Source organism: Heterodontus francisci, chromosome 7 (assembly GCF_036365525.1).
Source record: "Heterodontus francisci isolate sHetFra1 chromosome 7, sHetFra1.hap1, whole genome shotgun sequence".
Lineage (NCBI taxonomy): Eukaryota > Metazoa > Chordata > Chondrichthyes > Heterodontiformes > Heterodontidae > Heterodontus > Heterodontus francisci.
In genome coordinates this window covers 50,479,094-50,767,451 of record NC_090377.1, presented here as the reverse complement: position 1 = coordinate 50,767,451, position 288,358 = coordinate 50,479,094, and the positions used below count along the sequence as shown (strand labels likewise).

The 288,358-nt window shown below is 43.0% G+C and overlaps 2 protein-coding genes across 2 annotated transcripts; one reads left to right on the top strand and one right to left on the bottom strand.

Annotated features, from left to right (window-relative positions):
- Positions 1 to 38,796: 38,796 nt before the first annotated feature.
- snx4 (sorting nexin 4) lies at positions 38,797 to 112,522 on the bottom strand. Its single transcript, XM_068035166.1, has 14 exons — positions 112,359 to 112,522; positions 106,058 to 106,182; positions 83,950 to 84,088; positions 82,634 to 82,783; positions 79,234 to 79,281; positions 68,323 to 68,378; positions 58,591 to 58,663; positions 58,093 to 58,154; positions 57,683 to 57,748; positions 56,896 to 56,985; positions 54,063 to 54,162; positions 49,565 to 49,710; positions 44,442 to 44,556; positions 38,797 to 40,581 (listed from the first exon to the last, which is right to left on the bottom strand). Exons 1-14 carry the CDS (start codon positions 112,494 to 112,496, stop codon positions 40,534 to 40,536), a joined length of 1,356 nt encoding a protein of 451 aa, XP_067891267.1. The 5' UTR covers positions 112,497 to 112,522; the 3' UTR covers positions 38,797 to 40,533.
- A 13,267-nt stretch (positions 112,523 to 125,789) lies between these two features.
- Positions 125,790 to 247,912, top strand: tgfbr2l (transforming growth factor beta receptor-like). The gene is made up of 7 exons (XM_068034494.1): positions 125,790 to 125,911; positions 205,636 to 205,789; positions 209,664 to 209,866; positions 215,740 to 216,560; positions 232,596 to 232,737; positions 241,912 to 242,039; positions 247,604 to 247,912. The coding sequence occupies exons 1-7, from the start codon at positions 125,860 to 125,862 to the stop codon at positions 247,832 to 247,834; spliced, it is 1,731 nt and encodes a 576-aa protein (XP_067890595.1). The 5' UTR covers positions 125,790 to 125,859; the 3' UTR covers positions 247,835 to 247,912.
- The last annotated feature ends 40,446 nt before the right edge of the window (positions 247,913 to 288,358 follow it).

Here is a 288,358-nt window from a genome sequence, read left to right as displayed (position 1 = left end):
CTAAAGAAGGTTATGTTACCACTTAAAATTTTTGAATCCCCTTAGTTGAGGAAAAAACAAAGTTGTAATCCATTTCTGAAGTGTCATTATTAGTGTGTATTAACATTGTGTTAAAGGGTTGAAGAGCCTAACTTAATTTCTTGTATGATCTTGTTAAGCAACTGCCATAATTTTATTCCTTATAATTAAAATGTCAAAGCATATTTAGAACTCTTGGATTTCCGAGTAGCTTTTATTTTACCAAAGACTAGGTTGGTACTATAATGAAATTGTAGCATATAATTTCAATAGAGCTTAAAACATCTAACAAAAACTGTCTGAACTACCTCACTGAGTTGACAGTTGCAATTTATAGCACATATACTGGCTATAACCTGTCATAGCCGCTAAGCGCATTGCACTGTTGAACTACAAGAAAGCCCCCAGCGATTTAACATCCGCAGCACTTAAAGCAGCCAGAAGTACTGCACAAAGAACAGCTAGGCGTTGCGCAAACGACTACTGGCAACACCTATGCAGTCATATTCAGCTGGCCTCAGACGCCGGAAACATCAGAGGAATGTATGATGGCATGAAGAGAGCTCTTGGGCCAACCATCAAGAAGATCGCCCCCCTCAAATCTAAATCGGGGGACATAATCACTGACCAACGCAAACAGATGGACCGCTGGGTTGAGCACTACCTAGAACTGTACTCCAGGGAGAATGCTGTCACTGAGACTGCCCTCAATGCAGCCCAGCCTCTACCAGTCATGGATGAGCTGGACATACAGCCAACCAAATCGGAACTCAGTGATGCCATTGATTCTCTAGCCAGCGGAAAAGCCCCTGGGAAGGACAGCATTACCCCTGAAATAATCAAGAGTGCCAAGCCTGCTATACTCTCAGCACTACATGAACTGCTATGCCTGTGCTGGGACGAGGGAGCAGTACCCCAGGACATGCGCGATTCCAACATCATCACCCTCTATAAAAACAAAGGTGACCGCGGTGACTGCAACAACTACCGTGGAATCTCCCTGCTCAGCATAGTGGGGAAAGTCTTTGCTCAAGTCGCTCTGAACAGGCTCCAGAAGCTGGCCGAGCGCGTCTACCCTGAGGCACTGGCTCCAGAAGCTGGCCGAGCACGTCTACCCTGAGGCACAGTGTGGCTTTCGTGCAGAGAGATCGACCATTGACATGCTGTTCTCCCTTCGTCAGATACAGGAGAAATGCCGTGCACAACAGATGCCTTTCTACATTGCTTTAATTGATCTCACCAAAGCCTTTGACCTCGTCAGCAGACGTGGTCTCTTCAGACTACTAGAAAAGATCGGATGTCCACCAAAGCTACTAAGTATCATCACCTCATTCCATGACAATATGAAAGGCACAATTCAACATGGTGGCTCCTCATCAGAGCCCTTTCCTATCCTGAGTGGTGTGAAACAGGGCTGTGTTCTCGCACCCACACTTTTTGGGATTTTCTTCTCCCTGCTACTTTCACATGCGTTCAAATCCTCTGAAGAAGGAATTTTCCTCCACACAAGATCAGGGGGCAGGTTGTTCAACCTTGCCCGTCTAAGAGCGAAGTCCAAAGTACGGAAAGTCCTCATCAGGGAACTCCTCTTTGCTGACGATGCTGCTTTAACATCTCACACTGAAGAGTGCCTGCAGAGTCTCATCGACAGGTTTGCGTCTGCCTGCAATGAATTTGGCCTAACCATCAGCCTCAAGAAAACGAACATCATGGGACAGGACGTCAGAAATGCTCCATCCATCAATATTGGCGACCACGCTCTGGAAGTGGTTCAAGAGTTCACCTACCTAGGCTCAACTATCACCAGTAACCTGTCTCTAGATGCAGAAATCAACAAGCGCATGGGTAAGGCTTCCGCTGCTATGTCCAGACTGGCCAAGAGAGTGTGGGAAAATGGCGCACTGACACGGAACACAAAAGTCCGAGTGTATCAGGCCTGTGTCCTCAGTACCTTGCTCTACGGCAGCGAGGCCTGGACAACGTATGCCAGCCAAGAGCGACGTCTCAATTCATTCCATCTTCGCTGCCTTCGGAGAATACTTGGCATCAGGTGGCAGGACTATATCTCCAACACAGAAGTCCTTGAAGCGGCCAACACCCCCAGCTTATACACACTACTGAGTCAGCGGCGCTTGAGATGGCTTGGCCATGTGAGCCGCATGGAAGATGGCAGGATCCCCAAAGACACATTGTACAGCGAGCTCGCCACTGGTATCAGACCCACCGGCCGTCTATGTCTCCGCTATAAAGACGTCTGCAAACACGACATGAAATCGTGTGACATTGATCACAAGTCGTGGGAGTCAGTTGCCAGCATTCGCCAGAGCTGGCGGGCAGCCATAAAGACAGGGCTAAATTGTGGCGAGTCGAAGAAACTTAGTAGTTGGCAGGAAAAAAGACAGAGGCGCAAGGGGAGAGCCAACTGTGCAACAGCCCCGACAAACAAATTTCTCTGCAGCACCTGTGGAAGAGCCTGTCACTCCAGAATTGGCCTTTATAGCCACTCCAGGCACTGCTTCACAAACCACTGACCACCTCCAGGCGCGTATCCATTGTCTCTCGAGATAAGGAGGCCCAAAAGAAAGAAAGAAAGAAGAATAGGATCTAAAAAGATATTGACCTCAACAGAATTTGTGGTGGAAACAGAACACAGTAGCTTCAGTCTTAGTAATGTTTAACTGCAGGAATTGTCAGCTCATCTAGGACTGACTGTCAGACAAACAGTTTGACAACACAAAGGCAGAGGAGGGTTTGAGAGACATGGTAGTGAGGCAGAGCTGGGTGTCACCAGCATACATGTGGAATCTGACATTGTGATTTTGGATGATCCGAGCAGATCACTGGTGAGCTTTCTGCTACTTGTCAACCTAGGACCATCCAACTCATTAGGGCTTTGGCAATATGGAGTCAGGTGGGAAGAATTCCAGATCCCATTGTCAGGTCAATTATCATGTTCCATTAGTAAGTCAGACTTGCTGGTTGATCATAAACAGTACCCTGATGTACTACAGACCTGTCTGTCTCATTTATTGGATTACCAAGTACCGACATTCCATTTTGGAGGCATATCAACCACAAGGAGACACTGGCTGTCTCCCCAAATAGTAGAGAAGTCATTAGAAAACTGACAAGTCTAGGCAGAAACTGAAGAATTTAGATTGGGGGCGGCTGTTTGAGGGTAAATCAACATCTGACATGTGGGAGTCTTTCAAACGTCAGCTGATTAGAATTCAGGACCAGCATGTTCCTGTGAGGAAGAAAGACAAGTTTGGCAAGTTTCGGGAAGCTTGGATAACACGGGATATTGTGAGCCTAGTCAAAAAGAAAAAGGAAGCATTCGTAAGGGCTGGAAGGCTGGGAACAGATGAAGCACTTGAGGAATATAAAGACAGTAGGAAGGAACTTAAGCAAGGAGTTAGGAGGGCTAAAAGGGGTCATGAAAAGTCATTGGCAAACAGGATTAAGGAAAATCCCAAGGCTTTTTATACATATATAAAGAGCAAGAGGGTAACCAGGGAAAGGGTTGGCCCACTCAAGGACAGAGTTGGGAATCTATGCGTGGAGCCAGAGGAAATGGGTGAGGTGCTAAATGAGTACTTTGCATCAGTATTCACCAAGGAGAAGGACTTGGTGGATGATGAGCATAGGGAAGGGAGTGCAGATAGTCTCAGTCATCTCATTATCAAAAAGGAGGAGGTGTTGGGTGTCTTGCAAAGTATTAAGGTAGATAAGTCCCCAGGGCCAGATGGGATCTACCCCAGAATACTGAGGGAGGCAAGGGAAGAAATTGCTGGGGCCTTGACAGAAATCTTTGCATCCTCATTGGCTACAGGTGAGGTCCCAGAGGACTGGGGAATAGCCAATGTTGTTCCTTTGTTTAAGAAGGGTGGTAAGGATAATCCAGGAAATTATAGGCCGGTGAGCCTTACGTCAGTGGTAGGGAAACTATTAGAGAGGATTCTTCGGGACAGGATTTACTCCCATTTGGAAACAAACGAACTTATTAGCGAGAGACAGCATGGTTTTGTGAAGGGGAGGTCGTGTCTTACTAATTTGATTGAGTTTTTTGAGGAAGTGACGTAGATGATTGATGAGGGAAGGGCGGTGGATGTTGTCTATATGGACTTTAGTAAAGCCTTTGACAAGGTCCCGCATGGCAGACTGGTGCAAAAGGTGAAGTCACACGGGATCAGAGGTGAGCTGGCAAGATGGATACAGAACTGGCTCAGTCACAGAAGACAGAGGGTAACAGTGGATGGGTGTTTTTCTGAATGGAGGGATGTGACTAGTGGTGTTCCGCAGGGATCAGTGCTGGGACCTTTGCTGTTTGTAGTATATATAAATGATTTGGAGGAAAATGTAGCTGGGCTGATTAGTAAGTTTGCGGACGACACAAAGGTTGGTGGAGTTGCGGATAATGATGAGGATTGTCAGAGGATACAGCAGGATATAGATCGGTTGGAGACTTGGGCGGAGAAATGGCAGATGGAGTTTAATCCAGACAAATGTGAGGTAATGCATTTTGGAAGGTCTAATGCAGGTGGGAGGTATAAGGTAAATGGCAGAACCCTTAGGACTATTGACAGGCAGAGAGATCTGGGCGTACAGGTCCACAGGTCACTGAAAGTGGCAACGCAGGTGGATAAGGTAGTCAAGAAGGAATACAGCATGCTTGCCTTCATCGGTCGGGGCATAGAGTATAAAAATTGGCAAGTCATGTTGCAGCTGTACAGAACCTTAGTTAGGACACACTTAGAATATTGCGTGCAATTCTGGTGGCCACACTACCAGAAGGACGTGGAGGCTTTGGAGAGGGTACAGAGGAGTTTTACCAGGATGTTGCCTGGTCTGGAGGGCATTAGCTATGAGGAGAGGTTGGAAAAACTCGGATTGTTTTCACTGGAACGACAGAGGTGGAGGGGCGACATGATAGAGGTTTACAAAGTTATGAGCAGCATGGACTGAGTGGATAGTCAGAAGCTTTTTCTCAGGGTGGAAGAGTCAGTTACTAGGGGACATAGATTTAAGGTGCGAGGGGCAAAGTTTCGAGGGGATGTGTGAGGCAAGTTTTTTTACACAGAAGGTGGTGAATGCCTGGAACTTGCTGCCAGGGGAGGTGGTGGAAGCAGATACGATAGTGACGTTTAAGAGACATCTTGACAAATATATGAATAGGAAGGGAGTAGAGGTGTATGGGCCCCGGAAGTGCAGAAGGTGTTAGTTTCGGCAGGCATCAAGATCGGCGCAGGCTTGGAGGGCCGAATGGCCTGTTCCTGTGCTGTACTGTTCTTTGTTCTTTGTTCGAGCTCAGGCTCTGTGGGCAGCAAATAGTATGAGCCCCTCACAAGTGGCATGATGAACAGCATAACTCACTATAAAATGTGTGAGTGCATTGCCATTGTTCTCTTGATCACAATATCAACATACAGTAAGCCCATGGAATGGGGGAGATGCATAGCTTGAGGAGCAGATGCTAGCATGATATCATTCATGCCAAGTGTTACTTGTATGAGTGGTTGTTCCCATACCCGACCTGTAGTTAACATCCTAAGCAGCTGGTGTCCCATGTCTCAGAGTCTCCTCATCAGTTCATGAGCGACATCTGTTTTCAATTCAATGGTCTTCAGCCAATCCGATTCACGTCACATGCTATCAAGAAACAACTGTGGCACTGGAGACTGCAAGTTCAATGGGCCCTGACAACATCCGGTGGTAGTACTGAAGACTTGTGCTGCAGAACTAGTCACGCTCCTAGCCAAGCTGTTCCAGTACAGCTACAACACTGGCATCTAATTATAATAATTTATTTTGTTATCTGAAAATTTAACTTAAAAATAAAGGATTGTAAGTGCTTTTAACTTCCTGGTTTGCTTTGTGTGACTACTTCAGTGTAACCGGTTGCTTACCTGCTGACTGACAGCACTGCTGCTGCAAGACAAGGATCCCCTTGACTTGGTGCCAGATCCAAGCTGAGATTGAGTGAAGGGAAAATCACACTACAGAGATTCTGGACCTTTGTGAGCAGCTTGCTTCAAAGTCAATGGCAAGCTCCATTGTTTACTGCTGACCACAAAATCCAGGCCATTATTATCTGCAAGAAAGGAGCGCTGCAATGTTTTCAGAAACATCTGCCACATGTCGTAAATCAGAAACAAAAGTTTAAAGAACTCGTTCACAATTTTAATACAAATAATGAGCAATGGAAATCTTCTTCCTCAAGTCTACTGCAGGAAAAAAAAATGAGCATAGCAAAACTTGCTTTCGTTTACTTAATATTTCCTAATCTTAGAGGATTAGCTAACTAACAGGAAACGGAGAGTTGGGATAAATGGGCCATTTTCAGGTTGGCAAACTATAACTAGTGGAGTGCCACAGGGATCAGTGCTGGGGCCTCAACTATTTACAATCTTTATTAATGACTCGGATGAAGGGACCGAGTGTATTGTGGAGAGAGACTGCAGAATGCTGTGGTACAGAGGGATCTGGTTGTCCATGTACAAGAATCACAAAACGTTAGCATGCAGGTATAGCAAGTAATTAGGAAGGCAAACGGAATGTTGACATTTAGTGCAAGCGATATGGAGTATAAGAGTAGGGCAGTCTTGCTACAACAATCCAGGGCATTGGTGAGACTACATCTAGAGTACTGTGTACAGTTTTGGTGTCCTCACTTAAGGACAGATATACTTGCATTGGAAGCAGTTCAAAGAAGGTTCACTAGGCTGATTCTTGGGATAATGGGGTTGTCTTATGAGGAAAGGTTGAGTAGTTTGGAATTATACTCATTGGGGTTTAGAAGAATGAGAGGTGATCTTATTGAAATGTATAAGATTCTGAGGGGGCTTAACAGGGTGATGCTGAGAGGATGTTTCTCTCATGGAGGAATCTAGAACTAGGGGACACAGCTTCAAAATAAGGAGTCTCCCTTTTAACACGGAGATGAGGAGGAATTTCTACTCAGAGGGTCGTTAATCTTTGGAAACAGTGGAGGCTGGGTCATTGAATGTACTCAAGGCTGAGTTAGACAGATTTTTGATCTACAAGGGAGTCAAGGGTTATGGAGGGGCAAGCAGAAAAGTGGAGTTAAGGCCACAATCAGATCAGCCTTGATCATATTTAATGGTGGAGCAGGCTCGAGGGGCTGAATAGCCTACTTCTGCTCCTATTTCTTATGATCTTATGATCAGTGTATTATATTGTGCAACATCATCAGTGAACAATCCCACTCCTGACCTTATGATGGAGGGATGATCATTGATGAAGCAGCTGAAGATAGTTGGGCCTAGGACTCTGCCCTGAGGAACTCCTGCAGCGATGTCCTGGGGTTGAGATGATTGGTCTCCAACAACCACAACCATCTTCCTTTGTGCGAGGTATGACTTCAGCCACTGTGAGTTTTCTTCCTGATCAGTGATATGCACAGGCAATATTAAAGATCAAAGCTCCTCAGAATAGGGATCACACATGTAACAAAACAAGGGCTGATCCAAAACATTTTGGAAGTGAAAATTCTATAAATGATTGTAAATCTGGATTGGTAGTAAATAATAAAATTATATGATTACATGCTCAAATCAATATCTTGAATAGTTATTTTCATCTTGGATGCACCAAAGTGCACTTTTCAGCGAATATATGAGTAATTAACAAAACTGCAGTAATTAAATACATTCCAGTCCTTTGTTTGTAATGACAATAGCATCTGCTGTCATGCATACAACAGGATGTGAAAAACTTGGTTAAATGTTGCCATAGCACTGTACAGTACTAATCCTGATTGGCTCCAAGTCAAGTGGATCAATGATTAATGATGACAAATTAAATAATTGATTAAGTAGCACAGAACTAAGGCAGAAGATACATCTCAATGGGTTGATTCATTACTCTTTGCTTTATCTGTGTACATCAATGACTGTGAGCAGCTACAGGACTTGATGCATGGCCTAGAATGAATGAAATAAAGCAAGAGAATACTTGATGACTTCTATTTTGATTAGTCAGGCTAGCTGAAATAAGTTACGATATCAAAGTCTTTTTCAGTTCTTGCTGCATGCAGCATAAAAATGTCACTATTTGGGCAATTATGAATGCATTTAAACAATCATTGAACAGCCCCACTCTGGCCTAAGACAAAAGCAAAATACTGCGTATGCTGGAAATCTGAAATACACTTCTGACCTTATGATGGAGGAATGGTCATTGATAAAGCAGCTGAAGATGGTTGGACTTAGGATACAGCCCTGAGGAACTCCCACAGCGATGTCATGGGGCTGCGACGATTGGCTACCAACAACCACAACCATCTTCCTTTGTGCTAGGTATGACTTCAGCCACTGGAGAGTTTCCCCCCAATTCCCATTGACTTCTGTTTTACTAGAGCTCTTTTATGCCACACTTGGTCAAATGCTGTCTTGATGTCAAGGACAATCACTCTCACCTCACCTCTGAAATTCAGCTCTTATGTCCATGTTTGGACTAAGGCTATAATGAGGTCTGAACTGAAATGGTCATGGATTAGCATCTGTGCACAGGTTGTTCGTGAGTAAGTGCCACTTGATAGCACTGTCAATGACTCCTTCCAATAATTTGCTTATGATCAAGAGTAGTCTGATATGACAGTAATTGGCTGGGTTGGATTTTTCCTGTTTTTTGTGGAGAGAACATATTTGGTCTTGCACACTTGTTACAACCAGGTCCGAAAGGTGTCTAGGGGTCTGTTACTATCTTCACCTGGTCTTTGTGTAACAGGGTTTAATTTTAAACACACTGTGTTTTAAGCTCCCCTTTTTGTGAATCCTTGTTCACAGTTTCCAACTATAAGGCAAAGAAATTAGCACAAACAGGCTTTCTTTGGTTTAAAGCAGAAGGATGAAAATTATTAAACCCTTAAACTTAAACTCTAATATGGAGAACACCTATGGATATATGACGTGCCCACGCTAGCATGCACACGCGATACACACATGCAAATAGGGACAGAAAAAAGCAGAAGAAAAGATAAGTAGAACAGTTTGAGGCAATATCTTGTTACTGTTTCTCGAGCTCGCTGTAGTCCTTGATTGAAGATATGGTCTTGCATTTCGTTGGGGCCCAGTATTCTTTGTAAACCTTGTTCACGTAGGAGATTTTTCTCTCTCTGAGTTTATGTATCTTCAATGGTTTCAGTTCCCTGAGAGATGAGCAGGTAGACAGGAGAGGCTGTAATTCTTGCTTGAGTTCCAGAAGAGATCTTTACTCCATGAGCACACAGCTTTGTCTGTTCAAATCCTTTGTTGGAAGTTCAAATTCAAAAACCTCCCACCAGCTAGTCATGTGACTAAAACTGGTTTGACCACTTCTTCTGTGTATTGGGGAAGCAACGACTGGGTCCTTTTTGTTCCAACACTGCTAGTTACTATACAAAAATGTCTTTCCAGTCAGGCGCTTGCAATTTTAAGTTTTAATGTTCATGTGGCAAAAGAATGGGTGCCTCAGTCTTGGTAGGTGGGGTGTTTTCCTGACACACTGCTGGCAAGATCTGGAAGAACTTGGTTACTGGCTCGAAAACAAAGAGCTGACTTCAGCAAAACCTCTACTCCCTACTATCAAACTCACTTTAACCTCTTAATCTTTTAGCAAAGTGAGTGTAATGAAGGAAGGAATGCCACACATATAAAGATACTGCAAGAAAAGGGTCAGGAGAAGCAAATAGCTTACCTTTGCTGCTCTGGTGAGGTTGTTGAAACTTCTTCTTGCAATGCAAAGAAGACCTAGGGTTCAAGGAGGTGACACTCACTGGCACAGCCACTACCCTCCATAAAGTGGGTATCATGTTCTTATCAGGTGTCCAGCTCATAACCTCAAACAAGCACTTCTTTCCTGCTCTATACCTCTTTTAGGACAGGCAAGTCTGGCCCCCTCAGGTTTATTGCTCATTTCTTCAATTTAGCTGCCATTCTCGTCAGCCAGATTGCCTGCTTTCTCCAGTACTGCCATTACCACTTCAAACAGCTGACAATTTTGTATGCTGCTGCTGCACCAGGTCTCTGCCTCTCCTCCAGGTACTTTTTGGCTCTTACTTCCTCAGTCCCCGTTCCCCCCCGACTGCTGCGACTACAACCCTTCCCCTTGGCCGCACCCCCACACACCCTGCCTCCTTATTTGAGAGATAGCCTTGCCATGCCAAGCTGTTGCTGCTTCTGCTAGAGTATTGTATTTTCTTTTGGGCCTCCTTATCTCGAGAGACAATGGATACGCGCCTGGAGGTGGTCAGTGGTTTGTGAAGCAGCGCCTGGAGTGGCTATAAAGGCCAATTCTGGAGTGACAGGCTCTTCCACAGGTGCTGCAGAGAAATTTATTTGTTGGGGCTGTTGCACAGTTGGCTCTCCCCTTGCGCCTCTGTCTTTTTTCCTGCCAACTACTAAGTCTCTTTGACTCGCCACAATTTAGCCCTGTCTTTATGGCTGCCCGCCAGCTCTGGCGAATGCTGGCAACTGACTCCCACGACTTGTGATCAATGTCACACGATTTCATGTCACGTTTGCAGACGTCTTTATAACGGAGACATGGACGGCCGGTGGGTCTGATACCAGTGGCGAGCTCGCTGTACAATGTGTCTTTGGGGATCCTGCCATCTTCCATGCGGCTCACATGGCCAAGCCATCTCAAGCGCCGCTGACTCAGTAGTGTGTATAAGCTGGGGGTGTTGGCCCCCAGTATTGTATTACTGTCAGTGAAAACAATACATTAAGTATGTGGTGATATTTCTGCTCGAAAGACAAATGCAGTTCATGTTTTTATGCTTTAAATATTTTTTAAAGTTCTTATTCTCACTGTTTTTGCATGTACCAGAAATATTGTGTAAATTAAATATAAGACCCACACACCTCCCCCACCCAAGAGAATAGCATTGGTAAACTTATATTATTGTATTTCATGTTTATCAACTTCCAGTCACTGAAGAAAATGGGCCAGGAAGTGGGGTTAAGCATTCTGTCCCTAGTTTTATAAATATTCCTCGAGAACCTTGTCGAACATTTATTAAAGCTATTGATTTTCTTTTTAAAAGCACAAATTATTTTGTTTTCAGCTGAAACTAGTCAAGGCAATCCAGCTTTATCAAAGTTAAAAATATTTCAAAAGCTGTATGGTACGAACAGTGTCAATACGGTGCCTTTTATTTTTTTCATGTTTCTTTAATATGAAGTTCATTAGGTTACTGTTTTAATATCGTTTTGTTACATATTTGAACCTGGATCAAATACTGTTCACGATTTGCAAAATAAGATTGAAATATGTAACTGGTTCTTGGTAAAAATATACTTTGTGTATGAAACACAGAAACATAGAAAATAGGAGCGTGAGTAGGCCATTTGGCCCTTCAGGCCTGCTCCACCATTCAAAAAAGATCATGGCTGATCGTCTAATTCAGTACCGTGTTCCCGTTTTATCCCCATATCCCTTGACCCCTTTGGCATTAAGAAATATATCTATCTCCTTCTTGAATATATTTAATGACTTGGCCTCCACTGCCTTCTGCGGTAGAGAATTCTACTCTCTCAGTGAAGAAATTTCTCCTCATCTCGGTTCTAAATGGCATACCCCATATCCTGAGACTGTGACCCCTGGTTCTGGACTCCCCAGCCATCGGGAACATCCTCCTTGCATCTAGCCTGTCTAGTACTGTTAGAATTTTATAGGTTTCTATGAGATCCCCTCTCATTCTTCTAAACTGTAGTGAATATAGGCCTAGTCGACCCAATCTCCCCTCATACGTCAATCCTGCCATCCCTGGAATCAGCCTAGTAAATCTTCTTTGCACTTCCTCCATGACAAGAACATCCTTCCTCAGATAAGGAGACCAAAACTGCACAAGGCCCTGTAAAACTGCAGTAAGACATCCTTGCTCCTGCACTCAAATCCTCTTGCAAAGAAGGCCAACATATCATTCGCCTTCCTAACTGCTTGCTGCACCTGAACGCTTGCTTTCAGCGACTGGTATACAAGGACATCCAGGTCTCATTGTACCTCCCCCTTTCCCAATCTATCACCATTCAGATAATAATCTGCCTTTCTGTTTTTACAACCAAACTGGATAATCTCAGATTTATCCACATTATACTGCATCTGCCATGCATTTGCCCACTCACACAACTTGTCCAAATCACATTGGAGCCTCTTTGCATCCTCCTCACAGCTCACATTCCCCCCAGCCTTGTGTCGTCTGCAAACTTGGAAATATTACATTTAGTTCCCTTACCCAAGTCATTAATATATATTGTGAATAGCTGGGGCCCAAGCACTGATCCCTGTGATACCCCACTAGTCACTGCCTGCCACCCGGAAAAAGACCCATTTATTCCAACTCTTTGTTTCTTGTCTGTCAATCAATTCTCAATCCATGTCAGTATATTACCCCCAATCCCATGTGCTTTAATTTTGCACACTAACCTCTTATGTGGGACCTTATCAAAAGCCTTCTGAAAATTCAAATGCACCACATTCACTGGTTCTCCCTTATCTATTCTACAAGTTACATCCTCAAAAAAACTCCAGTAGATTTGTTAAGCGTGATTTCCCCCTCATAAACCCATGCTGACTTTGCCCAATCCTGTTTATGCTTTCCAAGTGTTCTGCTATTACATCCTTTATAATACTCTAGCATTTTCCCCACTACAGATGTAAGGCTAACTGGTCTGCAGTTCCCTGTTTTTTCTCTTCCTCCTTTTTTAAATAGCAAGGTTACATTGCCATCCTCCAATCTATAGGAACTGCTCCAGAGTCTATAGAATTTTGGAAGATGACCACCAATGCATCCATTATTTCCAGGGCCACTTCCTTTAGTATTCTGGGAAGTAGATTATCAGACCCTGGGGATTTGTCAGCCTTTAACCCCATTAATTTCCCTAGCACTATTTTTTTGCTACTACAGATTTCCTTCAGTTCCGCCCTTTCATTAGACCCTTGGTTCCCTAACATTTCTGGGAGGTTATTTGTGTCCTCCTTCATGAAAACAGAACCAAAGTATGTGTTTAATTGTTCTGCCATTTCTTTGTTCCTCATTATAATTTCCCCCGTTTCTGACTGTAAGGGGCCTACATTTGTCTTCACTAATCTTTTTCTCTTCACATATTTATAGAAGCTTTTGCAGTCAGTTTTTATGTTCCCCGCAAGTTTACTCTCAAACTCTATTTTCCCCCGCTTAAGCAACCTCTTTGTCTTCCTTTGCTGAATTCTAAACTGCTCCCAATCCTCAGACTTGCTGCTATTTCTGGCAATTTTATATGCCTCCTCTTTGTATCTAATACCATCCATAATTTCTTTTGTAAGCCACGGTTGAGCCACCTTTCCAGTTTTATTTTTGTGCCAGACAGGAATGAATAATTGTTGTAATTCATGCACACTTTCTTTACATATTATCCATTGCCTATCCACCGTCAACCCTTTTAGTAAAGTTCCCCAATCTACCATAGCCAACTCGCACCTCATACCTTTGTAGTTTCCTTTATTTAAATTCAGGACCCTAGTTTCAAATTTCAAAGAGTTCCTTATAGAGATATCTACCTGCATTATTTGTTTGTTTATTGTCTCTGTTTTTTCCCTATAGTTGACCTGCTACTATGCGCCATTCTGTACTTCACAGGATGGTAACTGAATGAAAGCAGGTTTCAAAAATATCATTCCAAAACTGACAACTGAACGAGGATGATTTACTCTCCATTCTTTTTCTCTCTCTTCCTCATCTACTTGCTGTTCCTTGGTGAGCCCACCCATAGACATGGGGTTAACTTCCACATATATGTTGATGACACCTAGCTCTCCATTGCCTCCCTCAACCCCTCCTTTGTCTGTGTTGTCAGTCTGCTTGTCAAACATCAAGTCTTTGCTGAGCCACAATTTCCTCCAGTTACATACTGGGAAGAGTAAATCCAGTATCATCAGGCCCTGCTGCATGCAAACTCCATTTCTTTGTCACCTTTTTGAATAAGACTGTTCAAATCCTCGGCATCCTTTTTGATCCTGAGCCTCGAACCTTATAACTTTCCCATTACAAAGACAGCCCTATTCCATTGGTGACCCTGCCTTCAGCTGTCTTGGCCTTAAGCTGTGGAATTCCCTCCCTAAATCTGTCCCACTGTCCTTCTTTAAGATACTTTTTTTAAACTTACCTCTTTGACCAATTAGCCTAAGGTTCGAATTTTGTGGTAGTAATGACAATGAAACTGTCAGTATTCACCATCATTACTCTACTGAAACTAATGGCAACTTCGGGAGTCCGCACGGAATAATGCAGAAATTCAGAAGTTGCTATCAGTGATTCTACATTCCTCCAGAGGGTGCGCTATTGAGGTCATCCAGACTGCAATCAAAGAGAAATTTATGAATTGATGAGAACTTCCACTCTTACACCTTAAAAATCTTGAAAAAGTTACATCTTGTTGAGTGAGGTGCAACCAGGTTTGTAATGGGTGCTAACTTCATAATTACTTCTAAACTCCCTCATTGGCCCTAAAAAGCTAGTTTTATATTTGCAGAATGTCAAATTTCTCCATAATGATGAAAAAAATCCATATATTTTTAAATTTAAAAAAGGTTTGTTATCTTTATTTGAGCTTATATCTTAATTCAATCATAATCATTTATTTCGCTACCTGAAAACTTAAAGTAAAAGTGAAGGACAAAGTGCTTTTAACTTCTTGGTTTACTGTCTGTAAGAATACTTCAGTGTGATTGGCTGCTTTACCTGCTTGCTGATATCACTGCTGCAGCACACCACACCCTTGACTTGATGCCAGATTTAAACTGCTTTTGGGAAAGGGGAAGTCCCCATTACAGAGATCACTAGATCTTTGTGGGCAGCTTCCTTTGAGATCAGCAGCGAGCACCATTGCTTCACTACTGACTGCAAAATCTAGCCCTTGATCTCCTTTTGTGACTCTGTCAAATTTTGTCTGATGACGTTCTGTGAGGTGCCTTGGGATGTTTTACTACTTTAAAGGTGCTATATAAATGCAAGTTGTTATTTCACCTCTGTAGCATCGCCCGCCTCCACCCCTACTTCAGCCCATCTGCTTCTGAAACTTTTTATTCATGCATTTATCTCTTTCAGATTCGACAATTCCAATGCCCTTGTGGCTGACCTCCCCTTCTCCACCTTGTATAAACTTTAGCTCATCCAAACCTCGCTGCCCATGTCCTATCCCACAGCAGGTTTTGGTCACACATCACCATTGTCCTTACTGACCTTTGGTGCATGGCAAAATGCACACTTAAGGGCAGACTTGTGAGGCAGACTATTCATGACCATTCCAGGGACTGAATCCTCAAAAGCATAATACAATCCCTTTAAAGTCCTTCCATCAGTACTGTATGAACATATGCCAACATCACCACTACACAATATAATAATTACATGATAATGCAAGTAAAAAAGATATAGTAAACCACAAACCCCAAACTAAATTATTGACTTCAAATCCTCCTTTTTATAAAACTATGCCAACTGCTTCTATTTATACATTAATGGTTTAATTTAGTAGTTGATAATAAATATTACAATGTTAGAAAGATACATTTTTGAAAATCAAATACTTCTATAGCTAATGCAGATACTGCAAATACTACTGCCATATAGATGGTGAATATTATACTTATGTTTTTTTTGTATTCAAACATTCATATATATTATTGAGCCATGGAATCATAGAATGGTTAGAGCACTGGAGGCCATCATTTGGTCCATCGCCTCCATGCCGGTTCTTTATAAGCGCCACTCAGCTATTCCTCCTCCCTTGACTTTTTCCCATAGCCCTGCAAATTTTTTCTCTTCAGACAATTATCCAACTGCCTTTTGAAAGCCACAATTGAATCTGCACCCACCACACTGTCAGACTGTGCATTTCAGATCCTAACAACTTGCTGCATAAAAATGTTTTTCATGTCGCCAATTCTTCTTTTGCCAATCACCTTAAATTGGAGTCATCTGGTTCTTGACCTTGCCACCAATGGGAACAGTTTCTCCCTACTCTGTCTGGACCCATCATGATTTTGATCACCTGTATCAAATCTCCTTTCAACCTTCCCTTCTCTAAAGTGAACAGTCCCAGCTTCGCCAATCTATCCACGTAACTGAAGTTCCACATCCTCAGAACCATTCTCAGAAATCTTTTCTGCACCCTCGCCAATGTCTTCACATCCTTCCTAAAGTGCGTTGCCCAGAATTGGACACAATACTCCTGTTGGGGCCGACCCAGTGTTTTATAAAGGTTCGCATAACTTACAGAGTCATAGAGTTATACAGCACAGAAACAGGCCCTTTGGCCCACTGTGTCCATGCCGGCCATCAAGCCTATCTATTCTAATCCCATTTTCCAGCACTTGGCCTGTAGACTTGTATGCTATGACGTTTCAAGTACTCATCTAAATACTTCTTAAATGTTAGAGTCATAGCATGGAACAGCATAGAAACAGGCCCTTTGGCCATCATGTCCGTGCCGGCCATCAAGCATCTATCTATTCTAATCCCATTTTCCAGCACTTGGCCCGTAGCCTTGCATGCTTTGGTGTTTCAAGTGCTCAGCCACATACCTCTTAAATGTTGTGAGGGTTCCTGCCTCTACCACCCCTTCAGGCAGTGTGTTCCAGATTCCAAACACCCTCTGGGTGAAAATTTTTCCTCAAATCCCCTCTAAACTTCCTGCCCCTTACCTTAAATCTATGCCCCCTGGTTATGGATCCCTCCGCTAAGGGAAAAAGTTTCTTCCTATCTATCCTATCTATGCCCCTCATAATTTTATATACCTTTGTCAGGTCTCCCCTCAGCCTTCCCTGCTCTAAGGAAAACAACCCTAGCCTATCCAGTCTCTTTTCATAGCTGAAATGCTCCAGCCCAGGCAACATCCTGGTGAACCTCCTCTGCACCCTCTCCAGTGCAATCATATCCTTCCTGTAGTGTGGCGACCAAAACTATACACAGTTCTCCAACTGTGGCCTAACTAGCGTTTTATACAGCTCCATCATAACCTCCCTGCTCCTATATTCTATGCCTCGGCTAATAAAGGCAAGTATCCCATATGCCTTCCTAACCACCTTATCTACCTGTGCTGCTGCCTTCAGTCATCTATGGACAAGTACACCAAGGTCCCTCTGACACTCTATACTTCCTAGGGTCCTACCATCCATTGTATATTCCCTTGCTTTGTTAGTCCTCCCAAAATGCATCACATCACACTTCTCAAGATTAAATTCCATTTGCCACTGCTCTGCCCATCTTACCAGTCCATCTATATCGTCCTGTAATCTAAGGCTTTCCTCCTCACTATTTACGACACCACCAATTTTCATGCCATCTGCGAACTTACTGATCATACTTGCTATTTTCACGTCTAAATCATTAATGTACACTACAAACTGCAAGGGTCTCAGCACTGATCACTGCGATACACCACTGGTCACAGGCTTCCAATCATAAAAACAACTCTCGACCATCACCCTCTGCCTCCTGCCACTAAGCCAATTTTGGATCCAATTTGCCAAATTGCCCTGGATCCCATGGGCTCTTACCTTCTTAATCAATCTCCCATGCGGGATCTTATCAAAAGCCTTACTGAAGTCCATGTAGGCTACATCAACTGCTTTACCCTCATCTACACATCTAGTCACCTCCTCAAAAAATTCAATCAAGTTTGTTAGACATGATCTCCCCCGGACAAAGCCATGCTGACTATCCCTGATTAATCCCTGCCTCTCCTAGCTTTTGTACTCTGTGCCACTATTTATAAAGTCCGGGATCCTGTATGCCTTCTTATCCGCTTTCTCAACCTGTCCTACCACATTCTACGATTTTTGTGTGTATACCCCATGTCCATCTGCTGCTGCACCCCCTTTAGAATTCTATCCTTTATTTTATGATGCTTTTCCTTGTTCTTCCTACCAAAATGAATCACTTCACACTTCTCTGCTTTAAATTTCATCTGCAATGTGTCCGCCCATTCCATCAGCCTGTCTATGACCTCTTGAAGTCTATCACTATCCTCCTTACAGTTCACAATACTTTCAAGTTTTGTGTCATTTGTAAAATTTTATAAATTGTGCCCTACACACCCAAGTCTAGGTCAGTAATATAGATCAAAAAGAGTAGTGGTCCTAATGCCGACCCATTCGGAACCCCACTATATACTTTCCTCCAGTCCGGAAAATAACCATTCACCACTACTCTCTGTTTTCTGTCACTCAGCCAATCGTACCTATGCTGCCATTGTCCCATTTATTCCATGGGCCTTAACTTTGCTGGCAACCTTGTTCTGTGGTATTTTATCAAACGCCTTTTGGAAGTCCATGTACGACACATCAACTGCATTCCATCATCAACCTTCTCTGTTACCTCATCAAAAAACTCAAGCAAGTTAGTTAAACACGATTTGTCCTTAACAATTTGCGCTCAATTTTCTTGATTGACCCACATTTTTCCAAGTGACTTAATTTTTTCCCAGATTATTATTTCTAAAAGCTTTCCCACCACCAAGGTTAAACTGACTGGTATGTAGTGGCTGGGTTTATCCTTACACCCTCTTTTGAATAAGGGTGTAACATTTGCAATTTTCCAGTCCTCTGGCACCACTCCTCTATCTCAGGAGGATTGAAAAATTATGGCCAGTGCCTCTGCAATTTGCACCCTTACCTCCCTCAGTATTCTCAGATGCAGCTGATCCAGTCCTGGTAATTTATCAACTTTAAGTATCGCCAACCTTTCTAATATCTCCTTTACATCAATTTTTAGCTGATCCAGTGTCTCAACTACCTTCTGTTTCACTACGACTTTGGCAACATAATCTTCCTTGGAAAATACCGATGCAAAGTATTGATTTAGTACGTCAGTTATGCCGTTAGCCTCCATGCATAAATCACCTTTTTGATCCTCAATCAGCCCTACTCCAGCTAGTATCTCCTTTTTACTGTTTATATGCCTGTTGAAGACTTTTGGGTTCAATTTTATGTTGGCTGTCAGTCTCTTCTCATACTCTCTGTTTGCTTCTCATTTTTTCCACTTCCCCTCAGAACATTTTATATTCAGCCTGACTCTCACTTCATAATTATATTATGATAATTGGTTCAGTGTTGCTTGTGCTGAAACGTGAAATGCGAAAGACCTGGTTGCTGATTTTTCATCAATTGACACAAGGGGGCAGTTGTAAGCTGAAAAACATTTTCTGGTTGAAATCCCTCGGTGCGATTGATTAAACCGCACACACACAAACTGAGTACTGATGCTGAATAACTTACGATGTTTGAGCTATTGCTGCAGGTAAACTGCTCCTTTTATTATTCCACTTTTACGATGCAAATTACGGTACATTCCGTGTGCAAGTCTGGTTTAGCTTGTCTAAATTCTATTTAAAAATCAATGAAGATTTCCTCTTGAAAGTTTGTGCACTCTTACACTTCACCCAACTATGATGAACAATAGGACAGCCAAAGAATTGAGCAGACATTGGAGGTGTATCCACAGGACCCTACTTGATCTCCGACTTCACGGGTGGCACGAGAAATTGTGCTGCTTAGACCCACTCAATCGTATACATAAATCCCTAAAAGTGCCTGAAATAAACAAAGATCAACAGCATTTGGACTTTTATTATATGGGCATGGAATGCAAGAATAAGGAAGTAATGATAAATTTGGATCAGAAGAGTTAGACTATATGCAGTTTTTGAGCACCCCATTATAGGAATGACATTCTCTTGGCATTAATATAGAACATAGAACATAGAACATAGAAAATACAGCACAGAACAGGCCCTTCGGCCCACGATGTTGTGCCGATCCTTTGTCCTCTGTCAAGGACAATTTAATCTATACCCCATCATTCTCCTTTATCCATATACCTATCTAAAAGCCGTTTGAAAGTCCCTAAAGTTTCTGACTCAACAACTTCCCCAGGCAAGGCATTCCATGCCCCGACCACTCTCTGGGTAAAGAACCTTCCCCTGACATCCCCCTTATATCTCCCACCCTTCACCTTAAATTTATGACCCCTTGTAACGCTTTGCTCCACCCGGGGAAAAAGTTTCTGACTGTCTACCCTATCTATTCCCCTGATCATCTTATAAACCTCTATCATGTCACCCCTCATCCTTCTCCGTTCTAATGAGAAGAGGCCTAGAATGTTCAGCCTTTCCTCGTAAGACTTATTCTCCATTCCAGGCAACATCCTGGTAAATCTCCTCTGCACCCTCTCCAAGGCTTCCACATCCTTCCTAAAATGAGGCGACCAGAACTGCACACAGTACTCCAAATGAGGCCTTACCAAGGTCCTGTACAGCTGCATCATCACCTCACGGCTCTTAAATTCAATCCCTCTGCTAATGAACGCTAACACCCCATATGCCTTCTTCACAGCCCTATCCACTTGAGTTGCAACTTTCAACGATCTATGCACATAGACCCCAAGGTCTCTCTGCTCCTCCACATGCCCAAGAACCCTACCGTTAACCCAGTATTTTGCATTCGTGTTTGTCCTTCCAAAATGGACGACCTCACACTTTTCAGGGTTAAACTCCATCTGCCACTTTTCAGCCCAGCACTGCAACCTATCCAAGTCCCTTTGCAGACGACAATAGCCCTCCTCGGTATCCACAACTCCACCAACCTTTGTATCATCTGCAAATTTACTGACCCACCCTTCGACTTCCTCATCCAAGTCGTTAATAAAAATCACAAACAGGAGAGGACCCAGAACTGATCCCTGTGGCACGCCACTGGTAACTGGGCTCCAGGCTGAGTATTTACCATCTAAGACCACTCTCTGCCTTCTATCAGTTAGCCAATTCTTAATCCAACTGGCCACATTCCCCACTATCCCATGCCTCCTGACTTTCTCCATAAGTCTACCATGGGGGACCTTATCAAATGCCTTACTAAAATCCATGTACACCACATCCACTGGTTTACCCTCATCCACTTGCTTGGTCACCTGCTCAAAGAATTCAATCAGGCTTGTGAGGCAAGACCTACCCCTCACAAAACCGTGCTGACTGTCCCGAATCAAGCAGTGTCTTTCCAGATGCTCAGAAATCCTATCCCTCAGCACCTTTTCCATCAACTTGCCTACCACCGAAGTAAGACTAACTGGCCTGTAATTCCCAGGGTTGTTCCTATTCCCTTTCTTGAACAGGGGCACAACATTTGCCACCCTCCAATCACCTGGTACCACCCCCGTCAACAGAGAAGATGAAAAGATCATTGCCAGCGGCTCTGCAATTTCATCCCTTGCTTCCCATAACATCCTTGGATATACCCCGTCAGGCCCGGGAGACTTGTCTATCTTCAAGTTATTCAAAAACCCCAACACATCTTCCCTCCTAACGAGCACTTCCTCGAGCTTACCAGTCTGTTTCACACCGTCCTCTTCAGTAATACACCCCTTCTCATTCGTAAATACCGAAGAGAAGTACTCATTCAAAACCTCACTTATCTCTTCCGGCTCAACACACAGTCTCCCGCTATTGTCCTTGACCGGACCTACGGTCCCCCTAGTCATCCTCATATTTCTGACATACGCGTAAAAGGCCTTGGGGTTTTCTTTTATCCTACCCGCCAAGCATTTTTCATGCCCTCTCTTAGCTCTCCTAATCCCTTTCTTCAGATCCTTCCTGGCCATCTTGTATCCCTCCAGAGCTATGCCTGTGCCCTTTTTCCTCAACCTTATATACGCATCCTTCTTCTTCCTAACAAGACTCTCAACCTCTCTTGTCAACCACGGTTCCCTCACATGACCATCCCTTCCCTGTCTGACAGGGACATGCTTATCAATGGCCCCTACTATCTGCTCCTTGAAAAAGTTCCACATTTCGACCGTGCCCTTCCCTGCCAGCATATGCTCCCAACTTATGCTCCTCAGTTCCTGCCTGACAGCATCATATCTACCCTTCCCCCAATTGTAAACCTTGCCCTGTTGCACATACCTATCCCTCTCCATTACCACAGTGAATGCTACAGAATTGTGATCACTATCTCCAAAGTGCTCGCCCACCAACAGCTCTATCACTTGCCCTGGTTCATTACCTAGTACCAAATCCAATATTGCCTCCCCTCTGGTCGGGCAGTCTACATACTGAGTCAGAAAAGCTTCCTGGACATACTGCACAAACACTACCCCATCCAAACTATTCGATCTAAAGAGTTGCCAATCAATATTTGGGAAGTTGAAATCCCCCATAATTACTACCCTGTGACTTCTGCTCCTTTCCAAAATCTGTTTCCCAATCTGCTCTTCCACCTCCCTGCTGCTATTGGGGGGCCGATAGAAAACTCCCATCAAGGTGACTGCTCCTTTCCTGTTCCTGACCTCAACCCACAGTGCCTCAGTCGGCAGATCCTCCTCGAAAATTCTTTCAGCAGTTGTTACACTATTTCTAACTAACAATGCCACCCCCCCACCTCTTTTACCACCATTCCTAATCTTATGAAAACATCTATAACCAGGTACCTCCAAGAACCATTCCTCCCCCTCACCTATCCACGTTTCAGTGATGGCCACAACATCGTAGTCCCAAGTGCCCATCCACGCCTTCAATTCACTCACCTTATTCCTGATGCTTCTTGCGTTGAAGTATACGCACTTTAACCCTTCTCCGTGCCCATCTGTCCTCTGCGACAGTGCTACCTTCCCCAATACCTCACTACACTCTTTGTCTTTCTGAGTGGACCCACTGGTCCCTGGACTACAAGTCCGGTTCCCATCCCCCTCCCAAACTAGTTTAAACCCTCCCGAACAGTACTAGCAAACCTCCCTCCCAGGATATTGGTGCCCCTCTGGTTCAGATGCAGCCCGTCCTGTTTGAACAGGTCCCATCTTCCCCAGAATGCAGTCCAATTATCCAAGAACTGGAAGCCCTCCCTCCTACACCATTCCTGCAGCCACGTGTTCAGCTGTGCTCTCTCCCTATTCCTAGCCTCACTATCACGTGGCGCCGGCAACAAACCAGAGATAACAACTCTGTCCGTCCGAGCTTTCAGCTTCCAGCCTAACTCCCTAAACTCACTTCTAACATCTGTGCCACCCTTCCTTCCTACGTCGTTGGTGCCAATGTGCACCACGACCTCTGGCTGCTCCCCCTCCCCTTTAAGGATCCTGAAGACGCGATCACAAACATCACTGACCCTGGCACCAGGGAGGCAACAAACCATCCGTGCGTCTCGCTTGCTCCCACAGAACCGCCTGTCGGTACTCCTCACCATCGAGTCCCCGATGACTAGTGCTCTCCCGTTCTCCCTCCTTCCCTTCTGAGCCACAGTGCAGGACCCCGTGCCAGAGGCCCGTTCACTGCAGCCTGCCCCCGATAGGCCGCCCCCCCCAACAGTATCTAAAACTGTATACTTGTTGTTGAGGGGAACGACCACAGGAGATCCCTGCACTGACCTCTTCCCACCTCTAACTGTTACCCAGCTTCCTTTGTTTTGTGGAGTAACGACATCCCTGTAGCTTCTATCTATCACCCCCTCAGCTTCCCGAATGATCCTCAGTTCATCCAGCTCCAGCTCCAGTTCCCTAACACGGTCTGATAGGAGCTGGAGACGGATGCACTTCCAGCAGGTAAAGTCGGCAGGGTCCCCGGAGGTTCCCCTCACCTCGAACATACTGCAGGAGGAGCACTGCACTCCCCTGGCTGCCATTTCTTTTACTCAATTACCCCTTAATTAAGTACAAATATAGATATTAACAAAAACAGTGAAATAGCTTACCTGTTCAGTCCTTTTTGGTTAGAGGAGGAGGGTAAAAAGGGTCTTATTATTAGGTTAGAGGAGGAGGATGGGTGGGAGACACTACATGTGTAGTGTCTCGGGTTAACTCTGCTCCGCACCTTTAAAGAAAATACCTACCCAGGAGTCCTTGCTGCCGTCCAGCTTCCGGTTCCTCCCGCGCCAAAAGTAACTTGAACACAAGGAAAACAGTAAGTACAACTTTTAAAACACAGCTCCTGGTGCCTTCACTTACCCACCGAAGAGTCGCTACCTTCTCCTGCTGCTCCGCCGGGAAATGAGGCCGAGTCCACGGAGCTCCGCACCTTTAAAGAAAATGGGCAGTAACACTCTCAAAATGGGATTGGTAGCCTCAGCTGCTTGTTAACACTGCGAATATGGCTGGCTCCATTTCAAAGGGGCTCACCAGTGGATGTCCAACGTACCAGCCTGTTGTAAGTGATAGGCCCATTTTTAATATGGTATTCAAGGTAAATAGGACGCCAATTGGCATGTTAGAGTCAATTACAGCACAATAGGAGGTCATTCAACCCATCGACTCTATGCAGGCTCATCACAGAGCAATCCAGTCAGTCCCATTCCCCTGCTCGATCCTTGTAGCCCTGCAAGTTTATTTCCTTCAAGTAGCCATCCAATTTCCTTTTGAAGTCATTGATTATCTCTGCTTCCATCATCCTCGTGGGGAGCAAGGTGCAGGTCATTACTACTCACTGCGTAAAAAAAGATCTTCCTCATATTCCCCCTGCACCTCTTGCCCAAAACTTTCAATCTGTGTCCCCTAATCCTTGTACTATTAGTTAATGGGAACAGGTTTTCAATGTATAACTTATTTAAGCCTTTCATAATCTTGTACATTTCTATTAAATCTTGCCTCAATCTCCTTTGTTCTTAGGAGAACAACCCCAGCTTTTCCACCCTAATCTTGTAACTAGAATCCCCCTTCCCAGGAACCATTCTGGTAAATTTTCTCTGCACCTTCTCAAGGACACTCACATCCTTCCTAAAGTGTGGTGACCAGAGCTTTATAAACGTTCAGCATAACATCCCTGCTTTTGTACTCAATGCCTCTATTTATGAAGCCCAATATCCCATATGCTTTACTAACTACTCTTACAAATGTCCTGCCACCTTCAAAGATCGAAGCACATGCATCCCCAGGTCCCTCTGTTTATGCACACTCTGTAGAGCTGTGCCATTAAATAAATATTGCCTCTCCCTATTCCTTCTGCCAAAATGCATCATCTCACACTTGTCAGTATTAAATTCCATCTGCCACCAGTCTGCCCATTCTGCTCGCTTGAGATTGGCCAGAACTTCTGTTGTGCTGGCTTCGAGCAGTTCGATACCCAGTGGAATCAAAGAATCCTGGCAATGGTTAAGTGTCAAATTATTTCTTTATACCCCAGAGGAGCACCTCCCAGAGCTACAAAAACAATCTGGACTGTTGCCATCCTGGGAACCCCACCCTCCGCCATCATGCCCCACCACCTACCTTGCTAGCAGTAGCCTCATTCGGGCAAATACCTGTTTGGTGTCCCCCCCACTAGGTTCTCCACTGCTGGAAAGAGCAGCTAACACGAGTGGTGAAGATTGACCCGAGTGCGTTACAGCTGGGTGGTTGTAAGCTATAGCTATAACATTCTTGTAATTCTAGGACTATTTCCACTGAAGCCAAGAAGACCAAGAAGAAATCAAATAGAGGTTTTAGGACTGAACTGAGTTTAATCTGTGATAAATTGAGTAAAAGCTACTTATTGGCAACTTTTTGGGTTGTAGGGACTGCAACAAAGGGACTAGGTGGTATTTAATGCTGCTTGCTAATGTGGGCAGCTTGCAATGATAATGTAAAATTTGGTATCATATGGAAGAAAAGATATAAGGAAATAATTCTATCATAGAATTTAGATGACAAAAAATGCAAGAGTGAAGCTCAAGTTAATAAAGTTCTCTGGATTGATTTATTGCCTTCCAACTCACTCCCCTGCAGTTTTTATCTTGTATAGCATAGTCATTTAAATGGAGTGCAGTTGTTACCAGGGAAAAGGGATTTGCAACTGTCATGCGGGATTTCAGTGCAGCCTCCCGACCATGTGTGTGTTTCAAGGTTACTAATGGAGACAGGTTATAAGAAAAGTATTTATTAGAATTAATGACCTGAATAAATGTCAAGTAATCTGGCAATTTGAACAACGTTTTCAGAGTGTTGGAGTTCAGGATCAGCTCCTTTTAGGGGTTAACTTTAGCAATGCTGGGCAAATGAGTATTAAGGTAGAAATGATAGAAAATACTTAATGGCATTTGACCTGCAGAATAAGTGAAAGGTATTACAGTTCATATAACTTGATTTTTGATAGATGGTTGAATATATGGTTTATCCAATACTCTCAATTGCAACAAAAAGAAACTACAAATGCTGGAAACACACAGAAGGCCAGTTAGAATCTGTAAAGATATGATAAAGTTTTGGGTGTAGACCTTCATCAGAACTAAAACTCCCTTATTTGCATAATGTATTTAGTTATGAGAACAGAATGTTTTCCGATACTTTGAGTCACCAAGGACACTTCAAATTAATAATAATTGGTCACATGGCTAGAATAAGTTTCCATTTATGACTCAGTAGCATTTCAAATATAAACTTTAAAGCAAACATGTTGGAAATAAGCTAAAGCAGAAAGCAAATTCTACTTTCTAACATTTAGTTGTATATCTACACTGGCAACATTGACATGCTTGGTGATTGAGGAATTGAGTCAATCTTCCATAGAAAACTTGGTAATCTGAAAGCTTAGTCACTTGGCTTCAGACAACCCTGCAAGCGTTCAAATGGGTATAGTTAGACAACAAGTCAGAAAATCAAGAATGCTTTGTGCTAATAAGCTGCACTTTTAGCTGGTTTAGCTCCACTAGTCTATGCATTTAAGGGGTAGGGTCTCCAAACTTTGGCTCTTGCCAAACTAAGTTCTTTGAACTAGAGTAAAAAAAAGTCTTGTCTCTTTGCATTGAAAGTGTACACTCCAAATTAGCCTATTTGCCTGTGTGGATTTTTTAATGGCTTAGTTTGGAGGTTCTTAAGCAGTGATATTTACATGCACGTTAGACATCTGGCTGATCCCAAATAGAGTTCCTGTTCTTCAAATACTTAATACCAGTGTCCTAGCGCTACAAATTTTACCTCTGATCTTGTCTTCTTCCTTCTCTCCTAAAAGCGGTGGGGTACCATTGCATAACACGAGGCTTGAATAAGTAATCTTAATGACTCAATGCCGTTTACTACATTATAACAATGACTGTACTTCATTGGCTCTGAAGTGCTTTGGGACACCTTAAGGTCTTGATAGGTGCAACATAAATGCAAGTTCATGCCCCAGCTCTTATTCAAGAGGCCCTCAGCCACCAGGTGATTCAATCATGTTTTTGTCAAGCAGTCTGCCAGATAACAATCCTGATCATCCTAAATATGAACTTATTGATATTAAAATGTCAACTTTTTGCATCAAAAATTATTTACATTTTATAATGGAAATTACTTGTCTAAACTTGTGCTGTAATTCTATCTTCCTGTCACAGGAAGTGTTGCTCCAATTGCAGTGACAGGTTATCTTAGGTATTTGTGGTTTGAGGAATTTATAAAGGAAATATAAAAATAAGGGCCAAATGTAGAACTTTAAAATTGGGTCTGAACTACATCTGTGCACCCTGACTTAATTATGCCCAGCCTCTTGCTGCACATCATCTGAAGAATACACCGTATCTCATCTCTCCCTGTGCAGCAACATGGTAGATCAATTCATGATACTAATAATCTTACTTGCTTGTACTTCCTATTTGAAAATGCTTATTTGCTGTTTTCAAGTCCCCCCCCCCCCCCCCCCCCCATTATAAACGCCTATGTCCACATGTATAATGAAAACTTGCTTATGCAAATTAAATGAGCTATAATTACTCCCTTCTTCAAGTAGCACTTGACCTGTTTTCCTCTCCAAGCTCCTTAAGCTGTGCTACTAGAAAACGTGGGCCGGACCTTGTTTAAAAAATAATGGCACATTAGTGACGTACACCATTATCAATGTGCAAATCAGCCAGCAAGTTCAGGGGACTTAAAAAGAAATATGACACGAGTTGCTTCACTTAAATGACATCTCACCCTTAACCTCCCTGTTATTACGAACCTGCTGGATTTGCCCAAAGCTCATTAAACTCATCCTGAGAAGCTTGATAATGCAGGACTCAGTGCTCCACAGGCTGTTCCCAGGGACACACACTGAGAAACATCAACTGCCGCTGGAAGACCATCAACTCCGTCAAAGAAGCACTTTGGTCTGCCTGAAACTTGTTGATCTTCCAATGCAAAGAGCTGTTGACAAATGAGTGTTGCAGACTAGCACATTCCAAGGTCCAGGACTAGGTGCTGAGGGACAGACTAAAGCTTGGGGCAGCCGCCACAAAGGCTCAATGGGGAAAGGCCACTATGCAAGGTCCTCCCAGTTTAGTATACTGAGGGGCTGGAACCCTGTGTAAAACCTCTCCAGCTGTATCCACTACTGAATGTTTGACATGGAATGTAAATGTACATTTTAAATATGTAAAGGCAAGTGTAGTGAGGGACTTCATGTACCGTATTGAAAGAAACTGATCTGTGTTGCAATTTATGTGATGTCAAATGTCAAGCGGTGGGAAACAGCAAGAGTGGAGGGAGGCATAAAGAGCTCAGGAGAGACAGCAAGACTTCACAGAGAGCAGAGCAGGGATAGCTGCCTCCGCCGCCAGTCTGTAGTTTCAGAGCTGGCGTTCAGAAAGAAAAAGATTGAGGCGTGACATCACAGGGAAGCAAGTAGGTGGCTGGCTGATGAGCATTTCTTATTTATTGTATTTAAACTAGGGAATAAACTGGTGACTCCGATCTTTTTTTAAAGTAAGGTTTATTACTACTAGTAAGGTGTATTAAGTATTAATAGAATTTATCAGTATTAATAAGGTTTATTAGTATTGGTAAAGGTTTATTAACAGTAGCAGGGTTATTAAATAACAGATAGAGGAATGGCGGGGCTGCTCCAACCTTTGTATCGTCCGCAAACTTACTAATCAGACCAGCTACATTTACCTCCAAATCATTTATATATACTACAAACAGCAAAAGTCCCAGCACTGATCCCTGCGGAACACCACTAGTCACACCCCTCCATTCAGAAAAGCACCCTTCCACTGCTACCCTCTGTCTTCTATGACCGAGCCAGTTCTGTATCCATCTTGCCAGCTCACCTCTGATCCCGTGTGACTTCACCTTTTGTACCAGTCTGCCATGAGGGACCTTGTCAAAGGCTTTACTGAAGTCCATATAGACAACATCCACTGCCCTTCCTTCATCAATCATCTTCGTTACTTCCTCAAAAAACTCAATCAAGTTAGTGAGACACGACCTCCCCTTCACAAAACCATGCTGCCTCTCGCTAATAAGTTCATTTGTTTCCAAAAGGGAGTAAATCCTGTCCTGAAGAATCCTCTCTAATAATTTCCCTACCACTGACGTATGGCTCACTGACCTATAATTTCCTGGATAATCCTTACTACCCTTCTTAAACAAAGGAACAACATTGGCTATTTCTCCTCTGGGACCTCACCTGTAGCCAATGAGGATACAAAGATTTCTGTCAAGGCCCCAGCAATTCCTTCCCTTGTCTCCCTCAGTATTCTGGGGTAGATCCCATCAGGCTCTGGGAACTTATCTACCTTAATGCTTTGCAAGACACCCAACACCTCCTCCTTTTTGATAACGACATGACCCAAACAATCTAGACTCCCTTCCCTAGACTCATCATCCACAAAGTCCTTCTCTTTGGTGAATACTGATGCAAAGTACTCATTTAGTACCTCGCCCATTTCCTCTGGCTCCACACATAGATTCCCTTCTCTGTCCTTGAGTGGGCCAACCCGTTCCCTGGTTACCCTCTTGCTCTTTATATACGCATAAAAAGCCTTGGGATTCTCCTTAATCCTGTTTGCCAATGACTTTTCATGACCCCTTTTAGCCCTCCTGACTCCTTGCTTAAGTTCCTTCCTACTTTCTTTATATTCCTCAAGGGCTTCGTCCGTTCCCAGCCTTCCAGCCCTTACGAATGCTTCCTTTTTCTTTTTGACTAGGCTCACAATATCCCTCGTTATCCAAGGTTCCCGAAACTTGCCAAACTTATCCTTCATCCTCACAGGAACATGCTGGTCCTGGATGCTAATCAACTGACGTTTGAAAGACTCCCACGTCTGATGTTGATTTACCCTCAAACAGCCGCCCCCAATCTAAATTCTTCAGCTCCTGCCTAATATTGTTATAATTAGCCTTCCCCCAATTTAGCACCTTCACCCGAGGACTACTCTTATCCTTATCCACAAGTACCTTAAAACTTATGGAATTATGGTCACTGTTCCCGAAATGCTCCCCTACTGAAACTTAGACCACCTGGCCGGGCTCATTCCCCAATACCAGGTCCCGTACGGCCCCATCCCTAGTTGGACTATCTACATATTGTTTCAAGAAGCTCTCCAGGATGCTATTTACAAATTCTGCCCCATCCAAGCCCCTAGCACTAAGTGAGTCCCAGTCAATATAGGGGAAGTTAAAATCACCCACCACTACAACCCTGTTGCTTTTACATCTTTCCAAAATCTGTCCACATATTTGCTCCTCTTCCTCCCACTGGCTGTTGGGAGGCCTGTAGTAAACCCCAACATCGTGACTGCACCCTTCCTATTCCTGAGCTCCACCCATATTGTCTCGCTGCATGACCGCTCCGAGGTGCCCTCCCGCAGTACAGCTTTGATATTCTCCTTAACCAGTAATGCAACTCCCCCACCCCTTTTACACCCCCCTCTATCCCACCTGAAGCTTCTAAATCCCGGAACATTTAGCTGCCAATCCTGTCCTTCCCTCAACCAAGTCTCTGTAATAGCAACAACATCATAGTACTAATCCAAGCTCTAAGTTCATCTGCCTTACCTGTTATATTTCTCGCATTGAAACAAATGCACTTCAGACCACCAGTCCCGCTGTGCTCAGCAACATCTTCCTGCCTGCTCTTCCTCTTAGTCTTACTGGCTTTATTTACTAGTTCCCCCTCAGTTATTTCTCCTGCTATCCTACTGCTCTGGTTCCCTGCCACACTAGTTTAAACCTTCCCGAGTGACACTAACAAACCTCACAGCCAGGATATTTGTGCCCCTCCAGTTTAGATGCAACCCGTCCTTCTTGTACAGGTCCCACCTGTCCCGGAAGAGATCCCAATGATCCAGATATCGGATTGCATGGGAAGGTGCCATGGGCAGGGGACTAGGTGTCAGGGGTGCTGGAGGAATGGACCAGGGTGTTGCGGATGGAATGATCCCTTTGGAATGCTGACAGGGGAGGGGAGAAGAAGATATTTGATGGTGGCATCACACTGGAGGTGGCAGAAATGGCAGAGGATGATCCTTTGGATGTGAAGGCTGGTGGGGTGGACAACAGGAATCCTATCATGGTTCTGAGAGGGAGGGGGAGGGGTGATGGAAGAAGTGCCGGAAATGGGTCGGACACAGTTGAGGGCCCTGTCAACCAGTGTGGGGGAATCCTCAGTTGAGGAAAAAGGAAGACATATCAGAAGCAGTGTGGTTGAACATAGCATCATCAGAACAGATATGTCAGAGATGAAGGAACTGTGAGAATGGAATGGAGTCCTTACAGAGGGCAGGGTGTGAGGAAATGTAGTCAAGGTAGCTGTGAGAGTCGGTGGGCTTATAATGAATATTAGTGAACAGCCTATCCCAGAGATGGGAGACAGAGAAGTTGAGGAAGGGAAGGGAAGTGGTGTACCACAAGGATCAGTGCTGGGACCCTTGTTGTTTGTAGTGTACATTAATAATTTAGACATGAATATAGAATGATTAGTAAGTTCGCAGATTACACGGAAATTGGTGGTGTCATAAATAGTGAGGAGGAAAGCCCTAGATTACAGGACGATATAGGTGGGCTGGTAAGATGGGCAGAGCAGTGGCAAATGAAATTTAATCCTGAGAAGTGTGAGGTGATGCATTTTGGGAGGACTAACAAGGTAAGGGAATATACAATAGATGGTAGGACCCTAGGAAGTACAGAGGGTCGGAGGGACCTTGGTTTACTTGTCTACAGATCACTGAAGGCAGCAGCACAGGTAGATAAGGTGGTTAGGAAGGCATATAGGATACTTGACTTTATTACCTGAGGCATAGAATATAAGAGCAGAGAGGTTATGACGGAGCTGTATAAAACATTAGTTAGGCCAAAACTGGAGTTCTGGGCACCACACTATAGAAAGGGCGTGATTGCACTGGAGAGGGTGCAGAGGAGACTCACCAGCATGTTGCCTGGGCTGGAGCATTTCAGTTATGAAGAGAGACTAGATAGGCTAGGGTTGTTTTCCTTAGAACAGAGAAGGCTGAGGGGGGGGGGGGGGGGGGGGGGTGGTGGGGAGCCTGATTGAGGTATACAAAATTATGAGGGGCATAGATAGAGTAGATAGGAAGAAACATTTTCCCTTAGCAGAGGTGTCAATAACCAGGGGCATAGATTTAAGGTAAGGGGCAGGTGGTTTAAAGGAGATTTGAGGAAAAAGTTTTTCACCCAGAGGATGGTTGGAATCTGGAACACACTGTCTAAAGGGGTGGTAGAGGCAGGTACCCTCACAACATTTAAGAAATATTTAGATGAGCACTTGAAACGCCATAGCAAACAAGGCTACGGGCCAAGTGCTGGAAAATGGGACTAGAATAGTTAGGTGCTTGATGGCCAGCACAGACACGATAGGCCGAAGGGCAGAGATGGGAAAGTCGGAGTGTATTGTGAATACATGACAAGGGGTGGGGTCAGAGGTAAGTGAAGGAGAAGAAAGTTCTGGAGGGGCGTTGGTACCCATGAGCTGCTGGAGCTTGTAATTCTAAATGCCTGAAAGGAAGAGAAAATGTTTTTTGTTAATGCATCAGATTAGACGAAGGATAAAATGAAACTATGGAGCAGGACAGCTGTGAGATAGGGTGAGTCGGTGCTTCTGGAGAGAGAGGTCGAGTGTGTACATGTGGCAGCACATGGCACTGAGTGTGGATCTCAAGATGCAGTGATAACAGCAGTCCGAGGAACGTTGTATGTCTCGGAGATATGCTGTAATCCTGGGTGGATTCAAAACATGAAGGATGGAACTTCAGTTGGAATCCACGTGGAATAAGTCGGAGCAGGAGACAGTCACTGAGGAAGGAGACATGGCTGTGAAAACGAGTTTTAGTAGAGACCTTATCGAACACCAGGAGGGAAATGGAAAGCAAATGAAGGTGAACAAGGTAAAAGAGATAAATGGAAATCATGTGTGAGAGAAGAGCAAAACTTTTTCAAGGTAGGCATTCCTAGAAGAGAAGTGCCAGTGAATTAAACACAAATAAAAATAAAATACTGCAGATGCTGGAAATCTGAGATAAAAACAAAAATGCTGGAAATAATCAGCAGGTCAGGCAGCATCGTGGAGAGAGAACTGGCAAAGGTTAGAAATGTAATAGGCTTTGAGCAAGTGAAAAGGTGGAGGGGGGGATGAATTTCTCAGCTCCACTCACTCTCTCTAACCTGTCTCCCACTGAACTTGCTGCATTCCATTCTCTCAGGTCTAATCCCGACATTGTGATTAAACCTGCTGACAAGGGTGGTGGTGCTGTTGTTGTCTGGCACACCGATCTCTACCTTGCAGAGGTTGAGAACTAAATCTCAGACACTTCTTCCTACCTCCCCCTGGACCATGACCCCACCACAAAACATCAAACCACTGTCTCCAGGACTGTCACTGATCTCATCTCCTCTGGAGATCTTCCTGTCCCAGTAGACCCATTGTTTCAACCTGTTCCTGCCCCACTGAACTTATTTCTTCCTATCTTGACTTTATTTCTTCTCCCTGGTCCAGACTCATCCCACCTACATCAGTGACTCTTCTGATGCCCTATGTCATCGAGAATTTCCAGTTTCCTGGCCCTAATCACCTCCTCTTCACTATGGACATCCAATCTCTCTGCACCTCCATCCCCCATCAGGACGGACTGAGGACTCTCTGCTACGTCCTTGAGCAGAGGCTGAACCAGTTCCCACCCACCACCACACTCCTCCGCCTGGCTGAACTTGTTCTCACTGAACAACTGCTCCTTCAACTCCACTCAATTCCTCCAGATAAAATGTGTTGCCAAGGGTACCCGCATGGGTCCCAGTTATGCCTGTTGAACATTCCTTGTTCTAGTCCTACTTAAGCCCCCTCCCCCAACTTTTTTTTTGGTACATTGATGACTGTATCGGTACCTTTTCCTGCTCCCGCCCTGAACTGGAAAGCCTCCCACAGCTACCTCAACTACACTTCCTCACACCCTGCTTCCTGTAAGGACTCCATTCCATTTTCAGTTTCTCCATCTCCGACATAACAGTTCTGCTATGTCTTCCTTTTTCCTCAACTGACAGGGCCCTCGGCCGTGCCAGACCCATTTCCCACACTTCTGCTCTCACCCCTTCCCCTCCCTCAGAACCACAACAGGGTTCCCCTTACCCTCACTTTCCACTCCACCAGCCTCCGCCATTTGCACCATCTCCAACATGATGCCCCCACCAAACACATCCTCCCCCCAAACCCCCGGCAGCATTCCGAAGGGACCGTTCCCTCCGCGACACCCTGGTCCACTCCTCCATCACCCGTGACACCTCGTCCCCTTCCCATGCAATCACAGGAGGTGTAATACTTGCCCTTTTACCTCCCGTCTCCTCAGAATCCAAGGCCTGAAACACTCATTCCAGGTGAAGGAGCGATTTACTTGTACGTCTTTCAATTTAGCATACTGCATTCGCTGCTCACAACACAGTCACCTCTAGATTGGGGAGACCAAACACAGATTGGGTGACTGCTTTGCAGAACACCTCCACTCAGTCCGCAAGCTTAACCCCAAGCTCTGGTTGCTTGCCATTTCAATTCACCACCCTGCTCTCATGCCCACATTTCTGTCCTTGGCTTGCTGCAGTGTTCCAGTGAACCTCAACGCAAGCTTGAGAAACAGCACCCCATCTTCTGATTAGGCACTCTACAGCCTTCTGGCCTCAACATTGAGTTCAACAAATTCGGAGCATGACTGCTTTTTGTTTTATTTCATTTTTTAACCATGGACTTGTCTTAAACTTGTTTTCACGTTTTTGCGTTTGGACAGAGCCATTCATTATTTTGCCATTAACATGCTCTTTGGACTAATGCTTTGTCTGTTAAGACAAGTATCAGCACTCCCTTTGGCTTTGCTGTATGACACCTTTATCATTTAATATCTGCTGTCCTCTGCCCTATCACATATCTTCCCTTTTGTTCGTTTCCACCCCCCCCCCCCCCTTTCACTTGCTCAAAGTGAATTACATTTATTTATTTATTTAGAGATACAGCACTGAAACAGGCCCTTCGGCCCACTGAGTCTGTGCTGAACAACAACCACCCATTTATACTAATCCTACATTAATCCCATATTCTCTACCACATCCCCACCATTCTCCTACCACCTACCTACACTAGGGGCAATTTACAATGGCCAATTTACCTATCAACCGGCAAACCTTTGGCTGTGGGAGGAAACCGGAGCACCCAGCGAAAACCCACTTGGTCACAGGGAGAACTTGCAAACTCCGCACAGGCAGTACCCAGAACTGAACCCGGGTCACTGGAGCTGTGAGGCTGCGGTGCTAACCACTGCGCTGCCCCTAACCTTTGCACAGATTTAAAGTGATTGGCAAAAAGCAGCAAAAGCCACACAGGAAAAAGCGAGTGGTTAGGATTTGGAATGCAATGGCTGAATGTGTGGTGGAGGCAGGTTCTCTCTCAAGAGTGAGTTAGACTGTGATTTGGAAAAGGAAGAATGGGCAAGATTATGGGGGAAGGCGACAGGGGAATGGTATTAGGTGAATTGCTCATTCGGAGAGCTAGTGCAGACACGATGGGCTGAATGGCCTCCTTCTGCGCTGTAACAATTCTGTGATTGTGAGATTTGAAGCATTATGTAATGTATTTTTAGAAAATAATTCTCCCAGACTATAAATACAACCCTGTAACAGCAAGTGTAGTGAAGCACTTCAAAAAATAATTGCTCATTAACTCGCCGCAGAAAGTTAATTCAGGCAACGAACAGCGCAAGCACCTTTAACATAATTGTCAATACAGTGCCAATCAACCTGGACATCCCTGGATTGAAACAAACTCCTGTCTTTTGCCTCTCAACAGACCTTTCTGAACTAGGCTTTTTTTTTTATTATTTGTCCCTGGGATGTGGGCGTCACTAGCTAGGCCAGCATTTATTGCCCATCCCTCATTGCCTTTGAGAAGGTGAGCTGGCTTCTTGAATCGTTGTAGTCCACGTGGGGAAGGTACACCCACAGTGCCATTAGGAAGGGAGTTCCAGGATTTTGACCTGGCAACAGTGAAGGAATGGCGATATAGTTCCAAGTCAGGATGGTGGGTGGCTTGGAGGGGGGCTTGGAGGGGAACTTGCAGGTGGTGGTGTTCCCATGCATCTGCTGCTCTTGTCCTTCTAGGTGGTAAAGGTCGGACTGTCTAAGGAGCACTCGCACATTGCTGCAGTGCATCTTGTAGATGGTACACACTGCTGCCCCTGAGCATCTGTGGCAGAGGGAGTGAATGTTTGTGGATGGGATGCCAATCAAGTGGGCTGCTTTGTCCTGGAATGGTGTTGAGCTTTTGGAGTGTAATTGGTGCAGCACCCATCCAGGCAAATGCAGAGTATTCCATCACACCAAACTTGTGCCTTGCAGCTGGTGGACAGGCTTTGGGGAGAGAGGTGGTGAGTTATTTGTGGCTGGATTCCTAGCCTCTGGCTTGCTTGTGTAACCACAGTATTTATATGACTACTCCAGTTCAGTTTCTGGTTAATTGTAACCCCCAGGCTGTCGTTAGTGGGGGATTCAGCAATCACAATGCCATTGAATGTCTTGTTGGAGATAGTCATTGCCTGGCACTTGTATGGCACAAATGTTACTTGCCACATGTCAGCCCAAGCCTGAATATTGTCCAGGTCTTGCTGCATTCCTACACAGACTGCTTCAGTATCTGAGTCGTCACGAATGCGCAACGTTCAGCACTAATCAGAAAACATCGGCAGTTCTGAACTTATGATTGAAGGAAGGTCATTGATGAAGCAGCTGAAAATGGTTGGGCCTAGGACACTACCCTGAGGAACTCCTGCAGTGATGTCCTGGAGCTCAGATGATTGACCTCCAACAACCACAACCATCTTCCTTTGCGCTAGGTACGACTCCAACCAGCGGAGAGTTTTCCCCAATTCCCATTGACATCCAGTTTTGCTAGGGCTCCTTGATGCCATACTCGGTCAAATGCTGCCTTGATGTCTAAGGCAGTCACTCTCACCTGACCTCACCTCTCGAGTTCAGTTCTTTTGTCCATGTTTGAATCAAGGCTGTAATGAGGTCAGGACTCTTCATTGAACCAGAGCTGTGCCCCCCACCCCCACCTTGTTGGTAATGGTAGTGTAGAATATGCTCTGCCATGATGGTTGTTGCTTGATTAGTCTGTGGAACAGATGGCCCACACTGATGCATTGCTAGATCTATGGACAGATGCATCTGCAGCAGTAGCGTGGGTGAGGAAGAGTTCAAGTAAGTTTTTCCCCTCACCACCTACCACAGACCCAGTCTAGCATCAATGTCCTTTCATACTCTGCGAGCTTGGTCAGTAGTGTTACCGAGCCACTCTTGGTGATAAACATTGAAATTCACCACCCAGAGTACATTCTGCACCCTTGCCATCCTCAGTGCTTCCTCCAAGTGCTGCTCAACATGGAGTACTGATTCTTCAGCTGAGGGGGGAGAAAAGAGGAGAAGGAGAAGAGGGAGCACAGTAGGTAGTAACCAGCAGGAAGTTTCCTTGCCCATGATTTACATGATGCCATGAGACTTTATGGGGTTCGGAGTCTATGTTGAGGACTCAACACAACTCCCTCCCACCAATATACCACTGTGCCACCACTGCTGCTGGATCTGCACCACCCATAGGACAGGACATATCCTGGGATGGTGATAGACAATGTTCCAAACACTATAAAAGGTATGATTTGTCTAGCATAACTATGTCAGGCTGTTGCTTGATTAGTCTGTGGGACAGTTCTCCTGACTTTGGCACAAGCCCTCAGATGTTAGTAAGGAGGACTTTGCAGGGTCAACAGGGCTGGGTTTGCCGTTGTCATTTCCAGTGCTTAGGTCGATGCCGGGTGGTCCATCCGGTTTCATTCCTTATCGACTTTGTAGCGGTTAGATATAACTGAGTTGTTTGCTAGGCCATTTTACAAGGCATTTAAGAGTTAACCAAATTGCTGTGGGTCTGGAGGCATATGTAGACCAGGCCAGGTAAGGACAGCAGATTTCCTTCCCTAAAAAAAAAAAAAGGACATTGATGAACCAGATGGGTTTTTAACAACCATTGACAATTGCTTCATGGCCATTAGATATAGCTTTTTAATTCCAGATTTTTATTAATTGAATTCAAACTCCACCTTCTGCCATGGTGGGATTTTCCTAGAGCAATACCTGGGTCTCTGGTTAACGAGTCCAGTGACAATACCACTACACCATCTCCCCAATAATCTAATTTGTTACTCCTACAACACTGCATTTAGATGTAAAATTTGTATTCTAACTAATACACACTACAAAAACAGCTGTGACAAAGCAGGCTATTTATCTTCAAAATCAACTACCTCCCTCAGAACTGCTGCCCAAAGCTTATCCCTCTCCACCAGGATCCACATCCAAGGAACTAGGCAGAATTACTTCAGGCAGCCTTCTTCCTGTTATCTTCCCCTTTTGGAGCCAACGCAGAGGAAAAAAAATGAGGAAAAAAAAAGATAGCGGGATAAATCATGCATTTTGTTGAAATGATTTATTGTTCCTATTAGCTAGTCTAGTGCAAATCACTGATCACAAGCAATATGTTCAAACTTTAACTGGAAGAAATAAAAACAAATTTGCATTTTGAAAGCAATTTTATTCAGCATATTTGGCACAGGGGGTTGTGGGGAGGGATTACTTATATTCTTCTACAAACTTCAAGGTATTGACTGGACTTATTTACATGTGAATTCTAAACAATTTTCAGGCACCTTGTTTTTAAGTAAACCATGATGCTAACAAAGTAAACAAACATGCAGTAATTGTTTTACAAATACAAATAAGCACAAGGTTGACAGAAAATTTAAGGCACCTTCATTTAGTGTTTTTTTAATTTTGGCATTTAAAGGCAAAATTTAGAAACTGCAAAAGGCAACAAAAATATTAATAGCATCATTCAAGTTATTTCTTCAAAAAGGTAATAGTTTTTTTAAATTGTAATATTTTTGGTCAAAAAGCAGGTAGTGTTTATAAATTTTCAAATTATCTTTTTTGCCACCCACTTTCAACTAAGTGTTAGTTCACATTTCTTAAAATTACCTGATAGTTAGGCTGTGCTAGAACAAACCATGCAACAAAATTGTGTTAACATTAGAACAAATATAGGAAACTGAGGGGAATTCATTGCATTTCATACCATGCATAAAGCATAATTATAATGTGTGAACTTTTCCTCCCATTGACAATTTTCGAATAGAAAAGTAGTGAGTAGAAAAGGCAGTTTCCCCTTGACATTTTTGCTGAAATGAGGAAGAATTGCACACCATTAGTCCTTGAAGAATGGCAAAATGGCTTCAGATAGTTATAAATGTTAGGGTCAATGAATGTTAGTATTTTTAAATCATATTTATTCAAATGTCCACAGTACTTGTGGGTAAGGGATTGGTAGGGAAGGCAGCCATCTATCAAAAATGTACACTTCTGAAATTTACAAGATTGAGAAAGCTAGAATATAAAAGTTATAAATAAATTGGATACTTTAATTAACCTAATGAGTTCTTGGAATGAAGTAATAAAAAACATTACAAGACCTTCATAGCGACTTGCAGACCATGATTGCTAATTGTACAAATGACATTCCCCAGATGACAAAAATCATATCTAGACCACTAAAATTACTCAAATTTTATGGCAATAAAAAAAAAAAGAAAAAATGAGCTACATTGGTCACACCAAGAAGTTAACAGCCTTTTGCACCATTAATTAAGTCTGGCTGGCTGCAAGACATTTCCTCTGTATTCCAGCCAAATACTAAATATGCTGAAGGATAGATAACTATTTGCTTAATGCAAGGAAGTTTAGCCCAAAGAAATTTTAAAAAACTGGGACTTTGTATTAAGACAAAATGAAACAAGCTTATTTAAGAGATGGATGAAATTAAGAATATTGTATATATCTAGACATTCTGCAGCATATGAGCAGTCGTCCATTTTACTAACAAGGAAACTAGCCTTGTTGAAAGCCCATGCAAAAATTTCAGAAAAAACTGGCACAATGGAACTACATCTGGAAATGATCTGAAGGCCTTCAAATCTACAGGAAGAAACCAGCATTGCACATGGATTAGTTTCTGTAATAGAATGAAATTCTTTGCCTGCTTTCCCCTTAACCCCACATCCCTGGAAACATGATTTTTAAACTTTATTAGCAAGACATTTCTCTCAAAAGTCTTTGTGCCCAGTTCTCAAGCAAAAGGATTGAAAAGACAGATATACAATCACTGTTAGAAGGATTCCATGCACTCAGTCGAATTCTAGCTTTTCTTGTGCTTCTATTATGCAAGGTTAGAGTTTATTGAACGTAAACTTTTACATCTTGCTAAAACATTCCTTAGCGTTGGTCCAAACTTGAATTCCCTAAAGAGAAAAAAATGCATTTTACAATTGCTTTAGTAGATATCAATTTCATGATCGTGTATTAAATGATTTGCTTGAGATGTATGCATTTTCCAAAAGCAAACACGTTAACTAGAAAAACAGGGTCATGGTTCAAAACAGACCAAAAGAACAGTTTGGCTTCCAAGATAGTGACTTTAAACATAAACTGTAATCTCCACTGAAGAAATGACATGCCATTTTTATACACACAGGCTGGATCTAAATAGTCAGCAATGCTAAATTTATGAATGGAATAAGTATAGTTGTATTCTGTAGCGCACCAGCAATTTCTTATCTCCAGTTACATCTTTCCTGCTACTAAGGAGTGAACCTCTATAGTTACTAAATACACAGCAACCTTAATACTAGTCAAATTAATTCTGGGCTTCAATTATTTATTATTTTTCAAAAAGACTACACTCCCCACATTTTTTCCTCAAAAGATAATTTATTCTTGTTGATGGCTGCTCATACCAAATAAAACAAACCAACTTTGTGCCAATTCTGCAATACAAAAATTAGTGCAACACCATCTAAAAAGTAATTTTATTGAACTAGTTTGCCATTTTGCTGAGGCACTAAAATACAACGTTATTGTGGTTTAATATCCTTTATTACATACCCCAATTATGCTCAACCCAAAAACTGTATATTTCTGATGTGCTACAAACTTGTATTAAAATAATGTAAATCAAGAAAAAAGTGACACTATTTTTTCTATATATATTTTTAAAACTAGCTAGGTTGAAGATGGCTACAATTCATTTACTCTTTTTAACCACGACTTGTCAAACTGAATAGCAATAACAAAAATCAGACAATATTTTGTATCCCCAGTTTTTTCTCTCCTTCATTTCCTTCCTATGCAGAAGCCATCTGATAGAGTCAGGATAGTCCAGGCCTCAGATCTCTCCACAACGAATGATGCTCTACTACTGTAACTTTGGTAGAATGCACATTTATACGTGGAAGTGGAACAAGTGAGGCTCAAGAAATTCCTGTCTAGATTATTCCCAAATAATAAAAGCAGAAACTTCCACAGATCCAAAACTCCAGGATATAATTGATCATTTTCATCTATACTTACCCTAACTTTAAATATCTATAAAAAAGGGATTAAACTTAATGATCACTATAGCCACAAATCACTTTACACTGGAGCAATTTCATAAAATTCCTTTTGAAAAGGGGGTGGGAGGGGAAAGGAAGGCAGGGTCTCCAAAATGGTAATCTTAGTACAATGCTCAAACTATCTAGCTGTTCAAATCAGCTGAAGTAAATACCTGCTCCTATTTATACCACACACCACTTTAAATAACCTGATTTTCATTCCTTTCAATCATGAAAATTCAAGCCATTTAGCCTCTCCTCAAAAGTATGAGAATAAGTTCACAACAGCATTGAGGATAACATATCCATGCCCTTTTTAAAAAAAGGTAGGGAGCCCATCATGGTCAATATTTGAAATGCCTCTAACAAGCTAGATAAGAGCAAACTTTGGTTTGATTACTTTGGAGACACTGCTGAGTGATCCACAGCTTAAATTTAAAAAAAAACATTTAGTACTTCATTCAATGCCTTCCAAAAAGCCATGCAAACCTGTTTTGTCGATTTGATTAATTCCCCAAGGAGTTGCAGTGGCAACACAGCTACAAGTTCAACCACACAAACCGCTCGTAGTCTCTACAGTCTATAAACACCAGGGGCTGAATTTTGTTCAGCACCTGATACTGGGCTCTGATTTTTGTGGAGGGGGGTGGGGGGGAGATGGAAGATTGGAGTGGCAACAGCCCGCACCGGGATTACCAGGCCCGATCTTCCCAGTGGTAGCAAGGCTCTGTGGCAGCCTCTCAGCGATGGGACCTGACTTTAAATAAAAGTTATGAATGCATTTAAATTGAATTCCCCACAATCTTATCAGATCTGGATCTTCTGAGAGACTGCTGGCACTCCTGCACTTTCACATCCAGGGAAAGCTGGCACCAAGGTAGGGAAGATTTGTGTGGGCTGAGGGGTGACCTCTGAACTTTATGCAGGTGGGAGAGAAGGGGTCACCTCTTCAATTTGTGCATCAGGTGGGGGGGGGGGGGGGAGGAAGAAAACCTGGGCCAACATTTCTTTTACTGTAGTGGGGGGGGGGGGGGGGGGGGGGGTGGCAAACAGGCTTCAACTCCAGTCTGAGCAGGGCTGGCAGCCCTTTATAAACGGCACCATCGCCTGCACAGAAACAGCCAATGCCGACCACAGCATCGCAAGGCCACCCATGCCATGTGATTGTTTTGGCAGAAGGGGGTGAGGGGGCAGCTGCCCTGCATTTTTAAATGAGCTGCTGGCTGCAGGAAAACAAAATTCAGTCCCTAGTATCCAATAAAATGCTAGAAAATTTCCTCACCATTAGACCAAGCTATTTAATGCCCCCTATAATGAAATTGCAAGAAAATTGGAACAAAGGCATTTTTGTACAAAGAGATAAACTAACAATTTATATGCATTAACAAGAGTTCAGTTCAATCACTACCCAACTACTGTAGCCCATTAGATGTGCATTAACTCTCAGTTAAGAGATTTTCTACACGTCTCACCCAATAGTCAAAACAAGAATGAATTGAGTGCTCAAGTCAAGGGATTTGTAGCTAAGATTCCCTGGTGGAAAGAATTTCCAACTAAACCACACCATATTGAAAAGCAAATGATAGGCACTCAACAGAAGACTTTAAAAAGAATTTAGTCACAATCCAAATATAATCAAAGTTTTTAAAAACAGCAACAATTGTGCTGCTGGTTATTTGCTGGAGTACCATTTCAAGTTCCTGCATTTGAGCAAGCACTGGAAAAAAGTACATTATTCTTTAAAACTGTTTACTTCTCAAAAATCAGGACTCAAATCAGCACTTTCTTACAAGCATGGGCGACTTTATGGTGTTTATTTGATTTCAGCAATCTGATAAGCTTGAACAAATGCAATCCCTTACCATCAGGTCATTTAGACCAATTTGGAAGTATTTCAACACAAACACTAAACTGCAATAGAACAAACACTGCTTTTAATAACTGTGGATTGATGCCAACAGAAGAAATCATAACCTCCAGCTTCCTGGTAAGTTTTTCACAGGCAGTATAATTCAATAGCTGTTTTCTAGCTCACCCAAGAATCAGTCAAACATTTGTTTGCAAGGATGTGTGAGCACATGCACCAAGGGAGTGCAAAGGAGGTATGGAAAATTCAAAGTAAAATCAGACCAGATCAGTATTTATGCACTGAAATGGTGAACAAAGCAGGACTTGGTGACCAGGGAAACAGTGCACCTCCCTGTCCCTTTAAGTATGGAACAATACTGCCCATCATTTTTTATTTTGATTATAGTAAAAAAAAAAAATCACAAATGCATTGTAATGAAATAATGAAGTTACAAAAATTGTACCTCCACAGTAAATTAGCTTGGCTATGCCTATAGGACAAATCAGACTTCTAAAGTCAATCATGCCACCACAGCAGTGTCCTGTGCTACTTTGAATATTGTGAAAACAAATTGCAACTTGATTCAACACAGTCAATGCATTTGTGTCAGTTTGAAATTTATAAATGCAGAGGCAAGTTTCAATTTTGAGTATAGTCTCAAAGCAGAGCATTGCACAAGCAAAATTTTAATTGCAAAAAGTACTTGCAATGCTTAGGTTTTTGGATAATCAATGATAGTTTTACAACGTTAATCTTGTTCATCTGCTAATGAAAATCAATTTTTTATTCCTTGTGTTATACATTGCCCCTGCATATTATAATCAATCATTCTATAGTCAGTAGCTTTTAAAATAGGCAATTGCATTAATAACCAACCCACCTTTTTGCACATGCTTATCTGCATCACTGCATAACTGATGAGGGCCTCTTTCAGGTCATTGTTCTTCTGTTCCTTAAAGCGCTCAATGTCTGCCCAAGCATCCTTCATGAAATCTCTAAAAAAGTGTCAGAACATAACTAAGTTACTGGAAAATGTAGATTTAATTTCCAGTTTAATGTTTAATCAGCAAAGTCAGACAAGTTTCTAAAAAGTCAGGATACTTGATGCAGCTGCAAAGCTCAAATATCTCAAATATGAAAAGCTTCCATCATCTGCAACAGAATGATTAAAAAATATGAAGCAAGGACATTACATACAAACCCAACTAAGAGCCCAGAAGGATCCAACTTAAAATTTCAAAAGTTCAGGAAAAAAAAGAAATACCAGTTATGAAAAACAATAGTAAGACAAAATAGACCTTTCCTACCAGAGGAAAACATGCATCAATAAATGTCAATTATACCTCTGACTTCTGGAAATTGAGGGTAAAAGGGAGAAAACAATTTGGGGAACACCACAAAACAAACTGAAGTAAGGAAACATGCTAAATGGGCAAGAATCGGTATTTTAAAAATTCATGGACTATCCAAATCAGGACAGAAAAAGCTTAAGCGGATTAGTTTTGAACATTGTACAGGTACAGATTTCATCACCCAAAATCAAATTTGGATGTGTGAAAAGACTGAAACACAAAACACTTCAGAAATTACAAATTTGACTGAAAACTTTGACAAGGATTCAAGCCTTAGGAATTCCAATCCTTAGTAATCATAGGAGAGGAGTTACGCTGGGACCAGGAAATTACATTTATGGACGGACGATCATTTTACAGGAACTGGAAGGGACAGAGATAAATTTAAGTGAATCTCACTGAAAGCATCTTGAGCAGCAATCCTGTGGAAGGGTGACTGCCACATCCATAAACCCCCTTGCCATTTGTTCCATGGCTTCTTTGTCATTTAATCTCTCCTGATCTATTACAGAACTTCCCTTTTGTTCTTTACCAGCACCCCACTTTCACTTGCTCAAAACCGCTTTCATCTTTAACTTTTGCCAGTTCTGCCGAAAGGTCATCGACTGAAAACATCAATTGTTTCTCCCTCCACAGATGTTGCCAGACCTGCTGAGTATTTCCAACACTGTTTTTATTCCATAAACCCCCAAGATGGTTTAATTGCAGAAATGTCAAACATTCAACACTGCAAGATCAAGATTCTGGCTCTACACAAATTCAAGTAAGGCTGTCTTGCATTTATTTATAACATTACCAAATCCTTCAAATTTCTGAAAGCACTTCATACATTTACTTAGACCAAAGTCAGTGTTACATGCATAACATGGCAGCCATTTTGCACACACAATGCCACAAAGCAAGGTGATGAATGCCCTGTTCATTCTTTTAAAAATTGTTAGTTGTGGAAGACATATTATCCAGGCAGACATAGAATCACAGAATGGTTACAGTGCAGAAGGCAGCCAGCCAGCCGCTGTCAGTGCCGACCATGTGCAACAGCAATTCAGCTAGTCCCACTCCCTTGCCTTTTCCTGTAACCTGACACTTGTTTTTTTTTTAAATCTTCAGGTGTGTATCCAATTCCCTTCTGAAAGCCATAACTGAATGCACCTCTACCACCCTTTCAGCCATTACATTTCAGACCCTAACCATTCACTGTGTAAAAAAATGTTCTCGCGTTGCCTTGGTTCTTTTGACACGCCTTAAATCTGTGTCCGCTGGTTTTCAAACCCTCTGCCAGAGAGAACAGTTTCTCTATCCACTCTATTTGGACACATGATTTTGAGCACCTCCATCAAATCTCCTCTCAACCTTCTCATCTCAAAGAAGGACCTAGCTTCTCCAATCTATCCACATAACTGAAAACACTTCTGCAAATACTGCCAGATCTTTAATGTTTACCAAAGACAATGAAGCAAGATGGAGCCTCAGTTTAGCATCTCAAGTGGGAAAGCACATCCTGTCCAAATACTGTTCAGTTCCACCTTTGCAATACCAGTTACATCAATCCAGCTGCTGCCAAAACTCTTGCTCCTGCTTTTGTCACCTGTACACTTGATGAAAATAACATCCTTTCTGGCTTCCCATTCTTCTCCAAAATTTCTTCAAAATTGATCCACTCATCTATCCATCACCAATTTATACTTACTCATGATTTCAATCCTCAGAGCCATCACAAATGCAATTTTAAAAATATTCTGATCAATTCCCCCTGCAGCCTCACTTTACCCCATCTCTAGGGCCTCCTCCAGTGGTTGGTTCCAATTCTGGCTTTTTGCACATCTTTCTAACTTTAACCCTATTGACAGAGCATTCAGCCTTTGCAGCCAGTCAAAACCTTTTCCCTACATGCTTGCACCTCATCTTTAAAACATATTTTCTCCATCCAGCTTAGTCACCTTCCTAAATTACTTCCGCCAGGGCTCAGTGCCCCCCATTTAGCCATTCTGTAACTTGTGAAGCAGCTTGGAGAATTGCTCCATTAAAGACACTATATTAGAAGTGCCAGTTGTTGTAGCAGCACTTCTTCCAGTACTACACTGGAGTGTCTTAATTCCCAGAGTGAGGCTTGAATTTGCATCACTTGGCTGAGGTGGTAAAATAAACTACCTGACACTAAGCTACAGACTTAAGTGTACAAAAAAAACCCTCTGGAAATAAAATATACTAGAAACTAATTCTACCAAACTGGTTACCAAACACTCTGGGGTGAGAAGGAGCACTCATTAGACTTCACAGGTAAAGCCTGATAGAAATCTCCTGGTCACTGGCTTGTGTCTTCAGTATTTGAGGGATGGGTACTTGCACTTCCCTCAACAAAAGAATCTGCCCAAAAGTGAATGATTTTTCCTGCTTACCCAGATCTTGCAGCTTTCTCATTCTCTGAGCTCATCTTGTCCATGAAACCCAGCTCCTGCTCCCTCGATCCTATTCCCACTAAACTGACCACACAACTTCCCCTCCTGGCCCACGTTAGCCAACATTGTTAACAGTTTTCAGATGTTGTCCCTCTCTTCCTTTAAAATCGATTACCCTCCTCAAAAAACCCCTTGACTTCACCATCCTTGCAAACTACCATTCCATCGCCATAGTCCTTGAACAGGTTGCCTTCCAAATCCAGTACTATCTTTGCACCCCTCCAGTTTTCCAACCCTGCCACAGTACCAAAACTGGTCTTACCAAAGTCACAAAATACATCCTACATGACTATAACAAGTGTAAGATCTTCCCTCCTCAGCCGTGACATATTTCACCCCGGCACCCTCCTCCAACACCCCTCCAATGTCATCGAGCTGGGTGGGACTGCTCTCACCTGGTTCCATTCTTACCTAATTGAAGCCAGAGAATCACTTGCAATGGCTTCTCTACCTGCACCCACACCAATACCTCTGGTGTCCGCCAAGGATCTATTCTTGGCCACCTCTCATTTCTCATCTGCATGCTGCCCCTTGGTGACATCCTCTGAAAGCACGTTAGTTTTCACATGTATGCTGATGACACCAAGCTCTACTTCACCACCACCCGGCTCCTCCGCTGTTGCTAAATTATCAAACTACTTTTCTGCTCATCCTGTACTGGATGTTGGGCATTCCCTCCCATTAAATATTGGAAGCCATAGTTTTCAGTCCCTGCAACAAACCACATTCCCTAGCTACTGACTCCATCCCTCTCCCTGGAAACAGTCTGAAATTAAACTAGTCTGTTCACAACCTTGGTGTCACATTTGACCCAGGGATGAGCTTCCAACCTCATATGCGTGCCACCACCAACACTATTTCCATCTCCGTAACATTGCCTGACTTCACCCCAACTCAGCTCATCTGCTGCTGAAATCCTCATTCGTGCTTTCTGCTTGTCCCTAGAATTGACTATTCCAATGCACTCCTGGCTGGTCTCCCAAATCCTACCCTCTGCAAACTTATTTATCCAAAACTCTGTCTGTTTACCTCACATCAAGTCCTGTTTACTCATCACCCATGCTTGCTCCTAGTCAAGCAACATCTTGGTCTTAAAATGCTCATCCTGGTTTTCAAATCTCTCTATGGCTGCACCCCTCCCCATTTCTCTGCTCCAGCCCCACAACCCAGAGATATCTTCACTCCTCTAATTCTGGCTTGTTGAGTATCTCTGATTTTAATTACTCCACCACTGGTGGCCACAACTTCAGGTGCCTAGGCCTTAAGCCTTGAAATACCCTCCCTACACCTCTCTACTTCACTTTCCTACTGCAAGACATTCCTCTTTGACCAAACTTTTGGTCATCTGACCTAATATCCCATGTGGCTCGGTAATATTTTGTTTTTAATGATCCTCTGGAGCACCTTGGGACATTTATGTTAAAAGGCACTATATAAATGTAAAGTTAAAACTGAAGTGCAGGAAATACTTCCCAGGTCTGGTAGCATCAGTTCTGATGAAAGGTCACAGACCAGAAACGTTAACTTTCTCTCCACAAATGCAGCCAGACCAAAGCATTTCTAGCACTTTGCAGTATTCAGTTTTTATATCAAATGCAAGCTGTTGTTTGCACAAGGTTTATTGTTTTAACACCCATTGGTGGGGTTTTAAATCTAATTTAACTTATTGGCAAATATAAAATGGTCCATTCCCTTAGAACTCTAAATGGAGTAAAATTAGCCCACCATGACTAAATAAATACCGCTTTGGACACAATTACAAACCTGAATATATCTGTAAATTCATTACAAAAATAAATATCAAGTGCCATGGCCTCTATTCACCATTGTACTGGCTACTGAACAGTTTAAGTCTACTGATATCCAAGTCATAATATTCTCAAATACAAAGAAAGAAATCTGGGAGGGGGAAAAAACACAACAAAAATAACTGTCTCACTCATCCCCTTTAAGATATCCTGGTTGGTAAAGATTTGAAAGCCTGCTAGGCTGTGACTTGAAAATGAAAGATACTGTGCATCAAAACTACTCCTCCAAAAATAAAATTGAGGCTGGTAGCAATTCTAGTTAACTGTTGTATCCCACATAGATCCAAGATTAAATATCAATGCTGCACAAGTCAATGTCAATACTGAGTGTCAACATAAGGTTTGTTTAGCAGTAGAATATACAAGTCATGCTGCTGGTCTTACTCGCACTCAAGATTTTTGGCCTTCACAAGCTCCTCTCCATCGGCAATTTGCTCCTCCAGCATATTTAACTTAGCTTCTCTTTGTTCTGGTGTCTCCTGCCCAAAAAGTTTGCTGGTCATACCTTTTAGCGAGAATGTTCGCACAGTCTACACAAAGATTAGAAAATAAAAATTAGTTTGATGATTCAGATGTAGCAAATTAACATTTTTCATAAATAGTGCCACCCTCACAGGAAGTGCAGCCATGGGAATACAATAAACCGAAAAGTTATTTTAAAAAAGCACAATTGAAAAGACGGATACACTTGTCTTCAACAAGATGGAGGACAAAACCACATGACATACTTTTGCCCGCACTGAAATATATATCCATGCCTGCTAGAACTGAAACTCATTAACCCTGACTGCATTGAAATTAAACAGCTCACATGAATGTGAGCTATCCACAAGTTAGCTAGAACTGAAGCTCTATCTCCAGCTACAAAACGCAGTAAGGTGTGAATATCCCTCATCTTATGTAAGTGGGTGGAGATCAGAAGCTGTTGTCTAGCCCCTCAGGAACCAAAAGCCTAAAGTCACATGGGGAAAACTATGAATTTACCTTTAAAAGGTAACATTTTTGAAGAACAAAGGGAGTCTGTTATCAAGTCATCAGACCATCAAGATAATCAGTCTGAAATCTCCAGCTACACAGAGATCATGAAAAGCCATCTTAATTCCAACACAAGGCTGAGAGAGATCGATCAATTCCAGCTAAGATAGCTGAACCCTGCTGAGATGAGTTGGCAACCAACTGCAGCAGAGAAATAAGTGCCTTTTGAGCAACTCCTCCACCTGCGAAAAATTAAACTAAGCAATACCAGCACCATCTTCAAACTGAAGTGTTGACTGCCAGGAGACTTCAGCAACACAGCAAGAGCAAGACAACCAGCAAGCAGACCCGCCATAAGTTTTTTTTCCCCTGAAAACAGATTTTTACACCTTGAACACTCAACGACTCATACCCTTTACAATAGAAAACACTACCCGTGGCCAGTTGGGAGGTGACCAATGTAAACCAGCCATGCCATTTCCCACCTGTCCAGGAGATAAATGGCCACTGCAGCAAGTATTTAAGAATAGATGTTATTAAAAATGAGTTGTGCAAATGTGTTTAACATTATCTATAGATAGAACAGATAAAAGAATCTTGTGCTGACTGAATCCAGACGTTATGTTTAGTAACATAATCACTTGCCTTATTTAGCATACTAATACAGGACAAAAAATATGCAAGGTTGAGAGAAATTTTTCAAGCAGCTCAACAAAAACACCTGACATTGCCACAGAAAAGATATCCAAGCTGTATACCATTTCAATGGCTAACTGCACAATATTAAATGTACAGGAGTCATAGGAATCATAGCAATAGGTGCAGGAAAAGCCATTTGGTCTGTCAAGCCTGCTCTGCCATTCAAACAGATCATGGCTGATCATCTACCTCTACACCATTTTTCCCCACATCTTGATATCGTTAGTATTCAGAAATCTATCGATTTCGGTCTTGAATATGCTCAAAGATTGAGCTTCCACAGCCCTCTGGGGCTGAGAATTCCACAGATTCACCACCCCGAGTAAAGGGATTCCGCCTCAGTCATAAATGGCCTGCCCCTCATTCAGAGACTGTGTCCCCTTGTTCTAGACTCACCAGCCAGAGGAAACATCCTAGCCACATCCACCCGGTCACACCCTGAAAGAATTTTGTAAGTTAGAATGAGAGGTGATCTCATTCTTGGAAATTCTAGAGAATAGAGGCCCAGTTTCTGCAATCTCTCCTCATAAGACAATTCCACCATCCCAGGGATCAATCTGATGAACATCCATTGTACTCCCTCTATGGCAAGTACATCATTTCTTAGATAAGAGGCCAAAACTGTGCACAATGCGCCAGGTGTGGTCTCACCAATGCTTTATACAATTGAAGCAATAAATCTTTACTCTTGCACTCAAACCCCCTTGCAATGAAGGCCAACATACCATTTGCTTTCTTAATTGCTCGCTCACTAGCAGACTAGCTTTTAGTGACGCATGAACAAAGACACCCAGATCTCTTTGGACATCAACACTTCCCAACCTCACCATTTAATAAAAACTTCGCCATTGTTTTTCTACCGGAGTGGACCATTTCACACATTCACATTATATTCCATCTGTCACGTTCTTGCCCATTCACTTGGCCTGTCCAAATTCCCTTGAAGCCTTCTTGCATCCTCCTCAACTTACACTCCCTCCTAGTTTTGTCTCATCCACAAATTTAGAAATATTACAATAGGTCCCCATATCCAAGTCACTAATACAGACTTTAAACAGCTGTGGTCCAAGCACTGATCCTTGTGGTACCCGACTAGTAACAGCCTGCCGTCCTGAGAATGGCCCATTTATTCCTACTCTTAGCTTTGTCAATTATTCCTTGCAGAGGAGTACACCTGTCAGACTACAAATTTAATCTACGCCACTTGGTAGAAAACATACTCGCTCCAAAGAAAGTTGGGAATTGATCAGTGATTTGTACAGATGCCCCTCCCTCTCAAAAGGGAGGATGAGCTGAGTGTTAAGGGAAAATAGTATACAAAATCTTGAAAGTAGAGTCACTAACTCAAAAATCCTCCTTCAGGAAAGATAATTTTATTTGTCTAATTCATTCTTAAACACTGGAAGGTAAATTAAAAAAAGAGGCAAAAAGTTGAGTCAGTTAAAATTAACACTTTCCGATCAACCCTCCCACCCCAATATAGAATTATTGGTGAAGACCTCTCCCTCTAACATCCCCCAATGAGACGGATCTGAACCACAAAACCCAACTGCTGATGACATTAAAAAGATTCTTCGTGCCAACAAGTAAAAACTACAGGTTGTTGCAGTAATCATAGGAGGATCAGCTACAGCTTTGACAAACTACAGACTAAATGTAGAGGATGGTGGTTAGCAGCTGAACTAGTGTAGCTCAACCTCAGTGCAAGAATTCCTTCTCTATTCCAACTTGGGTTTGGGATCTACTATTTTCGTGCAGATTGGACTTAAAAGTCTCAGTTGCAGGAGCATAAAAAAGGTGCAAATGTATCCTTTCAAACAAAAATTCACCCTTTCAAGAGCTTAAAAAGCTGCACACAAGTACTAATTACAGAGTTGAAGTTAGGATAGACAACTAGGTCTAGATTATAGTAATTCAAAATCATGCTGTTTGTTTCAACTGATGCATTCAAAGTCCAAGAGTCTGACAGCAAATAAAAAAATGGCAGTTAGTGAGACACATCTGAATTAAGGACAGCACAGATGTGCAAAAGGGATCAAGACTATAAACAAACTGGCTTGTAGCTTAGCCAAAATTAAAAAAAAACTGAAATTGAAGAGCTTTTCCTTGTGCAGTGCACCAGTAGAATACAGCTACTCTTACAAAAGATGGGCCAAGATCACCGTTTGCCAGGTTAATAAGAATAGCATCAAAAATCTGGATGTCCCCAATTGGTTAGTGGTTAATTCATTTGAAATGCCACATCATGCCCAATTTATTTACATATAATGGCTTAATTGGTCACTTTGCATGGAATAAAATGCATTTCATTTCTCTATATACTTTAAATAATGCAAACTGAAGTTAAATCCAGTTCAAAGAAATTCTGTATGTCTGGCAACTTAAACGAATACTTCCTCCCACACACTTGCACAAGTGTTTAGAACTGCAACATTTGTTCTCCCTTGTCACTTAATTAGAAAAGAAAAAAAGTTCACATTAACTTTTAGCTTTTACAGGATCAAATCTTGGATGTGGAAAAATAACATGCTCATTGTGCTGGAATGTTAGTGATTCAACTTTCAGTACAATTACAATACATTACAGTAGCAATATACAATTATTGAAGATCTTTGACCATAGCCAGTCAAACCCAGAAAGTAAACCAGGATGAACATCCAACTCAAACAAAACTAAAATTAGTAGGCAGTGACATGCATATACCAAATTCAAAATTCTGAGAAGCTACTCATAAGTGATTCTTTGTTTTCTCATGGAAACAGTAAGATGGTGGCTTTGCACATTTTGCAAGAACAGTACCAATAACTTAAAAACAAACCCGACACATCTCCTGGAAATGTACATTGAATGGCTCTCACAGCTGTCGACCCATCACCCACACATAACCCAGTAGTAGTGTGGCACATTGGCATCACTTCACCTCCTAGGAACCTACCACTGCAATTTGTATTCCCACATCTACAGCTGCCTACACCGCTTTGTATTTGCATTCACTGCTCTTACAAGAGTTGAATTTAATTTAATTGTATTTACATGTATTGTATACATGTAACATGTATTTAATTGTACTAAAAGAATTCAAAACATTAAAATAGAGATGCATCAAATCCCCATTTGGTTGAAACTAAGGCACTGAATCTGGAAGACTTGGAATCATAATTCTTTCCACAAGACAGAAATGGGGGAACAAAGAGAAATATAGTCGCACCCCAGTAGCTAGTTCCTCTCTTTGTTGTTTCTTTGATGTTAGATCCAAAGCAGCCATCTCCAAATCATACTGTTGCAGTTCATGCTTTCTACATACAGACCTAGAATTTAAAAAAAAAAGTTAAATACCAATAGTGTAACATTCACTCATCCCAATTAACTTAAACTGTTTTCACAATTATTTAAATTGGAGTAGAATTAAAATATATGAACTTAAATTGTCTGATTAATATGTACCAAAGAGTCCACATGCAGGACAATGCCCTAGGATGAGAGAATGAGATAGGTTGTCAGACTTTCCAACTGTTGACTTGAATTTTAATTTTGAACAGCTAATCTGGCTTCATACCAGATTTCCGACTCAGTTTGTTTTCATTTTAAAATGTTCTTATCCTAGTGCAACTCTTCCTAGTTGCAGCTTTGCTTTTCCAAGATAGAAAAGATATGCTACAATTTTAGGATACAATTGTATTTGGTTATTTCTAGGCCAGATAGTGCCCAACAGTAATTGAGCCAAAACTTATACATTGCAGCTTCACCATGTTTGTTACTGTACATCAGGATTCATAGGAATGCTGGGAGTATTTGTTTGAGCAATGTCACAAGTCTTTACAAAAAGATACATTACCTATGCATGTGGAAATATGAAGGTATGCAAGTCAGACATGGAATTTAGTCAAATAATCCTCTCAAACTTTTGTCTATAAAGTCTCACTTTAGATAAAGCTTTTGAACATGGAACTTATACATTCATTTTAAGATATAGTTTATTTTGAAGTTTCTGCATTTACTTTCCTTATGCAGCTAGAAGGAAATTTGGATTTTGTGTCGGAACAAATGCAAACTTCTTTGCATTAAAGACAGTATATCAATGGTTTGTCAGTTCAACAAAATAGGGGTCTGGAGTTTATGGGCCCCATAGAATCATGGGAGATGGTGACCTAGTTGTCAAGCAATTTTCCTGGGGCAGGAGAGGCTGGGACAGCACCCTGTAACAGGAGGCACCCTCCCTGCGGGCATGGGGGGTGAGGAGTCCTTCCTCCATGGCCCATCTGTGTCTCATGGAGGACTCCCACAGGTAAATCCAAATCCATGGCAAACCACCCATCACCCCCCATGCCCACCCTACCTCTCGCCAGGGCCTTCCAGACTGGCCGCAGTGACCCTGCCTCATTTACCCAAAGTCTGGGGTTCCACCACTGGCCCTGGGTCCAAGGCATCTGCAGTACCAACATTGGCCACCACTAGCAGTGGCACTGCCAGAACTGCTGAACTGCTAGCTCTGTGGAGCTCGAGGTTCGATCCCCATCTTTAAACGGAAGTGGATCCTGGCATGGAACACTTAAGCAGCAAAACAATGTAGGATTGCTCAGAGGTTGGACAAAGGGTGGGGCGGGGTGGCACAAAAAGGCCGAAGTAGGGCTCCCCACCCCTCCCCTTTGCATGGCACTAGGAGCTCTGCCTCCCCCACATTGAAGTCCATTTCTATGATTCATTAGAAACAATGGCTCAGGAATCGGAGGACACAGCTCCTGATTTACAGGTGACAAAGTGCCAAACTGTTCCAATATGGCTGGTGGCATATGCATGCACATTCTGCATAAGATGTGCGCTTCACACCATGTAGGTATGCTGAAGAGGTGTCCAAGGCCCACAACAGGGCGACAGTGGTTAGCACCGCAGCCTCACAGCTCCAGCGACATGGGTTCAATTCTGGGTACTGCCAGTGTGGAGTTTGCAAGTTCTCCCTGTGTCTGCGTAGGTTTCCTCCGGGTGCTCCGGTTTCCTCCCACAAGCCAAAGACTTGCAGGTTGATAGGTAAATTGGCCATTAGCAATTGCCCCTAGTATAGGTAGGTGGTAGGGAAATATAGGGACAGGTGGGGATGTGGTAGGAATATGGAATTAGTGTAGGATTAGTATAAATGGGTGGTTGATGGTCGGCACAGACTCGGTGGGCCGAAGGGCCTGTTTCAGTGCTGTATCTCTAAACTAAACGAAACAGAGTTAGGCATTAAGGCCTTTATTTACAGATGTAGAAGTTGAATTGCCCTGGAGGGAACACAAACATGGCCTACATGCAGCTTAACCACCTGACTGCAAATTTAACGTTACTTCCAGGGATTGTTGCAGGATGCCACCAAAAAAAATTAACACTCACCCACACCTGTAGCCAGTAGGTGCAGGACTGCTGCTCCATGCCCCACATTAAACACATGACTGCTGCTCCACTTTGTTTTGTCATTCCCCTACCACCTCAAATCTTCAAGGGCACAACTTTAGATTTGTTAAATTGAGCATTATTACTTTTGATGCAGAAATCTTAATGATTAGACCTCTCCGAAAGAACTTTGGGATCACCAGCCTTTGCATTGAGGTTCAGATTTTTTTTTAATTCTCAGGATGGGGACATGACTGGCAAGGCTGTACATTTATTGTCCATCCCTAGTGGCCCTTTTTGAACTACTGCAATGGTAATGGACTGTAACGTATATATCATTTAATGATATTGTACAGAACTGATCTTGGATCAAGCATTAAAAATAAAAGTTTTAAATCAATTTCTCCCAATATTTTATTGCAACAAATTCAGTTAGCCATTAAAGTAAATAGCATTTTCAAATAGCAGCAGCTTCATACATGGTCAATAGTCATGCATCACATGGTAAGACTGTATGGATAATGCTGAATTCTCAAGTCTACAATCCAAATTTTATATCAAAGCAGATTATATTGGAGCAACACAAGAATGATAGATACACAGAACGTGAGTAATAATCTCCAATTTGATTATTTTTTCATTGCTTTGAATTCAAACAAGTACACAATACATACCGAAGAGCTTCTGCAAAGAAGAGATATTCCTTTAATTGATCAGCATAGTGCTCCTCCTCTTCTAGAATGTCATCAATAGAAGCTGCATATCTTTAAAAACATGGACAAAAGTTTGAGCTTGAAATACAAGACGACATTGTCATTGTTTTGCTATTTTTTTTGGTAACAGGTCTTTGCTTTGTCATTGAAGGTACTAAAATGCAGCCCACTTCAGGTGATATGTCTAACTGATGAACCAAATATTAAACAGTGATGATACACAGCTACTCCAGAAAGCTCAACTATTGTCATAGGATACTATTGTACTTTGAGAGAAACCATTTCTAAAATGTTTACAACCACAACTACTCAGTTCACCAAACCAATATGTGCAAATCTAAACTTGCTTTAAATTGAAAATGGTTAGCAAGGCATCAATAGTTCTGGGTGGTGATCAATTTTTCCAGTCATATACAATCTAAAATCCTCGATGGTGTCATTTTGTGAAGCATATGGAACTCAAGTGTGCAGTACAGCAGCCTTATTGTTATTTCATGATTTTTGGCATGGGTTTCAAAAGGGATTGGGAACAATGCCAAAATGTTCCTGCAATTATAAAACTGGAAACTCCCATGGGCTTTATATTTAGCTACTTTAATGCTTGCTTTTTTGGTCTTCTCAACAAGTCAATAGTATTTTGCTTCTTAACTGCCCTAAAAAGGTTTAAACTCATTTAAACCGATTGCTTAAATTTTTTTTGCGACATTATGAAGAAAATACATTAGTTCAGATTGTTTATGATACATACACATCCATGTGGTGACCAGCACTCTGCAGCCCATCCCCCATTGCCTTCTCTATTGCACTCCATTCACTATTTAAAAGAGAAAGTAAAATATTTGTATTGCAGTCCATATGGCATAGCTATCCTTAAAAAGTCACAATGCCATATCCCAAAAATAACTAGTGTTCAAAAAGCAGCAACAAGTTTTACTCTTTGTATTCCAGGACCTCTGATAGAAGGATTTATTTTAAAATAATTATGTATTCAGTTTACACATCAGATCAGTGAATTATGGGAACCAGGCATGGCGTATTCAATCCAACTGTATCACTTTTACCTCAATTTCATTACTCGAAATATCAGATGTCCTTTGTAACTGTACCAAGTAGTCTACATCAACATTCAAATAAAAATCTGAAAATTCTATAATTTACCTGAAAACCCTTCCATAATTTCCATGCACTTTGTAAACACCATACAGACGGTCTGCCACTCTCTGCAATTACAGTAGTAGTTTATACTTCAATTTGCAAAATAATGCAAATCATTACACACACAAGGATAGCAACTTAAACACTAGCAAGATTGGAGCAGAGTCTTCATATCATTCGACAACTCAAAATAAAAAGGCTGGTATCAAATCAAGTTAATGCCCAGCCCCCCTGCCTGTTACAGGCACTAAAAAGTTGCTCCAATTCTGAGTTACGCTACACAATGACTGAAAAATTGCCAAATTTGGGGGAGGGGGGGGTGGAAAACCAGGGTTGTTGCTCCTGATCGCCATCTAGTACAATGCTGTTGCAAAGTATGTGTCCTACAAGAGCATCAGGCTTGGCTTAAGGACCCACAGTTAAATAGCTTGCCAACATTTAACTCGCCAAGCTCATACAAGAATGACCACGCTGGCAAGGTACAAACTTAGAATCACATACTGCTCTGACTCGCAGGAGTTGCGATATGATGGACTGCAGTTCATCTCCATAATGTTTCAGCTCCATAAATCTCCTGTGAATAGATGAATAACTTTAATTTTAGATTAAAAGTAGACTTAAGTTATGAAATTGCAAATAAATTGAACAGCAACAAACTGTAAAGCCAAGTTTTCTATTACATGCTTTTCAACATTGAGGTCACTTGATATCATGGCATGATGGAAAACAAGCAGCTCTTTAAACTTATTTGACTTTCTAGGAAAAATAAATATAATTGTGCACCATTAAACAAACACTTGCTCTTTTTTTTTAAAAAAGTTTTTTTTAAAAGCTAACTTATAGGCTAATCATAAAAACATATGGCTTCAGTTATACTTTCAGCTAAACTGATAAGATTTAAAAATGGCCAAACCCTGATAATCAACAATAGTTTGCAGGAGATAGTAAAAGCTTTATACAGAATCCTGTACAGGAAAGTGGAGGAATAAAGCATTTTCTGGAGTTGGATAAAATAAAAAATGTGGGCAGAATGACAGATGAAATTTAAATGCATATAAATATAAATTACTGCACACAAGTGAACACATACACTCCACAAATGGTATTGCAATTGCTAAGGAAGAAGTTGAATGAGGAACTTTTGTAGACTTGATTGCCAAGATGGCCAACCAATACAAGAATTAGGAGCAGGCCATTCAATAAGATCATGGCTGATCTGATGGTGGCCTCAACTCCACTTTTCTGTATGCACCCCCCAATAATGATCAAAAATCTGAATATATACAAGGCTGTTAAGACAATGAACAAGCTCCACTGCTCTGGGGAAAAGAATTCCACACAAGTGACCCACAAAAAATCTCATTTCCATCTTAAATGGGAAACCCCTAATTTTGAAGAGTGCATTTGCTGACAATGCAACCACTAGGTGGCAGAGTACTTGCACATGCACAAATGCACCCTCATGCATTGAAACGTCACTGACATTTTTGGTAGCTGCCAGTATTAAAGATGATGCTGCTCAATTGATCAAAAACAAATTAAACCCAGATGCCCAGTGGCTGCAACTGCACCCATCCCACCCCCAACAGTACCCTGCTCCCTCCTGCCATCGCGTTTCTCTTCACGGCTGCCTCCCACACCCTTCTGCTCACCGCATGCCTCGCCACTTCTCCCCCTTGGATATTTGCTTCTCGCTTCACCCCACCCTACCCGTGGGCCACTCGCTCCCAGCCTCGCCACTCCATCCACTCTGCCTCTGCACCCCACTCAGTCTCCCTCCCTTCCCTATCTGGTCACTCTTTCTCTCTCCCCTGCTCCCCCCATGTGGGGAAAAAAGGCAGTGATTGTGGGAGGGAGCAGAGAGGCAGAGCAAAGGGGAGGAGATGGTGAGGTGGGGAGTGAATGGCCCACAGATAGGTTGGGGGTGGGATGGAGGGAGGGCAGGTGAAGCAGAAAGCGAGCTGCCGAGGGAGGAGCAGCGAACAGATGTTGCAGTATGCAATTACGTTTTCATGCATATGTGCAAATTAGTCCTGGCAAGCCGGGTGTTTGTGTAGGCTGCACGTGCAGCACCATACTGAAAGCAAGGGTCCGTTCTGCACACATGCAAAGCTGGGAGCACTGACGTCAGGAGTCACTGAATTTTGAAACTGTGTCCAGAGTTCTAGACTTCTCCCACAAGGGGATAAACATCCTCTCAGCATCTTATGTTTCAACAAGATCACCTAATTGTTCTAAACTACAATGGGTATAGGCACAACCTTTCCTCATGAGATAATCCTTTATCCCAGGTATCAGTCAAATGAACCTTCTCTGAACTGTTTCCAAGGCAACTTATCCTTTATGTCAAGAAAACCCGACATGCCAAATGGGAAATATTAATTTCATTGGTTGAAAACTTACATTAGACTTTTAATGGAAAAAATCCTACAAGTGAACCATTAAATAGAGCCAAGATGGCCACTGTTCTCCCAGTTTTGGGGGGGGGGGGGGGGGGGGAAGCGAGAGAAAGAGGGAGTGAACTGAAACCGACAAGTCTAACAAAGCCCAGTCAGATCAATGCTTTGGCTAATAGATTAGCCAGATGATCCTCCTTAAAATGAGCCAAAGCCATCCTGGGGCATGTAGTCCCTTGAATTTCAGAGAAGATTCCAGAAAAAACCTCATTAAAAACAAAAAGGGGTTTGATAGACCGAAGTGACTGCTTGCACAGCTCTGAAGAAACTAATTTTGTCAGACAGCAGACAGGCAGTAACTGAAAAGACAGCAACAATGCAGTCTCCTTCTCTCTTCCCCCAGCACCTATCCCCCCACAACCCCCAAAAAAAAAATTAAGAGAAGATCTGGCTGTGACTGAGAACTGCCCCCCACCCCCCCAACACTCAAGACAGCTACAGCCAGCGACCAGGGAAAAGAAATGAATCAACCGCCCATTTTTGCCTTCCAGAGCCCTGAGCAAAGCAAGCCATCCATCATGCACGTGGACCAGCAAGACTACAACCTCAGTCAAGGACTATTGGACTTGCATGCTATATTTAAATTCCATTTATTCTGGACTGTAATCCAACCACCAAACCAGTTTCTCTCTAATCTATTTGGATATGTGTGAATGTGTGAGAATGGGTGGCGTATTTGAAAATCAGGTTAGAGTGTCACGTGTAATCAACTTACCTCGTTCTTGTTTAAACTCAGGAAAACCTGTTATTTGTTCATTTAACGCAATTGCAAAAGAACCAGGTCAAGCAATCACGGAGGTGATAAGCACAAACACTGATTTAAATAAATAAACCCTGTTGCAGTCAAACGAGGGGAAGGGCGAAAGGGGAGCCCGAGACCCCCTCCTCACCTGGTTGCAACACTTAGAGACCAAAACTATACACTGTACACCAGAAGCAGTTCAACTAAGGCCCTGTACAGCTGTACTAACACTTCCCCACTTTATACCCTTTGCAATAAAAACAATGCATTTGCCTTCCCAATCACTGAACCACCTGCATACTAACTTTTGGTAAATCATATGCCATGTCACCCAGATCCCTTGGTACTGTAGAATGCTGCAGTCTCTCTCCATTCAAATATACTGCTTTTCTATTCTTTCTGCCAAAGTGGACAAGTTCACATTTTCCCACATTATACTCCATCTGCCAAATTTTTGCCCACTCACTTCACCTATCTATATCCTTTTGTAGCCTCATGTCCCCATCACAACTTACTTTCCGACCTATCATTATGTCAAAATTTAACAACCATACCTTCAGTCCCTTCATCCAAATCATTGATATTGATTGTGTAGACTGATCCCTGTGGAACTCCGAGGAACAGCTTGCCAAACCAGAAAGTGACCCATTTATCCCTACTCTGCTTCCTGTTAGTTAACCAATCCTCTAACAATGCAATTCCCCCCACACACCATGACCTCTTATTTTGAATAACCTTGGATGTGACACCTTATCAAATGCTTTTGGAAACCCAAGTACACCACATCTACAAGTTCCCTTTTATCCACCTAGCTTGTTATTTCTCAAATAAATTAATTAGTTAAATGAGCACTTGAAACGCCATAGCATACAAGGCTGCGGGCCAAGTGTTGGAAAATGGCATTAGAATAGGTGGTGCTTGATAGCCAGCACTGACACGATTGGCCAAAGGGCCTGTTTCCATGCTGTATAACTCTGACTACAGTGAATACAGACACAAAATACCTGTTCAACAATTCTGCCATTTCCTTGTTTCCCATTATACAGCAGTGATTAAAGGCAATAGAATGTTTAACCATACAGCTACAATGGTGGAATACAAATCAGAGGGAGTCAGGATCAAATTGTACAGGGTTCTCAGACTGCTGAACACTATTGTCCAAGGTCTAAAATTATAAACAAATGCTTCAAAAAGATTTTTTTAAATTATTCATTCATGAGATGAGGGCATCACCGGCAAGGCCAGCATTCATTACCCATCCCTAATGGCACACAAGGGGGTGGTGGTGATCTGCCTTCTGGAATTACTGCTGTCCTTGTGTTGTAGGTACACCCATAGTGCTATAGGAGAGTGCTCCAGGAATTTGATCCAGCAACAATGAAGGTGTGACGATATATTTCCAAATCAGGATGGTGTGTGGCTCAGAGGGGGAAGCTGCAGGGTGATCGTTTTCCCATGCACCTGCGCTCTTGTTTTTCTAGGTGGTAGAGCTTGTGTTTGGAAGGTGCTGTTGAAAGAACTTGGTAAGTTGCCACAGTGCATCGTGTAGATGGCGCACTGTCACAGTGCACTAGTAGTGGAGGGAATGCCAATCAAGCAGGCTGCTTAGTCATGAATGGTGCTGAGCTTCAGTTGAAGCTGCACTCACAGGCAAATGCAGCATTATTCTATCACACTCTTGACTTGTGCCTTGGAGATTGTGAGCAGGTTTTGGAGTCAGGTAGTGAGTTACTCACCATAGAATTCCCAGCCTCTGATGTGCTCTTGTAACCACAGTATTTATCTGGCTGATCCAGTTAAGTTTCTAGTCAATGGTAAACCACCCCTCCCCCACCCCCCGGAAGTTCATCCTAGAAGTAAAATATAGTTAAGAAAATGAAACTAAACCCAGAATGTTACTCATAATGACAGTAGGCGAAGGCACAAATTAAAACCAAAATGGTAAATTTAGGTCCGAAAGATTTTTCCTCGGTACGCAAAGAAAGACTCACACATACATAGCACTTGACAGCCCCAGCCACAAATTGTTGTAGATGGCAGGGCAGATTGAGAAAGCCAATAAGACATGGGATCCTCCACTTTGTAAATGGTGGCTGAGAGTACAAAAACAAGGAAGTTATAGCAAACCTTTATAAAAGCTCTGGTTTGGCCTGAATTGGGGCAATGCATCCAATTCTGGGCACCACACTTGGAGGCATTGGATAGGGTGCAGAAAAGATTTACAAGAATGGCTCCTGGAACAAGAGACTAGTGATAGATGTGAAGGTGGGGCTGTTCTCCTTGGAGATCAAGAGGAGATTTGATAAAAAGGTGTTCAAAAATCAAAGTCTAGACAGAGTAGAGAGTGTTCCCATATTAGCAAAAGTGTCAAGAACCAGAGGACACTGATATAAGGTGTCTGGCCAAAGAAACAAAAAGTGACATTAGGATTTTTTTTTTCTAATCCCAAGTTGTTTGGATGTGTTATACTCTACCTGGGTGTGTTGGGGGCAGATACAATTGTAGCTTTCAAAAGGGAATTGGATAATTATCTGGAGAGAAAAGATTTGCAGGGTTACGGGGAAATGCAGGGGAACAGGGCTAGCTGAAATCACTCTTGCAGAAAATCAGCACAGACAGTGCGCCGAATGGTTATAGCACAGAAAGACATTCTAAGATTCCAAGTAATTCTGGCATAGCTATTGTTGTAATAAGAAACGTGGCAACCAATTTGCACTCAGCAATGAGATAATTACCAGATAAAATCAGTTTCATTAATATTGGTTATAGGATAAATATTGGCCAGGACACCAGGGAGGAATTGCCTGCTCTTCCAAAAAGAAAAAGTGTTTGGGATCTTCCACCTGAGGGGGCAGACAGGGCCTCTGTTTAATGTCTCATTCAAACAGCACAGCATTAGAGAATCAGCCTGGATTTTCCTCAAGTCGCAAGATGGGAGGGCTCAAACCTACGGTCTTCTGACACAAAGGTAAGAGTGCTATCCACTGAACCACCACTGACAAAGGTGATCAATAAATAGAACAGACCTCCAGGAAGAGCTTTGATGTGCTTAAAATCTTGAAGGATTTAGACAGAGTAAATAAAAAGAAACTGGTTCCAATAGCCGAAGGGTCATTAACCAGAGGGCAGAGATTTAAGGAGATTGTTCTTTTGCCAGAGATGGCATGAGGATTTTGACTTATATGATTTAATTTGATTTAGAGATACAGCACTGAAACAGGCCCTTCGGCCCACCGAGTCTGTGCCGACCATTAACCATTTTTATACTAATCCTACACTAATCCCATATTCCTACCACATCCTCACCTGTCCCTATATTCCCCTACCACCTACCTATACTAGGGGCAATTTATAATGGCCAATTTTACCTATCAACCTGCAAGTCATTTGGCTGTGGGAGGAAACCGGAGCACCCGGAGGAAACCCATGCAGACACAGGGAGAACTTGCAAACTCCACACAGGCAGTACCCAGAATTGAACCCAGGTCGCTGGAGCTGTGAGGCTGTGGTGCTAACCACTGCGCCGCAAGTGATTAGGATTTGGAATGCACTGACTCAGTGGTGAATATAGATTAAATAGCAGCTTTCAAAGAGAGAATTGGATAAATACTTGAAACAGCAAATTGCAGGGATGTGTACAGCAATTATCATGGGGGATTTTAATCTACATGTAGATTGGTCGAACCAGCTCAGTCAGGGTAGCCTTGAGGAGGAGTTCGTTGAGTGTATCAGTGACGGTTCCATTACATACTGTTCAAGAAAACTGACGAGGGAGCAAGCTATCCTAGATCTAGTCCTGTGTAATTAGACAGGAATAATTAATGACCTCATAGTTAGGGATCCTCTTGGAAGGAGTGATCACAGTATGGTTGAATTTAGAATACAGATGGAGAGTGTGAAGATAAAATCCAATACCAGGGTCCTGCACTTGAACAAGGGGGACTACAATAGAATGAGGGAGGACTTGGCTAAAGTAGACTGGAAACAAAGATTTTATGGTGGGACAGTTGACGAGCAGTGGAGGACTTTCGAAGCAATTTTTCATAGTGCTCAGCAAAAGTATATTCCAGTGAAAAGGAAGGACTGGAAGAAAAGGGGTAATCTGCCATGGGTGTCTGAGGAAATAAGGGAGGCTATCAAATTGAAAGAGAAGGCATACAAAGTTGCCAAAAACAGCATGAAACTAGAAGATTGGGAAAACTTTAAAGGTCAACAGAAAGCCACAAAAAGAGCTATAAAGAAAAGTAAGATAGAACATGAGAAAAAACTAGCACAGAAATATAAAGACAGATAGCAAAAGTTTCTATAAATATATAAAAACGAAAAAGAGTGGCTGAAGTAAACGTTGGTTCTTTAGAGGAGGAGAAGGGGAATTTAGTTATGGGATATGATGAAATGGCCGAGGCATTGAACAGGTATTTTGTATCGGTCTTCACAGTGGAGGACATTAATAACATGCCAGTAATTGACAGAGACGAACGTAGGTGAGAACCTGGAAACAATCATTTTTACGGAAAAGGTAGTGTTGGGCAAGCTAATAGAGCTAAGGATTGATGAGTCTCCTGGCCCTGATGGAATGCATCCCAGGGTACTAAAAGAGATGGCGGAAGAAATAGCAGGTGCACTGGCGGTAAATTTCCAAAATTACAGGCGGCGCAGTGGTTAGCACCGCAGCCTCACAGCTCCAGTGACCCGGGTTCAATTCCGGGTACTGCCTGTGTGGAGTTTGCAAGTTCTCCCTGTGTCTGCGTGGGTTTCCTCCGGGTGCTCCGGTTTCCTCCCACATGCCAAAGACTTGCAGGTTGATAGGTAAATTGGCCATTATAAATTGCCCCTAGGATAGGTAGGTGGTAGGGAAATATAGGGACTGGTGGGGATGTGGTAGGAATATGGAATTAGTATAGGATTAGTATAAATGGGTGGTTGACGGTCGGCACAGACTCGGTGGGCCGAAGGGCCTGTTTCAGTGCTGTATCTCAAAAAAATTCGCTGGACTCTGGGGTAGTCCCAGCAGATTGGTAAACAGCAGATGTGATGCCACTGTTTAAAAAGGGGTAGGCAAAAGATGGGGAATTATAGACCGGTTAGCTTAACCTCTGTAGTGGGGAAGATGCTAGAGTCTATCATCAAGGAAGAAATAGCTGGGCATCCCGTTGGGCAGACGTAGCATGGGTTCATGAAGGGCAGGTCATGCTTGACAAATCTTTTGGAATTCTATGATGACATTACGAGCAAGGTGGACAATGGGGACCCAGTGGATGTGGTGTACCTAGATTTCCAAAAGGCCTTCGACAAGATGCCGCACAAGAGGCTGCTACATAAGATAAGGATGCATGGCGTTAGGGGTAAAGTATTAGCATGGATAGAGGATTGGTTGACTAACAGGAAGCAGAGAGTGGGGATAAATGAGTGCTATTCTGGTTGGCAGTCACTAGTGGTGTGCCTCAGTGTTGGGACCGCAATTATTTACAATTTATATAGATGATTTGGAGTTGGGGACCACGTGTAGGGTGTCAAAGTTTGCAGATGACACTAAGATGAGTGGCAGAGCAAAGTGTGCAGATGACAAACTTTGCAGAGGAACATAGATACATTGAGTGAGTGGGCAAAGGTCTGGCAGATGGAATACAATGTTAATAAATGTGAAGTCATTCATTTCGGTAGGAGTAACAGTAAAAAAGGATTATTACTTGAATGGTAAAAAGTTGCAGCATGCTGCGATGCAGAGAGACCTGGGTGTCCTTGTGCATGAATCGTAGAAGGTTGGTCTGCAGGTACAGCAAGTAATTAGGAAGGCAAATGGAATTTTGTCCTTCATTGCTAAAGGGATTGAGCTTAAAAGCAGAGAGGTTATGTTGCAGCTGTATAGGGTACTGGTGATGCCACACCTGGAGTACTGCATGCAGTTTTGGTCTCCTTACTTGAGAAAGGATATACTGGCACTGGAGAGGGTGCAGAGGAGGTTCACTAGGTTGATTCCAGAGTTGAGGGGGTTGGCTTATGAGGAGAGACTGAGTAGATTGGGATTATATTCATTGGAATTCAGAAGAATGAGGGGGGATCTTATAGAAACATAAAATTATGAAGGGAATAGATAAGATACAAGTAGAGAGGATGTTTCCACTGGCAGGTGAAGCTAGGACAAGAGGGCATAGCCTCAAGATTAGAGGGAGCAGATTTAGGACTGAATTAAGAAGGAACTTCTTCACCCAGAGGGTTGTTAATCTATGGAATTCCTTGCCCAGTGAAGTAGTTGACGCTTCTTCAGTAAACGTTTTTAAAGCTTAGATATCTTTTTGAACCATAAAGGAATTAAGGGATACAGAGAGCGCACAGGTAAGTGGATCTGAGTCCACGAAAAGATCAGCCATGATCCTATTGAATGGCGGAGCAGGTTCGAGGGGCCGGATGGCCTACTCCTGCTCCTAGTTCTTATGATCTTATGAAAGAGCAAACTAACTGGATCACTTCAAAAGAGCCGATGCAGGCTCAATGGCCTCTTTCTACGTTATGTTACTCTACATTTCTATATACAGCTTTGTGACTGCAACAAATCATGTGATCTTGCCAAAAAAAAATACCTTAACTACTTCGAGTTTCTTAGCATAATTTGGTGACAATCTCCAATGCAATCTGAACATCTAGATCTTTATTTACATTATTCCATCTAGCACACATTAAGTATATATTAGAAATTGCAATTATTCCATAGTTCATTTATAATGCCATATTAACAGGTCATAATAAAGTAAAGCCAATGGTCATCACAAAAACTTACCATTTTGTATACATTGCATGAGATGCTCATTTGACAACTATAATGGCTATATCTGCAGTTGGCATTTCAATTTACTACTCCTACAAAAAAGTAACCTCAAACTGAAAACCTCAATGTTAAAGGGTAAACTGTTGCAGGACAGAGACAAAAAGGTGCCTGCAGCTCCCTTGGGGGATGGAGGTCTGGGAGAAACAAAAACTGCTACAAAAAAATTTAAAACAAACCAACAATGTAAAGGAAAAAAAAAAAAAACTTACTTGTCTGGGTTCTTGACTCTGAATGTTGCATTGAGAGCTTTTAACCTGGAATCTGCCTGTTTAAAAACAGTTACATATAAATGTTTGAACATTTTCTCTCCATTTGGTGATTGAAGCACAAGGAAATGATTTGCTCCCAAAACGCCAGTCAATTAAATTTTCAAACTGGATAATATAAAGACATGAGGGCAGGTGAGAATGCTGAGCTTTTCACTTTTTTTTTTTTAAAAAGGCGACATCAAGGTTACAAGTCTATACTATCTAGTAGAGTCATAGCTGGGCTACACAGGGGTTCTATGCCACTGCCACCACATTTTAAACTACTCCCGATTCATGAAAACAATGTCAATACTATAAAAAATAAAGTCAACTTGATGGCAGAGAAATGTGAAATGATTCATTTTGCTAGGAAGAACTTAAATATAAAATAAAGGGTACAATTCTAAAGGAGGTGCAGAGGGACCTGGTGTGTATGTGCTTAAGTTATTGAAGGTTGAGAGAGCAGTTAAGCAAGTATACATTATCCTGGGCTTTATTAATAGGGGCATAGAGTACAAGAGCAAGAAAGTTATGCTGAACTTGTACAAGATACTAGTTCAGCCTCAGCTGGAGTATTGCGTCCAGTTCTGGGTGCTGCACTTTAGGGAAAGACATGAGGGCATTGGAGAGATTCACGAGAATGGTTCCATTGATGAGGAACTTCAGTTAGGAAGACAGATTGGAGGGGTTAGGACTGTTTTCCAAAGAGAAGGTGGAGAGGTGATTTGAAAGAGGTATTCAAAATCATGGGTCTGGATGGAGTAGATAGAGAAACTGTTCCCACTCATGAAAGGATCAAGAAGGCAGATTTAAAGTATTTGGTAAAAGCAGCGTAAAAAAGTGACAGGAGGAAAATCTTTTTCATAGGTGAGTGGTTAAGGTCTGGAATGCAGTGCCCGAGAGAGAGTGTGGTGGAGGCAGGTTCAACTGAAGCATTCAAAATGGAATTAGACTTTTATAAGAGAAGAATGTGCAGGGTTACAGGAAGGAGGCATGGAATGGAAATGAGTGAATTGGTCTTTGAGAGCCAGTGTGGACACAATGGGCCAAATGGCCTCCTTCTGCACTGTAACAATTCTGTGATTCACAATAGAAAATAAACTATAAAATAGAATAAAATAAAGATACGTATTTTACTGGCAAACTAAAGAGTGTGTCAGGGTGGGAGCCAAGGTTGCTGCTCCTGATCACTATCCGGTACAATACCATTGGAACACTGACAAGACATCAAGCCTGGCTAGAATGACCCAAAAATCCAACATTTAATTCTTCAAGATCATACATGAAGCATGACCACACTGGCAAGGTATTGGAGAACTGCCAACATAAATGCAACACCAGATGTATACAAATTAAAGCAATCCAAGTGTTCTGCTTCATGGGCATAATTAGCTCCTTAAGGAGCACAGCATTTCAGAATAAATCATGTTTTTTTCCCACATCACTCGGCATCCTATCACTATAGTATATCAACTGAATTTTCCATTGGCGAAAATTGGTTCTTATGCATATTGAACATTTCACTCGGCAATTAAGCTCTAAATATACTGAGCAATCTTGTGTAGTGCTCTGCTGCACTCCTTTTAAAAGCTGAATATGCTAAGTATTAAGCAACCAAGGCCCATAGTCAGGACAAGATATAGAGTAAAATAGATTTTTTTTTTAAATCAGGAGATAGCAACAAGGTGTACAAGCATGAGTAACAAAAGCTCCATTTAAAAGTAATGGGCATAAGGACTTGCAGCTCTGTCTGAATAGGAAACTGCAGCAAATTGAGTGGAGGCAAGTTGGATATAGGAAGGATGAAAGGAGGACAAGGGTAAGCAAGCATATAGCTTAGAAAGTAGTAAATTCATAGAACCATGATTGCAGCTGCAGTGACTTTCAGTAATTCTTCAGATTATTACACAGTGCATCTACTGGATGCTTTAGAGACCAACTTTACCAAGAATAGATGATTTTATTTTTCAGGAATATGTAGTCACAAACAAATCACTACTGTTCAGGAAAATCCACTAACATGGCTTTCAATTTTTAAGGGCATCACTGTTAAACTGGAAACTATAGAGTAATTAGTTAAATCTTGGACGTTACCAGATATGCTTAATCCAGCTACAGAATCAGTGAAAGGGTAGATGAGTATCAAACTCCTGAGCAGTCATTCAAATTAAGATCTTCAATTGGCTGAATGGCATTATAAACAGTCTTCAAGTATCACCCAGTTCTGAAAGAGACTTTCCAGATGTTGCCAGACAATATAATGCACTGCACTCAAAAAAAAAAAAAAAAATAGCCTGACAAATAGATTACAAGTTATGGTGTCCCAAAACCTGACATTACAGGACTGCACCACTCAAGAGGGATCTGAAATAGGTATGGACTAGAAGATATTAAAGTGATCTGTTTTTGTCCTCAGTTCTAATGGATACTGTGCTTTGAATTTATGGCAAATAGCACTCTTGTTCTTGAAGACAAGATGACACGGACCACAGCCCCAATAGAAGTTAAGAAAATACATCACAATCATGGTTTGGAGCTGCCAAGCATAAAATAGATTGCAAATGAAAATCTGAAAACTGAGCTGCAAGGGGCGCTTATGGCAGAAAACACAAGTGGGCTGTGTTCTCTACATATAGAACCATGAAAGTGACAGACACATTTCCCTTCACCATACTTGGAGTGGAACTTTAAATGCCTGAAACTCAGACTTGGAATGACAGCTGATGGAAGACATTACCTAGGCTTGAGAATGCATACCTGTGCCTCTCAGCTGAGCTGCAGAGGTAAGTAACTGCAGTTGAAGGTCAGCACTGAACTGATATGGTGTATATCCATGCTTTGATCAAAAGAATAGTAGCTGAACCTCATTTTATCAGAGTTGTGCTGCACACAAAGCTGTCTGAGAGGCATGTTACAATAATAGCATTTGATCATTTCTCGAACGATGATTAACTAGTGATTATATTCTTCTTTGGGTTAGGGAGGAAGTGGGTAAGTAAATTGGGTCCTTTGCAGTCAAGTTTTTTTCAATACAATCCTCAAAACAATTTTGACAAACGAGGATTTTTGGCTAGAAAAGCCTGATCAACAAATATAGATCTTTTCACTTTTGGTGATACACAATTCCCTGTAATTCACTGCAACAAAAACTGCATCATCTTTTACAGAACTATGGTCAATGCTGCACTCAATATTTGAAATGCATGCAGACTGGCTAAAATTAAACAAAGGAAGGGCATTTTACAGTAACTACTTGCTGCCTTATGGAGGAGGAAAATCAGTAGATTGCTGCAGTTAGGGTATGAACAAATATGAATGAGACAGAAACAAAAAAGGTACATGTATTACAATGCTATTCATAAGCACTTTGCATCTATATTCAGTGCTGTAAAAGAGATAGCAGCTCCAGTAAACACAATGCAGTTTTGAATCAACCAGCTTCCATGTTTAAAGATAAACACTGCGATACATTTAACTCAACATCTTGCAGAAAAATGGGCTAACGGAGTTCATAGCATGATTTTTAAAACTTGCTTAAACAAAGATACATTACTGCAGTTCTCATGCACATTAACAAATTCTAGGATTACTGTCATGCAGGACCCCACCTGCCAAGAATGAGGCACAAATTTCACTACATGAACATTGATTTTTTTTTTAAATGTTACTGGAGTAAAGAAAGAACTTGCTTTAAAAAAGCCTGCGTTTGCTGACAACACTACCACTAGGTGGTGGGTGCTGCAGTTGCACATGCACAAATGGCACTGCTCAAATAATCACGCGAAAGCAACCTAACCTAAACACATGGCAGGAGGGAGGGAGCGCGCGAGCCAGGGACGGACGGGGGGGGGAAAGGAGTGGAGCTTGACGCATGGGTGAATACCAGTCAGCGTTGCATTGCTGTACGCGTAAAGCGCATGCAGAGGCTGACCAGGCGCACTGCCCAAGTCACGTGATGAGATCGGCGCATGTGCTAACCAGTCCCGGCAAGTCGGAATGCAGCGCACGCAGAGAGCACTAGACTGTCTCCACCTCTGCACCCACTGATGAAGTCAGTGGCTGGCTGTGTTGTCAGGAATCACAAAACAAAAATCACCAGACCCTTCACTGGAAGGGCATTTGCATATTAACAGACAGTACTTGGAAAGGATGAGGGGACCACTCACTGCTCCAGTTTAATCCACAATGGACTTTTGATTACCAGACGTTGAAAGTGGAGAAGCTAGAATTCCAGGTTGACTGCTAAAATGCTCCCAATACACAGAAGATACCTGGTCAAACCAGTCAGTCACGTGACCACCCACTGGCCAGCTAGGAGTGTTTTAAATTGGAGAAACAGTGTTTGAACTCAAAGCCCTTTGCTCCAGGACTGAACATCTCTCTCACCGAACTAAAGACACATCGAAGACACATGAACCCAGAGAAAAAAAGTCTCCTACAGTGAACATGGTTTAAGAATACTAGGCCCCAACGAAAAGCAAGGTTTATCTACAAACAAGGACCAGGAGAGCTCGAAGTACAGTAACAAAAACCCCTCGAGATTGTCTCAAACCTCTATCTTTTCTTCTGCTCTTTTCTGTCTCTATATGCATGTGTGGATCACAAATGTATGCTAGCATGGGATGCAGCATGTATCTGTAGGTGTTGACAGAATTAGAGTTCAAGTTTAAATTTTAATAAATTTCACTTTTCTTTAAACCCAAGAAAGCCTGTTTGTGCTCATTTCTTTGCCTTATAATTGGAAAGCGGTGAAAAAGGATTGACCAAGGGGGAGCTCAAAACATAGTTTAAAAATTAAACCCAGTTGTTGTGATGTTCCTCTAACATCCCTTCAGGTAGTGTGTTCCAGATTCCAACCACCCTCAGTGAAAATTTTTTCCAGAAATCCCCTCCAAACTTCCTGCCACCTGGTTATTGATCCCTCCACTAAGAGAAAAAGTTTCTTCCTATCTATCCTATCAATGCCCCTCAATGAGGTCCCCCCTCAGCCTTATCTGCTCTAAAGGGAAACAACCCTAGCCTATCCAGGCTCTCTTCATAGCGGAAATGCTCCAGTCCAGGCAACATGCTGGTGAAACTCAACTGTACCCTCTAGCACAATCACATCCTTCCTACAGCGCAGTGACCGGAACTGTACACAGTATCCAGCTGTGGCCTAACTAGTATTTTATACAGCCCCATCACCATCCTGCTCTTATATTCTATGTCAGCTAATGAAGGCAAATCTCATGCTTTCCTAACCACCTTATCTACCTGTGCTGCTACCTTCAGTCATCTATGGACAAGTACACCAAGGTCCTCTGACCCTCTGTACTTCCTAGTGGTCCTACTATCCATTGTATATTCCCTTGCCTTGTTAGTCCTCCCAAAATGCATCACCTCAGGACATCTCAGGATTAAATTCCATTTGCCACTGCTCCACCCATCTTACCAGCCCATCTATATTATCCTGTAATCTACAGCTTTCCTCCTCACTATTTAAGACACCAACTTTCAGGTCATCTGCAAACTTACTGATCATACCTCTTGTATTCATATCTAAATCATTAATGTACACTACAAACAGCAAGGGTCCCAGCATCAATCCTTGCAGTACACCACTGGTCACAGGCTTCCAATCAACCACCACCTTCTGCCTCTTGCCACTAAGCCAATTTTGGATCCAATTTGCCAAATTGCCCTGGATCCCATGGACTCTTACCCTCTTAACCAATCCCCCATGCAGGACCTTATCAAAAGCCTTGCTGAAGTCCATGTAGACTACATCAACTGCTTTACCCTCATCGACACATCTCGTCACCTCCTCAAAAAATTCAATCAAGTTTGTTAGACAGGATCTCCCCCGACAAAGCCATGCTGACTATCCCAGATTAATCCTGTCGCTCAATGTTTTCAATAGTTTCCCTACCACTGATGTTAGACTCACTGGCCTGTAATTACCTAGTTTGTCCATGCTACCCTCCTTGAATAATGGCATCACATTTGCAGTTCTCTGGTACCTCCCCTGTGGCCAGAAAGGATTTGAAAATTTGTGTTAGAGCCCCTGCTATCTCCTCCCTTACCTCACATAACAGCCTGGGATACATCTCATCTGGGCCTGGGGATTTATCCACTTTTAAGCCCGCTAAAACAGCTAATACTTCCTCCCTTTCAATGTTAATATGTTCAAGTATATCACAATCCCCCTCCCTGATCGCTACACCTACATAGTGATCACAGATGAAAAGCAATCATTTAAAACCTCACCTGTGTCCTCCAGCTCCACACACAGATTGCCACTTTGGTCCCTAATGGGCCCTGCTCTTTCCCTGCTTATCCTCTTGCCCTTAATATACTTGTAAAACACCTTGGGATTTTCCTTTATCTTGCCCAGTGTTCTATGTCCCCTCTTCGCTCTCCTAATTACTTTTAAATACCTCCCCTACACTTTCTATATTCCTCTAGGGCCTCCGCTATTTTCAGCACTTTGAATCTGCCATAAGACTCCTTTTTTTTGGGGTAGATAAGGTGGTTAGGGAAGCATGAGATTTGCCTTTATTAGCTGACATAGAATACAAGAGCCTGTCCACCATCTACAAGGCAGAAGTCAGGAGTGTGATGGAATACTCTCCACTTGCCTGGATGGGTGCTGCTCCAACAACACTAAAGAAGCTCGACACCATCCAGGACAAAGCAGCCCGCTTGACTGGCACCCCATCTACAAACATTCACTCCATCCACCACCGACGCACAGTAGCAGCAGTGTGTACCATCTACAAGATGCACTGCAGAAATGCACCAAGGCTCCTTAGACAGCACCTTCCAAACCCGTGACCTCTACCAACTAGAAGGACAAGGGCCGAAAATACATGGGAACACCACACCTGCAAGTTCCCCTCCAAGTCACACACCATCCTGACTTGGAACTGTATCGCCGTTCCTTCACTGTCGCTGGGTCAAAATCCTGGAACTCCCTTCTTAACAGCACTGTGGGTATACCTACCCCAAATGGACTCCAGCGGTTCAAGAAGGCAGCTCACCACCACCTTCTCAAGGGCAATTAGGGATGGGCAATAAATGCTGGCCTGGTCAGTGATGCCCACATCCCATGAATGAAGAAAAAAAAAAGGTGCAACCTGCCCAACTTGTACAAGTCTCACCTTCACCGTCTGGCTCTCTTTTGTGATCGAAGTCCACATGAAAAGTAAAATTGCTTAAGTAACCAGAGACAATGGTATACTGAGGGAAGTAGTGACAAAATTAGAAAAGTAATTTTGAACCAAATCGCCAATCAAAATTTGAGTTACAGTGGAAAAATTCTTTACGTTTGGTGACATATGATGAGGGCTTGCCAAGTAGAGCACTTTACAATGCATGTATAAGCTACTGGTAACATTTTGTTTAAACAGCTGATAGCACCTAATTCCATCATGTTCTAATATATGGTTCATTACATCCTAGCTTTTTGTCAAAATTGAAAGGAGACATTATTGTATTTAGTAATTAATGGACATCCTTGTAGCAGGAACATTTACTTAATAGGGCCTTTGCCCTGGAATGAGCTCCTTTAAAGAGAAACCTATTAAAAATCTTTGCAGTTCAAGTCCCAGAATGAATAGCTACAGCAAGCAATCTGTTGCAGCGTAACATCCTGCAGTTTAAGATTGCCTGAACATTTATACTGGATAAGCAGTCAGCTCTATTCGAATCAGTACTTTCACTGACAGCCAACCAAATCGGAACTCAGTGATGCCATTGATTCTCTAGCCAGCGGAAAAGCCCCTGGGAAGGACAGCATTACCCCTGAAATAATCAAGAGTGCCAAGCCTGCTATACTCTCAGCACTACATGAACTGCTATGCCTGTGCTGGGCCGAGGGAGCAGTACCCCAGGACATGCGCGATGCCAATATCATCACCCTCTATAAAAACAAAGGTGACCACGGTGACTGCAACAACTACCGTGGAATCTCCCTGCTCAGCATAGTGGGGAAAGTCTTTGCTCGAGTCGCTCTGAACAGGCTCCAGAAGCTGGCCGAGCGCGTCTACCCTGAGGCAGTGTGGCTTTCGTGCAGAGAGATCGACTGTTGACATGCTGTTCTCCCTTCGTCAGATACAGGAGAAATGCCGTGAACAACAGATGCCCCTCTACATTGCTTTCATTGATCTCACCAAAGCCTTTGACCTCGTCAGCAGACATGGTTTCTTCAGACTACTAGAAAAGATTGGATGCCCACCAAAGCTACTAAGTATCATCACCTCATTCCATGACAATAAGAAAGGCACACTTCAACATGGTGGCTCATCAGAGCCCTTTCCTATCCCGAGTGGCGTGAAACAGGGCTGTGTTCTCGCACCCACACTTTTTGGGATTTTCTTCTCCCTGCTGCTTTCACATGCGTTCAAGTCCTCTGAAGGAATTTTTCTCTACACAAGATCAGGTGGCAGGTTGTTCAACCTTGCCCGTCTAAGAGCGAAGTCCAAAGTACGGAAAGTCCTCATCAGGGAACTCCTCTTTGCTGACGATGCCGCTTTAACATCTCACACTGAAGAGTGCCTGCAGAGTCTCATCGACAGGTTTGCGGCTGCCTGCAATGAATTTGGCCTAACCATCAGCCTCAAGAAAACGATCATGGGGCAGGACGTCAGAAATGCTCCATCCATCAATATTGGCGACCACACTCGAAGTGGTTCTAGGGTTCACCTACCTAGGCTCAACTTATCACCAGTAACCTGTCTCTAGATGCAGAAATCAACATGTGCATGGGAAAGGCTTCCACTGCTATGTCCAGACTGGCCAAGAGAGTGTGGGAAAATGGCGCACTGACACGGAACACAAAAGTCCGAGTGTATGAGACCTGTGTTCTCAGCACCTTGCTCTATGGCAGCGAGGCCTGGACAACATGTGTCAGCCAAGAGCGACGTCTCAATTCATTCCTTCATCGCTGCCTCCGGAGAATACTTGGCATCAGGTGGCAGGACCGTATCTCCAACACAGAAGCCCTCAAGGCAGCCAACATCCCCAGCTTATACACACTACTGAGTCAGCGGCGCTGGAGATGGCTTGGCCATGTGAGCCGCATGGAAGATGGCAGGATCCCCAAAGACACATTGTACAGCGAGCTCGCCACTGATATCAGACCCACCGGCCGTCCACGTCTCCGCTTTAAAGACGTCTGCAAACGCGACATGAAATCCTGTGACATTGATCACAAGTCGTGGGAGTCAGTTGCCAGTGTTCGCCGGAGCTGGCAGGCAGCCATGAAGACAGGGCTAAAATGTGGCGAGTCGAAGAGACTTAGTAGTTGGCAGGAAAAAACAGAGGCGCAAGGGAAGAGCCAACTGTGCAACAGCCCCGACAAGCAAATTTCTCTGCAGCACCTGTGGAAGCGCCTGTCACTCTAGAATTGGCCTTTATAGCCACTCCAGGCACTGCTTCACAAACCACTGATCACCTCCAGGCGCGTATCCATTGTCTCTCGAGAGAAGGAGGCCCAAAAAGAACTTTCATTATTAAAGCCACAGCTGTGAATGCATCTAATGCAAGTTCTTGCATAGGCCTTTCATAAACTCAGGACCTCCTAAAGCACACCACAGCCAGAGAATTACAGAAGGCACTCTTATAACCAATGTTCCCTCCAAGTTGGGCTACTGCACAGCAACCTGAAAGCTCCCGCACAGGCTGCACACAATTCAGTCTAAGTTACCACACATGCATGACAGCACAAAAAAATTGAGCCCACAAGCTTAAGAAAATCACCTGCACACTACAAAAAAAAAAAGGGATGTTGCTTACGAGGCAGAGAAATATGCCAATACAGCAAGGTCTCGCTAACAAAAATGGGACAAGTTACTTCATACTTTAGTGATTAGCTGGTCAAAGTATTGGAGACCTCCTTTTTGACTAGTGCTGTGGTATCACTTCTGCCCATCTGAACAGGCCAGACAGGGTCTTTGTTAAATGCTTCATCCGTTGACAGACAAAAGCACCTCAAAGTGCAGGACTTCACAATAATGTACAGAAGTATCAGTTGACATTATGTGCTCTTATCTTGGCTTAAACCCTGAATGAACTTAGTTTAGAGTGCTACCAGAGAGTTAAAACTGAAAGTTGAAAGTTAAAAGAAAAAAAAATGTAAAATCTCAAAGTAGTACTGTGCTAAAAAGGCAGTTTACAATTAACTGGAAAAAAAATCAATTGTAGGGGTTGGGGGAAAGAGGGAGACAAACATGCTGGACAGAACAACTTACTGGAAGCCATTTTATTGAATACTAAGCCTAATGCAACAATGAAACATTTCTTCCAACCACAAGGTTCAGAAACACCATCTGTACCAAATCAGATGGCAAAAAGAGATCGGGTGTACAGGCCAGTAATGAAGACCTTATCCTGATAAGGGAAAGCATCAGTCTCTTCAATACTTACTACTAATTTGACTGTCAGTTAGTTTATTACAAATTGTGCATTTCTACCCACCCTTCACTCCTGCCTTTGGCCAAAAATAGTTCAGATGGGCTTCCTTGAAAGTCTGCTCAAGATCCAAATGGACACAGGACTCCTTTGAGGAAAGGGTAATGGAAATTGTTTATGCCAACAAAGACTAAATTGTCCATCCTAATTAACACAAAACTCATTTCTTCCAGAGAAACAGTTTTCATCAATTCCAACAGACACCCCAAAAAACTCAATGTATTACTAAAACTTGAGCTTAACTCAATCTCCTCACTGCTGAAAAATGTGGACATTAAAATTCTATGTACAAATTTGTTAGTTATCTTTGCACGACTTTGAATGATGCAAAATCATGCTTTGTTTCAAAGAAAAAGTATTTTTAAATTAGTACAACTCATTTTCCCATTTATCTTACTAAACAAATTAAAGATTGCATTTTACCTTAGCTTGGAATCCAGACTCATTTGCTGCTTCTTTCCAGCCATTTTCCTAAGAAAATTAAACATTAAAAGTAAATAACCAGCTTCAATATACCTGTTTGTCAGTTAAATGGGTTATTTTCATAGAGTGACTGGCAGCTACTAGCTCAGTTTTTTTAATATAAAAATCTGTAGATATTTAACTTGCAGCATTACTTTGTAAACTTTTCTGGGCACTTGAGAATATGGCAATTTGCTCAGAGCTAATTATTTTTGAATTGTTGCTTGTAATTCACTGATTTAGAAAGAGTAATTTTCCATTTTGCATAAATGGAAAAAAGATCCAGTAATTTTAATCATAGAAGTTTATGAAAATTCTCAGATTCTGAATGAGAGAAATCTGAAATAAAAGGCAAATAACTTGGAATTGAGGGTGTTCTGGTGACAGTACTTTATATTACTCCTTGGAGTGGAGGTACTGTAATGCAAACAATAAGTAGTTTCATTTTCCTATGTGTCTATCAACCACTTTTATACCAGCAGAATATTAGTTTGGATTCTGCGAGACACTGCTAAACCTGGCTTCTTTGACCCTTGGGACAGAGTCCTGCAAAACTACATCAACACCAGTCAAGGATGCCATTCTCAGAATATGATCTAAAGACCAACAGTATAGAAGTGGATTTGACCAGGTACACAAAGGAAGGGTATTCATCAGCAAAAATTTAGAGTTCAGGGATCAGGGAGTATTTCCAGAACTTCCCAACAGAAAAAAAAATGAATGAATAAGTGTAGTAAAATTCATGAGTGTATTAAGTAGAATGTTTGTGGAAGCAAACAATGAGCCAAATGGCCGTTTCCTGTTCAAGCTTTGTATCTTTTGATGGGGGTGGGGACAGTGTCATTGGAAAGAAAATAAGAATATGAGGGAACAAAATGAACCTCAGCACCCTTGGTAGGTTGCAGTGTATAACACGTTGCAGAGGGCTTTATGGGTGTGATCCTGGTGATTAAAAGTGTGGGCCGATTTGGAATCATAAAGGGATTTATACATTGAGGCAGGAAGCATAGCTAAAGTATTAAAGTAAATACTCAGCATCTGTCTTCACCAAGATGCTGCTGCACAGGTCATGGCAAAAAGGGAGGTAATTCAGACACTTGAAGGGTTTAAAACTGATAGAGGGGCATTGGATAGGCTAGCTGAACTTAAAGTTAATATGGCACCAGGACCAGAACAGATGCATCCAAGGATAGCAAGGGGAGACTGGAAATTGCAGAGGGACTGGCCATAATTTTCCATTCTTCCTTAGATTTAAGGACAATGCCAAAGGACTGAAGAACTACAAATGTTACACCCTTGTTCAAAAAGGGTGTAAAGATAAGACCAGCAACTACAGGCCAGTCAATATAACTTAATTGGTGGGAAAACTTCAAAAAAAAATAAATTTGGGACAAAATTAATAGTCACTTGGGTAAATGCAGGTTAATCGGGGAAAGCCAGCATGGATTTGTGAAGGGAAAATTGTGATTAATAACTCAAAAAAACTCAAGTTAACACAAAAGGTTGATCAGGGCAATGCTATTAACGTGGTGTACATGGACTTCCAAAAACCCATTTGATAAAAGTGCCAAATAACAGACTTGTGAACAGTTATAGTTCATGGAATAAAAAAGTACAGTAGCAACATGGATCCAAAATTGGCTGAGTGACAAGAAACAGAATGTAGTGATTAATGATGCTTTTCAGACTGGAGGAAGATTTGTAGTGGAGTGCCCCAAGGGTCAGTGTTAGGACCCTTGTTGTTCCCAATATATATTAGTGACAGAGATCTTGGCGTATAGGGCACAATTTCAAAATCTGGAAACATTGTGAACTGAGAAGGATAGTTCAAAGAACTTCAAAAAAGGACAGACAGGTTGGTTGAATAGGCAGACAAGCAGATGAATTTTAATGCAGAGAAGTGCAAAATAATTCATTTTGGTAGGATAAATGGGGAGACAATATAAAAGGGTGCAATTCTAAAGGGGGTACAGGAGCAGAGGGACCTGGGCGTATATAATCATTGAAGGTGACAGAATAGGTTGAGAAAGCAGTTAAAGTATTAGCATTCTCAGCTTCATTAATAGGGGCATAGAGTACAAAAGCAAGGAAGTTATGTTAAACATATATAGAACACTGGTTCAACCTTAACTGCAGTACTGTGTCCAGTTCTGGACTCCACACTAAGATGCAAAGGCATTGGAGAGAGCGCAGAAAAAGGTTCATGAGAATGGTTCCAGAGTTAAAGGAACTTCAGTTGCATAGATAGATTGGAGAGATTGGGACTGTTTTCTTTGAAGAGAAAATTTGATAGGAGGCATTCAAAATCATGAGGGGTATAGGCAGGGTACATGGGGAAAAACTGTTCCCATTTGTGGAGGGATCAAGAACAAAGAGTGCACGGATTTAAAGGTAATGGGCAAAAGAAGCAATTGTGACATGAGGAAAAGAACTTATTCCATGCAGTGAGTGGCTAGGATCTGGAACAAACTGCCAAGAGTGTATCAGAAGCAGGTTCAAAATAGAGGCATTCAAGAGGGAATTGGATAGTTGTCTGAAAAGGAAGAATGTGCAGGGCTCTGGGAAGAAGGCTGGGGAGTGGCACTAGGTAAATTGCTCTTTGAGAGCTGGCGCAGACACAAGAGGCTGAATGGCCTCTTTCTGTGCTAGAACAATTCTGTGATTACCTAAAGCCCAAGAGGGTGGCAGTTACTCTAGTGGAGCACCAAAGGAAAGCCATATTCCTGCTGCCTTAAACGAATACTACAGCAACCCTGAGAAGAACAAAATGTACAATTGTACAGCACTTTTCATAACCTTAGGATGTCCTAAAGTACTTAGTCAATTAATTACTTGTGTTGTGATGTGGCAAATCAATTTATGCACAGCAAGGTCACTACCAATATTGAATACTCTATTACACTGTTCTGGTAGTGAGATAAATGCTGGCCAGGACACCAGGAAAGCTTGATTGTTCGGAATGGTGACTTAGGATCTTTTACATCCACATTAGAAGGACCACAAAAATACTTTTTGGCTCCCTGGTCTGTAGCTGGAGTGTACCTGTAACTTTAAACTTATTTTACGACTACTTGCCCAAGACAAAAGCAAGCACTGCATGCACAGAAGTTTAAAAAATTATTTGCCTCAAGAGCAGCACAGCAACAGGACAAAGGTCCTGCTCATTTGCCCAACAATATTTTGTAGTTTATTATACAGCTTACTATAGAACTCTTTTAGCTGTATAGTTAGATTTTTAATAGTTTCCCCTTTCTCACTTTCCTGCTCTGCCCAACAGTGCCAAAATTAAACCAACTGCATTTCCACAATGAAAGGTCTCAAAATGCAAAAACCAAGTAAAGAAAGAGGCAAACTTCAGTACCTGTGTTAAAAATAAATAGAAAATCGGGTCGCAAGAGAGTGTAGAATGTGAAGCAACACGCAATAGAAAGTTTTCAAGACCAATCCTTCGTCGTTCAACAAAATCGGGATCCATGTTATCAGCAGATAGTTTATGCCAAACAAATTCTGCCTGCAGGAATAAGACATGTTACTCAAGTTGTGCTCATTATTAAAGAAAGTTGAAGCTACCCTAGGTTGACATCAGTGCCTATGTCTCCTATAGGACAGCAGCAACCCCCAGCTTTAGAAACATTGGAGTTACTCAAATCACCAAGGCAGGGTTATCTCAGAAGGTTCGGAGTTGCTCAATCTCCTGTAACATGATCCAGTGGGCCGGATATGAAGCAATCCAAAAATTGGGGCATTCCTTCTGTATAACTTCCTATGTGCTCTAATTTGTTTCGCTTGTTCAATATTTGCTGCAAATTTGCCCTTCAAACTTATGACAGAATCCAAAGAAATGGATCTCTAGTGCTCAGAAGTGCAACTTCTCAATAGTATTCTGACCAGGTTGAAAGGATTCCTTTCCTGTAAGGATTGCTGCAGGCATGACTCCATTACGTTGTGGATTTGAATAGTCTTCATCCCAATATCCACATTAATAAAACGCATCTGAATTGGCCAGAGAGAAGACTAGTAGCTACATTAAAAAAAAAGCCACGACTGTAAAGCACCTGATCTCCTTTAGAATTTTTTTTTTAGGAAATGTCCCCAGCTGACACCCATCTTCCCCTTGCTAGAAATGGAATGGAAGATATTCCAATTTGTCTGTCAAATTCAGCAAATTAGAAAAACCTTCACTGGAAACCTCGGATATCCTTCATGTACAAGATATCAAAGGGTCTAGGGCAGTCCTTCTCGATTTGAAGAATGGTTTACTCATTTGCTCTTTACAATTGATAGAGTGGCCCAGTTTGTTGCAATTTGTGGGGGGTGGGTGAAAAAAAAAGTGTTAGAAGAGCAGAAAATTTACTTCAATTTAAATTCAATTAATTAATACAAAATCTGGAATTGAAAGCTAGTCTCAGTAATCGTGCCATGAAACCATCACCGATTGTCGTAAAAACCCATCTGGTTCACTAATGTCCTTTAGCAAAGGAAATCTGCCATCCTTGCCTAGTCTGGCATACATGCGATTCCAGACCCACAGCAATGTGGTGGACCCTGAAATGGCCTAGCAAGCCACTCAGTTGTCAATGGCAATTAGGGATGGGAAACAAATGCTGGCCTTGCCTATGATGCCCACATCCCATGAAAGAATATAATAAATAAAGTTCCAGCATTAAAGTAACTCACTCTTTTTTCAGGCAGAGGTGGTACTACTATACAAGGATATGTAACAACTAAATAGTTCCTCAGCAATTCAAATTCACTGTATCTTCTCCAGAGAGAATCTGGCACAGAATTCTCATCTTCATTTTGGGAATCAAGTGGCCTATACACAAAAAAAAAAATCAGAATTAAGCAAAAGAAAATAGATTAATGTCAAAACAGTAATCTGGGAACTGATTAATTAAATTTCATTATCCTCCTGCAACAGATTGTTAAAGTTTATCCTCATGTTTTAAGTTAACCAAGACATATTTCTAACTAGGTGAAAGGAGATTGTGTAACCCAATATATCTATTGTTGGACATTAAGTGCAAAGTGGTCAGTATCCACTGTTTTGCCAGTCATCCAGGGGAAGGGAAATCATCGAACTTGTGCAGCTTACTAAATACAGTATTGAAAAATAGTTCTACATCAACATTAAATGAGTTACATGGAGGAGCTCACATACTGATTAGGTTGGAACAGAAAAACTGACCTACCAATATGGTGTAATTTATATTTTTATTTATTACAAAAATAAAACACAGCAGCACATCACTTCAAACTGATGTTTTAAAATCAACTATTCAGCTGTAATACAGGATATTACAGCCATGATGCATAGAGAAAATAAGAGCATTTCCTTTCCAAATCTTGAAGTTGGCATGTTTAAAAAGATTAACCACACACAAAAGCAACGTCGCAGATGAAAATAAAGTAGTCACAGTTGTTACCATCAGGTGAACAGGGGTTGTAAGGCTCCCCTCTCATCTTTCCTCTGGTTTGACTGCAACAGGTCTTTGGCTGCCGCAAAGTCTTTGCAAAAGTTGAATGCAATATGCCAGCTTTCCTTTTTAATGTTTAATGTAGGTTTCCAATTGACAAATTAAAAATCCACATTCAGCATGTCACGTCTTCATGATGCAGTGGTGGACATGTAAACTGATACTCAATAAATTTGATGTTGATCATATTTCAAATGTATACCCTCCATCCCCAGGCACTGCCCAGAAGATCAAATGGAAACCCTCAAAGTAGGACTAAAAAAAAAAAAGTTTGTTGTCGAAATGTTTGCAGGCCATTTAGTAATGGGAACAAGAGCATTAAAAAATCCACAGTAAAATCATAACGATGTCCCTTAAAGGCCGGCTCGGGTCTACAAATGAAACCCGACCCGAGCCAGACAGAACATCCGACACGAGCCTAACCTGGCCGGAGACCTTTCATTTTTTCCCCCCTGTGCCCGACCGGTTAACCTGGCTTCTGTTTTTCACTGTTACTTATCTGCACAAGCTTAACAATAAAAAACACTAACTGAACCACCTTTCTAGTCCAAAAAGTACATAAACACTGGAGCCACTTACAGGAGGTGGTGATAGAGTGACTGAAACTGCCTGACCTGAGCCCGAATGCCAGACTCAGAAGAGCAACCAGACATGTCGTCAGGTAGCCATGTTCTAATGTGCCTGTGAGTATGAGCAAGAATATAGATAAATACTTGGAGTGCAAGAGCTGGAAGTGCTTTCAGGTACTCAATATGTATATTGAAGGTTTGAAATCGTACCCACATGATCACCACCAGATGTACTTCCCAGCTCCATTTAATGTGCAGAACATACATGGACACAAGCAGTTATTAAATAAGCTGCATGCTTTGAGTAACCCTTCCACTGACCTAAAATAGAACCCCAAAGTTCAGTGTACAGATATAAAAGTGAATCCTTGCCTACATATCAACTTATTTCCCAAATAGTATAACTAGACAAGCAAATGGTGAACTCTTTCTAATGAAACCCAGCAGACATAAATCTGCAAAAAGCTGAAGCAGTACTATGTAGTGAACAAGCATTAATGCAAGCATGAAATGATAGAAAGAGACAGATTATTTTACAAGGATTATTCCCAACTTGATGGCAGAAGGGGGAAAAAAAAAGTCAAACTGCATACAATTTCAAAACTGTATGTGCCAATATTTCCTGTCAGCATATATTGTTACCATACTCACTGGAGATGCCAGAAAAAAAAAAAACACACAGCAGAGGTGATGTTAAACCAAGTTAATTTAACAGCGGAGCACTGTTAAATACCTGCAACCAGAAATAAATTAGACACGTTCTCAGAGCTGGTTAGAGTTTCATTTTGAAAATAAAAATCAGAGGGGGACAGAGGAAGGGAAAAAAAAAAAGACAGGAGCATGCACAAGCTCAAGCATAAATGCATGCAGCATGACAGCTTTTAAATGTAAAACTCACTCCAAACTAAATCTTGCTCATGACTGAGTATGTTATGCTGTGCTCAAGGTTTACTAGCTAATCATCTAAATGACAGTCACATTATAAAATATTACCTCAGAAGCATTTACTGCATTCTAAAGTCATTTTGCCTTCAGTTCTAGAAGCCATACAGCATCAAAATGCAATTTAAAGTGTGAATAGAGTTAGAAATACATTGAGACAGGAGATTGAGGCATGGAATATGAAGTGGAGTTTATGCAACATGGTGGTTCAGGACAGTTAGTCCAATGCTTACAATTCTGGAAACCCCATTATAGGAGAGATGTTCAAGGCATAGAAAAGGGTACAGCAGAAATATATTAAAATGCTACCAATAAAAAAAGGGCCAAAGCAAACTAATTTATCCCCTTTTCTTACATTCAACCCCCTCCTCCCAATTGGAGGAATGGTGGTTAAGGGAACTTTCAATAAAAGCTTTTATTGGATCAATGAGTTATTTGCACACATCAGTGGAAACAAAAAGAGAACACAATCTGCAACAAGGAAAAATACAGAGCTGAATTTTGTGGCTAGACTTTTAGGACATGGAGTGGGTGGGGTGAGGGGGTTGTGGAGATGGCAGCAGTTAACCGCACACTATTAGATTAGAGATACAGCACTGAAACAGGCCCTTCGGCCCGAGTCTGTGCCGAACATCAACCACCCATTTATACTAATCCTACACTAATCCCATATTCCTACCAAACATCCCCACCTGTCTCTATTTCCCTACCACCTACCTATACTAGTGACAATTTATAATGGCCAATTTACCTATCAACCTATCTTCACTATTACACTATCTTCCAGCAACCAGTCAGTTGTTAGTGGGGAGGCTCGGGCTAAGCTGAAAAGGCAAGGCAGGAGGTCCTCTTCCCCATAGAAGAGGGGAGACCAGCCCAGCTGACCAAGCAAGCCTGAGCAGAGGTCAGAGGAAGTCAGCAGCTGTGGGGTCGCCCCCAGAACCTGGGTAGTGCTGCAAGCACATCAATGACCTTATTCAGTCTGCCAAGGCAGGTACGCCATACCTCTTCCTTTTGGGGCTTGCATGTGGCAAAGTAAGAGGATGCATTTGGTGGCGAGGGAGTGACCAACCAGGCTGTAGCAAAGGGGTCAGAAAGTAGCATATGCTGCCAGAGGCATGGCTGAATCAGTGAGATGCTCATCTGTATTGCTGACCACCACAAGCTGCCTAGAGAGGGGCCACATGCAGGAGGCATTCTTGTGCCCATCATGGACTGCTGAGCTGCCACCAGCATAGGTGCTGTGGTGGGCTCCATGGGGAAAACTAAGTGTTCATCTATATGCTTGTAGAAGGCAGCCCAAAATATAGAAAGGAATGGGCTAAGAATAGGGTGCCATTTCTGTCCATCCTGACTCTGTGGAGGAGGCAGCCCAAGAAAGGTAGGGCAGCACAGCAGCTGCTCCATTGCTGATGGCAAGACAGGAATGCCCAAGAGGGTGAATGGATCTGATACACAAGGCATAGTGCTCACACGTTCACACAAGGGTCCACAGTAGGGATTGTTAGAATGATGCAATGGGAAGCCCATAACCCTTCAATCACTGTTCTCTCTTGCAGATCAGAATCAGATCAAAGAGTAGACAGTTGGAGACTCGAGGACAGCTGGCCGTCTTGGAGGTGGGAGCCTCAGGAGGACATCACAATCAAGCATCCTCCACTAGCAGATACACCTGGTGAGTATCCACTCATGTGTACATTTGGGCATGCAACCTGGTGAGCACAGCAGACACACCTGAGCAGCTGACAGCAGCTTTGGCTGTCACAGCTTCTGTGACAAAAACCACACCTATCAAAAAAAGAGACATTAATATCATATGGAACATTATTTTTGAACTGTTACTGGACTTGAAATAAGTTTAAAAAGACAACAGTGGCTGAAAACATGGCTGCACATTTGCATTCTAAAATAAGACAAAGGGAGTGCCTCCCTGATTCAGTTAGCCAGATGGATTTTTGTCAATAGTGATGATCAAGAGACCCTGAATGTGTAAGAGCCAGCACTTCCTCTCCCTGCAAACCACCCCCCACCCCTCCCCAATGAGGTGGTCTAGGAAGCTTGGGGGAAAATCCACAAACCTCACGAGAGACTGTTCCAAATAAGGAGCTAGTCACATGACTAACCTGCTGGCCAACCTGGGTGGCTGTTTGAATTGTGGTACACAGAAAGGAACAGACTGCAATTGGAAGACAGAAGGAATGTCTCTCCCTGTCTCTCTCAAGCAAAGTTCCAGGGACCCACAGAAGTAACTTAAACCTCAAGACAGAAAAATCAGCCAAGCAATTTTGAAAGTGTGCACTGGGCCCCGAGAACTGCAAGACTTAATTTCAAAGATTTTACATCAAATCCAAAGCCAGGAACTAAATTCCATCTACTGCTTCAAACCTTTCCCCTCCAATTCTCCTTTTCTGTCTCGATTTTAGTGTGTTTAACACTATTGTGGTCATGTCATGTATTTTTAGTAGTTTTAACAATTAGCATATTAAGTTGAATAAACTTGCACCTTTCTTGTTTAAATCTGAGAAAACTGGTCTGTTATGGCAAAGAAAAATCAAAGAGCAGTGAAAGGGAAGCTAAAACACAAAGTTAAACCTGGTTACAGCCAAACTAAGAAAAAGCTGAGGGGGAGCCTTAGACCCCCTTCTCATCTGGTTGTAACATTGCTGACAGTCGAAAGACTGTGGGAGGCCAGGCCAATACAGACCACAGGCTCATGCTGAAGACAGAATAGACACATCAAATGGCAAATGCTGCAGTGCGAGTTACGGGAACATCTGGCAGAACTTCAGGACCTTGTGCACCTAAGCACAGACCATGGAAGAGTCCACCCAGGCTTAGAGTGCTGCCATGCCTCCCTCCATTGAGATTGGTGACCCTCAGAGAGCCAGATCTAGCAGACCAGCTTCCATTGCCTTGTCCATGAGCTTTATGCAGCAGCTGCAAGGCAAAAGGGGGTTGAGGCACCTGAAGTCTCCACTATATCCTCACACTTCAGGTCAGCAGGGAACAACAAGTGCGCCTTGGAAGGAAGGAAGAATGGCTGCATTCTGCATCTGGGGCTCCTCAGAACACACCTGGCATTGACAGTAGCTCCTCGGCCTGTCAGTGACACCAGTGCTCACCTGTATAGTAGCCCCTCAGCATGCCAGAGCCCTCCAGGCCTCCGGCAGTCAGAGGATAGCCAAAGTCACCCCAAACCACAGGTCAGAAGCCCGCCTCGACCTCAGCTGAAAAGAGTTTTTATATGCTTGCAGGAGAAGGCAGCCCATATCAAAAGGAATGGGCCAAGACAGGGGTGCCATTTCTGTCCATCCTGACTGCATGCAAGAGGCAGCCCGAGGAAAAAAGGTCGGGCAGCACAGCAGCTGCTCAATTGATGACAATGGCGGACAGGAGGGTGAGTGGGCTGCAGTAGCAGAGAATGAAAGAAATTTAAGAGTGCCTAGCTACACTTGGGGCTCACTGGTGAATAGAGTATCCAAGGTTAAGCCTTGTATCTGTTGTGCTGCTTAATAAAGGATTAATGTATTGGTGGTGTATCTCCCTCCATTTGTTGCTGTCCTTTGAGACTCAGTTATACCCTGGCACCTTCCAGGGGAGGAACGAGAGATAAAAAGGAGGCTACAGCAGGGCTGTATGAAAGTAAGGTTTTATTTTATGTTCTAATAGGTAAAAAATTGTGCACAAGCATGTCCCAAACCCCCCTTGCGTATCTCACTGAACCTTGCTTGTGGTCCCTGGGGTCCTTCATCTTGCATCACCAAGTCAGCAGTCTTCCACATCCTCCGGTCATCGGTGGCAGCAGTGTGATTCAGCACCAGCTTATGCAGTATGTAACAGACCACCACGACAAAAAAAAAGACCCCCCCCCCCACCTGCTGGAGCTCCATCCAGATTGATCAAGGCACCTGAATCACATCAGGAGACCAATGCCCTGCTCAATGGTTGATTGGGTTACCCTGTTGCAAGTGTTGTACCTCTCCACCACATTCACGTGAGCTCCTCAAAAGGCATTAATAGCCATGTCCTCAGTTGGTAGCCCTCATCTCCTTCCCTGAAGGCACATGGGGTGGGGGAAGAAAAAAAAAAGGGAGGCTGGAAAATCTTTGGCAACAGAGTCTGCCAAAAGTATGTATACATTGTGGCTGTTGCCAGGGAACCATGCACATGTCTGATAGATTCTTCTGCATTAGAGACCAGTTGTACATTGAGCAAGTGGAAGCAGTCCTGTTGACTGAGGGCGCTGGCTGGTCTGTGAAGCCTTGACAGCCACGTGCACAGTTGATCACACCCTGCATCTGGGAAAATCCAGCAATGGCTCTCAACTTGACTATGCACCACTGCACCAAAATAAACACTTGCCAGCCCTCTTGAAAAGGGCATTGGTCACCACCTTGATGCACCTCTGAGATCCCACACATATCTCCAGTGGATCCTGGAAAGATTTTGAGGTGCAAAGCTTCAGTGCCAGTGACCTTCAATGCCACTGGCATAGGTGTCCACAAAGTCACATGAGGCTCAGTGCATCCTGCAGCATGGCATATAGATCAGTGACTGCCTCCCTGGAGAGGTGCAATCTTCGGAGACACAGCAGCTCAGACATCTGCAGTTAATTGACCCTCAAAATCTGCACCCTCTCTGGAGGGTAGCCTAAAGCCTGGCTTGGGTATAAAATTAAAACCCCACGCAGAGCCAACCTGACAACAGCCAACCCAAGCTTGACCTGGGCCAGAGTCCTTTAAATTTTTTTTTTTTTCTTTTAAATGCTTGACCCAACCCAGACACAGTCGGCTTTGGTTGGGCAGCCAGACTTTACTGCAGAGTGTGGAGTCCGGGCTGCAAGTTCCTGTCTTGCCCTCCTGAATGTTTATTTGAAGATTACTTTCCAGAGCAAGGCAGCACTGTCCACGTCCAGCCTGACTTGACCAGAGCCCGAATACTGGACCCAGAAGAGACCCGACCTGACCCAGACATGTTGTCGGGTAGTCACACTTTAGGGTAGCTTCTTCTGCACGCAGGTGGCTCTTTACATGCCCCTCTGTGCCTTGTGTCCAAACTCAGGACAGGCCCTCCTGTTGGCCCCGAGGGTGCTAATCTCCAACTCTCCCTCCCTCTGTTGCTGTACTTCAACAGGGGACCTGAAGCCTGGATTAATGAGGCCCAAAGCTGTGGTCTCTTCATGTGCAAGGCCTTCTAATCAAGCAGACCGCCTCCCTTCCCTTCTCCTCTTCCCCCCCTCCCCCGTTTCTTCTGCTCAAGTACCAGTGCCCCAAAGACACCCTGGCCACATGCTCCTGCAGTGCTGGTACCTTATTTCTCTTCCCCACAACCAGCACTGAGCACCTGCTTGCTCACTACCTCCTCTTACCAGGCAAGGCTCTGAAGCCCAGTGGCTCCCGTGCACCATTAGTAAAATTCAAAACCCCTGTAAAATTCTCAATTGGCCAGTTAATTGCCTTAATTATCTTCCTGCCACATCGATGCACAAAATTCACCCTCCATGTCAGCCAGAATCAGGAAAATGCAAAAACAGACATCAGACTTCCAGTGCAACTTCTTCCATCCCAATTTTACACTGCATTCCCCCACTGCCTCTGAACCCATTCCCGAAAGGATCCATAAAATTCCAGCCAGAATCAGGACTTGAAGAACCAAGGGACTTGCAAAAATGAGCAACTGAAAGTAATTGGTATCAAGAGGCAAATTTATATTGGATTGAAAGTTGATAAATCCCCTGGACCAGATGAGGTACATCCCAGAGTACTGAAGGTGGCTATAAAAATAGCACGTGCATTGGTGGTTATCTTTCAAAATTCTTTTTACTCTGGAAAAACTCCTGCAGACTGGAAAGTAGCAAATGTAACTCCACTATTTAAGAAGGGAGCGAGAGAGAAAAGAGAAGTACGGACCTGTTAGTTTGACCTCAGTACTAGTGAAAATGTTGGCATCTATTATAGAAGGATGAGATAACTGGACACTTGGAAAATATGATTGGCAGAATCAACATGGATTTGTGAAAGGGAAATCATGTTTAACAAACCTGTCAAGAGTTTGAGGATGTTACTTGTAGCATAGATAAAGGAGAACCAGTATTTGTGGGGTATTTGGATTTTCAGAAGGCTTTTGACAACATTCCACACAGGAGGTTAGTAAACAAAATTAGAGCACATGGGATTGGGGGCAATATATTGCAGTGGATTGAGAATTGGTTGACAGAAAGCAGAGAGGAGGAATAAATGGGTCATTCTCAGGATGGCAGACTGTTACTAGTGGGGTACTGCAAGGATCAGTGCTTGGGCCACAGCAGTTTACAATTTGTATAAATGATTTGGATACAAGGACCAATAGTAATATTTCCAAATTCGCAGATAACAGAAAACTAAGAAGGAATGAAAGTTGAGAGGAGGATGCAAGGGGATTTGGACAGTCTAAGTGAATGGGCAAGAACATGGCAGATAGAATATAATGTGAATAAGTGTGAAGTGGTCCACTTTGGTAGAAAGGCAGAGTATTTCTTAAATGGAGAGAGGGGTTGGGAGGTGTTGATGTCCAAAGAGACCTGGGTGTCCTTGCTCAGAGTCTCTAAAAAGCTAGTATGCAAGTGCAGCAAGCAATTAGGAAGGCAAATGGATTGTTGGCCTTAGTCACAAGGGGTTTTGATTACAGGTGTAAAGAAGTCTTGCTGAAATTGTATAGAATCTTGGTGAGACAGCACCTGGAGTATTGCGTACTGTTTTGGTCTCTTATCTAAAGGAAGGATATACTTGCCTTAGAGGGAATGCAGAGGTTCACTAGACTAATCCCCGGGATGGTCTAATGAGGAGAGATTGGGGAAACTGGGCCTGTATTCTCCAGAGTTTCGAAGAATGAGGGGTGATCTCATTGAAACTTAATTCTTTTAAGGCATGACAGGGTGGATGTGGATAGGATGTTTCCTCTAGCTGGTGAGTCTAGACCAAAAAAGGGACACAGTCTCAGAATAAGGGCAGGCCCTTTAAGGCAGATGAGGAAGAATTTCTTTACTCAGGGTGGTGAATCTGTGGAATTCTCTACCCCATGAGAGCTGTGGAAGCTCAAATTGTTGAGAATGCTCAGTATTCAGAAATCTATCTATTTCTGACTAACATTAAGGGATATGGGGATGGTGCAGAAAAATGGCAGAGGTAGATGATCAGCGATCTGTTTAAATGGTGGAGCAGGCCCAGTGGGCCGAACAGCCTACTCCTATTTCCTATGATCCTATGAATGAAGGGGGGGGGGGGGGGGGGGCGGGGCGGAGGGGGAGAAAGTAGAAGAATTTATTCCCTCCTATACAAAAGGGTCATTAGAACATGTACTGCCTTCCACATGTAGCTAGTGAGATTAAAAATTACTTTAGATGAAAATGATATCAAATATTTGAAAATAAAAAGTTATTGTGAAAGAGCAGGGAAATGGAATCAGAGTAGACAGACCCAATTAAAGAACTAGCATAACAGCAATGGTCTGAATGACCTCAATTACTACAATTTCTTTGATTCAATTCCTCTCAATTTACAAATTTTTAAACTTTTCATCCTATGGTATTTGAATTTGGTTCAATTGCCTGCATCGAATACCCTTCATAACCTTGGAGACACTGGTTCAAATTCTACCACAGCAGCTAGTAGAATTTGAATTCAATTAATCAATTAAAAATGTGGAATTGAAAGCTAGTTTCATGGCACCGTTACTGAGACTATCAGATTGTCGTTAAAAACCATCTGGTTCATTAATGTCCTTTAGGGAAGGAAATTTACCGTCTTTACCTCGTCTGGCCTTCATGGGACTCCAGGCCCATAGCAATGTGGTTGACTCAACTGCCCTCTGAAATGGTCTAGCAAGCCACTCACCTCAAGGGCAATTAGGGATGAGCAATACTGGCCTGCCAGTGATGCCCACATCCAATGAAAAAAATTCCCCTTTATAAAATCAAAGTGCAACTTTAAAATACATATTACTCTAGAAGCAACAGATTTCTTCTTTGTTCTTAAAGTTTGAGTGATCTAGTCACTTAGAATGCAACATACATTGATCTAGGAATGAGAAGGCCTGGAGATTAGAACTATAAAAAAAGCTTAGCAATTAAAATAAAAAGACAGGCGTTTCATTTTGGCTTGCAGTCTGAAGAGCAAATAAACTCAATGACAACCTTGCTATTAACTAAACTGCAAAGCAAATAATGTACAGCCAACTGGAATTTATGATATTTGTGCATTATATGGCACATTTATTTCCTTAACACTACTCAATTTACTCAAAACAATGCCAAGTGACATTATTGCATAAAAATTTCAAATACTGAAATCTTTGTTCTGATGAAAGGTCACAGACCTGAAATGTTAACTGCCCCTCTCCACAGATGCTGCCAGACCTGCTGAGTATTTCCAGCACTTTGTTCTTATTTCAGATTTTCAGCATCCACAGTATCTTGCTTTTATGTTACAGAAACCTTTCACCTTGCTAATTCGCCAAATTTTTCTCCCCACAGCCAGTAAATCAATACCAGCTTTAATACAAAGGATTTTGAACATTCAAGTTTATGCAATTTGTGTGCCAATATCGATTGTTTGCCCAAAATGGTCATGGCTGCAGTACTGGTACATATGCAAATGCAGTTGCAGTCTCAAATGGCACTGCTCATGTTGACAAAAAGAAGTGAATTGAACCCGATTAGATTATCCATGAAATTATGTGTCTTGCCCCTGACCTTGTCTACCTCAATTAGATTCTTCATGTGATGTTCTGGTCTCAGACAACCTTGTCTCAAGCTTCATGGGCCTAAGTTTTACACCAGTCTCCCCTTACAGAGTGGGAAGATGATGCAATTAAATAGTCAGTCAAGTAAACCTTAACTGTATAAATTGACTGCTCATTGTAGATATTCTACTAGTACAATCAATTTGTGATTAGGACTTCTCCTTGCACGCTCGTAATAAAGATCGCTTGTTTGAACAAGAAATATGACTCTCCAGGCACTTTTGGGTACCAGGACAAGCCCTCGCCCCTTACAAAGGCAAGGCTCCTCACCCCTCAAATGGCTGCCTCCACCACCCCCAATATCCCTAGAATACGCTGCTTCCTGTGATCACAGCTCCTCTTCCCCACTCCCTCCTGTGACCGCTGCCTCAATCGCCACATTCAGTTTCAAGCTCACTCTCACGATCGCTGCTCTCCTGCTCGTCATTCCACTTCGATGAGTTGTGGGACTGGGCATAAACCAAATAATAGGCACAATTAATTCTCAAGCAGTACAGAACACTCAAAAGGTACAGATTTTTTTTGCCAAATTATACCCGATTCTACCTGCTCTAAGCATTTTTTTTTTTAGTGTCTCTCTGCAGTCCATCAATTTTGCTGTTGAATGCTGTAGGGGAGAGGAAATTTTGATTCCAACAGTTCTTCCCCTCACACATTAAAGTTTGATATAGCTGTCAGAGATGACCATGCCCATCTTTAAAGGATAATTGGAATGGGCTGGCAATGGACAAGTAAAGGCAGTCCCAAGAAGAGATTGTGCCTATATTAGTAAACTTCATAGTTCACCAAATCTTGGTGTAACAATTACACCTGACCTAAAATTTAAGTTTGTGGTGGAGGAGCTTAAGGTTTTATTTTTAATATCATTCTCAGCAGAAGCCAATTTTAGAAAGGCACTATTGATAACTAACTTTATCTTTTACTTCTGCAATTATGACCATTGAGCATCTCCTGATGATGCAGAGCATGCACAGAGCAATCCCTAAAAAGCAAAGTTTATCCGATGTGGCACGAAATAACTGAACTGATGAATTCTGTTCCCAAAAATCTCCAGGGCCTAGAAGGATGTAAGGAAGACAATAAGTTGTAGAAAATCAGCAAGATTACTGCCATAGAGTATTAGTTATGTGATAATTAAAGCTTCCAAGTCAGTCCTGAACAACCATAGAGATCTTGGTGCTATTCCATGTTGGTATAAGCACAGAAAGCTACTTAAAGAATTTCTTGAATTGGAAGCCTCTCAATAATGTCTGCAATATTACATGCAGACAACTCCTAAGCTTTTACCATGCGATGCACACAAACATTAATAACTTTGTACAAGGTGATGGTTAAGCCACAGTTAAGAGTGTGCAGTTTTGAGTGACCATTATAGAAAGTTTCAAGTACATACAGCATAGATTCACTAGGATAATATCAAGAAATGAGAAACTATAGTCGTCATGAGAAGACTTGAGCTGCAGGGACTGCAGCAGAGAAGACTGAAAGACAGAGGGTTTTAATTTTAACCCCTTCATAATTTTATGAAGAGTTTTGATAGCCAAAGCAAAGGAAAACTTTCTTCTGGTTCGGAAGTCACAAACATTATAAACTCATTACAATGAGGAGAGGGGTTAGCAGCAATATAACGAATTGTTGAGCATGCAATGAAGTGCTACAGGAGTAATTAAGGTATCTTTTAAAGGGGGAGTTCATAAGCAGAATAAGTTATGGAGAGCAGGGCAGCAGTTTTTGACTGCTAAAACAAAGATTTGGCATAAACCTAGAAAGCCCTGCCCATGCCTCCCATATTGCATAGCATGGCACAGAACACACCATCTCTGTATAATAGCACAATAACATCCTCTGCAAAAGAGAATTACTGAGGGAGATGATGTATCAATCCATGAGCAAAGAAGTGGTGTTGATTACCCAAGGTTTCGCACCTGCTAAGTAGAAATTCAGCATGACACTTAATCCTGTTGCAACAGTTAGGGATTCAGACTTGAGAGCTTGTTTATTTAGTCATGCAAATTCTGAGAGAAACACTGGAATCTTGGGAGTGGTTTGATTCCACTACCATGATCTGTACAAATCAGGACTACACTCCAGTCTACAGGAGCTCATGACAGCTACTGTGAGGGACTTTGGGAGAATTATTCATTCGTGCTCAAATTGCCGTTATGCTGGGCCCACGGGAGCCTGGACTCAAATTCCTACTTAGCTTGCAGTTGCCAGTATATCTGCTCCAACTATAAAGAGTAGCAGTTGGTTAAGGGGCACATGAACAATACCAAAAGTGAACAAGGGGAAGGAAAGTTTTGCTACAAATCACATTGACACCATTCATAATACATATATTAAAACAGAGCAATTTGTTAATGTATATTGTGCCAAGACATGTTGAGTCATGTGTGTACAAACAAGACCAAGATGCCAAGGTAGTGAAATATGAGGAACAAAAGATTGAGTGCATTATTGCCAAAAGCCATCAGTTGCTGCATTCTTCAGTGAATCAAGATCCTAACTCAACAATATCCTGTGTATTTCTGGCTTTACGCACTCCACAAGCAGGTAAATGCCATTCTTCAAAAGCATTGTTCAATGCCAGTTAATTACCATACTTTTTTTTTTTTATTTCTTGAACCTACAAAAACTCCCAATATTAAATGCACAGAGCATCAAAAAAAAAAAAACTTGGTTTGTAGCACAGGATTTTCTGTAACATGCACTCGAAGCAGCCAGCTTTACATACACCATCCTGGCAGGAGAGCGCAGTCTGCACATTATACAGCACCACAGAATTTTAACAAATGTTACTAGCAATAACCAATGTCTCATGAATTTGACACTGGCCACTGAGTATGTAAAGCCCAAAACTGCAAGTTGTATTTTCATTTCCTTTAAAACCTATGTTATTCCTAGAAAACAATTGCCAATATTTTAAACAGAACAAAAAACTTGTTTAATAAATTATTTAATACCACCTCCCTGATCACCTTGCCCTCCCACCCGATCACAAATATAACATGCACTTGTGAATCACTCATGCACCATTTAGTTACCTTATGGAGAATTTAGAATTATTTACTTTTATGCAGGATATGCATTATCATAGAAAATCCCCTCAATTCAATTTCAACAACATTACTAGTACAATTCTTTGATGCTCAGTTTACTGCAAGTGGACACAAGCAAAACCAAGTGCTGAGTATGAACAGTTAAACAAAAATACTCAAGTAAAAATGATACAAGACACTGGCCCAATTTATGTGCAACAAACAGCAGGATCCTAAAGCCATTTTAGTGCTTACAGAAAAACATATGGATTCAATTAAATTTCTAAGACCATCAGCAAGGTTTCAGCCATTCATTTGCCACATCTACTTATTTTACAGGATTACTGCATTGCTTTTATTTTGAGAATTTCCCTTTTATTGGATCATGCAATTGTAAATGATACAGCAAACAGGACAACCCAGCAATAGCCTCAAGAGGTAGGGATAAGGAAAGAACTGTTCTTAAAAAAAACAAACTAGCAAGATTTAGCATTTAATAGGAAATGAGCTACTTTTTAAAATGAGTCCCCAATTAACCCTTTAGCTGAAAGGTCTGCCCCAATTTTTAAAAAGCTATTTCAGGTTTTTTTTTCTCCCTATTCCATCATATTTAGAATTCTAATGTTTTGCAGATTTTAGGGGGGGAAAAAAAAAAAAGTGTCCCATTAATCAGAAGCACATTACCCAAATTTAAAGCCCAATATTTTCTCTTCGCATAAATCAAGGGTTACTGACTTAGATGCATATTGAGAAAGATTCAAATATAAAATGTAATTTCAGTAGAAGTATATTCTTCCCTCTAATTTTCTTGGTTTTCAAAGCAAAATATTCTTCATTGTTTCACACAAGTGCCTCATTCTAGCTATTCTTAGCTGTATCTATTTATATCTCTACATTCAAACGGTCAAGACATTTCCTTGCATAAACATACTGAAGGCACAGCAGGAATATATAGTAAATAGAATTAAAAATGGATAAAGACAGAGCAAGCTGTATTGTAGAACCATATAGCAAAGCAGGAAGCCATGCAGCCCATCTCTCCCCATAGCCCTGTTTTTTTTTTCAAACCCCCTTTCTAGTATTTATCCAACTCTTTGAAGATTACTACTGAATCTGCTTCCACCAGCCTTTCAGACCATGCATTTCAAATCACAAAAATTTACACACTGGAAAAAATTTCCTGATGTCATCTCTTTCTTTTGCCAAATCACATTGATCGTGTCCTCTGGTTACTGACCCTTCAGCCACTGGAAATATTTCTTCTGATTTACTCCATTAAAACCATTACTTATAATTAAAGCACTTCTATGAAGTGTCCTCTTAACCTTTTTGCTCCAGGGAAAACTTTCCCAGTTTCTCAGTCCACACAACTGAAGTCTTCTTCTCTGGTACCACTAGTAAATCTCTTCATCCTCACCAAGGCCTCGACATCCTTTCTAAAGCATGGTCCCCAGAACTGAATGCAATACTCCAGCTGAGGATTAACCAGTGCAGGTTTAACATAACTTTCTTGCTTTTATACTCTATGCCTCTCAATAAAGCCAAGGATTTTTTTTTTAAACCCTCAACTTGTACTGCCACCTTTAAAAATGTGTGCACATACACCCAGGTCTCTGTTCCTGCACCCCTTCAAAGTGGTGCCATTTATTTATATTGCCTATGCTCATTAGTTTTATCAAAATGTATCACTTCACACTTCTCTGCATTAAATTTAATCAGCCATATGTCTGCCAATTTCACCACTTTGTTTATGTCCTCCTGAAGTCCATTAACCTTTTCAATGTTTACTGCATTCAAGTTTTGTATCATCTGCAAACTTTGAAATTATGCCTGTACACTAAGGTCAAGGTCATTACTACATCAAAAGAGCAATGGTCAGAATACCAACCCCTGGCAAACAGTGTATACTTCTCTCCAATCCGAAAGACAATCGTTCACCACTACTCTCTGCTTTCAATCTTTTTACCCAATTTTGTATCCATGCTGCCATTATCCCTTTAAATCCATGGCAATTTTGCTTACATGTCAAATGGCTTTTGAAAGTCCATACACACAACCTTTTCCATTACTTCAAAGAACACAATGAAATTCATCAAACACTATTTGCCTGCGACATATCTGTGCTTACTTCATTTATTAGCCCATGATGTTGCAAATTCAAAACTATTTTTGTCCCCAATTAATGTCTTTAGTGTTTACCCCACCACCACCATTCGACTGGTTCATCTCTTTTGGACTGGGGTACCATTTACAATTCTCCAGTCCTCTGGCACTTCCCCCAGATCCAAGGAGGATTGGAAAACCGTGGAGAGCGCCTCCACAAATTTCCACCCTTGTTTCTCAATCTAGCATTCAACCCACCCAGACTGGATAACTTTTCAGCTTTATAGTGCTAAATTTCAAGCATCTCCTATTTTTAAATCCAATCCAATATTGCTACTTCCTCCTTACCACATTAGCAACATCCCCCTTTCTAGTGAAGAAAGATGTAAAGTACCCATGGGCGGCACAGTTGGGCAGTGGTTAGCACCGCAGCCTCACAGCTCCAGAGACCCGGGTTCGATTCTGGGTACTGCCTGTGCGGAGTTTGCAAGTTCTCCCTGTGTCTGCGTGGGTTTTCGCCGGGTGCTCCGGTTTCCTCCCACATCCAAAAGACTTGCAGGTTGATAGGTAAATTGGCCGTTGTAAATTGCCCCTAGTGTAGGGAGGTGATAGGGAATATGGGATTACTGTAGGGTTAGTATAAATGGGTGGCTGTTGGTCGGCACAGACTCGGTGGGCCAAAGGGCCTGTTTCTGTGCTGCATCTCTAAATAGTACTTGAGCCATGCCCTCCACCTCCACAAGATGATTTCCTTTTTGGTCCCTAATCAACCCCAACCTTTGAATATTTATGCTTATAAAAATATTTTGGGGTTCCCCTTTATGTTGGCAGCTAATCTGATCATATTCTTTGCCCTTTTTAGATATCCTCTATACTTTCTATACTCAGATTAGAGAACCAATGTATTATGAACCTTATATTCATCATAAGCCTCCTTTTACTGTCTCTTTTTAACTTCTATCTTTAGAGATCCAGGGAGCTCCAGGATGCACTTTCGTTCCCCTTCAAGAGATGAGTTTACTCTATACCCAAACTAACTTTTTTTTTTTTTGGAGGCCCCCCATTGTTCAACTACTGTTTGCCTACCAATTTCTGATTCCAATCCACATGCGCTAGATCCCCTTCTGGTTCACTGACATTAGTCCTTCTCCAGTTAAGTATTTTTACTTGATAGCTCCTTATCCTTTTCCATAACTAAGCTGAACTGGACACGATCACTATTCCCCAAATGCTCCCCCACTGAAACATGCACGACATGCCCCACCATTCCCAGAACTAGATCCAGCACTGTGCTTCCTTGTTGGGCTGGAAACACTGATCAAGAAAGAACACTTCAAAAACTCCTCTCCCCTCTGCCCTTGAGACTGTTACTATTCCAGCCTATATTAGGATAATTGAAATTCTTCATCATTGCTCTGTAGTTCTTGCAACTTTCTGTAATTTGCTTCTCCATTTCCTTCCTACTATCTGGTGGTCTATATTATACATCCCATAATATAGTAGCTCCTCCATTGTTCCTTAATTTTAACCAAATAGAATCTGACCTTAATCCTTTTCAGTGCCATAATAGTTTATTTGATCAATACTGCCACCATAGCCAGTTCATTTTTCCTGAATATTATAAGCAGGAGTAGCAAGTTCCAAATCCTCCCCTTCTTTGAGTCAGGTCGGTTATTGCCATTGTATCACTGTCCCACTTGGTGACGTGCTTGCACCTCACCAACCTTACTTACTATGCCATGTGCCTTTGCAGATATGCACTCCAAATCAGCAACCACCCCCCCCACCCCCTCCAAGAGTGCCTGGCATTTGCCCCATCTGGTCCAGCCCATTATGCTATTTGTCTCCCCAGTCCTCTGCGCACATTTTTTCTCTTAAATGTTTCATCTGGGTTTCCACCCCTTGCTAAATTAGTTTCAACCCTGCCCCACAGCACTGGTTAACCCCATGAGGACACTGAATTATACTTCATCTGTGCTGGAACCATCCATCTTGAACTAATCCCACCTACCTCAGAATTTTAACAGACTTTGCATGTGAATTAGCAGTTATTTATTGCTAAATGCCAAAATAGATTCACAAAGGAAGTTTATTAACTTGCCACAAAATTCATATTTAAAAACTTATTCATGAACCCAATTTGTTTGGCAAACTTCTTCAAATTGAAAATTATGAACATAAAAACATCTACAATACATCCAATGTACTTAAAAAGGAGCAATAATGCTATAATCTAATCACAAGGTTTAATAAACAATCATGACACAAGAGCAGAATTCTGAATGTCAACTGCATCCTATTACAACGGTCTAATGCAGTTTAGGATTAGGCCAATGACACACCAATTATTGGAGTATCCAATGCATTTTCCAATAGTACATTTGATAATAGTACAATAATAATCTGATAGTAATGCCCAGTCTCAGCTTCAACCAGATGATCACGACTATTCTTGCTTTTATTCCTACTGCAAGTTACCTCCACAAAATGACCGAGGACGCACCGCAGCCTCAACTCGTGACCTGGGTTCAGTTCTGGGTATTGCCTTGCTGAATTTGCAAGTTCTCCCCATGTCTGCGTGGGTTTCCGCCGGGTACTCCGGTTTCCTCCCACAGCCAAAGACTTGCAGGTTGATAGGTAAATTGGCCATTGTAAATTGCTCCTAGTGTAGGTAGGTGGTAGGAGAATGGTGGGGATGTGGTAGAGAATATGGGGTTAATGTAGGATTAGTATAAATGGGTGGTTGTTGGTCGGCACAGACTCAGTGGGCCAAAGGGCCTGTTTCAGTGCTGCATCTCTAAATAAAAAAAATTAACTACTTTGCTACTCAAGTCAATAGTGTTTGTACATGAAAAAGAAAATAATTTTGATTCAGATGAAAAGTGGTGCAACTAGTTATGAGCCAATTCTTCCTACTCCTCTTTATCCCAGTGTAGGATACCTGGGATGCAAGCAGGACCACCAACCTGGTAAACATTGCTGCATGTAGTGTTCTCTATCGAGCAAGATAAATGGCAGGAGAACGAGCAAGACTCCAAATGTTTCAGATTCATTACCCTGCCCCCTGCAAAATAAATTTGAACTCAACTGCCCGTTTTCCTACTCAAATGGATAAAAATCATTTTGGTATATGTTGACCAGAATTTAAAGAAAGGAGGTCAATGCCTACAGACTATAGTGATTCTGGAAGTGTAGGGCAACAGTGAAACCTTCTTTCACATACCCAACAGCATGTTCAAATTTTTATTCCAAAAAAATAAATGATTACTTTCTGTGCATCTCCCTTCAGCAAACAAACTGTGCCAACAGTGTTTTATGTACTGTCTCAAATGAACACAATCAAGATTCCAGCTTGCATTCACTTAGCTCCCAGCACCGGGCCAATACAAAGCTCATTTTTTTAAAAAAAACAGGTTGCACAGTAAACATTTCACACCAACTAGGTTTCTTTTTTCCTTCTTTAGGCCAAATGCACTATTCCCAACCTACAGCCAGCAAACATGTAAGCTACTACCAGTTCGAGGTTATGTGAAGTCTATCGTGACTATTTATATACTAGGAGAAACATCTCATTAGATAATCTGTTAGTGGTGTCATTAGGATTTCAATAATATTGAAATGTAGGCATAGAAAATTTGTACATGTGCAGTACAGGTATTTTAGCAACCAGCAATACAATCAGATTAAGTTACATAAGAGTAGCAACAAGAATAGTTTGAAATGATTTAAGTGTGCAATAAAGCTTATGGCCCAGTATTAAACTGGGTCAGTTTTTCCAATAACATCTCTACATTGGGGAGACCAAAAGGAGACTGCAGAGCACCTCCGCTCAGTCCAAAAGCATGACCGAGCTTCTGGTTGCTGGCCATTTCAACACACCCCCCTGCTCACATCTCTGTCCTGGGATTGCTGCAGTGTTCCAGTGAACATCAAAGCAAGCTCGAGGAACAGCATCTCATTTACCGATTAAGCATGCTACAGCCTGCCAGACTGAACATGGAGTTCAATAATTTCAGAGCATGATGGGTCCCCCCATTTTACTTTTATCTTTAGTTAGTTTTTTTTTAAATGTTTATTTTATTTTAGTTTGTTCAGTTTATTTCCACTGTGCCTACTTAATTTTTTTCCATGTTTGTGCTTGTGGCTGTTCAGTTTTCAGTCCATTAACATCCTATCTGTACTAATGCTTTTATCTTTCAGCACACCACTAACATACTGTTTGCCTTTGCTCCATGACCTTCTGGTCAGCTATTCTGTAACCTTGTTTTATCAATACCTTCTCTTGTTATCTCATGCCCCACCCCCACTTTACTTGCTTAAAATCTTGTACATTTCTTAATATCTGCCAGTTCTGAAGGGTCACTGACCTGAAACATTAACTCTACTTCTCTCTCCACAGATGCTGCCAGACCTGCTGAGTTTTTCCAGCACTTTCTGTTTTTATTTCCAATAACATACTAGCATTACATAAAATAAACCTAGTTGCATAGTACCACAAAAGTTCAAGTTTAAGGCACATTAAAACAGGAATATGAATGTATTAACCAGGAATAAAATGCAGACTGGAATGCTCAGTGCATTAAGAAAACACAAACAGTTCACAAAGAGGGTTAGCACTAGCTAGAATATAACTAATATGTTGACATTTCGAATGCTGGTGGCTTGCTCCATTTTTTCCAACCCCAGAATTTACACAAAAGTAGAAAGGTCCCCAAAACAAAAAGTATTTGGGCACTGGAACACCAGTAATTTTCTACCTATAAAGTATGAATCATCTAGTGCAGCACTGTAAACAATTTCACTCATGATTAATTTTCCATTCCTGCTGCTTTTTCTAGATAAATGCTGATGTCAATTGTGATTTTAAAACCTGGATGAACATTGGGTTAACATTACAGGATGGCACTTACAATATCAAGCTCTAATGACACCTTAGTTTAATCCCATAAAGAAGTCACCACGACTGTACCCTCATAACTAATAAAAGTTGAGGCAATCATTAACTTGAGTATTGCTGAAAATAGAGACATGTCAAAGCTTTTAGTCTTGCACACATCAGGACAATCCACAATGGAAAACAACTTTATACTTAGAAGGGAGTGCTGATTGGTAGAGGCGTTTTCATAGAGAATGCATCAGTTTACAGTGACTGACAGTTAACTGCCAAACTTTGTTTGAAATTTAAACCAGGCAGCTTGACTGATTGGTTAAGGCATTGCCCTGAGGAATTGACCAGCAAATGGCTGTCACTTATTTTGTTTAGTTGAAACATGCACAATGTTTGTACATGTTCTTTCTGTCTGCAAAGAACAAGGCCCTGTGTATTAATGTAAGTAGCTTCCAGTATACACAAACGCACCACACTGCGAGCCTGACTGACAATCTTAAATTGGTTGTCAGCGTAATTCGTGGCACACTGAGGATTATTTAGCAAATGTTGTCCAATCGCGGAATCACATCCGATGTTGGACATGGTTTTAAGTTTTGCAAGCATGGGCTGGTTGGGTACTGCCTGTACCTTCCCCATTGCAAACAGAAGGGACATGTTTGATACAATCCGCCACATACAGCCTATATACCGAGCATCAGACTGGCATTGAAATTCATATCACTTTACTCATTTGAGAGATAGGCAAGATGTCTTTTGAGCAACAGGTGAAGCTAGGGGTTTCACACTGCTGCTATGCAGTGGCAACGTGTGGCGTTCGCTACCAACAGGGTGCTGCCGTCAAGCCAAAAAGACTTGTTAAAATGACAACTTGTGGAATCTAAACTCAAATTTTGTAATTCATGTATTCATCTAAGAACATGTAAACAGACCACAAAACTACTGTAAAGCAGAGCTAAACTTCATTTCTTATAACTTAATTGTACATACCTTGTTTCAATGAGGTACACTGTATAAATTTCCTGCATGTTCACTGCATTTTTTCCAGTTCGTTTTTCTGCTTCTGACACACTGATCTCTATTTTCTTCAATAAGCTGCTAGTGTCTTCCATTATCTTTACATTTACAAAAAAATGCAGGTTAAAATATACCATTAACAACTTATTTATATAGTGCATTAACATAATAAAAAGTCCCAAGGCACTTCAAAGCAGCATTATAAAGCAAAATTAGACATCAAACCACAAGGTGAAATTAGAGCAGACAGCCAAAAGCATGGTGAAAGAGGTAGGTCTTAAAGAGTGTCTTAAAAGGAAGAGAGAGCTAGAGAGGTAGATGGTTTAGGGAGAGAATTCCAGAGCTTAAGGCCTAGGCAGCTGAAGACATGGCTATCATTGGTGAAAGATTTAGAATTGGGGATGCTCAAGTATCCAGAATTAGATGAGCACAGCTATCTTGAAGTTGTGGGGCTGGAAGAGATTAGAAATAGGGAGGGGAGAGGCCATGGAGGAATTTGAAAACAAGGATGAGAATTTTATAATCAACACATTTTTGACCGGGAGCCAATGTAGGTCAGCGAGCATGGGGCTAATAGACAAATGGGACTTGGTGCGAGTAAAGACAGGCAGCAGAGTGTTGGATGACCTCAGGTTTAACTTCAAGACCTTGATCAGCACCTCACCCACCACCTTAAATATTTACCCCCTCCACCACCAATGCACAGTGGCAGCAGCATGCACCATCTACAAGATGCACTGCAGCAACTCGCCAAAGCTCCTTCAACACATTCCAAACCTGCAACCTCTACCACCAGAACGACAAGAGCAGATGTATGGGATCACCACCTGCAAGTCCCCCTTCCAAGTCACACCTTCCTGACTTGGAATTATATTGCTGTTCCTTCACTGTCACTAGGTCAAAATCCTGGAACTCCCTCCCAACAGCACTGTGGGTGTACCTACAAAATATAGATTGCAGCGGTTCAAGAAAGCAACTCACCACCACTACCTCCTCAAAGGCAATTAGGGATGGGCAATAAATGCTGACTTCGCCAGTGATGCACATATCAAGAACTAATTTTTTTTTTAAGTTTACAGGGGATACAATGCAAGAGGCCAACCATGAGTGCATTGGAATAGTGAAGTCTAGAGGTAACAGAGCCATGAATGAGGGTTTCAGTGGCAGATCAGCCAAGGTAGGGGTGAAGTCTGATGTTTCAAAGGTGGAAATAGGCAGTCTTAGTGATGGTGCAGATACTGGTCAGAACCTCATCTCAGGATCAAATAGATCAAGGCTGCCAACAGATTAGTTCAGCCTTACAGTTCCCGGGGCGAAGGATGGAGTTGGTCACTAGGGAATTGTGTTTGGAGCAAGGACTGACCACAATGGCTTTAATCTTCCTAATATTTAACTGGAGGAAATGTCTGCTCAACCAGTAAGGACATCAGATCAGAAGTCTCAATTTAGCAACAGTGAAGGAGTTAAGAGGTTGTGGTGAGGTAGAACGGTTTTATCAGCATTCACAAAAACTACCACTGTGCTGTTAGATGCTGCTGCTGAGGAACAGCATACAGATGAGTAATAGGAGGGGACCATTTAGACACTGGAGGTAATGGTGCAGCAGAGGGAAGAGAAGCTGCTGTAAACAATTCACTAGCTATGATTAAATAAGAATGGAACCAGGCAACCACAGTTCCACCCAACTGGACAACAGTAGTGAAGCACTGAAGGAGAATGGTATAGTCAATTATCAAAGGCTGCAGACAGGTCAAGAACAACATTGAGGAATAGTTTACCTTTGTCACAATCACATAGAACACCATTTGTGAATTTGATAAGAGCTGATTTGGTAGTGTGGCATGGGGCAGAAACCTGATTGGAGGGATTCAAATGGAGTTCAGGGAAAGATGGAACAGATTTGAGAGGCGATATGTTCAAGGACTTGAGAGGAAAGGGAAGTTGGAGATTGAGTAGTAATTTGCAAGGATAGTTGGTCAAGGGTTGTTTTCTTTTGAGGGGGTGATGACTCTCTGGAATTCTCTTCCTCAAGAGTGTTGTGGAGGCTAGATAGATTTTTGCAATCTCAGGGAGTCGAGGGTTAGGCACAGCAGGCCCGAAAGAGAAGTTCAGGACTGGGACAGATCAGCCATGATCTTAATGAATGGCAGGGCAGGCTTGAGGCTGAATGGCCTACTCCTGCTCCTATTTCTTATGTTCTTATGACAGCAGATTTTAAAAAGAGAGGGAACATTCAACAATATCAGTCGGTCAATAAGCAGTCCATGTAGAAATGCAGCAAGACCTGGACAATATCCAGGCTTGGGCTGATAAGTGGCAAATAACATTCACGCCACACAAGTGCCGGGCAATGACCATCTCCAACAAGAGAGAACCTAACCATCTCCCCTTGACATTCAATGGCATTACCATTGCTGAATCCCCCACTAACAACATCCTAGGGGCTACCATTGACCAGAAACTGAACTGGAGTAGCCATATAAATACCATGGCTACAAGAGCAGGTCAGAGGCTAGGAATCCTGAGGCGAGTAACTCACCTCCTGACTCCCCAAAGCCTGTCCACCATCTACAAGGCACAAGTCAAGTGTGTGATGGAATACTCTCCACTTGCCTGGATGGGTGCAGCTCCAACAACACTCAAGAAGTTCGACACCATCCAGGACAAAGCAGCCCGCTTGATTGGCACCCAATCTACAAACATTCACTCCCTTCACCACTGACGCACAGTAGCAGCAGTGTGTACCATCTACAAGATGCACTACAGCAATGCACCAAGGCTCCTTAGACAGCACCTTCCAAACCCGTGACCTCTACCAACTAGAAGGACAAGGGCAGAAAATACATGGGAACACCACTACCTGCAAGTTTCCCCCCCCCACCCCCCAAGTCACACACCATCCTGACTTGGAACTATATCGCTGTTCCTTCACTGTCGCTAGGTCAAAATCCTGGAACTCCCTTCCTAACAGCACTGTGGGTCTACCTACCCCAAATGGACTACAGCGGTTCAAGAAGGCAGCTCACCACCGCCTTCTCAAGGGCAATAAATGCTGGCACAGCCAGTGACGCCCACATCCCATGAATGAATAAAAAAAAATATATCAGCTAACATGGGAACCAGGAAGGGAAGTTGTGTGGTCAGCAGTTGTGGTAATTGGATCAAGGGAGTAGGAGGTGGGTTTCATGGACAAGATGAGCTTGGAGTACATGAGGAGAGATAGGAGAAAAACTAGATCTTGTCTAGGGGTTGGGGGGGGGGGGGGGGGGGGGGGGAAACAAAAAAGGGTAACTTTAGTCTATGCGTTTTCATTCCTTAGCACCATTCGGTAGTAACTATGTACAAGTATTCCTTAAACTTTAGAAACCTCCAGTGCCATTGTACATTAAAAATCAAGACCAAACAAACAGTCGCCAGGTGAAGTAGAAGAAAGAAAATTACAGCACAGGAACAGGCCCTGCGGCCCTCCAAGCCTGCGCCGATCCAGATCCTCTATCGAAAGTAGAGCTAAAGGATACTAGCCAAAAGACTTGCAGGTTGATAGGTAAATTGGCCATTATAAATTGTCACTAGTATAGGTAGGTGGTAGGGAAATATAGGAACAGGTGGGGATATGGTAGGAATATGGGATTAGTGTAGGATTAGTATAAATGGGTGGTTGATGTTCGGCACAGACTCGGTGGGCCGAAGGGCCTGTTTCAGTGCTGTATCTCTAATCTAAATCTAATCTACAAAATTTGACCAGAATGTGCAGGCACATTTCAGATAGATGGATAGACTTTTTTTAAATGCAGTTAAATAATTATAGGAAGTAATTTTGAAGTAGAGGTGCCTGAAGCATTAGATTGTATCTGCAGTACCAGCTAAGTAATTTTTTTTAATCTCCCAAAACCAGCAGTGTAATAACTGAAAAGTTTATTTCAGCAATTTTTCAACACATGCGTGAAAGTGCAAAATACATGCAGATGCAAAATTTTATTGTATTATAGATTGCCAAGGGGTAAACTTCGGGGGTTTGTGGGTACCCAAAGTTTTGGGTTAGAATAAACTTAAAATAACTCATCGGAAATTAATTTGAGTGCTCAAGCATAGGTTGAACAATTGCTCTAATATGCTCCACCTTCAACACTGCAAATAGAGGCAAGGAAAGAACAAATATTTTATATTAAAATTCTTATAGGGCACACACAAACTGCTTTGCAAACATTTCCTACAGGAATGCCAATGTTAAAATGCTATGAAGTTGCTCTCATGGGAATTACATTAGTCTTTATTGCATCCAACTGCAGCACTATTGAACCATTCACTCCCACAGTAAGAGGCCTTACTGTTGACACTAGAGATCTGCTCCACAGTTTGTTTAAAAAAAAAACATTTGTAAAAATGTTTCCTTAAGGCTGCATTCAAATACCACTCCCCTCCAGCCCCATTTCTTCAAAGGATACCCTGTTCCATTTGTAACCTCCCATCTCAGCTTTTTCAGTCCCACATTCATCTATCCAACTTCACCCATTTTCCTCACAATGGAGATTATCTCAACTGTCCCACTCCTATCTTCTTAAATCTCTCCTTTTGCCATCACTCCCTAGCCAATTCCAGGCTACCCCTCAACAGCTTTAACCCATGACTGTTGCTTCTCCTACACACAAGATTTCAGCACTTACTTTCTCTCCAATCCCAGGTTGCTTCTTGCCTCCCTACTTACTTAACTCAAAGTTTGGTCTTCAGTTTAGGAATGTTTTAATTTAAGAAGCCTGGGAAATTTTGGTACTTTGGACAAAGGAGGAACAAGTCCACTAAATGTTTGGTCAATTTCAAAGCATTATATTTCCATGTTACACAGATAGTGAGTGTACAACATTGCTTCAATTGACAACCGTCATTCCTAACTCCAAATGCTTATCAGTCTTTAACCCTCAGCAGCTCCTTCCTCCATCCAATCTGCTTTAGCAAAGCCATCACCAGAAAATGTACCCTCTGGCACTCAGGAATTCCATTTGCCACCACACCATGATACTTGACCAGCACTGCTAATAAAATCAGCCTCAATCTAATCATTGAACACTGCTACCTTCAGAAGTGCCAAGGCCCAACTTAAAATGAGTTTTGCCAGCAGCACAGTAATAAATATAACTAGTGCCTCCAAATACCAAAGCCAGCATCTTTTCCAGTCCCAGTAGATACAGTTTGCCCATACAGAGCATCAGCAAGTACCATTCATGACTTGTTACCAACGTGTCCAGTCTTCAGGAAACCTCCAGCAACCACCGATGAACTCTCAAATACAAACTCAGAAACAAGCATGCACACACAGCTATTTGATTATTGCTCCAACACTGTCTAGTCCACTTCCAAATGCAAATATGCATTATATTGCAACGTTAGTAACAATGCAAAGCAGGTTCCACTTCACAACACGAGTTATAATAAAAATCCATAGTATCCAAACTAACTCCTGGACACTTCATAAACCTATCAATTTAAGTGTACAGGCAGTATACAAGTTATCACCCATAATCAACATTTAAAACGGAACTTAAAACTACTGGAAAAAAGGTGTGTGCAGCTGCGTAGAAACATATACAGTGCACTCTCTCGGACTGCTGATTTAAAAAAATAAGCCAGGCAATGTAAGAGTCCACACCTGAAACACGAACAAATTTATTCTCACCACAGATGCTTACTGGCCTGAATGTTTCTAGAATTGTTTTTTTTTGTTCCAATGTAAAAACTGGGGCCCGCCTGTCTGAAAAAGTCTAAATGCACCCTTAAAAGTGGGATATTTCAGGACTAGGTTCCAAGGGCAAGTGCACAGCAGAGAAATTCAGAGTGCGAGCACTGAAGAATGATTGCAAGCACTTGTGCAATCCAAATAAATCACTTTGCGTCAATTAGTTGCTGCTTGGATCACACGATCAAGCGCACGGTTTCCTATTAAAGGATATAAACAGCGTAAAAACACTTTATACAGAGAAATTTTAATAGATTGCTGCACTTTTGGACATTGATCGAGGGGACTTAAACTAGTGATCAGCTCAGTATGAATTGCCCTGCAACTCTCTGGTGAACGCCACTCCCAGGCTCCGGCAACCATTCCTGGGAGTCGAGACAGAGCCGGCCAGCTCTCCAGAAGCCTACTCCGCCGTCTGGGGCGAGGCTGCGGCCCACTAGTCAGCGGGACACCGATTACCAACTCCCCAGTACCCAATCTCCGGGAGCCCGGGCCTGAGGCCGGGCTACTCCCCTCACCCGCCACCGTCGCCCTGGTTTGTACCGTGCTTTTGTTGCCCGAGTTGTCGCTTATGTTGGGGCCGGCTTCGGTTTCAGGGTCAGATCCGGGCTCAGCCTGGAACCCCGGATTATTTCCCACCAACAGCTCGTCCTCATCCACCTCGACCTGATCTGCCATCATCCACTAGCCAACACTGCGCAGCCGCCCCGCCCCGCCCAGCCAGCATTTAAAGGCGCAGTGCACCCTCCGCAACTCTCAGCACTTAAAGTCACAGTCCACATCATTCAACACGAAATCATACAGCACAGAAGGAGGCCATTCGGCCCATCGTGTCTCTGCCGGCTCTTTGAAAGAGCTGTGCAATTAGCCCCCCTTCCCTGCTTTTTCCCCGTAGCCCTGTAAATTTTCTGGGGCCGTGCCTGACTTATACATGAAGGCTTAGTTTCTTCAAGACTAGCTGCAGCCACTTTTTTGAGGTAAGGAACTTGTGGAATTGTTTGGAAATGTAAAGAGGGGGATAGAAGTGGTGATGGGTGTGAATTAATTTAACAAATTACACTGAAATTCCCATATTTAGAAGTTTACTACTGTCTACTACTGTGACTTGTGATGCCCTTTTTTGGCTTCTTTGGGTATGGATCGCAGCGCCTGGTTCTGTTCTGTTTTAAGTTTCTTTACGCTTATATGGTTGAAGTCCCTTTGTTATCATGCAGTAACCAGGCAGAAAGCATGCACCTGTTGTATTGGAGTGGTCAATATCCAGGGGACGAACATTAATACCTCAAACTGAAAGCAATCAGTCAGGTTCACCCGAGAGTACAAAATTCAGCTCCCTATCCTCGTTCCTGGAAACCCCCCATTTTGTGCATTTTACTTTTTAACAAATATTAAAATGTAGAATAATTTTGATGTTGGGGACAAGGAAATAGAGCTTTTTGACAGGATCCAAAGAGTAATATAGACCTGAAATTGCAGTGGTGATGACAGGGACGAGCATTTGCCGTGTCAGTCAACATTATTTTAACCATGTTAACCTATTTATTTTTATTGAAACTACTTTTATTTTTAAAATATCAATAACCTTTCCAGGAGATGCAAGGCAGAATTATGACAGCCTCCAAAGTGCCAGACAATGTACCAAATAAAAGTGACAACACTCCTTCGAGTAGGCATCCCCTCAAATTCTGACAAAATAAATTCTTCAGCATTCAATATTCACATCTCCCTTCAGTAATTTCTAAATTCACCAATTCTGCAAAATGCACTTTGTGTAGTTTAGGAAGTTTCTGTTACTATAAAGGTAGCCAAATGTTTTGTATATAATAAAAGCAAAATACTGCAGATGCTGGAAATCTGAAATAAAAACAGAAAGTGCTGGAAGTACTCAGCAGGTCAGGCAGCATCTGTGGAGAGAGAAGCAGAGTTAACGTTTCAGGTCTGTGACCTTTCATCAGAACTGGCAAAGGTTAGAAAAGAATTAGGTTTTAAGCAAGCGAAGGGGGTGGGAAAGGGATGGTGGGGAAGTGAACAAAAGGGGATGTGTGTGATATTTTGTATATCAATTACTTAAATACGGTTCTACCCAAGTCCCACTGGACTTTCAGTCCAGCCTCTCATCTTCATTTATGGCATATATTCACAACCTTTTTCTGGCACTGTGTCAGCTATTATTAAGCTATTGGTCAGCACTTGCTGGTTCTCTAGGTTGGCATGCATGCAACTCCTATCATTTATTTACATTTGGCAATGTTTCTTGTAATTTGTGGTTAAATGCTCTGTTGCTGCCTGACCTGCAGTGAAAGATTGTCTGGTAGGAGCCACACTTTCTGTTTGCTGATCTCTTTTAATTATTTCCCTTACAGGTGACTTTCTGGTCATGCTGCAGTTCAACCTTAAAACAGAACCAGATAACAAAAAAGAATGATAAACGAATGAAAAAAAATCAAAAATCTTAAAATAAAGTATTACAAGATAAAAGAGCTTGTGTCCCTTTAAGAGCTTAATAACACATGCAACTTAACTTTAACTCTCAGCGGGGCTGTACAAATGCAAAGCTAGACAGGATGTAGCACTGGATGGAACCTCTACCTTGAAGATTGGGAAATCTGAGGAAATTGCTGGAAGGTTTTATTTGAAAAAAGGATGTATTGCAAATCAAACTCTTATACAAACTGTGGAAGAACAATGCATAGAGGCATAAAGCCCGACCGTAAATCACACAAGGGTGTCACGCCCACGCAATCCGAACTTATGAACTACAAAATGAATTTATGAAATAAATCCAAAACAGACACTTTTCTTGTAAAAGAAAATGGAAGTAAGAGGTCAGGTGACCTTTCCTTTCCTGCCAATACACATAGAACTAAAAGAACTCTGAGCTAATTTTCATGTCTGGACAAGTCTTGGAGAAGACATTAAAATAAAAGTGACCTTTCTGGACACATCCCTGAGAAATCATTCAAATGTAAATGACCCTTTCTGTGGTAATGGCTGCTTGTCTCCAACTGATTGTCTCCAACGGATTAACAATACTGTCACAGACTTTTTGACTACAAACTCAAATTCCAAAGAATGGGTGTGAAGAGCCCTACTTCATCAAGGTGAGATTAGGATGAATGACAGCCAGTCTCCATTATCTAACAATGTCCTTACCATCAGAAACCATTTATCAGGGCAATGGAAAGAGAAACTATGGTCACATGACAGAAACTAGGTCTCTGATAAGGACTTTATTAAAGGTATATTCTGGGCAGGCAAAGGAGATTCATCGATGCCGTCAAAGAGAAAGGACCCTGCCTAAGATTACCAGCTTTGAACTACATGTAGGCAGAGACTGGAGTTGGTCATGAACTCCCTACCTGAGAAATCATACCAAGACTTCACCACTGACCTTTGGCTGGAATATAACAAGAGCAGTCTGCAACAGCTCATCCGTCTTCCTGAATCTCCCAAGTCTTTCTTAGTGAACAAGGGAAAAGATTACATGTCTGCACCATTTCAAGTCTTCACCCCAGGGAAAAGCAAATTTAACAGAGAACTGTTTAAAATCATCAGACCTAATCCATGTTATCTTTATCATCACTATCTTTTCTTGAGTTTGTGTATCTGTATGAGTGTGAGGTTGGGTGTTGTTGTGTATATTTCAGTTGTTGTATAATAAACATTTATCTTTCTTTTAAACTTAAGAGAAACCCTGTCATTTGTCTGTTCTTGATCATTCAAGCACTCTGGGGAGAAAAAAACACCTTTTTTTTTACACGCACTGTCTTTGTTCAGTCAAGAGATGAAAAGGAGGGAACCATCCCTATCATCTCTTGCCTGTCCATAACAAGGGGATTTCATTGATAAGATCATAGGAGATTCAATATCCCAGTCCCCATTCATGTAGATCCACCAGATTCTGATGAGAAAATGTACTGCCATTCATAACTTTTCCCCATCATTAGACACAACATACAATCCACATTCATATCCACCTTCTCAAGGGCAATTAGGGATGGGCAATAAATGCTGGCATAGCCAGCGATGCCCACATCCCCCAAACAAATAAAAAATATATACAATTACCAATACCAATTGCAAACTACTTCTACTTCTTTCAACTTAGTATACTGTGTTCGTTACTCACAATGTGGCCTCCTCTACATTGGAGAGACCAAACACAGTTTGTGTAATCACTTTGTGGAATACTTCCACTCAGTCTGCAAGCATAACCCCAAGATTCTGGTGGCCTTTCATTTAAATTCTCTGTCCCACTCCCATGCTGATCTTTCTGTCCTTAGCCTCTTACACTTTTCCAAAATCCCTAGATTCAGGGAAGGTTCCATTAGATTGGAAAATAGCAAATTTAACTTCTTTATTCAAAAAGGGAGGGAGATAGAAAGCAAGGAACTACAGGCCAATAGCTTAACTTCTGTCTTAGAGAAAATGTTAGAAGCTATTATTAAAGACGTTATAGCAGGGCATTTAGAAAAATTCATGGTAATCAGGCAGAGTCAACATCGATTTGTGAAAGGGAAATTATGTTTAACCAATTTATTGGAGAGTTACATGTGCTGTGGATAAAGGGGAACCGGTGCATGTAATGTACTTAGATTTCCAGAAGGCATTTGATAGGTGCCCGATCAAAGGTTATTGCAGAAAATAAAAGTTCATGGTGTAGGGGTTAACATATTGGCATGGATAGAAGATTGGCTAGCTAACAGGAAACAGAGAGTAGGCATAAATGGGTCATTTTCTGATGAGCAAGATGTAACGAGTGGTGTGCCACAGTGATCAGTGCTGGGGCCTCAACATTTTACATAAATGACTTGGATGAAGGGACCAAAGATATGGTTGCTGATGCCAGAAAGATAGGTAGGAAAGTAAGTTGTGAAGAGGACATAAGGAGGCTACAAAGGGATATAGATAGGTTAAGTGAGTGGATAAAGATCTGGCAAAAGGAGTATAACGTGAGAAAATGTGAAATTGTCCATTTTGACAGGAAGAATAAAAAAAGAAGGACATTATCTAAATGGTGAGAGATTGCAGAGCTCTGAGATGCAGAGGGATCTGGTTGTCCTAGTGCATGAATCACAATAGGTTAGTGTTCAAGTTCAGCAAATAATTAGGAAAGCTAATAGAATGTTATCATTTATTGGGAGGGGAATTGAATACAAAAGTAGGGAGGTTTTACTTCATTTATACAGGGTATTGGTGAGACCACATCTGCAGTACTGTGTACAGTATTGTTATCCTTATTTAAGGAAGAAGAAGAAGAAGGAATTTTCCTCCACACAAGATCAGGAGCAGGTTGTTCAACCTTGCCTGTCTTAGAGCGAAGACCAAAGTACAGAAAGTCCTCATCAGGGAACTCCTCTTTGCTGACGATGCTGCTTTAACATCTCACACTGAAGAGTGCCTGCAGAGTCTCATCGACAGGTTTGCGGCTGCCTGCAATGAATTTGGCCTAACCATCAGCCTCAAGAAAACGAACATCATGGGGCAGGACGTCAGAAATGCTCCATCCATCAATATTGGCGACCACGCTCTGGAAGTGGTTCAAGAGTTCACCTACCTAGGCTCAACTATCACCAGTAACCTGTCTCTAGATGCACAAATCAATAAGCGCATGGGTAAGGCTTCCACTGCTATGTCCAGACTGGCCAAGAGAGTGTGGGAAAATGGCGCACTGACACGGAACACAAAAGTCCGAGTGTATCAGGCCTGTGTCCTCAGTACCTTGCTCTATGGCAGCGAGGCCTGGACAACGTATGCCAGCCAAGAGCGACGTCTTAATTCATTCCATCTTCGCTGCCTCCGGAGAATACTTGGCATCAGGTGGCAGGACCGTATCTCCAACACAGAAGTCCTCGAGGCGGCCAACATCCCCAGCTTGTACACACTACTGAGTCAGCGGCGCTTGAGATGCTTGGCCATGTGAGCCGCATGGAAGATGGCAGGATCCCCAAAGACACATTGTACAGCGAGCTCGCCACTGGTATCAGACCCACCGGCCGTCCACGTCTCCGCTTTAAAGACGTCTGCAAACGCGACATGAAATCCTGTGACATTGATCACAAGTCGTGGGAGTCAGTTGTCAGCGTTCGCCAGAGCTGGCGGCAGCCATAAAGACAGGGCTAAAATGTGGCGAGTCGAAGAGACTTAGTAGTTGGCAGGAAAAAAGACAGAGGCGCAAGGGGAGAGCCAACTGTGCAACAGCCCCGACAAACAAATTTCTCTGCAACACCTGTGGAAGAGCCTGTCACTCTAGAATTGGCCTTTATAGCCACTCCAGGCGCTGCTTCACAAACCACTGACCACCTCCAGGCACGTATCCATTGTCTCTCGAGATAAGGAGGCCCAAAAGAAAAGATTTAAGGAAGGATGTAAATGCATTGGAAGCAGTTCAGAGAAGGTTTACTAGACTAACACCTAGAATGGGCAGGTAGGCTTATGAGGAAAGGTTGGACAGGCTAGGCTTGTAACCACTGGAGTTTAGGAGAGTAAGAGGTGACTTGATTGAAACAGATAAGATCCTGAGGGGTCTTGACAGGGTGGATGTGAAAAGAATGTTTCCCCTTGTGGGAGAATCTAGAACTAAGGGTCACTGTTTAAAAATAAGGGGTCGCTCATTTAAGACAGAGATGGTCTGAAGTTGGTGATCCACCTCGATCAGACCTGCACTGTACCCGGCAGGAAGATCTCTGATAGTCTCGCGCTACTCAGGGATACGATCGCCTATGTACGGGACAGGAGAGTGGACACCTGCCTCATCAGCCTGGACCAGCAGAAGGCTTTTGACAGGATATCGCACACCTACATGATGGACGTGCTTTCCAAAATGGGGTTTGGGGAGGGAATCTGCAATTGGATCAAACTGCTCTACACAAACATCAGTAGCGCAGTCTCAATCAATGGGTGGGAATCGGAAAGTTTACCGATCCAATCTGGAGTCAGACAGGGCTGTCCTCTCTCCCCGGTCTTGTTTGTTTGCTGTATTGAACCCTTTGCTGAGTCTATTAGGAGGGATGCGAGCATAAGAGGGGTGACAATCCCAGGCAGCGGAGGCACTCAGGTGAAAACCTCCCTGTACATGGATGACGTCGCCGTCTTCTGCTCGGATCCGCTGTCTGTGCGCAGACTGATGAGCATCTGCAACCAGTTCTAACTGGCCTCGGGAGCCAAAGTTAGCCACGGCAAGAGCGAGGCCATGTTCTTTGGAAACTGGGCTGACTGATCCTTTGTCCCCTTCACCGTCAGGTCAGACTACCTGAAGGTGCTGGGGATATGGTTCGGAAGGGCCGGGGCGTGCACCAAAATCTGGGAGGAGCGAGTAGCCAAGGTACAACAAAAGTTGAGCATGTGGGGGCAGCGATCTCTCTCCATTGTGGGTAAGAACCTGGTCATCAGGTGCGAGGCGCTCACGTTGTTGCTGTATGTGGCGCAGGTCTGGCCCATACCCAACTCCTGTGCTGTGGCGGTCACCCGAGCCATTTTCCGCTTCATCTGGGGATCTAAAATGGACCGGGTCCGGAGGGACACGATGTTCAAATCTCTGGATAAGGGTGGGAAAAATGTACCCAACGTGGCCCTCATCCTGATGACGACCTTTGTGTGTGGCTGCATCAAGCTGTGTGTAGACCTCCAGTACGCAAACTCCAAGTGTCACTACGTGCTGAGGTTCTATCTGTCCCCGGTGTTGCGAAGGATGGGCCTGGTCACATTGCCGCGGAACGCTCCATGCAGTTGGACCACGCCATATCACCTATCCTTCGTGGAGCAGTTTCTGCGGGAAAACACCTTTGACCACCGGTCCATCAGGCAGTGGTCTGCACGGAATGTCCTCAAGGCCCTACGGGAAAAGGAGACGGGGGATCCTGTCGGATGGTTCCCCGAGCAGACCGCCAAAGTCATTTGGCGGAATGCCTCATCACCAGAACTTTCAAACAAGCACCAAGATGTAGCTTGGCTGGTGGTGAGAAGGGCCCTCCCCGTCAGATCCTTCCTGCACGCCCGAAGTCTCGCCCCCTCGCGCAATGCCCCTGCGGTGGCTGTGGTGGGGAAGAGACGGTTGCCCACCTCCTCCTGGAATGTGTCTTTGCAAAGCAGGTGTGGAAAGAGATGCAGTGGTTTTTGTCGAGGTTCATCCCAAGCAGCTCTGTAACACAGAAGTCTGTGCTCTACGGGCTGTTCCCAGGGACACACACTGAGACAAACATCAACTGCTGCTGGAGGACTATCAATTCGGTGAAAGATGCCCTTTGGTCTGCCCGAAACTTGCTGGTCTTCCAGCGCAAAGAGTTGTCCACGACCGAATGTTGCAGACTGGCACATTCCAAGGTCCAGGACTACGTGCTGAGGGACGCACTAAAGCTTGGGGCAGCCGCAGCAAAGGCTCAATGGGGAAAGACCACTGTGTAAGGTCCCCCCACCAAGCTGAACTGAGGGGCTGGATCCATGGGAAACCCCTCGAACTGTATCGGGGAAATTTTGTGTGCTGTAAAATGTAAAAATGTATATGGCATGACAAATGAAATGGAAGGGTTGTGAGGCAACTCATAATTGTAATGAAGGAAACTGATCTCCCTTGCAATGTTTGTATTTTTTGGTGCTGTTTGAAACTGTTTGGAAATGTATTTTTTACAGATTTTTATGAATAAAGTATATTTTGGAAATATTTAAAAAAATTTAAGACAGAGATGTGGAGCAATTGTTTCCCTCAGAGGGTTGTGAGTTTTTTGAATTCTCTTTCTCCAAAGGCAGTGGAAGTAGAGTCTTTAAGTATTTATAAGGCAGAGGTAGATAGATTCTTGATAAGCAAGGGGGTGAAAGGTTATTTGGGGTAGGTGGGAATGTGGAGTTGAGGGTACATCAGATCAGCCATGTTCTTGTTGACTGGCAGAGAAGGCTCGAGGGGACGAGTGGCCTACTCCTGCTCCTAATTCGTATGTTTGTATGTCCAATGAAGCTCAATGGACTGAACATTCAGTTCAACAATTTCAGATCATAACCACTGCCCCCATTCTTTTTCAAACAGCAGCTGTTTGTAATGATTCTGCTATTCCCATTTACAACTCCTCGAGATTTATCTTTTGTTTCTTTACTTGCTCCATTACAATTTCCTTTTGCCTTGCACTATCATCCCTTTTGTCATTTAATCTCTCCTGCCTTCCACCCTTTCACAGACCTTGCTTTTGTTTTGTTTTTTCTTGACTCCCCCCCCTTTCCCTGCCTATGTATTTGCATAAGACTTGTTACATCTCTAACTTTTTCCAGTTCCGATGAAGGATCATCAACTTGAAGTGTTAACTTTGTTTCTGTCTCCACAGATACAGCCTAACCCGCTAAGGATTTCTGACATTTTCTTGTTTTTGCTTCTAAACCTATAAATATGAATTCCTACTTTAACGTACTGTGGTGACCAACCTCATATAAATTGACAGAAATATTTTTCTCCTTATTAAAGATCTATCATCTGTGCTTAAAATTATGTCCTAAATGAGCTGAAATGCATCTTTTCTATATCTAAAATTCTAAATTCTTCTGAGGTGTACACTTCTGTGTTTTCTAGGAATACCTGTGCAAGCATGTGCCAGGGTAGTGGATGTATAACATTTGTTAGGCATGTGTGCAATTTGCTGCATCTATCCCTAGTGAGATCCAAAGAAGTAAACAGATTCTGTTCCAAAGCACAAGGTAGAAAATTACACAGGCAGACATCTTCTGATCATACAGTGATGTGATGGTTACTGAACTCTAGTATATATTTTATATTTATATATTATGCAGTAGTGTTATACTTTCAGTGATTCATTTTGCCTGTTTCACAAACCAAAATCACATTGCACTTACTCCAGTGCATAATCTAGACTCACACTTCAGTCCAGCACAGGTAGAGTGCTGCACTGTCAGAGGTACGTCTTTTGGATGAGGTATTAAAATGTCTCCGTCTGCCCTCTCAGATGGATGTAAAAAATCCCATGGCATTATTTGAAGAGAGGCAGGGTAGTTCTTCCTGGCCAATATCATCGTGAAACCAGCAATATAATTGCAAGTTCGTTATTTTCTTTAACTGTTGAGAGAGTTTTCACCTACGTCTGTAATCAAGCATGCACACTGCTCTCCCTTGGGCTAGTTAGCTTAGTTAGCTACAGACTTGGGCAGTGCGGAGCGACTCATTGAAATCTGAACTGTACGCTGTCGGTTCCAGGTCGGCAGCTATATTGTAAATACATTCTTAATGTATAGCACAGGTGTCCTTCTTTCACATTACAAAGACGGATCGTAATGGAGTGCCATAGATTAACTAAACCGGTGTAAATTCTGCTACATTTCAAAATCAAACAAACTGCGTGAATTATTTGACGACATTAGGAGAAATAGCTTTTTTAATGAGCATCTGATGTCTTTGCAAGTTAGCAATTTGGATCTATAAATTATATGATCATCACTACTTTGTACGGTGCGATTCTCTAGCGCAAACTATGTGATTTAAGCATTTTAACCTCAATTGTAATGTGATATTGTAGGATTTTTTTTTTCATTTTTAGCAGTGACAAGAAGTTAGCCTTTAAGACATCTAATAGTTTTTTGTAGGGCGGGGCGACGGAGAAGTTCAGGAAAATAGTATTCCTCGCTTTTATCAACCCTTTGATAAACCGTAAACAAAATTCACCTTCAGTTAAAAAGCTTAAGGCGTTTTAAGTAGCCGGTTTTCAACACATGAGAAGATAGTTCTACTTTGTGATTAAACACCACTCATCTTTCTCAACATAAGCTAAACATGTATGCAGCAACCCTTATTTACTGTAAGGTATGTGAAGAACATTTAGTGAAATAACTGATATATATTAATGACCTAGACCTTGGTGTACAGGGCACAATTTCAAAGTTTGCAGATGATACGAACCTTGGCAGCATTGTGAACTGTGAGCATGATAGTGTCAAATTTCAAAAGGACATAGACATTTGGTGGAATGGGCAGACAGGTGGCAGATGAAGTTCAATGCAGAGAAATGTGAAGTGATTCATTTTGGTCGGAAGAATATATAGAGAGACAATATAACATAAAGGCTAGAATTCTAAAGGGGGTGCAGGAGCAGAGGGACCTGGGTGTATAGGTGCATAAGTCATTGAAGGTGGCAGGACAGGTTGAGAGAGAGCTGTTAATAAAGCATACAGTACCCTGTGCTTTACTAATTGAGGCATAGTGTACAAGAGCAAGGAAGTTATGTTAAACTTTATGAGACACTAGTTTGGCCTCAGCTGGAGTATTGCATCCAGTTTTAGGAAAGATGTGTGGGCATTGGAGAGAGTACAGAAAAGATTCATGAGAATGGTACCAGTGATGAGGAACTTCATATGTGGAGACAGAGTGGAGAAGTTGGGACTGTTTTCTTTGGAAAAGAGAAGGCTGAAAGCAGATTTGATAGAGGTATTCAAAATCATGAGGGGTCTGGACATACTGAATAGGGAAAAACTGGTCCCACTCATGAAAGGATCGAGAACGAGGGAGCACAGATAAAAAGTGATTGGAAAAAGAAGCAAAAATAATATGAGGAAAAATTTATTTACCCAGTGAGTGGTTAGGATCTGGAATTCACTGGTTGAGAGTGTGATGGAGCTAGGTTCAACTGAGGCATTCAAAAGGGAATTAGACTGATATCTGAAAAGGAAGAATGTAGAGTGTTATACGGAGAAGGCAATGGAATGTTCATCTGAAGAGCTGGTGCAGACACAATGGGCTGAATGGCCTCCTGCTGTGCTGTAACAATTCTGTGATTCTGTATGGACACCATACTTTACTGCACACATAGGTTAAAGTATATAGGAAAGTGTGCTTTACAAATCACAGCATGATAATTGGGGGAATTAAATTCAGTTAATTTAATTAAATCAATTCAATAAATCTGGAATTAAAAAGCAAGCATTCCGACTACCAAACGGGCGCAAAAACCCACCTGGTTCACTAACATCCTTGAGGGAAGGAAATCTGCCATCTTTATGTGATCTGGCTTATATGTGATTTGATGCATAGCACTATGGTTGACTTTTAACAGCCTTCTGATATGGCTTACGGAGCCACAAAGTTGTATTTAAGAAGGTGGATCACCACAACCTTCTCAAAGGCAATTACGGATGAGCAATGAATTCTGACCTTGCCAGCGACACCCACATCCTGTGAATCTGTGACTGACTATATTAAAAAAGTTTATTAAAACAATGCCTTTAAATGATTCCCCACACCAACTGTTCCATTATGGGAGAGTAGAACAGAGACCACATAATTTCCTTAAGGTTTAGTTTAAGAACAATGCTGACAGAGAGGCCTGATTGGGGAGGGGGGTTGGGGGGGTGGTTGGTGGTGTGCAAATAGCTTGCTCTCTGGGTTTGAACATTGACCATGGAACAATGAAAATCACCGAGGGTGAAAATAACAAGCAGAAATAACTAATTTACTGTAGAATTTCAGTAATATACTGCATTGCACCAATAAAATGGACACATTTAGTTCATACAGGAAAATTTAAAAATTGTTGGAAATATTCAGGCAGATCAAGCAGCATTGGTATTCCATAAATTGAGCAGCTGATAGCAGATAACTATCTATGATGAGGCAAGAAGCAGGCCCAATGTGGCCAACTGTGCTTGTGATATTTTAATCTTTAAGCATTGCAAGAACATCAACAAAATACAGAAATCACAATAATATTAAATATAGAATTATATAATATCAAAACATTTGATGAACTAGATTATCGTCAATCTTCTGACATTTTTTATTCATTCATGGGATGTGGGCATCACTGGCTAAGCCAGCAGTTATTGCCCATTCCTAATTGCCCTCAAGAAGGTGGTGGTGAGCTGCTTTTGTGTGCTTCTAATCAGAATATCATAGGAATGAGCTGTATAGACACTTTCAATATTTGATTTCAACAAAAAGGTTTACCAAATGTTTTTAATGCATATGTGAGTTCTTCTGGACTGTAATTTCCCACAACGTGTATTTAATTTACATTTGCTATCTTGAATCTACTTTACTGCCCCTTCTTGAGATAACACTGTTTTGGATATATTTTTGAAATGTAAGATTTTAAAAAGTCATATTTCAACATTTATTTTCTGCAAATAATTCCAGATTTGTATTCAAGATTTTTTCAAAATCATCTTTATATTTTTAGCAGACTAAATCTGCTCGACCAATTCCATAACTTCAATTTACCTTCCAGAGTTTGAACCAACGCTTTGATTTAATTTCAGTTGGTACAAATCCCTTGAGTTTTGTCTTGAAAGTTTGATTTCTAGTTTTTAAAATGGAGAAGCTTATGAACTGTGACATTTATTTCGATTTAGGGAAACGCAGTTATCTAATTATTTTGCATTTTCCCAATAAACTGGCAGAAAAAAATCAGACGTTTGATAGTTTTTTTTTCCAGAATTAGTGCAGAGAGCACTTGTACTTAAACGAATTAACCGGCGAGATGTTGGGTTTCATATAGTTTGCTATTTTTCTTCTGTGAACCACTGTGAGGCGGAATGCTTCTAAAACTCGTTTTCCAAAAGCTGCTCAGATGTTAAATCTTTAATGCTTATTCCAATGGAAGTCCACGAGTGTTTGCTTTTACAAACTAAGGGATGTAGTCCTTGCCGACTTCATTTCGTTGCCATAAACAGACGGGAACCGAGTTAAAAAACAAATACCGAGTGCTGATTTGGCTCCGTTTTTGATTGTGGAAAGTCAGCGTTGATTTGTTGACGTTTCAAAACCTTCCTTCTGGGCGGCCCCACACTGAGCCTTGTAGCTGGAGTTTAAAGGCAAGTTCAGAACAGCTGGCGCCAGATCCGCCCACAGCAAAGCCCGTCCAAAATCCACCCACCTCCCCACTCCCCTTCCCCCCCACCCCCCCACTCCTCCCCGTCAACGTGACTCACTCACACGCTCATCTCGCTCTTTGCCTGCTATGATCTATATACTAAATTCGCACGATGGAAGTAAAAAGCATAGATTGATAGTTCAGGAGTTTTCAGTGGGACTTTTCATGCTCGGTTACCTGGAAGGAGAATGGGCTGCTGGAGTGTCTTAAACCCAACATCTGTCTTGATCCTGGCTTCCGGTAAGTGAAGAAATAATACACTGTCAGAACTTAGTGTGGGGATCATAAATCATAACAATCACTGGGCTTTTTTCCAGCTCTAGCCACTGTTTAATTCTCTCTTCTAAAATGTAACTTCTCTTTTAACAATCGATTCCGATCTAAATTAGAATCCCAGGTTCTAAATTTCACTGAAGTGGACGTCAGTTTTTGATCATTTCTACTATTTAAATCCAGTTTTGTCACCGAAGCAACATTGTCAGCGCGTCAAATACTCGAAAAAAAACTTTTTGCATGTAATAAATCGCGACAAAGGTTGTCCTTTACTTTAGTTCATTCGGGACATCTCACAGAGGCAAAGAAAACAAAGAACAGATTTCCGTTTAAAAAATGTCTAGCCATTCAATTATTTTTTGCTAACAAAATCGTTTTAATGACCGCATTTTGCCGAAGTGTAGAACTGATATTGGGAACACTTAGCCTGTTTTGAATTTGTTCAACTCATTTTGCTGGAATCCTGTAATTTCCGAATAATATGAGGGAAAAACCGTGTTTGCGCACGTTTTAACTCTTACTGTTAAGAAAAACAAGTTCCATATTGAGCTCTTGTCCTCTTTGTGGCATTAGCACGGACTAATTTGCTTTCTCGCTGAGTATGTTTTGCGATCCCAGTGGAGCTCAGATTGAAGGGATATTCTTCGAAGTATTTAACCACCAATCCTGCTTTCAAATTCGCTGGGCTAAATTAATGCTATGTTGTCAACTATTGCGAATAACAAATTTAAATTATAATTTAAAGAGCACGGCATTCAGCAGATCTTCTGATAAATCAGTTTAGCAATATTACAATAGATATAACATATGAATTAAGTTTCTGAGGAATTGGGATGTGAATCAGATTCTGGGGGTATGTCCTCACGCTAGAGGTCACTATTACTGCCAGGGAAAGCCAATAGTAACCGCCCGGGCAGGAGAGAGGCACTTAAAACAACGACGAATGAAGTATTAACATTAAAATCGTACGTTGAACACACTAGCTAAAGCCATGCCTTTGGCACTTTGTTAATTAAAAATATTAGGATGTTCTATTATTGACTGGTTCCTTTGGATTTGGGAATAAGATTTACAATGTGTGTCTTGCTCATCTAGCGCTTAGCTTCATAATTGAATACAGGGACCTTCGAAAGCTCCGTTTTTGATTGTGGAAAGTCAGCGTTGATTTGTTGACGGTTCAAAACCTTCCTTCTGGGCGGCCCCACACTGAGCCCTGTAACTGGAGTTTAAAGGCAAGTTCAGAACAGAAAAATAGATGTCCGTTCAGTCTTCCTTTTCCCTTTAGGCCCCGTTCTGAATGAGAAAAACAGTCGATTCTGCCTCATTACAAAGCGTCCAATTTTTTGATTTTCTGATAAATATGGATTTGTCACTTCATCTCGCACCGAGCTAAGTTTAACGTTTCTCCATAGATTTACATTAGGTATAAACAACTCATTCTTTGTAGTCCATTTAACTTAGTTTTCTCAAATTGCAATCATATTCCCACAGCTCCTTGGTGCTGTACAAGTAACTGCACTCACTATAGGAATTATTTTTGGAGATGTTAACATCAGAAGTGCTTATGTAACTAACATTATAAATGTTGACGTACAAAGGGGTATTCAAAATCTTGATACTGGAAATAAGGGAAATGTGTACAGAATACGCTCTATATGAACCAGTTCTTTTTGGTAATAAATGCTGTCCTAGCTAGCGCCACCCACATCCCATAAACGAATAAAAAAAGTTCCTTTTTCACTTTGTTGAAATTTGTTTCTTCCCAGACGAATACTTTTTCTCTTTCGCTATTCCCTCTGCTTTACAATTTCCATATCAAACCTAAATATGTTACTTTCATTGCTCCCTAGATGTTTCCCAATGCGTATATTACCTGCCCAATTCGTTTCCTGGGACTGGATCCACCATTGTCTCCTTCCTATTGGACTAAAAAGGGACTGATCTAGAAAATCGACTAGCATATGTAGAAACCTTTCCCTTTTTTCCAATTACATTACTTTTAGCCCAATCTATCTTTGGATAAATAATGTCATCCATTTGTTATTTTTGCATAGTTCAATTATGCTTCCGCAAATATCTATGAATTTCGGTGGGAGCTACCATTAAATGAATCAGTCTGGTTAAGATACTTATTTCAGACAACAAGAATTGTGCGCCCATGTTTTTCTGCACCAAAGACACCTCTGCCCCTTACTTTTTTTATTAGGTAGGAGGATAAGATCACGAACAAGAAAGCTCTAGAACGTGCTGACTGCATCTGCTTCGAGGCTATGATAATCAGTGCTCAGCTCTATTGGGCTTTTTTTGTTCGTTAATCGGATGTGGGTTGGTCATATAGTTTCTAAAGCAGGTGTTTTATGAGAACTGGTGGATGGCAGAAGTAAGCAGACCAACAATATAGGTGTTACAAGAACACATTGAAGGTTCACTTGAAGAAATGCAACATGGCCTTTGACTCTTGGCCACTGACAGACAAGCAATGGTGTGCTAAAGTGAAAGAAGAAGCTTAGAGCTATAATGTTGTGCCAGTGTGGAGGCAAGGTGCAAGAAACAAGGATCAGTAATGTCAGAGGGATCAACAGAAGAGCTATCCCCAGCCCCTCATATATGGTTATGTGAGACTTGCGGTAGGCAATTTCTGTCACATATTGGCCTGCATAATTAAATCCATCTACCTCATGCTCCCTTCATTGTCAACATTATCTTCCTTGATTACATACTATTATTTTGTTAAGGACTGAGTTAATTACCACCCACAGATTTATTCTCTGATGTGCTGTACAATACTTAATCATCAATAGAGGCAGGTACAATTGTCAAGAATGCCTGAAAATTAAACTTTAAAGGAAGTAACAGGTTTGTCCTCACTCCCACCTGCCTCCATGCCCCTACGATCAAGGTGAAATCTTAAATACTGAAACACTACTATTGTTCTTTTGTAAATCTGGTACCTGGTTAGATGGGAGACATTACTTCATTTTTACTAGTTAGAAATATTGCACTGATAACAGAAAGGTAGCAAGAAAACAAAGACAGGGCTTTTTGAGACTGAGGTGGCTTATATTTTCCATCTGAAGTGCTTATGAAAGTAATTATTTCACTCCATTGTGTGCATTTATATATGTTCTGTTTTTATTATGTGCTGAATTTTTAAATTTCTTTTCTCTAGTTGTAAATAAATGTATTCCTTGCTAATAAGCCTGACTTGTGTTTAATTGATTCAGAGAGTTTGGTAGTGGAGTCCAGTAAGAGTCTAGTAATTGATAATCCACTGGCATACACCTTTGCTTCGGGCAGGTTGTTGTAAAGATACAGCTTCCATATAGCCAAGGACAAATTCTGCTAAGCGGAACCACTGTGAAATTGTTGAGAGTGTAAAGTTATGTAGAGAAATCTGAGATTCTAAGTGGTTCATTAGTTCAATAGAGTGAAGGTCTTTGACTGAGATGGGACTGGTACCCAGTACTGTATAATGGATATAGTTAAATGGAATTTTGACTATGGAGTGGGTTTTGTTTGCCATATTTATCAAGATTAAACATAGTTTTGGCAAGGCTTTAGCATTTTATCAGTGAAATGTGTTCTAGGAACTAGAAGTATTACCAGCTCAAATGAAGAATTAATGAAGGTCCCAGAGGCTGACTGAGTTGAGCTACAGATTTTTTTTTTTGTGGTTAGAAATTCTACCAGTTCAGCATATTGGCCTATTCTAAATATTTAATTCTGCCTCCGACCTAAGGCATGGCAAGAAGACTGGCTATTTGGCACTGCATATGTTTTGAGCTGTGTACCAGGAGAATACTTGAACACTGTTACTGATGTGGAACTGATGATGTGAAACTGAAGCCAAAGTATATGATTGTGAATGTAAATCCAATTAATAAACCATTCCTAGCTCTTTCCTAGAATTACCATTGAAATTGGTTCAAGTAAATGTGATCCCAGATAATTCCTGGTATATATTTATTGAAAGCATTTGTACTCTACCAAGTATGCTCAGCCACAAAGCTCAGAACTTTTGCCAGGACTAATGCACCAATATTTAAGAAACATGCATAACATTACAAACACAGCAGTGGAGGCCTATATGGAATTAATAAATAAAATCCAAGGAGAATGATTCACCGTGAGATCTGAAAGTGCTTTTAATTTTGGACTTGTAGTTCACAATCAAATATGTATGGATTTCTGTGTCATCTTAAAATTAAGATCCATCCAAGCCACCAGGATTGGTGCCAACTAGTCATCAGAGTAACTGTCATTGAGAAAATCGTAGAATCATAGAATAGCACAGCACAGAAGGAGGCCATTCAGCCCATCAAGTCTGCCTGTCTCTTTCGAAGAGCAAGCCAGTTAGTCCTACTCCTTAGCTCTTTTCCCATATTCCCGCAATCATTTCTCCCTCAGGTATTTATTCAATTCCTTTGTGAAGGCTATTATTGAATCTATATCAATTACCCTATCAGGAACTGCATTCCAAATCCTAAACAGATGTTGTGTAAAAAGTTTTTCTTCATGTTGCCACTGGTTCTTTGCCAATTACCTTAAATCTGTGCCCTCTGGTTATCAACCTGTCAGCTATTGAAACAGTTTATCTTTATTTACTCTATCTAAACCCTTCATAAGTTTAAACACCACTGGCAAACCTTTTCTTAGCCTTCTCTGCTCCAAGGAGAACAATTCCAGCTACTCCAACCTATCCATTTAACGATAACGCTTCATCCCTGGAACCATTCTAATAAATCTCTTCTGCACTGTCTCCAAAAGCCTTCACATCCTCCCTAAAGCATGGTGCCCAGATTGGTCACAATACTCCAGCTGAGGATGAACTACTGTTTTATATAGAATTAGCATAACTTCCTAGCTTTTGTACTTTGTGCCTCTATTTATAAAGTCCAGGATCCCATATGCTTTATTAAATGACTTGTTAACCTGCCCTGCCACCTTCAAAGATATGTGCACAAACACTCCCAGATCACTGTTTTTTTCCACTCCTTTTAAAATTGTACAATTTAGCATGTATTGTCACTTCTCATTCTTCCTACCAAGAATGAGAAGCGACAATACATGCTAAATTGTACAATTTTAACCACACACTTGTCTGCACTGAATTTCATCTGCCATGTGTCCGCCCATTCCACCAGTCTGTGCATGTCCCCTTGAAATCTATTACCATCTTCATATTCATTAAAAGAAAGAAGTCCCATCAATCTGCTTTTCCAGAATTCAATTTTTTGAAATTTCAAAATCGGTTCATATTATCTGGTTGGTCTCTCAGGAGTGGGTTTTAATTTTGAAAATACTATGGCCTGGAGTTTCCATTGGGTTTTTCAATACAGGTATTTCGATCACCCAACATCGGTCAAAAGATCATGAAAGATTGAGAAATTTCAAGCACCCATGACATCCAATGCAGATCAAGTTTCCATGATCTTTGTCATTGATTTAACACAAACCAGGCCATACCCCCAGATTAATCACCATGGCGAATTTCTGCTACTTATGCCCATTTGCGAGCCTTCAAATTAAGCTTTTTTTGAGGGATAAAGGACACCTTTTAATATTATTTGTTTTAATTTACCAAGAAACAGACTACTGTACAGAAATGTAACTAGTAAATGACTCTGTATAGTTTTTTAAACCCGTTTTTAGTTATTTAAAATCAGCTTTATCACAGGTGGTGGACTAGATATTTTGATTTAAAACACTTAGTTTTGTGATAAACCTTATTTCAGCTGTATTCATAAAACTACATCAGGTTACTACTTTTAAATATATCAAGGAATATTTTTAATGAAACTTTTTTCATAAAAAAGTACTATCTAACTTGTTGCCTGATTGCCCTGGTTCAAGGAAGATTTTATATTCGGAGGTTTGCAAATGACTTTGACTGGAAACTTGAGCGCAATTGCCATCCAGGTCGCCAATCCCGCCCAAATCAGAAACTCTTAACCTATATTTTTATAATAACATATATCAGCCTAGAATTTCCACTTGAGTTGTGCAAGCCTCCTAGAAAAACATGGACAGAAGCAGAAACTTCTTTGGGAGCTGATCTGGCAGCTCCTATTTACACCTGATATTTCTGGGATATTTTGCCAGATGTGACAGTGGTCCAACAATACCTCACTCATATATGGCCAGGCATTTAATCATACTACACAAATCAGGAAAATATGTAATCCAATGTATTTTCCATCATTTGTGCTATGGAAACCCTAGGCATATGGGATGTCTGTTTGTCCCCATTTCTAAGATTGGTTGAGGCATCCTTTAAATTATATCAATAGCAGAGGTTTAGGGGCAATTTTGTTTAAATTCTCCTTATTTTGCCACTTTACAAAGCATGACAGATGCCACAGAGAGCCCATCTGAAAAATGCCAATGAGCTGAGGCTGATTGGCTCAGGGGCACATCCTTGAGCCAGGTGGAAGTGCCAGCCTGCTGAAGATGCACCAGGCTGAGAGAAGAATTGAAAGCTGTTAATTCTTCTTCCAACCAAGCATCCATTTCTTCCTGTCTTTTGCTCAAATTCTCTTTCTTTCCTACTGCCTTCCACTCTGAGACAACTTGTACATTGCTCTGTCTCTCTCCTTGCTACTGCAACCAATTCCTGACTGGATCCCCTCACCCCTCCAGTTGGTGCCATCCATTCATCACTAGAAAATTCAGCCTGTGCCTTAGGTTTGTTCTCCAATCTTTATCCATGATATTCAAACCAAAGGCACTGGTAACCCACCAGCCTACGGCACTAGCTGGATCCATCCCCCACCCAGGATCTCATCATTATTTCCCTCTCTATTACAGGAGAGAGGCCAAAGAGGAGACAGAAAGTCAGAGAATGATAGAGTTAAGTGGAAGAACAATGGAAAATAAATGCAGCAACATAAAAACAACAGAGACCGTTAAGGGAGGGAACATATTTTCTGACATATCATGAGCAATTCCACAGGAGATCCAGTAGTTGCCTACATAAAAAGTGCAGTATGTGTTTTGTCTACGAGTCACAATCTGGCATCACACTTTAATGTACTTCCTCATATATAATTTTTTCAGCTGATATGTTCAATTTTCAAAATTAAAGTCAGGCTGTAAAGTCAGACTGGAGTTCATACAACTACTTTTATTTTTATATTTAAAGTATCTCTACTGCTTCCAGAGAAATTAGTTTTGGCTTGAAAAGCAGAATTATAATAGGCTGAAAAATGGTGGAAAATACACAAAATAAAGAGTCAAAATCAAAACCTGTTGTAAGGCAGCATGCTCCCAGATTCCTCAGAAAATAAATCTCACATCTTCAGCCCTCATGGGAAAGGGGGAATTTTAACTTGGGAATGACTGTTTTACCTCAAAGAAATGTGGGCTAGGCATGGAAAGTCACCTTGGAGGCCTGCTTCGCCTGCAGAATTCATCCATCACTACTTTGAATCAAAGCTTCTTTAAGGCGTTCAGCTGCCCACCTTTTAAATTGTTTTAGGACCTAAATGCCCTTTTAGCAGCAGTAACATTTGATTCACCATTGAACAGCCTGACACCACTTTTTGTTAAAAAGGTTCATGCTTCGCCTGTTTTCAACACAAGTTGAATATCTTCCAATGGGCACCAATCAGTAATTCTATTTTCTCTGTTGCTGCAAGCTTTTCTATTATGCACTTTAGAATGCAACCACTAAAATAAAAATGTTCAAATTCTGGATGTACATGCAGCTTAAAATATGACCTGCTCATGTCCCACTGTACTCTCGGTGCAACCCCTCTTATAATGTTACTTCAAAAGGCACATATTGAGGGCTTTGTTGGTGATGTGCTACCTTCTGTGATGATGTTTGGTCAGATTTTGATAGTTTACTCGGTTGGCATGTATGATGCAAAGTGTAAATGCTCCATTAGAATTGCAATGATGCACTTCCAATTTATCTGTGCAATGCACAATGTACTTGAAGGTGTTTACTATGATGCCTCACTGTGCTTTTCTTGTGTACCTGAGTAGAAGTGGCGTAGTGGTATTGTCACTGGACTAGTAACCCAGAGGCCCAGGGTATTGCTCTGGGGACATGGGATCAAATCCCACCACAGCAGAAGGTGGAATTTGAATTCAATTAATAAATCTGGAATTTAAAGTTCGTCTAATGATGGCCATGAAACCATTGTCGATTGTTGTAAAAACCCGTCTGGTTCACTAATGTCCTTTATGGAAGGAAATCTGCTGTCCTTACCTGGTGTGGCCTACATGTGACTCCAGACCCACAACAATGTGGTTGACTCTTACATGCTCTCTGAAGTGGCCTAGCAAGCCACTCAGTTGTACCTAACTGCTACGAAGTCAATAAAAAAGAATGAAACCAGACGGACCACCCGGCACCGACCTAGGCACTGGAAACGACAACGGCAAACCCAACCCTGTCCACCCTCCAGAGTCCTCCTTACTAACATCTGGGGGCTTGTGCCAAAGTTGGGAGAGCTGTCCCACAGACTATTCAAGCAACAGCCTGACTTAGCCATACTCACGGAATCACACCTTACAGAAAATGTCCCAGACACTGCCATCACTATCCCCTGGGTATGTCCTGTCCCACTTGCAGGACAGACCCAGCAGAGGTGGCGGCACAGTGGTATACAGTTGGAAGGGAGTTGCCCTTGGAGTCCTCAACATTGAGACCAGACCCCATGAAGTCTCATGGCATCAGGTCATACATGGGCAAGGAAACTTCCTGCTGATACCACCTGCTGCTCTCCCTCAGCTGATGAGTCAGTACTCCTGCATGTTGAATACCACGTGGAGGAAGCATTGAAGGTGGCAAGGGTGCAGAATGTACTCTGGGTGGGGGACTTCAATGTCCATCACCAAGAGTGGTTCGGTAGCACCACTACTGATCTGGCCCAGTCCTAAAGGAATAGCTGCTAGATTGGGTATGCAGCAGGTGGTGAGGGAACCAACAAGAGGGAAAAACATACTTGACCTTGTCCTCACCAATCTACCTCTCGCAGATGCATCTGTCCATGACAGTATTGGTAGGAGTGACCACCGCACAGTCCTTGTGGAGATGAGGATATTGTCCATCGTGTTGTGTGGCACTACCACCGTGCTAAGTGGGATAGATTTCGAACAGATCTAGCAATGCAAAACTGGGCATCCATGAGGCGCTGTGGGCCATCAGCAGCAGCAGAATTGTACTCAGTCACAATCTGTAACCTCATGGCCTGGCATATCCTCCATTCTACCATTACCATCAAGTCAGGAGACCAACCCTCGTTCAATGAAGAGTGCAGGAGGGCATGCAGGAGCAACACCAGGCATAACTCAAAATGAGGTGTCAACCTGGTGAAGCTACAACACAGGACTATTTGCGTGCCAAACTGTGTAAGCAGCATGCGATAGACAGAGCTAAGCGATTCCATAACAAATGGATCAGATCTAAGCTCTGTAGTCTTGCCACATCCAGCCCTGAATGGAGGTGGACAATTAAACAAGGAGGTGGCTCCACAAATATCCCCATCCTCAATGATGGGGGAGCCCACCAAATCAGTGCGAAAGATAAGGCTGAAGCATTTGCAACAATCTTCAGCCAGAAGTGCTGAGTTGATGATCCATCTCGGCCTCCTCCTGAAGTCCCCAGCATCACAGATGCCAGACTTCAACCAATTCCATTCATTCCGAGTGATATCAAGAAACGACTGAAGGCACTGGAAACTGCAAAGGCTATGGGCCCTGACAATATTCTGGCAATAGTACTGAAGACCTGTGCTCCAGAACTTGCCGCGCCCCTAGCCAAGCTGTTCCAGTACAGCTACAACACTGGTATCTACCTGGCAATATGGAAAATTGCCCAGGTATGTCCTGTACACAAAAAGCAGGACAAGTCTAACCCAGCCAATTACCGTCCCATCAGTCTACTCTCAATCATCAGTAAAGTGATGGAAGGTGTCATCAACAGTGCCATCAAGCAGCACTTGCTTAACAATAACCTGCTCAGTGACGCTCAGTTTGGGTTTCATCAGGGCCACACAGCTCCTTAGTACAGCCTTAGTTCAAACATGGACAAAAGAGCTGAACTGAAGAGGTGAGGTGAGAGTGACTGCGCTTGACATCAAGGCAGCATTTGACCGGGTATGGCATCAAGGAGCCCTAGCAAAACTGAAGTCAATGGGAATCAGGGGGAAATTCTACACTGGTTGGAGTCATACCTAGCGCAAAGGAAGATGGTTGTGGTTGTTGGAGGTCAATCATCTCAGCTCCAGGACATCACTGCAGGAGTTCTTCAGGGTAGTGTCCTGGGCCCAACCATCTTCAGCTGCTTCATCAGTGACCTTCCTTCAATCATAAGGTCAGAAATACGGATGTTCACTGATGATTGCACAATGTTCAGCACCACACGCGACTTCTCAGATACTGAAGCAGTCCGTGTAGAAATGCAGCAAGACCTGGACAATATCCAGGCTTGGGCGGATAAGTGGCAAGTAACATTCGGGCCACACGTGCTAAGCAATGACCATCTCCAACAAGAGAGAATCTAACCATCTCCCCTTGACAGTCAATGGCATTACTATCACTGAATCCCCCACTATCCACATCCTAGGGGCTACCATTGACCAGAAACTGAACTGGAGTAGCCATATAAATACCATGGCTACAAGAGCAGGTCAGAGACTAGGAATCCTGTGGCGAGTAACTCACCTCCTGATTTCCCAAAGCGTGTCCACCATCTACAAGGCACAAGTCAGGAGTGTGATGGAATACTCTCCACTTGCCTGGATGGGTGCAGCTCCAACAACACTCAAGAAGCTCGACATCATCCAGGACAAAACAGCCCGCTTGATTGGCACCCCATCCACAAACATTCACTCCCTCCACCACTGATGCAAGTGGCAGCAGTGTGTACTATCTGCAAGATGCACTGCAGCAATGCACCAAGACTCCTTAGACAGCACCTTCCAAACCCGCAACCTCTACCAACTAGAAGGACAAGGGCAGCAGTTGCACGGGAACACCACCAGCTGTAAGTTCCCCTCCAGGTCACACACCATCCTGACTTGGAACTATATTGCCGTTCCTTCACTGTTGCTGGGTCAAAATCCTGGAACTCCCTTCCTAACAGCACTGTGAGTGTACCTACCTCGCATGGACTGCAGCGGTTCAAGAAGGTAACGCACCACCACCTTCTCAAGGGCAATTAGGGATGGGCAATAAATGCTGGCCTAGCCAATGATGGCCACATCCCATGAATGAATTAAAAAAATGGTTTAATGTAACTTCTACTCCTAAATGTTTCCTTCATAATAGGAGCTTCTCTAGATAGGGACAAGACATCACTTCCACTTTTTGAGGTCTCAGTGGGACTTCCAGGTGTACTTGCAATGTTGGTTGAATAGCATACTCACACCTCTGTAGACATGAGATGGTATCACTGTGTGACCTAAATAAGTTGCAGTAAAAGCGTCCATATGGCATATGGGGAACCTTTCAGGAATCAACGGCTTCAAACCTTTAACAGTCGATATGAGCATTTAATCTGATTCCCCCTCTCTCAACCAGATTAATAATTCTAAAATTTACATTCTTAGCTGGGGGAACTTAACTCTGTGCATATAGTGTAATTAAATTTCCCTTCTGTCTGTAATTGAACTGCATGGCAAACCATTTTAGTTCTGCAGGATTTGAAAAAGCTCAAGAAGGGGAAAGGATAAGTACTTCCAACTAATATTAGGAAGTTGATTTGTGAGTTTAGAATGTGTTTTTGAATAAACTAGAGAGGAACTTGCAGCTTCCACATTTAATTAATACAGAGCCAGGATTCTGGAACTGACAGACTGCTGCATGTGCACCCACAGACAGACTGTCTCTGTTTATGAATGTCTTTCTTCTCAACTTGTTAATTTATTTTCCCACATCAATGCTCCATTTACTAAACTCATTCTTTTCATCAAGTTTGATCTCATCTGCTTTCTTCGACTTTATTTCAACATTAATGTCCTGCAGGCCCCCACCTGCCAAGAATGAGGCATAGTAATTTTGTCATATGAACATTGATTTTAAACAGTTACTGGAGTGAAGAAAGGATTTGTTAAACAGATCACCAGACACTTGGCTTGAAAAACATTTTTGCATACTACAGACAGTGCTTGGAGGGATAAAGGGGCTATTCCTTGCTCTAATTTAACCTAAAATGGACTTTGACCACCAGGTATTGTGTGTATGAAGAGACATTCCAGTGTTGGCTAAGACAAGAGTATCCACTAATGGACATGGTCAGACCAGCTAGTCACATGACTAACCTGCTTGGCAACCTGGGTTGATTTGTACAAACAGTTTGAACTGAAAAAGACTGTTTGCTGCTGGAGTCAGAAGACCTCTCCTGTCTGCTCCCATCTCTTTCTCACAAGCCTCTGGACCCACTGAGGACAAATGAACTTCAAGAGAGAAAAGTCTCCTACATTGAGCAAGGTTTAAGAAGAATATTGGGCCCCAACGAAAAGCAAGACTTACCTACAATCAAGGACTTTACAGTGAGCTCGAAGGACAGTAATCCAAACCATCTTCAGATATTGCCTCAAACTTTTCCAATTTTTTTCTTCTGTATCTTTCTCTTTTCTGTGTGTATCGCATATGCATGCGAGTTTGGGCGCATCGCGTATCCATAGGCGTTAACCAAATTAGGGTTTAAGTTTAATAAGGTTCAACCTTTTTCTTTAAACCTAAGAAAACCTGTTTGGATAGTTTCTTTGTCTTATAATTGGAAGTTAGTGAACAAGGATTCACTAAGGGGGAGCTAAAAAAAAACGGTGTGTTTAAAATTAAACCCTGTTATGGTAAGACCAGGTGAAGGCTGAGAGGGAACCCTAGACCCCTTTCTCACCGGATCATAACATTAACTTAACAAGTTATCTGTCATTAATTGTTGCTTTTCCAATGAATTGCCAAGTTCTTTTGTAATTTATTGTGGCAATGATCCAGTCTCCAGAAACGAGGAACATTATTTCCTTATGGGTCATATATAGTCCTCTTTGAGTTGTGGAACATGAAATTCCTCTATTATTGTTGACTGACAACTACTAAGAGCAACCTTATAGGCAATGATTGCATTAATTGCTTATCAGTAGTATCTAATACCTCAGCATCAAAAAATTTGAAATACCTATTTGTATTCCAAAATTACCCATTAAAGCCATTGATTTGTGATTTTTGTGATAATTTGGAAGGAATCATAGAATGTGATTACAAAACAACAGCAAAATGAGAGGGAAGGCCATAACCAGTCCAATAAAATTTGAGTAACTGAAGCCAATTTTTACCCCTCTTCTTGCTCCAGCACAAGTTAAGCAGCGTGTTTTGTGCTTCACATGATTGCACTGAAGCTTGCTGTTTTCCCAGGTTCAGCTAATTTACATGTGTTTGGTGAGTGCCAGAAAGGACCATCTCTTCAAATTTGGCCTTGGCCTGGTGTCTGCTGTCAGAAAAACAGCTCCATACACACACACACACACACACACACACACACACACACACACACACACACACAGCGCCATCCTGCTATTCGGAAGAATTTTTTTTAAAAGTTCCTACGTGAGGTAATGAATGAGCAGCCTCGAAATTCTTAACAGTAAGCTTCAACATTCTGAGATGCCTTCCCAGTGTTCTGCCAGAAAATGGAGATAAAAGACATGATGATCTCACTTTCGTATTATCTAAATGGAATGACATAGATTGGGACCTGAATATTGAAGGGAAAATGGCATTTAGGAAGGACAGGAAACTAGGAAAAGGTGGCGGGGTAGCTCTGTTAATTAATGATGGTATTAGCACAATAGAGAGGGATGACCTAAGTTCAGGAGACCAGGCTATAGAAGCAGTTTGGGTAGAGATGAGAAATCAGAAAGGCAAGAAGTCACTTGTGGGAGTGGTGTACAGGCCACCTAACATGAACCACACTGTAGGATGGGGTATAAAGGAATAAATAATGGGAGCTTGTCAGAAAGGTGCAGCGATAATTATAGGGGATTTTAAGTTACATATAGACTGGAAAAATCAGATGGGCAGAGGTAGCCTAGATGAGGAGTTCAAAGAATGTTTTCAGGATAGTTTCTTAGAACAGCAGGTTCTGAACCCAACCAGAGAGCAGGCTATACCAGACCTGGTATTGTGCAATGAGATAGGATCAATTAATGACGTCATAGTTAAGGCACCCCTAGGTAGCAGCGATCATAATATGTTTGAATTTTACATTCAGTTTGAGTGAGAGAAGAGTGGCTCCAAGACCAGTATTTTAAACTTAAATAAAGGCAATTATGAGGGCATGAAAGCAGAGCTAGCTAAAGTGAACTGGCAAATTAGGTTAAGGGATAGGTCAATAAGAGATGCAGTGGCAGACATTTAAGGGCATATTTCAGAATACACAGAATAGATATATTTCAACGAGAAAGAAAAATTCCAAGGGTGGGTCTTGCCATCCGTGGTTAACTAAAACAGTTAAAGATAGTATCATCTTCTTTCTTTGGCCTCCTTGTCTCGAGAGACAATGGGTAAGCCCCTAGAGGTGGTCAGTGGTTTGTGAAGAAGCACCTGGAGTGGCTATATAGGCCAATTCTAGAGTGACAGACTCTTCCACAGGCACTGCAGATAAAATTGGTTGTCGGGGCTGTTACACAGTTGTCTCTCTCCTTGCGCTTCTGTTTTTTACTGCCAACAGCTAAGTCTCTTGAACTCACCACTCTTTAGCCCCGCCTTTATAGCTGTCTGCCAGCTCTGGCGATCACTGGTGGTCAATGTCACAGGACTTCATGTCGCGTTTGCAGGCGTCTTTAAAGCGGAGAAATGAACGGCCGGTGGGTCTGATACCAGTGACGAGCTCACTGTACAATGTGTCCTTGGGGATCCTGCCATCTTTTTTTTTATTCATTCATGGGGATGTGGGCGTCACTGGCTAGGCCAGCATTTATTGCCTATCCCTAATTTATTGCCCATCTTCCAGGCGGCTCACATGGCCAAGCCATCTCAAGCGCCGTTGGCTCAGTAGGGTGTATATGCTGGGGATGTTGGCCACCTCGAGGACTTCTGCATTGGAGATACGGTCCTGCCACCTGATGCCAAGAATTCTCCAGAGGCAGTCAAGATGGAATGAGTTGAGACTTCGCTCTTGGCTGACATACGTTGTCCAGGCCTCGCTGCCGCAGAGCAAGGTACTGAGAACACAGGCTTGAAACACTCGGACTTTTGTGTTCCATGTCAGTGTGCCATTTTCCCAGACTCTCTTGGCCAGTCTGGACATAGCAGTGGAAGCCTTTCCCGTGCGCTTGTTGATTTCTGCAGAGAGAGACAGGTTACTGGTGATAGTTGAGCCTAGGTAAGTGAACTCTTGAACCACTTCCAGAGCGTGGTCGCCGATATTGATGGATGGAGCATTTCTGACATCCTGTCCCATGATGTTCGTTTACTCGCGTTTGTGGTTAGGCCAAATTCATTGCAAGCAGCCGCAATCCTGTTGCTGAGTCTCTGCAGACACTCTTCTGTGTGGGATGTTAATGCAGCTTCGTCAGCAAAGAGGAGTTCCCTAATGAGGACTTTCCATACTTTGGTCTTCGCTCTAAGACGGGCACGCTTGAAAAACCTGCCATCTGATCTTGTGTGGAGGAAAATTCCTTCTTCTGAAGACTTGAACGCACGTGAGAGCAGCAGTGAGAAAAAGATCCCAAACAGTGTAGATGCAAGAACACAGCCCTGTTTCACGCCACTCTGGATAGGAAAGAGGTCTAATGAAGCACCGCTATGCTGAATTGTGCCTTTCATATTGTCATGGAATTAGGTGATGATACTTAATAGCTTTGGTGGACATCCGATCTTTGCTGGTAGTCTGAAGAGACCACGTCTGCTGACGAGGTTAAAGGCTTTGGTGAGATCTATGAAAGCAACGCAGAGAGGCATCTGCTGCTCGCAGCATTTCTCCTGTAGCTGGTGAAGGGAGAACAGCATGTCAATGGTCAATCTCTCTGCTCGAAAGCCGCACTGTGCCTCAGGGTAGACACGCTCAGCCAGCTTCTGGAATCTGTTTAAAATGACTCGAGTGAAGACTTTCCCCACTATGCTGAGCAGGGAAATTCCATGGTAGTTGTTGCAGTCACCACGGTCATCCTTGTTTTTATAGATGATATTGGCCTCGCGCATGTCCTGTGGTACTGCTCCCTCATCCCAGCACAGTCAAAGCAGCTCATGGAGTGCTGAGAGTATAGCAGGCTTGGCACTCTTGATTATTTCAGGGGTAATGACGTCCTTTCCAGGGGCTTTTCCACTGGCTAGAGAATCAATGGCATCACTGAGTTCCGATTTGGCTTGCTGTTGGTCCAGCTCATCCATGACTGGCAGAGACTGGGCTGCATTGAGGGTGGTATCAGTGACAACATTTTCCCTGGAGTACAGTTCTAGGTAGTGCTCCACCCAGTGGTCCATTTGCTTGCGTTGGTCAGTGATCGTGTCCCCTGATTTAGACTTGAGGGGGGGGGCGATCTTCTTGATGGTTGGCCCAAAAGCTCTCTTAATACATTCCTCTGATGTTTCCAGTGTTGGAGACCAGCTGAATACGACTGCATAGGTGTTGCCAGTTGTCATTTGCACAGTGTCTGGCTGTTCTTTGTGCGGCTCTTCTGGCGGCTTTAAGTGCTACGGATGTTAACTCACTGGGGGCTTTTAAAACAGTTAAAGAAAGAGTTTAAGTATCAAACTTAAAGAAAAAGCCTATATTTGTGCAAAGATGGAAGGCAAGTCAGATGATTGGACAGAATATAAAAAACAGCAAAGAATGACTAAAAGATTGATAAGGAAGGTAAAATTAGAGTACAAGAGAAAGCTAGCTAGAAATATAAAGACAGAGAGTAAGAGTTTCTATAGATATTTTAAAAAGAAAAGAGTTAACAAAGTGAGTGTTGGTCCTATAGAAAGTGAATATGGGGAATTAATAATGGATAATAAGGAGATGGCAGATGAATGTAACAGATATTTTGCATTGGTCTTCACTATTGACGATACAGGTAACATCCCAGTATTAGCTGTAAGTCAGGAAATGGAAGGGAGGGAGGAACTCAAGAAAATTACAATCACCAGAGAAGGGGTACTGAACAAATTGTTGGAGCTGCGGGCTGACAAGTCCCCGGGTCCTGATGGACTTCATCCTAGGGTGTTAAAAGAAGTGGCGAGTGAGATAATTGATGCGTTAGTTTTAATTTTCCAAAATTCCCTAGATTTGGGGAAGGTTCCGTTAGACTGAAAAATAGTGAATGTAACTCCTTATTGAAAAAGGGAGGTAGACAGAAAGCAGGAAACTGTAGGCCAGTTAGCTTAACATCTGCCTTAGGGAAAATGTTAGAAGTTATTATTAAAGATGTTATAGCAGGGCATTTAGAAAAATCCAAGGTAATCAGGCAGAGTCAACATCGATTTGTGAAAGGGAAATTATGTTTAACCAATTTATTGGAGTTCTTTGAGGGAGTTACATGAGCTGTGGATAAAGGGGAACCCGTCGATGTACTGTACTTAGATTTCCAGAAGGTATTTGATAAAATGCCACATCAAAGGTTATTGCAGAAAATAAAAGCTCATGGTGTAGGGGATAACATATTGGCATGGATACAAAATTGGCTAGCTAACAGGAAACAGAGACGAGGCATAAATGGGTCATTTTCTGGTTGGCAAGATGTAACAAGTGGTGTGCCACAGGGATCTGTGCTGAGGCCTCAATTTTTTACAATTTATATCAGTGACTTAGATGAAGAGAGTGATGGTGTGGTTGCTAAATTTGCTGATGACACAAAGACAGGTAGGAAAGTAACTTGTGAAGAGGACATAAGGAGGCTACAAAGGGATATAGATAGGTTAACTGAGTGGGCAAAGACCTGGCAAATGGAGTATAATGTGGGAAAGTGGGAAATTGTCCACTTTGGCAGAAAGAATAAAAAAGAAGCATATTATCTAAATGGTGAGAGATTGCAGAGCTCTGAGATGCAGAAGGATCTGGATGTCCTAGTGCATGAATCGCAAAAGGTTAGTGTGCAGGTGCAGCACGTAATTCGGAAAGTTATTAGAATGTTATTGTTTATCACGAGGGGAATTAAATACAAAAGTAGGGAGGTTATGCTTCAGCTATACAGGGCATTGGTGAGATTGCATCTGGAGTACTGGTCTCCTTATTTAAGGAAGGATGTAAATGCATTGGAGACAGTACAGAGAAGGTTTACTAGAGTAATACCTGGAATGGGCAGGCTGTCTTACCAGGAAAGATTGGACAGGCTAGGCTTGTATCAACTGGAGTTTAGAAGAGTAAGAGGCAACTTGATTGAAACATATAAGATCCTGAGGGGTCTTGAGAGGGTGAATGTGGAAAGGATGTTTCCCCTTGTGGGAGAATCTAGAACTAGGGGTCACTGTTTAAAAATATGGGGTCGCCCATTTAAGACAGAGATGAGGAGAAATGTTTTCTCTCAGAGGGTCGTGAGTCTTTGGAATTCTTTTCCTCAAAAAGCGGTGGAGGCAGTGTCTTTGAATATTTTTAAGGCAGAGATAGATTGATTCTTGATAAGGAAGGGGGTGGTAGGTTATCTGGGGTAGGTAGAAATATGGAGTTATCAGTTCAGCATGAACTTATTGAATGGCGGAACAGGCTCGAAGGGCCGAGTGGCCTACTTCTGCTCCTAATTCATATGTTCATATATTCATATGAATGCAAATAATTGTGCCTGTTCCATGCAGGAGTTCTGATCTGCATGTTTGGCCCCAGGGAACACACATTGATGGGTTGAATTTAATGAGCCCGCCACTAGTCCTGGCAGTGGGCCCAGAAATGGGCGCCATTCTCATCCATCATGAGAGCAGCCACCCCTCCACAATCACACGGTGGGTGGCCATTTTGCATATTGGAGATGTGCCCCCCCCCAACCCCCATCATGTGGCGGGGGCAGGATAAGAGTTGCCAGATGACTCAAGTGCAGGAGCTGGCACCATATTTAAAAGCCTGCCAGCCCTGTATTCACTCCCGGCTTAGAGTCATCGGCAGCTTGGAGCAGCTTTGTACGTATCGTGACTGGTTCCTGTCCCCTTCACACCCCCGCCCCCACCCCCCGAGGAGGGCAGAAAATGATGGCCCAGGCAAGACACAGGGTGACCCCAGATGATGCAGATTCTCCTCCAGGCTGCAAAGGAAAGGTGGGAAGTTCTCTTCCTCAGCGATGGCAAGAAGAGGTCCTCCCGCCTCACCAAACAAGCCTGGGTGGAGATCACAGAGTAAAGTCAGCAGCCGTGGGGTCATCCACGCAACTGGGTCCAGTGCAGAAAGAGGGTCAGTGGCCTCCTGCCTTCTGCCAAGGTGATTACTCTGTACCACTTGCCTTTTGAGGATTGCATGTGACTATGTGGGAGGGTACGCAACTAGGGAGGGTGGCACTATTACGTTAATGACAGAGCGGCGAGGTTAGGAGCTCATCCTGACAGATGGATGGTTGCATCTCAGCCACAGGACACTGTCCTTCATAGCTCACCCCCATTAACTCCCCGACAGCATATGTCAGCATGTAAGATATCAGCTCCCCCAGCAGGGGACGAGGGGCTGACATTAGCAGAATTGTCATGTTGATCTCACTGCCATGTTCTAATATCTCAATTTTTCTGCTTGCAGGACAAGAGGGCTCACAATAGGAGGGAGATGGCCCATAGTGGCTGAGGAGTCCCTGATCTGCGTCCTCTCACCACCGCCAAGAAAGAGGCCTTGGAACTGGTGGGGAGCCAGCGCACCTATGCAATTTCAGACGGGGAAATTGGAGTCCCTGTGCAAAAGCATGAGGATTGGCCTCCATCAACATACTCATTAATGATGGCGAATCACATCATGCATGGTTGACATGATGAGATCTGCACAGCCTAACCCACACACGTTTGTGTTCTCTCATGCAGGTCGGCATGCACAGAAGACTGCAGCCAGAGGGGAACAGTCGTCCACCTCTGAGGAGGAGGACCACTCAGAGGATGCACCTTCCCATGTCTCTCCTGCACCTTACACCAGCGCAGACACTCTCACCTCGGTGGGTAACTGGTCAACATTAAAATCAGGGTCACAAGATGGTGAGAGTACCACACACGCGCCTGAGTAGCTGGCTGAGGCTAAGACAGCCGAGGCCACTGACAGTCTGAGGAGGACTGTGGGTGGCCAGGCCCATCCTGAGCCGCAGGCTGATGATGAGCCTCTGGTGTCGACAACACAGGGCATGCTGGAGTTGCAGAGAGAGGTAAGACAACATCTGGCAGAGATGCCAGAGGCCATGTGCAGCCATGAGCGGATGATGGAGGAGTCCATCCATGCCAAGGGTGCTGCCATGTCTCAGGCATTTGAGTGCATGGCTTCCTCCATCAAGATGTTGGCAACCCTCATGGAGAGCCGGATTCCACAGATGCATGCAGACCTGCACACTATTGCCTTGGCCATGAGCTCGACACAGCAGTGGCAAGGCGAGAGAAGGAACAGGAGCCTGGAGACCTCCCCCACTCCTCATCCTTCTCTGGTGAGCAGGGAGATTCAAGTGAACCTTGGAAGGGAGGAGGAGAGGCTGGCCTCCACATCCTGGGGCTCCCCTCAGGATGCTCCGAGTATGGACACCAGCTCCTCAGCCCCTCTGCTAGTGAACCCAGCTCCAACGGCCACGACGACTGAGGAGAGACCTGCACCAGGTCAAGGGGCAGCCTGATCAGCAGACTGCCTCCAGCCCAGCTGCTGTTGTAGGGATCACACTGCTTAGAAGAACCCACAATGTTTTTAAGAAAACCACCTAGTCACACTTTGAGACTCATGCATGTAGATAATAGGTAATGTCGTCACCAATTAAAAGTGTTTTTGTGTAAATCATTAGCCATCATTGTCTGAAAGCCATGTTCCATTATGCCTTAGATGGTAGCTGCTGACTTCCCCTTTAGTACAATGCCAATGTGACCACAGCCCTCATTAACATATGTTCTCCCATGGGCACTAGCACACATTGCAGCTGGTCACAAGTCAGTGAACACAGATGGAAAGGAAGCAACAGAATACATGCCCAAAGGGGAATCCTTAATACATTCTCAGTGAGTGGACATCAGGGTGGCTGGAAATAGATAATTATGAGGTTGTCTCTGTAATATTCTGATAAATATTAAGGCTTAGTACAGAATATATAAGAGTCTGACAGTTGAAATAACTGGAGTTTATTGAACATGTCTTGCATCTAAGGCTTCCACTTAAACTCTCCACAAGGTTCTGTACAGATTCTATTACATCACGTCTTCTGATGATGCTCACTGTCTAGTTACATATTCTGCTCAGTAACAACCTTATATTGCATTATACTACATCTCCCCCCAAGTCTCTGACTTCTCTTTTCAGATTGTTAACTGCTGTGGTGTTTTTTACAAGTCTGCCATAACTTTTGAAGGGGTTTGAGGTTTTAAGTCTTCTAATTCCTCCTTCTGACTCTGCTGTACTTGAGTAGAATTATTGGATGACTCAAGTCCTTCATTTGGGTTGTCCTCTGGTTTGTTGGCTGATTACAGCATCACTGGTTCATCAAACTCTTGAGATGATTGATCCTCTTGTATTTGCTGTTTCTTTAGTATTACCACCTATGACTTTCTGTTTCTTTTTATCATCTCTTGGTCAGTTTGGACAATGTATGATTGTGGATATAGTAATTGTTCTGTCACTTCTCCATACTGATTCTAGTCTCTAACCCAAACTGATTCCCCAAGTTGGACGTCTGACCCGTTTCTGGTTCTGTGACATCTGTCATAAATTTCTGACTGATTCAACCGCTCTCTACCCTCACTTTCCAAGTCTTCTGCACTTACTTGTGGCTTGAGTGTTCTTGGGAGTATAGGAAGTTGGGTCTTCAACCTTCTTTCCATTAACAATTCGCTTGGGGCTAAACCATTCTGAAGTGGCTCTTTCATCTTATGACGATTGATGGCACATGTGATACATCCCAATATAATTTCTTCAATTTCTTTTGATATACCAGGCCATCATACTGAATGTCTTGCCCTGGCTCTACACTTTGTTATTCCCTATGTCCTTGGTGTAATCTCTCCAAGATCTCTAATCTCAATACTCTAGGGATAACTAATCTCTCATCATAGATCAATAAATCATCAACAATGCTTAGATGACCTCTCTATTCGTAATACTGCCTTAAATAGGGTTACGTGGCATGTACACTAGCCATCCATTCAAGAAATATTCCCTGATTGTTGCACATACTTCGACTGTTTTCTGCACATTCCTGATCTCACTCAGTTTCTGAGCTGTGGCAGGTAAAGTTGTTGTCATTGTCAAAGCAAAAACTTCTACTTCTTCAAGTTGCAAAATATCTCCTTTTTCAGGTCATACTGATGAAATACGTGATAAAGTGTTTGCTGTTTCCCTGGAACATGTTCAGTTTTTGTGTCAAATCTCATCAAACTCAATCTAAACCTCAGTACTCTTGGAGATAAATTTGCTAGTTCTTTTGTGTTTGATGGAGTAACTAACTGTTTATGATCTGTTTTAATTTTAAATTGAAGACCTAGGACATAATCTGAAAATTTTGTACATGCCCAAGTTGCTGCCAATGCTTCCTTTTCTATGACTGCGTATCTCTGCTCTGTTTCTGTTAATGAACAAGAAGCAAAATATACAGGTCTGCATCTCCCATCTCTCTGCACTTGAAATAGGACTGCTCCCAACCCCGCAGATGACGCATCCGCAGCCAGGATGATGAATAGCTTTGGGTCATAATGTGTTAACACTTCTGATGTTACTAGCATGTTCTTGATTTTCTCAAAAGATTCTTGTTGGGCTTCTTTCCAACACCAAACATTGTTGTTTTTCAACAACTATCGTAATGGCTCGTTGGTCATGGCTAAATTCAGTAGAAATTTCCCTACTTGATTCACCATTCCCATAAATCTTTGAAGCTCTGTAATGGTTAGAGGCTCTGTGAAGTCCTTTATCATTTTTCCTTTTGTGGATCTGCTCTAATACTGGACCCATCAATTATGTGTCCAAGAAATCTTACCTTTTTCTGTGAAAAAATACATTTCTCATTCAATGTGAGACCTGCTTCTTCTAATCTCTGTAGTACTGCTCTCACTCTTGTATTGTACTCCTTCTGATTGGCTCCATGGGTTAATACGTTGTCCATATGGCAGGTGATCCCATCTAATCCTTCCAGGATTATTGACAGCGTCCTTTGAAAGATCTCCAGGTCTGACGTAATTACAAATGGTTAATCTGTTAAAACAGAAATTCCCAAATGGTGTTATAAACGTTGTTAAGAGCTTGGATTCCTCATCCAATGGTAATTGCCAATATCCACTGTTAGCGTCCAACTTGGTGAAAATTGTGCTTTTTCCTAGCTTTGCCAAAATCTCATCTACTGATGACATTGGATGTATTTCTCTTTCCACTCCCTTATTCAATTGTGTGAGGTCAACACAAATTCGAATGGACCCTTTAGGTTTCTTCACTGGAACCATACCTGAGCACAATCCTGTAGGTTTGTTACAGGGATGAAATGACTCCTTGTTTTGTCATTAATTGAATTTTGTTTATAACTTTCTCTAGGAGTGGATGTGGAACTTTCTTAGGTTACACTGGGCTGAATTTTATCGGCACCACCCCCACCCCCCCCCCCCCACCCACCCCCGACATCCGGGGTTATGGCATGGGGGCCCGGAAAATGCCTCTGGGAGAGCCCACCACAGGCCTCGATGCCGGAAAGGGCCCACCCCATATTACCAGTGGTGGCAAGGCCTTGTGACACCCCCCGCTACTCAGCGACAGCACCATCATTTCAATATGTTAATGTATTAAATTTAAGGAATAATTACTTACCTCGTTGCACCGGCCATTCCGTTTCCATATTATGGCTGGTGGCCAGCACTCCCGCAACATCTGACCTCTGACTGGAGATCCGATGCGGGACGCTGGTGGAGACTGGGGAGCAGGTAAGTATTTCAGTGTGGGAAGGGGGAGAGGGAAAAACCTTACCTGTTTGGTCGAGGGGGGGGGTGGTTAATGGGATGGGGTGAAGGTAAAAGTTTCTGAACTTTGGTGGGGTAAGGTCAGATGCTCAAAGTAAATATTTTGGGAGGGAAGAGGGCAGGAATGATATGTAAGGCTATTGCCATTGTCAGGGATGGAGTGCCCACCCCCTCCACTTAATTTTGGGGGGGGGGCTCCGCCCCATCCATGTAAATGAGCTGCCACATCTAATATCACAGCCGTTCCGCAGAGTAAAAGCTATGCGTGTGGGCCGCCATCTTAGAAGCTCACTGTCTCTGCATTCTTTCTCAGAGCGATGTGGTATGCTGTATATAATTGCCCCAACCCTTTGAATAATTTTGGAAATTCAGCCCTAAAATCTCTTGGCTGCTGTTCTGTATATTTGAACTCTTCTACTCTACCATATTAGTTCTAGGTCTATGCAAGCATTTCTGCTTAGGAGTGAACAACTTTGATTTTTGATAACATATAAGGTCTCAGGAATTTCTTTCCCCTGGTACCTCAAAATTGTTTTCAACTCTCCTATTACCTTCAACTCAATGCCTCCAGGCACATTTTTTTTTTTTACCTGTTGGTTCTGTGTCTGATCGAACTGAAACCGCTGTGTCCTGTGTTCATTGTCCTGTTTAAAATTAGTCTTGTTGCCTTCCACAAGAATTTCTGCCATCCAGCAATTCTCGCTTCTTCCTTAGATTTCCCCTAAAAACAGTATTTCAACACATTGTGCATCCTGTACTTCATTAACTTTTTTTATTTTCTTGGATTTCCCTCTATTTGCAGTGTTGGTTTTGTACTGTGACACACTGATTGAAAGTGTACCCTCCTTTTGCATAAGAAACACTCAGCTTCTCTGGCTGGGCACTTTTCCAGCTGGTGCCTCATGTGGCCACATCTACTGTAATTAGTTGCTGCTGCCTCTAGATGCTCTTCCCACCAACTTGTCTTTTACCGCCACTTTTCTCTTTCGTTTGCTTTACATATTATTACAACCAGGTGAGAAAGGTGTCTGGGGTTCCCTCTCAGCCTTCACCTGGTCTTACCGTAACAGAGCTTAATTTTAAAAACACCGTGTTTTTAGCTCCCCCTTGGTGAATCCTTGTTCACCGCTTTCCAATTATAAGGCAAAGAAACTAGCACAAACAGGCTTTCTTAGGTTTAAAGAAGAAAAGTTGAAATTTATTAAACTTAAACTCTAATTCGGTTGATGTCTACTGACACACAGCGCACCCATGCTAGCACGCATACACAATACACACATGCAAATAGAGACAGAAAAGAGCAGAAGAAATAAAGTGGAAAAAGTTTGAGGCAATATCTGAACAGTTTTTGTTACGGGTCTTTGAGCTCACTGTAGAGTCCTTGATTGTAGGTAGATCATGCTTTTTGTTGGAGCCCAGTATTCTTAAACCTTTTTCACTGTAGGAGACTTTTCTCTCTTGGGGTTCATGTGTCTTCAGTGGATTCAGAGGCTTGTGAGAAAGAGATGGGAGCAGGCAGACAGGAGAGGCCGTGGTGAGCTAGCCAGGAGAGATCTTCTCAGTCCAGGAGCATTCTGATTTTTGCCCAATCTGTTTGTACAAATTCAAAAGCTAAGGTTGCCCAGTAGATTAGTCATGTGACTAGCTTGTTTGACCATGTCCATTTGTGTATTCGGCCATCTTAGCAGTCAACCTGGAATGCGAGCTCCCCCACCTTCAAAGTCTGGTGATCAAAATTCCATTGTGGGTTGAATGTGTCAGAGAATGGCTGCTTTGTCCTTCCAAACACTGTCCATTAACATGCAAATGCCTTTTTCAGCCATGGCTGATCTGTTTAACAAGTCCTTTCTTCACTCCAGTCACATTTTAAAATCAATGTTCATGAAAAAATTAATGTGCCTCATTCTTGGCAGGTGGGCACCTAGCATGACAGTATTCAATGGAGTCTGCTACTTTTGAGATCAGACTCTCCCTGTCCCCTTGAACAATGAATTGGTTAAACTTTCTAGCCTCTGCTTGCCTGCTCAACTGAATCACTTTTGTTAACTTAAGACTATTGTTCAACTGTAGATGATCCAAAATGGTGTTGTCTGCTACACCCGACAACAATCCTGTCTCTAATCAGCTTTTCCCATAAGCTGCTGTATTCAAAATCCTCCATGAGTTTATATAAATCAATGCTAAATGAATCAATGCTTTCCCCTTTCTGCAGAGTACGCTTATTAAATTTGGCATGCTCCACGATGGCATTTTTCCTTACATTAAAGTAAGTCTCGAGTGCATTAATGATTTCTTCATATGTAGCCTTCTCTTCAACTATGCCTTGAGTAGTGAGGATGTTGGCTGCACACTCCTCCATTGCATACAGTAGCATACTGACTTGCTGCTTGTCAGGCTTCTGCGCAAGACACGATGCAGTATGATACCTTGCAAACCTCCGTACGCATTTTGGGCATGTCTTGGCTGGGTTCTGTTCAGCTACATTTTTGAAGTTCTCTGGTAAGGGCAATGATGTTTCCATCTTTTCTTCAGTTTACTGTTGCCACCGTATAATCTGATAACTATTAAGGCTTAGTACAGAATATCTAAAAGTCTGACAGTTCGGGTAACAGGAGTTTATTTATACACGTATTGCATCTAAGGCTTCCACTTACACTGTCCACTAGATTCTGTACCGATTCTATTACATCACGTCCTGTGATGATGCTCACAGTTTATTTACATACTCTTCCCAGGAACAACCCTATTTTACATTATACTACAGTATCTTGCCTCCATTGTGTGTCTCTCAACCTGTCTGGTCTCCCGCACCATGTCTTCAACATCCAGTGCTGCTTGCCCCTCTCCCTCCTCTGCATCCTCCTTGCAGTGGATGACTGCCGCTCAGGCATCTCATCATCATGTAGGGCCTCTCCGCTCCGCAGTGCTAGATTGTGTAGAGCACAGCAGACCACCACAATATGCGAGATCCTCTCTGGGACATATTGCAGGGCTCCACCACATCGATCGAGGTAGTGGAACCTCATCCTCAGTATCCCAATGGCCTGCTCAATGGTTGTTCGGGTAGAGCCGTGGAAATTGTTGTATCTCTCCTCCGGTGCATTGCAAGGGCTCCTCACAGGCGTAAGAAGCCAAGTCTTCAATGGCTACCCTTTGTTCCCGAGAATCCATCCCTGAAGGAGAGCCGGGGGCCTGAAAAGCTCAGGCAACTGGGATTGTTAAAGTATATAAGCATCATGGCTGCTTCTTGGGAAGTGGGCACAAACCTGCAGGAAACGCTTTTGTTGTTAGCAGACTAGCTGAATGTTGATTGAATGGAAGCCCTTCCTGTTGATGAAGGTGGCCGGTCCGTGGGAGTCTTGATGGCTACATGCATGCAATCCATCTCACCTTGCACCTGGGGGAATCCAGCGATGGCTCCGAATTCAGTGGCCCACTTGGCCTGACTGTCAGGGTTAGTCCGATAGTGCACATAGTCGTCAACCTTCTTGAATAGGGCACTGGTCACCTCCTTGATACAGCAGTGGGCTGCTGCCTGTAAAACCCCACACATGTCCCCAGTGGATCCCTGGAAAGATCCAGATATGTAGAAGTTTAGCGCCACGGTGATCTTCAGGGCCACTGGCATAGGGTGACTCCCAAATCCCATAGGTCGCAACTGGAATCTGTAGTCTTTGTTGACAATGCCATTCAGACATTTGGAGGTAGCTGATCAGAGTCTGGCACTCTCTTGTGCAGGTGGCCCTTCTTTGTATGGCAGGCTGCTGTTGTTCTCACCATGGAGCTTCATGGGCAGACGCAGCTGCCTTTTGGCCTGCCCTCTGTCGGAGGCGCTGCATCATGCCATGGGTTTCCAAAAATACCGGATGTATGAGACCCAGACCAGGAGACCTGTGGGCCTGCAGATCGCTGTCAATGCAGAGTTGACCCTGCCTTGGCAACTGAGCTTTTTGTAATTCTCTCGGCACAGTCCCTAACAAGAACATAAGAACAAGGAACAGGAGTAGGCAATTCAGCCCCTCGAGCCTGCTCCGCCATTCAATACAATCATTGCTGATCTCATCTCGGCCTCAACTCCACTTCTCCATAACCTTTCACCCATTTCTAATTAAAAATCTGTCTATCTCCTCCTTAAATTTACCCAATGTCCCGGCATCCACTGCACTCTGGGGTAGTGAATTCCACAGATTCACGACCTTTTGAGAGGAATAATTTCTCCTCATTTCTGTTTTAAATCTGCTACCCCTTATCCTAAAACTATGACCTCTCATTCTAAATTGCCCCACAAGATGAAACATCCTCTCTATGTCTACTTTGTCAATCCCCTTAATCATCTTATATACCTCAATTAGATCTCCTCGCATTCTTCTAAACTCCAGAGACTAAAGGCCTAAACTGCTCAATCTCTCTTCATAAGACAAGCCCCCCATCTCTGGAATCAATCTAGTGAACCTCCTCTGAACTGCCTCCAATGCAACTACATCCTTTCTCAAGTAAGGGGACCAAAACTGTACGCAATACTCCAGGTGCGGTCTCAGTAATGCCTTGTACAGTTGCAGCAACACTTCTCTACTTTTATACTCTATTCCTTTAGCAATAAATGCCAAAATTCCATTTGCCTTCCTTATCACCTGCTGTACCTGCAAACTAGTTTTCTGCGATTCATGCACGAGGACACCCAGATCCCTCTGCACCGAAGCACTCTGAAGTTTCTCTCCATTTAGATAATAATTTGCCTTTCTATTCTTCCGACCAAAATGGATAACCTCACACTTATCCATATTAAAATCCATCTGCCAAATTTTGGCCCATTTATCTAATCTATCCATATCCATTGTAGATTTCTTATTTCTTTATTGCAACTTAATGTCCCACCTATATTAGTGTCATCTGCAAATTTGGCTATAGTACCTTCTATCCTTGCATCCAAGTCATTTATATAGATTTTAAATAGTTGGGGCCCGAGGACTAAACCGTGTGGCACCCCACTAGTTACATCTTGCCAACCAGCAAAAGACCCATTTATCCCGACTCTCTGTTTTCTGTTGGTTAGCTAATCCTCTATCCAAGCCACTAAATTGCCCCGAACCCCATGTGAACTTACCTTGTGTATTAACCTTTTGTGCAACACCTTATCAAATGCCTTCTGGAAGTCCAGATAAACTACATCTACAGGATCCCCATTATCCACTTTGCTTGTTACAGCTTCGAAGAACTCCAGCAAATTAGTCAAACACGATTTACCCTTCATAAAACCATGCTGACTCTGATCGATTGCTTTTTGACTTTCTAAATGTCCTGTTATTACTTCCTTAATAACGGATTCTAACAATTTCCCAACGACAGATATTAAACTAACTGGTCTATAGTTTCCCACTTTCTGCCTCCCTCCCTTTTTGAATAAGGGCGTTACATTATTATCTTTATGTCGTCATTGTCAACAGGAATAGTGCCGGAAGACTGGAGGATAGCAAATGTTGTCCCTTTGTTCAAGAAGGGGAGTAGAGACAGCCCTGGTAATTATAGACCTGTGAGCCTTACTTCAGTTGTGGGTAAAATGTTGGAAAAGATTATAAGAGATAGGATTTATAATCATCTTGAAAAGAATAAGTTCATTTGCGATAGTCAGCACGGTTTTGTGAAAGGTAGGTCATGCCTCACAAACCTTATTGAGTTTTTTGAGAAGGTGACCAAACAGGTGGATGAGGGTAAAGCCGTGGATGTGGTGTATATGGATTTCAGTAAGGCGTTTGATAAGGTTCCCCACGGTAGGCTATTGCAGAAAATACGGAAGTATGGGATTGAAGGTGATTTAGTGCTTTGGATCAGAAATTGGCTAGCTGAAAGAAGACAGAGGGTGGTGGTTGATGGCAAATGTTCATCCTGGAGTTTAGTTACTAGTGGTGTACCGCAAGGATCTGTTTTGGGGCCACTGCTGTTTGTCATTTTTATAAATGACCTGGATGAGGGTGTAGAAGGGTGGGTTAGTAAATTTGCGGATGACACGAAGGTCGGTGGAGTTGTGGATAGTGCCGAAGGATGTTGTAGGTTACAGAGGGACATAGATAGGCTGCAGAGCTGGGCTGAGAGATGGCGAATGGAGTTTAATGCGGAAAAGTGTGAGGTGATTCACTTTGGAAGGAGTAACAGGAATGCAGAGTACTGGGCTAATGGGAAGATTCTTGGTAGTGTAGATGAGCAGAGAGATCTTGGTGTCCAGGTACATAAATCCCTGAAAGTTGCCACCCAGGTTAATAGGGCTGTTAAGAAGGCATATGGTGTGTTAGCTTTTATTAGTAGGGGGATCGAGTTTCGGAGCCACGAGGTCATGCTGCAGCTGTACAAAACTCTGGTGCGGCCGCACCTGGAGTATTGCGTGCAGTTCTGGTCACCGCATTATAGGAAGGATGTGGAAGCTTTGGAAAGGGTGCAGAGGAGATTTACTAGGATGTTGCCTGGTATGGAGGGAAGGTCTTACGAGGAAAGGCTGAGGGACTTGAGGTTGTTTTCGTTAGAGAGAAGGAGGAGGAGAGGTGACTTAATAGAGACATATAAGATAATCAGAGGGTTAGATAGGGTGGATAGTGAGAGTCTTTTTCCTCAGATGGTGATGGCAAACACGAGGGGACATAGCTTTAAGTTGAGGGATGATAGATATAGGACAGATGTCAGAGGTAGTTTCTTTACACAGAGAGTAGTAGGGGCGTGGAACGCCCTGCCTGCAACAGTAGTAGACTCGCCAACTTTAAGGGCATTTAAGTGGTCATTGGATAGACATATGGATGAAAATGGAATAGTTTAGGTCAGATGGTTTCACAGGTCGGCGCAACATCGAGGGCCGAAGGGCCTGTACTGCGCTGTAATGTTCTATGTTCTATGAGCTTTTTTCCAATCCACATACCTTCCTGTATCCAGAGAATTTTGGAATATTATAACCAATGGATCCACTATCTCCACTGCCACTTCCTTTAAGAGCCTAGGATGTAGGCCATCAGGTCCTGGGGACTTGTCTGCCTTCAACCCCAATAGTTTGCTCAGTACTTTTCCCCTAGCGATGATGATTGTTCTAAGTTCCTCCCTTTCTATAACCTCTGCATTACCGGATACTATTGGGATGGTACTAGTGTCCTCCATCATGAAAACTGAGGCAAAATACTGATTTAGTGTCTCTGCCATTTCTGTGTTCCCTTCTATTAACTCCCAGTCTCATACTCCAAAGGACCAACATTCATTTTAGCTACTCTCTTCCGTTTTATATACTTAGAGAAGCTTTTGCTATCCATTTTTATATTTTGCGCTAGTTTTCTTTCATAATTTACCTTTGCTCTTTGTATTACTTTTTTAGTAACCCTTTGTTGATCTTTAAAAGTTTCCCAATCTTCCAGCCTGCCACTGGCCTTTACAATATGGTATGCCTTAGTTTTTGTCTTTATGTTATCCTTAACTTCCTTGCTTAGCCATGGATGTTTTTCCCCTTCTTAGAATCTTTCTTCCTCTCTGGAATCTATTTTAATTGGGATAAATTGAATATCTCCTTAAACATCTGCCACTGCTCGTCTATTGTCCTACCTTGTAGTCTTCCTGCCCAGTCCACTAGGGCCAAATCTGTCCTCATGCCTATATAATTACCTTTGTTTAACTCCAGATTGCTCGTGTGGGGCTCCAGCTTCTCGCCCTCAAACTGAATTTGAAATTCTAGCATGCTATGATCACTTTTCCCTAGAGGATCCTTAACAATGAGATCATTAATTAATCCCATCTCATTACACAACACCAAATCTAGAATAGCCTGCTCCCTGGTGGGTTCCACAACATATTGCTCCAAAAAACAATTTCTAATACATTCAATGAACTCTCCCTCGAGGCTACCCTTGCCAATTTGACTAATCCAGTCTATATGCATATTAAAATCACCCATGATTGTTACCGTACCTTTCTTACAAGCCCCAGTATTTCCTGGTTTATACTGTACCCCACTGTGGGACTACTGTTTGGGGACTTATAGATTACTCCCACCAGGGACTTCTTTCCCTTTCTATTTCTTATTCCTACCCAGACTGATTCTACGTCTTGATCTCCAGTGCCTATATATATAATTTCTCACTACAGCACTGATCTCTTCCTTCACTAACAAAGCTACACCACCTCCTTTTCCTTCCTGTCTATCCTTCCGAAATACTGAGTACCCTTGGATATTCAGTTCCCAAACCTGGTTTCCCTGCAACCATATCTCAGTAATCGCCACAACATCATACCCATTCATCTCTATTTGCGCTGTTAACTCATTTATTTCATTCCGAATGCTTCGTGCATTCAGAAACAAAGCCTTTAAGTTTGTTCTATTATTAAATTTCCCTACTCTTGTACGATTCCTTAGTGCAATATGATGTTCACACGTTCTGTCCCTTCCTTTTATTTTCTGGTAACAATCAGTCTCACCTCTAACCTGCACTCCTACCTTTGCCTTTAACTTCCTATTTTTCCATGCAACTGAACCCTCCCCCCTCACTATTTAGTTTAAAGCCTTATCGACAGCCCTAGTTATGCGATTCGCCAGGACTCTGGTCCCAGCATGGCTCAGGTGGAGCCCGTCCCATCGGAACAGCTCTCTCCTTCCCCAGTACTGGTGCCGCTGTCCCACGAATTCGAACCCATTTCTCCCACACCAATCTTTGAGCCACGCATTTACCTCTTTAATCTTATTGACCTTTGCCAATTTGCACGTGGCTCAGGTAGTAATCTGGAGATTATTATCTTTTTGGTTCTGTTTTTTAATTTAGCCCCTAGCTGCTCATATTCCCTCAGCGGAATCGCTATCGTCATTCTACATATATCGTTGGTACCTACGTGGACCACGACAACTGGATCTTTCCCCTCCCACTCCAAGTTCCTCTGCAGCCCAGATGAGATATTCTGAACCCTGGCACCAGGTAGGCAACCGAGCCTTCGGGACTTTCGATCCTGGCCACAGAGAAGAGTGTCTGTGCCCCTAACTATACGATCCCCAATTACGACTACATTTCTCTTTTCTCCCCCCACTTGAATCGCTCCCTGTACCACGGTGCTATGGTCAGTTTGCTCATCCTCCCTACAGTCCCAGCTCTCGTCCACACAGGGAGCAAGAATCTCGAACCTGTTGGACAAGGACAATGGCTGAAGCTCCTGCAGCACTACCTCCTGGATCCCTCACTCATAGTCACACCCTCCTGTCCCTGACCACTGGCCGAATTCAAGGTAGTTAATTTAAGGGGTATGAATGTCTCCTGAAACACAGTGTCCAGGTAACTCTCCCCCTCCTTAATGTGTCGCAGTGTCCGAAGCTCAGACTCCAGCTCATCAACTCTGAGCCAGAGTTCCTCGAGCAGCCAACATTTGCTGCAGATATGTTCACCAGGAACCACAATGGGGTCCACCAGCTCCCACATCATGCAGGTACAACACATCACCTGGTCTTATATAATTAGATTTTAATTTGTTATTTAAATTTCCGATTGGTCTTTAGTTTGTTTTAATCTGCTTTAGTCTTTAGTTTATATCCTTATAAATCAATCAAGTCTTACTCTATGTTGATTCAATTAAATTAAATACTTACCTGAATACTGACCCCAGCTGCTTTCTGTTTCCCTGCTCTCACTGTTCAATGTGACGTTCCAGCAGTGTGTCTGAACAACCACATCACACAGCAGCTTGGTAACCAATACAGACCACCCACACCCACAATAAAGTCTTGCAGAGCCCCCAAAACCTACACTAAACCCTTGCAGAGCCTCCCTACACCCACTCCAAACCCCCTTGCAGAGCCCTGAGACTCCCAATCCCCTTGTACAGCCCACTGGCTCTGACAATGGCCCCCAAACCCCTCTCTTCCCCAATGCAGCAATGGTCAGGGGTCCTTCCCCGCAGCGGCGTGGATGACGGATGTGAGCCCGAAGGCACATGAGTGCCACCCGCCGTTCACACAAACAAGAGCATATCATTAAATTGCAATTACTTATATTAAAAGCATTTAAACTATCAGTTCAGCAATTTAAATTAGCGCCCTGTCGTGTCAGGACATCAATGCTTTTCCACCACTGACAAAATCCAGAACTGATGTCATAAGGTTGGATTTCCGGGCAGATGGCTCTGACACAATTCTCTGCTCCCCACCACACACCACACCCATCTTAAACAGCCGCATTAAATTCTGCATATGCAGAAGAGTTGGAGATCCACCACTTATATGTCTCCATCCCAATTTCCACTCTGTAATGCTCTGGTAACTGTTGTGTACAGAGTATTATGGACAGGAAAACTAGCCCCATTTGATCGCAATAAAGTTAGTAGGCCTAACTATAAATTAATATAATCACAAAATGAGATCTCAAGCAATTGGTTAAAATTTCCTCATTTTAGGATCAGCTCCAGCATAAACCAACATCATTTTTAGGCTGCAACTGCCCTGCTTACACCAAGTGGAAACAAGATAAAATTGGCCATATTCAGCCACTAAAAAACTGTCTCTTGTGGTATGCATCACAAACAGAAGAACATCCATTGTCTACCACAGTGTAGATTCCCTCATTTACATTGGTAAACAGTAGAAACTGGCAGATGATTGACGGTCCCCAAATTCTGACGTTGGCCACATGGCATAGTAACACCAATTGCATGGAAATGAAGACAAGTTCAAGACAAATAACATAAATTCAATTTAATCTTTCTTGGCCTGTTGGGTTGATTTATGTTAGGCAGATGGAAGTTGGTGTTGGCAAACTCTGCAATGAGGCAACATTTCGCACAAACGCTTGTCCCATGAGATTTTGCTGGCTAATTGAAAAGGCAAATAAATGGAGTGCCGATAATGGAGATTCTACTTTAGTTACAAGATCTTATTGATCTCTATACAGACTGCATAAAATAATTTTAATGAAATTAGTTTTATAAGCATTGAATGCAAGCTTCCAAGGACGAGAAACTATAGTTATGACAAGAGATATTGGGATTGTGGACTGGAGCACAGAAGAATAAGAAACTGAATAGAGATTTTTAAAATTTAGAAGGGTTTTTTAAATTAGTTCAATTACCATTGAACTGAGTGGTTTGTTAGACCATTTCTGAGGGCATTTAAGAGTCAACCACGTTGTTGTGTGCCTGGACATGTAGACCAGACCAGGTAAGGATGGCAGATTTCCTTCTCTAAAGAACATTAGTGAACCAGATGGGTTTTTACAACAATCAACAATGGTTTCACGGTCACTATTAGTCAAGATTCTTAATTCCAGATTTATTAATTGAACTCAAATTTCACCATCTGCCGTGATAAGATTCGAACCCATGTCTCCAGAGCATTAGAATAAAAGCAAAATACTGCAGACGCTGGAAATCTGAAATAAAAACAAGAAATGCTGGAAATACTTAGCAGATCTGAAGAAGGCTCACTGACCTGAAACGTTAACTCTGCTTCTCTCTCCACAGATGCTGCCAGACCTGCTGAGTATTTCCAGCATTTCTTGTTTTTAATCCCTAGAGCATTAGCTTGGGTTTATAGATTACTAGTCCAGTGACATTACCACGATGCCACTGCCTCCCTCCTCTTTTGATAAGGTGAATAGAGAAAGACTATTTCATTTGTTGGGAGTTAGTGATTAGGGGCGAACAATTTAAATTTGTATTTAAAGAGTGTAGAGAAAGATTAGGAGAAATTTATTGATGTGGAGTTGTTACAGCGTGCAATGCTTTGCCACAGGGAGTTGTTGAAACAGAGACCTTTGCACTTTTTAATGGAAATGTGGATAAACATTTGAATCGGGGGAAGATACAGGGCTCTGGGGAGAGAGCAGGGTAGTGGAATTAGTTCTAAATTGTTGTATCAAACAGGTGGCACAGACATAATAGGTTATATGACTTTCTCTGCTCTAAATGCCTGTGGTTCTACTGTGAACATGTCTTACAAATATGATTTGATATTAACAAAAAATATTTGTACTAGCTTGGCTTATCAGGATAATAGGGAACTATGTATTCAATGGTGCTGATCAAACAGCATCACAATTACCCTTACTAAGTCAGTGACAATGGTGTACAGTCTAGCATCATAGAATGTTATAGCACATAAAGAGCCATTTGGCCCATTGTCCTTGCATGTGCTCTTTGAAAAGCTATCCAATTTAATCCCACACTCCAGCTCTTTCCTCATAACCCTGCAAATTAGTCCTCTTCAACTATATGTCCAATTTTGAAAGTTCCAATGGAATCTGCTTCCCCACACTTTTCAGGAAGTGCATCCCAGATCTTAACAACTGTCTCTGTGATAAAAAAAAACTTCTTATTTCCATTCTATTTCCTTTGCCAACTATTTTAAATCCATGATCTTTGGTTACCAACCCGCTTGCCAGAGGAACGAATTTCTCCCCACTTTCTCAATCAAAACCCTTCATAATTTTGAATACCTCTATTAGTTTTCCCCTTAACCTTTTCTGCTTTAACGAGAACAATCCTAACTTTTACAATCTCTCCATTAATGGAGATAGGCCAGAATATGGAGTTGAGGTTACAATCAGATCAGCCGTGATCTTGTTGGGTGGCGGGGCAGGCTCGAGGGGCCGAGTGGCCTACGCCTGATCCTAATTCGTATGTTCGTATTAACAGAAGTCCTGTATCCCTGGTATCGTCCCTGGTAAACCTCCACCATATGCGCTCTAGAGCCTTAAAATCTTTCTTAAAGCTTAGTGCTCAGAATTGTACATAACACTCCAGCTGAGGTCTAACTGGTGATTTGCAAAGGCTTAGCATGACTTCCTTGTTTAGGTATTCACTGCCCCTATTTACAAAGGCAAGTATCCATATGAATTCTTAATCACCTTATTTCTTTTTCAAAAATATACTTTATTCATAAAAATTTACCAAAAAAAATACAAAACAGTTCAGAACTGTTCAAATCTCACATTCCAGAAAATACAACAGAGATCAGATTTCTTCGTTACAGAAAAACATGAAATGCCTCACAATTCTTGCTATTCCATTTTAAATACAATGTACATTGGCATTACATAGTAAAAAAAATTTTTTACACAGGTTCTAGCCCTTCAGTTCACTATGGCAGGAGGACCTTACACAGTGGCCTTTCCCCATTGAGCCTTTGCGGCAGCTGCCCCAAGCTTTAGTGCATCCCTCAGCATGTAGTCCTGGAGCTTGGAATGTACCACTCTGGAACACACAGTTGTGGACAATTCTTTGCACTGGAAGACCAGCAAGTTTCAGGCAGACCAAAGAGCGTCTTTCACTGAGTTGATGATCCTCCAGCAGCAGCTGATGTTTATCTCGGTGTGCGTCCCTGGGAACAGAGCACAGACTCCTGTATTACCGAGCTGCTCAGGATGAACCTCGACAAAAACCAATGCATCTCTTTCCACACCTGCTTTGCAAAAGCACAATCCAGAAGGAGGTGGGCAACAGTCTCTTCCCCAGCAGAGCCACCTCGAGGGCAGTGTGCAGAGGCGATGAGATTCCAAGCGTGCAGGAAGGATGTGACACCACCAGCCAAGTTATGTCTTGGTGCTTGTTTGAAAGTTCTGGAGATGAGGCATTCTGCCAAATGACTTTGGCAGTCTGCTCAGGGAACCATCCGACAGGATCCACCAACTTCTTTTCCCGTAGGGCCTTGAGGACATTCCATGCAGACCACTGCCTGATGGATTAGTGATCAAAGGTGTTTTTCTGCACAAACTTTTGCATGAGGATAGGTGGTATGGTACGGCCCAACTGGATGGAGTGTTCCACGGCATTGTGGCCAGACCCATCCTTCACAACACTGGGGACAGATAGAACCTCAGCTCATAGTGACACTTGGTGTCGGCGTACTGAGGTTCTATGCACAGCTTGATGCGGCTGCACACAAGGTGGCCATCGGGATGAGAGCGGCATGGATACGATTTTTTCCCCCTTTATCTAGAAAGTGTCCCGATCAAATCTGGAGCGAGACAGGGCTGTCCTCTCTCCCCTGTCTTGTTTGTTTACTGTATTGAACCTTTTGTTGAGTCCATTAGGAAGGATGCAGGCATAAGAGGGGTGACAATCCCAGGCAGCAGAGGCACTCAGGTCAAAGCCTCCCTGTGCATGGACGACGACGCCGTCTTCTGCTCGGATCAGTCCTTTTTGGATCTCCTGATAAAGCGGAGGATAGCTCAGGTGACCGCCACAGCGCAGAAGTTGGGTATGGGCCAGACCTGCACCACGTACAGGACCAACATGAGCGCCTCACACCTGATGACCAGGTTCTTACCTGCAATGGAGAGAGAACGTTGCTCCCACATGCTCAGTTTATGTTTTACCATGGCTACTCGCATCTTCCAGGTTTTGGTGCATGCCCCGGCCCCTCCGAACCATACCCCCAGCACTTTCAGGTAGTCTGAGCTGACGGTGAAGGGGACAAAGGATCGGTCAGCCCAGTTCCCAAAGAACATGGCCTCGCTCTTGCCACAATTTATTTTGGCTCCCGAGGCTAGTTTGAACTGGTCGCAGATGCTCATCAGCCTGCGAACGGACAATGGATCCGAGCAGAAGACGGCGTCATTGTCCATGTACAGGGAGGCTTTGACCTGAGTGCCTCCGCTGCCTGGGATTGTCACCCCTCTTATGCCCACATCCTTCCCAATGGACTCAGCAAAAGGTTCGATACAGTAAACAAATGAGACAGGGGAGAGAGGACAAATCTGACTCCAGATTTGATCGAGAAACTTTCTGATTCCCACCCATTGGTTGAGACTGCGCTATTGATGTTTGTGTACAGCAATTGGATCCAACTACGGATTCCGTCCCCAAACCCCATTTTGGAGAGCATGTCAGTCATGTAGGTGTGCGATATCCTGTCAAAAGCCTTCTCCTGGTCCAAGCTGATGAGGCAGGTGTCCACCCTCCTGTCCTGTACATAGGCAATCGTATCCCTGAGTAGCGCGAGGCTGTCAGAGATCTTCCTGCCGGGTACAGTACAGGTCCGGTCAGGGTGAATCATCAATTCCAGAGCAGACTTGACCCAACTGGCGATGACTTTGGACAGAATCTTGTAGTCTTCATTAAATGATGAGATGGGCTGCCAATTTCTGATTTCTGCCCTCTCCCCCTTCCGCTTGTAGATGAGGGTGATGATGCCTTTCCTCATGGATTCTGACATGCTGCCGGCCAGAAGCATACTCTCATACACTTCCAGCAGGTCTGGGCCGATCCAGTCCCACAGAGTCGAATACAACTCAACCGGTAAGCCGTCACTTCCACGAGTTTTACTCGTCTCGAAGGACCGGACAGCCTTTGTCAGCTCGTCCAGAGTTAGCGATTTTTCCAGACTCTCCCGCATGCCTTCATCTAAGACCTCTGTGATAGATGACAGGAAGGACTGAGAGGCTGTGCTGTTCTTGGGCTTGACGTCCTACAGCCCAGCATAAAAGGATTTGCTGATCCTAAGTATGTCAGACTGCGATGACGTTACCGAGCTGTTCTCTTCCTTCAGCCTGCTGATCACAGAGCTCTCTGTGTGTACCTTTTGGAAGAAGAAACGCAAGCACGTCTCATCCTGATCAACGGAGCGGACTCTGAACTGGAAGATGATCTTGGAGGCTTCCGTAGCAAAGAACGAGGCCTGCTGGCTCTTCACCTCTTGGAGATCTTCCTTGACCTCGACCCCCATCGACTGCAGCCGGAGCAGATTCTGCATTCTTTTCTGGAGTCGGGACATTTCCCTCTGTCTCTCTCTCACCTTCTGAGGATAAAGGACCTCTTGATGTTCACCTTGATTGCTTCCCATCAGTGCACCAGAGACTCAAAGAGGGGTTTCACATTCTCCAAAATTTGTAATTCCCTTTGAGTTCCTCAATGTTCTCTGGGATCAGCAATGTTATGTTCAGCTTCCATATCCCCCTGCCAACCCGTTGGTCATCCTGTAAGTGACAGTTGGCCAGTAAGAGGCAGTGGTCAGAGAAGAACACCGGCTTGACGTCGGTGGATCTGACCGTGAAAGCACAGGACACAAACGGGAAGTCAATCCTGGAACGGGCAGACGCGTCCGATCTTGACCAGGTGTATCTATGCTGTGCTCCGTCTGCAGTTTGCTGATGACGTCCTGCAGCTTGGCATCTTTTACTGTTTCCATTAGGAATCTGGATGGAGTGTCCAGTTTGCCGTCTCTGCCGGATCATCCAGCTGCATCGACGATGCAGTTGAAGTCACCACCCAGAATGATCAGCCTGGACGTCGCCAGCAGCAGTGGGAGCTGCTGGAGGACAGTCAGCCACTCGCTGCATTGAACTGGGGCATACACATTGATCAACTGGAGTGGAACATTGTTGTACATTACATCTGCTACGAAGAGGCGAGTTCCCACCACCTCCTTAACTTTGGAGATGGTGAAGTTGTCCCCCTGCAGCAGAATACCCAGGCCAGAGCAACGGGAATCATTTCCCCCTACCAGATCAATGGCCCATGGGACAACCATCACGACCATTGTCTACAGGTTCTGAGGTGCGGTATTCCACACTCCTGCAGAAACAGTAGGTCAGCTTTGACCTTGGCAAGGTAACCCAAGGTCGAAACACATCATGTAGTGGATTTAACGCTACGCACCTTAATAGAAGCAATCTTTATACCCATTTAAAGCCGAATGTTGCTTACCACATCACATGTCCTTACTGGTTCCAATCCTTGGGTATTTTCCTGCATACCCATAGTGTGCACAAGATGTTGCACATGTGTTGGGCTCAGAAAACCCTTCTGGTCACTCATGGGGGGTTTGTTCTGCTGGGGTGACATCGGGGGAATCTTGTAGGCAGCAACGTTTGGACTGTCCTTTGCTGGTGGTGCCTTTCCCCTCTGTTCCACCTTGAGGACATTTCTGCTCCCGGCTTCCCGGAGTTGGAGTGCGCTGGATGCTTCGCTGCTCTCGGTCTCCCGGAGCTGGAGTGCGCTGGGCATCTCACTGGGTTCAGTGCTTCGGGGTCGGGGCACATTGGGCCCATCGCTGCTTCCAGTGCCACGGAGATGGGGGGCTTTCTCTTCCAGCTCCTTTGCGTTCTGTCTCTTCCTTTGCATGTGCCATCTTTCCGGCCCTTCCTCGTCCGATGAGGAGCAGCTGCCATAGTCTGTCTCAGACGGTAGCCTCCTCTTACCCCTGGTTTGGGTGGTGACCTGTTCCCTTTTCTGGGGCTTCTTCTTTGTGGTTTTCCTTTTGACCACTTGCCACTCATCCGGTTGTCCCACTGCTGCCTCCTCCTCCATTGATTCTGTGTGTTGAGGAGGAGTTTCCGGGCACAGGGTAGGTGTTGGACCGCTGGTTGCAGATGCCACCCCTTTCCTCTCCTTAGATGGATTTTCCTTGCTGGGGGGAGGGTTGCTGGTCTCCTTCGCAACACGAGGCGTGTTCCCCGTTCCTTCCTCCAGCCTTTCCTGTGACCTTGCCGCCTTGGCATAACTGAGGCAGCGCTTGGGGCAAGTCTTGCAGAGGTGGTCTGCTCCACCACACAGGTTGCAGCACTTACTCTGTTTACAGTCCTTTGTGTGATGGCCTTCCTGTTTGCAGTTCTTGCAGACGACTGTGCTGGAGCTAGCCACCACATGACCAGATTTGCCAAGGTCCAACAAACTCTGGGCTGCCCTGCGTAGACCAAGAAGCCTCGACTTCCTCCGATAGCGAAGCTGGAGGGAGGATGGATGATGGCTCTATTGGCGTCGACCTTCAAGGTCACCTTGACCTGCTGCTTGCTGGTCCAAATCCCAAACGGTCCTTGACCTCGCTGCAGCTCCCGGCCACCTCGACTTACCTGGCGAGGAAAGTGAGCACATCGACGACAGGAACATGGGGGTTGTAGAGGTGAGTTGTCACCACCCAGTTCCGTTGCGACGGCAGCGTGAAGAGCGTCTCTGCCGTGAAGATGGACAGTGGTGCCTGGTTTTTGCTCTCCTTGAAGACCTTCATGAACTTGATGCATTCCACCACATTCTTGAACCCCACTTCGAGATATCCACTGCTGGGGAAGTCTTGCAGGCAGAAGATGTCCGCAGCTTGGAATCTACAGCATTCGATCAGGATTTTCTTAAGAAAGAAGGCGCGGTCACTGGGTGCACCTCCTTTGCTATCTTTCACTGCCACCATAATGGTGTTACGCAAGCCCTGTCCTGGAGCTCTGGTGTTGCAGCCATTTTTTGCTTGAAGTTCTCCTGGGACAGGTACTAAAACCCCAACCAACAGGAAAACGACAACCACGGTAGATCTCCAAACCCAAAGGGCGAAATGTCGTAAAAACGGTGTTGAAACCCCCCAAAAAACCCATGAAACCACCACCTGCAGGATCAAAGCCCATTGATCATGATCCGGACTTCTCCCCTGCCAGGTAAGTATTCTTAATCACTTTATCAGCTTGGCCTACCACCTTCAATGATTTGTGATTATGCATCCCAAGGTCCCTCTGCTCTTGCACCCATCTCAAAACAATATCATAATAAAAGCAAAATACTGCAGATGCTGGAAATCTGCAACAAAAACAAAAAGTGCTGGAAATACTCAGCAGGTCTGGCAGCATCTGTGGAGAGAGAAGCATCAGAACTGATGAAAGGTCACAGACCTGAAACATTAACTTTGCTTCTTTCTCCACAGCTGCTGCCAGACCTGCTGAGTATTTCCAGCACTTTTTGTTTTTGTTTCAAAACAGTACCATTTAGGTTATACTGCCTCTCCATGTTGTTTCTTCCAAAATGCATCACTTCACACTTAGCTGTATTAAATTGCATCTGCCACGTGCTTGCCCATAAGTAGTTAGTTAATATAGAAATAATACACCTTAGCCAAATAAAACTCGTTGCAGCTTGCATCTATTTTTCTAATAAAGACAAGCTCCTTTTAAAGTGTATCAATTCCCTTGGCATTTAAAGTCTGTATAAACTATACAATAGTATAAAATTGACCTGATTGGCAATTTCATCAATGCTGACACAAAAGATCTTTTTAACCTGATTTCTGAAAAGGCCAGATGAGTTCAATAAAACGATCACATATCAGTCAACTTAAACCTTATGCAAGGCTCCAGGTACCGGGAAGTTGTGATTTGATCTGTATCTATGCAAACAGACTGAACAAGTTGGCTGTTCCTTCTGTACAAAAGACCGACAACCTGGATGTAATTTGCTCATTCTTAATGTGTTTTTTTTTCCTTTCCCATTTCCCTTTCACCTTCCCAAAGTGGCCTTTTCTCCCACAAAATCTCCTCTAGTAGAAGCTGTGTAAACTCAAATGTATTTTATAAATTAATACTTGAAAAAATAAACACATTGAGGTGATCTGCAGATAAGTTCGATAGTAGGTCATGAGTTTCTCAAACTATATTATGCTTTTTGGTACAAAAAACAAAACATAGACGTAAAGGAACTGAGCAGGGTGCCCAACCATTGTTCTTCAAGTTAGATGCCATTCATGGCGCCTTCAAAATAGCAGGGAGCTTCCTAAATAGCTCAATGGATTCAGTTGGTGAGTAGCTGAGCCATACATGACAAGTATAGTCCCAGATTTGATCTCTAGTAATGCTAACTTTGTTGATCTCAGCTCGTTCAATACAAGAACACTATAATTGGTTGTAGCGCCCAGAGTAAGGACAGCAATAATAGCCCTAGCTCCTGCTTCTGATTGTTATCCAGTGATCCCTGCTGGAAGTCCATGTGTTGATGTTGTTGAGGATGGAACTGGGTTCAGATGTGATGTCCCTGATTCAAAACTGAGTCCATACCAGGAGCAGCATCGGGTATAGCTTAGAATGACATATGAACCTAGTGAAGCTACTACACAGGGTTACCTGCATACTAAACATCAGAAGCAGCAGGCTAGAAGCAGAACTAAATGATCCCACAACCAACAGATCAGAGTAAAGTTGTACTATGATCCTTTGCTCACCAAGATCCTTCCTTGATGGAATAGCTTCCATTCACTCCATATCACCAGAACTGTTGACAAACTTAGATTTTGATATTTAATGTTGCTTTTGAAGTTGCCAGAGAAAGAAGAGGAGAAATTTCTGTAGCCCTACAATACCCAGGCAAACACCATTGAACAATCTGGAAACTAAGCTAGATCTGCCATTATAGAAAACAATGCCAACATAATTTGCTTCATTCCACATAACATTAAGAAGCAACCTGCCGTTAGTGATGAAGGCCTATGCACCAGAGCAAATACACACCCTTAGCCAGACGGATCCAGCTAGACACTGGTATCTACCCAGTTATGACACTGGCAACTATCCAACAATGTGGAATATTGCTCAGGTATGTGTCATCCACAGAAAACTGGATAAATGTAACCCGGTTAATTACTGTCCAATCATCGGTAAAATGATGGAAGTAGTCGTGAATAATGTCAGCAAGCAATATTTACTTACCAACATCTGCTTAAGATCTGATTCTGCCAGAAACAATCAGCTCTGTACCTCATCATGCCTTAATCCTTGCATGGATGAAAGCATTAAATGTCAGGGAAAAGGTAAGGGTCACTGAACCTGACATCAAGGCAGTATTCCACTGAGTATGGAGCTAAAGAGCCCTAGCAAAATTGAAGTCAGTAGAGGACAAAGGAGTAGACTTCCAGTGGCTGGAGTTATACCTCATGCAAAGGAAGATGATTGTGGTTGTTGGAGTTTGAGCATCACAGTTCCAGGACATCAATACAGGAGTTCCTCAGGGAAGTGTCCTCAGCCAGATTATATTCAGCTGTTTTATCAGTTACCTTTGCTCCATCACTAGATCAAGAGGAGGGCTGTTTGGATAGGTTCACAGTCTTCAGGTTAATTCACATTTTCTCCAGTAATGAAGTAATACATTGCCAACCTCTAGCAAAACTTTGATAACATCCAAGCCTGGACTGATAAGTGGCAGGTTACATATATACCAACAATATCTTAGGGGTCATCACTGACCAGAAGCTGAATTGGACCAGCCACATCAACACCATGGCTACAAGAGGTGGGCAGAAACTTGGTTCACTTCCTGATGCATCAGGGCCACTCCATGGTCTACAAAACTCAAGCCAAAAGTGTGATGGAATACTCATCACTTGCTCAATTAGGTGTAGTTGCAACAACACAGAAGAAGCTCAATGCTGTTCAAGACAGAATAGTTCATTGATTGGTGCTTTTACCATTGGAATCAATATCCATTGCACTAATTCAAACAGACTACTTTGACAACACTTCTCCCCGTGGCCACTTCAATCGCTGAGATGGGCAAGTGCAACGGTGCCATGGGAACACTATCACCTCCAAGTTCCTTTCCAAGTAATGCAGTACTGACTTATATTGTCACTGAGTCAATTCCTGTAATTTTCTATGTAACAGCACAATTACCACAAGGACTGCAGGGGTACAAAGGAGAAGACCCACCAACACTCTCTCAAGCAACTAGGGCTGGACAATAAATGCAGCATTACCAGCATTGCCCAAATCCCGAGAACACATTAAAAAAATGCGAAAGCAGTGACCTGAAGAAAACAAAAGAGATGTAAGTTAGTATTTCTAAATATTTATTGAAAAGTGCAATATCCTATTATCTATTATTGCCAACCTAAATGATTTGGCACAGTTCCTCATAACAACCAATAGGACCAAGAATTAACTTAACTACAGGAAATAACTCAACTCTTGCCTATCAGTTAACATATAGACTTGGAAATGACCACAATGCCCAAACAGAATGTTGTTGTAGTGAGTGTATCTGATAAAGGAAAATAAAATGGAACTGCAATGAATCTATTGATATCCTCCAGTCAATGCCTGGCCAAGTTTCCATAGTCTCAAAAAAGAACACTCTGATTTATTTTCAGTTACAGAAATATTTTTCATGCTTGTAATCTTCATAGCCTGGAAATTACTATCTGCTTACTGGTTTACACTGGCTTTAATGCAGGAAATTGCTTTAGCACCTATGAACTTGTGGTGACTATAATGCTTGCGCTATATGAAAGCCTTGGTATGCTCATTAAGATTATTACTTGTTAAGAGAGGAGACCTCAAAATTCCAATTTCTAAGTATTGGACATATGATACACTAATCCCATACAAATGAAGTAACGATTACAGTGAAGACAGTTTCTCACATGGCAAATATCAGAAGGGAACTGCTGTAGTTTCACACAGTATACACAGATAGAAGGTTCACTACTATTAGATTGCTTTCCTAGCTTCCTTTTCACTTCATTTACTAGAGGAGGATAAGCAATAGCAGAAAAGGGGTGCCAGAAATGTTGGGAGGAACCAAAGTGTACTGCCCAGACCTGTCCCTATGCTATCCATCAGATCTAGAGTCCCAAGCATAACTACCTATCAATGACCAAAGAACACAGTTTTAAAGTTGCTGTTTAATCATGAAGGAGGTAATCAAGTCAAAGCAGCAGGTAGACAGTGGCCATAAGGATGTAGCTCCTGAAGCATTGGTGCAATCAGGAAACCTGGTGCATTGCCATTCATTTAGCTACGTTCTTCTGCTGTCCAGTTAATGAAAAATTCTGTCCATATGCTTACAATAAAGTGGTCCAAAGCATTTTCTGCAACATTGTCTTCTGCACTTCTTCAACTAATGTCAATGCCAATCCTTTGCTGTGCGGCCACCTTCATCTACATAATCAGGAATAAAGGGGTTAATTTTAACCTGCTCCACCCAGCGGGTACAAGGTGGGGGTGCCCTTTAAAATGAAGCATTGTGGCTTACCACTGGAATTTGATGACAACCATTTTAACTGCTCACTACACTTCGGTGGCTGAGCAGCCCCCTGGAAGCAATCAGGAGTCTCAGGAATTTACGTAGATCAAGCTCCTGTTATGTCGGTGGAATTTTTCCAATTGTATTTTAACCTAGGCCTAAGCAGGGAGGCTGCTGCAGCTTTCTCACCACATGAAGGCGAGTTAGCAGCTGTCAGGAAAGACAAAGAGGCCCTCCAAGGTAACTGTAAAACTTCCTTTTGTTCAGCCGGGGGAACTCCTCTGGGCCCCACAAGGAAAGTCGCAGCCTCCCCTTCCCTCCCAGGAGACCCTTTCAAAACCACCTCTGCAACTTACCAGCTTGCTGAAAACCCTGTTTCTGGTGCAAGCTGCCCAATTTTTCTCTGCTCTTCACCAGCCAGCTGTTGCTTTCCACCTTTTAGGATATGTAGATTTCAACAAGCCTATTTAAAGGAGAGAGAGGTGGTGAGGTGGAGAAATTTGGGCAGTGGGGGGTGGAATTTCAGAGCTTAGGACTTAGATAATAATTTGCTAATATATAAACTGTTAAGTAAATGACTTAAAAAGTATAAGCGGATTTAACAGCATGAGAGAAATAGCCAGTAAGAATTTGCAGATGACGAAAGCAGAATGCCAGTGATGGGGTGAAGAAAGTCGGAAATGCGTAAGGCCAGAATCAGAGAAATGCAGAGTTCTTGGAGGGTTACAGGATTAGAATACTCAAACAGGATCAAGGGCTAAAGTTCCTCAGACCCCCTCCTGTCTTGCTATGCTTTTCTTTTGTGATATGTAAGCAGAAAAGTTGTAAGTAGATTTTGAATTTCCAGTTCCACTTTCAGGATCATATACAATGATGTGTAATTAGCTGTCTTGCAGCATATCCAGTCTGACATGAAAGTCTGCATGTATCATGCAGCTTGCTTATCTTACAAGGATTTCTTGTGTCAAACCCCTTTGAAAAAAATTCTGACAACAGTCTCAGTTCTCAAATTGCAGTTTGTATTTGTCTCATGCTGTAGCATTGCCATGTATGGCAAGCTTTCGCAGGCTGCTTCTGTCGTAGCTTCTAGGAATTCAAAAATTGAAGTACAGCTTATGTGAGTACACTTTGATGTGCAGATTTGGGATAGGCACTTGGCATGGAAAACTATACAGCAGTCTAAATTCGGCAGCTGTTCTTCAGAACATAAGAACATAAAAACATAAGAAATAGGAGTGTGAGTAGACCATGTGGCCCCTCAAGCCTGCTCTGCCAATCAATATGATCATAGCTGATCTTCTGCCTCACTTACCTACCTGCTCCCCATATCCCTTGATTCCCTGAGAGATCAAAAATCTATCTAGCTCAGTCTTGAATATATTCAATGGTGGAGCATCTGCAACCCTCTGGGGTAAACAATTCCAAAGAGTCACAACCCTCTAGAGTGAAGAAATTTCTTTTCATTTCAATCCTAAATTATCAATGCCTTATCCTGAGAGTGTGCCCCCATGTCTCTAGATTCCCCAGCCAGAGGAAACTACCTCTCAGTGTCTACCCTGTCAAGCCCCTTCAGATTCTTGTATGTTTCAATGAGAGCACCTCTCATTCTTCTAATATCCATAGAGTATAGGCCCAATTTACTTAGCATCTCATCATGGAACAACATTCTCATCCCAGGAGCCAATCTAGTGAACTTTAGCTGTGCCATCTCCATGGCAAGTAAATGCTTCTTTAGATATGGAGACTAAAACTGCACACAGTACTCCAGGTGTGGTATCAAAAAAAGTCCTGTACAATTGTAGCAAGATTTTGTTGTTGTTGTACTCCAATCCCCTTGCAATAAAGGCCAATAAGCCATTTGACTTCCTAACTGCTTGCTGTATCTGCAGGCTAACTTCTGTCTTCCTTGTACATGTACACCGAAGTCTCTCCAAACATCAACATTTAAAAGTTTCACACCATTTAAAAAATATTCTGCTTTTCTATTCTGACTACCAAAGTGAATAAGCTCACACTTCTACACATTATATTCTAACAGTCACCCGGTTCTCCATTCATTCAACAGACTGGATTTTAAGAGCCCACTATCGCTCCCAACGGCAAGCTCAAAGAATGGCAGCCCACACATGCGGCCGCACGCCCCGAAGAGATGCTGCATTCTCCTGTGCAGCGGCTCATTTAAATAGCTGGGGCAGCCCGCCTTCCCCCCCAATCATGCGGAGGGGGCGGGCTGTCCATCGCCGGCAATGGCGTCAGCTGCCTGTGCAAAGGCGTTGGTGCCATTTTTAAAAGGCATCCAGCCCTGCCAGCAAATTTGAGTTTTTAAAGTGAACCTCCCCCCAGTTTCGGTGGCTGCAGCGTGGATAGCAACGGAGGTGCGTGAACGGGCTTACAGCTGTGAAGTCAATTTCAGCGTAAGTTTAAAAGGGAATTCCCTTTTGTTTTCGGAGGACCAGGGGACTGCTGGGTAAGGAAAAAGGTATATATTTGTGTGGTTTAGAATCTCTTTCTTTTAGTTTCGGTGGCTGCAGCGTGGATAGCAACGGAGGTGCGTGAACGGGCTTACAGCTGTGAAGTCAATTTCAGCGTAAGTTTAAAAGGGAATTCCCTTTTGTTTTCGGAGGACCAGGGGACTGCTGGGTAAGGAAAAAGGTATATATTTGTGTGGTTTAGAATCTCTTTCTTTTAGTTTCGGTGGCTGCAGCGTGGATAGCAACGGAGGTGCGTGAACGGGCTTACAGCTGTGAAGTCAATTTCAGCGTAAGTTTAAAAGGGAATTCCCTTTTGTTTTCGGAGGACCAGGGGACTGCTGGGTAAGGAAAAAGGTATATATTTGTGTGGTTTAGAATCTCTTTCTTTTAGTTTCGGTGGCTGCAGCGTGGATAGCAACGGAGGTGCGTGAACGGGCTTACAGCTGTGAAGTCAATTTCAGCGTAAGTTTAAAAGTGAATTCCCTTTTGTTTTCGGAGGACCAGGGGACTGCTGGGTAAGGAAAAAGGTATATATTTGTGTGGTTTAGAATCTCTTTCTTTTAGTTTCGGTGGCTGCAGCGTGGATAGCAACGGAGGTGCGTGAACGGGCTTACAGCTGTGAAGTCAATTTCAGCGTAAGTTTAAAAGGGAATTCCCTTTTGTTTTCGGAGGACCAGGGGACTGCTGGGTAAGGAAAAAGGTATATATTTGTGTGGTTTAGAATCTCTTTCTTTTAGTTTCGGTGGCTGCAGCGTGGATAGCAACGGAGGTGCGTGAACGGGCTTACAGCTGTGAAGTCAATTTCAGCGTAAGTTTAAAAGGGAATTCCCTTTTGTTTTCGGAGGACCAGGGGACTGCTGGGTAAGGAAAAAGGTATATATTTGTGTGGTTTAGAATCTCTTTCTTTTAGTTTCGGTGGCTGCAGCGTGGATAGCAACGGAGGTGCGTGAACGGGCTTACAGCTGTGAAGTCAATTTCAGCGTAAGTTTAAAAGGGAATTCCCTTTTGTTTTCGGAGGACCAGGGGACTGCTGGGTAAGGAAAAAGGTATATATTTGTGTGGTGGCTGTACCCGAGACACTACACGTGTAGTGTCTCCCACCCACCCTCCTCCTCTAACCATAAAAAAGGACTCTGGTGTGTTGATAAGGTAAGCTTATTATTTAGGAAGTTCTGTCCGTTGGATTGCTAACCTAACAAGTTTTGACTTTTTGTTTTTTTTGGTTTTTCAGTAGATTTGTTGGGAATTTGGAATAGTGGGAATGGAGGTTAAGGCAGTTGCATGTTCCTCCTGCAGAATGTGGGAGGTAAGGGTTGCCAAGAGTGTCCCTGCTGACTGCATCTGTGGGAAGTGCACCCAACTCCAGCTCCTCGAGAACCGCGTGAGGGAACTGGAGCTGGAGCTGGATGAACTTCGGATCATTCGGGAGGCGGAGGAGGTTATTGAGAGGAGTTATGGGGAGGTAGTCACACCTCAGGTAAAAGAAGTAGGTAGATGGGTTACCGTCAGGGGAAGGAGAGGGAACCAGCAGGCAGTGCAGGGATCCCCTGTGGCCGTTTCCCTCAACAACAGGTATACCGTTTTGGATACTGTTGCGGGGGACGACTTACCAGGGGTAAGCAATGGGGTACAGATATCTGGCACAGAGTCTGTCCCTGTTGCTCAGAAGGGAAGGGGGAAGAGGAGCAGAACATTAGTCATTGGGGACTCCATAGTTAGGGGAACAGATAGGAGGTTCTGTGGGAACGAGAGAGACTCACGGTTGGTATGTTGCCTCCCAGGTGCCAGGGTTCGTGATGTCTCGGATCGTGTTTTTGGGATCCTTAATGGGGAGGGGGAGCAGCCCCAAGTCGTGGTCCACATAGGCACCAACGACATAGGTAGGAAGAGAGATGGGGATTTAAGACAGAAATTTAGGGAGCTAGGGTGGAAGCTTAGAGCGAGAACAAACAGAGTTGTTATCTCTGGGTTGTTGCCCGTGCCACGTGATAGCGAAGCGAGGAATAGGGAGAGAGAGGAGTTGAACACGTGGCTGCAGGGATGGTGCAGGAGGGAGGGTTTTGGTTTCCTGGATAATTGGGGCTCTTTCTGGGGTAGGTGGGACCTCTACAAACAGGATGGTCTTCACCTGAACCAGAGGGGTACCAATATCCTGGGGGGGAGGTTTGCTAGTGCTCTTCGGGGGGGTTTAAACTAATTCAGCAGGGGAATGGGAACCTAAATTGTAGTGCCAGTGTACAGGATGTTGAGAGTAGTGAGGTCAGGGATATGGTTACAAGGACGCAAGAGGGCACTGGCAAGCAAGAACCTGGTTTAAAGTGTGTCTATTTCAACGCCAGGAGCATCCGGAATAAGGTGGGTGAGCTTGCAGCATGGGTTGGTACCTGGGATCTCGATGTAGTGGCCATTTCGGAGACATGGGTAGAGCAGGGGCAGGAATGGATGTTGCAGATTCCGGGATTTAGATGTTTCAGTAAGAACAGAGAAGATGGTAAAAGAGGGGGGGGGGGGTGTGGCATTGTTAATCAAGGAGAGTATTACAGCGACAGAAAGGACGTTTGAGGACTCGACTACTGAGGTAGTATGGGCTGAGGTTAGAAACAGGAGAGGTGAGGTTACCCTGTTGGGAGTCTTTTATAGACCTCCGAATAGTTCCAGAGATGTAGAGGAAAGGATAGCGAAGATGATTCTCGACAGGGGTGAGAGTAACAGGGTAGTTGTTATGGGGGACTTTAACTTTCCAAATATCGACTGGAAATACTATAGTTCGAGTACTTTAGATGGGTCAGTTTTTGTCCAGTGTGTGCAGGAGGGTTTTCTGACACAGTATGTAGACAGGCCAACCAGGGGCGATGCCACATTGGATTTGGTACTGGGAAATGAACCCGGCCAGGTGTTAGATTTAGATGTAGGTGAGCACTTTGGTGATAGTGATCACAATTCGGTTAGGTTTACCTTAGCGATGGGCAGGGACAGGTATGTACCGCAGGGCAAGAATTATAACTGGGGGAAAGGAAATTATGATGCGATTAGGCAAGATTTAGGATGCGTAGGATGGGGAAGGAAACTGCAGGGGATGGGAACAATCGAAATGTGGAGCTTATTCAAGGAGCAGCTACTGCGTGTCCTTGATAAGTATGTACCTGTGAGGCAGGGAGGAAGTTATCGTGCGAGGGAGCCGTGGTTTACTAAAGAAGTTGAAGCGCTTGTCAAGAGGAAGAAGAAGGCTTATGTTAGGATGAGACGTGAAGGCTCAGTTAGGGCGCTTGAGAGCTACAAGCTAGCCAGGAAGGATCTAAAGGGAGAGCTAAGAAGAGCAAGGAGAGGACACGAGAAGTCATTGGTGGATCGGATCAGGGAAAACCCTAAGGCTTTCTATAGGTATATCAGGAATAAAAGAATGACTAGAGTTAGATTAGGGCCAATCAAGGATAGTAGTGGGAAGTTGTGTGTGGAATCAGAGGAGATAGGGGAAGTGTTAAATGAATATTTTGCGTCAGTATTTACAGTAGAGAAAGAAAATGTTGTTGAGAATACTGAGATTCAGGCTACGAGGCTAGATGGGATTGAGGTTCACAAGGAGGAGGTGTTAGCAATTTTGGAAAGTGTGAAAATAGATAAGTCCCCTGGGCCAGATGGGATTTATCCTAGGATTCTCTGGGAAGCTAGGGAGGAGATTGCAGAGCCTTTGTCCTTGATCTTTATGTCGTCATTGTCGACAGGAATAGTGCCGGAAGACTGGAGGATTGCAAATGTTGTCCCCTTGTTCAAGAAGGGGAGTAGAGACAGCCCTGGTAATTATAGACCTGTGAGCCTTACTTCGGTTGTGGGTAAAATGTTGGAAAAGATTATAAGAGATAGGATTTATAATCATCTTGAAAAGAATAAGTTCATTTGCGATAGTCAGCACGGTTTTGTGAAAGGTAGGTCATGCCTCACAAACCTTATTGAGTTTTTCGAGAAGGTGACCAAACAGGTGGATGAGGATAAAGCAGTGGATGTGGTGTATATGGATTTCAGTAAGGCGTTTGATAAGGTTCCCCACGGTAGGCTATTGCAGAAAATACGCAAGTATGGGGTTGAAGGTGATTTAGAGCTTTGGATCAGAAATTGGCTAGCTGAAAGAAGACAGAGGGTGGTGGTTGATGGCAAATGTTCATCCTGGAATTTAGTTACTAGTGGTGTACCGCAAGGATCTGTTTTGGGGCCACTGCTGTTTGTCATTTTTATAAATGACCTGGAAGAGGGTGTAGAAGGGTGGGTTAGTAAATTTGCAGATGACACTAAGGTCAGTGGAGTTGTGGATAGTGCCGAAGGATGTTGTCGGGTACAGAGAGACATAGATAGGCTGCAGAGCTGGGCTGAGAGATGGCAAATGGAGTTTAATGCGGAAAAGTGTGAGGTGATTCACTTTGGAAGGAGTAACAGGAATGCAGAGTACTGGGCTAATGGGAGGATTCTTGGTACTGTAGATGAACAGAGAGATCTTGGTGTCCAGGTGCATAAATCCCTGAAGGTTGCTAACCAGGTTAATTGGGCTGTTAAGAAGGCATATGGTGTGTTAGCTTTTATTAGTAGGGGGGTCGAGTTTCGGAGCCACGAGGTCATGCTGCAGCTGTACAAAACTCTGGTGAGACCGCACCTGGAGTATTGCGTGCAGTTCTGGTCACCGCATTATAGGAAGGATGTGGAAGCTTTGGAAAGGGTGCAGAGGAGATTTACTAGGATGTTGCCTGGTATGGAGGGAAGGTCTTACGAGGAAAGGCTGAGGGACTTGAGGTTGTTTTCGTTGGAGAGAAGGAGGAGGAGAGGTGACTTAATAGAGACATATAAGATAATCAGAGGGTTAGATAGGGTGGATAGTGAGCGACTTTTTCCTCGGATGGTGATGGCAAACACGAGGGGACATAGCTTCAAGTTGAGGGGTGATAGATATCGGACAGATGTGAGAGGTAGTTTCTTTACTCAGAGAGTAGTAAGGGCGTGGAACGCCCTGCCTGCAGCAGTAGTAGATTCGCCAACTTTAAGGGCATTTAAGTGGACATTGGATAGACACATGGATGAAAATGGAATAGTGTAGGTCAGATGGTTTCACAGGGCAGCGCAACATCGAGGGCCGAAGGGCCTGTACTGCGCTGTAATGTTCTAAATTCTAAATTCTAAAATTTACAAAATAAAATCGTAACACCCCTTTCCAACACCCCAATAAAAATTACAGTAAGTATTTGCCCACCCCCCCAAGAAAACACTTACCTTTGAATTTTGATTTTCCCCAACCCCCAGACTGCACAAAGTTGAAAGTGCACCCCTTCCCACCATGCCGACACTGATGATGCTTATTTGACCCCTTTGCCTCCCGCCGCAGTAAAAATCTTAGCATCTCCCCCCTCACTACCGGTGTCATGCTTGCTTTACTCAGACAGGGAATTGAAGGTGCGGGAATGCCGGCCGCTGCACTGTAGATCGCGGCGGGCTTGGAAGATTCAAGGTAAATTGATTTATATTTATTCATCTCATTAATTAAAATATTTAAATCCAGGTCCCATCGCCCAGTGGCGTGGGGCCACCGTGGAGCCTTGCTGCCACCGGGGTGGATCGGGCCAGGCCCTCCTGGCATCGGCCTCCATGGCAGGCCACTGCCACAACCATCATCCGGCACCCCCACCCGACCATGGAGCCCAACATCGTGGGCTTGGTAAAATCCAGCCCAACCTGTCTATATCTCTTTTCAGCCTCCTTGAGTCCTAGTCACAACTTACATTCCCACCTATCTTCATATCATCAGCAAACTTGGATGCATTACTTGGACTCTTCGTCAAAGTCATTAACATAAATTGTAAATAGTTGAGGCCCCAGCACCGATCCTTGCCACTAGATACAGCCTGCCTACTTGAAAATGCCCCATTTATCCCTACTCTTTGATTCCTGTCCATTAACCAATCCTCCATCTATGCTAAAATATATTACCCACAACTTTCGTATTAACCTTTTGTGTGGCACTTTATCGAATGCCTTTTGGAAATCCAAGTGCACTACATCTACTACCTCTCCTTTATCTACCCTATTAGTTACATCCTCAAAAAAAGTTGAATAAATTTATAAAACACAATTTCTCTTTCGTAAAACCATATTGACTATGTCTGATTAGACTATGATTTTCTAATTGCATTGTTAAGACTTCCTTCCTGGTAGGTTCCAGAATTTTCCAGATGACTGATGTCAAGCTAACTGGCCTGTAGTTTCCTATTTTCTCTCACCCCTTTCTTGAATAGTGGTGTTACATTTACTAACTTCAAATCTGCTGGGACTGTTCCAGAATCTTGGGAATTTTGGAAAATCATAACCAGTGCATCCACCATCTCTGTAGCTAACTCTTTTAGCACATTAGGATGTAGGCCATCAGGTTCTGTGGATTTGTTAGCTATTAATCCGTTAAGTTTCTCTAATACTTTGTCTCTGCTGATTTTAATTACTTTAAGTTCCTCACTCTTATTAACTCCTTGTTTACCCTTTTTTTCGGGTATGTAATTTCTGTCTTCTACTGTGAATACTGAGACACAAAATATTTGTTTAATGTTTCTGCCGTTTCCTCATTCCCCATGATAATTTCTCCTGTCTCTGCCTCTAAGGGACTGACATGTACATTAGCTACTCTGTTTTTTATATACTTATAAAAGCTTTTTTTTTATTCATTCAGGGATGTGGGCGTCGCTGGTTAGGCCAGCATTTATTGCCCATCCCTAATTGCCCTTGAGAAGGTGGTGGTGAGCTGCCTTCTTGAACTGCTGCAGTCCATTTGGGGTAGGTATACCCACAGTGCTGTTAGGAAGGGAGTTCCAGGATTTTGACCCAGTGACAGTGAAGGAACGGCGATATAGTTCCAAATCAGGATGGTGTGTGACTTGGAGGGGATCTTGCAGGTGGTGGTGTTCCCATGCATTTGCTGCCCTTGTCCTTCTAGTTGGTAGAGGTCGCGGGTTTGGAAGGTGCTGTCTAAGGAGCCTTGGTGCATTGCTGCAGTGCATCTTATAGATGGTACACACTGCTGCCACTGTGCGTCGGTGGTGGAAGGAGTGAATGTTTGTAGATGGGATGCCAATCAAGCGGGCTGCTTTGTCCTGGATAGTGTCGAGCTTCTTGAGTGTTGTTAGAGCTGTACCCATCCAGGCAAGTGGATAGTATTCCATCACACTCCAGACTTGTGCCTTGTAGATGGTGGACAGGCTTTGGGGAGTCAGGAGGTGAGTTACTAGCCTCAGGATTCCTAGTCTCTGTCCTGCTCTTGTAGCCACGGTATTTATATGGCTACTTCAGTTCAGTTTCTGGTCAATGGTAGCCCCTAGGATGTTGATAGTGGGGGATTCACGGTAATGCCGTTGACTGTCAAGGGGAGATGGTTAGATTCTCTCTTGTTGGAGATGGTCATTGCTTGGCACTTGTGTGACACGAATGTTACTTGCCACTTATCAGCCCAAGTCTGGATATTGTCCAGGTCTTGCTGCATTTCTACATGGACTGCTTCAGTATCTGAAGAGTCACGAATGGTGCTGAACATTGTGCAATCATCAGCGAACATCCCCACTTCTGACCTTATGATTGATGGTAGGTCATTGATGAAGCAGCTGAAGATGGTTGGGCCTAGGACACTACCCTGAGGAACTCCTGCAGGGATGTCCTGAAGCTCAGATGATTGACCTCCAACAACCACAACCATCTTCCTTTGCACCAGGTATGACACACACCAGCGGAGAGCTTTCCCCCTGATTTCCATTGAGTCCAGTTTTGCTAGGGCTCCTTGATGCCATACTCGGTTAAATGCTGCCTTGATGTCAAGGGCAGTCACTCTCACCTCACCTCTTGAGTTCAGCTCTTTTGTCCATGTTTGAACCAAGGTTGTAATGAGGTCAGATGCTGAGTGGCCCTGGCGGAACCCAAACTGAGCATCACTGAGCAGGTTATTGCTAAGCAAGTGCCACTTGATGGCACTGTTGATGACACCTTCCATCACTTTACTGATGATTGAGAGTAGGCTGATGGGGCGGTAATTGGCCGGGTTGGACTTGTCCTGCTTTTTGTGTACAGGACATACCTGGGCAATTTTCCGCATTGGGCGGCACAGTGGCGCAGTGGTTAGCACTGCAGCCTCACAGCTCCAGGAACCCGGGTTCGATTCTGGGTACTGCCTGTGTGGAGTTTGCAAGTTCTCCCTGTGTCTGCGTGGGTTTTCTCCGGGTGCTCCGGTTTCCTCCCACAAGCCAAAAGACTTGCAGGTTGGTAGGTAAATTGGCCATTAAAAATTGTCACTAGTATAGGTAGGTGGTAGGGAAATATAGGGACAGGTGGGGATGTTTGGTAGGAATATGGGATTAGTGTAGGATTAGTATAAATGGCTGGTTGATGGTCGGCACAGACTCGGTGGGCCGAAGGGCCTGTTTCAGTGCTGTATATCTAATCTAATTGCAGGGTAGATGCCAGTGTTGTAGCTGTACTGGAACAGCTTGGCTAGGGGCGCGGCAAGTTCTGAAGCACACGTCTTCAGTATAAGTCTTCAGTAGCTCTTACAATCTGTTTTATTATTCCAGATAATTTACTCTCATGTTCTATTTTTCCCGTTTTGTCAACTTTTTGGTCAATCTTTGTTGGTTTGTAAAACTCTTCCAATCCCTCGGCTTGCTACTATTCTTTGAAACTTGTAAGCCTCTTCTTTTAATCTAATTGTGTCCTTAACGTCATTGTACACCACAGATGGATCTTTCTCATCTCAGGTTAGCTTTCATATTCAGATCCTCATCCCATCTCACAGGGTCCTACAAATTTAATTGATTCTATTCAGAATCTGTCTCTAAGGTTGCCAAACCAGGAAAATGCTGTTCTGTCCTTTGCTTCACAAGTGAGCATCTCTAGCACTTTGTTGGCACATGTCACGGTTCATAGTCTGGCTGCCTCTATTGCTACAGCAATATTGCATTGCTAACCCCTGGTTTGCTCCTCTAATTAAATGCAGAGAATCAAATGCCCTTTAATCAATTTAAATATTGACCAGCCATATAATCAATCCTGATGATCCATCAGCCTAACAGCTGTGCAGGTAACAGTTTGCACAATTTACATATATTGCTAAACGCAGAAACACTGGAAGGTAGGATTAATCAACAGGTGAGAATTCATTCAAAAACTTTCAAAAGCCACAGTTAGACCCCAAATAGTGCACAAGCAGAAATGTGCAGATTCATAATCATGTAAATGTTAAAACGTATTTATGTGTGTAACATTGTGTTGCTATTACGACATTGATACCCCCCATTGATGCTGTGATGTAATGTTAAAGCCACACAAGGTATCACTAAGTCAAAATAACTTGCTATAAGAACCTACATGCTTCTCATATTTATCCCGCCATTTGAAAATGGTAACTGAAAGAAGTTTTTAAAAGGCTCTTCACTACAGCTTAAAAATTGCCTTCATTATCTGGTAACTGTTGAGCAAAAATGCATGCAATTTGAAGATAACTGCATTATTAGCAGATTTAATTACAATGAAAACTCATATTGTTAAAAGTGGAATCTATAATAACAATACTTAGTTTTTGTCTGTCTGGAATGTTTTGATTGGCCAGTTTAAATAATAGTCTGTTTGTGGGTTTATTTGGTGGGTGGTGCAAGCACACACAGAGGCATGTCGGGTGCATAGAGGAAACATAGAAACATAGAAAATAGGAATAGGCCATTCGGCCCTCCGCCGAAAAAGATCATGGCTGATCGTCAAATTCAGTACCCTGTTCCTGCCTTCTCCCCATATCCCTTGATCCCTTTGACATTAAGAAATATATCTATCTCCTTCTTGAATATATTTAATGACTTGGCCTTGACTGCCTTCTGTGGTAGAGAATTCCACAGGTTCACCACCCTCTGAGTGAAGAAATTTCTCCTCATCTCGGTTCTAAATAGCATACCCCGTATCCTGAGACTGTGACCCCTGGGTCTGGACTCCCCAGCCATTGGGAACATCCTCCCTGCAACTAGCCTGCCTAGTCCTGTTAGAATTTCATAGGTTTCTAAATTCTAGTGAATATAGGCCTAGTCGACCCAATCTCTCCTCATACATCAATCCTGCTATCCCAGGAATCAGCCTAGTAAATCTTCTTTGCACTCCCTCCATGGCAAGAACATCCTTCCTCAGATAAGGAGACCAAAACTGCACACAATACTCCAGATGTGGTCTCAACAAGGCCCTGTATAACTGCAGTAAGACATCCTTGCTCCTGTACTCAAAACCTGTTGCAATGAAGGCCAACATACCATTCACCTTCCTAACTGCTTGCTGCACCTGAATGCTTGCTTTCAGCGACTGGTGTACAAGGACACCCAGGTCTCGTTGCACCTCCCCCTTTCCCAATCTATCACCTTTCAGATAATAATCTGCCTTTCTGTTTTTACAACCAAAGTGAACTGGAGCGCGTGACACATGTGCGGCTGCGGTTGGTGGTGGTGGCGATGGCCGTGTGGTGGGTGGGGTTGGTGGAGAACAAAAACAGCAGAAAGTAAGGGGAGCCCAACAACAAAGTTATCCTAACTGGAGGGATTGTTTCTCTGAGTGTTGGGTTGGGATTGATGGGAGGTGTCACACTCACGGAGGGAACAGTGATGAAATATGAAATGATGTGGAGGAAATATGAAATAATAGTCAACTGTTGAAATGAACTACAAAGTAATGGACACATTTATGCTACAGGAAAGTTGGAGTAAAGTTCAGGTGACCCGTCCTGTACTGTCAATAAACAAGTTTGTCTGTTGAAGACGAAACCCATTATCCACTTCTGAACTAGCTCTAGGGAAAACACATTGAAATGGAAAACAGCCCATTCCATGCTAACAACTCCTGTCTGCAAGAATGGCGTTAACAGTTTACAGAACTGACTGACTCCACAACCAAGATGAAAATAATGGGTGTGAAATAGCACCACATTTAGCAGAATGGAACACATTCAGATGCCATCATGTAACAATGGTTCCCATGTCCTGGAATATTGTATGAATCACACCAGGGGAGAAGCCCTTAGTCACCTGACCAACACCCCAACCTGACAAGTTTTTACCTTAAAAAGTATCTCCCTGGAGAGAGAGAGGTAGAACAGCAAGGGGAAGCCTACTACAGCCAGAACATCTGTGAGATAGTTCCAGCTAAACAGGAGCCCTCCTGACAACATTTTTTAACTACTGCAGATAAGAAATTGCAAGATGAATTTTGGAATTCCCCATCTGTGAAAGTGAATCAAGATTTCCACAGTCATCTTTGGATTTAGAGTTAACCACAAGGAGCCTGTGACTCTTCATCCTTTTCAAGACAATGAACATTCAGGCCTGCACAGCTGAAAGATTTCCTCCTGAAAAGCTTCTAAAGGTTTTCTTTACTACAACTGGACTCTAATTGCATGGTATCACGTGTGTGTGTGTGTGTGTGTGTGTGTGTGTGTGTGTGTGTCTGTGTGTGTGTGTGTGTCTGTGTGTGTGTGTCTGTGTGTGTGTGTGTGTGTGTGTGTGTGTGTGTGTGATGCTTGAGTGAAGTTGCTAATATTTTTCAGTTATTGTGTAAAAAATAAATATCTGTCTTTTTTAACCTACGAGAAAACGTGTCATTTGTCTATTTATTTGACCCTTAAAACACTCAGGAGCTAAAGCACTATTTTTAAAACACTATCTGTGGTCAGTTATGAGGTGAAAAGTGGAAATCACCCACACCATTTAATGTTTTATCCAGGTGATAGGGGTCTCGGCCACCAGCTAAAGCACCAGCGAGAGCCCCGTCTCGTCTCCTCAAGGGAAGGCCTGCTGCAGTACGTGCTAATTAGGCACTTAAGTGGACAGAGTCAGACCTACTCCGGGATTAAGTACCCCAGCGATGGAAGTACCACCTGCTGAGAGCTGCTAGCCAATCAGAGGCCGGCAGCTCTTTAACTGAGCCGCGCCACCGTGGAGGTAGTGGCTGGTGCTGGTACTGATTCATAGACAGAGCTAAGCACTACCACAACAAATTGATCAGATCAAAGCTCTGCAGTCCTGCCACATCCAGTTGTAAATAGTGGTGGACAATTAAACAACTAACAGGAGGATGAGGCTCCACAAATATCCCCATTCTCAATGATGGGAGGGCCCAGTACATCAGTGCAAAAGACAAGACTGAAGCCATCTTCAGCCGTAAGTACCGAGTGGATGATCCATCTCAGCCTCCTCCTGAGGTCCCCAGCATTACAGATACCAGTCTTCAGCTAATTCGGTTCACTCCATGTGATATCAAGAAACGGCTGAAGGCACTGGATACTGCAAAGGCTATGGGCCCTGACAACATTCCGGCAATAATACTGAAGACATGTGCTGCAGAACTAGCCATGCCCTTAGCCAAGCTGTTCCAGTACAGCTACAGCACTGGCATCTACCCAGCAGTGTGGAAAATTGTCCAGGTATGTCCTGTGCACCAAAAGCAGGACAAATTCAACCTGACTAACTACCGCCCCATCAGTCTAGTCTTGATCATCAGCAAAATGATGGAAGGTGTGATCGACAGTGCCATCAAGTGGCACTTGCTTAGCAATAACCTGCTCACTGAAGCTCAGGTTAGCTTCCGCCAGGGCCACTCAGCTCCTGCCCTTATTACAGCCTTGGTCCAAACATGGACAAAAGAGCTGAATGCAAGAGGTGAAGTGAGAGTAACTGCCCATGACATCAAGGCAGCATTTGACCATGTATGGCATCAAGGAGCCCTAGCAAAACTGGAGTCAATGGGAATTGGAGGGGAAAATTCTCCACTGGTTGGAGTCACACCTAGCACAAAGGAAAATGGTTGTGATTGTTGGAGGTCAATCATCTCAGTCCCAGGAAATCACTGCAGGTGTTTCTCAGGGTAGTGTCCTAGGCCCAACCATCTTCAGCTGCTGCATCAATGACCTTCGCTCCAACATAAGGTCAGAAGTGGGGAAGTTTGCAGATGATTGCACAATGCTCAGCACCATTTATGACTCCTCAGATACTGAAACAGCCCATCTCCATATGCAGCAAGATCTGGACAATATCCAGGCTTGGGCTGATAAGTGGCAAGTAACGTTTGCGCAACATAAATGCCAGGCAAAGACCATTTCAAGCAAGAGAGAATCTAACCATCTCCCCTTCATGTTCAATGGCATTACCATCGCTGAAACCCCACTGTCAACATCCTGGGGGTTACCATTGATCAGAAACTGAACTGGAATAGCCATATAAATACCGTGGCTACAAGAGCAGGTCAGAGATTGGGAATTCTGTGGCATGTAACTCACCTCATGTCTCCCCAAAATCTGTCCACCATCTACAAGGCACAAGTTAGGAGTGTGATGGAATACTCTCCACTTGCCTGGATGGGTGCAGCTCCAATAACACTCAAGAAGCTCGACAAAGCAGTCCACTTGATTGGCATTTCATCCACTACCTTCAACATTCACTCCATCCACCACCAACGCACAGTGGCAGCAGTGTGTACTAGATACAAAATGCACTGCAGCAACTCACCAAGGCTCCTTCGACAGCACTTTCCAAACCCACGACCTCTACCACATAGAAAAGACTAGGGCAGCAAATACATGGGAACACCTGCAAGTTCCCCTCCAAGCCACACACCATCCTGACTTGGAACTATATTGCCGTTCCTTCACTGTCACTGGGTCAAAATCCTGGAACTTTCTGCCTAACAGCACCAAGGACTGCAGCGGTTCAAGAAGGCAGCTCACCACCACCTTCTCGAGGGCAGTTATGGATGGGCAGTAAATGCTGGCGACACCCACATCCTACGAACGAGTTTAAAAAAAGGCCTTCCTGTCACAGACCTAATTTGGGTGGAAACGGGAAGGTGGCAGGCTCCCCCCACCCCCATCCCCAAACCCTGCCACCATCCAGCCCGAGTATATGCTCTCCCAAACTCCAAAGTCACCGCATGGGAGAGTATAAAATTCCCCCCACTGGAGTGTTTCTTCCTCGAATAATATTGAGCCCATCAGATGTGAACCTGCCTTTTAATCAGGAGGAAACAGTTCCCAATTAGACTTTCATATTCTATGACAATAAACAAGTCACAAGGCCAGACTCTTGACAAAATTTGTATTTATATTCTTAGGCCTGTTTTTACACATGGACAGCTTGAAGTAGCTTTTTCCAGAGTGAGGAGTTTTGATTCTGTTAAAGTCTTTGGTGAAGGAATAAGTAGAAATCTAGTATTTAAAGACATACTGTTGCGAGTGTAAAAATACAACAAACCTACCAGGCATTAATGAATAATATAAAACTTATTCACCTGTCAATGTAAATGCAAAATCTATTGATAGAAGGTGAAGTTAATGAAATCAAAGGACTTTACACCTGAGGATTTTCACTGAGCTAGTTTTAAATATATTGTTCTTTTCCCAGAATTTTTCCTAGAAATGGACCACACCCCTGTAAAAGTAAAATTTAATTTACAAAAGCCTATAGCCTGACATTTGCCTTAAATGTGCCACTAATTTGGCAAATTGGCTTAGTGTTGTGCTGAGGGATGTCACTCTTCTGCATCCAGAAGTAATTAAGATAATTGCTGAAAGCAGAGACATTAACAGGATGCTGTCATCAAGCCAAAAAGACGTTCTGCCGATCACACAGATGAGTAATGTGATATATGAATTTCAATGCCAGTGTGATGCTAGGTATATAGGCCGTACATCCAAAAGACTGGTGGATCATATATCAAACAACATGGCCCTTCCACTGTTCGCAACAGGCAAGGTACAGGCCATACCCAACCAGCCTTTGCTTGCAAATCTCAAAACACAGTGTCCAACATTAGATGTGATGCTGAGATTGGACAACATTTGCTAAATAATCCTCAGTGTGCTAAGAACTACGCTGGCAACCAATTTAAGATTGTCAGTCAGGCTCTCAGTGTGCCACATTTGCGTGTACTGGAAGCTACATATATTAATACACAGGGCCCTGTTCTTTGCACACAGAAAGAACGTGTACACACATTGCGCCAGTTTCAGCTAAACAAAATAAGTGACAGCCATTCGCTGGTCAATTCCTCAGGGCAATGCCATAACAAATCAGAGTCAAGCTGCCCGTTGTTAAATTGTTAAATTTCAAACGAAGCTTGGCAGTTAACTGTCAGTCATCATAAACTGGTGCATTCTCCATGGCAACATCTCTAGCAATCAGAGTCCACTTACCAGCCAATCAGCACTCCCTTCTCATACAGTATAAATTTGTTGCTTCCCTTACATTGGTATTCTTGAGAATTGTCCTGATGAGTGCAAGACGGAAAGCTTTGACAAAATGTCTCTGCTTTCAACAATACTCAACTTCTGTACTACCAAATGACTATTTATTAAGATAATATTGAGGGTGCCCAATATTGACTCTGGCCAATCCCAAATTTCTAATTGCTAGATGGATATGAAGTTGAAATGTTCCATTGTAACTTGAGTGTTGCACAAATGTATCAAAAAGCAGGGTTATAATCTTAAAGTGAAAAACCTAAAAAAGCAGGAAATCTGAAACAAAAAGTAAGAATGAGATCCAACTATCAATCAAGATAGATCATGAGTATCTTACAATTTATTTAAAATGACAAGAAAACCTATATCTTAAAAATATACAAGAAGTGTTTTTGTATATGCTAATTAATAGAAAACGGTTCAAAAGCTGCAAAGAACATTAAAGTTAATGTGCACACAGAAAGTAGCATAGTCAGGGTTATAAACCTGACAGAACACCATGTGGAAAAGTAATTCTAGGGTCATTAAAATAAATTACTTTCCATCTGAGCAACTTAAAAATGAAGTGGCACGTGACTGCAAGCCAATTAAAATGGCATGTTATTACTAAGGTGCAAGATGGCAGGATGCCCAGAAAAATATAGGATTACTCCTAGGTTTTATCTTTCATTTCTGTAAACGTGTGCTTGAAACCAGCTTGTACTTTCCTTTTCAGATTTTCTTCTAAGAATTGCATTTAATAGCTACAATAGGATAAAATTCTATGATTTCCATTACAATCAATGAATTGTGGGTTGGTGACCAAGCAACAACAACAACAAGACCTTCATTTATATAGCACTTTTAATGTAGTGAGACATCTCAAGGCACCTCACAAGAGTGCCAGCAAATAAAATTTGACACTAAGCCACATAGGAGCTATTATGCCAGTCTACCACTTGAGACCTTATCAAAAGCCTTGCTAAAATCCATATAGACTACATCAAATGCACTGCCCTGATTCACCCTCCTTGTTACCTCCTCAAAGGAGGAGAGAGTGGTAGAGAGACTTAGAGAGGGAATTCCAGAGCATAGACATCAGGTAGATTAAGGCACAGCTGCCAGAGCTAGAGCGATTAAGATCAGGGATGTGCAAATGGACAGAATTAAGGAGCGCAGAGATCTCAGAGGGTTGTAGTGATGGAGGAAGTTACAGAGATATGGAGATGTGAAGCCATGGAGCGATTTGAAAACAAGAATGAGAATTTTAAAATCCAGCTCTTGCCAGGCCAGGAGTCAATGTCGGTCAGAGAGCGCAGGGGTGACAGGTAAATGAAAGTTGGTGCGAGTTAGAATGCATGGTTCTTTGAATTGTCAATGCTCTTCTACATAAAAGATATGCATATAGTGGTAATATGGTATATTATTGATGACACTCAACACACTATTTTGTTGACCCAATTCCTTCCCCAGTGGCATAGTACTAAACCGAAACACTGGCTCAAGACACAGGGCTGGTGCTCAACATCTACTTGATGGCAGCAAAACAATATTGTAGCACAAGGTTATTTTAATTCACTGCTGTGGTCTCGTCTGTGATGGTAATGATAGGGCTTGGGGGAAGGAATCAGAGTCCACTACTACTACTAATTCAGTAGCTGTTTTCTGATAGATCAATAAAGGAAGTAAAGCAAGCCAAATGGTTAGTGTGTTGATGCCTCAATTATTATTGCATTGATGGCTGTTCATCTAAGATTGGCCTGAAGATGCATTGTTAATAGCTAAGTCTTATACTAAAGGTGCGAGTGACATCATTTGTTGAAATTACCATTATACCGATTCTCTCCCCCAAATATTATCGCTTTCTGTTTAACTATTTTTCTAATTTACTCAATTCTGTGCAACGTTGCTGACTGCTAGTCTTTGAAATTTTGTTTACAGAAAGCTACTCAAGGAGTTACAAATGCAGAGATTCATATAAATTTTAAGAGGCTAAAGTGTATGAAAAAGGTTATTGTACAGATTTTTCAGAATGTTGATTATGTAGGCCAAACAAAGGCATTGAATGAACGATGCAGATCTTATACATGGTTTCTATATGTTTCTGTTGATAACTATGTTATTTTTGTTTATCCAGCCTTCAATGCATTATAGACTGATTAGTCCTTGCTAGTGAACAAACGGTACTGCCAGGTTCTGCAGAGCAAATATAACTTATTTCTTTAAAGATTATTGTTACTTGTTTAAATAAGTTTACAAATGATCTGAGACGATGAGACAACACTTTGGTCCTGTTTCTCTTTAGCAATTTATTTTTCTCTGGTTCTGACAATACTCCTGGCTATAACTTATACCAGTGGATACAAAACTAGCATGGATTATGTTAAATTGTTCACAAAAGTCTCTATAACAGGTAAGCAGTGTATAGCAAAGTTCAAAGTGAGTAACTGGGAATACAATTGAAAAAAAATCAAGAAGCATGATGTAAATTATAAAAGAATCTTTACAGTGGTACTTCCCAGAAATATTATTTTTAAACCTGAGTAAAATTTATACTGGTAATATTGCTTACTGCTCATCTACAGTATTCTATGCATTTTAGATCTTCCCATTAGATCTTTAATTTTTACATTTAATGGCATAGCGGTTAGGAAGCTAGTTGTCAGTAACATATCAATATATTCTGAAAATGTAATTGTAGACAATCCGGGCTCTTATATTTGTCACTTAATATATGCACATTGTGCCTGCTAACCAAGTCTTACACTTTTAGTTTCAGCAAATGTTATGTTTACATAAATTTTGGCAATAATCCTTATTTCGAATTTTTGTTTAGAAACTTAATCCATGATTATATTTGGCTCATGCAAGAAAGGCATGGGTTCAATTTTAGTTGGGAAAAATGAGCTGTTTTTAATCAATTTTATTTCGCTCTAGTATTGTCTCATTTGAAGTTATTGAAGTTTATATTTTGATGTTTTGCATTTGCCTCAGTAACATCTGGAACTCTTTCATAAATGCATAATCTTTCTTTTTCATGTTTGTGCAGCTTTATTAAATCACCGAAGGCTTAATTTGCAATTCGTCATCTGGATTTAATTAGAGTTAATATGAATGATGTGGCAGTCAGAATGTAGCTATGGGGGGAGGGGTTTTGGACATAACTAACTCCTAGAAGTTAATGTTCTTCCTGAAAGAAGATCAGAATCTAACTTGGTCAATCTTAGCCTCTTTGACTGCTCCAAATTACCTCTTATATATAACTGCTGATGCAAAACTATGTCTGATTTCCTCAAAAGATATGCATTGAACTAAGCAAGGTTCAAAAAGGGCCATAATGAGAAGCACAGAGTTAAAGGCTGTAAAATTCGGCTCCTTGGCACCCATTTTATCAGTGAACCCATTTTATTGGTGCTATGAGTGCTGTTTTGGTTCCAAAATGGTGTCCATGGTGCATGCGTACATGTCTAGTGTGAGCCCTGGGGGGGTCGCCATTTTGATAAGGGCGTTTGCATACATGCAGGGAATGTCTACTGGAAGTATGCAGAGTAGACAAGTTGTGACTTCAATCAGCATGTAACTCTGATTTGACACTAGCAGTGCCATTCTGGAGCTCAACAGTCCAGTTAAAGGTTCCCACTGTTCAACTCCCACCTGACCGCAGCAAGTGTTTTTTGTTATTAGGGTTGTAACCCCTTTGCATTTTATTTGTCAAAAACAGACAGCCACAGGTTTTCTTGTAGGTTTAAAACAAAAGATTAATTATTTATTGAGCAATATGTCTTCTCTCGAAATTGTCGCAACTGCACTCACTCACACATTCACTTGCACACACACACAAGAGACAGAAAGAGAGGAAAACATGTAAGTGGTTTGAAGTGAAGTAGGTTTCAGGGTTCACAGTAAACCTGTTGAATTCTCTTGGGGGTCAAGTTCTCTTTAGTTGCAGGCCTGAGGGGTTTGTAGATTTCTCTATTGATTGTAAGTACAGTTTGAAGACAGGGGATCACTTCCAATTCACCGTTGTACCAGTTGAAATGTAGAATTCACAGCAGGGCACCTTCATTTTGAATTGTTGGAATTTTCTCCCAGCTTTGAGCTGGACAAGCTTTGGTTATGCTTCTTCCTGGGTCTCTCTCTCTTCCACGAGGTACCTTTAAAGCTAAAGGTTTCTCACATCTCGCTTCTGTTGGGAGCCAGAGATTTTACGAACATACCAACATACAAATTAGAAGCAGAAGTAGGCCATTCGGTCCCTTGAGCCTGCTCTGGCATTCAATTTGATCTTGATTGATCTGTTTGTGTCTCGAATTCCACACTCCCATCTACCGCCGATAACCTTTGATTCCCTTTCCTAACAAGAATCTATCCAGCTCCGCCTTAAAAATATTCAATGACCCTGCCTCCACCGCCCTCTAAGGCAGAGAATTCCAAAGTCGCACAACCCTCGAAGAGAAAAAAATTCTCCTCATCTCTGTCCTAAAAGGGTGACTCATAATTTTCAAATAGTGCCCCCTAGTTTTGGACTCACCCACAAGAGGAAACATTCTTTCCACATCCACCTTGTCAAGACCATTCAAGATCTTATATACATCAATCAAGTCTCCCCTCACTCTTCTAAACTCCAGTGAAAATAAGCCCAGTCTGTCCAACCTTTTCTCATAAGACAACCCGCTCATTCCAGGTATCAATCTAGTAACCCTCCTCTGAACCGCCTCCAATGCATTTACATCCTTCCTTAAATAAGGAGTCCAAAACTGCACACAGTATTTGAGACGTGGTCTCACCAATGCCCTGTATAACTGAAGCATAACATCCTTACTTTTATTTTCAATCCCTCTTGTAATAAAGGATAGAATTCCACGAGCCTTTTTGACTTGCTGTACCTGCGTACTATTTGTGACTCATGCACTAGAACACCTAGATCCCTCTGCACCTTGGAATTCTGCAGTCGTTCTTTATTTAAGTAATACTCAGTGTTTTTATTCTTCCTGCCAAAGTGAATAACTTCATATTTTCCCACATTATATTCCATCTGCCAGATTTTTACCCACTCACTCAACCTATCCATATTAGTCTGCAACCTCGTTATGTCCTCTTCACAACGTACTTTCCTACCTATCATTGTGTCATCTGCAAATTTAGCTACCAAGCCATCATTCCCCTCATCTAAGTCATTGATATAAATTGTAAAAAGTTGAGGCCACAGCACAGATCCTTGCAGGACTCCACTCATCACACCCTGCTAATCTGTTTTCTGCCAGCCAGCCAATCTTCTATCCATGCTAATATGGTACCCCCAACACCATGAGCTCCTACTTTCCACAATAATCTTTTATGTGGCACCTTGTCAAATGCCTTCTGGAAATCCAAGTACAGTACAACAACGGACTCCCCTTTATCCACAACACAATGTTACTTCTTCAAAGAACTCCAATAAATTAAATAAACATGATTTCCCTTTCACAAAACCATGCTGACTATTCTCAATTACCTTACGTTTTCTAAATGCCCAGCTATAGCCTCCTTAATGATCGATTCTAACACCTTCCCCACAACAGACATCAAGCTAACTGGCCTATAGTTACCTGTTTTCTGTCTCCCCCACCCCCCTTCTTGAATAGAGGGGTTATATTTGCTACTTTCCTCCCTGTGGTGACTGACAATGGCCCAGGATTTGGCTACTTCACACCTTCTTTGTTTCAGAAGAACCCATTCAATTCAAAAATGTCTCTTGATGGGTTTAGGATGGGTGCAATGACACTTTAGCTTGGAATGTATGCTTTTGTTTGTACCAGACGGTAGACGGTTTGAATAGACAAAGCCAAGTCTTTTGACCTTCGGAGCACATTGTCTACTCTTTTAAAAGAAAAGTCCATTTTTAGAACTCTTAAGGTTGAGTTCTTGTATTTTCAATCACTGCACTTTACATGAGCATCACACCGTTCCTTAAACATGTACAGCTGAACAGCTGTTAGGGACTGTTAACTTTTAAAAAGAGACAGCTGAATTAAAGGCCTGCTCAGGTCACGAAGAAAAAACCTGACCCGAACCCGACAGAACCACGTCAGACCCAAGCCTGATCCGACCCGAGCCACTCCATTTTTTTCCAGCGCCAGACCCGATCCGACCTGAGCCCAACCCGACCACTGGAATGTTCCCTTTACCTACCTTGCAACTCCAAATCTGCAGGAAACTGCAGCATGAGCGTGATGACATCATAGAGATGCTCACTCACTCACTGCGCAGACTCAGAGTTTCCCTCTTTGACGTCCCGGACTCCCAGCTCAGGTAGGTTTTTTTTATTTTTAACACTTCTTGCTGCGTGTGTCCAACCCGGACCCAGCCCAACCCGGACCTGGCCCAACCCGACCCAAGCCCAAAAGCCAGACCCGAAAAAGCGACCCGACCCGACCTGAACCCAACACGTCGTCGGGTCCCATCAGGTTCGGGTCGGGTAACAGGCCTTTAAGCCGAATTTCCAGTTATGACTGAAAGAATTATGCCACAAGATTACATATTTTAAACATTACGAATGTTTACTGTACAAGAGATAAACAAAGCAAAACACTACGAACAACACTACAACTTGAGACATATATATTTTCAACTTAAAAAATTAACAGAACATGGAGTTGAATACTTTAAACTCTAAGTCTCAATAGAAAACCCTCATTTGACTTTTACTTCCACCCTATGTAACAAAGGTGACCGCGGTGACTGCAACAACTACCGTGGAATCTCCCTGCTCAGCATAGTGGGGAAAGTCTTTGCTCGAGTCGCTCTGAACAGGCTCCAGAAGCTGGCCGAGCGTGTCTATCCTGAGGCACAGTGTGGCTTTCGTGCAGAGAGATCGACCGTTGACATGCTGTTCTCCCTTCGTCAGATACAGGAGAAATGCCGTGAACAGCAGATGCCCCTCTACATTGCTTTCATTGATTTCACCAAAGCCTTTGACCTCGTCAGCAGACGTGGTCTCTTCAGACTACTAGAAAAGATTGGATGCCCACCAAAGCTACTAAGTATCATCACCTCATTCCATGACAATATGAAAGGCACAATTCAACATGGTGGCTCCTCATCAGAGCCCTTTCCTATCCTGAGTGATGTGAAACAGGGCTGTGTTCTCGCACCCACACTTTTTGGGATTTTCTTCTCCCTGCTGCTTTCACATGCATTCAAGTCCTCTGAAGAAGGAATTTTCCTCCACACAAGATCAGGGGGCAGGTTGTTCAACCTTGCCCGTCTAAGAGCGAAGGCCAAAGTACGGAAAGTCCTCATCAGGAAACTCCTCTTTGCTGACGATGCTGCTTTAACATCTCACACTGAAGAGTGCCTGCAGAGTCTCATCGACAGGTTTGCGGCTGCCTGCAATGAATTTGGCCTAACCATCAGCCTCAAGAAAACGAACATCATGGGGCAGGACGTCAGAAATGCTCCATCCGTCAATATTGGCGACCACGCTCTGGAAGTGGTTCAAGAGTTCACCTGCCTAGGCTCAACTATCACCAGTAACCTGTCTCTAGATGCAGAAATCAACAAGCGCATGGGAAAGGCTTCCACTGCTATGTCCAGACTGGCCAAGAGAGTGTGGGAAAATGGTGCACTGACACGGAACACAAAAGTCCGAGTGTATCAGGCATGTGTCCTCAGTACCTTGCTCTATGGCAGCGAGGCCTGGACAACGTATGTCAGCCAAGAGCGACGTCTCAATTCATTCCATCTTCGCTGCCTCCGGAGAATACTTGGCATCAGGTGGCAGGACCGTATCTCCAACACAGAAGTCCTCGAGGCGGCCAACATCCCCAGCTTGTACACACTACTGAGTCAGCGGCGCTTGAGATGGCTTGGCCATGTGAGCCGCATGGAAGATGGCAGGATCCCCAAAGACACATTGTACAGCGAGCTCGCCACTGGTATCAGACCCACCGGCCGTCCATGTCTCCGCTTTAAAGACGTCTGCAAACGCGACATGAAATCCTGTCACATTGATCACAAGTCGTGGGAGTCAGTTGCCAGCATTCGCCAGATCTGGCAGGCAGCCATAAAGACGGGGCTAAAATGTGGCGAGTCGAAGAGACTTAGTAGTTGGCAGGAAAAAAGACAGAGGCGCAAGGGGAGAGCCAACTGTGCAACAGCCCCGACAAACAAATTTCTCTGCAGCACCTGTGGAAGAGCTTGTCACTCTAGAATTGGCCTTTATAGCCACTCCAGGCGCTGCTTCACAAACCAGTGACCACCTACAGGCGCGTATCCATTGTCTCTCGAGATAAGGAGGCCAAAGAAGATGTCCCATATAGGTTGCAGGTTCTTGGTGGTTTGTTCACTTCTCCTGGGACTAATCTAAAGAGTTTAGGAATTCACTTCAAATTCCTTAATTTCTCAGCTGTTTTCCAAGGTTTGAGATTTCCTGGGGTGTCTCCCTTCAGCTTCAGCTGGACAAATCTTCCAGTTCACCTTCAATTTGGATTTCCCAGCTTGAGCATGGGCCATTCCAAAAGCCAAGTTGCTTTTCCAAAAGCCAGCTCACCGACTGACTGAAGCCAACTCACTGACTGTCAGCAAACACACTAATCAAAACTCCAACAGACACCCCCTGCATCATCTATCTCCATAGCATGTGGTACATATGGGATGTCCCAGACAGCAATTGAAATTAATTATTTCTAACTCCAAATCTTCTTTTTGATTCCTGATATCCACATGAATAATTGATATTGATAACAATGACAGAGCAAACCCTTCTAGATTTATTGGTTCCAAATGACTAACTATAAACGTGGCCACCTGTGATTTTATGGCTTTCGCCGCTTTAACTCTGTGAGCACTTGGAGAGATTTTTGAACTTTAAATCTTCTCTTTGTTCTGGGAATTTATAAAAATAATTTGAACCCCTGACAGAGGTAGCTGTAGACACACCGTCTCCAGGTTAGGAGAGGTTCCCATTGTGTAGGGTCTTTACATATCCTAATACGACCTTACTAAATAAACATGGGCTACTCTTTGGTTTGTAACCACCCTAGATTTGTTTGCCAGCTTCTCAAACCAGGTGTTTTCATTTGTCTTGCTTTAAAAAAAATTAAAAGTTACCCCTAGAAAATTAATACAAACCATGAACCAGATGATCATAACAATGTGTTCAGGAGCAGGAAACACCCCCCAACAGTGCTAGTTAAAGGAATCATCAACAACTTACAAGTCAGTTACTGACTGATTTCTATTGGCTGTTGTTGTGATTGTAGTGTTTTGTGGTTTACAGAGTTCTGTAAAGTTGCTAAAGTCTACAGGGAGTGATGTGGCATGTGCTGAAGGACTTGGTGCTGACTTTAAGAATGAGAAGAAATGGGTGCAGTAGTATGCATTCCCCTTGGACCACACCATGATGGGGAGAATAAATAGAGGTGACACAGAGCAGGACAAGCTGCTGGCAGAAGGAGGAGGAAGATGGGGAGAATGGCTCGCAGCAAGAGGTCATATTCACCCAGAGTGTTCAGGGAGCAATTCATCTACTTGAACCTTAGTGAGGAACAGTGAGCCAGACGTCTGCGCTTCAGTAAGGATGTCCTCACTCAAATCTATCACCTGTTGCAGCCAGAACTGCAACCTCAGAAAAGGATGAGAACAGCATTGACAGTGGCTGTGAAGGTAATCGTGGCCATGAACTTTTATGTGCCAGGCTCCATTCTGATGCCACAACAACCCTAGTCATCTGCTGGAGGACAGGTTGCTGGACCACTGTGAGAACCTGCAAGCCCCTCTGAACACTGTTATCTGCAGCCATGATGGCAGTAGTCTGAGCTTTCTTGGCAGCAAGTTGAGTTTAAATTACTGAAGTTTGAGCCTCCACTACAGAACACAGGCATTGCATGGCTTCTGTTCATGCTGCAATGGAAACTGAGATATCAGCTGTTAGAGAGTGCATGACGGTTCAGTCCATAGGTGTGCTAATGGAGTTGGCCACCACTTCCATGCTGGAAAGGATGAGCTTCGAGCTCTGCACAAAGCCCTGTGCTAAGTTGTGGTCACACTCCTCCACACACCTTAACATTGACCATAGGCTTTCTAGCAGGTCTGCCAATGTATCTAGCATTTCATTGTGCATACTCATTGGCCTTCTTCTGTAGGCCGCCTCATCTGAGTTCTCTACAGCAGAACTTGTGTGCGACCTCACCCTCCGGCAAACTGGCACCTGTGCTATCCTTGTCCCCTGCCCTGGCTGCAGTTCAAGTACCCAGCATCCCACCACATGCAGAGCCCACCCCTAAGTATGAGCAGTGTCAGTATCTGAGCTGGTGGCTGGGAGTGAGAGAGGAAGTGACTGTGTTTCTTCTTCATCACTTTCTTCATGCACTTCAATCTCTTGCTCCTCCATCACTTCTTGGGTTGCAGTTCTTGGGTATCTGAAAGACACATAGGTAGGGTGCAGTGAGGAGGTGTGGGGGAGGGGGGAAGCAAGGGGTGCATGCTTACATCATCCATATCTTGTAAATCAGAAGACACTGTGAGATGAGGAGGAAGTGGGATGCAAGAAGAAGGTTTAAGTTTGAGGATACCATCATCTTTGATGGTTTCCGCTTTGCCGCCAGCCACAGCCTCAGTAAGGGCAACTCCAATGATGGAGCATCCATGCAGTCATGCCTGTTCCCAAATGGTTAGCTCCTGCTTCCTCAGGTTATGTGCAAACTTGTCCTGCAAGAAAGAGGGAAGTTTATCAGTGAGCATGGGCAATGTGCTTGGATGATGCAGCTGTCATGCTTGAATTGCTGGCAGTGTGTGCAAGCTATGAGATGTGGTTGTGAGGCTTCTAGCAGTGTGTGAGGTTGAGCTGAAGCTATGAATTTTGGGTATGAGTCATGATTGTGTTATGAAAGTGCTTTGATTTTTTTTTTGAGGACTCGTGTTTGAAGATTGTGGGGGTGGATTCATTTGGGACTGAAGAGATTCCACAGATGCTGGACTTCATTTTTTTCTTTAAAAAACAGGTCACTGGAAGGACTTGGGGAACTTTGTTTAAAAACAAACCCTTACAGATGTCACATACCTTAAGCTAAATTAACAGCAAGAGCCTTGGTGACTAGGGGAGTTGTTTACAGAGAAGTGACATGTCAAGATTTACGGTGGTCGAGAGTTGGTTTTGTTTTGGATTGTTTTCAGTCAGTTGGGGTCAGCCTGCTAACAGAGAAGACACCAGCTAATCCTTTTTTCCTTCAAAAAACCCTGAGAATTCAGTGTGTGGACTGGACAAATTGATTCTGCATTTCTCCTGAAAAGCCTGCCAGACTAATCCTCAATGTAACCTAAACAGAACTGCTCCAAAAAAAGATCCCAGTGACAGCTGTCTATGAGTATTTGAATGCCAGACTAAAAAAGGCCAGCGAAGAAACGAAGAAAAACGCATATCTTATCCTTTCTTCCTTCAAGAATTAACAAGTATTTGGCCAAAGTATTTTCCTTGTCTTTTTTGTAAAGAAATCTCAGCAGAGAAAACGTCTTTATTTTTTCTTTAACTGGTGTGTGTATGTGTGTGTGTGTTAGGTTAATTTAGTAATTTAATTTAATTTCAGCCTGTTTGTTAATAAGCTTTGCATCTTTACTGAATAAGACTTGTTTTATAATAAATTAATACTTTTGTTGTTTATTAAAGAAACCTGGTTGGTGAATTTTATTCTGAAATTAAAAAATAGAGTTTATAATTGGCCATATCGGTAAATGGGTATAACATTTAAATAAATGTTGTGACCTGTGGAGAAGTGGAACTAAAGAAAGACACTGCACTCCTCCAACCTCAGTTGTAACAATTGATAGAGATTGTTTGTAGGCAAGTGATGGGGCTCTGGTGCATTGAGCAATGTGTGAAGTTAACGGTGCAGTTGATGGGGTATGGTATTTGAAGATACATTCACTGGCCTTGAGCACTCATGTGAGGTCATTGAGCTGTTGACAGCACTACATCCAGGTGATAGAGTCATTTATGACATGGAAGGAGGCCATTTCGTTCATCGAGTCCATGCCAGCTCTACAGAGCAATCCAGTCAGTCCCATGCCACCCCTTGATCCCCGTTGCCCTGCAAGTTTATTTCCAACTTGGGGCTTGACTCCTGACATTGACTGCCACAGCTATTTGCTCCCACTGCCTTTGCAAAGTTTGTCTGAAGGGCCTTGTGGGCACCTATGGATAGTGCACATCTCTCCTCCTCTCCGTCTCCTGCACCAAGGCATCTAGTGCAGTGTTAGAGAAACTTGGACCATGCTGTCTCCCCTGTTGTGCCATAATTCACTCTTCTTCCTACTCAGATTCACCTCCACAAACAGTTCCTGCACTTGCTCTATTCAGAATGCACCTCACCGTTAAGAGGTGCAGGATAGCTTTAGGTGGTGCTAATGTTGCACAAACCTGAGCCCCCTGCTGAGGTATGCAGCCACTCAACAGTGCATTTATTATTGGATACACAGCAATCATACAAATTAGTAGGCAGCATAACATTGCCTTGCTGCCTGCACTGGAAGCAATGGGCATCGCAATCTCCATGCCTGTTTTTGAGGGCTATTGAATTTTGTATTATTAGCCATAACAGATTAGCAGATAGATTGCCATAGTGTAATTGCTGAGGCTTCTTGTGGATATAATATTTTTCAAACGGTGTTATAAAAGTGATTTTCTTGTTCAAAATATTTTTCAAGGAATTTATGATTAAGCTGAATAAATGTTGGATCAGTTTTTTTTTTAAAAAAAGGAAGCCATCAAGAGGACTGAGGGAGCTGAGTGGCAACAGTGTTGCTGTTTATCACATGGCTCAGTTTAGGCTTAGAGCAGAAGCCCTGGTAACAGGGGCAGAGAAATGACAAGTGCTCCTTTGATTGGACAAGCCTAGTAGCAACAGAGCACCTGGAAAGGCAGAAAACTAACAAGCTTTCTGGTTGTGAGTCACTGTATATGTAGTTATACCTTCTGGAAGGAGATAAAAATCAAGTGCTGCTGAAGTGTCAAAAAAGGACAGAAGACCACAACCCAGCTCACTTCCCAGAAACTCCACAGAAGACCCTATGAAGTCCATTGTGTAGAAGGAGAGAATTCCAAGGAAGAACAGAAGCTCGCTTTCCCACAATTCCCTAAAAGATTCTGTGAAGTTCACTGTGTCAATTTGTCTTGTTTCCTACATTTGAAGAAAACCTGCTAAAACATAATTCTCAACAGCCCCTGAAGAGAATTATTCTGGAAGATTCTAGTGACCTACCTGCATGTGTTTTTTCTTCAGGGGTGGGCAAGTGATCTGCCCGGGTGTGTTTTTTTTGTCTAAAAATCCTTTTTTAAAATTTTTTCGGCTAACTTTCGGCTAAATTCGGCTAATTTTTTCGGTGTGTGTGTGTGTGAGCGAGAGAGTGTGAAGGGGTTAAGGTAGAAAGGGGACTTGTTAAAATTTAATGTTGGAACTTTAAAAATTTGATCTGCATGTTTATGTTTTACCTTATTACTAGTTAAGACTTGTTTTGTAATAAACTGTTAATTTTGTTGTTCAGTAAAGAAACCTGATTAGTATGTTCTATTCTGGGGAAAATAATGTATCTGATTGTTTCAGTAAGTGGGAAATTTTTTTTTAAAATGTTGTGACCTATGGAGAAGTGGACTGAATTAACAGTGCATACCTCCCGCCTTGGTCGTAACAACAGTTTTTGATTTTGATACTGTTTGGAACTTCCCTGTGTTCATTGGTGACCCTATTGTTTGATTGGATTGAAAGATCACTTCCTTAACATTGAATGAATCCAACTTGTGGCTTTAAAAGAGGGAAGTAAACAGTAATGGAAACTCACATAATAATAGGTTGAACATTGTCAAAACATGAATTGATCTGAGTATGTGGTTTTGGATAATGCTGACCATTATGGCACCAAATCATTTCCTCTTAACTTTACAAATATGATTTTTACAAAATGCATCCATTCTATTTTCTAAGTAATTTCACTCAAACTCTACAGAATCTTTTTCTATCAGTCCTATCTTCTCCCCTCCTCCCCTCTGATCTCTTCTGCTTTGCTCCTCCTCTCCATTCCTGAGGTTAGGGGCAGATGTAAACTATGCCTATTTTGTTAAATCTGATTTTTTAATGCTTTGTTAATCTTGTGTTTTTTTTAAAGTGTTTGAGTCACACTTTCTGTTCATATCCACCTGTTACAACTGTGAAAGCTTACACGCAAATAAATATCACTGAGATTCTTCAGCAAAATGATGCAACCCCTTTAAAACAGCTTCATTGTTAACAACTTAACAGTTTTGTTTTGACTTGTTGTTTAAGATATAATGAGTCGCAGTTGCACAGAGGTCATATGTGGGATATTTTGTTTCTGGGAGCTTATAGAAAAGTAGAAACATAGGCCGGGATTTTGTATTGGAACTGGGGCTCCGTGCACAGGGCTGAAAAGGCTGTGGAAAACCCACCTCTGCCTTTCATGCCACCTTGGCACAATCCTCCGGTCTTTTTAAATCTAAGTTTCACGAGCTGGGATCCACGTCTCTTTAAAGACAAGGGCTGACAGCTCAGCAGTATCGGCAGCGTCACTGGGAGCGGTGGCCACTGCACTGCCGGTACTACAGAGGCCTTGGACCCAAGTCCAGCGCGGGAAACCCGGACCTCAGATAAGTGATGCAGGGTCGCTGGGAGCAGTCCAGACTGGCCCCAGCGAGCGGGGTTGGGGGTGTGGTCATGCAGTCCAGGGGGCAGGGGTCATGGAAGATAATGTGGTTGCCAGCAAGTATCCTCCATGGGCCACAGATTGCCCATGGATGAGGGACCCCCACCAAGCCCGCAGAGAGTGTGCCTTATGTTACAAGGTGCCCTCTCCACATGGTGGAGGCACCCCTGCCGCTAGTAGGATTCTAGCAGCAGCAGAAAGAGGCCCTTGATTGGTCATTAATAGGCCACATATGGGCCTCAGTTGGCCTCTGGGAGGGGCCTATCCCACCCCCAGTAAAATCGCTTGGTGACAGGGAGGTGATGGGCCCTCCACGCCCCACCACCCATCACGATTCTCCATGCCCTCCAGACTTAAACCCTGCCTCACTGGGGGCTCATAAAATTCCAGTCATAGAAAATGTACAGCACAGAAGTGGATCATTCGGCCCATTGTGTATGTGCTGGCCAAAAATGAGCTATCCGGCCTAATCTCACTTTCCAGTTCTTGGTTCATAGCCCTAAAGGTTACAGCACTTCAAATGCATATCCAAATTTTGGTATTCATGTTTCTTTGTTTTACAGTTTTGAATACCCTTGTATTTACAAGTTTCTTGGAGACAAACCTGTGCAAGTGGTGTGACTATACTAACCCTATATGCGAGGACAATGTGTGTTACAGCAATTGTACCTTGAACTCTTACTGTGCGAGTTCAGAGGAAATATGTGTTGCCATTTGGTAAGTGTTAATTGTAGTTTTAGATTCTGTATTCCATGTTTATTTTGTATAAGTTATCTGAAGTTAAGATGAATTCTGTTTTTCCTCAGGTGCAAATATATCTGCAGTAATGCTTTAAACTCACCCTCATTCTGCATATCTAGAAGCTTTTGTTCTTTATCAGCATGAATTGCCTTTATCTAAATCAACTTAAATTACAATTTTTGTTATTGTTATGATTGATTTCTTTGGAAATCCTGCTTTTCAAGCAACTGAAAATTTTCTGAAATATTGAAGCAGTTGTATTACCCAGAATTTAATATTTATGTTAGAAACTGAAATCTACAGGAAGACATTTTAGAGAAGTCCATTGTGTCACCAAAATTCATTAGTGACATGATGTATTTTGCTTTCTGGAATTCTTACCTTGTTATCTGAAGAAAATAATATAAAATGGCTTGTGGTGCTTGCTTCCTGCTGAATGCAATGTTCATTGAACAAAAGTGTTTCTAATGAGACAATGTACTTATCTTGGTCAGTCATTAATTCAGTAGTTGCAGAACACTTGCAATATCTTAATATGGGAAGAAAAGCTCCTGAAAATTAACAATTTCATGATTTAGTATCAAGTAATAGCACCTGGAGGTATTTTCTGAACTCCTCCATTTTCTCAGTGGATAATGCACTGCATGGTGAAGTAATGATGAAACAGAACGTGAAGATTCCAACTGCAGTCTCTGGTCTCCACTGTTAACTGACATCAGTAAGGGCAGAGATGGGTCTCTTTGTGGTCCCAGACTAGCAAAGGGAAAATCAGCCAGTGTTTCTACTCCTGGCCTTTGCCCAGTGATACAGTCATGTGTGGACATTCACTGTGAATGGCTACACGAGTAACTGATTTCGAGAGAGGAGGGAAGCAAATGCATAAGAAAATCACCAAAAGAAGTTTATCTGGAGTTTCAGGGATATTCCCGCTTGTCATTTGGCAATTGTATTTTTTATTTAAGTGTGTCATGGTCCTGTAGTTTTTTTTCTTGGAATATGCGGTGTACCTTTAAGGCTTGCAAAGGATCAGTACTGCTTTAAGAACCAGCAGGCCTCCGGAGTTACCGAGAAGGTGCATTTTCATTGCCTTGGACACAGACATTCGGAGACTGCGATTCAAAGGATGCATTTGCATTACCATGGATACAGCCACTTGGATTGAGCATCATGTGATACATTTATTACAATTCAATTTTGAACTGGCTTTCAGTTGAAGACAGTCTGTTCTAACCCAGAACACTGACAGACAGCTGGTGTTAGCACCTGAAAAAAGAGTTCTCAGCCATTTAAACTGAAGGAAGCGAATTTTAGTCTTTTTAATTATTATTATCTCTCAAAATTCTAAAAGAAGTCAGGCCAAAACAGAGATCTCTGGTAATTTAAACTGAAGGAAGAGAAGTTAGACTGTGACAATCGTTTATCCCTCAAAAACTCTAAAGTCAGATTGATTCTATTGAAAGTGTTTGCAAGTTGTTAATTGTTGAAGAAGGAAGCATCACTTACTGCTGGAGTTCGACTACAGACTGTTCTACTGTGGAAGAACCTTTTTTTCCCATCGGACGGCTGTGAGGACTTCAAGCAACATTGGACTGTAAATTTGCAAGGACTCTAATTTTTTCTATTTTAAATGTTGTTGAGGTCTTAGTAGTAGTTAAGAATTTAGTTTTTCTAATTAAACAGTTAGAGTCATAGAGAGATATACCCACTGAGTCTGTGCTGACCAACAACTACCCACTTATACTAATCCTACATTCCCTACCACATCCCCACCATTCTCCTACCTACACTAGGGACAATTTACAATGGCCAATTTACCTATCAACCTGCAAGTCTTTGGCTGTGGGAGGAAACCAGAGCACCTGGTGGAAACACAAGCGGTCACAGGGAGAACTTGCAAACTCTGCACAGGCAGTACCCAGAACCGAACCTGGGTCACTGGAGCTGTGAGGCTGCGGTGCTAATCACTGCGCCACTGTTGATTTAAAGACACTTGGTTTGATTAGCCTCATTCAGGGGTTAATAGATAGTCCAATTTGGCTGGGTCTTTCTTTAATTTGGAAAGTTTAAGAATGATATGTTAGGTGATCTGTGGAGGTACGGGATTGAATTAACGGTGCGTTTCTCCCACCACAATTAGAATCGTATATTTTGATTGGGGCTTTGTCTGGAGTGGTTGGTCATAAGTGTTTTAGTTATTTTCTATATGTGTAACTGTCATGCTAGGCCCCCATAGGCCCCCACCTGCCAAGAATGAGGTACATTAATTTTGTCATGAACATTGATTTTAAACTGTTACTGGAGTGAAGAAAGGACTTGATAAACAGATCAGCCATGGCTGGAACAAACATTTGCATATTAACAGATGGTGATTGGAAGGACAAAGGACCATTCCCTGACACATTCAACCAACAATGGACCTTGATCACCAAATATTGTGTGTAAGAGGTGCATTCCAGAGACTGCTAAGGTGATACAATCCAAGACGTGGCCAGACCAGTTAGTCACATGACTAATCTGCTTGGCAACCTGGATTTTTCTGAATTGTACAAACAGTTTCAACTCAAAAAGTCTGTTTGCTCTTGGACTGAGAAGATCTCTCCTGTCCACTCCCATCTCTTTCTCACAAACCTCTGAATCCACTAAAGACACATGAACCCCAAGAGAGAAAAGTCTCCTACAGCAAACAAGGTTTAAGAAGAATACTGGGCCCCAACGAAAAGCAAGATCTACCTACAATTAAGGATTCTACAGTGAGCTTGAAGAACTGTAACAAAAACTCTTCAGATATTGCTCAAACTTTACCACTTTATTTTTTTTCTGCTCTTTTCTATCTCTATTTGCATGTGTGTATTGTGTATGCGTGCTAGCGTGGGAGCATCGTGTATCTGTATACGTCAACTGAATTCGAATTTAAGTTTAAGTTTAATAAATTTCAACTTTTCTTCTTTAAACCTAAGAAAGCCTGTTTGTGCTGGTTTCTTTGCCTTATAATTGAAAAGCGGTGGACAAGGATTCACCAAGGGCGAGCTAAAAACACGGTGTGTTTAAAATTAAACCCCCTCTTATGGTAAGACCAGATGAAGGCTGAGTGGGATCCCTAGACATCTTTCTAACTTGGGCGTAATAGTAACTTATCTGTGTAAGAAGGTGGACAGTTGATCTCCTCATAGATTTCTGTCAATGGCTACTCTGTAACTAGACATTAGGAGAGGCACAACAACAATTTCTTTGTAGAAAAGTATTTCACTTCCACTCAATTTTCTTTCCTAGAAATAGCATTTATTATTAATTTAAATGCCAGTTCTTTACCGTTTTACTCCCACATAATTAAGTTATATTTCATCCCGCTCATGATCTCTTGCGCCACACACCACAGAGTAGGAAGACAACCTACACCCAGGTCGCCATATTCAGTGTATTTTCCCTGTTCCTTTTTGATCTCACCATAGCTGGCAAAAAGAGGGGTGGGAGAGGAAACTCCTTCTTCGGCCATTGTGAGGTTTGCTGCGTATCCAACTACCAGAAATTACACAAAGTGGCCTGGGATGAAATGACCTCTTATATTTCCTTCTTCAATATTGTAAATCACTTGGCTTTTCCCCAACAGCTTTGCCATATCTCTCCATGGACACCACATTATCCTAGTAAAAAATATTTCACCAAATTCTTGCACTAATTGCTTTCTATTTACAATCACCTTTCTCATTAACATATACCAAACAAAATGACACTTGGCACAAATTTCTATTTTAAATTGACGAATAAGAAATGGTCAATCATTATTCTGAACTTTCTAATTTGTATTTGTATTCTAAATGACATTCCAATAAACCTTTGTTATTCCCTATAGGAAGAAGGACAATGAATCCACAAGTGTTCAAACTATGTGTCACTATCCACATTTACCAGTGGAGGACATTATAATCACAACTTACAATACAACAGTTTGTATCATGACTGAACAGCTCACAGGGAAAGGAATGGTGTACGTCTGTGGCTGTACTAATGAACAGGAATGTAATGATAAACTTATATTTGAATCTGACCTAAATGGTGAGTATATGCCTTTTCCTTAAAAAAATTCCTTTCTGACAATTTTATTTCATACAATTGCACTTATCTTGCTATACTAGCACACCTCCTTTCTCATCCAGGAAGTTAGTAAGTGCTTTACAAAATCAACAAATGACAAACATACAACTATAAGAAGTCGGGTTACTTTATTTTTTTAAATTTTGAAACAATACCATCTACATGCAGTCATTTAGCTAGGATATAAAGTAGGTTACATGTATTGTAAGCTGTGTGTACATGCAGAATGTTTCCCCTTTGTGTGCGAAACATTTAAACTAGATAAAATTTTGACATTTTCTTCCACTCATCCCTTTCCACTAAACTTTCACATGAAAATATTGTTGCCCCATATTCCTTGAGAAATGTTAGTGGGTACGTTTAGAATTCACAAAGGAAACTGCTCAAAATCTTCTCTGACTTCACCTCCCATCCACCTGCTACATACCTGCTAGGATTTTATCCTGGCAACAGGGGTCCCGGTAGTGGGCCAGAAGACTGAGGGAGGCCCAACTCAGCCCTGTTTCGGACCCATGTTGCAATTTCACAGCGGGCAGCCAATTAACTGCCTGCCGACAGGAAATCAGAGAGCCAGTAGCTCTGCGGTACCGGCAGAGCCATCGGGAGCGATGGCCACTACCAGTATTTTAGGAGGCCGACAGAGGATAAGGGCCGGAATTTTACGCCCCCTAAACGAGTAGGCTGGTGGGTGGTGGTGGGGGGGGGGGGGGTGGGCGTAATATTGAGTGGGAGGCAAGGGGTGTGGCCATTCCCGACCTCCTCCTGTCCCCATTGAAAATTTATGCGGGGCGGCAGCAGCGAGAAACAGCCTGCTTGCCCCAGGCCAATCAAAGCCCTTAAGTTGTCAATTAACTGGCACTTAAGGGCTTCCACATGCCACCACAGGTACTTTATCCTTGGCTGGCGGGTGGCTGAGGCCTCAAAAAGCCCGCCTGCTTTCATCGGGCGGGCTTCTTGCGGGCTGGGGGGTTCCTTCTTGATTGTGCACCCTGTGCCCCACGGAGGGCCGCCCCTGAAGTCCCAACCACCCCCAATGCACAACACTCCCCCCACCCCTCCCTAACCGACACACCTTGCCTCGCCGGTGCCTGACTGATTGTCCCCAGCGAGACCCTAAAAACTTACCTTTTTTCTGGGGCCGTCCTACATCTTCTTACAATGGCTGTGTGCTGTCCCAGCCATGGCCACAGCTCCCAGTGACACTGCTGGGACTAAGAGCTGCTGGCTCGCTGATTGGCCAGCAGCTCCATTAGGTGGGGCTTCCTGCCTCAAGGAGGTGGAAGTCCCACCCAAGACCAATTAAGGGGCGGGGAAGCGTAAAATCTGGTCTGGCTCCCCAGGCCCGGTGGAGGCGGGCTCACGACTGACTTTTCGGCCGGTGAACAGGGCCCCCACTTCCACATAATGAAAAATTCCAGCCAAGACCTTAGAGATGTTGGGACGCAATTAAGTGGAGTCGGGGGTCAGCAGGGCCAGTCAGGCAGGCCCCAGCCAGGGGGTGGGAGTTGGGGGCCGGGTTGGTGAGGGTGCAGTGGGGGGGGGGAGGGGCGGGGTTTGCTGCAGGACTGGTCATCACCACCGGGGGGAATAAATATTGACCAATGTAAAGAAAAAATAAATTGTTATTACTTCTCCCTGGTGATGCCTCCCTGAGGCGGCAGGCCCTTCCAGCTTCAATAAAACTGGAGCTGAGGACCTTTAAGGACCTCAATGATTTCCTGCCCTGGACAAAAGAGCCGGGGGCCAGGACAACACCGGGCATGCTGCCTGATGCCAATCGTTACCATTTTGTATGCCTTTCCTGCCTCTATTCCTGTCTCCACGGGTAGGATAAAATCTTGCCCACTGTTTCTGTCTAATTCTGTCTATGTACAATATTTTTCATTCCTGGTAAAATTTTCTTGAGTATTTCTCTGTACATGTGTTCTGGGATTTTTTTTTCTATATTTTTCTATTCTAGTATGTGTTCAAACAATAAAAATGGTTAAAGAACCACTTTACCTTAAAACATGTGGAGGCAAAAGTTAAGTGCAAAGCACAGCTCAAATCTGTTTAGTAGCCAATAGATACCTTTGTGTTATAAGTGGCCATGGACGTTCCTTTAACTTTAAATATAATATAATATAATATAAATATAATAAATTTAAATATAACTATATACTTTAAATCGCCAGAGCTGGCGGGCAGCCATAAAGGCGGGGTGAAAGTGTGGCGAGTCGAAGAGACTTAGCAGTTGGCAGGAAAAAAGACAGAAGCGCAAGGGGAGAGCCAACTGCGAAACAGCCTTGACAACCAATTTTATCTGCAACACCTTTGGAAGAGTCTGTCACTCTAGTATTGGTCTTTATAGCCACTCCAGGCGCTGCTCCACAAACCACTGACCAACTGCAGGCGCTTACCCATTGTCTCCCGAGACAAGGAAGCCAAAGAAGAAGAAAATTACAACATTTTGTGCTAATGAAACAACACAAATTTTTCCAGTCAAAAAATGTAAATTTAAGTGCAAGTTATAAATATTGTGATGCTTTTGCACCCATATTAATATGGCCAAGAAGGAATGGCTGCATAACCCACCAATAATTAGAGACCATTCGATACAAATGTCTGAGAAATAAAACTAATTGGAAAAAACCATCTTTAAGAAAGAATGAGGATGCAGCAAGTTGGAGCAGAAACATATGGTGGCACGAAGTGCTGCAATGTGGATTTGTGATCACCATCCCCACACTTCTGAGTTCTCGATCTCAGTGTTGTCACTGTTGGGGTAGCTCCAAGTGGAGTTGAGATACTTTCCCATATGAAGTGAAAGTAAATCAGAGCTCTGGAGTATTTCCCAGTTGTAGACAGTATTAGCAAAGGTTTTAGATTGCTCGCTAACTCTGTCAGACACAATATGGTGTGATCTAACTGGAGATGCAGGTAACAACTTAAAGCACAAGGTGTGTTACTTTTGGCATTTATTAACTATATTAATGCCAGTCTTCATGGCATTAATGTTTTTTGCTGAAAACAGGAATAAATATTGACCAATGTAAAGAAAAAATAAATTGTTATTACTTTTCCCTGGTCTATTTTCAACTTGATTTTGTTATTGGAACATTCTCGCTGTGAGATTTGAGAAAAATGCTTTGTTATTAGGTGTGTGTTTTTAGAATAGATTCTCCTTGTTTCACGAAATAGAAGTAAAACAGCAAAGCTGAAAAAGATCATTTATCTGCTGTAGTCCTCGGGTGAAGGTGCTAAATTGGGGGAAAGCTAATTATAACAATATTAGGCAGGAACTGAAGAATTTAGATTGGGGGCGGCTGTTTGAGGGTAAATCAACATCTGACATGTGGGAGTCTTTCAAACGTCAGTTGATTAGAATCCAGGACCGGCATGTTCCTGTGAGGAAGAAGGATAAGTTTGGTAAGTTTCGGGAACCTTGGATAACGCAGGATATTGTGAGCCTAGTCAGAAAGAAAAAGGAAGCATTTGTAAGGGCTGGAAGGCTAGGAACAGACGAATCCCTTGAGGAATATAAAGACAGTAGGAAGGAACTTAAGCAAGGAGTCAGGAAGGACAAAAGGGGTCATGAAAAGTCATTGGCAAACAGGATTAAGGAAAATCCCAAGGCCTTTTATACGTATATAAAGAGCAAGAGGGTAACTAGGGAAAGGGTTGGCCCACTCAAGGACAGAGAAGGGAATCTATGTGTGGAGCCAGAGGAAATGGGCGAGGTACTAAATGAGTACTTTGCATCAGTATTCACCAAAGAGAAGGACTTGGTGGATGATGAGCCGAGGGAAGGGAGTGTAGATAGTCTCAGTCATCTCATTATCAAAAAGGAGGAAGTGTTGGGTGTCTTGCAAAGCATTACTGAGGGAGGCAAGGGAAGCAATTGCTGGAGCCCTGACAGAAATCTTTGCATCCTCATTGGCTACAGGTGAGGTCCCAGAGGACTGGAGAATAGCTAATGTTGTTCCTTTGTTTAAGAAGGTTGGCAAGGATAATCCAGGAAATTATAGGTCAGTGAGCCTTACGTCGGTGGTAGGGAAATTATTATAGATGATTCTTCGGGACAGGATTTACTCCCATTTGGAAACAAATGAACTTATTAGCGAGAGGCAGCATGGTTTTGTGAAGGGGAGGTCATGTCTCACTAATTTGATTGAGTTTTTTGAGGAAGTGACAAAGATGATTGATGAAGGAAGGGCAGTGGATGTTATCTATGTGGACTTCAGTAAAGCCTTTGACAAGGTCCCGCATGGCAGACTGGTACAAAAGGTGAAGTCACATGGAATCAGAGGTGAGCTGGCAAGATGGATAAAGAACTGGCTCTGTCATAGAAGACAGAGGGTAGCAGTGGAAGGGTGGCTTTCTGAATGGAGGGATGTGACTAGTGGTGTTCCGCAGGGATCTGTGCTGGGACGTTTGCTGTTTGTAGTATATATAAATGATTTGGAGGAAAATGTAGCTGGTCTGATTAGTAAGTTTGCGGACGACACAAAGGTTGGTGGAGTTGCGGATAGTGATGAGGATTGTCAGAGGATACAGCAGGATATAGATCGGTTGGAGACTTGGGCGGAGAAATGGCAGATGGAGTTTAATCCGGACAAATGTGAGGTCATGCATTTTGGAAGGTCTAATGCAGGTGGGAAGCATACAGTAAATGGCAGAACCCTCAGGAGTATTGACATGCAGAGAGATCTGGGCGTACAGGTCCACAGGTCATTGAAAGTGGCAATGCAGGTGGATAAGGTAGTCAAGAAGGCATACGGCATGCTTGCCTTCATCGGTCGGGGCATAGAGTATAAAAATTGGCAAGTCATGCTGCAGCTGTACAGAACCTTAGTTAGGCCACACTTAGAATATTGCGTGCAATTCTGGTCGCCACACTACCAGAAGGACGTGGAGGCTTTGGAGAGGGTACAGAAGAGGTTTACCAGGATGTTGCCTGGTCTAGAGGGCATTAGCTACGAGGAGAGGTTGGATAAACATGGATTGTTTTCACTGGAACGACAGAGGTGGAGGGGCGACATGATAGAGGTTTACAAAGTTATGAGCGGCATGGACAGAGTGGATAGTCAGAAGCTTTTTCCCAGGGTGGAAGAGTCAGTTACTAGGGGACATGGGTTTAAGGTGAGAGGGGCAAAGTTTAGAGGGGATGTGCAAGGCAAGTTCTTTACACAGAGGGTGGTGAGTGCCTGGAACTTGCTGCCGGGGGAGGTGGTGGAAGCAGGTACGATAGCGACATTTAAAATGCATCTTGACAAATACATGAATAGGATGGGAATAGAGGGATATGGTCCCCGGAAGTACAGAAGGTTTTAGTTTAGGCAGGCATCAAGATCGGCACAGGCTTGGAGGGCCGAACGGCCTGTTCCTGTGCTGTACTGTTCTTTGTTCTTTGTATTACAAATGGCATTTCAGTGCTCATCATTCTATAAACGTAACCTTATGACATGCCAGAACAGTATGGCTTTTTGAGACTTAGAGACAAATCATAATGGTATATACTTACCAGGGTCATTTGTTACCATCTGCTTTGGCAGAACTGAAAATCCACTAAAAAATATTTCAATGTTGAAAATTAAACATTCAAATACCGTTCAGCATGTTAGTATTTGACAACCCTTTTATGATCTCAATAGAGTACATTATGTTCAATGCTACATGTTCTTCTGTCAGGTAAAGAATTCATGACTGTCTTATATTGCTTAACCATAATTTTAATACTTACAGGTTTTCATGCTGGGTTATTTGTAGAATATTTTATGTACCTCATAGTACAATGGCTCCCCATTCCTAGTATAGGAAGGTTATGTTTTATCTTAATTACATTTCTTTTTCAGAATATCCAATACCACAAAGCAATGAGGTAATTCCTGTGGCAGTGTTGAGCCTACTTCCACCTATCCTGATTGCTTTCATGATAACGATGGCATTTTATCTCTTTCGCACTCGACAACAGAGAAAAGTGACCAAAGAGTGGCCTCAGAAACAGGTAGAGCACCGAAGCCTAACTAGGATTGATGATAGAAAACCTGGAGAGTATGATGGAAAATGCACTGTGATGATTGATGATGGTCAGTCTGACATCAGTGCAACATGTGCTAATAACATCAATCATAATAATGAACTGCTGCCCATTGAACTGGATGGCATTGTTGGAAAAGGCAGATTTGCAGAAGTATGGAGAGCAAAACTCAAACATAGTGCTTCAGGGCAATATGAGACTGTTGCGGTGAAAATCTTTCCTTGTGAAGAATATCCGTCATGGAGAACTGAAAAAAAGATTTTCTCAGATGTTGATCTCAAACACGAGAGTGTACTCCAGTTTCTCACAGCAGAGGAACGAGGAAGGGGAATGGAAAAGCAATACTGGCTTATTACAGCCTATCACAGCGTGGGAAATCTACAAGATTTCCTCACCAATCACATTCTGACTTGGACAGAGATGTATATGATGACAGGATCCCTTGTAAATGGGGTTGCTCACCTTCATAGTGACTATACTGTTTGTGGTACTCCAAAGATTCCTATATCTCACAGAGACATTAAAAGCACAAACATTCTCGTGAAAAACAAAAAGGAATGTGTGTTGTGTGATTTTGGGCTGGCTCTGAGGCTTGACCCATCTCTAACAGCCGAAGACTTTGCTAATAGTGGCCAGGTGAGTATAACATGACATTTGAAGCACAATAATGTAATATAAAGATGATTAATATAGTACGGCATGTCAGTTTAAAGATAAATAGAATGGCTTCGTTGTATTGTAATAAAACAGCTGAAAGATAGACTTTAAAAACACATTTTACCCTATGTGTGTGCTAATTCTACACAGGAATACAGTAATTACCCCAACCAAGCACAAAATTGAATTTGTACCCATTTCTATCTTTTCGTTTCCAATTCTGCAAGGAGTTTGGACTTGGATTCAACAGAAGGGCAGTGCCTAATCTATGGAAAATCAAGTGTTGGCAGAATACCTGCTTTGTGCTTCCAGCATGCCAAGCTGTGCGCCAGGAATGCAGCTGACAAAAGCATTTCCTGGTATGTGCACAGATAAGGTCCATTCCGATCTTATCTATGTGCAATGGTCATTATTTTTGCCAAACATCTCCCTCTGTCTCTCCTGAAGGTTTTTATTTTTGCTAACCTGCATTTTTAGCTCATCAGAGTGGCCACCTCAATGTGCAAACCTAGACAGAAGGTGTTGACACATTATTTAGCTGTGGAGAATAGTACAGTTTAGCATGATTCTGTCCTCTTTTCCACACACAAATGCTATCCAAGATTTAATATCGGATAGTCATCAGAAATGGGAACCCTGGTTGACTTTTGCTTTTTTCGCACACTGATGCAGTTTCCTTTCTGCTACCTTGACTACCTCCATTTTATTCACTAATGAGGGATTAAACCTGTGAGCTTCCTGGATTGCATAGTTCAGGGCAGCACAGTGGCGCAGTGGTTAGCACCGCAGCCTCACAGCTCCAATGACCTGGGTTCGATTCTGGGTACTGCCTGTGCGGAGTTTGCAAGTTCGCCCTGTGATCGTGTGGGTTTTCGCCGGGTGCTCTGGTTTCCTCCCACTGCCAAAGATTTTCAGGTGATAGGTAAATTGGCTGTTGTAAATTGCCCCTAGTGTAGGTAGGTGGTAGGGAATATGGGATTACTGTAGGGTTAGTGTAAATGGGTGGTTGTTGGTCGGCACAGACTCGGTGGGCCGAAGGGCCTGTTTCAGTGCTGTATCATTAAATTAAATTTTAAAAATAGTATTACAGATACTGTCATTATCCTTTAAGTTAGAGATATCACCCTTGAAAATAATGTTAATATCTATATTTGTTGACTAGGATTAATAAAACATTAAGAAAGTTATCCCTAACAAATGAATATCAATTCTGTTTTAATATTAGATGTATTTTTCCAGTGTCACAGTGGGTGAGCTGGAAACTTGTAAAATAACAGGCCAGGTCTGTGAGAGTGCAATTTCCCAGAAGTTCCCTGATGCTCAAAGGGGTGGACATATGGAAATAAGATGTTTCAATCTCATAAATGTAAACAGCTGTATTCTGTGTATTGTGTGCATAACCAAGGGAAGAAATGTTAGCTAAATAAAATATAGATCTTTAAAGGAGACTGGGGGAAACAGACAATTTTTACAATACTATTTCTGAATTTGATGCATCAGTTGATCAACAGTGAAGTGCATTTTTATGTATTTTTATATTCAAGATTAGATTGGTTAGGTGGATGAAGGGAAAGAAGAATGAGGGATATGAGAAAAGGATGGGTAAATGTGAGTAAGATTATTTGTGTCACATGGAACATAAATGCCAGCACAGACTGGTTGGGCTGAATGGCCTTTTTTCACTGTAACTTCTATGTGTTTCTACGAAATGTACAGCTACGATCTGCTTTATCAGTACCTAGTCTTAACTGCAATTTCTGTTCTGGATTACCTCATTGTCGGATTTGGTGAAATTGCCAACTAAAGAAAGTGACTGAATTTGTTCAAATTTAACTGTGAGAACTGAGAACCAAGGAAAAGCATTCATTTAGTAGCTCTACCATTTATTCATCCATCATCATTCATCCTTCTTTTTCATCTCTAATCCACTCTACTCTTTAACTACAATAACAATTTGAATTTATATAATGCATTTAACATAAAAAAGCCCTCAAAGCCCTACACAGAAGCATAGGGCTGAATTTTAGGGGTCCCCTCAGGACGGGAACAGAGACGGTGGGGCGGGCCCATAAATTGTGTTGGAAGGTGGCGGGCAGAGTGCCCGCTCTAGGCCAATTGAGGCCCTTAAGTGGCCTCTTCCCGCTTCTGACTCAATTTAATAGAAGACGGAGGTGCCCACTGCCGTGGGGAGACATCGCCAGGTAAATCCTGGCAGCCTCCTAGTGGGGTTGGGAGATGGTCCCTCCTTTGGGGGCAATCCAGGGCCCCCACAGGCCACCCCCCCCGGCAGCAATTGCCACCCCACTATGGCAACCCACCACCCCCCCCATCACTAACCCCACACCCCCACCTGTCGCCAGGCCCCGGTGACCCCGACCCACTCACCTCTCCTGGGGTCCAAGATATTCTTGATGCCGCAGGGCCTCCGTGGGTTGCCACTGTTCCCAGTGGCGCTGCTGGTGGTGAAGAGCTGCTGACCTTTTGATTGGCTGGCAGCCCTTGGAGATGGGAGCTCATCCCTTAAAGGGACAGTGGCCTGGACGGTGGGCAGTTAATTGCCTGCTCGCCATGGAATTACAAGGGGTGGTCCAAAGGAGAGCTGAATCAGGGTCTCCCCCCAACTAACAGTCTGCTGCCAGGAGCCCCATCTTCAGAACAAAATTCACCCCATAATTTTTAAAAACTGGACCAAGCAAAGGAATGAAATATTAGGAGGGGTGACTAAAATCTTGGTCAAAGAGATAAGTTTTAAGGAAGATCTCAAGGGAGGAAAGGAAGGTAGAAAGCCAAAGGGTTTTAGGGAAGGAATTTCAGAGCAGTGGGTCTAGACAGTCGAAGGTCCCCAATGTTGAGGCAAAGTGGTGGGATGGGAGTGTAAGGGGTTGGTGTTAAGGGTTGCACACAAAGCTAGAACCGGAGTTCAGGACTTTTGTAAGGCTGAAGAAAGTTACAAAGATAGGGACGGGAGAGGCCATGAAGGGATATAGATACAAGAATGAGAAATTTAAATTTGAGGCATTGGGGGATTTTTAATTTTAAAAATTAATTAATTAATTAAAATGATTGTTTTTATTTTATTATCTCTGTTCTAAGCTTTTTCTTAATTGCCAAATATATTGTTGGTTACCTGCTAGATCTTTTTTGTATTAGCTCTAGATTTGGCATATGATTTTTCAAGTCTTACTTTAATATTTATTTCCCTAGCCATCCAAGAAATTCTAGATTTTGCTGCAACTCATTTATTTCTCATAAGGATGTTTAGTTTGTGCCCTAGTCATATCCTGTTTGTAAATTTTCTATTGTTTACCCACAATTTCATCTGCCAGTTTTCATTACTAATTGATCTAGGCTAGTTCCCTTTTTATCTTCTTGAAATTACCTCTTTTTCCAGTTAAGTACCTTTGACTGTTCCCTCTCCTTTTCAGTAAAGTTTCATAAAAGTTGTTATGTTGCGATGTGAATTTCCAATCACTAAATCTAGTACCATAATTACTACCCTACAGTATCCTATATAGACCACTACTGTCCCAGAATATAAGAACATAAGAAATAGCAGCTGGAGTAGGCCATACGACCCATCGAGCCTGCAGCACCATTTAATACAATCATGGCTGAACTAGATCAACTTTAGTTTCCTGTCCCATATCCCATTAACCCTTAGTGCCCAAAAGTCTATCAATCTCAGTTTTGAATATACTCAAAGACTGAGCATCTATAGCTCCTTGAGGTAAGGAATTCCAAAGATTCACAACCCACTGAGTGAAGAAATTTCTTCTTATCTCAGTCCTAAATGGCCGACCCTTATCTTGAGACTATGACCCCTAGTTCTAGACTCTCCAGCGAAGGGTAACAGCCTCTCAGCATTTACTCTGTCAAGCCCTTAGATTACCTCTTATCCTTCTACAAACCAGAGAACATAGGACCATTCTACTCAAACTCTCCTCATAGGACAATCCTCTTATCCCAGGAATCAATCTAGTGTCATGCAGACTCCCACCTGCCAAGAATGAGGCATATTAATTTTGTTGTATGAACATTGATTTTAAACTGTTGTTGGAGTGAAGAATTGACTTGTTTGAAGATCACCAGACACTGGGCTGGAAGGACATTTGCATACTAAAAGACCCTGCTTGTGGAGACAAAAGACCCTGCTCCAATTAACCCAAATGGATTTTGATCACCAGACATTGAAGGTGTAAGGAAGTGCATTCCAGGCCCTGCTAACATGATACAATCCACAGAGCCAGGACTCGTTAAACCAGCTGGTCACATGACTAACTGGCTGCTACAGGTTTTCTGAACTAGCCACAGGACAGTTTGAATTCAGAAGGCAGTGTGCAACTGAAGCTGAAACAAGCAAGTCTCTCGCTGAGCTCTTTCTCTTTCTCTCTCTCTTACTTTCTCCCCAAGCCACTGGACCCACAGAAGGCACATAAACCTCAAGAGAGAAAAGACTCCTACATTGGAACAAGTTGAAGCATGAACTGGGCCCCAACGAATTGCAGGACTTACCGGCAACCAAAGACTCCACATTGAACTCAAAGGACTGTAACGACCAGATATTGTCTCAAATGTTTCCCCTTTATTCCTTCTATTTTTCTGTCTCTATCTGTGTGTGTGTTTATCACGTATGCATGCTAGTGTGGTTGCGTTGCATGTTCATAGTCGCTAACCGGATTAGAGTTTAAGATTAATAAACTTCTACCTTTCTTGTTTAAATCTAAGGAAACCTGTTTGATTTTTTTACCTTACAATTGGAGCAGTGAACAAGGATTCACTAAGGGGGAGCTAAAAACACGGTGTTTCTAAAATTAAACCCTGTTACAATCAAACCAGGCAAAGACTGAGAGGAAACCCTAGTCCCCTTCATAACAGGTCATAACAGAAATTTTGGGGCAAGCGTCCAAGATTTTACGCACAGACAAATGAGAAATTGGAAGTGGGAAGCCAAACTGATCCCAAACAAAAGAGAAAAGATTTCAATACAGGTTTTCTTGCGGTTGTGTGTGCTAGAATATTAACATGTCTGCGACTGAAGCTAGAAGCTCCCCAAGCCAGGGTGAAAGAACTTGGGAAAGTTAAAAGCACTGATTGTGGAGTACTTGAGGAAAATGGCTGAGCAGTGTGGGATCACTGTACAGGGCAAGGCTAGAAAGTCTGAACTCCTAAGACTAGTGGCCAACCATTTTTCCCTTGAATCTGAAGAAACAGAAACAGGGTTAGATGTAGACTCCGACAGGATATTGCTAGCAAAGATACAATTGGAACAGAGGAAACTTGAATTTGAGGAAAGAGAAAAAGAGAGACAGGAGAATGAGAAAGAGAGACAGGAGCAAGGGTAAGAAAGAGCCTTCCAGAAGGAACGTGAAGAAAAAGAGAGAGAGGAGAGAGAAAGCAAGAGAGGAGAGAGAAAGAGATAGAACCTTCCAGAAAGAATGCGAAGAAAGAGAGCTGAGATAACTTGAGTTAACTAGGGGGCAACAGAGTAATCCCAGTGAAAGCATGGCCAATATGGAGGAGCGTAATTCAGGCCTGGGCACCGAATTGTTAAAATTATCCCAACTGATCCCAAAATTCAATGAGGGAGACATGGAAGCATTTTTTGTATCTTTTGAAAAACTGGCAAGGCAGTTAAAGTGGCCAGCTGAGGCTTGGACTTTGCTGTTACAGAGCAAATTAACCAGAAAAGCCCATGAGGTTTATTCCATGTTGCCAGATGAGAGTTCATCAAATTATGAACTGACAAAAAATGTTATCCTCAGGGCATATGAGTTGGTACTGGAAGCCTATCACCAGAAGTTTAGAACCCTCAAGAAGCAAGTTGATCAAACTTACCTAGAGTTTGAGAGAAATTAGGAGCTGGCTTTTGACCAGTGGCTGAGGGCTCTTAAAGTGCAGCTCAGCTATGAAAATCTCAGAGTGTAATTTTGTTAGAGGAATTTAAAAGCTCTCTCCATAAAGACACATGTAGAAGAGCAGAAGGCTCATAAAACCTGGCAGGCAGCAGTCCTGGCCAATGAGTTTGCTCTCATTAATAAGTCAGTTTCCCAGGGGAAAACCTTTCCTAATCACCCCCACAAATCCAAAAAGGACAAAGGGTGGGAAGGTGATAGAAGCCCAAGCAGTCCCAGGAGGGAAGGAAAAGCAGGACACACAGGGGGCCCTCCTCCAGCCAAAAAGGAAGGTGCTATATGTAGGAGTGAGACCCGGAGACCTGTGTGCTTCCATTGTACTAAAGCAGGGCATTTAAGAGCTGACTGCTGGAACCTAAAGGGAAAACCTGTAGGGTTAATCAGGGCACATCGCTCAGTGAAGAAGTGAACCTGATGGAAAGCACAGCAGAACTTGCCGCATCCCTAGCCAAGCTGTTCCAGTACTGCTACAACACTGGTATCTACCCGGCAATTTGGGAAGTTGCCCAGGTATGTCCTGTACACAAATAGCAGGACAAGTCCAACCCAGCCAATTACTGCCCCTCAGTCTACTCTCAATTATCAGTAAAGTGATTGAAAGTGTCATTGACAGTGCTATCAAGCAGCACTTGCTTAGCAATAACTTGCTCAGTGATCCTCAGTTTGGGTTCCTCCATGGCCACTCAGCTCCTGACCTCATTACAGCCTTGGTTCAAACATGGACAAAAGAGTTGAACTCAAGAGGTGAAGTGAGAGTGACTGCCCTTGACATCAAGGCAGCATTTGACCGAGTATGGCTTCTAGGAGCCCTAGCAAAACTGGAGTCAATGGGAATCAGGGGGAAGTCTCCGCTGGTTGGAGCCATACCAAGCGCAAAGGAAGATGATTTTGGTTGTTTGAGGTCAATCATCTCAGCTCCAGGACATCACTGCAGGAGTTCCTCAGTGTAGTGTCTAGGTCCAACTACCTTCAGCTGCTTCATCAATTACCTTCCTTCAATCATAACATCAGAAGTGAGGATGTTCGCTGATGATTGCATAATGTTCAGCACCATTCGCGACTCCTCAGATACTGGAGCAGTCCATGTAGAAATGCAGCAAGACCGGGACAATATCTAGGCTTGGGATGATAAGTGGCAAGTAACGTTCGTGTCACACAAGTGCCAGGCAATGACAATCTCCAACAAGAGAGAATGTTACCATCTCCTCTTGACATTCAATGGCATTACCATCGCTGAATCTCCCACTATCAACATCCTGGGGGTTACCATTGACTAGAAATTGAACTGCAGTAGCCATATAAATACTGTAACTACAAGAGCAGGTCAGAGGCTCGGAATGCTGCAGCAAGTAACTCATCTCCTGACTTCCCAAAGCTGTCCACCATCTACAAGGCACAAGTCACGAGTGTGATGGAATACTCTCCACTTGCCTGGATGGGTGCAGCTCCAACAACACTCAAGAAGCTCGACACCATCCAGGACAAAGCAGCCCGCTTGATTGGCACCCCATCCACAAACATTCACTCCCTCCACCACCAATGCAGTGGCAGCAGTGTGTACCATCTACAAGATGCACTGCAGCAATGCACCAAGACTCCTTAGACAGCACCTTTCAAACCCGCCACCTCTACCACCTAGAAGGACAAGGGTAGCAGTTGCATGGGAACACCACCACCTGCAAGTTCCCCTCCAGGCCATACACCATACTGACTTGGAACTATATTGCTGTTCTTTCACTGTCGCCGGGTTAAAATCCTGGAACTCCCTTCCTGACTGAACTGTGGGTGTCCCTACCGTACATGGGCTGCAGTGGTTCAAGAAGGCAGCTCACCACCACCTTCTCAAGGGCAATTAGGGATGGGCAATAAATGCTGGCCTAGCCAGAGATGCCCACATCTCATGAATGAATAAAAAAGAGTGAGACCCAGGACGTCTACCACTGCAAGTGCAGGAACATTTAATAGAATTCCTGAAGGTTATCAGGATTTTGTGTCTGAAGGGAGAGTAACCCAATACCTCGAGTGGGGCAAGCAAACCCAAAATAATCCTCTGGGACACAGGGGCCACTAGATACCTTTTACTGGGAAAAGGCGTGACCATTTCCCCAGAGAATGCAGTAAACTCCAGAATGGTGGTGAATGGTTTTGGAGGGCAGCGTATGCCTGTACCTGTACTCCGGGTGCACCTGGATTGTGACCTAGTTTCGGGACCGGTGACCATAGGGATTGTCCCTAGTTTGCCTGTTGATGGGGTTGACCTGCTCCTTGGTAATGATCTGGCGGGGATGAAGGTGGTAGCTTCCCCACCTGTAGTGAAAGAGAGACCTCAGGAGGTCAGAGAGACAGGCTGTGGCAGGAGACAGTCCCCTGCAGTTTCCCTAAATGTGTAATGAGTGAGGCCAAGATCAAACTAGCTCCCCAAGAAGAGACTGAATTGGCACTGCAGGCAGATGTCCATGAGGCCTGTCTATCTGAGACTTTCTTTGGAAAGTTAGCAGACCCAGGGAATAAATTAAATGGATCTTCCCTAGCTGAAGCTTAGCGAGCTGACCCAGCATTGAGAGAGTTAGCACAGGCTGCCCAATCTGAAATTGAAGCAGAGGGAGTCCCTGATTACTACTATTTCAAGAATCAGGTACTGATGAAGAAGTGGAGTTCTTCTCACAGACCTGAGAGCAAGGAGTGGACAGTGGTGCCGCAGAGCTACCGGAGAGAAATAGTAAGAATGGCCCATGAGATTACGGTGGCTGTACATGTCGGTATATGAAAAGCCAAAGCCCGCATAAGACAGCAGTTTGACTGGCCAAAACTCCACAAAGATGTGGTGGAGTACTGCAGGAGCTGCCACGTGTGCCAGGTTGAGGGGAAACCCAAACCTATGGTGAAATTATCCCCCTACGTCCTGTATCGGTGTTTGAAGGAACCTCCAGCAGAGGGCTGGTGAACTGTAAGGGACCCTTGCCGAGAACAAAAGGGGACAGGCAGGCACAAGGCTGGCAACAGGTTAGAAAGGAATGGGGAAAAAGGGACCAAGAGGGCAGGTTAAAGGAAGTCCGGGAGAAATCCCAAATGGAAATCCCTACTGTTCAGTCAGCCAACCCCAAAATATTTGAAAGGTTAGACCCCACATCCTCCTATGTAAATGCAGACACTAGAAGCACCCCAACAGAGTGGCTAGCAGCATTTACATGAACCTGCAGAGAAAAAGAAAGTCCTCAAGAGGGCAGAGAAACCGTGAGGGAGATGCCTCACCTAGTCAAAGTGCCGCAGGGGAGTGCAGCAGAATCTGGACAGATACTTGCAAGCAGGAGTATCCCAGAGGAAAAAAGGAGGATTAGCCAAGAATCCTCACCCACAGTCAGGAAAAAAGGGAACCAGCCATTCCATGAGGTGAAAAGCCTTTGCATGACTCATCAAAGCCCTGAAAGAGAGTTCAGAGTGGAACTGCCCACTGCCACTGCCCTGAGCAGAACTCTCACCTAGGGCTAATTAAACCTAACCCTCCCCCCTGCAGACCTCAACAAGAACAAAGACCCCTTAGGTTGTCATGGAAATGTGCAAACTGAAAAAAAACTTCCCCAAAAACCACGTTTATTGGGATGCCAAAAAGGGCCGTTTAAAGCAGCACTGCTACCAAGAAAGGACAGGCTGTAACAATTGTTAGGGTTCTGAATGAATGAGGGAGGTGCATCGTTGTCTTCCTGCCCTTATCTTCTGTCGAAACCCTTTTAATGAAATAAAAACAAGAAATGCTGGAATCACTCAGCAGGTCTGGCAGCATCTGTGGAAAGAGAAGCAGAGTTAACGTTTCGGGTCAGCGACCCTTCTTCGGAACTTCGGAACAGATATTGTCTCAAACGTTTTCCCTTTGTTCCTTCTACTTTCTCTGTCTCTATCTGCGTTCCGAAGAAGGGTCGCTGACCCGAAACGTTAACTCTGCTTCTCTTTCCACAGATGCTGCCAGACCTGCTGAGTGATTCCAGCATTTCTTGTTTTTGTTTCAGATTTCCAGCATCCGCAGTATTTTGCTTTCCTTTTAATGAAATGCTCCTTTTAAAAATCGCATTTCATTCTGCTGGGTGTGGAGGTGTCATGCAGACCCCCACCTGCCAAGAATGAGGCATATTAATTTTGTTATATGAACATTGATTTTAAACTGTTGCTGGAGTGAAGAACTGACTTGTTTGAAGATCACCAGACACTGGGCTGGAAGGACATTTGCATACTAAAAGACCCTGCTTGTGGAGACAAAAGACTATTTATTCCCTGCTCCAATTAACCCAAATGGATTTTGATCCCCAAACATTGAAGGTGTAAGGAAGTGCATTCCAGGCCCTGCTAACATGATACAATTCACAGAGCCAGGACTCATTAAACCAGCTGGTCACATGACTAACTGGCTGCTACAGGTTTTTTGAACTAGCCACAGAACAGTTTGAATTCAGAAGGCAGCATGCAACTGAAGCTGAAACAAGCAAGTCTCTCGCCGAGCTCTCTCTCACTTTTTCCCCAAGCCACTGGACCCATGGAAGACTTGTAAACCTCAAGAGAGAAAAGACTCCTACATTGGAACAAGTTGAAGCGTGAACTGGGCCCCAACGAATTGAAAGACTTAACGGCAACCAAAGACTCCACATTGAACTCAAAGGACTGTAACTACCAGATATTGTCTCAAACGTTTTCCCTTTGTTCCTTCTACTTTCTCTGTCTCTATCTGCGTGTGTGTTTATCGCGTATACATGCTAGTGTGGTTGCGTCGCATATTCATAGTCGTTAACCGGATTAGAGTTTAAGATTAATAAACTTCTACCTTTCTTATTTAAATCTAAGGAAACCTGTTTGATTTCTTTGCCTTACAATTGGAGCAGTGAACAAGGATTCACTGAGGGGGAGCTAAAAACACGGTGTTTCGAAAATTAAACCCTGTTACGATTAAACTAGGCAAAGGCTGAGAGGGAGCCCTAGACCCCTTCTCACCTGCTTGTAACACTTGTCAACCTCCTGTGAACCCTTCTAAGCAAGTATACCCTTCCTTAGATAAGGAGACCAAAACTGTACACAGTACTCCAGTTGTGGCCTCACCAAAGTCCTATATAAATGCGGCAAGCCTTCCTTATTATTGTACTGCAAACCCCTTGCAATAATATTTGAATAAAAGCAAAATACTGTGGATGCTGGAAATCTGAAATAAAAACAGAAAGTGCTGGAGATACTCAGGAGGTCTGATAGCATCTGTGGAGAGAGAAAAACAGTTAACATTTCAGATCTGTGACCTTCCACAGACCTGAAACTTTAACTCTGTTTCTCTCTCCACAGATGCTGTCAGGCCCACTGAGTATTTCCAGCACTTTGTTTTTATTTATAACATAGCATTAGCGTTACTAATTGTTTGCTTTACATGCATGTTAACTTCCTATGATTAGTGTGCAAAGATACACAAATTCCTCTGAATCCCTACATTTATTAGTCTCACACCTTTTAAAAAATATTCTGTTTTCCATTCTTCCCAGAAAAATGGATAATTTCACACTTCCAAATTAATATTTTATCTGCCTTCTTGCCCAATCACTTAACTGATCTATATCCCCTTGCATTTTCGTTACATTCTCCTCACAGCTTACTTTCCCACTTAGCTTTATAATGTCAGCAAACTTGGATATACTACACTCAATCCTCTCATCCAAGTCACTGATACAGATTGTAAATAGTTGAGGCCCAAGTAGTGATCCATGCGGCACTCCACTAGTTATTCCCTGCCATCCCAAAAATGACCTCTTTCTTTTGACTCTGTTTTCTGGCTGTTAACCAATCCTCAATCCATGCTAATATATTACCCCCAATCCCATGAGTCCAATCTTGTGTAACAACCTATTGAGTGGCACGTTATTGAATGCCTTCTGAAAATCCAACTATACTACATCCACTGACTCTCCCTTATCTACCCCACTAGTTGCACCCTCAAAACCTCTAATAGATTTGTCAAATACAATTTTACTTTCTTAAAATCATCTTGGCTCTGCCTAATCATTTTGTAATTTTCAAAGTGCCCTGTTACCGTGTCATTAATAATAGATTCTAGCATTTTCCCTTTTACTGTTGTCAAGCTAACTGGCTATAATTCCCTGTTTTCTCTTCCAACCTTTCTTAACCAGTGGGGTTATGTTTGCTACCTTTCAATCTACGGGCACTATTCTAAGATCTAAGGGATGCTGGAAGATCAAAACCAATGCATCTGTGCAGTCACCTCTTTTAAAGCCCTAGGGTGCAGGCCATCAGGTCCAGGGGATTTGTTGGCTTTTAATCCCATTGATTTCTCCAGTACTTATTCTTTACCAATATTCATTACTTCCAGTTTCTCACTCTCATTAGAGCACAGAACTGGCCTCACAATCCCAGGAATTAATTTTTAAATTTATTCTCAGGATGTGAGCATCAGTGGTAAGGCTTGGTGGTAAAGCTAGCACATATTGATCATCTCCTAGCTACCCTGAGAAGGTGTGATGTGCCTTCTTCTAGAGTAGCAGTTTGGTAAAACCTAAGTGGCTTGCTAGGTCAGGGCAGTTAAGAGTCAACTATGTTCTTGTGGCACTGGAGACTTCCATCCTACACCATCCCTCCAGCCACATGTTTACCTCCATTATCTTACTAATGCTCTGCAAACCTATTATTGATGAGGTTTTTTAGCTCCTGGCTTCTGAAACTCACTTTGCAGGACCTCAATGTTTTTTTTTTATTTGTCAAGTTTAATTTGATAATGCTCCTGTGAAGCAACATTGTACATTTTACTGTGTTAAAGACGCTATATAAATGCATGTTGTGGTTTTCGTTGTTGATGGTCATTGGTCCCAACCCAAATGACAATTTGACGATATTCCCTTTCCTCTCCAAAACCTTTTGCACCCACTTCATTACATCTCTTACTCTAGCACATGGAATATTCGTGTCTTGATGTACACTGTAATTTATGGTGTAAGTTGCTGGTGGGAGTCACTAGCTGCTCATTCAGCGGTATCTCTGACTAGCAGTGTTTAGGTAGCCACTGGTTTTATCCTTATAACATAGTATTACAGATTATGTAATATTTACAGTACAGAAACAGGCCATTCAATCCAAAAGGTCCATGCTGGTGTTTATGCTTCACACAAACCTCCTCCCACCCTTCATGTAACCCTATAAATCTATCCTGTTCCTTACTCCCTCATGTGCTTATGTAGCTTCCCCTTAAATGCACCTATGCTAGTCACCTCAACTTAAGTCTTAAGTCACTTCTTAATCTCTCTAACATTAAAATAACACTAATTTCATAACAGCAAGTAGAATGTTCTTGCTTTTTACTCCCAACTTTCTACATGAAGTACTGAATTTTTAAAATAAAGTTTAGTAAAATATAGAGGATTATTTTGTGATAATACTGACTGGAAAATCATTTGCACTCAACTTATGAATACCTGAGGAAAATAAGACTGGCAAAGCGAGACTATGAAAATAGAATGGCAGTCAACATAAAAGGGAACCCAAAAATCTTCTACCGGCATGTAAATAGTAAGTGAGTAGTAAGAGGAGGAGTGGTCCCTATTGGGGACAGAGAGGGTAATATATGCATAAAGGCACAGGGCTAGGCTAATATATTTAATGAATACTTTGTATCAGTGTTCACTAAGGAAATGGAGGCTGACAAAATATCAATAGAAGCAGAGAGAGTAGAGGCAATGGATAGGATAGTAATTGAGAAGGGGGAGGTATTAAAAAGGCTGGCTCTGCTTTGAGCAGATAAGTCATCTGGTCCGATGGCTTGCATCCCAGGTTGTTAAAGGAAGTGGGGATGGAGATAGTGGAAGGGCAATCTTGCCTGGATACAGGGGAGGTGCCAGAGGATTGGAGAGTGGCAAATGTGACACCCATATTCAAGAAAGAGTATAAGGTCAGTCCTAGCATTACAGGCCAGTTAGTTTAACATCAGTGGTGAGTTAGGCTTTAGAAACAATAATCAGGGGGAAAATATCAACAGACACTGAGAGAGGTTCAAGTTAATTAAGGAGAGCCAGCATGGATTTGTAAAAGGCAGATCATGCTTGACTAATCTAATTGAATTCTTTGATGAAGTAACAGAGAAGGTTGATGAAGGGAATGCAGTGGATGTTTATACAGATTTTAAGAAAGCATTTGATAAGGTACCACATAAAAGGCTGGTTAACAAAACTGAGGCTCATGGATTAGGAGGGTCAGTGTCCAATTGGTTAAAAAATTAGCTTCAGGACAGAAAACAGTGAGTTGTAATAAATGGTTGCTTTTCAGACTGGAGGATGGTAGACAGTGGTGTTCCCCAAAGGTCAGTGCTGGAACCTCTGCTTTTTTGCTGTTATATAAATGACTTGGATCTTGGAATACAGAGTATAATCTCAAAATCTGCTGATAACACCAAACTTGGATCTACGACAAACAGTGAGGATGATATGAACCGCCTGCAACAGGACATAGATAGGCTAACAGAATGGGCAGAGAGGTGGCAGATAGAATTTAATTCTGGCAAATGTGAGGTGATGCATTTTGCAGAAGGAAGAGGGAGAGACAATATATACTTAATGGCACAGTTCTAAAGAGTGTGCAGGAATAGAGGGACCTGGGGTGCATGTGCATCGATCTTTGAAGGTGGCAGGAGATATTGAGAGAGTGGTTAGTAAATCGTATGGGATCTTCGGCTTCATAAATAGAGGCATTGAGTACAAAAAAAGGGAAGTTATGCTGAATCTTTATAAAGTTCTGGTTAGGCCACAACTGGAGTATTGCATCCAGTTCTGGTCACCACATTTCAGGAAGGATGTGAGGGTCCTTGCGAGGTTGCAGAGGTGATTTACCAGAATGGTTCCAGGGATGGAGGATTTTGGTTACAAGGTTAGGTTGGAAAAGCTGGGTTTGTTCTCCTTAGATCAAAGGAGATTTAATAGAAGTGTACAAGATTATGACAGGCTTAGATAAGTTAGACAAGGACAAACTGTTCCCATTAATAAATGGTACAGGACTAGGGGACACAGATTAAAGGTTTTGGGCAAATGATGCAGGGGGAATATGAGGAAGGACTTTTTTGCGCAGCGGGTGATAATGACCTGGAACTCACTGTCCACAAGGGTGGTGGAAGTGGAGATGATCAATGAATTCAAGAGGAAGTTGGATGGCCACCTGAGAGAAATAGACTTGCAGGGCTATGGGGATCGAGCTGGGGAGTGGGACTGACTGCATAGCTCCATGGACAGCCAACATGGACTCAATGGCCGAATGGCTGCTTCTGTGCCTTAAATGATTCTATGATTCTGTGTAATTTTCCCCATCATCAGCATTTCAAGACCATAGGAAATAGAAACCTCACTTTATATATGATTACTTATATATCATTGGCTGATAACTGCATCTCACATGATGCTCCTTGCACATATTGATGTGCAGAAACTGAGTTTATTGCCAAGTGTAAAGACATACATTTATAGAAACAGTGATTTATACTGGATTTAATAGAAAACAGCTTACTCATATATGAATTTGAAGTATTTCCATTTTATGAAATGCCTGATTACTGTGAGCAGGAAAAAAGCCGTCAAAAATATATGTAGAACCAGTAGCATTCCACTTCCTCCCAACACACACATGAGCTCTATAACATACTTCAAGCCTTGAGCTTTAAACTGGCATATTTACTACTTGCCATTATGTTGTTCAATGAATTTTCTTATGAAATGAGGATCAACTCAGTCCATACAAAACAATTCTTCATCTGAAGATTCGTAATATTGCTATGCATGGTCTAATCTTGTTGAAGCTATCATGTGATAAGATTAGGTACCATGTAGTTACTTAGAGCATTATTGGCAAGGAACTATAATGTGATGCAAGGAATCCTAAAGAATGAGAAAATATATATTTAACAAAGAATAAAAGATTCCGTTGAGGTGCTATTTCAATAGCTTTTAGCTGAAGATTGTACATTTGATTTTGGAAGATGCCCATTCTGTTCTGGTTGTTTCTTCTTACTACATTCATTGTTTATAGATTAGTAAATATGCTTTGTCCACTACATAAGGAAACAGAACTTTGTTATCTTGTTGGACAGGTTGGCACTGCCAGGTATATGGCACCTGAAGTTCTAGAATCTCGTGTTAACTTGGAAGATCTTGAATCATTTAAACAGATGGATATTTACTCAATGGCCTTGGTTTTATGGGAGATGGCTTCTCGATGTGAGGTCATTGGAGGTAAGATTAATGCCAAATCATCAAATACTTATTTGTGAAATGATACAAAGAAAATGCTATTGTATGCTAAAACAGTAGAGAAGTGTAAATCCTATAAATATTCTGATGTAAAACAAGAACAAAATCTTACCATGAATGTTGGTTCTACTGGCTTTCAATGATAAATTGTCCCGACACAGCTATAGTACTGTTCCCAGTATCTCTCATGGTTACAGGAGCAAAGGATGCCAATATCATAACATCAGTATCTTTTTATGCATATTCCCCATTTGTATCTGCTCTGTATCATACCTGAACTCCTATGTTACCTGAGCAGTGATTTTCTTGGTTTATTTAATATATCCATGAATCTGAGCTAGCCTATTTTAAATAGGGCTAAAGCAGCTCAAATCCTATCATAAAGAAGACCAAACAAGGTATATCTGAGTTGTATTACAATCAATGCAAATGAGAAAGTATGAGTTATATAGTTAGTTTGACCTTCTTAGATAATCTTCTGCAACTGTTCGGCCGGGATTTCTGTGAGCCGACGGGGAGGAGAAGGCGGGACTGGAAGCAGGTGGCCATGGTTGTCCTGCTCCAATCCTCATTTTTGGAGCAATTACGAGCTGGCTGGCCAATTAATGACTGGCAGATGGGGTGGCCAATCATTCACCGGCCGGAGGCGGGGACTGAGGCAGCAGCTATGCCATCCGCTGCCGTGGTCGGATGTGCTGGCGCCATCTTTAAAGAGCTAATGGCACTGGAACGCTGTCTCACCTTTGCAGCAGCCTCAGACCATCTTGCCCCAAAAGCCTGTGACCACCTTTGCAGCAGCCTCAGAAGACATCCAGCTAGCAGTGTGGATCCGCAATTGGAGGAGAGCGAATAGGTCACCGATGTGGCCTTCTGCCGCTTCCCCATCCCAAGGTTGCTGTTGACCGGATCCACATGCCCGCACCTCCCTCCCTCTCAGGTTCTCCTCCTCGCTGGAGGACCCGCCTCTTGAATGGATGATGCCCATGGCACTTGGGCACTGCTGGTCTGAAGGGCCACTCTGCCAATTGCTTCCTCAACACTGCCCACCCCACCCTCTCAATTGACTCCCGTGCCAGAAATTGATGGCGCGATGGAGGCTTGACTCCAGATCCCGGGCTGTTCAACTCCCCCTCCTCCACGCAAAATACTCTGGCTGTGCTGCACTAGCCTTCCGGTGAAGGTGAACTCCCTGACCCCATGGCTGCCAAATGCAGCAATGACCTCAGCTGTCGCCCTGCTGCCGCCCTTAAATAACTTCTGGGGCTCCATCACCCCGTGCACTTCTTATAAAATTCAAATAGGCACATAAAATGCTGTTCAATTGGGCCTTCAACAATCTTAACATGCTCTCAATTGCTGGTTTTGAAAAAGTGCGCGCCATTCTCACTCAACTTGTCGCCTACTGCTGGTAAAATGCCGACCTGGCATGATGATGTCATATGTCCCTCCTGACGCCACCCTATGCAATTTTACAGCCGCTCCCCCCCCCCCCCCCCCCCACAACCCCCATCCCCCACGGCTTCCAATGCTGTCTACTTCTTGGCCACAAAATCTCAGCCTTGGTTGCTGCATTTCCATTGCAAACACTTTCCCAGCTCACATTAATGCTGTTCTTGATTACTTAACAGAGTAAGTTCAATGGGCCAAGGTTAAATATGCCACCTTATTTCTCTTTCCTTGATTGAGCACAGAGCTTTATCAAGTACCTATTCAGAACAAAATAAACTGACTAAACCTATCCAAATCAGAGGGCTGAATTTGGTCTTGGTCAGTAGCACAAAATGAGTGAGAGTGAATCAGCAGCTGATTCCACATCTTGCTTGATTTTCTTTCACATTGACTTTATTAGTTATATACATCATTTTCTTTACAGTATAAGGTGCTGGTAATGTGGATGGATCTGTAAACATCTGGGAGGTGGGTTGACAATGTTGGACCTTCATCGGACACTGATTTGGCAGGTGGGGATTTGTGCATAATGGATTGGCTTTTTTTCCTTCTAATTCCATTATTATATTGTCATTTTCCATCTTTCTCATTTCTTCTGATCATCTTAGCTATTTTGCTTTTTAACGTCTTTCCATTGCCTCATCAAGATTATCCTTTATATCATCTATTCATTTCCTATTGTAAGCTTTTTAACTCATCAACTAAAGGCCTGCTATCTGACCCAAACCCAACGGGACCCGACGACGTGTCGGGTTCAGGTCGGGTGGGACCGCTGTTCCGGGTCTGGCCTTTGAGTTCGGGTCGGGTCAGGCATGGTCCGAGTCGGGCTGGGTCTGGGTTTGGGTCGGATACACACAGCAAGAATTGCAGGCAAGTGTTAAAAGTTAAAAACTTACCTGAGCTGCAAGTCCGGGACGTCAAGCAGGGAAACTCTGAGTCTACGCAGTGAGCGTGTGAGCGTCTCTATGATGTCATCACACTCATGCTGCAGTTTCCTGAAGATTGGGAATCGGAAGATAAGTAAAGGGAACATTGCAGTGATCGGATCGGGCTCGGGTCAGGCTCAGGTCGGGTCGGGTTTGGGGGGAAAATGGAGGGACTCGAGCCAAGTCAGGCTCGGGTCCAATGTGGTTCCGTCAGGTTCGGGTCGGGTTTTTTTTTTGTGACTTGAACAGACCTTTACCATCAACATCCTTTCTGGGATTACAGTTTCTGGTGTTTGTTCTCTTTATTTCCAACTAAAATGAAGTCAATGGAAAGAAATATCAGGTGAGACGTATAATGGGCGGCCGATCTGCAACCACCAATTTCCAACGTGGTGGTGAAAGTTAAATCTACCCCTCTGCTTACACACTTTGGATAAACACCACAGTCCTCATCATAATACAGAAAAGATTGAAAGGATGTTCCACAGGAAAGTGGAACTCCAGAAAACATATGCTTTTATTCCATTAAATTTATAATTCATAAGTCCAATCCTATTACAGGCAACTTTATGACAATATCTTCATTTTCAGCCAATATTAGCCAGTTTGCTTCTTGCATAGTGATGGTATAATTAATAGTAATGTAAGTATTATTATAATGGAATTTCATTTTACACATGCTTATCTTACTACATGCAACAAGTCACTTTGTCCCTTTTGATGTACTGAATCCAGCTGGATCCCATTGTAATGTCAAGTTATTTATACCTAAACTGCTATTGAATGTATTATAGTTTAGCTCTTTAGTGACATCTTGAGGTAATGTCATGTTAGAACAACCCACTTATGCAGAGCTGTACCAAAATGTTACACAAATAATATGTATTATGATTAGCCAGTATATTTTCTCATAGGGAATATTAAAATACATTTCACAATTGTTTTCTTCTTTCTTAAATAGACAAGTAAGCTTGAGTGTTTTGAAAATTATATTTTACAAATTGATTTTTAATTCTCTTATCTCACTTATGTGAGTGAGAGAGTTCTATTCAAAAATATGAATAGAATTCTCAGGGATCATCACTGGCTGTTTCCTGCTTATTAAACATTTTATTTTGTATTTTTCCTAAATACATGTAGATAAAAACGTGAAAACAGGGAAATTGTTCCAACATTTTGCTGAATATTTGAGAAAATACTGTATCAAATATCAATCAGTAGTATGTTTTACTAGATAAAGCTTTACAGGTGTTGGCAGACCCTCAGGCACTTCACCCAAGTGGCTATTATTTATGAGTGAGCTTGGTGATGGGTGTCCACAGGCTATTCTACTGTGGTATCATGCTCCTACATAATGAGTTCTCACTAAGGTTATAGTAAAAGAGTATTTAAAACTGTTACAAAGATTGACTACAGTATTTTTGGCTGCATTTGGATGAGCAAAGGATGTCAAAATTGTAATCTGAAATCTTATTAATGTCCAGAATCGATATGTACAAATTTTCCACTAGACAGTTTTATTTTTCTAGCAGCCTCAATGACAGCAGGCTGGATCTGTTCCCTATGTGCTGCACTTCTAAGAGAGCAGGCATTGATTGATCAATCAGTAGTATGTTTTACTAGATAAAGCTTTACAGGTGTTGGCAGACCCTCCAGATGTCCATCCTTCCAAGCTAACATTTTGACAAATAGCTAGCAATTTATTTTTAAAATAAAGCCAGCAATATAATGGACTGGATGCAGCTGACCTATGCGGAATGTGTAAGGGGGCAGAGGCAGGGATCCATGGCAGTTAACCTTCTGGGAAGAAGGTGACACCAAAATACGAACGAAAGCCAGCGATGCTGCATAATGAAAAAAAAACAAACCTTGTACTTCAAAATAATCATGTTGTAATTTTACTAATATAAAACTGTTGTACAATGACATAGAGTTGTGATCCCTTAACTCACCTGCACCACTTTTGCAGTCCTCAGAATGAAAGCTTCAGCCTCCATTGCACAGTGAGCCATACTATAAAAGAAAAAGAAAACTTGTATTTATTTAGTGCCTCAATCATGGAGCAAGGACCCACAAAAGGCAAATGAAGGAATAGCCAGACAATCTGTTTCTCGTTGATCCATCTGTTGATACAAAGCAGTCATGACACAGGCAACGCTAAAATTGAATTGGCACTTAAAAAAGATAAAAGTAACTCCTATATGTAATTTTTATAACGTGTTTTATGAGAACCACATTTCATTTTGAGAACTGAACTGCTTTTACATATTTCAAAACACATTCACTCTATTATTTACAGTCATTTTGTAATAGCTGTTCACTCTGCCTGGTCTTTCATCTTCAGATGAACACTGCAGGTCAAGGATAAACCTCAAATATCAAGATTGTGTACAATGCAGGTGTATACAATTGGCGTTTAGTCTGTGATGTATGTTTGAACTGGGCTAAGTAATTATCCCAATTCAGAATTTTTTTAGGGTATGTACAGATTCTTTCTTTTGGGCCTCCTTATCTCGAGAGACAATGGATACGCGCCTGGAGGTGGTCAGTGGTACAGATACTTTTTTGAAATTAGGCAGGAAACAATAGGAGCAGCAAAACTGGAAGATAAAATACTTTGTTCTTTTCCTATCTGTATATTTGCATATTCCAAATATCCTGTAAATACAAGGTTTTAAGGTGGATATCCTTTCCAATGTAGTTAATTGGGATTCATGCCAGATAATATTTTGATTGACATGTTATAACTTGAGGTTAACCTCTTTCAGTATTCATTTTCTTAAAACACCAGTAAGGGGACACTGGGTCGCCCCAGTGCCTGCTGGTGCTGCTGCTTATAGCTTCTCCTACCAGGAGATCTGCTGTCATGGTATGTCATGCTTGTCTGTCTTGCGCCATCCTCACACATCCACTGTAGCTCATCTGCAACTGCTCTGTGATGTCTGTCATCCAACTACACCTAGGTCGACCCCTCTTTCTGCTGCCTTCCACTTTGCCCTCTAGAAGAAATGTCTGTAGCTTTTCAGCTCTGATCAAATGGCCAAAATACTGACATTTTCTTTTCTGGATCATCATCAACCTGAGCAAGGAGAGGACACGAGAAGTCATTGGCGGATAGGATCAAAGAAAACCCTAAGGCTTTCTATAGGTATATCAGGAATAAAAGAATGATAAGAGTTAGAACAGGGCCAATCAAGGATAGTAGTGGGAAGTTGTGTGCGGAATCAGAGGAGATAGGGGAAGCGTTAAATGAATATTTTGCGTCAGTATTTACAGTAGAGAAAGAAAATGTTGTCGAGGAGATTACTGAGATACAGCCTACTAGGCTAGATGGGATTGAGATTCACAAGGAGGAGGTGTTAGCAATTTTGGAAAGAGTGAAAATAGATAAGTCCCCTGGGCCAGATGGGATTTATCCTAGGATTCTCTGGGAAGCCAGGGAGGAGATTGCAGAGCCGTTGTTGTTGATCTTTATGTCGTCATTGGCGACAGGAGTAGTGCCGGAAGACTGGAGGATAGCAAATGTTGTCCCCTTGTTCAAGAAGGGGAGTAGAGACAGCCCTGGTAATTATAGACCTGTGAGCCTTACTTCGGTTGTGGGTAAAATGTTGGAAAAGGTTATAAGAGATAGGATTTATAATCATCTTGAAAAGAATAAGTTCATTTGCGATAGTCAGCACGGTTTTGTGAAAGGTAGGTTGTGCCTCACAAACCTTATTGAGTTTTTCGAGAAGGTGACCAAACAGGTGGATGAGGGTAAAGCCATGGATGTGGTGTATATGGATTTCAGTAAGGCGTTTGATAAGGTTCCCCACGGTAGGCTATTGCAGAAAATACGGAAGTATGGGGTTGAAGGTGATTTAGAGCTTTGGATCAGAAATTGGCTAGCTGAAAGAAGACAGAGGGTGGTGGTTGATGGCAAATGTTCATCCTGGAGTTTAGTTACTAGTGGTGTACCGCAAGGCTCTGTTTTGGGGCCACTGCTGTTTGTCATTTTTATAAATGACCTGGATGAGGGTGTAGAAGGGTGGGTTAGTAAATTTGCGGATGACACGAAGGTCAGTGGAGTTGTGGATAGTGTCGAAGGGTGTTGTAGGGTACAGAGGGACATAGATAGGCTGCAGAGCTGGGCTGAGAGATGGCAAATGGAGTTTAATGCGGAGAAGTGTGAGGTGATTCACTTTGGAAGGAGTAACAGCAATGCAGAGTACTGGGCTAATGGGAAGATTCTTGGTAGTGTAGATGAGCAGAGAGATCTTGGTGTCCAGGTACATAAATCCCTGAAAGTTGCTACCCAGGTTAATAGGGCTGTTAAGAAGGCATATGGTGTGTTAGCTTTTATTAGTAGGGGGATCGAGTTTCGGAGCCACGAGGTCATGATGCAGCTGTACAAAACTCTGGTGAGGCCGCACCTTGAGTATTGCGTGCAGTTCTGGTCACCGCATTATAGGAAGGATGTGGAAGCTTTGGAAAGGGTGCAGAGGAGATTTACTAGGATGTTGCCTGGTATGGAGGGAAGGTCTTACGAGGAAAGGCTGAGGGACTTGGGGTTGTTTTCGTTAGAGAGAAGGAGGAGGAGAGGTGACTTAATAGAGACATACAAGATAATCAGAGGGTTAGATAGGGTGGATAGTGAGAGTCTTTTTCCTCGGATGATGATGGCAAACACGAGGGGACATAGCTTTAAGTTGAGGGGTGAAAGATATAGGACAGTTGTCAGAGGTAGTTTCTTTACGCAGAGAGTAGTAGGGGCGTGGAACGCCCTGCCTGCAACAGTAGTAAACTTTAAGGGCATTTAAGTGGTCATTGGATAGACATATGGATGAAAATGGAATAGTGTAGGTCAGATGGTTTCACAGGTCGGCGCAACATCGAGGGCCGAAGGGCCTGTACTGCGCTGTAATGTTCTAATTCTAATTCTAAATCAGGAAATCTAACAAAAGTGCCCCCTTTTTCGAGACGCACAATTAATAAATCCCAAATCATAGGATAGAAAGCAAATTTAACAAATTAATTAATATTATTATTTTCCTTAACCACTACACACTCCAGTCCCTGAGCTCCCCACCAGTCACAGAAGGCCTCAAGTTTACTAGCGGACATCGTGCGCATCTTCTCCAGGGCCACCCAGGCACGGAAAGCCATGGAAAAAGAGGCCAGCAGCTTGTGCAGCCATCTTCCAGTATTAGTTTGGCAAATGCAATGACTTTTATCAAACAAGCAAATGATCAAGGGTGTGGGTAATTTAAGCAGCAGTGCTTTGTGGGTGCAGTTCTAAGAGGTGCCTGGGCATTGAGCACATGCACTGTGTGATGTACTGTATACTGAGCCATAGGAACTAGGAAGATCTGACTCCCAGGTTTGATAACATGTCTGTGCTCAACTATATGATCTCAAAGCCCAGCAGAATTGCCATGGTATTTCTAGGTTAGGGAAGGGAAAGAAAGCATTTCTAGCCACTACCCAGTAACCCCTGTTCGAATTATAGGCAGTAGGTCAGGCAGCATCTGTAGAGAGAAAAACAGAGTTAAGAGGCAGGATTTTTAGGCTCCAATGGGGGCAAATACAGAGGCAGACGGGTGCGAAGATTTACGTCGACAGCTGGCTGCCAGTTTGCCAGCATCATCCCACAAACAGGCCATTTCCACAGAGGCGAGATGAGGGCAGCAGGGCTACCCACCTGCAAGTAGTGAGTCGCCATTTATGGGTATTTAACGGCCACTTAAGGCCTATTGGCAGAGGCCAACTGGGATTTTCCAGTCAGCCTGCGGGTCCCTCGAGGTGTCGGGGCTAGGCCAGCTGCCTGGAGGTGGCCTCCCGATGGCAGACCGGGGGTGGGGGGGGGGCCAGTGCTCCAGGCAGGCTTTGAGGCCCTCCCCGCCTGCCTGGCCGCAGCTGTGGCTGCAAGCTGCCCCTGTTGAGGGGTTCCACTCATCCAGTTTATTGTCCTCCTAGTCAAGGTGAACATTACCATCATTATGGCCGGGACTTTACAAAGCTCCCAACGTCGGGCTCCGTGGCGTTGGGGTCCGGAAAATCATTCCGACGGCGGCCCACCACAGAGCGCGACAGGATTAAAATATTCAAATTTACATCATTAGTGTATGGGATGTTGGGAAGGGGTGACCTGTGCGTACTTTGTTCCATTTGGGGGGAGCGGGTGTGTGGTAGGTCATGTGTGGAAAGTAAGTGCTTTGGGGGGGGTTGGGGGAGGAGACGGTAAATAATGAATTTAATTGTTACTGGGGAATGGGAAAGGGGTGGAAGATTTTTAATCAGTACAGTGGGGTGGGTATAACTTTTAAAATTTGAATTAGTCGGCAGGGCTTTAAGAATGGCGCCAGTGCTTCAGCACTAGCAGCTGACGGCATTGCCAGCATCGGAGCGCCTGCCCCATCCACATGATTGAAGGGGGTGGTCCAAGTGGCATATTATTGTGGGTGTTGGCACGCCAGTGCACAGCCTGCCATTTTTTCGCGGGTGCATAAAATCCAGCCCTATGTCTTCCAACCAATTGAACTTACATGGTTGCTCAAGTCTCAAGAAGACCTCAAATAATATTAACATTTCAAGTATTCATTACATTTGGTAATATTTAGCCCCTAATATTGACTGTAACAACTACATTCATATAGAACTCCTCATGTAAAAAGGATGTCTCACACTGCTTTACAAGAAACACCATTAGTTTTCATCTAAAATATAGCAACAGCTGGATATTGCTGTGTTAAAATGGAGATGAAGTGCATTCATAAATAATGTCTTTTTAATTTTCTTTCAGAGGTGAAAAGTTATGAATCACCTTTTGGCTCAAAGGTTCGTGAGCATCCATGTGTTGAAAGTATGAGGGACATTGTACTACGGGACAGAGGTCGCCCTGAAATTCCCAGCAACTGGCTGGTACATAAAGTAGGTGAAGTATAAGAGAGAATCGAGCATTAACTCTGCCAACACAAGTTTTCTTTGTAAGTCGAAATGGTATTTTAGGAATTTGACAACTACAGAAGAAACAACATGCCTTTTTGAGAGTTAGCACCATTTTTTTCTGTATATAAAGGAAAGGGTGGTGTTAAATATATATTGTAGAATCAGTATGCTTCTTGTCAATGTAGACATTTTTACTATTGAACTAACTCATTAATTTTGTTTTTTCAGAAAATATGATCCTGTACCACTTTTCAAATATGTTAATATTCTCCATGAAAATCAATATTTTTGTCTCAGATCTTCTGAAGAGTAAAATCCCTAATTGATGGCTATTTATTGTATAGTTCATTGTCTGATAATATTTAGATGAAGAGCACTTTTTGGTGGTTATGTTGCATATTGGAGACCAGTTTTTGGAGCTGCTCAGCTTTACAATCTGCAATATATAACTGGGGTAGATTGATCTAACACATACAAGGGGGATATATTCAAGGAACCAGAACCTGGAAAATTGAAATACAGATTAGACTGAGACTGAGACACTGGGAGATTATCCTTCACCTTTGAGTTAGAGGTACTCCAGAGACTTGAGTACTTGGGCCTCGAAATTCGATCTTGTAAGTGGTAGTTTTTCAGCCTCATAAGCGTCCAACGTCGCAGGCAGGAAGTGTACGTTGTGAGCTGCAAGTGCACTTATTGCCATATTGGTATAGCTAATAAAATTGGCATCTAGGATGGGGCCCATGACTGAAATAGATGTTAGGCCCTTTGCATATGCAAATATGGAGCTTAACGCCTATTTGAAGCCTTCACTGCAATCGTGGTTTGCCCAGAGGCAGTGGGCACTGGCACCAGATGCACTCAGGATAATCAGGTCCACAACTGGCCACACAGAGAGTCGTCATGCAGACCCCCACCTGCCAAGAATGAGGCATATTAATTTTTTCATATGAACATTGATTTTAAACTGTTGCTGGAGTGAAGACAGGACTTGTTAAAAAAAATCGCCAGACAATTGGCTGGAAAAACATCTGCATACTAACAGACAGTGCTTGGAGAGACGAAGGACTATTCCCTAGTCCACTTAACCAAGCCACCGGACCCACGGAAGACACGTAAACCTCAAGAGAGAAAAGACTCCGACCTTGAAACAAGTTGAAGCGTGCACTGGGCCCCAACGAATTGCAAGTCTGACCGGCAACCAAAGACTTCACATCAAACTCAAGGGAGAGTAAAATAGAAACCCATCTATTGCCCCAAACTTTCCCCTTTATTCTTCTCTACTTTTCTGTCTCTATCTGCGTGTGTGTTTATTGCCTATGCACGCTAGCATGGTCGCGTCGTATATTCGTAGTCGGCAACTGGATTAGAGTTTAAGATTAATAAACTTCTACCTTTCTTGTTTAAAATCTAATAAAACCTGTCTGAATTGATTTCTTTGCCTTACAATTGGAAGGCGGTGAACAAAGATTCACTGAGGGGGAGCTAAAACACGGTGTTTTTAAAAAAAATTGAACCTTGTTACGGTTAAACCAGGCAAAGTCTGAGAGGGAACCCCCTAGACCCTTCTCAGCTGGTCATAACACAGTCCCAAAAGTGACTGCCTATTAGGCCATGACCAACAAGGTAAGATTTTAGAACATACTAGCCAGACATCACATTAAAAGCCCGCCTTCTTTTCCTATCACTTTCCATTCCTTCCCTTTGTTACTATTGTTTTAGAAGTGGCTGTTCTAATGGGCTTTCAGAATTCTCCTCCAGTTTGCCCAGGTTTCATTTTACTTTCTTTATTTCTCACACTCATTGTTCTTTGACCGGACAGCAAGGCACCCCATGATCTTAATGACTTTTAAAATCATAGAATGATGCAGCACAGAAGGAGGCGATTTGGCATATCATGCCTGTGCCAGCTCTTTGGGAAAGCTAGCCTATTAATCCCAGTCCCTGTTCTTTCGCCATAGCCCTGTATTTTTTTCCCTTCAAGTATTTATTCAATTCCCTTTTGAATGTTTCTATTTAATCTGGTTCCACTACCCTTTCAGGCAGTGCATTCCAGATCACAACTCGCTGTGTAAAACAATGTTTCCTCATGTTGCTTCTGGTTCTTTTGCCAATCACCTTAAATCTGAATTCTCTGCTTTTGACTCAGTAGCACCCCACAATTTTGTTGCTTTCTCTTTATCTCTACCATATGCTTTTTTATGTGTCGATTTATATCTATCCTTCTCTCTCCTTTTTGGCAATATTCTAGACATGGAAACCGCACTGATAGAATTTCGCCTGTTCCAAAAATACATAAGTTATTTTCTCTGCCTGGGTAGTTTTTTTTATAGCAGCTGAACCCATATGTAGTGGTTGAGAGTTCATCTTAATTTTTATACAGAATATAAACTGTATGCTGTAAATAGTAGAAAACCCAATAGTTTGCCCATTTCAGACTGCTTGCAATCATGATGTCATATTTGGCCCAAGATAAGCTTCTGACCGCCTATTCACACCATCACTAAAACCGCCTATTTCCATCTTTGTTACATTGCCAGACTCCGCTTTTGCCTCAGCTCATCTGTGCTTTTTTTTTATTCATTCATGGGATGTGGGCGTTGCTGGCTAGGCCAGCATTTATTGCCCATCCCTAATTGCCCTTGTACTGAGTGGCTTGCTCGGCCATGTCAGAGGGCATGTAACAGTCAACCACATTGCTTTGGGTCTGGAGTCACATGTAGGCCAGACCAGGTAAGGACAGCAGATTTCCTTCCCTAAAGGACATTAGTGAACCAGTTGGGTTTTTACAACAATCAACAATGGTTTCATGGCCATCATTAGACTAGCTTTTTAATTCCAGATTTTTTATTAATTGAATTCAAATTCCACCTTCTGTTGTGGTGGGATTCAAACCCATGTTCCCAGAGCAATACCCTGGGTCTCTGGTTTATTAGTCCAGTGACAATACCACTACGCCACCGCCTCCCCTTAATGCTGAAACTCTCATGCCCCCGGACTTGACAATTCCAATGTACTCCTCGCTGTTCTACCACATTCTACCCTCCATAAACTTGAAGGCTGGGATTTTATCCAGTTGACAGGGTTCTCGATCTCCGGCAAGAGCACTGCCGAGAACCCCATGTCGCCCCTTCTGTGGGAGGCCTGCCGAATCATGTGCCAATTAGGCACTTAAGGCGACAGCGACGGGCCTTCCACGGGAACAAGGACCCCGGAGACAGATGTCCCACTCTCTGAAAGCTGCCAGCCAATCAGAGGCCGGCAGCTCTTTAACTGAGCACCACCGCGAAGGTGGTGGCTGCTGTCGGTGGAGCACCCACCCGAAACTGAAGAGCGGAGCTGGCCCCAAGTCACAGGTAGGTCAGGGCGGGAGGGCTCTCACAGAGTGGGGGTCGCGGGGCATGGGGGTGGCAGCAAGAGCTTCAGGGTGGCTCTCAGTGGGCCCCCCCTTCCCGATGTCGGGTCCCTCAATCAGTCACTAAGTACCTTTTAACAAGGGACCCCACCCCCCAACCAACTGCAACCCACACGGTTTTTCTTGCCGTGCTTCCCGTGTGGTGACTAATTGCAGTGGCAGTTGATTGAGGCCCTTAATTGGGAATGAATTTTCCCTTAAGGGCCTCAATTGCCAGTGGGACAGGAAGGCTGTTCATAGACCTTCCCTCCCCGGACTTAATCTCCAATTATATGCTCTCCCCACCTCCGAACATGCCGGGGGAGAGCATAAAATCTCCCCCGAAGTCATCCAAAACTCTGCTGACATGTCCTAACTTACACTAAATCCTGTTCACCCATCACCCCTGATCTTACTGGCCTACACTGGCTCCCAGTTAGGCAATCGCTCAATTTTAAAATTCTTACCCTTGTTTTAATTTCCCTCTATGGCTTCACGCCTCACTGTCTTGGTAATCTCCGGCAGCTGTGCAACCCTTTGAGATATCTGTGCTCCTCTGATTCTGGCCTCTTGGGCATCCCCAATTTTAATTGCTCCAGCATAGGTGGCTGTGCCTTCAGCTGTGGAATTCCCTCCCTAAACCTCTCCGTTTCTCTACCTCTCCTTCTTCCTCTAAGACACTCCTAAAAAACCTACCCTTTTTGTCATCTGCCCATATATCTCCTTATGTGGATTGGTGTCATTTTTTGCTTTCTAAAATTCCTGTGAAGCACCTTGGGATGTCCTATCGTGTTAAAGTTGCTATAAAAATATAAGCTGTTGTCATTGTTGCTGTTTAGGAGGGATTGAAATCCTAAAAGAATCTCTAGTGTGAGGCTGCCGTGTGTGAGTTAGCATCCACTGTGATAATGTTTGTTTTCCCCATTTCTCTGTCTCTTTTAGTATCAGAGAGGTGAGGCTCCACTTAAAAATAAACTAGGTGCTTTCAAGAGAATACTGTATAGGAAGTGAACACATCACATTATAATAATTACATTCATCCTCTCCATTGTCACTGAGAGTGCCTGATATTCCAGTTTGCTGTGCTGGAGGAGGTGCAGTTCTCTTCGTGTTTGGAAGAACTGCTGATAAAGGAGACTGAAAAGGCTGGTCTCCTTGGGACTGTAAAACATAAATAAAAATTAGTATTTCTACTAGAAGTAAAAGTTTTTTTAAACACTATTCGGAGAAAGTACCTCCACACACATTACCCCCTTTCTTTAAGGTACTCTTACTTTCAACATTTTAACTGTTTGGATCTGGGCATCATGACATTCATGGGCAGGCTCTTATATTTACGTTGTTAAAAACAGCATGCTTAGTTCTGCAGCAGAATCACAGACCCACGTTTTCATGGTCCATGATTTCACCATCAAGATGAGGGAGCTTATTTTGTGGGGAGCTTGCTCATGGACGTCAATCTACCAGGATCTGAATAGTTTAGTTTAGAGATACAGCACTGAAACAGGCCCTTCAGCCCACCGAGGCTGTGCCGACCATCAACTACCCATTTATACTAATCCTACACTAATTCCATATTCCTACCACATCCCCACCTGTCCCTATATTTCCCTACCACCTACCTATACTAGGGGCAATTGCTAATGGCCAATTTACCTATCAACCTGCAAGTCTTTGGCATGTGGGAGGAAACCGGAGCACCCGGAGGAAACCCACGCAGACACAGGGAGAACTTGCAAACTCCACACAGGCAGTACCCGGAATTGAACCCGGGTCGCTGGAGCTGTGAGGCTGCGGTGCTAACCACTGCGCCAATGTGCCGCCAATAGAGTGCCTTTAAAAGAGGCTGTTATATGGTAATTATTTGAGGTATTTCAGTATAACATACAAACAAATCATTTTAACCTTGTTTAGTCGTAGACTGAATACTTAATGAAATGGCTAATTAAAGTCCGTTGACTCATTATTATAGTATGATCTAAGAATATGGCTGTCCAACATAGAGTGTTTGAGTAAATGACAGTGAGTTGTTGGAATTGATGCAAGTATGGTCTCAGTTAAAATCAAGTAGCACGAACCATAGGTGAATATATGTTGATTATTTTTCTTACACTCTGGTAACTACTGTGTATTTTTATTGTTCCTTGTACAGGGCATGCATTTCCTGTGTGACACTATAATAGAATGTTGGGACCATGATCCTGAGGCTCGTCTTACAGCACATTGTGTGGCTGAGAGGGTCAATATGATGGTACAAATGAACTGTGAAGATTTCCTCAATAACAACACAGGCAATGAAGCAAGCAAGGAAGGGGGTTCTAATCTCTCAGATATTGGAAGACCTGTTGAACATAAAAATATCGAACTAGTCACGGATATGTGAACAAATTCAAGCACCAAGAGAAGCAAAAATTTTGGACTGTTTGTACATGAAAAATTACAAATGACTGAATTCCAAAATAAAAAGAGGATGTCACATGAATAAAGCTGCATTGAAATGGTGCATTATTAATAACTTTATTTGACAAGGACAACATGGTATACAGCGGACTCCAGATAAGTGCATACCTGATCTAAGCAAAATTCCAGTCAGTACATAGAACTGCAGAGTACCAAGTTGGTAATATTATACAGAATTCCTGATTCAGTCATAATACTTAAAATGTACTATTACATTTCCTATCTGGATTGTGAGAATGATCCAGATATGGCAAAATTGCTGGAGATAATGAATATGCCGGTACAGCATATCACTCACTTTTTCACACAGCAGGTTCCCTGTAAAAGATTACATTACACTTTGTATAATAAAGGGTTTCAACTTAGATTTAGTTTCACTCACATGATTAAATGGAACGAGGCGTACATATTATAAGTGGCTCCTTCAGAAGTAATAAATATTTTCTGGAAGTCATTTTCCAAGTAAAAAATGCATTGGCAAACTGGTTACACATTTGTTGGCTAACTTGTTTGTTTATAATGGATTTAAATCATTAATGTGCAAGCACTGGAATAGCATATTGAACTCGACTCTTGCACATGACAAGGTAAACATGCTGCCAATTTACTACCCAAGACCAATTTCACCCCCAATGTTCATAGTTACTAGTTATTAATAAGAGATAACATGCAAAACCAGCTTGTTGGAGGTCTTATATAAAATTTTGGTGATGAGAGCCTTCGAAAATAAAAGTTTGTTGTTGGGTTGTAACCTTAATGCATCTTGATATGGAGCTAAGATATTAGAACAACGTTATACAAAACTGGAAGCAGAAAGTTGTAATTTTATAATGAAATAATTTAAATTTGTTTATAGAATGTTTTACCCTACTTTTTGGTAGTAAATTTTCCTCTGAAGATTAATACAATTGTTACTATTATTATGTGAAAATACTGGTACTTTACATTCTGTCGAATTCATATGTATGTTCATAACAGCAGAGAAAATGTATTGGAGAAATTTAAGGGAGTAAAAGCCAACAAATCCCCAGGACCTAATGGCCTGAAGCCTAAGGTTCTAAAAGAAGTAGCTGCAGAGATAGTGGATGCACTAGATATGATTTTTCAAAATTCCCTAGATTTTAGAACAGTCCCAGCAGATTGGAAGTTAGCATATCTAACATCTCTATTCAAGAAAGGAGGGAGTGAGAAAACATGGAACTACAGGCCAGTTAGTCTGACATCAGTCATCAGGAAAATGCTGGAATCTATTATTAAGGAAGTCTTAACAATGCACTTAGAAAAATCATAGTATGATCAGACAGAGTCAACATGGTTTTACAAAAGGGAAATCATGTTTGACAAATTTATTAGAACCTTTTTCAGGCTGTACCTAGTAGGATTGCTAAAGGAGAACAGTCGATGTAGTATACTTGGATTTCCAAAAGACATTTGATAAGGTGTCACACACAAGGTTAATATGCCAGGTAAGGGCTTATGGAGTTGGGGGTAATATGTTAGCATGGATGGAGAATTGGTTAATGGACAGGAAGCAGTGAGAATAAACAGGGCATTTTTAAGTTCGCAGGCTGTAACTAGTGGAGTGCTGCAAGGCTGGGGCCTCAGCTATTTACAATCTATATTCATGACTTAGATGAAGAGACTGAGAGTAATGTATCCAAGTTTGCTGATGATATGAAGCTAATTGGAAATGTAAGTTGTGAGAAGGACACAAAGAGGCTGCATGAAGAGAGATAGACAGATTACGTGACTGGGCAACAAGGTAGCAGATGAAGTATAATGTGGGAAAATGTGAGGTTATTCACTTTGGTAGGAAGAATAGAAAAGCATAATATTTTTTAAAAGGTGTGAACCTTCTGAATGTTGATGTTCAAAGGGACTTGAGCAAACAATTAGGAAGGCAAATGGCATGTTGGCATTTATTGCAAGGGGATTGGAGTACTTGAATAAGGAAGTCTTGCTGCAATGGTGTAGGGCTATGGTGAGACCACACCAGAATACTGTGTGCAGTTTTGGTCTCCATATGTAAGGAAGGATATATTTGCCTTGGAGGTGGTACAGCAAAGATTCAATAGATTGGTTCCTGGGATGAAAGACTTGTTCGATGATGAGAGGCTGAGTAAATTGGGCCTGTACTCTCTGGAGTTTAGAAGAATGAGAGGTGATCTCGTGAAACGTACAAAATGGGGCGTGACAGGGTAGGTACTGAGAGGTTGTTTCCCCTGGCTGGGGAATCTAGAACACAGCAGCACAGTCTCAGGATAAGGGTTCGATCATTGAAGACTGAACTGGGGAGAAAGGTCTTCTGTCAGAGGATTGTGAATCTTTGGAATTTCTACTCCAGATGGTGTGGATGCTCCATCATTGAGTATATTTCAGGCTGTGATAGACAGATTTATGGTCTTTTAGGTAAAGCAAGAGATATGGGGAGCAGGCAGGAAAGTGGAGTTACAACAGAAGGGAGCAGACTAGAGGGGCTATACCATCTTCTTCTGCTGCTATTTCTAATGTTCTTATGTTTACATAAATTCTACGCTATGTCGAAATTCAGATCATACAGGTAGTCAGTATCCACATTCACATATAATAAAAAAACTAAAAATTTATTTTTTATTATTTGGTCAATGTTGAATGGCCATCCACTATCTCACCCAAATGGACATTTTTGTTTTGTGAGTCTGAACAGCGGGTGCTGTCAGGCTATTCCATCAATTGGAATTGAGACTCAGCCTGTACTCATTCATCATCCAGACACATAAACTTCCAGAAGGCCACTGGACAGCAATCAGGAGTCGGAACCTTGACAACTTTACCCTTCCCTAGTCCAGAGTCAGTGAGACTAATTCCAGCTTCCAGAGCTAATGCCAGTAACTCAAAGATAAGGTTTGTCAAATCTTCACATGTTTTGAGATCAGTGCAGCAAAAAAAAACTATTTTTTTGAATATGCACAAATGAGCTTGGCCACCAGGAATAGAGATCAGGAGATTGTAAGTGCTCTCTGCACAGTTGTTCCTCCATTAAAACAAGTGGAAATTTGGGGTGCACTCTCATGATTTCCCTCTATATAGCTCATGGAATCCCTATATTCGTTCCCAGTGGGAGTGACTCTGTGCCAGGAGCATGCAAGTTTTCCCTATAATCTCTGCATTTTCCAATTTTGTTTTCAATAAATGAGTGTCAGCTAAAATATACCAGTGATTACAACTTTATAATAGGTTCCTGGCAGAGCCATAAGGTTGGCGAGTTCCAATGACATCGGACCGATATTGCTAAAAGCTGAAATTTGGGTTCTCTCCAATTAAACTCCCTTCTCAGTCAATTGATAGTAGTGTTATGCACTACTGAGCTATACAAACCTGCAAGGTCACAGATTCAGTCTGTGCTTAGTTAATTCAGGGCATCTGTGTTGGTTCTGGGATGCTATAATTGACCCCAGGATTGGAGGGGAGGGGTAAAGGGAAATTGGCCAGAGATGTATGATACCTGGTTACTTCTTTTCATCACTATCCAGGCATGTCTACTGGAAAGTGTGATTTTAAGTGAGGACAGAATTGGCTCAGTTATAATGTTTGCCAATTGTAATGAATGGTCTGCCAACAATGGCAACTTCAGTGAGGTACTGGAGGAATGCAGATGCTTATAGAACCACACCTCAATATGAGTCGTTGCTTTCAGAAGAAAAAGAAAACAAATGAACGGAATGGCCCTTTGTTGCTTTTGAATTGTTTTTTTCAAACTTGTGTCCTAGAGTTGTTCTGAAACTACCCAAATTTTCTGTCACATAAAAAGACTTTTAAAAAAATGTTCTTACAAGTAAGTACCAGCTGTTATGGAGATCTTTATGTTTCCACGGTAAAGTTCAGCTTCAGGAACATGAAGTTTGTGAACTCACGCTGTTCGCCACCTTTCTCCCTTGAGCTCTGGCTCTGTAATTTGTAGCAGCATCAGGGCAAAGGGCAGAGGTCAAACAGTGGGAGTATGCAGATTGTGCATTCCTCAAATTAGTGCCTCATATAGCAATCTGAATAACTTCAGAACAGATGGCATTTGGAAGGAAACAAAATTTTAATTGACTGACTTCAATGCCTAGCTACATATATGTCACAAAATAATTACAGGATAACTAGAGCACTGCTGTGCTCAGTTTTAAATAATACTTTGTTTTTCTGACAGGAGTGATGTAGTTGATGGTGGTGAATTGAAGGCTTACATGACTAGTAGAAAGATGCTACAGTCCAGTAAAGCATAACATTACATAATAGATAAAATTGTATTGCATCTATAACAACAGAGATCTGATATTCCTACAAAAATTGAAACAACTGAGGGTGAAAGCGTAGTTCAGAACGCTCGTTCAACTTTAGTTACAACACTGAAGGAAGCTGACATAGATTTTTATAATATAATTTTGATCTTTCTTTGAACTTAACAGTGCCAGTGTGTTGCTTCACTGTTTTTTTTATTAGTATATATGCCTCCCTTTCCCTTGTGGAGGATATAATACATAACAGATTTCTTCCCAGGCTTCTGTGACACTGATTTGTTGCTGGAAAACCTACAAAGATCCAATGTACCTGTATAGTTTTTCTGTGGGAAGATTTAGTGCTTTCCTATGGGGAATTTCCCTTCCCACTGATGATCTAGCAGACCAAAGGAATCATAGATGCAAGCCATTGCTTAATGTCCCATGGTGTAATTTGGAGGGAATACCCTACTCTACTGTGTTTAGATTTACCTGCCAGCATGATCTTTTAATGATACAAAGTTACTCAGTGGAATCATGCCATGTCTGAATATATTTTTAGAAATCTGAGGCAATGGCTTTTTTGCATTTGGTTCACTATCCAAGTATATATTTTTTTAAAAATCTTTGCTTAATTAAGTTATAAAGCACCAGCTGGTACCAAAAGCAAATAAGGTGGGATTGCATCATGTGGCAATTGCTATCTCCTACAATTCTTTTTGCCAATAATACATATAGCTTCATTTTAGTATATATACTGTACTATAAATGTAATTATGGATGGCTAAGGAATGATTAAGTTTATATTTTAGTTAAATGGTCTGACCACTACAGCATGGAAGAGCAGCTCAAGTAGTTTATCTAGATCCTAAGAGTAAACTGCAGGATTTATTTAATATGTACTGGCTCTTTCTTTTATAATATATACTGTGGTGTCAATAAAATGAAAACAAAACTGTAATGTTTAAAAGCATGTTCAAATGATTTTGAGGCTGAGGCATTAGTGTATTAATAAACTGCTGTTACGTGATTCACTGGAGGCTATAAAGGTTATTTAGACCATAGTATTATACACGTTTTTTTATCTCAAAGTTTTACTAATCAGTAATACAATTGTAGGATTTAAAATTAAATTGTAAACCATGAGAATCAGGCTTGTGTGCCTTGCTATTATGAGTCCTGAGATTTATGTTACACCATCTGTTTTACATTATACAATGATGTAATGGAAAGTCAAAGCCAACTGATTCTTTGAACTGTATGAACTATTCCTTTGTGAAATTCACATCATATGAGTTTTACTGGCTTTACAATGAAACATATGTGATTGAAATGGAAAGCTTTTTAGTGTATTGTGGGATATTCACGTGTGTTTAAACCTTTTTGGCTATTTTAATTGCTGTTTATATGTTAACACAATAAATAAATTTCAGCATGTTGTCTATATTAAGTTTGATTAACAGACAAGTTTAGTTCTTATTGGTGCTTTTAACAAAAACCAATTAATATTGTTAAAACATTAAAACCATATGTTTTTGGGAGTGTCAGCTTCTGGAATTTGTATCATTATTTTTCACTCACAGAAGGAGTGCTCTCCAGCACTAATGCTTATGTTGAGAAAAATTAGTTTGGGCCTTGTTTATCTGATTCTTTATGCTTCCTGAAATGCATTAGGCTCATATAGGAGTTAGAAACAGTCAGAAGGTTAGTCAGTATCAGCAGCCGATCTGGAGAGCTCCCAAGGAAATACCTCACGATTAGGTTTTAGAAGTATAAAAAAACATTTAGGAAGAAGAACATCACATGCCTATTATCATGTCATTCATATTGAAATATCAAAAATCTAAGCAAAAGATGTACATTAATTTTTGCTGAAGGGAAAAAATATAAACCTGTCACCTTTTATGAGTTATTTTAGAAAGGGGACAAACCTCCAGAGCCTAAATAGCTTCTCATTTTACTTTTGTAAAAGTAAGTTTATGATTTTGGTTTCAAGCATAAATTAATATGACGGCCCTTTGGTAAAACACGATTTTAATCACATCAGCATTTGTGCTGGGGAGGACTTCTGCTGTGGGGGTAAAATAACAATATAGACTCCAGAGGCTGACACTCCCAAAGCCACATATCCAGCCAGATTTCTGATGGGAGTACATTATGCACTGGAAATTGTGCTCTTAAATCTAGAGATTCCCTCATTTGTTTGTGAGCAACAATGTATAATAGGTTACAGAAGCTATTACTGCATTTTGTAAAATCCAAACTGTGTTGTTTCTTCACTCCCTGGTATACAGTAAAGCTGCAAGAAAAGATCAGTAATGAGGTTAAACAGTCTCCAACTTTAATTTAAACAATTGTTCAATGGTGGAAACCACAAAATAATATAATTTTGTTTTTTGAATCTACGTGTACTTTAAACTTGAAACTCCTCTTACTTAACCTACCCACTTTGACTAATAATACAAAACTTGCGGAAAATCTTTGCAAGTGTTTGTTCCAAAACAACTTCAAATCATTTAAGTTTTCATTTTTGTAAACTTTGAATAATTTCACAAAACTAGGTGACTTGGGCTTCATAAATAGAGGCATTGAGTACAAAAGCAGGGAAGTTATGCTGAAGCTTAATCAAGCTCTGGTTAGGCCCCAACTGGAGTATAGCATCCAGTTCTGGTCACCACACTTTAGGAAGGATGTGAGGGTCCTTGAGAGGGTGCAGAGGAAACTTACCAGAATAGTTCCAGGGATGGAGGATCTTAGTTACAAGCTTAGGTTGGAAAAGCTGGTGTTGTCCTCCTTAGAACAAAGCAGATTGAGGTGCAATTTGATAGAAGTGTACAAGATTATGACAGGCTTAGATAATTGAGACGAGTAAAATCTGTTCCCATTATAAAATGGTACAAGGACTAGGGGACACAGATTAAAGGTTTTGGGTAAGAGATGCAGGGGAAATATGAGGAAGCACTTTTTTACTCAGTGGGTGATAATGACCTGGAACTCCCGAGAGAAATAGACTTGCAGGGCTAATGGGATCAAGCCAGGGAGTTGGATTGACTGGATACCTCCGTGGAGAGCCGGCATGGACTCGATGGGCCAAATGGCCTCCTTCTGTGCTGTAATTGACTCTATGACTAGGACTTGGTGCGGGATAGAATACAGGGAGCAGAGTTTATGGAATGTGAAGTTTGGGAGGTCAGCCAGGAGAGCATTGGAGTAATCAAGTCTGGAGGCAATAAAAGCATGTCAGTGGATTTCCGCAGCAGATAGGCTGAGGTAAGGGTGGAAGTAGTTGAGTTTTGTGATGACGAGGCTACGAAGTTAAAGTCTCAGCTTGTGATCAATCTGATTCAGTGGCTGTCTCTCCCATTTCTGCTCTCCCTCTCCCCCCATGCTCGTACCCCTCTCCCAAAAACTCCCATTTTGCAGTCTCTTAGATCCCCCATTCCCTAGGCTTTCCAACTTCCATTAGAAACATGGCTAACTCCAAAGGATGGAATTGAATCTTCAGAAACAACAGAAAAGGGATGGTGTAACCATTGGGCTAAGGACAACTGGGAGGTATGTTAACTTGATTCAGTGAGAGGAGTTAAGCCACAGAAAGAAATACTCCTGTTTGTAATCTCTAATATGAATAAATCTAAACTGACAATAGGGACACGCTACAGGTCAACATAAGGGCAGTTTGTAATCTAGGAGATAAGAATTATGTATGAAAGTAGAAACATTTTAATGGGAGACACTGGGCCAATACAATAACTACAGACTCATTTGAGACTCAATTATTTGACATGGAATTGAAGTAAGTCAATGATCAGAAGTAAACTTGAGGATTATCTGCACAACAACCTAGTGAACAGTGGTCAAAATGGCTTTAGGCAGGGAAAGATCCTCCTTGATTTTTTTTTTGAGGAACAACAACCCAACTTGACTGGGGTAAACCCTACAATGTTGTGTGTCAAAAGGCATTTGAAAAGGTTTCACACAAAAGATTATTAACTAAGTTCAAAGCTGTGGGGATTCAGGGTAAAACTTGGATAATGATAAGAAACTTGCTGAAGGGTAGAAAACAACAGGTATCAGTTAGAGAAATCATTGTTTGGATAAGGGTGGGGAAGTACTGAGTAAGTTGTGGTGATTATTTCTAATTTACATCAGTGAATTGGATTCTGACATTCAATGCATTTTAAATTTGCAGATACCAAATGGCATAGCAAAAACAGTAGAATGCAAGTTTGAGGAAGCCCTGATCAAACTATACAGTGTTTTAGTCAAAGCCCACCTTGAGCACCATGCCCAGTTCTGGTCACCTAGGAACAAGGGAGGCATTGAAGCAATAACGGCAGTGCACAGAAGAGTCGCAAGATGAATCCCGCTTGTCGAGGTCTGAGTTATGAAGAACAACTGGAAATTTGGGCTTTTCAGTCTCAAAAGGGGGCATCAAAATGGTGATTTTAGAGAGGTATAGAAGATCAAAGGATGCGGTACTGCAGGCAGATTTTAGGAAGCTAGGAAAGAAACTAGCAAGCTGGACCTCAAAGGTAGTAATGTCTCGACTACTCCTGGTGCCACGTGCCGGTGAGTATAGAAATAAGAGGATAGAGCAGATGACTGCCTGGCTGGAGAGCTAGTCCAGGAGGAAGGGCTTTAGATTCCTGGAACATTGGGATCGGTTCTAGGGGAAGTGGGACCTATACAGGCTGGACAGTTTATACTGCAACAGAGCCAGGACCAATAACCTTACGGGTGGTTTACTAGTGTTATTGAGGAGGGTTTAAACCAACTTGGCAGGGGGATGGGAACCAGGATGTAACATTAGAGAGGTAAAGCAATGTGTGCAAAACATTGGGAAAGACAGCACTAAAATAAGAAATAGTAAAGCATTAGGTGGAGTCAGAGTAAGAGGGAATGCAATAAATTCTAAATTAGGTTTACTGTGCATGCATGTGAACACACAGTGTGCGGTAAATGAGGTTGGTGAGCTGCAGGTGTACATAGACACAAGGGAATATGATGTTTATGGTAATAAGAGACCTGATTCATAAAAGGGCAGGATGGGTACTAAATATTCCTGGATATAGGGTGCTCAGGAAAGATAGGGAAGGAATGAAAGTAGGACGGATGGTTGTATTGATGGAGAATATTACAGTGCTGGGCCAGTATTTTATGTGGTGGCGGTGGCCTCGCCCACTGGCTAAAAAGTCGGGCTCCAACAGTTTTACGTGGCTCAGGCCCTTAATTGGCCTCAGTCAGGACTTCCGCGCCTCTGAGGCAGGAAGTCCTGCCTCCAAGAGCTGCCAACCAATCAGTCCCAGCAGCGCTAAGGGAAGCAGTGGCCACTGCTGGGTCTGCACCCAATGAGAAGAGCAACATGAACGTCGCCCTTGGAACAGGTAAATGGGGATCGGGAGTCACCGGGGGCAATCGGCTGGTCCCTGGTGGGTGGCGGGGGGGGTTGGTGGTGGGGGTCGATCAAGATGGCGGGGGGAGGTGTTCCAGCGGGGGTGCCTTATGCTGCTGGGAGAGCCCTCCATGGGCACAGGGTGTCAGCTCAGGAGGGCACCTCCAGCCCGCAAGGAGGCTGCCAGGTATTACTAGGTGGCCTCCTCAGATGAAGTGCCCGGCGGCAACGGGAGGAGGCCCTTAAGGGTCTCAATTGGCCTGGGGCAGGCAGGCCATTTGCCACCTCCCCTGCTGCTGGTAAATAAAAAGCAGCAGGAGCAGGTACGCGACAGGAATGGAGCCCCCGCCTCCCACTTGATTTTATGCCCCCGCCTCCCAGCCTGCTCCTGGGTGGGCATAAAATTCCAGCCCTGGAGAGAGAGGATATCCTATAGGGGTCAAGGACAGAATCTGTTTGGCTAGAGCTAAGAAAAAAGATGTGCAATTACACGACTAGGTGTATTCTGTAAGCTGCCAACTAGTGGGAAAGATATAGAGGAACAAATTTTACATTCCCACGAGAGGGAAAGGTAGGACAAAGGCAAAGCTCTCTGGATGACAAAAGATAGAGTGTAAGATGAAGCAGAAAAAGGGTGTGTATGACAGATTTCAGGTTGATAATACAATTGAGAACAAGGTTGAATATAGAAAGTTCAGATGGGAAGTGAAAGAAGAAATCAGAGAATAAAAGAAAGAGTATGAGAAGAGACTGGCAGCTAACATAAAAGGGAATCCAAAGGTGTTCTATCAGCAGATAAATAGTAAAAGGATAGGAAAAGAAGGAGTGGGCCCGATTAGGGACCAAAAAGGGGGTTTAAGCATTGAGTCAGAGTGCATGGCTGAGGTACTAACAGGGCTACGCAACAATATGTAGTACCATGGACATTTGCCAAAATTATTGACTCAGACATGGACATGGGGCAATTAACCTGTATATAAAGTGTACAGCCAAGCTAATGCCATCAAAGCACAGTCCAATTTAAAATGCATTACTCCCTATAAATAAAGTAGCTAAACATCAATGGAGAGCAGCACAACTATTAGCTAGCTAGCAAGCAAAATAGTATGCAATGCCAATGTGAATTACTTTTGTTGAGAGAATAGAGCATGTCACCATGTCATGGGGTGGTGGATGGATCTTATTTGATGACTACTGTGAATTCACACTGTATCAAGTTCATCCAATTAACCATTAAACTCAAGGAGAAGATTGTTATTATGGTTACTGAGGTGAGGAAGTAGAAAAATCAGCAATAAGATGATGGATGATTTCTCGCACTTCTATTGTCATGAACAATTTAACTCGTGATGGTATAAAAACAAGAAATGCTGGAAATACTCAGCAGGTCTGGCAGCATCTGTGGAGAGAGAAGCAGAGTTAACTTTTCAGCTCAGTGATCCTTCATCAGATGCTGCCTGACCTGCTGAGTATTTCCAGCATTTCTTGTTTTTATTTCAGATTTCCAGCATCTGCAGTATTTTGCTTTTATAACTCGTGATGGTCACTGTTTGTACAACTTCTCCACCTGCTTGTAATATGTGTCTGAAGAGAGGGCAGCCAACAAAAGGGCAGTGATCGCCAAATCAGGAGAATTTTATAGGATGGAACAGATAGTACTTCAGAAGAGTTATGTAAAACGGAAAAGCAGAGTGGGACAGGAAGGAACAGAGATTAATGGTAGGTAGTCAAGGCTAGTTCATTCATCTTGACAGGCTGTTAAACCAGGTCCTGGATTCTAAAATACAGAAACAGCATCTCTCATGGGCAAAAGCTCATTTACTCAGCAAAGCTACTGACAAAATTAGATAAACATAATTACAAATAAAGAGCGCCCTTCAGTTCCTCCAATAAAGCAATTATCTTTATTTCACTTATATCTATATCCCAGTCTATCACTGTCGATTACAATTCAGCTCTGACAAGATAATTATTAACCAAAAGGTTTTTCTGCAAAAGGTTGAGCAGTTGTTACTGCATGTAGTATTCAGTTATAAAATGCTTGGTCATTATCTGTAAGATTGTACTCCAGACTAACCAATTTATAGCTAAACCAAATATCTTGCCTGTTAGCAAAGGTGCACTTTTAACATAATGTAATTATGATACAGACAACTTTCAAATGAAATTGGCCACTCAGGTTATTTGCCCTCAAACTGGATAGCAGATGATTCACATTGCAGTTACTGATCTTTGACATACTTGTAAAACTTGTCCTTCAATCCAATGCATAGCACAAAAAAAATCAATTAATGACTGTTTCTAACATGGTCATTGAAACATTTTTTTTACTATGCCTTCCCTGTTTTTAAAACTGCAAATGCAGCATGGATTTTGTTAAAGAATTCTAGACAGTTCATCATAGATTAAGATTTATTAAAGCTATCCATTACATTGTATTTACTAACTATTGTATATGGGTCAGCAGCACCCTGTTTTTGTCCATATCACTTAGGTCCATTACACTGTACTCTTGTATTCATGAGGAATGTCTAGTGCTGACTTCTGGAGATTCCTTGGATGTCCTTGCCTGTTTTCCCTCAGTACAGGTTCTGGAACAATGTCATTGCAAATGGATAGCAGCAGAATTGTGACATCTATATTGGAGTAAAAATCCAGCAACTTTCAACATGTCACTGAGCTTGTGTCCCAATTGAAAATAATGCATACCAGAGTGTAGAAATTTAAACATTCCCTAAGTGACTCTTGCCATTTTTAAATGAGTTTACATAGCACAAGCCTTTAAACTTGTGTTTCAAAATAACCTAGCTTCTAGGGAGTAGGGGAGGTGGAAAGAGAGAGAAGAGAGAAAGAGAGAGAGAGAGAGAGAGAGAAGGACAGAGAGTGAGGGGTGTACAAGCTTTTCGCATGGGGGGGGCACATTACAATTATTGTCTTACATAGTGGGGCCATTGATACAATTTCAGAAAGATAAAGGCAGTAAAAATTTAGCTTACTATTAATCAAAACAAGTGAAAAAGCTTACTATTTTATTGACTTAATTTCTCATCACTATGTTGGACACTGATTTAGTGAGATACCTAACATTTTGTTTTGCTTGCACAAGTAGTCAATGTCTGCCCGTACACTTCTTGTAGTGATGTAGAATATTCTGGATAGATGTTCATCTGTCAGGAGTGAATTTGATTGCTTTCTGTCATTCCCTCCCCACCTCCCCCCACCCCCCCCCCCCCCAACTCCCTCTCTCTTTCTGTCCCCCTTCCCCTCTCTGTCGCCCCTCTATTGCTCTTTTTCTGTCCCTCCTTCTCTCTCTGTCCCCCTCCTGTGCTCTTGCTCCCTCTCTCTCTGTCTACCCCCCTCATGCTCTCGCTCTCTCTGTCCCCCACTGCGCTCTCACTCCATCTCTCTATCCCCCACTGCGCACTCACTCCCTGTTTCTCTGCATTCCCCACTGCGCTCTTGATCCCTCTCTGTGTCCCCCTGCACTCTTGCTCCCAATCTCTCTGTACCCCACTACAATCTCACTCCCTATCTCTCTGTACACCCCGATGATCTCACTCCCTTGCTCTCTGTCTCCCTCTGTGCTCTCGCTTCCTCTCTCTGTCCCTCCCTGCTCCCCCTCTCTCTGTCACTGCACCTCAGTCCCTCACCCTCTGTCCCCACCCCCTCACTCACTCTCTGTCCCTTCCCCCTCGTTCTGTACCCCCTACTTGCTCTTTCCTATTGCCCCTCGATCATTCGCTCTGTTCCCCCACCCCTCGCTCTGTCCCCCACCCCTCGCTCTGTCCCCCACTTGCTTGCTCGCTGTCCCCCACGCCCTCGCTTGCTCACTGTACCCCACCTTGCTTGCCTGCTCTCTGTCCTCCCCACCCTCACTCGCTTTCTGCCTCCCCTCGCTTGCGTACTCTCTGTCCCCCCACCGTCACTCACTGCCGCCCCTCTCGCACTCTCCATACCCCCCACCCTTCGCTTTCTCCCCCGCCCCTTTCTCGCTGTCCCCTCTGCCCCTCACTCTCTGTCCCATTGCCTCTTTCTCGCTTGCTCTCTGACCTCCCTGCCATTGCTCGCTCTCTGTCCCCCCTCCCTCTCCGTCCCCACCCAACCCTCCCTCCCCACCCTCCCCTCTCTCTCTCTCTTCATCCCATCCTTCCCCTTCTCTCCCTCCTCTCCCTCTCCTCCCTCTCCGTCCCACCCCTCCCTCTCTCTCTCTGTCATACCCCCTCTCTCTCTGTCCTATCCCACCCCCCACACTGTCCTACCTCATTCCCTCTCTCTGTCCTTCCCCACCCCTCTCTCTCTCTGTCCTACCCCCTCCCCCTCTCTCTCTGTCCTACCCCACGCCTCTCTCTCTCTGTCCTACCCCCTCCCTCTCTCTCTTCCCCACCCTACCACCACACCCCTGACCATTGTTGAGAACGGGAACAGCAGCTTCCTAACTTCAGACAGATTCAGGGTTTTCCTGTGGGCTTTCAAAAAAAAAAAATCAGATCCTGCCGGAAAGCCCTGAATCTGTCCAAAGTCTGGATACTGCTGTTCCTCCTCTCAGCACTTATCAGCTGTGAAACTGACATTCCATTTTTTTTTTAAATAGCTCTGGTTGGAAAGAAGAAGCCAATGGGAATTTTCTCATCTCTGAAATTAACAGTCACAGATCTTAAAATCTTTTACCATTGATACTAATGTCCGTGTATGGACATGTTGACGACCCCTGGGTAATAAATGAATACTTTGCATCTGTCTTTACCAAGAAAAAAGATGCTTCCAAAGTCAAAATGAAAGAGGAGGTAGTTGAGACACTGGATGGACTAAAAATTGATAAAAGAGGAGGTATTAGGAAGGCTGGCTGTACCTAAAAGTTGATAAGTCACCAGGACTGGATGAGATGCATCCAAGGACACTGAGGGAAGTAAGGGTAGAAATTTCAGCGGCAGTGGCCATAATCTTCCAATCCTCCTTAGATATAGGGATAGTGCCAGAAGACTGAAAAATTGCAAATGTTACCCCTTGTTCAAAAAAGGGTGTATGGATAAGTCCAGCAGCTACAGGCCAGTCAGTTTAACCTTGGTGGTGGGAAAGCTTTTAGAAATGATAATGTGGGACAAAATTAAGTTATTTGGACAAATGTGGACTAATTAAGGAAAGCCAGCACACATTTTTTAAAGTCAAATTGTGTTTAACTAACTTGAGTTTTCTTTTGATGAGGTAACAGAAAGGGTTGATGAGGGTAGTGCGTTAATGTGGTGTACATGGATTTCTAAAAGGCGTTTGATAAAGTGTCATATAAAAGGGCTGTCAGCAAACTTAAAGCCCATGGAATACAAGAGACAGTGGCACCATGGATTCCTAAGTTGGCTGAGTGAAAGGTAACAGAGTAGTGGTGAAACATTTTTTGTCAGACTGGAGGAATGAGGAGAGGCAATATAAAATAAAGGATACAATTCTAAAGGGGGCACAGGAGCAGAAGGACCTGGGGGTATATGCACACAAATCATTGAAGGTGGCAGGGCAGGTTGCGAAAGTGGTTAATAAGACATATGGAATCCTGGGCTTTATAAATAAAGACATAGAGTACAAAAGCAAGGAGGTTACAATGAAACTTTATAAAATGCTGCTTCGGCCTCAACTGGAGCATGATGTCCAATTCTGCACACCTTACTTAGTAAGGACATGAAGGCATTAGAGAGGGTGCAGAAACGTTTTACGTGAATGATTACAGAGATTAGGAACTTTAGTTATGTGGATAGATTGGAGAGGCTGGGGCTGTTCTCCTTAGAGAAGGTTGAGAGGAGATTTGATGGAGGTACTTAAAATTATCATGTGTCTGGACAGAGAAGATGGGGAGAAACCGTTGCTATTGGTGGAAGGATTGAGAATCAGAGGACACTGATAAGGTGATTGGCAAAAGAAGCAATGGCAACATGAGGAAAAACTTTAACAGTGAATGGTCAGGATCAGGAATGCACTGTCAGAGTTTGGTGGAGGCAGATTCAATTGTGACTTTCAAAAGGAAATTGGATAATTATCTGCAAAGAATAAAAATTGCAGGGCGACGAGGAAAAGGCTGGGGAGTGGGACTGAGTTGCTCTTGCAGACAGCCAGCACAGGCGTGATGGGCTGACTGGCCTCCTACTGTGCTGTAACCATTCTATGATTCTAGAATGATCCTTGCGGAAATCAACAAACCAAAAGAATTGAATTTACTGAACCACCCCAAAAGAAAAAAAACAAATGGACAAGATTTCACTTTTAACAATCAAACCAAAATCAACATGAATTAACAGGCAGATCATGGTCTATATAACAAATTACGCATTAACTATCAGTTACAACAAAGATAGATCTCTGAGATTTACTGGGCAGTCCACTCAGCATATATGGCACAAATTACAGCCACAAAGTTCTTCAAAGATTTGAGTTTCCTTGGGTAGATCTCCAGCTTCTTTCTTCAAGGATTTATCCACTGATTCTTATCCAACAGCAATTCCCCTTCAATTCAAACTCCACATGTATGGTTTTCACTTCTCCAGCATCTCCTTAGCTCGGCTCCCAACAGACTTGATAGTATGGAATAACCAGTGTTACCTTTATCCTAACCTTTCAGTGGCAACCCTGTGCACTGTATGGCTGGATCTGGTTAATCAGCTACTTTAAATAACACAGACAGTTCCTGGATTCAGTCTTGGCATTGTTCAGCTTGCTGTGCTCCACACCTGCCTGATCTGGGGAGGACTCTGTCCCCTTTTATCTGGTTCCAACAAGTGTCACTTTCCCCAGAAACCTGAAGTTTTCTTTCAGCTTGTTTCGGTTTTAGTTTCCGTTTGTTTCAGCTTTTAGGTTTTGTTTCTGTTTCAGTTTCCCTTTCAATTAGGGTCTGTCTAAAAAAAAACTTTGCAACCAGGAATTCTACCACACCATGACCGTAAATGGTATGGAAAAGCTTACTGAGAAAGTGTTTAAACAGTGGGAGCAGGGCAAGGGGATACCCAACATCTTAATATTTATGTAGCTCCTTTAATTTTATAAAAGATCCTAAGGCACTCTACAAGAGCATTATAAAGCAAAATTTAACACTGAACCACATAAGGCAATATCAGATCAGACGATCAACAGTAATTAAAACAGAAAGTGCTGGAAATACTCAGCAGGTCTGGCAGCATCACTGGAGAGAGAAGCAGAGTTAATGTTTCAGGCCTGTGACCTTTGGGGTTTCAGGTCACAAACCTGAAACGTTAACTTTGCTTCTCTCTCCACAGATGCTGCCAGACCTGATGAGTATTTCCAGCACTTTCTGTTTTTCAGATTTCCAGCATCTGCAGTGTTTGGCTTTTATTTCAGATGATCAAAAACTTGGTTAAAGAGGCAGGTAGGGCAGAGTCAGGCGATGTAACAGAGGTGGAAATAGGCAGTGATGATGTGCATATGCTGTCGGAAGCTCTTCTCAGGGTCAAACAGTCTGGTTTAGTTTCAGACAGTTGCCAGGGAGAGGGATGGATTCATTGGCTAGGGAACAATGTTTCTAGTGAGGACCAAAGACAATGGCTTTAGTCTTCCGAATATTTAATTGGAGGAAACTTTTGCTCATTCAGTACTGGATGTCAGACAAATACTCTGATAATTTAGCAAGAGTGAAGGAGTCAAGAAAGCTAGTCGTGAGGTAGAGCTGTTTGTCATCAGTGTACACGTGAAAACTGTCATTGTGTTTCCAGATGATGTCACTGAGGGGCAGCACATAGTTGAGAAATAGGAGGGGACTAAGGCTACGTCCTTTGGAGACATCATGGGTAATGGTACAGGAATGGAAAGAGAAGCCATTGTACGTGATTACTGATTGCAATCAGCTGGATAAAAATGAAACCAAGTGAGTGCAGTCCCATCTAGCTGGATGACAGTGCAGAGGTGTTGGAATCAGATGGTGTGGTTAACCATGTCAGAGCCTGCAGATAGGTCAAGAAGGATAAGGAGGGATAGTTTACCTATGTCACAGTCACAAAGGATGCCATTTGTGACTTTGATAAATACAGTTTCAGTACTGTGACAGGGACAGGTTCAAACATGTAAAAGGTTAATGCTTAAGACTGATATCAGGAGGTTGTTCTTCACACAGAGGGTGATCAACACTTGGAATAAACAAAGTAGAGTAGAAGAGAGAATCTTAGAGCTATTTAAGAAACAATCAGATGCAACAAATGGGGACTGCTCAGGATTGATGTACTTAAATGGACTAAATGGCCTCCCTTATCTGTAACTATTATGTGAACTGCACACTACTTCAGAATTGTACAATGAGCAATATCTTATACAGCAACAGGTTCAATGAGGAGTGCAGGAGAGCATGCCAGGAGCAGCACCAGGCATACCTCAAAATGAGGTGCCAACCCAGTAAAGCTACAACACAGGACTACTTGCATGCCAAACTGCAGAAGCAGCATGCAATAGAGCTAAGCGATCCCAAAACCAATGGATCAGATCAAAGCTCTGCATTTCTGCCACATCCAGTCATGAATGGGAGTGGACAGTTAAACAACTAACAGGAGGAACAGGCTTCACGAATAATCCCAGCTTCAATGATGGGAGAGTCCAGCACAACAGTGCAAAAGAAAAGGCTGAAACATTCACAACTATCTTCAGCCAGAAATGCTGAGTGGATGATTCATCTAAGCTTCCTCCTGAGGTCCCCAGCATCATAGATGCCAGTCTTCAGCCAATCCGATTCACTCCACATGGTATCAAGAAACAGCTGAAGGTACTGGATACTGCAAAGGCTATGGGTCCTGACAACATCCCGGTGGTAGTACTAAAGACTTGTGCTGCAGAACTAGCCATGCCCCTAGCCAAGCTCTTCCAGTACAGCTACAATACTGGCATCTACCCGGCAATGTGGAAAATTGCCCAGGTCTGTCCTACCCACAAAAAGCAGGACATAATCCTTCCCATTACCACCCCATCAGTCTACTCTCGATCATCAGCAAAGTGATGGAAGGTGTTGTCAACATTGCTATCAAGCGACACTTCACAGCAACAATCTGTCACTGATGCTCAATTTGGGTTCCACTCGGCTCCTGATCTCATTACAGCCGGTCCAAACATGGACAAAAGAGGTGAACTCCAGAGGTAAGGTGAGAGTGATTGCCCTGGATATCAAGGCAGCATGTGAGAGTATGGCATCAAGGATCCCAACCAATATTTCATACTCCTCCTTCTTAACTGCAACACCTCCATTGTACTCATCTTTTATGAAGACAGTTGCAAAATTTATTCATTAAGGACTATGTCTACGTTTTCTGCTTCCACATACAACTACCCATTTGGTCTCTAAATGGCCCTACTCTGTTTAATTATCCTCTTGCTCTTTATGCATTCATAAGACACCATTGGGTTTTCCTCAATTTTACTTGCAAATATGTTTTCATGCCCTCTTTTTGCTTTCCTAATATCCCTTTTAATTTCATTCCTGCACTTTCTATGCTCCTCTTGGCTTTCTGCAGTATTGAACTTAGTATCTGATATAAGCTTCCCTTTTCTGCCTTATCCTACCCCGTGTGCTCCTTGACATTCAGGGAACTCTAGATTTGGGAGTGGCACCCCTTTTCTTTGTGGAAACATGTTTGGTCTGAACCTTCCTTGAACGCTTCCCACTGTTCTGATGTTTCTAATCCACTTTTGCTAAATCACATCTCAGCTTAGTAAAATTAGTCTTTCCCCAATTGAGAACTTTTACTCTTGGTTTATCTTTGTCCTTTTCCATAACTATCCTAAATCTAACTGAATTACGATCATTTCCACCAAAGTGCTCCCCTCCCACCTGCCCAGCTTCATTCCCTAAAACTAAGTCCAGAACTGCCCTTCTCTTGTTGGGCTTGCTGTCTACTGGCCAAAAGTGTTCTACTGAATGCATTTTAAGAATTCTGTGCTCTCTATACCTGTTACACTGATTTTATTCCAATTACTATCAGGGTGGTTGAAATTCCCTACTATTGCTGGCCTATTGTTTGTAATACTTCTCAGACGGTTTGGGAGCTGATGGTACACACTTCCAGCAGTGTGACTGTCCCTTTCTTTTTTGTTCTCAATTCAACCCATATGACCTCATTTGGTGATTCTCCCAGCATATCATTCCTCCTCACAGCTGTAGTTGCTTCCTTAACCAAACCCCTCCTTTCTTAAAAATCTCCCCGTCTCAGGTGAAAACGCAGTAACGTTGAGCTGCCATTCCAGGTCTTTAAGCCATTTTTCAGTAATAGCTATATATTTCCAAATGTCTATCTATCTATCCTCACCTTGTCTACTTTATTCACTAGTCTTACATTGAAACATAGGCGGCTGGGGAATGCAAATTCAATTAATTAAATAAATCTGGAACAAATTAAAAAGCCGGTATCAGTAATGGTGAGCATAAAACTACTAGCTTGTCATAAAAACCCATCTGGTTCACTAATGTCCTGAAGGGGAGGAAATCTGCTGTCCTTACTCAGTTTGGCCCATATGTAACTACAGATCCACAGCAATATGGTTGACTCTTAACTGCCCTCTGAAATGGCCTAGCAAGCCACTCAGTTGTATCAAATCACTATGAACAAGACTAATAAGATAAAACTGGAAGGAGCACCCGGCACTGGCCTAGGGACCGCACATGGCTATGGTACACCCAGACCCTACAAAATCCTCCCATCATCTAGGGAGAGCAACAATCCGACATACTCACAGAGTCATACCTTTCAGCCAACAGGGTTAAGGAAAATCCCAAAGCCTTTTATTCATATATAAGGAGCAAGAGGGTAACTAGAGAAAGGATTGGCCCACTCAAGGACAAAGGAGGAAAGTTATGCGTGGAGTCAGAGAAAATGGGTGAGATTCTAAACGAGTACTTTGCATCAATATTCACCGAGGAGAGGGACATGACGGATGTTGAGGTGAGGGACAGATGTTTGATTACTCTCGGTCAAGTCGGCAGAAGGAGGGAGGAAGTGTTGGGTATTCTAAAAGGCATTAAGGTGGACAAGTCCCCAGGTCCGAATGGGATCTATCCCAGGTTACTGTGGGAAGCAAGAGAGGAAATAGCTGGGGCCTTAACAGATATCTTTGCAACATCCTTAAACACGGGTGAGGTCCTGGAGGACTGGAGAATTGCTAATGTTGTCCCCTTGTTTAAGAAGGGTAGCAGGGATAATCCAGGTAATTATAGACCGGTGAGCCTGACGTCAGTGGTAGGGAAGCTGCTGGAGAAGATACTGAGGGATAGGATCTATTCCCATTTGGAAGAAAATGGGCTTATCAGTGATAGGCAACATGGTTTTGTGCAGGGAAGGTCATGTCTTACCAATTTAATAGAATTCTTTGAGGAAGTGACGAAGTTGTTTGATGAGGGAAGGGCTGTAGATGTCATATACATGGACTTCAGTAAGGCGTTCGATAAGGTTCCCCAAGGTAGGCTGATGGAGAAAGTGAAGGCGCATGGGGTCCAGGGTTTACTAGCTAGATGGATAAAGAACTGGCTGGGCAACAGGAGACAGAGAGTAACAGTGGAAGGGAGTTTCGCAAAATGGAGACGTGTGACCAGTGGTGTTCCACAGGGATCCGTGCTGGGACCACTGTTGTTTGTGATATACATAAATGATTTGGAGGAAAGTATAGGTGGTCTGATTAGCAAGTTTGCAGATGACACTAAGATTGGTGGAGTAGCAGATAGTGAAGGGGACTGTCAGACAATACAGCAGAATATAGATAGATTGGAGAGTTGGGCAGAGAAATGGCAGATGGAGTTCAATCAGGGCAAATGCGAGGTGATGCATTTTGGAAGATCCAATTCAAGAGCGAACTATTCTGTAAATGGAAAAGTCCTGGGGAAAATTAACGTACAGAGAGATTTGGGTGTTCAGATCCATTGTTCCCTGAAGGTGGCAACGCAGGTCAATAGAGTGGTCAAGAAGGCATACGGCATGCTTTCCTTCATCGGACGGGGTATTGAGTACAAGAGTTGGCAGGTCATGTTACAGTTGTACAGGACTTTGGTTCGGCCACATTTGGAATACTGCGTGCAGTTCTGGTCGCCACATTAACAAAAGGATGTGGATGCTTTGGAGAGGGTGCAGAGGAGGTTCATCAGGATGTTGCCTGGTATGGAGGGTGCTAGCTATGAAGAGAGGTTGAGTAGATTAGGACTATTTTCATTAGAAAGACGGAGGTTGAGGGGGGACCTGATTGAGGTGTACAAAATCATGAGAGGTATAGACAGGTTGGATAGCAAGAAGCTTTTTCCCAGAGTGGGGGATTCAATTACTAGGGGACACGAGTTTAAAGTGAAAGGGGAAAAGTTTAGGGGGGATATGCGTGGAAAGTTCTTTACACAGAGGGTGGTGGGTGCCTGGAACGCGTTGCCAGCGGAGGTGGTAGACGCGGGCATGATAGCGTCTTTTAAGATGCATCTAGACAGATACATGAATGGGCAGGAAGTAAAGAGATACAGACCCTTAGAAAATAGGCGACAGGTTTAGATAGAGGATCTGGATCGGCGAAGGCTTGGAGGGCCGAAGGGCCTGTTCCTGTGCTGTAATTTTCTTTGTTCGCTATCCCAGGTTCCTCTATTAATATCCCTGGTCTGTCCTGTTCCACTGACACACTCACCAGAGATGGCAGCACAGTGATATACAGTCAGGAGGGAGTAGCCCTGGGAGGCCAAACCCCATGAAGTCTCATTGGGATCGGGTCAAACATGGGCAAGGAAACCACTGGATTACCACCTACCGCCCTCCCTCAGCTGATAAATCCTCCATGTTAAACATTAGAACATAGAACATACAGCACAGAACAGGCCCTTCGGCCCACAATGTTGTGCCGATCCTTTGTCCTCTGTCAAGGACAATTTAATCTATACCCCATCATTCTCCTTTATCCATATACCTATCCAAAAGCCTTTTGAAAGTCCCTAAAGTTTCTGACTCAACAACTTCCCCGGGCAAGGCATTCCATGCCTCGACCACTCTCTGGGTAAAGAACCTTCCCCTGACATCCCCCTTATATCTCCCACCCTTCACCTTAAATTTATGACCCCTTGTAACGCTTTGCTCCACCCGGGGAAAAAGTTTCTGACTGTCTACCCTATCTATTCCCCTGATCATCTTATAAACCTCTATCATGTCACCCCTCATCCTTCTCCGTTCTAATGAGAAGAGGCCTAGAATGTTCAGCCTTTCCTCGTAAGACTTATTCTCCATTCCAGGCAACATCCTGGTAAATCTCCTCTGCACCCTCTCCAAGGCTTCCACATCCTTCCTAAAATGAGGCGACCAGAACTGCACACAGTACTCCAAATGAGGCCTTACCAAGGTCCTGTACAGCTGCATCATCACCTCACGGCTCTTAAATTCAATCCCTCTGCTAATGAACGCTAACACCCCATATGCCTTCTTCACAGCCCTATCCACTTGAGTTGCAACTTTCAATGATCTATGCACATAGACCCCAAGGTCTCTCTGCTCCTCCACATGCCCAAGAACCCTACCGTTAACCCAGTATTTTGCATTCATGTTTGTCCTTCCAAAATGGACGACCTCACACTTTTCAGGGTTAAACTCCATCTGCCACTTTTCAGCCCAGCACTGCAACCTATCCAAGTCCCTTTGCAGACGACAATAGCCCTCCTCGGTATCCACAACTCCACCAACCTTTGTATCATCTGCAAATTTACTGACCCACCCTTCGACTTCCTCATCCAAGTCGTTAATAAAAATCACAAACAGGAGAGGACCCAGAACTGATCCCTGCGGCACGCCACTGGTAACTGGGCTCCAGGCTGAGTATTTACCATCTAAGACCACTCTCTGCCTTCTATCAGTTAGCCAATTCTTAATCCAACTGGCCACATTCCCCACTATCCCATGCCTCCTGACTTTCTCCATAAGTCTACCATGGGGGACCTTATCAAATGCCTTACTAAAATCCATGTACACCACATCCACTGGTTTACCCTCATCCACTTGCTTGGTCACCTGCTCAAAGAATTCAATCAGGCTTGTGAGGCAAGACCTACCCCTCACAAAACCGTGCTGACTGTCCCGAATCAAGCAGTGTCTTTCCAGATGCTCAGAAATCCTATCCCTCAGCACCTTTTCCATCAACTTGCCTACCACCGAAGTAAGACTAACTGGCCTGTAATTCCCAGGGTTGTTCCTATTCCCTTTCTTGAACAGGGGCACAACATTTGCCACCCTCCAATCACCTGGTACCACCCCCGTCAGCAGAGAAGATGAAAAGATCATTGCCAGCGGCTCTGCAATTTCATCCCTTGCTTCCCATAACATCCTTGGATATACCCCGTCAGGCCCGGGAGACTTGTCTATCTTCAAGTTATTCAAAAACCCCAACACATCTTCCCTCCTAACGAGCACTTCCTCGAGCTTACCAGTCTGCTTCCCACCGTCCTCTTCAGTAATACACCCCTTCTCATTCGTAAATACCGAAGAGAAGTACTCATTCAAAACCTCACTTATCTCTTCCGGCTCAACACACAGTCTCCCGCTATTGTCCTTGACCGGACCTACGGTCCCCCTAGTCATCCTCATATTTCTGACATACGCGTAAAAGGCCTTGGGGTTTTCTTTTATCCTACCCGCCAAGCATTTTTCATGCCCTCTCTTAGCTCTCCTAATCCCTTTCTTCAGATCCTTCCTGGCCATCTTGTATCCCTCCAGAGCTATGCCTGTGCCCTTTTTCCTCAACTTTATATACGCATCCTTCTTCTTCCTAACAAGACTCTCAACCTCTCTTGTCAACCACGGTTCCCTCACATGACCATCCCTTCCCTGTCTGACAGGGACATGCTTATCAATGGCCCCTACTATCTGCTCCTTGAAAAAGTTCCACATTTCGACCGTGCCCTTCCCTGCCAGCATATGCTCCCAACTTATGCTCCTCAGTTCCTGCCTGACAGCATCATATCTACCCTTCCCCCAATTGTAAACCTTGCCCTGTTGCACATACCTATCCCTCTCCATTACCACAGTGAATGCTACAGAATTGTGATCACTATCTCCAAAGTGCTCGCCCACCAACAGCTCTATCACTTGCCCTGGTTCATTACCTAGTACCAAATCCAATATTGCCTCCCCTCTGGTCGGGCAGTCTACATACTGAGTCAGAAAAGCTTCCTGGACATACTGCACAAACACTACCCCATCCAAACTATTCGATCTAAAGAGTTGCCAATCAATATTTGGGAAGTTGAAATCCCCCATAATTACTACCCTGTGACTTCTGCTCCTTTCCAAAATCTGTTTCCCAATCTGCTCTTCCACCTCCCTGCTGCTATTGGGGGGCCTATAGAAAACTCCCATCAAGGTGACTGCTCCTTTCCTGTTCCTGACCTCAACCCACAGTGCCTCAGTCGGCAGATCCTCCTCGAAAATTCTTTCAGCAGTTGTTACACTATTTCTAACTAACAATGCCACCCCCCCACCTCTTTTACCACCATTCCTAATCTTATGAAAACATCTATAACCAGGTACCTCCAAAAACCATTCCTCCCCCTCACCTATCCACGTTTCAGTGATGGCCACAACATCGTAGTCCCAAGTGCCCATCCACGCCTTCAATTCACTCACCTTATTCCTGATGCTTCTTGCGTTGAAGTATACGCACTTTAACCCTTCTCCGTGCCCATCTGTCCTCTGCGACAGTGCTACCTTCCCCAATACCTCACTACACTCTTTGTCTTTCTGAGTGGACCCACTGGTCCCTGGATTACAAGTCCGGTTCCCATCCCCCTCCCAAACTAGTTTAAACCCTCCCGAACAGTACTAGCAAACCTCCCTCCCAGGATATTGGTGCCCCTCTGGTTCAGATGCAGCCCGTCCTGTTTGAACAGGTCCCATCTTCCCCAGAATGCAGTCCAATTATCCAAGAACTGGAAGCCCTCCCTCCTACACCATTCCTGCAGCCACGTGTTCAGCTGTGCTCTCTCCCTATTCCTAGCCTCACTATCACGTGGCGCCGGCAACAAACCAGAGATAACAACTCTGTCCGTCCGAGCTTTCAGCTTCCAGCCTAACTCCCTAAACTCACTTCTAACATCTGTGCCACCCTTCCTTCCTACGTCGTTGGTGCCAATGTGCACCACGACCTCTGGCTGCTCCCCCTCCCCTTTAAGGATCCTGAAGACGCGATCACAAACATCACGGACCCTGGCACCAGGGAGGCAACAAACCATCCGTGCGTCTCGCCTGCGCCCACAGAACCGCCTGTCCGTACTCCTCACCATCGAGTCCCCGATGACTAGTGCTCTCCCATTCTCCCTCCTTCCCTTCTGAGCCACAGTGCAGGACCCCGTGCCAGAGGCCCGGTCACTGCAGCCTGCCCCCGATAGGCCGTCCCCCCCAACAGTATCTAAAACTGTATACTTGTTGTTGAGGGGAACGACCACAGGAGATCCCTGCACTGACCTCTTCCCACCTCTAACTGTTACCCAGCTGCCTTTGATTTGTGGAGTAGCGACCTCCGTGTAGCTTCTATCTATCAACCCCTCAGCTTCCCGAATGATCCTCAGTTCATCCAGCTCCAGCTCCAATTCCCTAACACGGTCTGATAGGAGCTGGAGACGGATGCACTTCCAGCAGGTGAAGTCGGCAGGGCCACCGGAGGTTTCCCTCACCTCGAACATTCTGCAGGAGGAGCAATACACTACACTGGCTGCCATTTCTTTTATTCAATTACCCCTTAGTTAAGTACAACTATAGATATTAACAAAAACAGTAAATAGCTTACCTGCTCAGTCCTTTTTGGTTAGAGGAGGAGGGTAAAAAGGGTCTTATTATTAGGTTAGAGGAGGAGGATGGGTGGGAGACACTACATTTCTAGTGGCTCGGGTTTACTCAGCTCCGCACCTTTAAGGAAAATACCTACCCAGGAGTCCTCGCTGCCGACCAGCTTCCGGTTCCTCCGGCGCCAAAAGAAACTCAAAGACAAGGAAAACAGTAAGTAAAACAGTAAGTACTTACTTTTAAAACACAGCTCCTGATGCCTTCACTCACCCACCGAAGAGTCGCTACCTTCTCCTGCTGCTCCGCCGGGAAATGAGGCCGAGTCCACGGAGCTCCGCACCTTTAAGGAAAATACCTACCCAGGAGTCCTCGCTGCCGACCAGCTTCCGGTTCCTCCGGCGCCAAAAGAAACTCAAAGACAAGGAAAACAGTAAGTAAAACAGTAAGTACTTACTTTTAAAACACAGCTCCTGATGCCTTCACTCACCCACCGAAGAGTCGCTACCTTCTCCTGCTGCTCCGCCGGGAAATGAGGCCGAGTCCACGGAGCTCCGCACCTTTAAGGAAAATACCTACCCAGGAGTCCTCGCTGCCGACCAGCTTCCGGTTCCTCCGGCGCCAAAAGAAACTCAAAGACAAGGAAAACAGTAAGTAAAACAGTAAGTACTTACTTTTAAAACACAGCTCCTGATGCCTTCACTCACCCACCGAAGAGTCGCTACCTTCTCCTGCTGCTCCGCCGGGAAATGAGGCCGAGTCCACGGAGCTCCGCACCTTTAAGGAAAATACCTACCCAGGAGTCCTCGCTGCCGACCAGCTTCCGGTTCCTCCGGCGCCAAAAGAAACTCAAAGACAAGGAAAACAGTAAGTAAAACAGTAAGTACTTACTTTTAAAACACAGCTCCTGATGCCTTCACTCACCCACCGAAGAGTCGCTTGGAAGAAATACTGTGTGTAACAAAGGCACCGAATGTACTTTGGGTGGGGTGGGGGTTGGGGGGGGGGGGGGGTCTTCAATGTTTTCAACCACAATCTGTAATCTTATGGCCCTGCATATTCATCACACTACCATTACCATCATGCTCAGGGATCAATCCTGCTTCAATCAGTGTAGAAAAGCATGCCAGGAGCAACATCAGGCTTACCTCAAATGAGGTGTCAACCTGTTGAAGCTACAACACAGGCCTACAAGCATGCTAAGCCACAGAAGCAGCATGTCGTCGAAAGAGCTAAGCAATCCCACAGCCAGTGGATCAGACCAAGCTGTACAGTCCTGCCACATTCAGCCGTGAATAGTGGTGCACAATTAACCTAACGGGAGTAGATGTCTCCATGAACATCCCCATCCTCAATGATAGTAGAGACCAGCACATAAAGCAAGGCTGAAGCATTTGCACCCATCTTCAGCCAGAAGTGCAGAGTGGATGATCCATCTCAGCTTCCTCCTCAGGTGCCCACCAGCACAGAAGCCAATCTTCAGTCAATTCAATTCACTCCATGTGATATTGTCATACAGACCCCCACCTGCCAAGAATGAAGAACACATTATTTCATCACCTGGACATTAAAACTTAAAATTGCTGCTGGGAGGAAGAGAGGGCCTATCAAAAGGAATTGCCAGGCCCCTCGCCGGAAAGACCTTTGTTGCATAGTAATAGACAGTACTTGGAATGGACAAAGGGGCCACTCCCTGCTCCAATTTAATCCACCGTGGACTTTTGATTACCAGACATTGAAGGTGGCGAGGCTAGCATTCCAGGTTAACTGCTAAAATGGCCGAATACAGCAACAGATGTGGTCAGCCAAGTTTAGTCACATGACTGTTGGAGTTTTTTTTTATTTTAACTTGCCACAGGGAATTTGAACTCAGAAAGCTCTTTGCTCCTGGACTAAAAACATCTCTCTCCTGTCTGCTCCTATCTCTTTCTCAAGGAACTGAAGGCCCATTGCAAACATATGAACCCCAAGAGAGAAAAGTCTCCTACAGTGAACAAGGTTTAAGGAGGATACTGGGCCCCAACGAAAAGCAAGACTACTTACAAAAGGACTATAGTGAGCTTGAAGCACAGAAAACAAGAAACTCTTCTGATATTGCCTCAAAACTCCTTACTTGATTTTTCCCGTGCTCTTTCCTGTCACTATTTGCATGTGCGTATCACGTATGCATGCTAGCGTGGGGCGCGGTGTGTATCCATAAGCGTCAACTGTATTAAAGTTTAAGTTTAATAAATTTCACTTTTCTTCTTTAAACCTAAGAAAATCAGGTGTGCTAATTTCTTTACCTTATAATTGGAAAGCGGTGAACAAGGATTCACCAAGGGGGATTAAACCCTGTTACAATAAGACCAGGCGAAGACAGTAAAAGACCCCTAGACACCTTTCTCACCTGGTCATAATAGAAATTTGGGTGCTAGCATCCAGAATTTTACGCACAGGCAAACAAAAGAAATTGGAAGTGGGAAGCCAAATTGTTCACAATCAAAAGAGCAAGATTAATACAGGTTTTCTTGTGGTAGTGTGTGATTGAATACTAACATATCTGCAACTGAAACTAGCAGCTCTCTGAGCCAGGGTGAAGTAACTTGGGATCAGTTAAAAGCACTGTCCAGGGAGGAGTTGAGAAAAATGGCTGACCAGTGTGGGATCACTGTACGTGGCAAGGCTAGGAAGTCTGAACTCAGTGGCCAAGCATTTTTCCCTTGAATCTGAAGAGGCAGAAACAGTGTTAGAAATAGACCCAGACAGGGTACTGCTAGCAAAGATACAATTGGAACAAAAGAAACTTGAATTAGAAGACAGGGGAAGAGAAACATATAAAAATAGGAGGAGTAGGCCATTCGGCCCTTTGAGCTCGTTCCGCCATTCAATACGATCATGGCTGATCATCCAAACTCAGTAACCTGTTCCCGCTTTCTCCCCGTATCCCTTGATCCCACTAGCCCCAAGAACTATATTCAACTCTTTCTTGAATATATTTAATGATTTGGCCTCAACTGCTTCCCGTGGTAGAGAATTTCACAGGTTCACCACTCTCTGGGTGAAAAAATCTCTCCTCATCTCAGTCCTAAATGGCTTACCTCTTATCCTTAGACTGTGACCCCTGGTCCTGGACTCCCACGCCATCAGGAACATCTTTCCTGCATCTAGTCTGTCCAGTCCTGTTAGAATTTTGTAGGTTTCTATGAGATCCCCCTCTCATTCTTCTAAACCTCGAGTGAATACAAGCCTAATTGACCCAAACTCTCTTCATGGGTCAGTCCTGCCATCCCAGGAATCAGTCTAGTGAACCTTCGCTGCACTCCCTCCGTAGCAAGAACATCCTTCCTCAGATAAGGAGACCAAAACTGCACATAGAAAGAGAAAGGGAGAGACAGGAAGAGAGAGAGGTAGGAGAGGGAGAAAGAAAGAGCCTTCCAGAAAGAATGTGAAAAGAAAGAAAGATGGGCAGGAGAGAGAGAGAGAAAGAATATTCCAGAAAGAATATTCCAGAAAGAATGTGAAGAAAGAGAGCTAAGGTGGCTAGAGTTAACTAGGAGGCGACAGAGTAACTCCAGTGAAAGCATGGCCAATATGGAGAAGCAGAATTCAGGGCTGGGTACAAAATTGCTAAAACTCGCTCAATTAATTCCAAGATTCAATGAGGAAGATATGGAAGTGTTTTTTGTGTCATTTGAGAAATTGGCAAGGCAGCTAAAATGGCCAGCTGAGACCTGGTCTCTCTTATTGCAAAGCAAACTAACCAGAAAAGCCCAAGAGGTTTATTCCTTGTTGCCAGATGAGAGTTTATCAAATTATGAACTGACCAAAATGCTATCCTTGGGGCGTATGAATTAGAACCCGAAGCCTACCGCCAAAAGTTTAGAACCCTCAAAAAACAAGCTAATCAAACTTATCTGGAGTTTAAAAGAAGTAAGCAGCTGGCTTTTGACCAGTGGCTGAGGGCTTTTAAAATACAGCTCAGCTATGAAAATCTCAGAGAAGTAATTCTGTTAGAGGAATTTAAACACACTCTTCCACTCTCAATAAAGACCCATGTAGAGGAGCAGTGGGTTCAGGGAGCCCGGCAAGCGCTCGTTCTGGCCGATGAGTTTGCTTTAATTTATAGGTTGGTTTCCCAGGGGAGAACCTTTCTTTCCTGATCACCCCCACAAATCCGAAAAGGACAAAGGGTGGTAAGGTGATCGAAGCCCAGGCAGTCCTGGAAGAGAAAGGAAAGCAGGAGACACAAGGGGCCCTCCTCCAGCCAAAAAAGGAAAGTGCTGTGAGCAAGAATGAGACCCGGAGACCTGTGAGCTTCCATTGTAATAAGGCAGGGCATTTAAAAGCTGACTGCTAGAAACTAAAGGGGAAACCAGTAGGGTTAATCAGGGCACACCTGCTCAGTGAAGACGGGGACCTGATGCAAAGCACAGCAGAACCAGCTGTAGCTTTAACTGCAGTAAGAGTGAAACCCAGGAAGCTTACTATGGCCAGTGTAGGAAAAGCTAATAGGATTCTTGAAGGTTATCAGGGCTTTGTGTTTGAAGGGAAAGTAACCCCATATCCCTCGAGTGGGCCAAACAAGCCCATTGTGATTCTCAGGGACATAGGGGCCACTAGATCCCTTTTACTGGGAAAAGGCCTGACCTTTCCCCCAGAGAGTACAGTGAACAGTGGTGAACAGCATTAGAGGGCAGTGTATGCCTGTACCTGTACACCGGGTGCACCTGGAGTGTGATCTAGTTTCGGGAACAGTGGACTATAGGGATTGTCCCGTTTGCCTGTGGACGGGGTTGACGTGCTCCTAGGTAATGATCTGGCGGGGGTGAAGGTGGTATTCCCCCTAGCAGTGAAAGAAAGACCGCAGGAGGTCAGAGCGACAGGGAAGTGGCAGGAGACGGTCCCCTGCAGAGGCCCCGAATGTGTAGTGGATCAGGCCATAATCAAACCAGCTCCCCCAGAGGAGACTGCATTGGCACAGCAGGCAAATGACCATGAGGTCTGCCTGTCCAAGACTTTCTTTGGAAAGTTAGGAGACCCAGGGAATGAATTAAATGGATTTTCCCTAGCTTAGGCTCAGCGAGCCGACCCAATATTGCAATAGTTAGCACAGGCTGCCCAGTCTGAAAGTAAAGTGGAGAGAGTCTCTGAGTGCTACTATTAAAAGAATGAGGTACTGATGAGGAAATGGAGTTCTCCTCACCGACCTGAGAGCAAGGAGTGGACAGAAGTTCACCAGTTAGTGGTGCCACAGAGATACCAGAGAGAAATATTAAGAAGGGCCCACGAGGCTACAGTGGCTGTAAGTGCCGGTATACAAAAGACCAAAGCCTGCATAAGACAGCAGTTTGACTGGTCAAAACTCCACAAAGATATGGTGGAATACTGCAGGAGTTGCCACATGTGTCAGGTTGAGGGAAAACTCCAACCTACAGTGAAACCTGCACCCATAAGTCCTGCACAGGTGTTAGGAGGACCCTCCAGCAGAGGGCTGGTGAACTGTAAGGGAATCCCACCGAGAACAAAAGGGGACAGGCAAAAGTTGAGAAAGAGATGGGGAAAAGTGACCAAGAGGGCAGGTTAAAGGAGGTCTGGGAGCAATCCCGGATGAAAGCTCCTCCTGTTCGGTCAGCCAACCCCAAAAAATGTGAAAAGTTGGACCCCACATCCTCCTATGTAAATGCAGACTCGAGAAGCAGCACACCACCAGAGTTGCTAACAGCATTTACAGGAACCTGTAGAGAGAAGAGACACCTCTAGGAGGCACAGAAATTGTGAAGGTGATGCCACACCTAGTCGAAGTACCACATGAGAGTGCAGTTGAGTCTGCACAAATACCTGTATGTTAGGAGAACAAAGGGGACAGTAACAAAGAAACCTCCCTCACAGTCAGAAGAAAAGGGAACTATCCATCCCCCGAAGTCAAAAGTCTTCGCATGACTCAGAGTTTAGGATAGACCCGCCCACTACTAACACTCTTGGGGGGAAAAAAATAAGCTCCACAGGAACAAAAACCGTAGGCAGTCTTCGCAACGGGCAAATTGAAGAAAAGCTTCCCCGAAGAACCACATGACTACTGGGATGCCCCAAAAAAGGGGAAATTAAAGCAACACTGGCACCCAGAAGACAATTCTAATAAGAACAAAGAATAGTACAGCACAGGAACAAGCCATTCGGCCCTCCAAGCCTGCGCCGATCTTGATGCCTGTCTAAACTAAAACCTTCTGCACTTCTGGGGTCCGTATCCCTCTATTTCCATCCTATTCATGTATTTGTCAAGATGCCTCTTAAACGTCGCTATCGTACCTGCTTCCACCACCTCCCCCGACAGCAAGTTCCAGGCACTAGCCACCCTTTGTGTAAAAAACTTGCCTCGCACATCCCCTCTAAACTTTGCCCCTCGCACCTTAAACCTATGTTCCCTAGTAACTGACTCTTCCACCCTGGGAAAAAGCTTCTGACTATCCACTCTGTCCATGCCGCTCATAAACCTCTATCATGTCGCCCCTCCACCTCCGTCGTTCCAGTGAAAACAATCTGGGTTTTTCCAACCTCTCCTCATAGCTTATGCCCTCCAGACCAGCAACATCCAGGTAAACCTCTTCTGTACCCTCTCCAAAGCCTCGACATCCTTCTGGTAGTGTGGCGACCAGAATTGTACGCAATATTCCAAGTGTGACCTAACTAAGGTTCTGCACTGCTGCAGCATGACTTGCCAATTTTTATAGTCTACACCCCGACCGATGAAGGCAAGCATGCCGTATGCCTTCTTGACTACCTTATCCACCTGCATTGCTACTTTCAGTGATCTGTGGCCCTCTACACCCAGATCTCTCTGCCTGTCAATACTCCTAAGGGTTCTGCCATTTACTGTATACTTCCCACCTGTATTAGACCTTCCAAATGCATTACCTCACATTTGTCTGGATTAAACTCCATCTGCCATTTCTCCACCCAAGTCTCCAACCGATCTATATCCTGCTGTATCCTCTGACAATCCTCATCACCATACGCAACTCCACCAACCTTTGTGTCGTCCACAAACGTACTGATCAGACCAGCTACATTTTCCTCCAAATCATTTGTTTATACTACAAACAGCAAAGGTCCCAGCACTGATCCCTGCGGAACACCACTAGTCACAGCCCTCCATTCAGAAAAGCACCCTTCCACTGCTACCCTCTGTCTTCTATGACAGAGCCAGTTCTGTATCCATCTTGCCAGCTCACCTCTGATCCCATGTGACTTCACCTTTTGTACCAGTCTGCTATGAGGGACCTTGTCAAAGGCTTTACTGAAGTCCATGTAGACAACATCCACTGCCCTTCCTTTTTCAATCATCTTCGTCACTTCCTCAAAAAACTCAATCAAGTTAGTGAGACATGAGCTCCTCTTCACAAAACCATGCTGTCTTTCGCTAATAAATTGATTTGTTTCCAAATGGGAGTAAATCCTGTCCTGAAGAATCCTCTCCAATAATTTCCCTACCACAGACATAAGGCTCACATACCTATAATTTCCTGGATTATCCTTGCTACCCTTCTTAAACAAAGGAACAACATTGGCTATTCTCCAGTCCTCTGGGACCTCACCTGTAACCAATGAGGATACAAAGATTTCTGTCAAGGCCCCAGCAATTTCCTCCCTTGCCACCCTCAGTATTCTGGGGTAGATCCCATCAGGCCCCGGGGACTTATCTACCTTAATGTTTTTCAAGACGCCCAACACCACCTCCTTTTTGATATCGATATGACCCAGACTCCCTTACCTAGACTCATCATCCACCAATTCCTTCTCTTTGGTGAATACTGATGAAAAGTACTAATTTAGTACCTTGTCCATTTCCTCTGGCTCCACGCATAGATTCCCTCCTCTGTCCTCGAGTGGGCCAACCGTTTCCCTGGCTACCCTCTTGCTCTTTATATACGTATAAAAAGCCTTAGGATTCTCCTTAATCCTGTTTGCCAATGACTTTTCATGACCCCTTTTAGCCTTCCTGACTCCTTGCTTAAGTTCCTTCTTACTTTCTTTATATCCCGCACGGGCTTCGTCTGTTCCCAGCCTTCTAGTCCTTACGAATGCTTCCTTTTTATTTTTGACTACGCTCACAATATCCCTCGTTATCCAAAGTTCCCGAAACTTGCCCAAACTTATCCTTCATCCGCACAGGAACATGCCAGTCCTGGATTCTAATCAACTGACGTTTGAAAGACTCCCACACGTTAGATGTTGATTTACCCTCAAACAGCCACCCCCAATCTAAATTCTTCAGTTCCTGCCTAATATTGTTATACTTAGCCTTCCCCCAATTTAAGATTGATGAATGAATGGAAATGAATGAGAGAAAGGCATGGTTTTTCTTTCTGTATCTTATATTTCTTTCAAACCTTGTAATGAAATGTGCCTTTTTTTTTTCAAATCACATTTCATTCCCCTGGGTATGGAGCTGTCATGCATGCACCCACCTGCCAAGAATGAAGCACACATTATTTCACCACATAAACATTAAAACTTAAAATTGCTGCTGGGAAGAAAAAATGGCCTATCACAAGGAATTGCCAGGCCCCTTGCAGAAAAGACCTTTTTTCTTTAGTAATAGACAGTACTTGGAACGGATAAAGGGGTCACTCCCTACTCCAATTTAATCCACAATGGACTTTTGATTACCAGACATTGAGGGTGGAGAGGCTAGCATTCCAGGTTAACTACTAAGATGGCCAAATACACAGACGTGGTCAGACCAGTTTAAGTCACATGACTTTTTTGAATTCTAATTTTGGGCGGCACAGTGGTTAGCACCGCAGCCTCACTACTCCAGCGGCCCGGGTTCAGTTCTGGGTACTGCCTGTGCGGAGTTTGCAAGTTCACCCTGTGACCGCGTGGGTTTCCACCGGGTGCTCCAGTTTCCTCTCACAACCAAAGACTTGCAGGTTGATAGGTAAAATTGGCCATTATAAATTTCCCCTAGTGTAGGTAGGTGGTAGGAGAATGGTGGGGATGTGGTAGGGAATATGGGATTAATGTAGGATCAGTATAAATGGGTGGTTGCTGGTCAGCACAGACTTGGTGGGCCGAAGGGCCTGTTTCAGTGCTGTATCTCTCTACGGCTATGACTATGACTCTAACTTACCACAGGGAATTTGAACTCAAAGCTCTTTGCTCCTGTCTGCTCCCATCTCTTTCTCACGGAACTGAAGGCCCAATGAAGACACATGAACCCCAAGAGTGAAAAGTTTCCTACAGTGAACAAGGTTTAAGGAGAATACTGGGCTCCAATGAAAAATAAGACTACTTATAAAAGGACTACAGTGAGCTCAAAGCACAGTGAACAAGAAACTCTTCTGATATTGCCTCAAAACTCTCTATTTTTGCCCTGCTCTTTTGTGTCTCTATTTGCATGTGCGTATGCATGCTAGCGTGGGGTACTGCGTGTATCTGTAGGCGTTAACCGTATTCGAGTTCAAGTTTTAATAAATTTCACTTTTCTTCTTTAAACCTAAGTAAATCTGATGTGTTCATTTCTTTGCCTTATAATTGGAAAGCGGTGAACAAGGATTCACCCAGGGGGAGCTCAAAACAGTGTGTTTAAAAAAACTAAATCCTGTTACAATAAGACTTGGTGAAGGCTAAAAGGGACCCCTAGACAGCTTTCTCACCTGGTCATATCAAGAAACTGCTGAGCACACTGGATACAGCAAAGGTTATAAATGTTCAAGCACAACTACAAAACAGATATCTATCCAGCAAAGTGGAAAATTGCCAGGTATTTTCTGTCCACAAAAAAGCAGGACAAATCACCACCTCATTAGTCTACTCTCAATCAACAGCAACGTGATGGAAGGGGTCACCAACAGGGCTATTACTGCTCACCAATGTTCAGTTTGGGTTCCATCAGGACCAATCAGCTCCTGACCTCATTGCAGCCTTCATCCAAACATGGACAAAAGTGCTGAATTCCAGAGGTGAGGCGAGAATAACTGCTCTTGACATCAAAGCAGCATTTTACCGACTGTGGCATCAAGGAGCCGTAGAATTGATGTCAATGGGAATCTGGAAAAACTCTCCACGAGTTGGAGTCATACCTAGCACAAAGGAAGATAGCTGTGGTTGTTGGATTCCAATTATCTCTGCCACAGGACTTCACGGTGGGAGTGCCTCAGGGTAGTGTCCTAGGCTCAACCATCTTCTCCTGATTTATCAATGATGTTTCCTCCATTATAAGGTCAGAAGTGGGGATGCAGTATCCAGTTCCATTCACAACCCCTCAGATAACGAAACAGTCTATGCCCGCAAGCAGTAAGTACTGGCCAGCATTCAGGCTTGGGTTGAGAACTGTCAACTAATACTTGCACCACACAAGTGCCAGGCAATGAGCATCTTCAACAAGGGTTCAACAGGGTATTGCTCTGGGGACATGGGTTCAAATCCCACCACAGCAGAAGGTGGAACTTCAATTCAATTAATAAATCTGGAATTAAAAGCGAGTCTAATGATGGCCATGAAACCATTGTCAATTGTTGTAAAAACCCATCTGGTTCACTAATGTCCTTTAGGGAAGGAAATCTGCTGCCCTTACCTGGTGTGGCCTACATGTGACTCCAGACCCACAGCAATGTGGTTGACTCTTAAATGCCCTCTCAAATGGCCTAGCAAGCCACTCAGTTGTATCAAAACCACTACAAAGTTGATAAGGAATGAAACTGGACGGACACCTAGCATCGATCTAGGCATCAATAAGGGCAAACCCAGCCGTGCTGACCCTGCAAAGTTGCCCTTTACTAACATCTGGGGGCTTGTGCTAAAATTGAGAGAGCTGTCCCACAGACTAGTCAAGCAACAGCCTGACATAGTCATACTCACGGAATCATACCTTACAATATCCCAAACACCACCATCTCCGGGAATGGCCTGTCCCATCGGAAGGGCAGACCAGCAGAGGCAGCAGCACAGTGGTATTCAGTTGGGAGGCAGTCACCCTGGGAGTCCTCAACATAGACTCTGGACCCCATGAAGTCTCCTGGCATCAGGTCAAACATGGGCAAGGAAACCTCCTGCTGATTACCACCTACTGCCTACACCACCACCCCACTCAGTACTCCTCCATGTTGAACACCACTTGGAGGAAGCACAGAGGGAGGCAAGGGTGCAGAATGTACTGTGGGTGGGGGACTTCAATATCAATTACTAACAGTGGCTCGGCAGTACCTCTACTGACCAAGCTGGCTGAGTCCTAATGGACATAGCTGCTAGACTGGGTCGGCGGCAGGTGGTGAGGGAACCAAGAGGGAAAAACATACTTGACCTTGTCCTCACCAATCTGCCTGCCACAAATGCACCTGTCCATGACAGTATTGATAGGAGTGACCACCGCACAGTCCTTATGGAGACAAACTTCCGTCTTCACATTGAGGATACCCTCCATTGTGTTGCGTGGCACTCCCACTGTGCTAAATGGGATAGATTTCGAACAGATCTAGCCATGCAAAACTGGGCAACCATGCGGTGCTGTGGGCCATCAGCAGCATCAGATTGCACTCAACCACAATCTGTAAGAATCATGGCCCGGTATATACCCCACTCTACCATTACCATCAAGCCGAGGGATCAACCCTGGTTCAATGAAGCGTGCAGGAGGACATGGCAGGAGCAGCACCAGACATACCTCAAAATAAAGTGTCAACCTGGTGAAGCAACAACCCAGGACTACTTACATGTCAAATAGCATAAGCACTAGGCGCAGACAGAGCTAAGTGATCCCACAACCAACGATCAGATCTAAGTTCTGCAGTCCTGCCAAATGCAGTCTTGAATGGTGGTGAACAATTAAACTAAATGGAGCAGGTGGCTCCACAAATATCCCCATCCGCAATGATGGGGGAGTCCATCACATCAGTGCAAAAGGCTGAAGCATTTTCAACAATATTCAGCCAGAAGCGCCAAGTGTATGATTCATCTCGGCCTCTTCCTGAAGTCCCCAGCGTCACAGATGCCAGTCTTCAGTCAATTCGATTCACTCCACATGATATCAAGAAACTACTGAAGGCATTGGAGACTGCAAAGGCTATGGACCATGACAACATACCGGTAATAGTACTGAAGACCTGTGCTCCAGAACTTGCCGTGCCCCCACCCAAAGCTGTTCCAGTACAGCTACAACACTGGCATCTACCCGGCAATGTGGAAAATTGCCCAAGTAGGTCCTGTACATAAAAAGTAGGACAAAACCAACCCGGCCAATTACCGCCCCATCAGTGTACCCCTGATCACCAGTAAAGTGATGGAAGGTGCCATCGATAGTGCTATCAAGCAGCACTTGCTTAGCCATAACCTGCTCAGTGATGCTCAGATAGGGTTCCACCAGGGCCACTCAGCTCCTGACCTCATTACAGCCTTAGTTCAAACATGGACAAAAGAGCTGAACTCAAGAGGTGAGGTGAGAGTGACTGCCCATGACATCAAGCAGCATTTGATCGAGTATGGCATCAAGGAGCCCCAGCAAAACTGGAATTAATAGGAATCAGGGAGATAACTCTCCACTGGTTGGAGTCGTATCTAGCGCAAAGGAAGATAGTTGTGGTGGTTAGAGGTCAATCATCTCAGCTCCAGGGCATCACTGCAGGAGTTCCTCCGGGTAGTGTCCTAGGCCCAACCATCTTCAGCTGCTTCATCAGCACCATTCGCGACTCGTCAGATACTGAAGCAGTCAATGTAGAAATGTAGTAAGACCTGGATAATATCCAGGCTTGGGCTAATAAGTGGCAAGTAACATTCATGCCACACAACTGCCGGACAATGACCATCTCCAACAAGAGAGAATTTAACCATCTCCCTTGACATTCAAAGGCATTACAATCACTGAATCCCCGACTATCAACATCCTTTGGGTTACCATTGACCAGAAGCTGAACTGGAGTAGCCATATGAATACCATGGCTACAAGAGCACGTCAGAGGCTAGGAATCCAGCAGCAAGTAACTTACCTCCTGACTCCCCAAAGCGTGTCCACCATCTACAAGGCCTAAGTCAGGAGCGTGACAGAATACTCTCCATTTGCCTGAATGGGTGCAGCTCCAAGAACATTCAAGAAGCTCAACACCATCCAGGACAAAGCAGCCACAAACATTCACTCCCTCCACCACCGATACTGGGACTCCAAGACCAGGTCAGAGGCTGGGTGTTCTGCAGCTAGTGACTCATCTCCCCAAAGCCTTTCCACCATCTACAAGACAGGAGTGTGATGGAATACTTTTCACTTGCCTGGATGACTGCAGCTCCAACAGCACAAGATACTTGATGTCATCCATGCTTAAGTGTGTACCATCTACAAGATGCATTGTAGCAAGTCAACCAAGTTTTCTTCGACTCTACCTCCCAAACCCATGAACACTACCACCTGGAAGGGCAAAGGTAGCAGACACACGGGACCATGAATGGTACTTTCATTGTCACAAGGTCAATATTTAACTAAAGAGAGAAAAGAATGTGACAATACACAACAGTCAGTACTAACATATGGCATTCCAGATTTATTGCAACACTCAAGAGCCGCACACGCATAGTATAAACAGAATATCTCACCAGTTCCCCTCCAAGGCACACACCATCCTGACTTGGAACTATATCGTCGTTCCTTCGCTGTCACTGGGACAAAAACCTGGAACTCGCTACCTAACAGCAATACAGGAATCCTGCCATACATTCTGCATTGGTTCAAGAACGCGGATCACCACCACCTTCTCAAGGGCAATAAGGGATGGATAACAAATCCTGGCCTTGCCAGCAACACCCACATTCCATGAATGAACAAAAAAAATACTGCAATTAAATATTAAGCATTGTTTTGTAAGTCTGAAAGTCGTGTTAATTAGCTATTCAAAGGAGAGATGATATGATGGTTTACAATCTCGAGCATTTCAGGGCAATTTATGTATGCGATGCCTGGGATACCAGCTATCATCCCATTCTCTTTGCCAAGAAGAATAAGGTTCATTTGAACACACACATACAAAAATGCAGGATATTGATCGTTCTTGCTGTGAAATCTGTATACTGTTTATTTCATAAATTTAACGCAAAAT

What these genes read in the sequence shown, in the direction of transcription:
- tgfbr2l (XM_068034494.1), top strand. Translation starts at nt 125,860, where the DNA reads ATGGGCTGCTGGAGTGTCTTAAACCCAACATCTGTCTTGATCCTGGCT. An exon ending in ACTTTGCTAATAGTGGCCAG is followed by an intron (nt 216,561 to 232,595) that starts GTGAGTATAACA and finishes CTTGTTGGACAG; the next exon opens with GTTGGCACTGCCAGGTATAT. An exon ending in TCGATGTGAGGTCATTGGAG is followed by an intron (nt 232,738 to 241,911) that starts GTAAGATTAATG and finishes ATTTTCTTTCAG; the next exon opens with AGGTGAAAAGTTATGAATCA.
- snx4 (XM_068035166.1), bottom strand. Translation starts at nt 112,496, where the DNA reads ATGATGGCAGATCAGGTCGAGGTGGATGAGGACGAGCTGTTGGTGGGA. An exon ending in CACCTCTGCCTGAAAAAAGA is followed by an intron (nt 82,784 to 83,949) that starts GTGAGTTACTTT and finishes TTATTCCTGCAG; the next exon opens with GCAGAATTTGTTTGGCATAA. An exon ending in AATTATGGAAGGGTTTTCAG is followed by an intron (nt 57,749 to 58,092) that starts GTAAATTATAGA and finishes TCTTTTAAATAG; the next exon opens with TGAATGGAGTGCAATAGAGA.